The 282,545-nt window shown below is 41.3% G+C and overlaps 2 protein-coding genes across 4 annotated transcripts; one reads left to right on the top strand and one right to left on the bottom strand.

Annotated features, from left to right (window-relative positions):
* Positions 1-56,895: 56,895 nt before the first annotated feature.
* slc18a2 (solute carrier family 18 member 2) lies at positions 56,896-101,315 on the top strand. 3 transcript variants are annotated; one of them, XM_068002141.1, is made up of 16 exons: positions 56,896-57,028; positions 57,307-57,460; positions 61,100-61,448; positions 65,681-65,739; positions 66,095-66,178; positions 66,678-66,770; positions 74,709-74,798; positions 74,880-74,923; positions 75,074-75,134; positions 79,532-79,627; positions 80,433-80,511; positions 80,856-80,907; positions 81,852-81,915; positions 83,192-83,311; positions 99,560-99,693; positions 99,780-101,315. In XM_068002141.1, exons 2-16 carry the CDS (start codon positions 57,328-57,330, stop codon positions 99,894-99,896), a joined length of 1,575 nt encoding a protein of 524 aa, XP_067858242.1. In that variant the 5' UTR covers positions 56,896-57,028; positions 57,307-57,327; the 3' UTR covers positions 99,897-101,315. The 3 variants fall into 3 exon arrangements, with proteins under 3 accessions (XP_067858242.1, XP_067858241.1, XP_067858243.1); XM_068002140.1 differs by having other exon boundaries at positions 57,304-57,460; XM_068002142.1 differs by lacking the exon at positions 57,307-57,460 and having other exon boundaries at positions 56,897-57,028.
* Positions 101,316-103,152: 1,837 nt separating this feature from the next.
* Positions 103,153-268,834, bottom strand: pdzd8 (PDZ domain containing 8). The gene is made up of 5 exons (XM_068002139.1): positions 267,851-268,834; positions 216,365-216,490; positions 192,407-192,509; positions 124,887-125,049; positions 103,153-106,239 (listed from the first exon to the last, which is right to left on the bottom strand). The coding sequence occupies exons 1-5, from the start codon at positions 268,654-268,656 to the stop codon at positions 104,072-104,074; spliced, it is 3,366 nt and encodes a 1,121-aa protein (XP_067858240.1). The 5' UTR covers positions 268,657-268,834; the 3' UTR covers positions 103,153-104,071.
* Positions 268,835-282,545: the final 13,711 nt, after the last annotated feature.

The raw sequence follows: 282,545 nt of genomic DNA, 5'->3' as shown, positions 1-282,545 counted from the left end.
CAGGTGCCTATGGAAAGGAAGGCATCATTGATGCAGCACGGGATATTGCATAACTATGTGCCGTACTAATAAAAAGGGAAAAAAATGCAAATGCTGGAAATGTGAAACAAAAAGAGAAAATGCTGGAAATACACAGGAGGTTCATCAGAATCAGAAAAAAGATAGGTCAAGAAACATAACATAGGTTAAGTGTAGCGTACTTGGGAGGAACAGGTGACTTTGGAGCTATGGTTCCTAAAGCTTTCCATCACTGGGGATTTTCATCCGTTCATGTCTGGGTCTGTGGTAGACTAATTGATAGAGACTGATTGCTATGATTAGTCAACAACTACGTTATCGTCGTATCATGCGACGACCAGGATGGTAGAAGGCAGATTGAATAGACATTGGTCTTTTTCATCAAGCAATTCCTATGTCAATGTTTTGGATGTAGACTCTTCAACAGAATTGAAAACTGTATAAATATTTTTGTCGTAACATTTCCTGTTTAGTCACCTATGGTGACAAGATATTGCTTTGTCGTAACAATGCAAAACTATAATTAACAAAGCATGGAATATCCAATCTTTCTGTTTTTGAGGGCCACTTAGTTACATACCATAGAGCTCCTGGGCCACATACTCAGTTTCAATTAATGGCCCATAAATTGCTTCGAGCGGTGAACCAACAGGGCTCGCCACTCATTAGATTTAAATTCACCCACTGTTACCGTATTCTTTTTAGCGGCAACTTCCTTGAGCTGCGAGTTCAAATAACATCGGCATTCTTTCCCAGGCTGTGTGAGTGGTGATAGGGTCTCTAAGGCCCCTCAACCAATCAGCTTGAAGTAAGCTGCGCTGTGAGAACCAGGAAGTGCAGTTCATAGACAAACAGCACAGACTAAAAACCCGGATATGCCTGATAAGGTATTATAAAATGACATAGAGAAAGTGAAATAAAGAGAGGAAATGATTAAAAGCCTGAGATAAAAGAGAGAGAAGGAAAAGCAAAAAAAAAGTTTTAATTTTTTTTAAATGTCCAAAATCTATTAAAATCAGGAGTAATGAGACTCCACATTTTTAAAAGTTAATTTTTAGTGCCAGAGAGGTTGTTTGGTAGTCATTAAGACTTACCACGCTGTTAAAACAATTTAGACTGAAAAAACTGAGTGTACTTGTTTTGTGGCGATATTAGTTAGTTTCCAGCTGGGGAGGAGTTGGCGATGGTCCATTGATTCTATTGATTGCAGGTGGCGCTGTCCCTTTAAGGCAATGCTGTCAGATCACCGGCAAACCAGGTGCGGTCGCCGGAACTTGGTCTTCAATATCGCCACTAATAACGGTGAGGGCTGTTGGGATAACCGTTATTTTGAAAGAAATTTCCGGCCCAATATTTCTTGGTGCTTAGATTTAGGATTTATCCAGTAATGCAGGTGGAGCACTGGGAAGAGACTGTTCCAAACCTGCAGGAATGTAAATTCAAACAGGAGGAATGAGTGAAGTAGAAAATATAAGCATCAATAGAAGCTCAGGGGGTCATCTTCGACTTCCAGCTGAAACAGGCGCAAAGTCAGCGGAATGGCTGCACCAGCCGCTCGCTGTTACCAGCGTGAGGCCTGGGCCTTATTAACATTCTCGCTGGTTATGGGAGGGCGAGAAATCGGTCAGCTCCCATGCTGAGCTGGTCGACAGGTTGGGTCTGGGGGAGGAGGCGGTCACAGAGTGGGGGGTGCGGGGGGGAGTTTTTTGGGCGATCAGGAGCAACTCCTCCTGGGCCCACAAAAAAAAAGTTTCCAGGGCCGTTTTTTGAGCGGCGTCCAGCAGTCCCTTTAAATTGTATATTTAAGCAGCCATCCCTCCTGATTCAGGCCCACGTGAAAATTGCAAGAGACGGACCTTGAGCATCAGTGGGGTGGCCGAGGTGCCTCCCCAAATTTCAATGGCTGGTCATCTGTTCTTCAGCAAGATTCAGGAGGCTGGTAGTTGAAAATCGCAACCTGAGGCTTTGTGGGATGGATGGTAAGGGCTTGTGGGCTGTAGGCTGTAGTTTGGACATCCCAGATGTAGATGATGAAAAAGATAATGTGGCTTTTAGAATTTCACATTTGCAAAATAGCTGCAACAGAATTTCCTATCTGTGGAATATCAGATATTTTTGCCTCTTCAAAATTTCAATTAGTTTCCACCGGGTGGCAGCAAAATGCAACTATAAATGTGCCAAACGTTGCAGAGGGAACAGTATAAACTGATAAACACAGCAGCAGAGTTGCAGTGAATTGTAGTATCATCAGCTGACCAATGAAACAGCGCATCGCTGCATGAAAATGCTGTATCGTGGAGTGATACTTGGGAAACCAACTAACGGATAAGATCAAAGGTCTGCAGTCCTGCCACATCCAGTCGTGAATGGTGGTGGACAATTAAACAACTAACAGGAGGAGGAGGCTCTGCAAACATCCCCATCCTCAATAATGGCGGAGTCCAGCACGTGAGTGCAAAAGACAAGGCTGAAGTGTTTGCATCCATCTTCAGCCAGAAGTGCCGAGTGGATGATCCATCTCGGCCTCCTCCCGATATCCCCACCATCACAGGAGCCAGTCTTCAGCCAATTTGATTCACTCCACATGATATCAAGAAACAGCTGAGTGCACTAGATACAGCAAAGGCTATGGGCCCCGACAACATCCCAGCTGTAGTGCTGAAGACTTGTGCTCCAGAACTAGCTGCGCCTCTAGCCAAACTGTTCCAGTACAGCTACAACACTGGCATCTACCCGACAACGTGGAAAATTGCCCAGGTATGTCCTGTCCACAAAAAGCAGGACAAATCCAATCCGGCCAATTACTGTCCCATCAGTCTACTCTTAATCATCAGCAAAGTGATGGAAGGTGTCGTCGACAGTGTTATCAAGCGGCACTTACTCAACAATAACCTGCTCACCAATGCTCAGTTTGGGTTCCGCCAGAACCACTCGGCTTCAGACCTCATTACAGCCTTGGTCCAAACATGGACAAAAGAGCTGAATTCCAGAGGTGAGGTGAGAGTGACTGCCCTTGACATCGAGGCAGCATTTGACCGAGTGTGGCACCAAGGAGCCCTAGTAAAATTGAAACCAATGGGAATCAGGGGGAAAACTCTCCAGTGGCTGGAGTCATACCTAGCACAAAGGAAGATGGTAGTGGTTGTTGGAGGCCAATCATCTAAGCCCCAGGGCATTGCTGCAGGAGTTCCTCAGGGCAGTGTCCTAGGCCCAACCATCTTCAGCTGCTTCATCAATGACCTTCCCTCCATCATAAGGTCAGAAATGGGGATGTTCGCTGATGACTGCACAGTGTTCAGTTCCATTCGCAAACCCTCAAATAATGAAGCAGTCCGAGCCCGCATGCAGCAAGACCTGGACAACATCCAGGCTTGGGCTCATAAGTGGCAAGTAACTTTCGTGCCAGATAAGTGCCAGGCAATGACCATCTCCAACAAGAGAGAGTCTAACCACCTCCCCTTGACATTCAACAGCATTAGCATCGCAAATCCCCCACCATCAACATCCTGGGGGTCACCATTGACCAGAAACTTAACTGGACCAGTCATATAAATACTGTGGCTACGAGAGCAGGTCAGAGGCTGGGTATTCTGCGGCGAGTGACTCACCTCCTGACTCCCCAAAACCTTTCCACCATCTACAAGGCACAAGTCAGGAGTGTGATGGAATACTCTCCACTTGCTTGGATGAGTGCAGCTCCAACAACACTCAAGAAGCCCGACACCATCCAGGACAAAGCAGCCCGCTTGATTGGCACCCCATCCTCCACCCTAAACATTCACTCCCTTCACCACAGGCGCATCGTGGCTGCAGTGTGTACCATCCACAGGATGCACTGCAGCAACTCGCCAAGGCTTTTTCGACAGCACCTCCCAAACCCGTGACCTCTACCACCTAGAAGGACAAGGGCAGCAGGCACATGGGAACAACACCACCTGTACGTTCCCCTCCAAATCACACACCATCCCGACTTGGAAATATATCGCTGCTCCTTCATCGTCGCTGGGTCAAAATCCTGGAAATCCCTTCCTAACAGCACTGTGGGAGAACCTTCACCACACGGACTGCAGCGATTCAAGAAGGCGGCTCACCACCACCTTCTCAAGGGCAATTAGGGATGGGCAATAAATGCCGGCCTCGCCAGCGACGCCCACATCTCATGAATGAATTTTTAAAAAATGGATTCTCTCCTCGAATTCCTCACATATAGTAAACTCCATTATCAGCCAGGCTGTTAGGACGTACTGTGCAGAGGAGAGACACTTTCTCAGACGAAGGACGTTCGGAGAGAGAGGCAAACTGTACCTCCTGTTAGCTGGTTCAAGAATGGCACTGGCCTGGGAATAGGTGGCATAATTGTGTTCTCAGCTGAAGAATGCTGAAGAAGAATCTGAAAAAAGGGAAGAAATTATGTAATTGAGAGCTTGAGAGGAAACCCCTCTAAAATATACATTTTTGGGGTAAAATTGGGCTGTGCAAGAGCCCAAAATTTGCACAAAATTCTTTTCCACAATATTAATGGAAACCTTAACCTATTTATTTTAAACAGATCGATACCTCCATTAAAATAGTGGGCAAAAGAGACTTATGCAACCACGTTAACAGAAAGAACTTGCATTTATATAACACCTTTCAACACCTCAGGATGTCCTAAAATGATTTACAGCCAATTAAGTACTTTTGAAGTGTAATCACCGTTGTAATGTAGGAAACATGGGGCACAATTTTAATAAGGTAGTGGATGGGGTCAATGGGCGCGCGAGTAATCCAAATAATAAAATCTGACCATTCTCCGCGCGATCATGACTTAATTGGTGCCCCTTAACTTTGTTTCTGGGTTTGCTGTCTGAAAGCTGCGCAGCGGGCTGACTGCGCACCCGCATGACCTGCTGTCAGCTGGAGTGTCTGTATTTAATGGGCCATTGCAGCAATGGCTTTTGCTGGAGCAAGCAGCAAGCATGCAGAATGGAGCAGCAGAGGGGCAAGCCAGCTCCAAGATTCAGTGATGCCTCACTTGAGATGCTGCTGGCCAGAGTGAGGAGAAGGGAATTATTTTACCCGGTCGACAGGAGGAAGCGCCCTGCCTCTGCCACCCAGAAGGCCTGGCTCGAGGTGGCAGAGGAGGTCACCAGCAGGAGCAACATATCCCGAACTTGGGTCCAGTGCAGGAAGCCTTTCAATGACCTAACTAGGTCAGCAAAAGTGAGTATGCTTACTGATTCTCCTGCAATCGGTATTGCACATCACCCCACACCGCCCCCACCACATCATTCTGCACTGCCAAGACTACTCCATCACATCACTCCTCACACCCACTTAAGGCTCATCCTCAAATTACCTTCATTTCCTGAGCATTTCCTCACCTCCCCATTTGTGACCCCACCACTACCACTCACCCCAGTCCTGATCCAATGTGATGTCTCTGTCTGATACTCACCCTCTGATGCATCTCTTTCACGGTCAGCCTCACCCAAAGAAATGCATTCATCAGCTGACCACTTCACCCTCACTCACTCACACGTCTGTACTTTCTCCTCTTCTAAGAGAAGAGAGTGCAAAATGCATGCGAGAGGGCGAAGACCGGAGGGGGACCACAACAAATAGTGGTCCTCACAGAGGCGGAGGAGGAGGCCCGGCAGATCAGCCGCACCCTCAAGTGTCCGTCCGTCGGGGATGCCGAGACTGGCACCCCACAAACGTCTGAAGACACAGCTTTAACATTCATCATACATAACATGAATTGATGTCAACAGCATGTTATCAATCTTAATATTATCTTCTGTTCTCTTACAGGCCCTTCAACGACCGCAGAGATGGCAGAGGGCGATTCCTCAGTGGAGCGCCCGGCCTCTGAAGGCGCACCGTCACACATCTTAGCGAGCCATCCACAAGCGCAGATACTCACACCTCGGTGGCTCCTAGTAGTCAGTTAGTTGGGTTGGCACCTGGTGAGTCACCTCACACAAGTGAGCACAAGCAGACACTGGTGGCAGGAGCAGCTGTGGAGAGTCCGCGTCGGTGGGCGCACTTCTCTCCAGGCTCTGCTCAGCTGGACACAGATGCTGAATCCTGGGGGCCATCCTTTAAAAGGAGAATGATCAAGGGACAGCAGCACATTTGCAAGGTGATGAATGCATTGCTTTGGGTGAGGCTGACCGTGAAAGAGATGCATCAGAGGGTGAGTATCAGACAGAGACATCACATTGGATCAGGATTGGGGCCATCCTTCAAAAGGAGAATGATTGAGGGACAGCAGCACATTTGCAAGGTACTGGAACAGGTGCCACACACACTCTCCACAATACTGGAGAGGATGGAGGAGTTCAACTCCTGCAATGGTGGCACAAGTATGTGAGGGAATCTCTGAAATAGTGGTACAGGTAAGTGCGGGAATGTCTGCCAAGGAGAGAAGGCAAGCCTCCATTGAGCTTCAAGCACGGCTCACAAATGAATCCATTCAGGCCCTGACAACGGCCGTTCGGACTCAGGCCTTCTTAAGCAGGCAGACAGAAACTTTATAACTGGGCTTCCAAGGCATCACACATGTCCTCCAAATTGTTGTCCAGCAGGGTGGTAAGAGCGATGTGGGCCTGGTCCAAGAGTGGGATGATGGCGCAAGGCGATATGGAAGTGTGGACGCCTATCATGACACCCGTTGCCCCTCTCTAAACCAGTACCCACTATGCTGCCTCCTCTCCAGGTGGCCAAGTCTGCCCCTGCACAGGTGCAGGTGGAGCAGTCTTTGGAGGGGTCCTCACGGGCACCGAAACCCAGAGGACATAGGCCGAAAGCATCTAAGCAGTCAGGGTATAAACATGAGCAACCTGCCACGACCTCTGTTGCAGCCACAGGGGATGCACCACGTAGAAGTAGTAGGCTAAGGTTTAGTGATTACGAAGAGTATGCACAAGGGTGTTTGACAGACTGTCATGCTTTTCATTTATATTTGTTTTTTGTTAAATTCACATTACATGTTATACTTCTCTTCACCACTGCCACGTCTTGCCCATTCTTGACTGCCTTTTGTAATAGCGCTCTTTCATGTGCTTCATCATGAACGGCAAGACTTGACGTTACCCATTGGGTGACTTTACAGTGGGTGTATAGGACTGTTTTGTGCAGAGGGTTGGTGGGGGGGGGGGGCGGGCTGGTGTTGGTGCTGCTCTTTCCAGGTGGTCTGAGGACTAGACTATTCTCACTTTGTGATCTCCTTATGAGAATCATTCATGTATTAGTGACTCCCTGACCTCACGAGCAGCAAGGTGAGCCGCTGCCCTGCCGATGGGTTCCACCTCCTCCTCCTCCTGCTCCTCCTCAATGTTGATGGCAGATGTGGATGCTGGATGAGGACATGGTGCAACCCTCTCTGTTGCACCATGTTGTATAGGACACAACAGATCAGCTAATCTGTTTCAGTGGTGTTGGTTGAGGTTTAAATATTGCACAGGACACCAGAGAGAATTCCACAGTGAGGCAAGTGGCTCAAATTGAATGAATTGAAATGAGCGAGCTGCATCTAGAGATGTGACAGACACTGGCAGCTCGAAGTTCGAGCACGCACCTCGGGGCTCCCAGTTCAAGCATGTGCTATGTGCATGCCTTCAGTTATGTACCTGGAAACAGGCAATAACAAAATTCTGCCTCCTCATGTTGTAATTACATCCTCCCACCAGTTAGGAAACATAAGAAACATAAGAAATAGGAGCAGGAGTAGGTCATATGGCCCCTCCAGCCCACTCTGCCATTCATTAAGATCATGGCTGATCTTTGACCTCAACTCCACTTTCCCGCCTAATCCTCATATCCCTTGATTCCCTTACAGTCTATCGATCTCAGTCTTGAATGTACTCAATGACTGAACATCCACAGCCCTCAGGGTTAGAGAATTCCAAATGTTCACGACCCTCTGAATGAAGAAATTCCTCCTCATCTCAGTCCTAATTGTCCGACCCCTTATCCTGAGACTATGTCCCCTAGTTCTAGACTCTCCAGCTAGGGGAAACATCCACTCAGCATCCACCCTGTCAAGCCCTCTCAGAATCTTGTATGTTTCAATGAGACCACTTCTCATTCTTCTAAACTCCAGAGAGTATAGGCCCATTCTACTCAATCTTTTCTCAAAGGACAACTCTCTCATCCCAGGAATCAATCTAGTGAACCCTCATTGCACCGCCTCTAAGGCAAGTATAACTTTCCTTGGGTAGGGAGACCAAAACTGCACACAGTACTCCAGGTGTGGTCTCACCAAAGCCCTGTACAGTTGCAGCAAGATTTCCTTACTCTTGTACTCCAATCTCCTTGCAATAAAGGCCAAAATACCATTTGCCTTCCTAATTGTTTGCCGTACCTGTGTGTTAACTTCCTGTGTTTCGCGTACAAGGACACCCAAATCCCTCTGAACACCAACATTTCATAGTATCTCACCATTTAAAATATTCTGTTTTTCTTACCAAAGTGAATAACCTCAAATTTCCCCACATTATACTCCATCTGTCACCTTCTTGCCCACTCATGTAACCTGTCGATATCCCTTTGTAGGCTCTTGTGTCCTCCTCACAGCTTACTTTCCCACCTAGCTTTGTATCATCAGCAAACCTGGATACATTACACTCGATCCCTTCATCTAAATCATTAATATAGTTTGTAAATAGCTGAGGCCCAAGCACCAATCCTTGGGGCACTCCACTCGTTACAACCTGCCAACCCGAAAATGACCCGTTTATTCCTACTCTCTATTTTCTATCTGTTAGCCAATCCTCAATCCATGCTAATATATGTGGCACCTTATCGAATGCCTTTTGTAAATCCAAATGTACTACATCCACTGATTCTCCCTTATCTTCCCTGCCAGTTACACCCTCAAAAAACTCTAGTAGATTTGTCAAACGCAATTTCCTTTCATAAAACCATACTGACTCTGCCTAATCATATTATGATTTAAGTGCCCTGTTACTACGTTCTTAATAATAGATTCTAGCATTTTCCCTACTACTGATGTCAGGCTAACTGGCCTATAGTTCCCTGTTTTCTCTCTCCCTCCTTTCTTGAATAGCGGGGTAACATTTGATTTACATTAAGTTGTTAAATTCCCATGCTGCAACCAACTCGACTTCTCTTCCTACCAAATTGGATTAAGTTTTGCTATTTAACTATAAGTAAGAATACAAAATCAAAGGTATTGCTCTTAAAATAACGGCGATGCTAACGGGGCTCACATTATGTCAGGGCAAATGGAAGAGCAACTTCTGGCGAGCACACATGCGCAGTCAATCGGGGAAATCCGGAAGTTGCTCTACCAGATGCCCAGCTGGAAACAATCTAATCTATACAGAAAAAGGTACGCTCAGTTTTTTAGGTCTAAGCTAACTTTTAACAGTGTGTTAAGTCTTAATGACTGCCAAACAACATCTCTGGCACTGAAAATTAACTTTTAAAAATATGGAGTCTCGTTCCTTCTGATTTCTTGTTGGACATTTAAAAAAAATTTTAAATTTAAATTTTTATTTTTTTACTTTTTTTTTGTCTCTTTTATCTCTCCTTTAATTCAATATTTCTTACCTTCTCTTTATTTTGCTTTCTCTAACTGATTTTACATTGAATTTACTGTTGTAGCTTGCACTTCCTCTTCTGACTCTGCACGGCTTGTTATGGATGTTTCAATCTGATCACACAGCTCACAGATGCCCGGGAGAGGACGCTGCACTTTTTTCGGCTTCCCATTGAAGCAAGTTGGCACCCAAAAGGCCGTGGATAGTTTGTGGGTAAGTTTAAATCTAACGAGTGGTGGGTGCTGTTCGTTCGCCGCTCAGCGAAAAATCCGGGCCATTATGTAAAAATCAGGACAGAATGTACAACTTTAAAATATGGACTGAATTATGTTCGCATGCCCTGGTCTAATTATCCCCACCCTGTAACGAAGCTTCACCTGAAGAATACACTTGTTCTTGATTCCCAGGGTGCAATGTCTCGGAAGATCAATTAATGTATATACATTGAGTAATATAGCTGATAACAGTGAGCGTGCTTTGTTTAGTCAACGTAAGACGATGTCCTCACTGAATGAATAAATTCATAACATCAACACTGTTAGATTACTGGAATTTAATCCTGAATAGATTACTGGAAAATGACACTGCTACACATATTAATGGTTCATAATTTGGGATTATTGAATTTAGACGATCCATAATCAGGTTATGTTGGTTGGAGAGGTTAAAATGAGCTGAAGTTCCTGCATTTAATACTGTTTCTGAGTGGCCAGTAGCTGCTGGTGTCTTTTATTGCGTGGGGAAAAGAAACATTTCCAAAAGGCTGTTTGGGAGCTTCCGTATGCATGGAGGTTCTCTTGCTTCCATTCCAAAAGCAGACACAAAGAGCAAAGAGCAAGACAGATACAAGTCTGAGAGATTTGTGAGCAGTGATCATTTAAATATTATTGTATCAAATCTGCAGAGTTAATAAGGCTCACCTTGAAATGGACGCAAGCATCTCAGCTCATCAGAAGAGTGGGGAATTGCAGCCCTGAAAGATACTGGCACTGGGCTCCACTGCAAATTCCCAGTTCCCTCTGATTCAGTTGTGCTCCTGCTCTCCCAGTGCACACTGGGGATTTGCCCCATTGCAGTCTACTCCTGATAACTCAAAGTCATAAGAAAAAATTGAATTATGCAATAATTTGAAATAAGTAACGTAAATAACATTGCAAGTTGGGAATTTAGTGCGAAAAAATTTGAACGATCAAGCCATTAGAATTAAGTAACTTTGAATTATCAGGAGTCAACTCTATTTCCCACTTCCACAGACACGGTTAATAAATTTCACTTTTTCTTATTAATTTCAAAGGGCCATCATGAGAAGAAGATGGCATCAGGTGAAAGGATATGGGCTTTATTTATCTCTTAAAAGGTAAAAGTACACTGAACCTACGGATGGTTTGGTGTTAAATTCCTCGTTCCCATTTTAATCACTGGGAAAAACTTATACATCATAAGATGATCTTTACTCACAAAATTACAGCAGAAACAGGCAAAGAGAGAACAGACAGATAGTCTCTCACACACACACACACACACACATAGGAACAGGAGTAGGCCATTCAGCCTCTCGTGCCTGCTCCGCCATTTGATAAGATCATGGCTGATCTGTGATCTAACTCCATATACCCGCCTTTGGCCCATATTCCTTAATACCTTTGGTTGCCAAAAAGCTATCTATCTCAGATTTAAATTTAGAATTGAGCTTGTATCAATTGCCGTTTGCGGAAGAGAGTTCCAAACTTCTACCACTTTTTGTGTGTGGAAATGTTTTCTAAGCTCGCTCCTGAAAGATCTGGCTCTAATTTTTAGACTGTGCCCCCACTCCTAGAATCCCCAACCAGCGGAAATAGTTTCTCTCTATCCACCCTATCCGTTCCCCTTAATAGCTTATAAACTTCGATCAGATCACCCCTTAACCTTCAAAACTCCAGAGAATACAACCCCAATTTGTGTAATCTTTCCTCGTAACTTAACCCTTGAAGTCCGGGTATCATTCTAGTAAACCTACGCTGCACTACCTCCAAGGCCAATATGTCCTTCCGAAGGTGCGATGCGCAGAACTGTTCACAGTATTCCAGGTGCGGTCTAACCAAGGTTTTGTATAGCTGCAGCATAACTTCTGCCCCCTTGTACCAGGTCCTCTAGATATAAAGGCCAGCATTCTATTAGACTTATTGATTATTTTCTGCACCTGTTCATGACACTTCAATAATTTTTTTTTTATTCGTTCATGGGATGTGGGCGTCGCTGGTGAGGCCAGCATTTATTGCCCATCCCTAATTGCCCTCGAGAAGGTGGTGGTGAGCCGCCTTCTTGAACCGCTGCAGTCCGTGTGGTGACGGTTCTCCCACAGTGCTGTTAGGAAGGGAGTTCCAGGATTTTGACTCAGCGACAATGAAGGAACGGCGATATATTTCCAAGTCGGGATGGTGTGTGACTTGGAGGGGAACATGCAGGTGGTGTTGTTCCCATTTGCCTGCTGCTCTTGTCCTTCTAGGTGGTAGAGGTCGCGGGTTTGGGAGGTGCTGTCGAAGAAGCCTTGGCGAGTTGCTGCAGTGCATCTATCTATGTACCTGAACCCCTCAGTCCCTTTGGACATCCACTGTTTTTAACTCTTTACCATTTAGAAAGTACCCTGTTCTATCCTTTTTTGATCCAAAGTGGATGACCTCATATTTGTCTACATTGAATTCCATTTGCCACAGTTTTGCCCATTCACCTAATCTATCAATATCGCTTTGTAATTTTATGTTTCCATCTACAATGCTTACAATGCCACCAATCTTTGTGTCATCGGCAAACTTAGATATGAGACTTTCTATGCCTTCATCTAAGTCGTTAATAAATATTGTGAATAATTGAGGCCCCAAGGCAGATCCCTGCGGGACTCCACTAGTCACATCCTGCCAATGTGAGTACCTTCCCATTATCCCTACTCTCTGTCGCCTTTCGCTCAGCCAACTTTCTAACCAAGTCCGTACTTTTCCCTCGATTCCATGGGCTTCTATCTTAGCTAACAGTCTCTTATGTGGGTCCTTATCAAATGCCTTCTGGAAGTCCATATAAATAACATCCATTGACATTCCCCTGTTCACTACTTTAGTCACCTCTTCAAAAAATTCAATCAGGTTTGTCAGGCACGACCTACCTTTCACAAATCCATGAAAATTCTTGAGGTGTTCAGTCACCCTATCCTTAATTATAGAATCTAGCATTTTCCCCACAACAGATGTTAGGCTAACTGGTCCATAATTCCCCGGTTTCCCTCTCCTTTCTTAAAAAGCGGAGTGACATGTGCAATTTTCCAATCTAGAGGGACAGTTCCTGAATCTAGAGAACTTTGAAAGATTATAATTAGGGCATCTGCAATGTGCTCACCTACTTCCTTTAAAACCCTGGGATGGAAACCATCTGGTCTTGGGGATTTGTCACTCTTTAGTGCTATTATTTTCTTCATTACTGTTGCTTTACTTATGTTAATTTTATCGAGTCCCTGTCCCTGATTCAATATTAGTTTTCTTGGGATTTCCGGCATGCTATCCTCTTTTTCTACTGTAAATACTGATGCAAAGTAATTGTTCAACATGTCTGCCATTTCCCCATTCTCAATGACAATATTCCCACTTTCAGTTTTCAAGGGGCCAACACTGCTCCTGACCACCCTCTTTTTCCTAATGTAACTATAAAAAGTTCTTCATATTGGTTTTGATATCCCTTGCAAGTTTCTTTTTATACTCTCTTTTTGTAGCTCTTACTATCTGTTTTGTGACCCTTTGTTGATCTTTGTACCTTTCCCATTCGCCAGGACCTGTGCCATTCTTTGCCTTTTTGTATACCCTTTCCTTATGTCTTATTCTGTCCCTTACCTCTTTAGTTGTCCTTGGCTGTTTTTTTGGCAAGTAGAGTTCTTGCTCCTCAGGGGTATAAACCGATTCTGTATCACATTAAATGTTTCATTAAACATTTCCCATTGATCAAGTCGTTTTACCCATTAACAGATTTTCCCAGTTTACTGTGGATAGTCTCTGTCTCGTCCCATTGAAGTCAGCCTTACTCAAGTCGAGAATCTTAGCAGCTGATTCACTTTTTTCCCTTTCAAACAAGACATTGAACTCGATCTTGTTATGATCGCTACTGGATAGATGTTCACGTACAGTTAAACCGTTAACTAAATCTGGTTCATTACTCATTACTAAATCTAGTATGGCTTGCCCCCTTGTTGCCTCTAGGACATACTGCTGTAGAAAACTATCCTGGACATACTCAAGAAATTCACTACCTTTCTGACAGTTGCTAGTCTGCTTTTCCCAATCTATGTGAAGGTTAAAGTCCCCCATTAAGACCACGATGCCTTTCTTACACGCTTGTCCAATCTCTGCATTTATACAATCTAGCAGTTCAGAGTTGCTGCCAGGGGTCCTATACACAATTCCCACTATAGTCTTAGATCCTTTCCTATTTCTCAATTCAACCCATAAGGTCTCTGTTGGCTGCTTAGCTCTCGTTATATCCTCCTTTATCATTGAAGTGATTTCATCTCTAATCACTAAGGCTACTCCTCCCCCTCTTCCATTTTCCCTATCTCTCCTGTAGACCTTATAACCTGGTATATTTAGTTCCCAATCCTGACCATCCTGCAGCCATGTCTCAGTAATAGCTATCATGTCATACCCTCCAATTTGAATTTGAACCTGTAGTTCATTTAATTTATTCCTTATATTCCGTGCATTTGTATATAGAACTCTTAGTTGGGCCGCACACCCTAGCCTGACCTTCAGCTTTGATGCTGGGTTAATCGCCTTACGCCTTCTAGTTTTCACTTTATCTGTAGTGTCTAAAGTACACTTTCTTTCTGCTGCTCTACGCTTTTCCCTTTCACTTGTTCTTGAACAACTGTTTGTATTATTTGTATTGTAAATTTCCCTGGGTCTTCCCCTCTCTTGCTGCTCTCAACTTTACTGCCTTCTGACTCCCCACTCAGGTTCCCATCCCCCTGCCACTCGAGTTTAAATCTTCCCCAACAGCACTAGCAAACACCCCCGCAAGGACATTGGTCCCGGTCCTGCTCGAGTCTAACCCGTCCCGCTTGTACAGGTCCCACCTTCCCCAGAACCGGTCCCAATGTCCCAGGAATCTAAATCCCTCCCTCCTACACCATCCCTGCAGCCACGCATTCATCCGATCTATTCTCCTGTTCCTATACTCACTAGCACGTGGCACTGGTAGTAATCCTGAGATCACTACCTTTGAAGTCCTGCTTTTTAATTTATCTCCTAACTCCTTAAATTCACCTTGGAGGACCTCATCACTTTTTTTTAACCAATGTCTTTGGTACCGATATGGACCACGACTACTGGCTGTTCACCCTCCCCCTCCAGAATGCCCTGCAGCCGCTCCGCAACATCCTTGACCCTCGCACCAGGGAGGCAACATACCACCCTGGAGTCATGTTTGCGGCCACAGAAACACCTATCGGTTCCCCACACACACACAGAGAATAGCATGCAATGAGACAGTCAAAGAGACAGAGACAGAGTGACACACAAACGGGGGGATTTTAACTCCCTCTGCCCAGTGGAAACCAGCGGAACGGAAGTTAGAAGAAGTTGGTACATTTACACTCTTTTTCCGCCCTGCAGCCTTTTTTACACCGCTTTTTTGCTGGCCTGACTCAAATGATCACCTCATAAATATATGCAAATCAGATCCTATTGCTTAGCTAGATCTCTGATGTCATTTTAATGGCCTGCTGAGCAGTGGATGCTCCACTCAGCAGAAGTAGTCAGAGCAGAAGCAAAGGCCCCAAAAGGAAAGTACAAACTTTTATCTTTGTGAGGCCAGGAGGAGGAGTCCTCCTCATGGCCCCACAAATAAAGTTTGGCCATGGGCTCCCACCCTTCAGCATTTACAAAACCCTCCCAAATCACATTCCCCACCCACCCACCCAGCTAGGTTGCCTCCGGGTCGCCCGATATTCATTGGTTGGAACCCGGCAAGCTGCCTCTGGATGTTTGTTACAGGCAGGCAATCTGGGCATTGATCTCGTCCTTCTAGAATACCGATTCTATCACCTTTCAATTGCAGCATTTAGTGGCAGGAAACATAGAAACACAGAAAATAGGAGCAGGAGTAGGCCATTCGGCCCTTCGAGCCTGCTCCGCCATTCAATATGATCATGGCTGATCCTCTATCTCAATACCATATTCCCGCTCTCTCCCCATACCCCTTGATGCCTTTTGTGTCTAGAAATCTATCTAGCTCTTTCTTAAATATATTCAGTGACTTGGCCTCCACAGCCTTCTGTGATAGAGAATTCCACAGGTTCGCCACTCTCTGAGTGAAGAAATTTCTCCTCATCTCAGTCCTAAATGTCCTACCCTGTATCTTGAAACTGTGACCCCCTCGTTCTGGACCCCCCCAGCCAGAGGAAACATTCTCCCTGTATCCAGTCTGTCTAGCCCTGTCAGAATTTTACATTTGTAAACAATTTTACAACACCAAGTTATAGTCCAGCAACTTTACTTGAAATTCACAAGCTTTCGGAGGCTTCCTCCTTCCTCAGGTGAATGTGGAAATCAACCCCAGTCCATCACCGGCATCTCCACATCAGAATTTTACATGTTTCAATGAGATAAAGGAAGTTGTTTTGCACCTGCAATTCCCTACAGAATTAGGAACAGAGAAAAGGAGGAACCAATGGTAAGTGTTTCCCTGCAGGGAGGAAAGACTTCTGTATGCCTCTTGGATTTTTGTAGCTATATGGAGGAAATCTAAAATGAGGAGAAAAAAAATTCACCTATACAAAGAAGATTTTAAGAAGTCCTTTTTTAAAAAAAAGTTTTCAATTCAAGGATATTTTGCAAAAAAAAATCAAAATGCATCAAAAATGTTTGCCTTCTACTTTTTTTGATAAAAAAACCTGACACAGTGAGTGTTTTCTTTCTTTACCATGTGAGAATATTTGAAGTACCATCTACCAACTATGAACTAAAGCAAAATAGCACAGGATTGACGCAAAAGATGAGACTAATGTCTGACAAATGGAGATAGTGTCTAACGTGCAGCTATATGCCAATATATTTAAAAGTAGCAACTAGGCTATTAGTTAGTAATTTCCATAGAAACCAGATGTTTAGCCAAAACTGCAACTGCTGTCAGATGAACTGTCTAAGCTGTGTTATTCTGGCCTATGTTTTTAATGTGTAATACTGAAATATACGTAACAGCCCATGCAAAATTCTTACAGTACATTAAAGCAATCACTCAGTGTCACTGCAACTAAGAACCTCAATTTGTCTTTATTGCTGTACAGCAGCAGACAGATGACACATGGAATCAGAGTCAGAGCAATTAGTTCTGTTAACTCTGAACACAAACAGCCATATTCTTTCAATGTCATCTTCAATTTTCTAGTACATAAAAATAAAAATGGAACATGTAGGTTGAGCTAATCTTTACCAGCTGTTAGATTATGCTTGCAGCATTTCACAAATTAGTAATGTGTGGTTTAGTATCGATTTTTTTAATATGGTGCAAAATAAACTATTGTAATATATCTGTATTATAGGTATATGTATGTGAGATAGAGAGATAATTCACCTCTCCTTGACGTGCACTATGAAAATATACCAACAAATGGCACACAGCCACTTATATGACAAATGATACAGGCGTTGAGTGACAAGCAAATTATCCTTACAATAAAATTTCTTCTCAAGGATTTTCCTCCTCAGCCACAACAGTTTTCCAGTGTAACTCAGGGGGCAAAGGCAGAAAACTGGGCAGGGATCTCTGGAGTGCGATGTGCAGCAGGCAGACCGGAGTTACACCATTAATTGGGCAACTGTCCATATCGCAATAATGCAGCCACAAAGAAGCTCTGTTCATGTGTGTTAGGATGTGTGATCAGAGTTTCACTCTGCAGGCTGCTAATTGTTAATGTTAGGAAGTGTGGGAAGAAGTGTGTGATTTCTTATCATATTAAAAATTTTCCATGTAAAGTTTTTTAAATTCCCAGAAGGTACAGGAGAGGAGAGGAGCGAGAGGATAACAAGTGGGGTCAGCACAAGGCCTGAGAGCGGGGAGGAGCGAGAGGATAAGAAGCAGGGTCAGCACAAGGCCCGAGAGCGGGGAGGAGAGGAGCAGGAAGAGAGGAGCGGGAGGATGGGAGCGGGAGGGCGGAGCGGGAGGAGTGGGAGGAGGGGAGCGGGAGGAGGGGAGCAGATGGAGTAAACGAAGGGAGAGGAGTGGGAGGAAAGAAGCGGGAGGAGGGGAGCGGGAGGACGGGAGCGGGAGGAGGGGAGCGGGAGGAGGGGAGCGGGAGGAGAGGAGCGGGAGGAGGGGAGCGGGAGGAGGGGAGCGGGAGGACGGGAGCGGGAGGAGAGAAGCGGGAGGAGAGAAGCGGGAGGACGGGAGCGGGAGGAGAGAAGCGGGAGGAGAGAAGCGGGAGGAGAGGAGCGGGAGGAGGGGAGCGGGAGGAGGGGAGCGGGAGGACGGGAGCGGGAGGACGGGAGCGGGAGGACGGGAGCGGGAGGACGGGAGCAGATGGAGTAAACGAGGGGAGAGGAGTGGGAGGAGAGAAGCCGGAGGAGGGGAGCGGGAGGAGGGGAGCGGGAGGATGGGAGCGGGAGGAGGGGAGCGGGAGGAGGGGAGCGGGAGGAGGGGAGCGGGAGGACGGGAGCGGGATGAGGGGAGCGGGAGGAGAGGAGCGGGAGGACGGGAGCGGGAGGAGAGAAGCGGGAGGAGAGAAGCGGGAAGAGGGGAGCGGGAGGACGGGAGCGGGAGGACGGGAGCGGGAGGAGAGAAGCGGGAGGAGAGAAGCGGGAGGAGAGGAGCGGGAGGAGGGGAGCGGGAGGACGGGAGCGGGAGGAGAGAAGCGGGAGGAGAGAAGCGGGAGGAGGGGAGCGGGAGGACGGGAGCGGGAGGACGGGAGCGGGAGGAGAGAAGCGGGAGGAGAGAAGCGGGAGGAGAGGAGCGGGAGGAGAGAAGCGGGAGGAGAGGAGCGGGAGGAGGGGAGCGGGAGGACGGGAGCGGGAGGAGAGAAGCGGGAGGAGAGAAGCGGGAGGACGGGAGCGGGAGGAGAGGAGCGGGAGGACGGGAGCGGGAGGAGGGGAGCGGGAGGAGGGGAGCGGGAGGAGGGGAGCGGGAGGAGAGCAGCGGGAGGAGAGAAGCGGGAGGAGGGGAGCGGGAGGAGGGGAGCGGGAGGACGGGAGCGGGAGGAGGGGAGCGGGAGGACGGGAGCGGGAGGACGGGAGCGGGAGGACGGGAGCGGGAGGAGAGGCCACGTGCGGTTTACGCAGTTGGCATCAACTCGCACGGGCAGAAATTTGAAAGAGTGATGTCACAGAACAGCAGGTAGTTGATTGGTTGGTGAGTATTACTATTTTTTACTTAAATCAACACCTTAAAATAGATAAATTAAGTAGTTAAGTAATCTAAGAATAGTGAGTGATTAAAAACTCTTAAGAAAGTAAGTTAATAAATTTTGGTTCGACAAGGGATGGCAGGGCAGGTGATGTGTCATAACTGTAGCGTGTGGGAGTTGGAGGAGACCAGCGAGATCCCGAGCAACCACATCTGGAGTAAGTGCCTGCAACTCATGGAACTTCTGCTCAGAGTTGTTGGGCTGGGCTGCAGACATTGCAATGCATCAGGGAGGGGGAGGGTTATCTGGACACTTTGATCCAGGAGACAGTCACACCGACCCTGATCCCCCCACAACGATCGCGGACTCCTGCGATGATCCCCAATCCCAATACCCCCTGTGACTGACCCCCAATCCCTCCCCCCCATGACTGACTCCCTTCGTGACCCCCTGCCAAACCATGCTCCAGTGCCAACTAAGCCCCCGCCAACCCATGCCCTGTGCCAACCCATGCCCACCATGCTACCCCCATCCAAACAAGCAAAGACTTACCTGACCATGTCCTCTCCCAGGCTGGTCTCCCATCCGACTGAGACCAGCCTGTCTATCAGGCCGGTCAGTCGGATGGCAAACCAACAAAAAAAAATAAAAGACGTCCTTACGTCAAAATCGTAAGGACGTCTGGGAAACCCGTACTTCTGGGTTTCCCGTTCGCAATCTGACCCACCCGCCTCCTTCAGGCTCAGAGTCAAAATCATGCCCATGGTTGCAAAGTGACCAAGATTGGGAACTAAATATTCCAGGGTACATGACATTTAGAAAAGACAGGCAGAATGGAAAAGGAGGAGGTGTAGCCCTAATAATAAAGAATGACATAAGGACAGTGGTAAGAAAGGATCTTGGCTCGGAAGATCAGGAAGTAGAATCTATATGGATGGAAATAAGAAATAACAAGGGGCGGAAAACACAGGTGGGAGTAGTTTATAGGCACCCTAATAGTAGCTATACCGTTGGACAGAGTATTAATCATGAAATAATAGGAGCTTGTAACAAAGGTAATGCAGTAATCCTGGAGGACTTTAATCTTCATATAGACTGGGCAAATCAAATTGGCAAAGGTAGTCTGGAGGACGAGTTCATGGGATGCATTCGAGACGTTTTCCTAGAACAATACATCATGGAACTAACCAGGGAACAGGCTATCTTAGATCTTGAATTGTATAATGAGACAGGGTTACTTAGTAATCTCACAGTAAAGGATCCTCTGGGGAAGACTGATCATAATATGATAGACTTTCACATTGAGTTTGAGAGTCACGTACTTAAGTCAGAAACCAGAGTCTTAAACTTAAATAAAGCCAATTACCATAGGTATGAGGGGTAAGTTGGCTATAGTAGATTGGGAAATTAGATTAAGCGGTATGACAGTTGATAAACAATGGCAAACATTTAAATAACTATTTCAAAATTCTCAACAAATACACATTCTATTGAGAAATAAAACCTCCACAGGAAAAGTGATCCATCCGTGGCTAACTAAAGAAGTTAAGGATAGTATTAGATTAAAAGAAGAGGTCTATAGTGTTGCCAAGAAGAGTGTTAAGCCTGAAGATTGGGAGAGTTTTAGAAACCAGCAACGGACAACCAAAAAATTGACAAAAAAGGAGAAAATAGAATATGAAAGTAAACTAGCAAAAAATATAAAAACAGATTGTAAGAGCTTCTATAAATATGTAAAAAGGAAGAGAGTAGCAAAAGCAAATATTGTTCCCTTAGAGGCTGAGACAGGAGAAATTATAATGGGGAATCAGGAAATGGCAGATGCGTTAAACAAATATTATCTGTCTTCACAGTAGAAGATACAAAAAGCATACCAGAAATAATAGGGAACCAAGGGGCTAATAAGAGTGAGGAACTTAAAGTAATTAATATCAGTAGAGAAAAAATACTTGAGAAACTAACGGGCTAAAAGCCAATAAATCCTCTGGACCTGAAGGCCTACATCCGAGGGTTCGAAAAGAGATGGCTGCAGAGATAGTGGATGCATTAGTTATGATCTTCCAAAATTCCCTAGATTCTAGAATGGTCCCAGAGATTTGGAAGGTAGCAAATGTAACCCCACTATTCAAGAAAGGAGGGAAAGAGAAAACAGGGTACTACAGGCCAGTTAGCCTGACATCAGTAGTAGGGAAAATGCTGGAATCCATTATTAAGGAAGTGGTAACAGGTCACTTAGAACATCATAATATGATTAGGCAACATGGTTTTATGAAAGGGAAATCATGTTTGACAAATTTATTAAAGTTTTTTTGAGGATTTAACTAGCAGGGTAGATAAAGGGGAACCAATGGATGTAGCATATTTAGATTTTCAAAAGGCATTCGATAAGGTGCCACATAAAAGGTTGTTACGCAAGATAAGGGCTCATGAGGTTGGGGGTTACATATTAGCAAGGATCGTGGACTGGTTAATGATCAGAAGACAGAGAGTAGGGATAAACGGGTCATTTTCAGGTTGGCAAGCTGTAACTAGTGGGATGCTGCAAGGATTGGTGCTTGGGCCTCAGCTATTTACAATCTATATCAATAACTTAGATGAAGGGACTGAGTGTAATGTATCCAAGTTTGCTAATGATACAAAGCTAGGTGGGAAAGTAAGCTGTGAGGAGGGCACAAAGAGTCTGTAAAAGGATATAGAAGGTTAAGTGAGTGGGCAGACGGTGGCAGATGGAGTATAATGTGGGGAAATGTGAGGTTATTCACTTTGGTAGGAAGAATAGAAAAACGGCATATTTTTTTAAATGGTGAGAAACTAGTAAACGTTGGTGTTCAGAGAGATTTGTGTGTCCTCGTACAAGAAGCACGAAAAGTTAGCATGCAGGTACAACAAGCAATTAGGAAAGCAAATGGCATGTTGGCCTTTATTGCAAGTGAGTTGGAGTACAAGGGTAAGGAATTGCTACAATTGTACAGGGCTTTGGTGAGACCTCACCTGGAGTACTACATACAGTTTTTTTCTCCTTATCTAAGGAAGGATATACTTGCCTTACAAGCGGTACAATGAAGTTTCACAAGATTAATTCCTGGGATGAGAGGGTTGTCCTATGAGGAAAAGTTGAGTAGAATGGGCCTATATTCTCTGGAATTTAGAAGAATGGGAGGTGATCTCATTGAAACATTTAAGATTCTGAGGGGGCTTGACAGGGTAGATACTGAGAGGTTGTTTCCCCTGGCTGGAGAGTCTAGAACTAGGGGGCATAGTCGCAGGATAAGGGGTCGGCCATTTAAAACTGAGATGAGGAGGAATTTCTTCACTCAGAGGGTTGTGAATCTTTGGAATTTTCTACCCTAGAGGGTGGTGGATGCTGAGTCATTGAGTATATTCAAGGCTGAGATCAATAGATTTTTGGACTCTAGGGGAATCCATGGCAATGGGGATCAGGTGGGAAAGTGGAGTTGCGGTCGAAGATCAGCCTTGATCTGATTGAATGGCGGAGCAGGGGCCGTATGGCCTACTCCCGCTCCTATTTCTTATGTTCTTATCTTCAGTAGCCTGGCTACTTTTAAAACTTCAACTTGGCACTGATTTGGAGCTGCTCTGCAACTGGTGCAAACTAAAACCAATGTGAGACAATCTTCTGGTAGAGGGACTTACATTAATTATTCCACCCAAATTTGCTTTGCACCAGCGCAAAAGTGGCAGTACAACTATTGTCTCAATCAATTGGTGTGGCCTCAACAGAAAAACTAAGCAGCAGGCCAAGTGGGTCATGCACCAGCCCTCAGCGCCATCTAATCAGAGAATGAAGAAACTGTAGTAACTGCAAACATACAAACATAGGAAAATAACGAACAGGAAAAGGCCAGCTGGCCCATCAAGCCAGTCCCATTCTTCCACCTGCTTGTAAACTTTCTCATCCAAGGACCTAACACCTGCACAAATCTTTGTATGATCCATGAACTTGCAGACAGTTCCCCCAGTGCCTTCATCCAGATCATTGATATAGATGGTGAAGAGCAACAGTACTTACTCCCATAAATATTGTTTACTTCTATAATTTGAAGTCATTTTATGCGCAAGAAAGTGAATTACTCAATCATTTGAATTATACAATATAAATAACGCAGCAAAGTTGGAATTTAGTACTAAAAAGATTTGCATTATCAGATCATTTGAATTAAGCAACTTCGAATTAAGCATAGACTGTAACGAGAGACAGAAGCAAATACGGACAGATTCAGATACACGGAGAAGGAACTATTCACCATGAATGAGAGAGAGAAATACTGAAGGAAGAAAAATACTAAGAAGGACAGAAAAAGGAATACTATTGGGAGAGACGTACTTAGAGAATTAAAACAATGAAGGAATGACAAAAAATAAATACAAGAAAGAGAAAGCAAGAGAGTGATGGCTAGTGATATAAAACATGCCATAAAAATTAGTTAAAAATTGTTTACTACTTTCTTACTCAGCTGGTAAATTCAATTGAGCTGTACAGATGAGGAAGATGACAGCTTCCATTCCCAGTCTTTGCTATAGAATCCTACAATTGGCTCCAACTCCTCTGGACTAAGGATGTGAAAATTTTTGAAAATTTCCTGATATAATTTAATGATCCCTGCTGGAAAGTATGTTTGTGTATTTGCAGCAAACGAAAATACAACGCTACAGGAAGAGGATGAGCAATGGGATTAGTTTTCAATTGCTCTAACAAAGATGGACAAATGGCCTCCTTCAGTGCTGTAAATTTCTATGGTTCTATCAGGACAAAAAATGGTGCGACTGCTAATGGAATGTAAGAAGCAAGAAAAATAAGGTTTTATCCAGATTGTACTTGGTAAGTCGAGCACGCTGGGGCTCTTTTCTCTAGAAAAGAGAAGGCTGAGGGGGTGACCTGATAAAGGTCTTTAAGATAATGATAGGATTTGATAGGGTAGATGTGGAGAAAATGTTTCTACTTGTGGGGGAGACCAAAACTAGAGGTCATTAATATAAAATAATCGCTAATAAATCCAATAGAGAATTCAGGAGAAACTTCTTTACCTAAAGAGTGGTAAGAATATGGAACGCGACCACAAGGAGTAGCTGAGACAAATAGCATAGATGCATTTAAGTTGATGCTAGATAAGCACATGAGGGAGATAGGAACAGAAGGGTACCCTACTAGGGTTAGATGAAGTAGGGAGGTAGCACCTCCCAAACCTGCGACTTCTACCACCTAGAAGGACAAGAGCAGCAGGTACATGGGAACAACACCACCTGCACGTTTCCCTCCAAGTCACACACCATCCCGACTTGGAAATATATCGCCGTTCCTTCATAGTCACTGGGTCAAAATCCTGGAACTCCCTACCTAACAGCACCGTGGGAGAACCTTCACCACATGGACTGCAGCAATTCAAGAAGGCGGCTCACCACCATCTTCTCAAGGGCAATTAGGGATGTGCAATAAATGCTGGCCTCGCCAGCGACGCCCACATCCCATGAACGAATAATAAAAAAATGTGGAGCATAAATGCCGGCATAGACCAGTTGGGCCGAATGACCTGTTTCCGTGCTGTAGTTTTGATGTAACTCAATGCAAATCTAACTCTGACTCATTGTATAATGTAAGAAATAAATATTGTTATCTAAACAGACTTCGGGGGAAAAAATTATGTAGAAGCAAGGAATAATATGTTCAGTGATTGTGTAATAGGTGTCTTCTTACAGATAGCAGCATTGGGAAATTGTAGCCCTGGAGGTTTATTTAATTAAGTGAAACAATTTATACCAGTTCCTTCTCCTGATTGGGCATCCTTATTGGAAAATTCATCTTAATATCGATACAACCCTCTTTGGTGTTTTTCTTAATCATGAGTCTTCTTTCAGTTGATGTATACCTTATACTGGAGCCTGCAGAGATTTTCCTCGGTTAATCCAATCCACTATTACTAAAAAGAAACATGTTTGTGCTTTTGTAAAAGAAACCACAGTAAATCATGAAGAGGCAGGGGAAAGCCCTGCTGATTTCAGTACACTTAAAAATAGTGCTGTACCGACATAGCACAGACATGGTATATTCATCAATTTATTTTATTTCATTATTATTCATCTGAAGAAACCAAATACAATCTATATTTCCACCAAGTCCGTCACCAAGACTGCCTACTTGCAGCTCCAAAACATTACCTATATCTGCCCCTTACATCAACCCCACCTTGCTGATGAAATCTTCATCTCAGGCCTTCATTGCTTTAAGCCTCAAATTTTGTAGCAGTCTCCTTGCCAGCCTCCTGAACTCCTCTCTACATAATATTAGGGTCTTGTTGATAACTGATGACCCATCCTGGCTTATTAATGGACCTGGAGGGGTATGTCTGTAATTACAACTGGAATTCTTCCTACTTAGCTGTAGCTAACCTACAAGCCAGTGCTCCAATGGGTGGTGTGATCCTGGCTAGACAAGCCGTAGGTAGCTTACCAGTGGTCTGTGGTGAGAAGCTGTACGGTTTTAGCTTGTGAAACTCCAGGTGGGTAATTTTAGCCCCCAAGAATGGATGGGTTGGGGGCGGGTGGGAGGTTAAAATAACAGCTTTTTGGAGCTGCATCCCGGCTCCAATGCATCCACTTCTAGGTTTAACCCAGGCAGGATTGGATGTGTGTGCACAACAGACACCAGGAAGTCCCGCCCCTATTTAAAGCCAGCGAGCCGATACTTAAAGGGGCAATGTTCCGTCTCCCCCTCTCCCGATCGTCTCACCCCCTCCCGATCAACTCCCCCCTTCCGATCATCTCCCTACTTCCCGATCGCCTCCCCACCTCCTGATCATCTCCCCACATCCCAATCGTCTCCCCCCCCCTCGATCGTCTACCCCCCCTCTCGATCACCTTCCCTCCTCCCGATCGAATCCCCCCACCCGATCTCCTCCCCTCTCTCCCAATCACCCGCCTCCCCAGTCACCAGCCCCTCTCTCAATTGCTTCCCCACCCCAATCGTCTCGATCGTCTTCCCCACTCCCAATCGCCTGTCCTCCTCCCCATTACCTCCCCCTCTCCCGATTGCCTCCTTCCACTCCTGATCGACTCCTCCTTTCCTGATCTCCTCCCCTCTCTCTCAATAGCCCCACCCACCGGTCACCAGACCCTCTCCCAATCACCTCCTCCCGACCCCCCCTCCAATCACCTTCCCCTTCTTCCGATCGCCTACCCTCCTCCCAGTACCTACCTGAGGGCTGCTGCCAGAGATTCAGTGGTCTAAAATTTAACTCTGCTTCGCCGGCGAGCATTTTATGCTACAGAAAGCTCCACTTACCTATCACCCCTGTCCTTGCCAATCTCTACTGGCTCCCATCATGCACTGCATCAATTTCAAAATCTTTGTCCACAAATCCCTCAATAGCCTCACTCCGCCTTACCTTTGCTATCTCCTCCATTCTACTTGGACCCTCCACTCTTCTGACTCTATGCAATCTTGCATCCCTACACTTTACCATCAGTGGCAGAACCTTCAGCCATCTTGTCCCACATTTTGAAATTCCCTTCCTAACCTTTGAAACAACAATCACAACAACAATAACATGTATTAATATAGCAACCTTAATACAGAAACACATCCCAAAGCACTTCATAGAGGCATAAAGGAAAAAAACCTCTTTAAAACCTACCTCTTCGACTGCCTTTTTGATAGCTTCCCCTAACTCCACTCTCTCCTCCTGCTCAGGTTCCAGGGCCTTTTAAAGTTTCACAATTTGAGTGCAAGCTGTTGTGGTGGTTATTTTGTATCCTCTAAATCACTCATGCCAAACAAATTGAGAATAGTAGAAAGCTTGAGGACAGAAAATGGTCATTAAAAAGAAACATTATATCATGAACTTTTACTCATCTGTATCAAATGGCCTTACCAGAGAATACAACAGGTTTTAATATAATCTGCTAGCGGCAAAAACAAACATTTTAAAAGATGTTTTTTAGTGCATAAGAGAAATTATAATTTTTTTAAAGACACAAAACATGTCAAAGGAGAATTTATTCACAAATAATATAAAAGATGCTGCATCTTAGTTTTCATGATTCATAGCCCAATATTTGAATGAGAAAGCAATATATAAATAACCCATTCATATTCAAGTGCAGGAAACATGTTTCTTTGATCAAAGCTTTTGTATAACAAAAGCCTGCAATAGATTTTTCATTAGAGAAATACATAAGGCTTAATTATATTTGGACACCGCCTGCATCTAATTACAGATACCAGCCTTGGTACTGACCGTCTTTATTGCTCAGCAGTGAGAGCAGTAAAACATTTTTGAAAAAGTCTGATAGCTGTTTGATTTGGCAATGTGGGTGGGTGTGTGCTTTATGGCCATTATACATTAATGCTGTTTAAATCAATAAGCTTTTTAAAGGCAGCTCAAATGATCCGTTACTCCTTTTAGAAGGCGTGTTTGCTATCGCTTAAAGACTTATTTGATTGCTTATCAGTAGAAGTATTCTGCAACTACATATGCCCTTGCTTCTAGAAATACTGAGCAGAAAAAAGTGTGACAAACTCAGTGCCGTCACTGTACATTGAGACCAGAAAAATTCCCACCCCACGGTCCCTTGAAAGAAAAGGACCTCCACAATGACTACTTTGCAAGATATGGCCACTGATGTAAGTTGTATACAATGGATAGTAATGTTTCTTACCCCAATTATTGTTTTATCTTAATTGAAAATCTTGGCACAAATGAGACTTAGGTTAGCTTCATGCATTGGTGTATGCTGTCTTGGGATGCTGTATTTAAAACATAAAATATTTTTTTTTCTAGTTTCCTGTGGAGCATGGCTGCTCAATGCAGCACTTCATGTCTGAAAAGAAAGGACTTTGAGAACTACCTCTCCTATCCACGTTGAATGTTTTTATAAAAGCCACCAGATGTCTTCTCCCTCTCCCCCCCACCCCCCCCCCCCCCCCCCCCCAACAAGTACTGCTCATTGTTGAGAATGCAGGAAAAATTGAATATATCATAATATATGCACGGCATACAGTACTGATTCATTCCATGTTTTGCATCTGACACTTGATATACCGTATTAATGTATTCCTTGTTTTATATTTGACACTAGCACAGTCTGATCAAGTACTCCAATGGCAGACTTGAGACAGCAGGAAAGGAAAAGTCTGCCTCAGTGAGAAATCAAGACGCAGAATGGTATGAGACCTGTGGAAACCAGGTTGTGCTGGTGAAGGTTGTTTGAGTTGTCTTATGTAATGTATTTGAACTGTTCTGAACTACATGGATTCCAGGCCTTTATTCACTACACATAAATCAATGCAAGTTTTTACAATCTATGAATCTAGACATTTGACTAAGAGTAAAAGGTTAATGTGAACCAAAACCAGTGTGTGATGGTCTCCTGGAGGAGGCTTCACACCTGAAAGCTTTGGTCTGTTAGGTAGTCTCCTGAATTACTTTGGGCCTATGAAAGAATGGCATAATTGCACCCTGAAGTAGTGACCAAGGTTTCACAAACTAGCCCCATGGCATAAATATTGCTCAAACAACTTTTACACTTACTTTTTCTTCATTTGTTCCATGAGTTTTGTATTCAGGCAGTGATCAATATAAGTCTGAGTCCATACCTTTTTGAAGCTACTCTGCTTATTTTATTGGATTTTGTGCCAACTTTTTATCCCCAAATTAAAGAGCCTGATCTTGGCAGAGGAGGATTCACAATGGCCCATTTGTCAAACTTGTTACAAAATTTCAGGCATTCCATTTGCTCACGTGGTGGGGGGTGGCGGGGGGGGGGGGGGGGCGGGGGGAGGTGGAGATGGTTGTTTCAACCTATGTGCCATTTTCAGCCATTTCTCCATAGCACTCGTCACTAAATGTATTTAAATAAACTATCAAAGGCAACGTGATGATACAACATGTTGAAACACTAACGTACTGTCCAACAGAGTGATGAGATTTGGACTCTTGGTCACAGTCCCTGGAGTGCCGTGTTGAACTGTGCTGCCATGGTAGGTGCAAACGAAAAGACACGTAGTTCCCCACAGTGGTGGAATAAAAATTGGAAGGTGAAACACTCTGAGAACCTGTGAGTGGCCAGTTTCAGAGTAGCATTGGTGAAAGCCACCTATCTCCTTCTTCTCACCCATGGTAGCAGATTGCATGTGGATCCCTTTTAAAAAAGGGAAGGGGAGAAATATAAATAAATCATTGAAATTTTTTGCTTCTCAAAGGATCCTGTGGCATAAAAATTGAGGACAAGATTGAAATAAAGAACACAGGTGTGTGAGCTTCTAAACAACGATAATAAAATTGGGGTAACTAGGGGCATATTTTCCTCTGTATGTTAATTTTATGAAAAGTAGATATACACAAATAGGCATGCAAGACCAATGGAAAGTAACAATGGACTATTTGTCAGTTTACACTTGTATCCTAAGATCATTTCATGAAAATCAGGAAAAAGAAAAAAATAGATTTCTGCTTGTGAAAGGCATCTTAAAAGCCAGCCACGAGAAAATTGTACAAAATTACAGAGGGGCTATGAATGAAATGTAAGTCTTGAGCTCCTAACGGAAAATGACATAAGTCAGGAGTTTTCTTACTCATAGTGCGAGTGCAGCGGCTATTGCCAGGTATCTCTTAGTGCAGCAGAGCACAAGGAGAGGGTGACCCGGGAACGCAGAGGTCAAAGGAGGAGCAGGGCAAATTACTCCAAGCAGCAAATCTACTGCAACAGAGTCAGCTATCTTGACATGGTGGAGGAACAGTGCATGATGAGCCTCAGGCTCAGTAGGGAGGCTATGGCTGAGGCGTGCCACCTAGTCCACAAAGACCATCCACACTGCACCATCCATGGGAGTGAAAGTCATCATGCACTCAATATTTATGCCACAGGATAAGGATAGAGTATAAAAGCAGGGAAGTCATGTTACAACAGGGTGCTGGTGAGACCACACCTGGAGTACTGCGTACAGTTCTGGTGCCCTTATTTCCACACCACCTGAGGAAGGAGGAAGCCTCCGAAAGCTTGTGGAATTTAAAATAAATTTGTTGGACTATAACTTGGTGTTGTAAAATTGTTTACAATTGTCAACCCCAGTCCATCACCGGCATCTCCACATCATTATTTAAGGAAGGACATACTTGCATTGGAGGCAGTTCAGAGAAGGTTCACTAGGTTGATTCCGGATATGGAAGGGTTGTCTTATGAGGAAAGATTGAACACGTTGTGTCTATACTCATTGGAATTTAGAAGAATGAGAGGAGGCCTCATTGAAACATACAAGATTCTGAGGGGACTTGATAGGGTAGATGCTGAGAGGATGTTACCCCTCATGGGGGAATCTAAAACTAGGGGGCATAGTCTTAGAATAAGGGTCGCCCGTTTAAGACAGAAATTAGGAGGAATTTCTTCTCCCAGAGGGTTGTGGATCTTTGGAATTCTTTACCCCAAAAAGCTGTGGAGGATGAGTCATTGAATACATTCAAGGCTGAGTTAGACAAATTTTTGGTCAGCAAGGGAGTCAAAGGATATGGGGAAAAGGCGGGAAAGTGGAGTTGAGGTAAAAATCAGATCAGCCATGATCTCATTGAATGGCGGAGCAGGCTTGAGGGGCCGAATGGCCTACTCCTGCTTCTATCTCTTATGGACTTATGGACAAAAGGTCCTTTCAGGCACTCAGTGGAGGCATCACAGGAGTTAACTACTTTTCTGTCACCACACCATTTAGGAGGAAACTGAAGCAGTTTTTCAGCATTCATTCACTTACATACATTTCAAACTACCAGTAACAGCAGTAGAAGGTTCACTCGGTTAATCCCGGGGATGAGGGGGTGGACATATGAGGAGAGGTTGAGTAGATTGGGACTCTACTCATTGGAGTTCAGAAGAATGAGAGGCGATCTTATTGAAACATATAAGATTGTGAAGGGGCTTGATCGGGTGGATGCGGTAAGGATGTTCCCAAGGATGGGTGAAACTAGAACTAGGGGGCATAATCTTAGAATAAGGGGCTGCTCTTTCAAAACTGAGATGAGGAGAAACTTCTTCACTCAGAGGGTAGTAGGTCTGTGGAATTTGCTGCCCCAGGAAGCTGTGGAAGCTACATCATTAAATAAATTTAAAACGGAAATCGACAGTTTCCTAGAAGTAAAGGGAATTAGGGGTTACGGGGAGCGGACAGGAAATTGGACATGAATTTAGATTTGAGGTTAGGATCAGATCAGCCATGATCTTATTGAATGGCGGAGCAGGCTCGAGGGGCCGATTGGCCTACTCCTGCTCCTATTTCTTATGTTCTTATGTTCTTATGTAGAAAAAGCTATATTTTTTTTCAAATTTTTCAAGATGCAGGGTGTCATTGACTGTACACATGGGATCTTGCATGCACTCACCAACAATCCGATGAAATACTGAAATAGGAAAGGCTATTATTCCATTCTGCCAGAAAATAATATGTCAATATATGCTTCATGGGTGAGGGGTTGCAAGATACTTTCATTCTGAGGAAACGAAATGAGACACAGCTTTTAGAAGAAGAAAAAAGGAAAGCCAACCAGCTCCTTGGAAATATATATTATGCACAATAGCCACGGCGGATAATACCTCTGCACAACTCTACACCTTCGTAGAGAATAGATGCAACAAGGTACATGAGCAATCCATGGTCCTCATTAAAAATCACTGCTCTTGAGTGATAACTGGCTGCTCCTGTTCTTCTCCATGCTGGAGGCCCTCTCCTTGCGATGCCTACTGATCTGTCTGAGCATAGAACACTGGGCATCTATTTATTCCTTTGACTCCCTTCCTTAATGGCTGTCTGTAAATGTTCACCAAGCAATTTGAAGACGGCTTCTTGGAATTTGGAGCTTAAAGCATTCATAGCATCAGTGGCAGCATTCATGTGAAATTGTTCTAACTACTGCGTCTGTGACCCATATAACTGAGTAAACCCAGTAAGGTTTGTATCCTTAGACAACCTAGAAGAGGTAGGCAGCAGACTAGAGCTCCGCCCCACCCTTGCTGGCCCCATCAATGCCCACTTATGGTGCCCAGGCATCACCCTGTTTTGCAATTTAAAAAAATCATATCACTCATCAAGCTCTTGAATAAAATGTCATACTTTGTCATCCAAATTTATAAAAATTAATATTGCAATGCAAATCACCATTGCAATTGTTTGTGCTACAGTAAGTATGATAATGAACCTTCCTGTATGGCCAATAAAGCTAAATTTTCTAAGTAAGCTGCCCAGGAACCAAGCTGATTCGAGAACTCCTCCAAAGCCAAACTTTGACAATTTTCTTTAAAACTATGAACACAAATACCTCACTTTAAGAAAACACAGATGAATCATGACTCATCGCCTTACTGTTCCCATCATAAGCCACTTACAGAAAGATAATAATATGAGAATTCAGGAAATGTACGATTTCAGCTGACCTTAAGCAAAGAAGTGGCGTTCTGGATTGAAGCCAAGGAAGGGGACAATGAAGATTCTTTATCGTGTTTTGAGGCACAACGTGATATAATATTTATCTGTGTGATGTAGCAGATTCAATTGTGCTTATGAATTATAAGCTCAATTTATGTGCAACTGGTGCAGTTAGAATTATCGCTGGAAACTCGTACGGTACAACTGCATTATCAAGCAACATACTTGTAAAAGGATCACTTGAAGTTAACCTTTAACAAAGGCAATCTACTGATCAGAAAGGTTCAGTAAGCTATAAAAACTGAATAAACTCAGTGTTTTCTGTTTTTATTTCAGATTTCCAGCATATGGAGTTTTTCCTTTTTATTTTAAGCTTTGCAATTCAGTACAATTACTTTCTATTGGACATATTTACAACCATACAAATTCTATTTATTTTACTGGTTTGGTTGTTGCAGCAAACTGTACATGTTCTATTAGGTTTGTTTTTTGGACATTATGGGCACTAAATTTTGCTGTGTAGCGCCCGGTTTCCAGCGTGACGTGCACCAGACGCCATCTTGGTATAGGAGTTAGCGCAGGCGAAGTTAACGAACGCTGGAATCATGTAAAGTAGGAAGAAAATGGCTTCAATCAGTGTGCAACGCTGATTTAAAGTGATAGACACCATTTTGGGACTTAATGCTCAACTAACGCACACTCTTAACCCTGACCATCTGAACGTGTCTTCGAGTGCCTGGAGGACCCTGCACCAGTGCTATTTAAAGGGACCATGCAGGATTTACAGGTTAGTGGCTGGATTATTGCTTCTGGCTGCCGAGACATTTGTAGCTGTTTTTGGAGGTCTCCTACACTTGAAAACTAGTATGTGGGGACATAGCCTAACATTTAGAGCCAGGATGTGCAGGAGTGAAGTTAGAAAATGCATCTACAGCAAGGGGTGGGAAACGTTTGGAACGCTCTTCTGCAGAAGGCAGTTGACGCTAGCTCACTTGTGAAAGTTAAATCTGAGATTGATAGATTTCTGTGAATCAAGGTTATTAAGGGATATGGGGCTAAGGTGGGTATATGGAGTTAGGTCACAGGTCCACCATGATCTAATTGAATGACGGAACAGCCTAGTGGGGCTAAAAGCCACTGCCACTTGCTGACTCTTGATATGCGCTACTTTCTCCTGCAAGAAAGTGTAACGTGTGTCTGGGTGATGTGCCTGTCATGGTTGAATAGCTGCAAGTGTGTGTGGCCTGTGAGTTGTGGGTGGGCGGCTTGAAACAGTGGTAATGTGTGCGGACGAGAGGAAGCATCTGGTTGGAAGAGTAGAGTACTGATGGAAAGAGTTTGTTGGTATGTGGGTGATGGGGGTTGTAGTGCATGGTGCAGTCGGTAGGAGACACCACTTGACAGTTGACCTCACTCACCTTGACCACTCATGTCAAAGCATTGAACTTCTTCCTGCACTGCATCCATGTTCATGATGCTCTGCGCCTGGCATTGACTTTGTCCCCCGCTGCCCCCCAATGCCTTTTGGATATATGTCTGGCGAGCCTCTTGCCACCCCGCGCCCCCCTCCCCCCCCGCCTTGGATATAGGATGTCCCCCCTTCTGTCCACCTCTTGCACCAAGGTCTCTAGTGCATCAGCAGAGAACTTTGGTGCACGCGCTCTCGCAGGCCTGGTACCAACTCAGCTCGGCAGATTGGTGAGGTCAGCGTGCAGATTGGAGGATATGGGATTTAGTAGTGTGCAACCTTTATTCAATGTTTTAACATAACTCATCAGTGTGTAAACATAGGGATGGGATCTGCATCTGTGTTTTACGTGTGCGATGTCTGATCTCTGTTCAGACTCCATGCAGACAGTAGACTGTTATTTTCAGCAAATAACAGGTACCAGCTACCTTAAAGAAATTTCTAAGAAACATCCTCCCTTTAAGGGAAAGTGGTGGAAAGTGCGAATTGCATTGATTCCACGTGCAAGGCCTGGAATGGAACGCTGATAGTAGGTAAGTCCTCCGGTGGGTCGAAACTTGTGTCCTGCCTGCGCAAGGGTCATTGGGCGCGGGCGTAATAGCACACCTCGCTACTTACGCCCAAAAACGGCCCCTAACCAATTTTTTTCCCCATATGCTTAATTTTCCACATAATGAAAGAATGACAGACTGCAAAATTTATTAAAAGTGATTTAAATTTGTTAAATGTTCCAGTACTTGTGGTGTACATGTTTAATATTGGCCCAGATTTTGCTGCCAAAATAACAGCAAGTTTAATGGCGCTCGCTGTTGCTAATGTGTAAATTGTCCAGCAACTTGTGGCGAGGAAGAGATACCCTGTGGATTGCAAATTGCCTCAAGTTGCTGGCTGATTTGCGCCGCTCCACCATTAGCCTTGTGGAAACGGCAGCATGCCCTCAACCTTCCTGTGAGTTTCATGAAATTGCTGCATTTGTGCATTAATTGCCCACTAACCTAGCTGCAAAAAGTTAGAGCTGGTACTTAGCATCGAAAGTACCTTTTTAATGAGGAGATTTATGTTCCTGCAATGCCAATCAACCTCTCTGGCCCAGAAAGGGAACAATTTAAACTATGGAGTCTCATTCCTACAGGTAGTAAATTCTTGTTTGAGATTATTAAAATTTAAAATTTTTAATTTTTTTCTTACTTTTCCTTTCTGTCTCGTTTCTCTCTCTTTCTTAATCCAATCTTTCTTTCTCTCTCTTTATTTCTCTTTCTGAACCTGATTTGACTCTATTTCACCCTATTTCCTTCTCTGTTGTCCCTCTGTTTCTTTCTCAATCCTTAAATAGATAGACTGTTGGTCCGTTGTTCACCTAGGTCTCAGGTGCCCTGTTGCCCTCGCTGCACCGTTATCAGCTCGCACTTCCAGCAACTTACAGGGCAAAATTTTTTCGAGCTGTAATGTGAGGGATAAAGTCCAACTAACGGGGCACTCCGCGAGATGCCCCGCTCCAGCAAATCTGGGCCAATATGTTTTCCTGATGCATTTGCACCTTGTGCTGAGGAGCATGAAACTCACCATTAAGGTTCTCTCAATCTGATCCCCGAGCCTGCCCAACATGTGTGAGTGTCTTGTAAATTGGAGCCCAGGTCTCAATAGCTAGTCACAGTGCGGGTCATTTTGACTTTCGTCGATCGTGCAAAACAGGTGGAATCCAATCAGCTGCCCATTACACATCCTGCCTGATTACCTTTGCATTGACTTCAATGGAAAGGAAAATCAAGCAGGAAGGGCTGAGTTGGTCTTCCACCTGCTACCATGCTAAATGCACAATGTGACACTGAGCATGACTCTCTTCAGTCCTAAGCTGTCGTGCCACTTCCAGGTGAACATCTAAGTTGTCTTCAATAAATGGTGTAGTTCTGCCCACTCTTCTTTCTGCCCACTTTCCATTCCTTGGTATGCAGATTGGTTTGTAGATTATTCAATGGGCTAGATTCAAGTTGCAACAGCAGCCCTTTAAGAGGTACTTGTACTCCTCAATGGGGGCCTCGTGGCATTCATGTGGCCATGTACCTCTTTGTGCTGAGTCCTGAGATGGCCCAGCAACTACAGACAAGAGAAGCGCTGCTCAACAAATGGATGACAGGACAGTTCCAATAATACAAGCCTGGAGTTTTAATTATACCTTTTACAGACATCACCCTTCAGGCAATGAGTGTATCACAACACAATATTCTTACATCTTTCAGAAGGGTGTGTGCATGGAATTGATTATTTAGCCATTAAAACACCTTGCAAGCAAAAATGTCACAACTGTAAATACAAATGTCATAAGTGGAAATAAATACTCACTGAGGAATTATTTTGTTGGCCTCTGAAAGGTTTTTACATTTTTCACTTCTGACTTTCAATATATATGGATTTTTGCATTTAATTTCCTATTGACTGATCTGTTACATGCAAAAATAATATTATCTCAAGAAGCTTAGTGGGTATACAGGAGGTCTTATGCTTGATCTCTGGTTATACTGCGTTAGCTAGTCTCAGAGAGTGGTGCTACAATTCACCTTACAAGTTCATTAAAAATCTGACAAGCACAGGTGCTCTGATCATGAAGGCTACCCTGGTCAGGTCATGTGGTGCGAATGTCTAATGAACGAATCCCAAAGAAGATCTTTTCTGGCACATTGACAACAGGGAAGTGATTTTCTAATGGACAGCAAAGGAGATATAAAGACTGCTTAAAAACGACTCTTAAATAATGCAAAATAGACATCCATAAGTGAGAACAACTTGCTCAAGATAAGAAAGTATGGCAAAAAGCCATCCATGAGGCACATTGCATTGTTGATGCTGAATGTAAATGCCAGCTAAGGAAGCCTCGCCTAAAAAATCATGATCCCCCAACCTGGTGTATCCGGGATCCACTGTTCATCCTGTGACGCTCCTAGCAGAGAACTCCCCACAGAAAATGATATGATATTTTTGGCTGTCTTTTTCAATGTTGAAGGATGAACAGTGACAATTTACCTCATTGCCAATGGACTGGAGGAGAAATTCAGTTTGGTGTCCCATCACTATTCAGTGACCTCTGCTGCAAAGTGCACTGTGCATTTTAGGTGAGGATAGGATTGAGTTTAACTGTGCAGATTCATGCAGTTAAATAGGCTGCCAATACTAATTGTCAACGCTTGCGTGAGAAGAATGGTCACTTGGACAGGGTAGTTCCTGTGGAAGTTTACCCAAAAAGAAGCAGCATCATCAGATGACAGTGGAGAAAATGGGAAGAAATGGAAACATACCCTTGAGAAATAAAACAATTGTATTATCCAAGATTTAATGAGAACACTGTCTTATGAGTGAGAGAGTTTGCAGTGACCACAAGTCCATTAATTTAGAAGAGGAAAGTTCCCAATATTTTTTATTAAAAGAATAAGATACATCATTGAGTTAATATAATATTGGTTTATTGGATAGCTTCCCAGAGTTTTGTATTTATTTACATGTTTAAATCACTCTTTTTCTGGACTGTTCTTGACTGTAAGTAACTTTCAAAAACCAATAGTTGACACCATATCTGCAAAAATTATTAAGAAAGTGGTACATAAGTTTCTAATAAGTGCCTTTTTTCTTTACCCTAAGGTCATTGTTTACTCTAACTATTATCTAACTATTTTTATTATGAGATACCATGAAGGTAACCATGTGAATATACCAGTTGTAGCTCAGCTGTGTGCAACTGAGTTGGTTGCATTGCACACACCGTACTTTAGTAATCCAGAAATTTCACAGAATAACTCAAGATTTAAAACACAGAAACAGCTGACACTCTATGGATCAAAGCCTTTTCTTCCCTAAGTATGAAGTTCATAGAAGTTTATTTTCAATGGTTCTTTTTTTTTTATTCGTTCACAGGATGTGGGCGTCGCTGGCAAGGCCGGCATTTATTGCCCATCCCTAATTGCCCTCGAGAAGGTGGTGGTGAGCCGCCTTCTTGAACCGCTGCAGTCCGTGTGGTGACGGTTCTCCCACAGTGCTGTTAGGAAGGGAGTTCCAGGATTTTGACCCAGTGACAATGAAGGAACGGCGATATATTTCCAAGTCGGGATGGTGTGTGACTTGGAGGGGAACGTGCAGGTGGTGTTGTTCCCATGCGCCTGCTGCCCTTGTCCTTCTAGGTGGTAGAGGTCGCGGGTTTGGGAGGTGCTGTCGAAGAAGCCTTGGCGAGTTGCTGCAGTGCATCCTGTGGATGGTGCACACTGTTTGGTCTTTGGTCTTAAGAGTCAGCTCGGTTCAGTGGAGGCATCACTGAGCCAGAAAATCATGGGTTCAAGACTCACTCCAGGATTTGAGCATATGATCTAAACTGACACTTCAGTGCTGCATTGTCAGAGGTGCCATCTTTCAGATGAGGTGCTAATCCGAGGCCCTGTTTGCCTGTTTAGGTGGATGTAAAAGATCCCATGGCACTATTTGAAAAAGAGCAGGGGAGTACTCCGAGTATCCTAGCATCTAATCAACACCACAAAAAAACAGATTAACCAGTCATTTATATCACTGCTCTTTGTGGGAACTGGCTTTGCTCAAACTGGCTGCCATGTTTTCCTGCATAACAACAGTGACTACACTCCAAAAGTAATTCATTGACTGTGAAGCACTTTGGAACATCCTGACAATGCAAAAGGCATTATATAAATGCAAGTGCTTTCTTTCTTCCTTTACTCTATGGTCAAGTGTGAATTAAAATTAAAATTCAGAAAGCAAAATGGAGAAGGTTCACAAAGGTTGTATTAAAATATACATGCCCTCAAGAAATTCTTCCAATATTCCTGTATGTGATCTCCAGGTTGTCTACACAAACAAATAAAACAGGCCGAGTCAAAATGACCAGATCTAATTACTGACTAGCAGCACCAAAAAAAATGGTAAAGGTAAATGAAAATGGCAGCTAAATAGTTCGAAATTCCAGCTTCCTCAATGTTCTTCCTTCTGCAGCAAGGAAGATTCACAGGTACATCACAGAAACACTCTACTTTCGTGGTGTTCTGCTAAAGCAGACACATTCACAATGCAACCCAATTTTCTCTCTCAGGTGCAGACTGACCTGCTGTGTAGTTCCAGCATTTTCAAGTTTTCCTTCAAAAAGTACATTTAACAGTGCTATACTGCAACTGTCCAGCAGAGGGAGCCAATATGCACCTAATAATAGTAAACAATTTTACAACACCAAGTTATAGTCCAGCAATTTTATTTTAAATTCACAAGCTTTCGGAGACTTCCTCCTTCCTCAGGTAAATGTTCAGGAGCTCCTGAACATTTACCTGAGGAAGGAGGAAGTCTCCGAAAGCTTGTGAATTTAAAATAAAATTGCTGGACTATAACTTGGTGTTGTAAAATTGTTTACAATTGTCAACCCCAGTCCATCACCGGCATCTCCACATCACACCTAATAATAGGCAGCGCAATTAACAGTATGGCTAAAATGTCATTCTATACTGGGGGTTTATATTTAAACACTATCTATTCGATCATATATAGAAACAGGAAGCAGTACATTATTGGAAAAAAAATGAAGCCTATCTTCAAAGTGCAAGGGTGGTCTTTTGGAAAAGCAATTCTTTCATACATTTTCAATGTTGCTTTTTCTTCAAATTCATACTAAATTATTTATATTACTTGTTACTACATTTGGCTGAATCCCACCAAGTAATCAATAATATTCAACTTCTAAAATGAAAGTGCAAAGCATTTGCAGTACACATTAAGAATGCTAAGTATTACATTCAATAAATAGAGACAAGATTATTAATTTTAAAACAAGTGATCTTATTAATTGCAATTACACTGACCAATAGCCATACTGACATACAGATTTAAGTGGGTTTACTGTATTTGATACGGTTGAACTAGTAGGAATATCACCCAAATTACACTCAATGTGCTTTTATGTCCATGTCAAATGCCTCTACTTCCTCTCCTCTGCATGCCCCCTCTTCCCAACCCCTCTCCTGATTTAACCTCAAACCCCCTAGATATTCCGCTTCCCATCCCTCCTCCATGAAGCCCACAATCTGTGCCATTGACCTCCTTCTGATTCAGCATCTGATAACCCAACTTCCTTATCTTGGCCTCATGCTTGCTGGTATTATCAACTTCTCCCTATTCTCAAGCACCACTTTCAAAACTGCCACCATCATCCCTTCCTTAAAAAAAATCCATCTCAATCCCTCCATCTTCACAAACTATCAGCCACTCTCTAACATGCCTTTTTTCTCCAAGGTACTTGAAATTGTTGCTGCTGAAATTTAGGGGTAATTCTGCCAAACCCAATGTTCCAGCACTCATATGGAGCACGGGTCAGAGATAGGGCTATAACATTGTGCTATGAGCGCAGATCCTCATGGGGAGAATGGAATTATGGAAATATTTCTAATGTGCTTACCGTTCTCTGTTCAAATCTTTCCCGTCTGCTTTGCAACCAAGCCACAGTACTGAAACCATCCTGATCAAAGTTACCAAGGACATCCTGCGTGACTAGAGCCACAGACCATTGCCCTCCTTGACCTCCCTGCTGCTTTGAACTCTAACCACCACACTGTCGGAAATATGCTATTATTAATGCTACCAAGGGTTGTTACTCCTTCTCAATAATAACTTCCACAATGATTCAGGCCCAAGTGTGACTGAACATGCAAGCTTTATTATAGGCACAAGAACAACGTTCTAATGCGGTTATACCAAACAAGAAGTTTTTATATAACAACATTCTAATACAGTTATATCAATTAAACAAGGATGGTACAACCTCTCCCTAGGAAGTTTCAAGCTGATCAGGCCTGGCTCATAGGGTGTGTGGACCTCCGTCGTCCTGGGAAGCTGCTTCTAACTTTAGTAGGACAGAGCCTCAGTTTATATATCTTTCTGAAACATATTTGCTTCTGGCAGCTTCTGGTTGCTTAACGACATTAGTCCCATGATGTCATCTGTCCTGGACATCTGCCCCCAGGGTGCCCATTGTTCCAGACACCTTTATCTATTCTATGGTGTTAACTGTTGTCCATTCTATCCACCTTATGGGGGAGGGACATGCCCTTATCTTTCTGTAAGGCATGATGTGGAGATGCCGGTGATGGACTGGGGTTGACAATTGTAAACAATTTTACAACACCAAGTTATAGTCTGTAAGGAGTTCTGTAAGGAGTCACACAACACCAGGTTATAGTCCAACAGCTTGTTGGACTATAACCTGGTGGTTATAGTCCAACAAGATGATGCTCGACTCATCGATCGACAGTTCCGACGGGCCACAGCGAAAAATCGCGTAGACCTCCTCAGAAGACTAACACGGGACGCAACCAACAGAGTACCCTTCGTCGTCCAGTACTTCCCCGGAGCGGAGAAACTACGCCATGTTCTCCGCAGCCTTCAACATTTCATCAATGATGACGAACACCTCGCTATGGCCATCCCCACACCTCCACTACTCGCCTTTAAACAGCCACCCAACCTCAAACAAACCATCGTTCGCAGCAAATTACCCAGCCTTCAGGAGAACAGCGTCCACGACACCACACAACCCTGCCACGGTAACCTCCGCAAGACATGCCAGATCATCGACACAGATACTACCATCACACGAGAGGACACCACCCACCAGGTGCACGGTTCATACTCCTGTGACTCGGCCAACGTTGTCTACCTCATACGTTGCAGGAAAGGATGCCCCAGAGCATGGTACATTGGCGAGACCATGCAGATGCTGCGACAACGGATAAATGGACACCGCGCAACAATCGCCAAACAGGAGGGTTCTCTCCCTGTCAGGGAACACTTCAGCAGTCATGGACATTCAGCCACCGACCTTCGGGTAAGCATACTCCAAGGCGGCCTTCGAGACACACGACAACGCAAAATCGTTGAGCAGAAATTGATAGCCAAGTTCCGCACCCATGAGGACGGCCTCAACCGGGATCTTGGGTTCATGTCACACTACACGTAACCCCACCAGCGAACAAATGTTATCTGTTTTTAATATAACGGGTCATTGACTGTCTTCCTTCTCTCTCTCTCTCTCTCTCTTTTTTTGGGGGTTTGTATATTCGGTGGCCTTTGTAGGTGACACCTTTCTGTCTGCTCACTGTGATTGCCTTGGCAACGGGCAGTAATCACCAGGCATTGTTCTGTGATTTTAAAATGCGAAGGATTCGAAAATTTCATTTCCACACCGTTCACCTGACGAAGGAGGAAGCCTCCGAAAGCTTGTGGAATTTAAAATAAATTTGTTGGACTATAACTTGGTGTTGTAAAATTGTTTACAATTGTCAACCCCAGTCCATCACCGGCATCTCCACATCATATTCTCACAGACGCAAGGCCTGTGTTTCGCTTTTTAGCCGAGCACCTAAAGTTTTGCAGGATGGGATGCCTGACTATGATTTGGTCTAGAAATCGTATTTCTTACACACTCCAACCTCATCCTCTGCCTCTACTCTTTGGTTTACCTCTGTGGCATTGCTCGCTTGTGCTTCCACTCCTACCTGCCCCAATATAATCACTGGGGCAGAAATCGCTCCCCAAATAATGAAGGAGCTCATCAGCATTTTCCATTGTTTGTGGCAAATTGAAGGAGCAAGTTCTGGTGTTTGCACATGTGCAGTGAAATGCGGAAATCAGGAACTCACTCCTAGTGGTTCACCAGCGATATAACAGCTTCGAATTAAAGGGCCATCGCACACCGCAATCAGGGAAATCATTGAAAAAGCATCAACTTGCTTATCTGCCCAACTGGAAAGTAACTAATTACCCCACCAAACAGGTACACTTAAAAATACCAGGTCTAAAATAAGTTTCAACAGCATGGTAGGTCTTAATGACTGCCAAACAACTAAAATTAACTTTTAAAAATGTGGAGTCTCATATTACTCCATATTTTAATAGTTTTTTACATTTCCCTTCTGTCTCTTTAATTTAATTCAATTATTCCTTTGCCTTTTTATTAAAAAAAATTAAATTTTTATTTACAATGACTTACAGAATACTAACTTTAAATGAATGAAGTCTGCTTGCCTGCTTGAGCAATGCAGCCTGAATCTGTGGGCGTGACTTCTCTTTCTGACAGATTTTGTGGGCATCTTCTCCTCACTGACGTTTCCAGCTACGCGGCAACTCACGCTGCTCAGAAGCTGGGTTGATAGCGCACAATTTTTTAAAAGTTCAAATTCGACCAATTCGACGCCACACAGCCCGCAGTATTTTCGTTAATTTAATTTTCAGGATCTGCGGTGAGTGTTGCCTCACTGCTCGGAGCGATTTCTGGCCATTATATTTCCTCAAGTGGATGTGTTCCCGTGGAGGAGGTTAGGCAGAAAAGTTAGAATTGTCCGCACTCTTTCTAAATGCTGCTCTCCTTCCTGTGCAAGTGGGGCATACCTCCTTGAAAATGTTCAATTTATTAAAAATGGTGCATTTTGTTTAAGATTAGAACACTTTTTTTTATTTCACAGTTGATAGATTTTTAATCTTGAAAGAAAATGATAGGAAAAATAAATTAAATTTAGGTTTAATCATATAAACCGATCAACCTGATATCTCTTTCCTCAAAAGCTGCCTAAACAGTCATCAGCTGAGGCTGAAAAAGTTATTTCTTGCAAGATTAATCACAAAGTATTACTCCTTGTTACTGGCAGCCTTTCAGATCTTTAACATTTTACTCTATTGTTTCTTTTCAGATCCCTTGGGCTCGATTTTACCACCCGCTATCGGGTGCGTTCTCGGCAGGGGGGCCCCGAAAATCCCGAAATCCAGGAGCGGGACCGGATCGCGCCTCGATCCCGCCCACTTCCGGGTTCCCCGCTGACGCACCGGCGTGCACGCGCAGCCCCCGCTGGTGGGAATCCCGCAGGCAATTAAAGCCAGCGGGATGCCACTTGACAATATTTAGTTTGGTATTTCAGGTCATTAACTGACCTGATTAAGGGACGATGTGGGATTTTTGATCAACATGGGACTGTTTCCCACACTGGGGGAAACACTCCCAGTTCAAATGGACATGTTGCAGCTGTCAGCCTGTGGCAGCTGCAAAGGTCCATTTGACAGGTGGTGGGGGGGGGGGACCCTCACCCATTGCAGGAGGCCACTCTGTCACTTGGGACAAAGTTTGGCCTCCACCACCCTCCTCCTGACGGTCAAAGTCACCAACCTGCACACTTATCCCAGGGTCTGGAGACATGTACCTACCTTGCGGACCCCCTCAGATGTACATCTTGCGGATGGGGGCCGCCGTAGCTGCAGTCATGACCTCCTCGGAGGGCGAACAGTATCACCAGCCTCACCATCCACGCCATCCACCTCTGACACGTGGAGCTCCACAACACAGTGCTGTGACACATCCACCTGTACAGCAGGAGGGAGGGCTACCGCAGAGAGAGATGCGTTGCAGAGGGCACTACCCTCGCCACAGGTTCCACAGACCGAGGCTCAGCCTCCTGGACCTCTCTGAGCAGCAGTGCACACGGAGGCTCAGAGTCACTCGACATGTAGCCGTGGACATCTGCAGCCTCTTTCATGCCGAGCTGCTCCTGGCTGGCCTGTGCACCATCTTCCTACCTGTCGCTGTCAAAGTCACCACTGCCCTCCCGAATTTCTCCTCCACAGCCTTCCAGGGTGCAAACGGGGACATCGCCGATGTCTCTCAGTCGTCTGCGCAGAACAGCCCTGCAAATACACCTACACCCACTCTGCAGTGACACAATGGGTGGCATCAGTGGTGGGTCCTCATAGTGATACCCAGGAGCGGGCATTATTGCACAAACCGGACAGGATTCGCGAAGACATGGCAGTAGTGGTGCCAATATAATGTGTGATGTGAGTTGTTCTGAAATTCAATATAAGTAACAACCATGACAAACCCTCAAACACCCTTGTGCATCCCCTTCATGCTCACGATACGTTTGCCTTACGCTGCCTACTGCACATATGTGATGCATGCCCTGTGGCTGCAGTACAGGTGGTGTCAGGTTGAGTGAGGCTGGCCGTGAGAGAGATGCACGAGAGGGTGAGTATGGGATAGAGCCATGAGATTGTATGAGGATTGGGTTGCGTGGTAGTGGCGGGGTGAGTACTGGCGAGGTGAGTAGGTGCAGGTAAGATGAGGATGGGGTTTGAGTGGGTATGAGGGGTGATGTGACAGAGTAGTGTTGGCAGTGCCGAAGGAGATGTGGGGTGGGGGCAGTGATGTGGCAGACGAAGTGTAGGGGAAAGACTACGTGTACTCATTTTGGCTGACCTACTGAGGTCATTGGACCGCCTCCTGCACTGTGTGCAGGTGGGCGATATGTTGGTGGCGCAGGTGACCCCCTCTGCCACCTCGAGCCAGGCCTTCCTGGTGGCGGAGGCGGGCCGCTTCCTCCCGGCCGCCGGGGGGAAGATCTCTGTCCTCCCCCTCCTCCTCACCCTATTGATACCTAGGGTGAGGCATCATTAAACTGGGAGCAGCCTTCCCCCTGGGCTGCTCCATGCAGTCATCTTTGCTATTGGTTGCAGCATCTGTCAGTGGAGGACTGCCCCTTTAAATAGAGCGCCTCCAGCTGACAGATCTTACTGCGCATGCGCAGCCCGCCCGACGCGCAGATCAGCAGCGGGGAACCCGGAGCAGCAGGTAAGTGGATCCAATTAGTGGGTTGCCTGCTACGATCGCGTGGGAAACCCACTAATTTCACCGGGCGCGTTACCCACGCGCCCGCTTGCCCATCCGCCGAGAACCCGCATCCCTGCTAAAATCGGGCCCCTTACTTCCCCCTCACCTCATCTGCACTGCCACAGTTCAACTGAGTGGGATGTAGGACCTGGGATGCAAGGATGGAGCCCTTCTGAAATACAGTGATCCATCTAAATGTCTGGTCAGAAGATGATGTGGAGATGCCGGTGATGGACTGGGGTTGACAATTGTAAACAATTTTACAACACCAAGTTATAGTCCAGCAATTTTATTTTAAATTCACAAGCTTTCGGAGATTTTCTCCTTCCTCAGGCAAATGTTTTTGACAAAAACATTTGCCTGAGGAAGGAGAAAATCTCCGAAAGCTTGTGAATTTAAAATAAAATTGCTGGACTATAACTTGGTGTTGTAAAATTGTTTACAATGGTCAGAAGATGGCAGCACTCACTCAAGTAAACTTGCTAAATTCAAATGTCAGTTGAAGCTGAATTTGAACACTGACAATCTGGTTAGCAGTTCAATGCAACTAAGTTACAAAGTGAACACAAGACGATCTTGCACTCTACCACAATTCTACTGTGTTAAACTAAAGACAAGGGCCATGAAATTATCCCAGGAATAGTAGTGAACAAATTCTTGCTCATCTAAAATTCCTCTTTAATCTTTTAATCCATTTATTTTAAACAGGATAATGTCTCAGGAAAAATAGCTGGAAGAGGAATTTCAGATGAAAGTGTTAATCATTCAAGCGGTACTATCCCGCGGTGTAATTTCAAGGTCCTAATGTTTGGTGGAGGACAGTCTTGATGATATTGTATGTGAACTGGCAGCCTTAGCTTAAGAACCATTTTTGTACATCACCAGGAGATTGGGGAAAGGGAAGCTGTTCTGCTCCTACTTCATTTTGAATGAGCTGACCAGACAGGAAGCACAGTCCAAAAGGCAGTAGTGATTGACAGCAGCAGGAGAGTGTCACATGTGTATAGCATCATAAGCAGACCGATTGGAAGATTCAATTACATCTAGCATTCTACCCAAGCACATAGACAGGAAGAAAACAAATGCTTAAAAAAAAATCAATTAATAATTCTAATTTAAAAAGCGGTGAATGTGAAAAATCAAATTTACATCAAAACTGAACACAGATGCTGTTATGCAATCAACCAGTCAATCACTTACTTTACAATGATGACAGTTCAATCATAGACTGAATTGGTATTTACAAGCTGCTGATGAATCACATTAAAACCCATAGGGGAAATAATGGTAATAAAGACAAATAGAATATGTCACCTTGGCCAGCGAGTCCTATGACTAAAGAACATTTGCAACCATGCCACTTAATTATTTTGTAATTTATTCTACAGAATGCAAAGCCACATGGTTCAGGGCCCTTTATGGCTCTGTTGTAAGAAGGGAGAAGATTGAAGAACAGTCCCAGCATGATTCCTGGCGTGCTGCAACAACTGATTTGCTGCCGCAATTTGGAAAAATGTACATATTTGCATACTGGGTGCATGCCTGCCATTGCTGCTGCCCCCAGTCATTTCCAGTATGCACCTGGCTCTATTTTTGGTCCCCTGTTATTTATCACCATATGCTAGCCGTTGGCGACATCATCTGCAAGCATGGGGTCAGCTTCCACATGGATGCTGCTGAAACCCTACTATCCCCCTCCACCAACACCACTGACTCCAAATCTATCTTGCTGTACTATTTGACTGATCTATCTGACATAAAGTCCTGAACAATTCAAAATTTCCTACAATTCAGCATCAGCAAAACTGAAGCCATCTGTTTTGCTCTTGCAAGCAGGAACTTTGAGTCTGACTCCATCAACCTCCCCAGCTGTTAGCTCAGGGTTGAACCTGGCGGTGCACAGTCTTTTTTACCCTGAGCTGAGCTTTCAATCCCACATCCAGAGGTAGACGTTTTAACTTTCCCCACCAGGCAGAAAACAGGTAGTAGTAGATCAGCTGGCCACTGTACACCCTATCCGATTTTTCTTTCCATTGAACTCACTGGAAAGGAAAATCCGGCTGGGTGTATAACCGGTAGCCATTTTACAACACCGAGTTTACAGCCCAGTGGTGAAAGTTAAAAATCTACACCCCAGTCTGTTACCAAGATGGCCCTCTTCATATTCTACAACATTGACTGCCTGCAACTCTAACTCACCCCAACACTGATGAAATCTTCCTCCATATCTTCATTACCTTGAAGGTTGATTTTATTTGTTCAGAGGTGTTGTGGATGGTACATGAGGGTATACTGGGAATATCCATTTTATATTTTTGGAAGCTAAGATATGAATGAGGATTAAACAGATTGATTAAGAAAGGGAAGATAGATTATGAAAATAAATTAGCAAAAAATATAAAAACAGATAGCAAGAGTTTCTATAGTTATATAAAAAGAAAAAGGGTGGCTAAGGCAAACGTAGGTCCCTTAGAGGATGAGACCAGGAAATTAATGGTGGGAAACATGAAAGTGGCAAAAATGCTGAACAAATATTTTGTTTCAGTCTTTACGGTAGAGGACACTAAGAATATCCCAACACTGGACAAACAGGGGGCTCTAGGGGGGGAGGAGCTAAATATGATTAAAATCACTAAGGAATTGGTACTCAGTAAAATAATGGGACTCAAGGCAGATAAATCCCCTGGCCTGATGGCTTACATCCTAGGGTCTTGAGGGAAGTGGCAGTAAGGATTGTGGATGCTTTGGTAATAATTTTCCAAAATTCTCTGGATTCAGCAAAGGTCCCGGCAGATTGGAAAACTGCTAATGTAACACCCTTATTTAAAAAGGGTAGTAGACAGAAGGCTGGAAATTATAGACCAGTTAGCCTAACATCTGTGGTGGGTAAAATTTTGGAGTCTATTATTAAGGAGACAGTAGCGGAACATTTGGATAAACATAATTTAATAGGACAAAGTCAGCATGGCTTTACGAAGGGGAAGTCATGTCTGACAAATTTGCTTGAGTTCTTTGAGGACATAACGTACAGGGTGGATAAAGGGGAACCAGTGGACGTACTGTATTTAGACTTCCAGAAGGCATTCGACAAGGTGCCACATAAAAGATTATTGCTCAAGATAAAGAATCACTGGATTGGGGGTAATATTCTGGCATGGGTGGAGGATTGGTTATCTAACAGGAAGCAGAGAGTTGGGATAAATGGTTCATTCTCGGACTGGCAACCAGTGGCCAGTGGTGTTCCGCAGGGGTCGCTGCTGGGTCCCCAACTCTTTACAATCTATATTAACGATTTGGAGGAGGGGACTGAGTGTAACATATCAAAGTTTGCAGATGATACAAAGATGGGAGGGAAAGTAGAGAGTGAGGCGGACATAAAAAACCTACAAGGGGATATAGACAGGCTGGGTGAGTGGGCGGAGATTTGGCAGATGCAATACAATATTGGAAAATGTGAGATTATGCACTTTGGCAGGAAAAATCAGAGAGCAAGTTATTATCTTAAAGGCGAGAAACTGGAAAGTACTGCAGTACAAAGGGATCTGGGGGTCCTAGTGCAAGAAAATTAAAAATTTAGTATGCAGGTGCAGCAGGTGATCAAGAAGGCCAACGGAATGTTGGCTTTTATTGCTCGGGGGATAGAATATAAAAACAGAGAGGTATTGCTGCAGTTATATAAGGTATTGGTGAGACCACACCTGGAATACTGCATACAGTTTTGGTCTCCATACTTAAGAAAAGACATACTTGCTCTCGAGGCAGTACAAAGAAGGTTCACTCGGTTAATCCCGGGGATGAGGGGGCGGACATATGAGGAGAGGTTGAGTAGATTGGGACTCTACTCATTGGAGTTCAGAAGAATGAGAGGCGATCTTATTGAAACATATAAGATTGTGAAGGGGCTTGATCGGGTGGATGCGGTAAGGATGTTCCCAAGGATGGGTGAAACTAGAACTAGGGGGCATAATCTTAGAATAAGGGGCTGCTGTTTCAAAACTGAGATGAGGAGAAACTTCTTCACTCAGAGGGTAGTAGGTCTGTGGAATTTGCTGCCCCAGGAAGCTGTGGAAGCTACTTCATTAAATAAATTTAAAACCGAAATAGACAGTTTCCTAGAAGTAAAGGGAATTAGGGGTTACGGGGAGCGGGCAGGAAATTGGACATGAATTTAGATTTGAGGTTAGGATCAGATCAGCCATGATCTTATTGAATGGCGGAGCAGGCTCGAGGGGCCGATTGGCCTACTCCTGCTCCTATTTCTTATGTTCTTATGCTTAGTCCTCATTAACATATCTTCCACATATATTGCTAACTATGTTTACTCCTTGTTCATACCTGATCACCATTATCATTATATATACTATGTATATACAAACAAATACATCAGATTCTGGCTACAAACCACAAAATACAAATGACAGAAGGCCACAGAGATGTGGCCAACTATCCTCTGTTGAAGATTATAGCAATCTGTGGCAGTTACGGTGGTTTTGAGGCCAAGCGCAGAAAATACTGTTGATGATATTATCAGACAAAAGCTTGTTATACTTATATGACATTCTGTTCATTATTTCAACGGAGGTGTTAACCTGTTTAAATAAATGGGTTAAAATTATGGCTACAGGAATATTGTACTAATATTGCCATTGGTTATTTCTAGGCTGAAAATAGTTTACTGATATAGCAAGAAGCAAGAGTCAAGAAACAATTATAAAATTTTGTTAGTAATATATTACCACAACATACATGGTTCATTATTAGAGTTCAGTGGGGTATATTCTTACATTTGTAGTTGTACACACATCAGAAAACATTTATATATATATCTAAAAAGTCATCACAAAATGCTGGAAATGTGACAAATAAAGTGTCAAAACTCAACATTTTCTGGGAACCATGCCTCAATGCTCCCCTGGAGAATAAATCCTGTACATTGTGTATAGTAAACTCACTTCTAAAATTGCCACTACACTATAGTTTATACTCTTCTCATAGACTGTCAGCCTTTACAAAATCAAGTTCATCCAGAACTCTATAGCATGTGTCCTCCCAGGGCAAGGTCTTATTTAGTATCCATTTTTGCCCCATGTAAAGCACCATGAGACATTATTTTACTACATATGTTATAATGTAGCAATATAATTGATGAACAAACGAATAGGCTGAAAGAAACAGATTATTAAGGAGCTAATAGCATTGAAAATAGCTAATAACAGGTTCCTCCCCATGATGGAAAAGTTAGACACAACAAAGTTCTTATCCAATTGTACGGCTAACTAAATAAAACTCAACGATTTGCTTCACCTCTTTTGTTGCTTATTGTATATGTTGTGAGAAAGTATAAATAAGCTAGGAATCATTAAATATGAAAGCAGCTATTGACAGGTTAAGGACCTAGATCAAGTAGCAAAGCCTGTTGGTATGCAAAATACAATGAGCTAGCAAAATGGAAAAGTACTGGTCTCTGCTAACTCTCTTAATTGAAGACATGATGTGGAGATGCCGGTGATGGACTGGGGTTGACAAATGTAAGGAATCTTACAACACCAGGTTATAGTCCAACTGTTTTATTTGAAAATCACAAGCTTTCGGAGGCTTTCTCCTTCATCAGGTGAGCGAGTGACCGTGAAGACCCACTGGCAAAATTGATGGATAGGATGGCGACGGGAACGCTGGGTGACAGGGAAATGGCAAAGGGCCTGGCTCCGAAAGAAGTGAAATGGATACTGTCACACCTCACACAAAGAAATGGGGGGAAAAAACCCTATGAAGAGGTGGTTGATTATGTCCAGAAACGAGTGGACAAGAAAAAGATTAAAATGGAGAAAGGTAGACAGTTGTTGGCCTATGCTACACATCTCTGGGCGCATCAGGGCGACCAGATGGCTAGCTCAACTAATGTTGAGAGAGCCCGAGACAAGAAGTTTGAGAAATTATGTGTAACAGATTTAGTGTCGTTTTTGACTAGTCCAGAAGGGGACTCATGTCGAAAGCGACAAAATGGATTCAAAGTCAAGTAACTGTGGGTAAGATTATGCAGGAGGACAAGGAGAACATAGGAACTTGTGCTGTATTAGTTAAAACCTGTCAGACTTTGTGTAAGGTGGAGGCTAAGATGAAAAAACTGGTAAGGGGGAAGGAAATTAAAGAGGATTGGAAAGCGGGCGTCTTGTTGTTTCAGTCACAGGAGTTAGGGAGGTTGAGAGAGGAAGTTGAAATTCGGAAGGGTAGGTTGAAATATGAGCAAGAAAGAAGAACAAAAAGAAAGACCTTCACCACACCAGGCTTGGGTGAGGACACAGACTGTGTGCCTGAGACTTTGAGTCGGTACAGAATGGAGTTCTGTGATGGAATCAAGAAGGAGAAAGGAAGAGATCACAAGCTATGGAATGTGTTCTTTTGTTTTCAGTATACTGTCTCTTTAAAAAAGTCTGTCCACATTGTGAGTGCTTTCTTTTCACTGTTGCGGGCTAGCCCTTTTTAATGTTTGTTATGTGCTTTCCTTTTTGTGTAATGTAACAAGGAATTTGTTTAGCTGTGAAAGCAGTTATTTCCAGTATTTTTACAGTTTTTGGAAAGGCACTTTTGAAGAAAGAACAAAACGAAAGACAATGTAATGTACTGGGTTTTAGTAAGCATGTGTTATGTTGATAATTTTATCTGTTTGTCTTGTGTTTAAAATCTTTTTGACTTGTGTTTAGTATCTGTTTTGTCTAATGTTTAATTCTGATATTGTTGAATTAAAATGGGAATTATTGAGGTTAACTGACCTATTAAATTGTGGAAGCCAGACTTTTGCTGTGGCCACGTAAAATTCTGGTTCTTATAAAAAATGTGAGCATTTCAAAATCCGGACATGAGATAATCACATAAAAATTGGCATTTTGAATTTCTTAAATGCTTAGTGATTTGAAGTGAATGTTGAGCGATTTGAAGTTAAGTTGTGTTGAGTACTGGTGAATTGATGTGTTAAAATATTGGGACATCTTGAAGTAACTCTATTTGCTTTAATCATGTTTTACTGAAATGTGACAGCTGTTAGCGAACTGACTCTTTGATCTTGTGATTGATGGTAGTCAAACCAAAATGACCAAGAGGAAAAAAATGGTTAAAGGATCTCTGCTATCTCTGTGATAATGATCTGGAGGAGTGGATATATTGTACTGCAGAATTGTTTCATAGAATATTTAAAGTTAAAGAAGGAAATACTATTGATTTCTGCTGTTTTAATGGATTTTCAGTTACTAAGGATGGATAAAATTGGTAAATCGTTTGTGCTTTTGTGGCTCATATTTTGAAAATTGGAAGTCAGAGAGCTGAAATATATTATCCAGAGTATAAATGTACCTATGTGCAAGTTATCACTGTAATAAAAGCACAAAGACTTTTTGGGAAAAGATCAATTTGAACTTCTTTAAAGCATTTTTGTTTTCATGACATCGCAGCTAAAAAAAAGCTGCTATTGTGAATGACTCCTCCCCCCAACCCCCTCCCCAAACCCCCAGCTTCCAGCAGGTTAATCTGCTGACTCACAAGCAGTTTTATTGTCCCTTAGTGAGTTCCAAGAGAGAGAGAGAAACTTTAGGAGATAGACAGAAAATCTGGTCAGTCCCTCCAATGTTCCTCTGGACAATTTTCTAGGTTTGTTTCAGTTTAAAGGGATTATTCTTTAAAATAGATCATTTAGTGTTATCGTCTTACTGCCTTAGTCAAGCATATAAGATTTTTAGGTTTCTTAATTTAAATGGATATTTCCCCACATGATAGAAGGAAATATTGGGCATTATTTTTGTGTTCCCTTTGCTGACTATTCCTCCTGCAGTGAGGTAATTAGATTCATTCATGGAAACATGCATGGATCCTCTCTGGTCCTGGGATAGAGGGTGACAGAAGAAATTTAATGAATTGTTTGTTATTTTTAACCCCTTGGACTCTCAAGAAGAGCCACAATGGATTTCCAGCTATTTTCTTTTACACAGGGAGCCATGGTTTTCGTGACCGCATAAGTGTTGATAGTGCAGAATTACCAAGCGTAGTTTTTTGGCATACAAGTGGCTCCACAAATCTATGGAGCAACCTTTGCTGGGGAAGTGTCGGTGCAGGAAACAGTCCAGTGGTGTGAAGAATTTCTTATCTGCAGACATCAGCAGATATCCAATATCACAGCGGCGTGGTGACAATTTGGACTGAGACTTTGCTTCTCAAAGGCTCGCTTTAACCCATTCAGGATTATTTACTGTCTTTCGAGACAGCGTGCTCGAGGTGGGGAGATATGGGAGTTACCTGCAAAAGTAATTACAAGCACTTCTGTCTCTACTGTAAAACCACCAAGGTTGGGCATAATTGTTTCTGAAATTTGAATTGATAAGATAAATAGATATGAGTTGCTGTTCAAGCGCTCGAGAAGGGAAAATTTACCTGTAGTTTAAAGGGATAATCAAATTACATTTTAAAATAAAATAAGTCCAGTCTAAATGGTTCCTGCCTAATGACGTGTATCGAGGAAGAAATTATTTTGGGGAAATAAAATTGTATATTGACAAGTCCTGTCAGTCCAACAATGCTGCTCTCTGGAATTAGGATAATTTTGAAATGATGGAATGGACTCAGGCATAATATAGCAGGGTATTTTGGGAAATGAATAGTGGTCCAAGGAGAATTTAAGTAAAATAAACCAAAAATGTATTCATACTGGACCAGCCTGTAAATATTGTATTGGACAGTAAAGTTTCTCCAGGGCTCATGAATGAGATGAAATGGTAATATAATGGGATGTGTAAAATTGGATGAGAGGAAGTGATTGATAATTGAAGTATAGAAACAGAGAAATTACACTACCAAATGGGAATTTCTCGAAAGTCATTTACCAAAAGATATCAATCTGGTATAATTGTACAATCTAGTGAAAGTCAGGGAAGTGGAGTTGAGAATAGTAAATTGATAGCTTTCTCTTGGAGATGTTGTGTCCTTGCCTATACTGAACAAGGAGAAAACTGCATTTGATAGCCTGACCACTACTTGAGACATCAAGATCATGCAGGGCGAGATAAGCAAAAACCACCAGACACCTCCCGATCTTTTGATAAGATAACCTGAAAGCCCAAGAATGGCTACAGTGGACACGAAAGATACAAATTTATGTTGCCATGAATTGGAAACAGAGACTTGGATGAAGAACATGATTACAAAGGCCTATGGCCGGGTGAGCTATCGAAACCACTCTTCAAACAGAATGGCTGCTCTTACAGGATTTAATCTTATTGGACACATGACGTGTGCCATGGAAAACACGTTCGGAAATACCATGAGGGAAAAGAGACTGGCCAACATAAAATTAATATGACATGTTGTGTGTGAGGCAACCCGTATGCCGAAATGCGTGATGAAGATGCGCTGAAGAATGGTTCTCAGACATGCTCAGTTACTTGACAACAGCACAATATGAAATTGTTAATGTGGCTCAGGAGAGTGAGAAAACCTTTTAAGCAAGGCACTGACACATGTTCAATAGAGAAACATACTAGTTTGTGAAACAATCAGGAAACACTGGTACCTATCGGAGGGATTGAAATTAAAATAAAGAGGGACATAGTAATTTGGATTTCCAAAATTCATGGTTAGGTTCCTTTCAATTAACAATGAAATTGGGACAACTGGGGAAAAATATCCACAAGATGGATATTAGTAAAAGGAGACCAGGAGAGTCTTTTAAGTCCATGATTTCTTGATAATATGTTATACTGTAGTTTTCTGTACAGTGTATTATGATTTTCTTTGTGTCACGATATGTGATAGTAACCAAATAAACTTTGAAGATTTGTTATGTACGTTGTTCGATAAGGAAATTGGGCAATCGAGCCAATAACTTAGAGCTGGTGGCAATGATCAAACGATAATAAGGATATGAGGGGTCAATAAAGATATTTCCCCCTCAAGGTGGGGACTGTGAGAAAGTATAAATAAACTAGGAATCCATTAAATATGAAAGCAGCAATTGATGGGTTAAGGTCTCAGATCAAGCAGCAAAATCTGTTGGTATGCAAAATACAATGAGCTAGTAAAATGGAAAAGTACTGGCCTCTGCCAACTCTCTTAATAGAACAATGCCGTTGGGTGACAGGATAGCTGCAGATGCATTAGAAGTTGCTGCAATAGGCTTGTTTAGAGAACCTTTGCACCACTTCTACAAAATATTGTAACGACTGCAGGATGACCTTTGTACCACTTCTGCAAATATTGTAACTGCTTTTGCACAGTTGCACAGTTTAGAGGAACCACCTCCTTTGTTTGGCTCTTCACCTGCAAGACAGTACATGCAAAACTGCACATTTCACAAGGCAGCAATAGTGTATAAAAGATTAGCCCATAGCCACTGGACTCACAGTCAGAATAACCAAAGACCAGTTGCATCCAGGGATGTAAATGCTGGCTGGAGCCTAACCCTGTGTAGTCCTAAGACTTAGAAGGCCATCTTCCGCATTGGCTGACCAGTCCTAAAATACTTCTAGTCTGGGGTTGTTAGTTATTGCTTGATGATGTGTGTATCATTTGCTGTTTGAGAACAATAAAGGCTCAGTTCTTTACCAATATGGTGTCAGGTCAAATTAATTATAGAAACCACTACACTTATGGTATAGGGAATTCTTACAATGGGTGTTCTAATTTTTCTTTATAATTTATTTTTACAGAGTGGGGGTTGAGTTCTATTTGGTCAAATCGATACATATTTATATTCATAAAGAATTCTATGTCCTTACTCACGCCAATATCGTATCCTACCACTTGCTTCTGAGAGAGGCAGGTTGTGGAGAGTTGATGCAAACAGAGCGCCCTGTTTCCTGTTGTCTTAGCAACGGTCGGAGTTGAAACGAATTCGATTGAAAATTGTATTTATTTTCGGATCTGAAGTCAATTTACTCCTCACAGTGATATCTGTAAACTTAACATGGTGAGGCGAAGAGACACTTGATAAAGTGACAGTGTGGGATTTGTTCAACATAGTTATATGTGAGGTCGGAGGTCAGGGGAACACAGCCAGTACTTAAACTGTTAAGTTTGTTCGTTAATAATTCCTACAGGTGGCTTCACATCATAAATTATGGGATGTTAAATTTAACATGTAAACAGCGTTTATTCATTCTATGTCAAATACATAATTTGTCCCAAAGCCCACTACCCATTTATTTGCTTTCCTACAGGATCAATGGGTTGGTTCTATTTGGAGGAAGTAACACGTTCATTAAATAGAATCAAATGTGAATTTTGATTTTCTAAAGTGGAAAATATGGGAAATGAAGTCTGAACGGCTGCAGGATTGGCCCGCCATCTGTTAATGATCACAGCATTCAGCGCCTTATCAAGCGACTCGCTCCTACGTCAACACCAGAAGAAAGGCGGTGAATGTTAAGAATCACAACGTCACTTGAAGGGAGAAGTAAGTTCGACCTGCCCACCGGCTGCATGGCTCTCTTTCACAGTTGGAGCTATCGGAGACAGCAGTGACTTTTAAAACCCCCAGCCCCGTGCATTTTAAATCAAGGTGAGTGATATTTGTACAAGATCAGGTTTTAACACTGGCCACCTCTTTCCCTTCTCTGTGCAGTAAGATAAGTAACCGTCCAGTACCGTGAGATGTTATTTTATGTTATTGCAATACAACAAAAACAACTTTTATCAAAAATATCATTTTCGTTTTAAAGGATATGAATATTATTTAACAATGTAGAGGGGGCCAGTTTGGATTTGTCTCGTCATTCATAATCATCAGTGTCTAGATTTTATTATTGTGATTTATGTCGTTCTTTATCCCCCCAGAAGTTAGTCTGAGCACCGCGAGTGATGGGTGGACTCGAGAGCCTGAGAGAGTTTAGTTTTTTGCGCTGGTTGAGGGAAGGTCGGCAGTCCCGCAAACTGATTCTGTTCATAGTGTTTATAGCACTGCTGCTGGACAACATGCTGCTGACTGTGGTGGGTAAGTGAAAGGAACTGCGGGGTCATGTTGCCAAAGGGAGGTGGGGGGAGTGGAATCACCATCTCTCCGGAATACAGGAGCATCCTGGGCTCCTCGGGGACCGGATCAAGTAAAGGCTCATTCTACAATTTACACTATTTTAGAAGGGGGGGGGGTGGATCCGCGTCCATCGAGGCCAAGAATAACATTGAAACTCGGCGTTCCATAGGAGCCGTGGAAAGTATATTCCACATAGATTTTTTGGGGGAGGGATGTTGAAATGACTTTTTCACTTGTTTAATGATGAAACTAACAGGTGGTCTTTACAAAATGGCAAATGATGGATCTCACCTAATTTAGACAAAATGTGAATTTTATATTTAGACTATCACAGTATTTAGAATAAATAGCAGTATATTTCCTGTAAAAATGCATTGGATTGACGCTCTGAGGAACAAAGAGCATGGATTGCAATTCGTGCTTTATCTGGCCAGGATCAATCTGTGCAGCAACGCAGTTGCCCTCCAGTTGAGGTCAGTGCACACTGTTTTGCTGAACACAACTCTGTAACTTTTATTCCCCCCCCCAAAAAAAAATAAACACCCTGCGCGTCTGTGTTCGTTTATCTCTAATTCAATGGCTGTGTAGCATATTCCGCTATAATAGAGCGGGATGTTATTGTATCGGATATCTCGGATTATCTGTGTTCAACTAACCGTGTTATTGCTGGGACCACCCTACCATTATTCGCGACTTTACACGACAAACCCTGTTTATTGGGAGTGACTGTATGGCCCTTGAAGGACACAGAGATAGTTGAGATCATATTTCTCAGCGAACAATCAGTTGGTCGATAATCTTTACTATAAACTTGTTTTCGGATTATAGAAACTGTAGAAACTGTAATCTTGTTTTCGGATTACAGACACTAAGGACTGTGACTTGTTTTCAGAGTATTGACACTGTTGGGATTGTAACTTGTTTTCGGATGATGGAAATTGTAGCCTTGCTCTAATATTATTGAAGAAATATACTAATTCGAATAACTGCACGGACTAACGCGTTTCCATTTTTAACGCTATAAAGATTGCGCTCAGCGTTCAAATATTTCACTCTTGCTTTATCTCAAAAACTAACGTTAACAGAGAGAAACTGGAAGAAATGGAAGACCTCAATTAGTTTGCGGATAGAATTGAAAGGCCCGAAGTCAGCAGAATTCACCACAGGATTGGGCTGAAGTTTGCTGTTTGCGCGTTTCATTCTGCTTGTTTTAGCGTCATCTATTCCTCAACAATACTTCTTGTGCCGCCGGAATGAACTTTTGTGTCTCAGTGAACCCATACTCGGACTGGAACGTCAATCTATTGAAAAGGTTCCAATGCATTGAGTCCACAGTAATGGGGCTAGTGGGCTAATAATTGTATCAGTTTTGAATAGGAAATGATCAGCAGATAAACTATTCATTACAACGACGAGACACGCAAAGAGCAGACATATTACAATGTGAAATAAAAGGAATACAATAATTATTTACGGTGTGTGCAATTTGTTTAGAAGTATTATAGGACTAAATAATCTTCCGCTGCATGCTCCAACATGAAGGGAGTAAAGCGGATAGTAATGGAGCTCGATGAAGACAGCCCCGAGTTTATCACACCGTCTAGTGTACAGCATCAGATGTACACTTGGCAACAATGGACCGATGGTGAGGATGCTGCAGCGTGGGATCGATTCTGTCCTAGTGCCATCATTGGCTAGTCTGGCTCATGTTATACAGATCATTGACTCCAAACAAAACACAATCAATCCGAAACAAATATGGTCATTTTATCACTAAACTCAACTAGAACTCCTGCTCCTTTCAAAATACCCATGGACTTATTGGAAGCAGGTCACTGGAAGACGACCACTGACGTTATTTTGAAACAGTTCATGGCCATGTATAACGCAGAACTAATCACTAAATATCACGGATTTAATTGTGCAGCATAATCAAATTACGACGATATATGAAATGAACGCCTTCTCCACTCTAAAATGAAGTTTTACAAGTTGCAAAGATATTCACAAGTAGAAATGTCGGAGTCGTCCAATTCAGTATAGAATGTATGACAGCATATATTACAGTCACATTTTAACTAACATATCTTCAGTTGACAGGCAGAGGAATCAAATCCACCCCAATATATACACCCGAGAAAATTACAACACAGAAGATGAAAACAAAAACTAATTATAGTAGCATAGCGGAGTCGAGAAAAAAAGACATCTAGAGCAACGATTCAAGCACAGAGATGGATTGGACCATTTGTCAGACACTTCAACTAATCACAATGATCTAGACACAATTCTAAATGTATAATTCTTCTTTTATTGTGCAGTATGTCGTATAATGTCAGCATTCACCATAAAAGATCAGAGTTTGTATCCGTTGTCGAGGTTCCCTACAACTATTAGCGATTATAGGGGTTAAGCTACAACTGTTGCATTTAGCAGCTGTAGAATGGGGAAATGGTGTCTTTTTTTCATTCATGGGATGTCGCATTGCTGGCAATGCCAGCATTTATTACCCATCTCTAATTGCCCTTGAGAAGGTGGTGGTGAGCCACCTTCTTGAGCCGCCTTCTTGAACTGCTGCAGTCCGTGTGGTGAAGTTTCTCCCACAGTGCTGATACGTAGGGAGTTCCAGAATTTTGACCCAGAGACGATGAAGGAATGGCGATATATTTCCAAGTCGGGAAGGTGTGTGACTTGGAGGGGAATGTGCAGGTGGTGGTGTTCCCATGTGCCTGCTGCCCAGGGCCTTCTAGGTGGTAGAGGTCGTGGATTTGGGAGGTGCTGTTGAAGAAGCCTTGGCGAGTTGCTGCAGTGTATCCTGTAGATGGTATACACTGCAGCCATGGTGCGCGGTGGTGGAGGGAGTGAATGTTTAAGGTGGTGGATGGGGTGCCAATCAAGCGGGCTGCTTTGTCCAGGACTGTGTCGAGCTTTTTGAGTGTTGTTGGAACTACACCCATCCAGGCAAGTGGAGAGTATTCCATCACGCTCCTGACTTGTGCCTTGTAGATGGTGGAAAGGCTTTGGGGAGTCAGGAGGTGAGTCACTCGCCGCAGAATACCCAGCCTCTGACCTGCTCTTGTACCCACAGTATTTATGTGGCTGGTCCAGTATAGTTTTTGGTCGATGGTGACCCCCAGGATGTTGGTGGTGGGGGATTTGGCGATGGTAATGCCGTTGAATGTCAAGGGAAGGTGGTTAGACTCTCTCTTGTTGGAGATGGTCATTGCCTGGCACTTGTGTGGCGCGAATATTACTTGCCACTTATCAGCCCAAGTCTGGATGTTGTTCCGGTCTTACTGAATGGGAGTACGGACTGCTTCATTATCTGAGGGGTTGCGAGTGGAACTGAACACTGTGCAATCATCAGCAAACATCTCCACTTCTGACCTTATGATGGAGTGAAGGTCATTGATGATGCAGCTGAAGATGATTGGGCCATTGGAACACGGATTGCTAAGATCCAGGCTGCACGGATCTAATCACAATAAAATTTTACTATGTGTGTTGTGATTTTGTGTGTTTATAACACTGTCTAGCTTGATTTTAACCCCCCAGTGACAGATCAGTGGAATTGAAAGTGTAACTGCTTTTGTCTTGCAGTGCCTATCATTCCTAGTTACTTGTATGCTCTTCAACATCGATCACCAGCGGAAAACCCGACACAAAACCCCGAGATTGTTTCCTCGACCAGATTTCAGAAAATATTTTCCTATTATGACAACATGACAATGATAACTGGGACGGAGAGGGACCGAGGAGATAAAGAGAAGGTTTTCAATGCAACGCAGCCCACCGTGGCCAAGGCGACGGGAGCACCCGATTCCAATGGGAGCTGTTTCAAAAAGGACGCAGACCTGCTGAATGAGAATGTTCAAGTTGGCTTATTGTTTGCCTCAAAGGCAACCGTGCAGCTCGTAACAAACCCCTTCATAGGGCCGTTGACAAATAGGTGAGTCATTGGGTCCCCTGTCCCGCGAAAGAACTTGCATTAGCGTAATCTCCTGTAATAAGTGAATCCCCCTCTGAATAAACAAACCAAACTATCTCAATAGGTGAAAAGTAAACTACTACAGGTGCTAGAAATCTGAAACCAAAACGTAATATGCTGGAAACACTCAGCAGGTCAGACGAAGTTTGTGGAGAGGACAGACAAGTTAGCAACAACAACTTGCATTTATATAGCGCCTTTAACATAGTATGACGTCCCAAGGTGCTTCACAGGAGCAATTATCAAACAACATTTGACACAGGAGCCACTTGAAGAGATATTAGTTAACGTTTCAGGTATAGAGCCCATCAGAACTAGTGAAAGGTTAACTTGTCTGTTCTCTCCATGGATACTGACTGACCTGTTGAGCGTTTCCAGCATTTTCTGCTTTTGCTTAAACTATCTCAATCTATTCTATTTACTTCTCCGAATCTTTAACCTCATCCATCACACCATAGACAGCTTGTGTTGGCCATCATTTCTTCTGCATGGATACGAGGGGGTAATGTGACCTCTGACAAAGTCGTTACACATTTTTGGTGTACACAGTTGACAGTATATTACGGTTGGTAAGGAAGGTTCACTAATCAGTGTACTCTGTCTCCATTTCCTTGTCTTTATACCATTGTGTCTCATTCAATCGGCATACAATTCACCTTTCTTGGTAACATCCATCTGACATTGTAAGACAGTCAAATGATAGAGGTCGTGGATTAGAGAGACTGCTATGAAATCAGCTAACAGCTTCTACTTTACAAGGGGGATCGTTTCGATAAAGGAGTTTTCAAAACAAGGCAGATTACATCCCATATAATCAGCTAATAAGAAGAAAAAGGGTGGTCAAGAGGAATGTGGGCCCTTCAAAAACAAATGACAGTAATATTGCAAATAAAATAAGGAAATAGCAGACTTGTTGAATAATGACTTTGTCAGTCTTCACAGTAAAAGAAGAGGATAATATACCTGACATTCCAGGGAAACTAATAATGAATCAAGGACTGGAATTCACTAAAGTTAACATAAGCAAGAAAACAGTATTCGAAAAAATAATGGCACTAAAGACCGACAAATTCCCAGGACCTGATGGTTTCCACCCCAGGGTTTTAAAGGAAGTAGGCGAGGAAATTGCAGATGCTTTAGCCATAATCTTCCAAAGCTCTCTCAATTCAGGAATTGTCCCTTTAGATTGGAAAATTGCAAATATCACTCCATTACTTAAGAAAGGCGAGAGAAACCAGGAAATTATCGATCAGTTAGTCTAACCATCTGTTGTGGGGAAGTTATTGGAATCTATAATTAAACACAGAGTTACTGAGCACTTAGAGAAATTTGAACTGATTAGAGAGAGCCAACATGGATTTGTAAAGAGTAGGTTGTGTCAAACGAACACAATTGAATTTTTTGAGGAAGTAACTAAAGTATTAGATGGGGTAATGTATGGATGTAGTTTATATGGACTTCCAGAAGGCATTCAATAAGGTTCCATGTAAGAGGCTGTTAGTTAAAATTAAAGCTCATGGAATTGAAGGCAAATTATTGACCTGGTTAGGAGATTGGTTAGGCGGTAGAAGAGAGAGCAGAGGGAAAATGGGTATGTATTCGAATTAGAAGGAAGAGACTAATAGTGTCCCACAAGGATCTGTGCTGGGGCCTCAACTACTCACTATATTTTTAATGACTTAGATAATACAATAGAGAGAGCCATATATCCAAGTTTGCCAGTGACACAAAGATTGGTGTAGTAAATAGTGTAGACAAGAGCAAAATTACAAAGATAGTTTAAGAGAGTGGGCAAAACTGTGGCAGATGGATTTCAATACAGGTAAGTGTGAGGTCATCCATTTTGGAACAAAAAAGGATAGATTGGAATATTTTTTTGTTGATGAAAAGCTAGGAACAGTTGAGGCCCATAGAGATTTAGAGGTCCATGTACACAGATCATTAAAATGTAGTGGTCAGGTACAAAAAATAATCAAAAAAGGCTCATCGAATGTTAGCCTTTGTAACTAGAGGGCTAGAATGTAAAGGGGAGGAAGTATTGCTGCAGCTATAAAAAGCCCTGGTTAGGCTACAACTGGAGTACTGTGTATAGTTCTGTGCACTGCACCATAGAAAGGATATATTGGCCTTGGAAGGAGTGCAGCTCAGGTTCACCAGAATTTTACCAGGGCACTAAAGGTTAAATTATAAGGAGAGGTTACATAAACTAGGCTTGTAGTCCTTGGAATATATAAGGTTAAGGGGTGATTTGGTTGAGGTTTTTAGGATTTTGAAAGGAATTGATCAGGTAGATGGAGAGAAACATTTTCCGTTGGTGGGGGAGTCTAGTTCAAGGGGACATAACCTTAAAATCAGAGCCAGGTCATTCAGGAGAGAAGTTAGGAAACACTTTACGCAAAGAGTGGTAGAAATGTGGAATTCTCTCCCACAAAAAGCAGTAGATGCTAGCTCAATTAATAATTTTAAATCTGAGATCAATAGATTTTTGCTAGTCAAGGATATTAAGGGATATGGAGACAAGGCAGGCGGATGGAGTTAGGATACAGATCAGCCATGATCGCACTGAATGGTGGAACAGGTTCAAGGGGCTGAATGGCCTCCTCCTGTTCCTATGTTCCTAATTAAAAACTAAGCAGATGGATACATTTGAAACCAGTGGGGTAGATTTTTGTCTTTTAAATGAATGGATGGAGTGATCCTCCTAGCCAGATTTTCTTTTCTGCGCTGTCCAGGTGATACTTAATGTCCATGTGGTAATGGTGGAAATCTACCCCAGCAAGCCTTAGCTTCTACACAGGTAGCACTTTAGCCCTCATTACAGAATAAATATATGTCCAAAATGTAAAACTACAGTGCATCACTTAACATCAATCTGTATGATTTTTAATTAAAGGGGATTTATCCTTGTTTGTGTGTGCACACATGAGCAAGAATGTGTGTGAGAATGTGTATATTAGTATGTATGAAAATGACAGCTAAAAGAACATGTATGCTTGTATATATGAGTGTCAATGAATGGCATTGAATCAATACTTATGTGTGTATGACAGAGAATGTGTACATAGTATGTGTATGCATTACTGTTAATGTCTGTGCTACTGTAGGGAGATAGCAGAACAGAGATTGTTTGTTTTTGAGAGAGTGAATAAACGTTTGAGAGACCAGGAGAAAATATGTATATGTTTAATAGCAGGAAAGAATGTTTGTAAATGGATGGATGATAGGAGGGTATATGTGTATGTACGATAGAAGATAATGCATAATATTAGGCAGGAATATGTGTATAATAGCAGGAGAGTATGTATATATGATAGGAGAGAATATATGATAGCAGAAGAGACTGTGTGTACCTGTAAGTGAGTAGGCTTGTGTGATAGTAATAGAGAATATATGTTTGTGAGATGACTATAGAGAATGCATGCATATATGATAGTACGACAGAATATGTACGTGTGTACGATTGTCGGAGAAAATGTTTGTATGACAGTAGGAGAGATTTTGTGTTTGTGTGTGTGCGCATGTATGAGTGAGTAGACATGTATGATATCAGGAGAGAATGTGTGTCTGAATGTATGAGTGAGTAGACATGCATGATAGCAGGGGAGAATGTGAGTGTGCATGTATGAGTAAGCAAACATGTATGATAGGGAATGTGTGAGTGTGCATGTATGAGTGAGTAGACATGTATGATAGGAGAGAATGTGCGAGTGTGCATGTGTGAGTAAGTAGACATATACGATAGCATGAGAGATTGTGTTTGCTTGTATATATGAGTGTGTATACAGGTGTGCATGCCTATACAGGTGACTGGCTGCACAACAGACCATGGGCAGCATGACATTATTTCCAGCATGAGTTAGGAAAACATTGCTAAGTCATACTTCAACAACAAAATGAATTTTATTATGATCTTAAATTACTATATTTGCCTGTTTTTTCCCACTAACATATCCATTCTCCCTGGTCAAAATACCAGCTTATACAGTTTACCATGCAAATAATAATGCTCAGCTGTTCAAAAACAAAATCAAGCAAAATTGGTGCAGCCAACCGAATTGTTCTTTGTATGTGACTAGTATTTTATCTTGAGCTGTCTAGTTATAAAGGGCCATCTTCTAGTTTTTGTAAATTATTCTATACATTGGATAAGTATTTATCTACTTCTTAAATTGGATGCTTTATTTTGCTTGCAGGATAGGATATCAAATCCCAATGTTTGCAGGGTTTATCATCATGTTTATCTCAACAATTAGTAAGTATTTAGAGTTTATTTTTTGCTAAGCTAAAACACTTTTAAGAACAAGATTGGAATCTTATTGTGTTTACAGTTTGTGGGCATGGAGTCCTTTTAACATAATCTCAGATACAGTCATGTCCCTAATAAAATAAACATTCTATTTGTTTGCACTTTACTTTTGAAAATGATATTCAATTTCATTGATAATAAAGATCAAACTCTTCTCTAGCCTTTGCTTTTGGCAAAGCTGAGTTGACCTTAAAGGAGTCTGTGAGTAATTTGCTGTGTAATTTGCTGTGTAAACTATAACTCTGTAACTCTTGAGTTAATTGTGCTTAGATAACATTCATACATCTTTTTATCTCTACAGTGTTTGCTTTCTCTAAGAGTTACCTATTACTATTCTTAGCCAGATCTCTGCAGGGTATAGGCTCATCCTGCTCCTCTGTGGCAGGTAAGGGGCAATTGCAAAAGCACTAGTAAAATAACACAGTAACTAAACATCGCTATTAGGATAAGCAAACATCTAATGATCACACTATTTTGTCAGAAATGTTTTGCTTAACAGCTACTTGTAATTTAACATTGATCATGTTTATATATGTTTTAAATGATTATGTATATTTACAGAACATAATGCAATTGTTGTTACGTTTCCTGGTAGCTTTACAGTACAAATAATTTTTTGTTAAAATAAAGTGTACACTTAATATTTTCTAGTCTAACTGAAACTTTTCAGTTTTCTTCTGGAATTTGACTTCTCATTATTTTAGAATTGCGCAATATTTGGCCAACAGGAATTCAATGTGATATATTCTGTATTTACATAACCAATAGGGACGGACTTTTTAATTAATTGAGAAGTCATGATGAATTCCAGGTCTGTTAGTACTTTAGTGTTTAGCATCATGCAACATTTACACTGATTGACAAGTGTCTCTTTTCTCATACAGGAATGGGGATGTTGGCCAGTGTTTACACTAATGATGAAGAAAGGGGTAATGCTATGGGTATTGCATTAGGAGGCCTCGCAATGGGGGTTCTGGGTCAGTATCCTTCTAACTACATAGTGTTTGCCTCCGCTTAGAGGTATACTATTCATAGGCAATTGCACCTTACTAAGCATAATGTAGGTCAGTGGGCCATAGTTTTCTGAATTTCTTTCCTACAAAACAATGACAACTTGCAGAAGTTTCTAAATGTATGCAGAAGCCAACTGCTATTCTAAAAAAAACATAAGATGGTAGTGGCCTTTTTAGTTGTGTAACTATTATCCTTGATATTAATTGGTTAATGAAAAGTGGACAGTGAATATTAGGATTGAATGCCAGACCTGATTCAGAAACTTGAATTGGACCATTTGGGATTTTTTTGAGTACCCATATTCTGTCCAATTCAAACCATCAAGCTCAGATTAGAAGGTAATGGATGTTATTTGGCTCAGTTAGCTGATCCAATCATAAAAAAGTTCAGCTGTGCCCCCACATTTTATCAGTTGGCCTCTCTGTACATTTAGAAGTTTCTAGAACTTGTCATTATATTGTAGGAAAGAAATTCAGAGAACAATGGTCCAAAGGCTTCCATTATGCTGCATCAGGTGTAGTTAAGAAAATCTAAGATTTCATCTCCAATCAGAACCCTTCTAAGTGTTGATAACTCTTTACATTAAGTTCTATTTGAGATTTCTCTTACACTGTCCTTCTGATGTCTTGGTTTACCTTGAAATACTGCTTCAGATTTACCTTACCTGTACTGTTTAATACCTGTATACTTCTATGAGGTTTCTTAATTGACTTCTTTCAAGACCAAGGAATCTCTAATAAAACGGGGATTGTTAAACCTCATAAGGAATATTAATCAAAAGGCACCAAATGAATCCTTAACCTCTTCACCTTAACTCATCATCAAGAAAGGAAATGCTGGACGTTAAATTTGGCTTGCATGAACTGCTTTACATCAACCAGTCCAAATTATATTAATATTTACAAAAACAACAACAACTTGTATTTATAATGCACCCTTAACATAGGAAAACATCCTAAGGCACCACAGGAGCATAATCAGACAAAAATTGGCAGAGACAAAGAAGGAGATATTAGGATGGGTGACTAAAAAGCTTGGTTCAAAAGATAGGTTTTAAGGAGAGTCTTAAAGGAGGAAAGAATGGCAGCGCAGTTTAGGGAGGGAATTCCAGAGTTTAGGGCCTATACGGCTGAAGGCACGACCGCAAATGGTGGAAGAGAAATATATCTTTATACCTTGGTGTTCTACTAGGGAGCCTGCATTTGATCCCTAAAACATAATGGTATTGTGGTTCAGCAGTGAGCAAGTCTAGTCATTGGAATCTCGAAAGGGTTATGGATTGAAATCAACATTCTTCTGAAACCCAGTAGTGGTGAGGCAATGTATCCTTATTCACTGCCAACCTCTGGAGGTCTAGTAGCAATGGTTGGGAACAGGGGAAAGCAACTGTGTATCCTGGTTTTCTGGTAATGAGGGTGTCTAATTCCTAGAGGTCTAGTATTGGCTATTGGTTTTATCCACATTACTGAAAGATTAGTTTTGGTGGTGGAGGAAAAATATTTATATATCCCAGCAATCCAGCATTGAATGATTCAGTCCTTGGAGTTCTAGTGGGATGATCGTGTTCACATCTCTGGAAATGTACTTGTGGTGATGGCAGTGGTAGGAGAATGTGTCTATATACTTTGGTGATGCAGCAGTCAGTGTGTCCATTCTCTGTTGGTCTGGTAGGGGTTGTTTCCCTTTTCAATTCCCTGAAGATTGTATGTTGAGTTTCCCAAAGACTTGAATATTGCTCCCAATATGGAGAGGCTCTTCTAACTCATCTCCCACATTCCTGGAGAGAGGATATGAAAAAGCTTGTCATCTGATCTAATTTTGAAGAATAGAAAAACAGAATATTTTTTAAATGGTGAGAAACTATTAAATGTTAATGTTCAGAGAGATGTGACTGTTGAGTGTCCTTGTCTACGAAGTGCAGAAAGTTAACATGCAGGTACAGCAAGCAATTAGGAAGGCAAATGGTATGTTCGCCTTTATTGCAAGGGGGTTGGAGTACAAGAGTAAGGATTGCTGCAATTGTACAGGGCTTTGGTGAGACCACACCTGGAGTACTGTGTACAGTTTTGGTCTCCTTGCCTAAGGAAGGATTTAGTTGCCTCAAAGGCGGTGCAACAAAGGTTCACTAGATTGATTCCTGGGATGAGAGGGTTGTCCTGTGAGGAGAGATTGAGTAGAATAGGCCTGTACTGTCTGGAGTTTAGAAGAATGAGAGGTGATCTCATTGAAACAAAAGATTCTGAGAGGGCTTGACAGGGTAGATGCTGAGAGGCTGCTTCCCCTGGCTGCAGAGTCTAGAACTAGGATAATCTCAGGATAAGAGGTCGGCTATTTAGGACTGAGATGAGGAGAAATTTCTTCACTCAGAGGGTTGTGAATCTTTGGAATTCTCTACCCCAGAGGGCTGTGGATGCTCAGTCATTGAATATATTCAAGGCTGAAATCGATGGATTTTTGGACTCTAAGGGAATCAAGAGATATGGGGATCGGCGGGAAAGTGGAATTGAGGTCAAAGATCAGCCAAGATCTTATTGAATGGTGGATCAGGCTCGAGGGGCCGTATGGCCTACTCCTGCTCCTATTTCTTATGTTCTTATTTTGATAATCTAGGTGTCTGATTACTCGGAAATTCCAGGCACTAAATCAACCTACTGAGAAATCCCCTAGGTAGGGTTTCTGTTTGCCCAATATGAAATGCACATTCTGTCCCCATAGAGACATATTCCATTTATCCAAGTCCAGATATATTTGGAACAGATTAGCAAAAGCCAAGGCTTAGGGACTCCCAAATGTGGACAGAGGTACTGCTGGGGTTTAACCAGCTCAGACTGTTCAACTCACTAGCAAAGAGCACTATAAGTTTCCCACTACCTGTTCGGCTACAACCACCCCCTATCCATTTTAATCATTGACTTGCAGAGTTAACTGGAACTGTGCAGAAAGAATACCAGCCCCATTGATGGGTCTATCCCTCCAGTTCCCAGTGGTAAGCCATGCTAGCTGGTCAGTCATCAGTCATATCCTGGAATACTGCAGAATTGCCTGCCTCATTATCTGGTAGACCATCCTATCTCATCACTAACCTCCAACCTCTCCCTCCATTGCAACTTTTCTCGTCGCTCTCTATTTTTCAATACTACAAAAGTCAGTGGTTCTCTTTCCTGTGTTCCTTCTAAGTTCTAAATATGCCACTACTACTTAGGGCAATTAGAGAGGCTTACAGAATAGGATTGGCAGTGATCTGGTAGTTGGTTTTGTGTGTTCTCAGAACAGAGAACTGAATAAATAGAAAGGCAGAAACCATGCAACCATTGGTTCTAAAGAGTGAAAAACATCCAATTTCAAAAGAATCCTTATCTTTTATATAAAGAGTAACAGCTTCAGGCAGGAGAACAATTTTGGTCCATCTAGTCCACATATCCACAGTATCCCCTTGCTGCATTTCTAATAACCCTCAATCCCACTTGTTGACAAGAACCTGCCTAGTTCCTTCTTCAAACCCATTAAGGTTTTTTATTCCACCACTATTAAATAAAAGGATGACTGTATATCACTGGTGTTATACTTTACTGACCCCATTCACCCTGATGTTGCTTTTACTATGTGTAGTATCCCATTGTTATTAGGGGGATGTATTGGATGAACTAATTTTTAAAGATCGCATCAAATTCTCGTAATTGAAGAGATATTTGTTTAAATGTATACTGGAGCTGATTTCAGAGATTATAATGCATTTAGAGAAAGAGAATAATCTCACAACCACCAGATCAACAGACTGGGGGAACATTAACTATGTTATCGCAAATACATATGGAGAAGATTATAGGTTATGTTTAGTGCAAAATAATACTTCAAATGATTTTTAATTATAGCTTTCAATTGCATAAATACTTTATAAATTTTGCTTTGAATTCTGTTAGTAAATAAATCACAAGTGGGATAAAACTGAAGAGACACAATACAGCCTCTTTTAAAAAAAAAGTTTGGGTGGGAAATTCTGTGATCATCAAGGTAAGGGATATTCGAACTGGGAAATGAAACAATTTTGCATTTCAACAAAGTCAGGGGTAGCACAGTTAGATGTAAAATAAAACTCTGAGTGAGTCTGCCAAATTAGAACCAAATTTGGGAAATCAGCTACTGGGTCAAGAATACTTAAAACTCATTTTACAGAGAACACTTGTGCCGATAGAAGAGACTTGCTTGCCATCAGTTTGGGCTGAATTCAAACACAAAATGCCAGTGTGCCTCCCATTGTTCTATTCACTTTATTTCCTACCTCATCTCTTCTTTACTTTTTAAAATGGAGTACTTTATAAACCTCTCCACATTACTTTGAAATAAAAATTAATTCAAAAAACGGGGTTTGTAATAAATGCTATTTTAATTTTCATAGACTGGAAGCATATTCTCGATTGAGTTATCTGATCACAGGTGGGATATCAGTAAGGGTACTACAACTGGCCTCTGTGTCCCTGAGTTCGGGAGGGGGAAAATACAACCAGGGCTCTCTCTAATCACTATCCAGAAAAACATGGGTGAATGCTGGTAAGAACAGTTCCAGGCTCAGCTGTGATAGTACCTGCAGTAAAATGGTCTACCAACACTCAAGCCTAGGTTTTCCACCACCCCTTCCCCTTGATTAAGGTATATCTCCAGCAAGAGCAACTTTTGCCTACCTCCAACCATATTTGTGGCCTTTAGGACATTTAAGTATGGGAGTTGTGTCCCCAGCCTCCATCAGGGAGTTGTGCCAAACTGGTGGTAGAGACGCTCCACTAATCTTTGAATGCTAGATCCCAAGGCCCTAACATATGACCACTTCATCCAGAGTTCAGAGTTCAAATGCTGGGAAGCATGGCTGAGGATGTGTTTCCCTTATTTGCATGCTTTGTATATGTGGGAGGGCACATGTGCCCTGATGGGATCAATTCCTGATCAACAGTGGGGAGTTGGGGACACTGTGGAGCATGCCTTAAATAGCTTTCCGCCTTTGCCTGCTCCACGTCCACCGCAAGTACAGTGGGTGGGAAGTGAAAAGTCTAGACCTGAATGTCAATACTTGCACACAAATAATGGCCACTTGGGCAAGGTACCAGAGGGTGACGAGTGGCCATTGGACTCTACCCCAGAAAGGAGGGTGATCAGCGGTGTGCTGCTCCAAAAATTAAGCCCGTGGTTTTTAATTGCCGGGCCTCATTTAAATCCCACCGGGGCGGAAAGTCGGCAGGAAGCGGCGGAAAATTACATGGCCCAGAGGGTGCCCATTGACAGTGGGTAAGCGGTGGGATCAGCTGGCTGGGTTTTGCAATTAGGGAAGAGACAAGTTCTTGGCGGAGATACATTAGCTTTCCTTGCGGTGCTTCCTTGGTCCCACAAGGAAAGTAAAAAAAAGAAAATGTAAACTTACCTCTTTGGGCCCCTTCTGGCCCTGATCCTCTTCACTGCTGGGTTGGCCTGGTAGGAAACTCACTGCCACTTACTGCTCAGGCCGCCTAGTAAAAATTACAGTCAGGTCCCAATGATGACATCAGGACCCAATGTGCACATGTTAAAAAAGGACCCTGCCGGCTTTGGGCAGGTGTCCTTGCTGCCTGCTCAGGAGAACAGGTGAGAATTGGAACCCGTCAGCTCCCAGCAGCTTCAGGGCAGGTAAACAACTTGGACGATTTTAACTGCCCACCCGCCTGGCACCAAGCGGGTAGGTTTAAAATCATCCTAACATGTTCAGGAGAGGAGGAGGGGAAAGTTGCAAAGAAAGTTAGAAGGAAAAAGAATAAGTTCATAGTAGCTCACTTATGCTTGGGTTTCTATAAAATTATCATGATTAAAATAAAATGTACATTTATGAGATGCAATCTACTGTGGGTGTTAGTATTGACAAAAAATGGAAACAGCCAGCAGATGTTTAAGCTACTGCCTTCAGTATTACATGATGCTGTCTCATTTAGTCATCCTACCACCTCGTGAGCTTAATTGGCACTTGTTAAACAATGTTCTCTTTGTGCATTTGTCCCAAATACAGTTTGAAGTGGCAAGTAATCTTAATCAAGGTCATTAGTGCTATGGCTTGTTGGCTTTTCTGACTGGCTTATACTCATGACTTTTGCTGTATTTTTGGTATTTAACCAGTCTATATTTAAATTTATGCATATTGTATTAGAGTGATACAAGAATAAGTTTAAATTAGGGCAAGCTCACCTCAGTCAGGTTGAGTTTTTGAATATTGAAGCTGTTCCATTTTTCAAAATTGCACTATATTATTTTCTCTAAACTGATTTTTTTTACATTTCAAATACTTCCTCATATAAAGTGCAAAAATGAAATGCACGGAACCACAGAGGACATTCATTATTCGTCAAGAAATTATTATCTTTGAAGTATTTTGTTCTCATTATGGATGAGCAGAAGGATGTCAGTGCTGGGGAGTAGAACACTATTTCCAATTTTGTCAGTATCAAATCCTCGGAGGTCAGATGTAGCACTATATTCTGCTCCAACAATGTGTCCAAGCACCAACCTTAGAAGAACATTCCCTGATGCATTCTGAATTATTTTTTTCCCCGATTCCTTCCACCAGCAATCTTTATGACCCCTTTGAGTGTGATTACTAATTAGAGGCAATTTTCTTCTGCCCATCAGGAACTGGGTTGTGGTTGCCCAAATCAATTCAGATAGGGCCCTCCTGCCAACAGACACAGGAGTCTTTCATTGCAGCAGTCTGGGTTTAATTCAAATCCCAGACCTCAGGTGAAATGGCAGTGTGTTAGCCCACAGTACCACAAAGGGTCAGTTTTTTTTGTATTTTGTTTTGATAATAGAAACATTATACCAAAAAAGTAAAGCAATAATTATAGCATTTGTATCTCAACGTGTATCAAATATATCTGAACACAATAAATTAATTCATAACAGGAATTAAACACTAAGTACAGGGAGAAAAACAAATTCAAGGAATATTTAGATTGTCGACTAGGAATCAACAGGTCTGTCTCCCTGTGCAGAGTGAGTAGGATTTTATCTCAAAATCTATCCTAAGCTGTTCAGAGCAATAATCAGATCACTGCATATCTCTGAATAAAATGTAACATTTGAAGTTTAAATATCCTATTGATCTGCATGCTATTAATGATATAAAATTACATTATCACCTAGAATTTCAGTGTAGTCTATACTGCATATTAATGTAATTATCACCATTATGTTATAAGATAAAATATGTTTGATTTTAACAATAACTTCCTCACCAATATTTGATTGTCACTTTCTTGTAATTGTTTATTTGATATGGTAGCAATATCTTCTATGTAATCCACTAAGTTTACTTAAAAGGTGAAGAATTTCAGCAAGACTGACTGATGGTGCTTATGCAATAAGCACCAGCATTATAGTGACTGCAGAGCCATTACTTTAAAAGAGTATTCTAAGGAGATTGCTTTCTCTGTACTAAATCAAGCTGGTGACCTAAATCTTCATTTAAAAAAATGACATTAATTATTATCAGATCAGTCCGAGTATGGACTTTAGAAGCCTAATGATTACATCTAAAAATACAAAGCAAATATCCGTTGTATCATAGTGTGTATGTAGGGTCTGCAAATGGTTTCACTTTTGGTGGAATTAAAGTAATATTACAGCATAAAAGTTGATGGCTGCTCCTTTATATCTTTGTATTAGTTTGAATGATAATTGAATGCATCTTTTTAAGAGTGAATTTCATTCTATCAGGTACAATATTTGGGGATATAGTTTGCTCTGTTTGTAAAGTTAAAGAACATTCTTTTACTAAACAGTCATTATAACCCATTCCACTTCATACAGAGCAAATATAATCCTTAGTTTTGCTCTGGGCTAGTGGGTGTAAGTAATTCATGTTGATTTTTCAAGTTGATCCTTTACAGTGGGCCCGCCCTTTGGCAGTGTGATGTATGAATTTGTGGGAAAAACTGCTCCGTTCCTGATTCTGGCAGTGCTAGCACTACTAGATGGAGGTAAGTGAAGGAAAAGATGGTTGAGTGTTGTCAGGCATTTGAAATTGATTTATGCAGAGTAATGATTTGTGTCTGCTTCAGCCCTTCAGCTGTTTGTCCTCCAGCCATCCAAAGCACAACCAGAAGTAAGCATTACATTCCAGTTTATTTTAAAATGACATAAATGCATCTTGTTTATCATTTTAACACTTAAAGAATTTTAGAATTCTGGTGTTTTTCTTGATTCACCCACTATTATAATTTTTCTTTTGTGTCTATTGTTTGGTCTTTTCCAGAGTCAGAAGGGGAGCTCACTGTTCACACTTTTACGTGATCCTTACATATTGATTGCTGCAGGTACTGCATTTATTTTCAGGTTTGGAGTTGTTCCATATATTATAAATTAATCCACATTCAAATGGTATTTCCAGAATAAATACAAAAATACAACAGTCATACTACACCAGCAGATTACATTTATGTTGTGCCATTAGTATCTCAGTAATGTTCAGAATGCTTCACATGTTGGACAAATGAAAATTGGCACCAAATGGGAAGAAGAGAAGTAGATAAAATTAGATTTAAGGCGAAGAGCCGGAAAAGCAGTTGAAAAGAAAAGTCTTACATAATTGTTTGAGAGCAGGAAGGGAGGAGGTAAGATAAAGGGATTTCCAGGAGGTCGGAGCAAAATAGTCAAAAGAGAAGCCACTAACGATGGAGCTAAAAGGGCAGGGAACAAGGAGATGACCTATTTCAGGGACTGAAGGATGCAAGAAGCAGCTATAGGTTGAAGAAGATCATTGAATTAGGATGGGATAAGGCCATGGAGGTATTTCAATGAGAGGATAAGGATTTTAAAATTGATTTTTGCAGTATGGGGGAACAATGGAGGCTGGTGAGGACCAGAGTAATGGAAGTGCAAGGCTTTATACAGGTATGAACATAGGCAGCAGCATTTTGGATGAGTTGCAGCTTGTGGAGAGTTAATGTGGGGAAGTCAGCAAGGAGCGCATTTGAAAATTAAAACTATGGGCTAATAAAGGCATGAATAAGAGTCTCATATCAGTAAAGAAGAGGTAGGGGAAAGGATGGGCAATGACTGTGGAAGAACAGATTTGGGAAAAGAAACACATCTTTGGATTAAGCTGTATGCCAAGGCTCTACACCATTTGTCTTATGCTCAGATGACAGAGAGGATGATAGAGTTAGGGACAGAAGCACATAGGGGCCAAAAAGAATGGCTTTGGTTTTTGCACCAAAGTGACCTTCTCCACTCCAAGATTTCCCTACATTTATGCTGTTTCTAGCCCTAGAAAAGACCGCCAGTGTATCGGAGGTGGTGTCAGGATGAGTACGGTGCCAATACGTGTGAATAGTCATTGGAATGTCACATTATTGTCTCCAGAAGTTTGGTTCAGATGATCCATCTGAAACTTAATATACACCTGCAGCCCTACTGTCTTGTAACTTTGACCCCTTGAGAGCTAAATTTAGCTCAATAGGAGCATTTTTAACACATATTATACTGATTCCCTCCCGTAGCAGCATTGACTGGAATCCCAAAATTCGATAGTCTTTTAATTAATGAGAATGTCTGAAGATAATAACCACTCACAGTATGTAAGCAATCCATCTGATTACCAATATGACTCTGATAGCTCTCTTCCAATTTCTCCATCTCCCACCACCTCGCTAGTGTCAAATTAGGAGTTATAGAGCTCCTCCTCGTGCCTACTTAAAGACCTGATGGTTGCCGTTTCTCCTGTGACACTTCATTGCTGCTGATTATGGGCAACCTTTCCTTTGCAAAAGAAAATAAAGTATTTTGAAAGGCTACTGATTAATTCAAAACTTAATTTCACTCAGGCGATGTCTGCAGACATTCCACAGTGATAATGCTTTAAGGTGCAGGCAATGCAGCAATCGCTTCACTTTTCCATCAACACTCGAAGTGGGATAAGGATCAATGGAATGGTGGGAGAGGGAAGGATGGTTGGGTGGAGTTGGTGAGGTCTCATGTGCATATTGATTGTATCATTCATCTTTTCATTTACACTGTGTGTACATGGATGGTGTGGAGATGGGTCATACTTCCAGTATTATATTGGGACCTGAACGGGGATTTCCAACAACAACAAATTGCATTCATATAACATCTTTAACGTAGATAAATGTCCCAAGGTGCTTCACAATGGAGTAATCAGACAAAAATGGACTCTGAGCCAAAGAAAGAAATATTAGGAGGGGTGACCAAAGAGATGGGTTTTAAGGAGAGTCTTAAAGCAGGAGAGGGAGGTGAGGGGTTTAGGGAGGGAATTTCAGAACAAGGAGTCTAGATGGCTGAAGGCACGACCGCTAATTGTGGGGTGATGGGAGGAAGGAATTCACAAAAGGCCAAAGTCGGAGGAATAGAGAATTCTGGGAGAGTTGCAGGGTTGAGGAAGTTACAGTGATAGTGATGGATGAGGCCATGAAGGAATTTAAACACGAGGATGAGAATTTTAAATTGGAGGTGCTGGAGGACCAGGAGCTTTATAGGTCAGCAAGGACAGGGGTGATGGGTAAATGGGACTTTGTGCATGATAGAATATGGGCAGCAGATTTTTCAATGAGTTGAAGTTTACATAACATGGAGGGTGGGACACCACCAGTACAGAGGTAGTGCCTTCATTTACCCTGGCCAACCTTGTGAGGTCACTGCATTGCCATTCATGGAGTGGTTGAGGTAGCACTGACTACCTGAGCCACCTTTCTACATATGGTACTACCCTTTGCAGAGGCTTTCTTCTTTAGGTGCCAGCAACCTATCTCTTCTTTGCCAAAATTGGGTGGCAGCACAAAACAGGCAAATTGGTAGCCTGTTTTACACTCTGACCAATTTTCTTTTCTGTCCAAGATGAATTTATATCCCATTATCTTCACAGAAGCTTCTGAGAATCTTGGGGCTTTATTTACCGCTGCTGTTCTGCTATTTTACTCTTCTTCTTGGGCTCTTTCTCTCTCTTTCAAAGACAACATTCTATAATTCTGGGCCTGTAAGATACAAATAGGGAGCAATGAGGATGAGAGATTGTCTGAGATCTAGTGAGGACAAAATGGAGGCTTTTATGGAGCAATGATGTTCTGCTGCTGGGAGGGAGAGAAAGAGGATTTAACTGTCACAGCTAAATCCTATTTCCCTCCCTCACAGCAGTAGGAACACTAGTCAGAAATGGGATTCCCGTTTTAGATCCACCCTACATTTTAAATTAGCCTTCCCCAGCCAGGAAAATGCTGACAGCTGCTGATGGGATCATGGGATCATGGCAGGGTGGGCAAAAATCTCACCATGCCATGTTTCCCTGCCACGAAAATTCAATTCCTGATGTTTAGGGTTGCTTCTACTCTTCAAAGTAATTTTAGACTAGTAGATGGATTATGAATTTCTAGGAAGAGGGAACAATGATAAGTCTTACACGTTCAAGCCGAATTGGGGTTGGGGGGGGGGGCGGTTGGTGGGGAGAGGTGAACAACCAGGCTCGTTGCACACCAAATATGTTAGAACTTATGACTAGTGGATTTTAGGGCATGTAGGTAGTTATTATATCAGGAGGATCAATGAGGATGAGAGATCATCTGAGATCTACTGGGGACAAAGGCAGTTATGAGGCAGATCTGCAGGGGCCTCAACATCATAACAGGTGATAGGCCAGAGAAGATGAATATTGGAATATACTAACCAAAAATGTCTAGTTTACCTAGTTACAGAAAGGTTCACATTTATCTTCTTGCAAAGTCTGTCTTCAATAACATATTTCATTTTATTCTGCAAATACTACATTGCTATATTGCTTAACAAAACTTGATTCTTGTTTAACATAACTCAGATTGGTCACTTTAGTCAAAACTATGAATCAAACATTATGATTAGATGCTTTGCTCTCTAAAGTGTGACACCGGGCTGGTACACAATCCAATCACCCCAATAGGCTTATAATAGTAATATCAGACTCAAAGCATACTGTGCACTGTGTGTGTGTATATATGTACCAAAAGTGATGCTGCCAGAGTGCTCTCCTAACATTAAAAATAGTCACTGGAGAGCTAAGCATTGTGCATGATTGCACATGTGCAAAGCTCTGTCCTAGCAGGCAGAGTACAAGTCTCAGCCTGCAGTATAAGTTGGTCTTGCTGACTGCACTTTGCACTCTACAGCTACTGGTCTGTGTATAACTGAAGCCCAATATTCTAGTAGATTTGACATATTATTCATGGAAGAATATGCCCCACTGAGACAGATAGGAGGACCTAGCAGAGGTGATGTTCTCATATTAACAAGTGCTAGCAACTTTCAAAATAATCATTCATTGAATGTCTTTATGCTTTGAATTAAAGGTTATTCTACCATCTTCCTTCATGCAATAATTGATTGAGTCTAGGTAAACAGTGATACAAACTTGATGCATTCTGTATTTCATTAAACTTGTTGAAAATTGAACAGGCTTGTTTGCTTAAGTTGTTTAACCTTTCGATAACAAATATTAAAAAGTACAATAGAAGCATTTCATGTAATTACACCCACTGCTTGATATGACAGTGTTCCTTCTGTCAGTATTTCCTTTGTTAGAACAATTTATGATAAAGGGCATGTTTTTCTCAAGAGTCCTATTGTATCAAATTCATTTAGCACATGCTACCTTCTCGTCTCATGACCTTATATTTGAGAATTAATAATTGCTGGTCATTATTAATAACTTGATTCTATTTTTAATAAGGAGCCATATGCTTTGCAAACATGGGTATTGCAATGCTAGAACCAGCTTTGCCCATTTGGATGATGGAGACCATGTGCACCCCGAAATGGCAACTGGGTAAATATAAATTCATATCACTTTCTCTTTTGAAATTCTCAGTGATCACTAGAAAATAACGAGGGAGAATTCTTCTGGCCATCACATGTAGCACATTGTTAATGCTTCATAAAGGTTGCTTTTGGTCAGTATTACAAGCATAACTATGAATTGATTCAAAGAGAGTGGGTTTATGAGCTTGTCAGAAATACCCACCAGAAGAAATCTTCATGAACATATTTACCATATTGCTACACATAGCAATCAGGGTAATTCTTCCCCCAACAAGAGATCGTTTAAATCTCAAAACTATGCTACATTTGATTTGCCTCCTATCACGTTGTTTATTTGTAAACTAGTAAGTGGTCTTTGAACAGATTTACACTTTAATATTTGTTAAATTCACATTAGTCAGACTAATGGATTCCACTAACCTTTCATTTTCCATCTATAAAATAAAATTTACACTAATAATTTACGGCACGGGGTTTTATAAGTTTAGCAGTTAACCACACAAGTACTCATTCCATTACTGATTCGTGTTAAGTATTGCTCAGTGAGCAATACATTCTCTCAGAAGAAATCTTATACAGTGTAAAAGCAACTGGTTAAAGAAAAAGACTGTTTTTCAAAAATTGTATCATTGTACAAATATTATTCTTGTTCTTTTCTTATTCTGGCCAAGCCTTCAACAGGAAATTAGAACTGTTTATTCATACTGCAGCATTTTATTAACTTTACAGTTATCAATATCTGCTCCTTGCAGATTGTGATTTCATTACATTTGAGTGACATTAACTTTGATAAGCTTTATTTTGGTTTGCAGGCATTGCTTTTGTTCCAGCAAGTGTCTCCTATCTAATTGGAACTAACATCTTTGGTGTCCTTGCACACAAAATGGGCAGGTAGGAAATTACCTTGTGAACCATTTATCAAGCATATAGGTCTCAAAATCTATGCAATGGATTTTGATGACTTTAATAATAAAAACAGATCGATAGATATCCAGTGGTTCCTGTCTTAAACTATATTTAATAATCTAATACCCTTTGTGTCCGTTTGCTCAGGAAATGAAATCACGTAAGTTTATTTTATGAAAGGAAATTTATAGGCTTGGCAACCAGACTAAGCCATTTCTCAGACAGCAGCCATATTAAGGCAAAGCCAGTTTCTCAATATGAAAGCACTTGAGTGGTCAACATCATCAGTAAATCCTGCAAACACTCACCAGTTCTCATTTCTTCCTCAGGTGGTTGTGTTCTCTTCTCGGGATGATAATTGTTGGAATAAGCATTGTTTGCGTAAGTTTAACAATAATAACGGGGTTATCAAATGACTTGCTGTAATGCGATGAGTTCCATAGATCTTTATTTCAATCACCCTTTACTAAATATGGCATGTTTTATTTCCTGAAATCTATTGTGGCTTTTAAATTTAACCAAGCTTCTCCAATTAATCACTGGTACTTCATGCGTTCATTTGATGTAGTTCATGGTCTTAAAATACATTACAAATAACAACTTAGGCATAATTTCATTGTTTTGAATACTGGTAAATGGATTTAATGTTGAAAAAGTTTCATACACATATTTTCCATTTGAAGGAAAATTATTTTCTACATGAATTTATATTCTTGAAAAGAGCCTCTCATGAACAGCCATGCTTCATAAATACAGCCACATGCAGACAATCATTATTATTTTTGGCATGTATTAACATTCATAAGTATAATGCCACTTTCATTCAGAAATTGCTGTTAGTGAATGTATGCTTCAAGTGTTCACTATTTTAATGCAGGTGGTAATATGTTTAAATCATTGCTAAATGTGCAGTCAGAGGAATGTCAGTCAAATGCAATCATCTGCTAATTTTGGCAAGAGTCATTTCTAGGATTTCATTTGTTCATTAATCTTCCGATCATAAAGGCAAAATGGTAAAAGCTCCTGAGTGTATATTGAGCCATATTGTTAGGTAGAAATAGATTAGATTCTTGCTGTTAGTGTTAATAAAAGATGTTAGATGTGCAGAAAGGGACTCAGAAATGAGGATAGCAAATAAAGTTAAGGATAATACTAAAATGCATTCTTCCGATATTCTAAAAGATAAAAGTTGTACTGAAACTGAAGATGTTATATAGTTAACCTGTTTTCTGGAAGCATTTGCAAAAGAAATATCAAGAAATTGAGAATTATTAGAGAAAAATGATTTTACAAGATAATTAACATGCCTGTTTCATTAATTACAGGTACCACTTGCCAAAAATATATATGGACTCATTGTACCAAACTTTGGAGTTGGTTTTGCCATAGGTGAGCAAACATTTGTTTGCAAGGCAATAACTTCTTAACTAAAGGGAAACATACAGAACACCATCTTGATAGAAAGGATATTGTCTAAAGTGACCAGTTAAGATCAGTCCCAATCACCAATTGATCAATCTTCAGCGTAAATTAGAAAATCAGTCTTGCAAAGTATTTCAGGGTACAGTTATACTGCTATGTTCACACTGTTGTGAAGTAAAAGAGACTATCGAGCCCATGAGGTTTGAGGGGCCATCTGCGTTGATTTGAATTTGCACCAAGTCCAATATAACTTCAGCCTTAAAGGCATGGGTCTTAGACCAGTACCTATTGAGTGCAATGTGCATCTGGCAACATAATTTTAATGGGTTACTATCGTCATTACGATTGGAAGATCTTTGCCAATTACTAGATGCATTTCTAGAGAGAGAAGCATTTACGTGACATGGTGAGAAATTGGAAAAGTGGGGTTGATCTGTGCAAAAGCAACAGGCTTATTAGGCCGAATGGCCTTTTCTATTCCTAAAAATGCTTAACTTACTATCTCAATATCCTAACATTGCAGGATATATTTTTCTCTTTGCTAATGCCATAAAAAATCAGTTTGAGGAAAATATATACTTTTTAAGTAAAAGATCAAAGCCATAAAGTTTCCATTTCATCAATCTGGGTGGATTGAAACTCAAGTCCCAAAGGTAAAAGGACAGTGTCCCAACCCACTGCATCACCTAGTCCATACTATACACACATTTCCTGTTCAGTCTTGCTCTCTCCTAGGCCAGTGGGATTGTTTAATAATAAAATAAGTACTGAAATAGAATTTTAAACTTTAGTGTATTAGTTAGGCAACTAGCATGAATTGTGTTAAAACACTTAATTTGAATCATCTGGAATTAATTCACAATAGCATAATTTTTTTACCGTGCAAAACACAAAAGATACATCAATGCAAGTGTTGTTATTATGATGTTTTCATGTTTATGCATCTGAATATTTACTCAATGTTTAAATTAATAAACTAAATGTATTAAAAAATTAGCTTAGTACAACCCGAAACTTCAATTTGTTCTTATCTCTGGATAATCATCAAGTAGGCAGATAGGTAACTGTTTGTAACCCTGCAATATGAAATTTTCAGCACATTCATTCGTATATTTTAATAATCCTTCAATTTTGTTCATGTATTTTTTTTAAAAGACATTGTGTCATTTAAGTTTTTATTGTTTACAGTTAGCTTGACTTTCCTGAGCTGCCATCTCTAATTGATGTGTTATATTCCTTTTAGGAATGGTAGATTCTTCTATGATGCCTATTATGGGTTACCTAGTGGACTTGCGTCATGTCTCTGTGTATGGAAGTGTTTACGCAATTGCAGATGTGGCATTTTGCATGGGGTTTGCATTAGGTAAGTCTATGCAACACTCTGTTGGGAATCAAAAGATTAAAATTGTTTAAAAACTTACTTGGAAGATAGCAAATGAAAGAGCTTGCATTCATGTAGCACTGTTCAAGTCCTCAGTGAAATGTATTGTACTTGATTATTGTTAATTGAACACTAGAGGGCCCCTGATGGGAGCAAGAATAACGTAGCAATTACCCTCCAGGGTCTTCCCTTATATTGAATATTATATCCAGAGAAAATGTTCCAGAGGGTCTGAAATAAAAGCGCCCATTACATTGCCACACCTGTTTATCAGACATGTTAACGCACTTCACAACCAATGAGTTACTTTTGAAGTTTAGTCACTTTTGTTTCGGAGGCAAATGTGGCAGCCAATTTGTGCACAAGGCCCCACAAACAGAAATGAAATAAATGAGCAGGTAATCTGTTTTGGTAGTGTTGGTTGAGGGATAAATGCTATCCAGGTACCTCTCTAATAATGCAAAGCAAGCTTACTTGACAATGTCGCAATAGTGATGGAACTCCACATTCCTCCTGTAGGAAGACAGTAGGTACGTTGCACTATTGATTGGAAGTTGATACTCAGACATGGGGCATGATTTTTACATGGAGGTGGGAAGAGAGCACGGTGTGGGGGGGAGATTTTTGCACACGAAACCCGGAAGTGAAGTGAGCGCATCGGAATCTGCGATCGCAACTTAATCGAAGCCAATAATTTTTGCTTCCGGGTTTCGCGACTCCAAGCTGCTCATTTGGCATAATGCATACCCACATGATGCGCCCTGAAGTCCACTATTTAAAGGGCCAGTGCAAAAATGGATTTTGGAGCAGAAAGGAAGAAATTAAGCTATGGATTCAATGAAAGCAAGGCCAGCACCCAGATTCACAGATGGTTCCCTTGAAGTACTGTTGGTTCCCGTGAGGACCAGGAGGGAAATAATATACCCCAGTGATGGGAGGAAGAAACCTGGTTCTGCCACCATGAAGGTGTGGCGGAGGAGGTGAGCAGCAAGACCACGGTGCCCTGGTCATGGCTGCAGTGCAGGAATCGCTTTAATGACCTAACCAGGTCAGGAAAAATGAGTACAGTTACCGATTCACCTACATCCTGTGGTGTCCAGCGCCACCTCTGACTCTGTCTTGCCAAGCCTACTCCATCACATCACTCCTCACACCCACTTAAGTTGCAGCAGCATCCATCCTTCACTTTCTATGCACTTCCCCGCTTCCCCATGTATCCATCCACTGCTGCCACTCACCCTAATTCTTATGCAATATGATCCATCTGTCTCATAGTCACCCTCACCCAATGCACTGCGTCCATCGGGTGAATAATTCACCTTCAGTCACTCACAGGTCTGTTCTTTCGCCCCTTGTAGAAGAGAGTGCAAAAAGCAAGGGAGAGGGCGAGGACTGGAGGTGGCCCTCCGCAAATAGTCCAGCTGGCAGATGCAGAGGAGGATGCCATATAGATAAGTGGCACATCTCCATCCTTTTCAATTGGAGATGGAGAGACTGGGAACAGAATTTAAACATCTTTCACAGACATGATGACTTTATTTCATCAATGACTGAACTATGACAAACCTGAGTATGGCGATTGGCAAGACCTTGCCATGACTAACTCATATTGCTTTCTTTTTCCTTCGAGGGCCTTCACGTGTACAAGAAGAATGTGCGGAGATGCATGACATCGATTTCTCAGAGGACCTCAATCCTTCTGAGGGTGCACACAGCCACGCACCAGCGCAGATTCTGGCCCTTCGGTGGATCCTCTTACACAGCTAGTTGGGTTGTCACCTGGTGATTCACCATTCATAAGTGAGCATGAGCAGACACTGGGGACAGGGGCAACTGTTGAGAGTTTGTGTCAGGAGGCACCGCACTCCTCTCCAAGCTCTGCTCAGCTCGACACAGATGCTGAACCAGGGAGCCATCGTTCAGAACGAGAATGATTGAGGTACAACTGCAACTTTGCATAGTACTGGAAAATGTGCCACGCACACTCTCCACAATAGTGGAGAGGATGGAGGGGTCCAACTTTAACACCTGTGAATTGTAGTCCCAGGTAATTGTGAGAATGTCTGCCTTGGAGAGAATGGTCGGCTTTGCGGCGCTTCAAGCACTGCTGTCAAATGAGTCTGTGCAGGCCACGACCACTGTTGTGCAGACTTTAGAAGTCAGCATATCTGCTGCCTTCAACAGGATGACAGATACCTTATCCATAGCCTTACAACATGTCACTGATCTGCACCAAGCTGCTCTCCAGCAGAGTGGTAGGAATGATATGGCACTCGCCCAGGAAAGGGATGATGGAAAGATGGAAGTGGGAACTACATTTAAAGCGCTCCCATGTCTCACCCATTGCCGCACTTCCCTCCCCCACCCCCTACCAGTACCCGACATGCTGCCTTCTCTCCCAATGGCTGAGTCTTCCCCTGCACAGGTGCAGGTGGAGCAGTCTTTGGCAGGGCCCTCACAGGCTCCAAAACCCAGAATTTGAATGACAATAACATCTCAGCAGTCAAGGCAGGGATCTGAGCAGCCTGCCTCTATCTCTGCAGAAGCCATGGGGGATGCACCACGTAGAAGTGGTAGGAAGCGTAAGTTCAACAAATTGTAGTTCAACAAGGGTATGTTCACCCGTTATTGCGTCCCAAGTGTGAAGTCGTCCTTTCATTTGCTTCACGATGAATGCCAATACATGATGCGACCTATTGGGCGGATGTGCAGTGGGCACATACGTGGTTGAAGGACTGTTTTGTGCAAAGGTTGGTGGGGTGGGGGGGTGGTGGTGATGGGAGCCAGATTGATTATTTCAATGTCTCTTTTCTTGAACTCTAAGAGAACCTGAGAGAGATGAGGGCATCCCTGGCAGCAATGTCGCGGCTGGTCTGGCGATGGGTGCCCCATCTTCATATTCCTCCTCCTCCTCTTCTTTAATGTTGTTGCCATCAGAGGATGATTGACAAGCGCCTTCATCCTCCTCCACCTCTAAACATTTCAGCTGCGCTATTTATGCAGGTCGCAGCACACCACAATTATTCTGGACACCTTCGCTGGCGAGTACTGAAAGGTACCTCCAGACCTATCCAGGCACCTAAAGCGCATCTTCAACATGTCGATGGCTTGCTCAATGACACACCTGGTGGTCATGTGGCTCTGGTTGTATCGCTCTTGTGCCTCATTGGTGGGGTTCCTCAAAGGCATCATGAGCCACGTTTGCAGGGGGTATCTCTTGTCTTCAACAAGCCAACCCTTAAGTCTGTCTCCTATTTGGAAGCAGTCTGGAATGTTGGACTGGTGCAGTATAAACGCATGGGAGCTGCCAGGGAATCGTGCAAACACCTGAATAAACCTCTTCTTGTGCTTACACACCAGCTGTGCATTGATGGAGTGAAAGCCCTTTCGCTTGATGAAAACTCCTGGTTCACGTGGCGGTCCACGGATTGCCACGTGTGTGCAATCGATTGCGTCCTGCACCTGTGGGAAGCCAGCTGGAGAGGCGAAACCGACTGCCCGCTCATTCTGGCTATTGTTGTCGCGGGGGATGTTCGCATAAGCGGACGCCCTGGCGAGCAACCCATCCATCACCTGCCTTATACACGTGCAGACGACTGACACGCCCTGGAAATGTCACCGGTGGTGCACTGGAAGGAGCCAGAGTCAAAGAAATTGAGGTGACTTTTACTGTGACAGGTTATATGGGTGCCCACCAGGGAGCAAATCTTTTTCAAGGAGGCTGTAGATATCTGTGACCACATGCTGGCTTAATCTGAGCCTGCATAGGCACTACTCTTCAGAGAGGTCCAGGAAGCTCAGCCTCTGCCTGTATATCCTCTCACCTGCGTAGTGCCTCTTGCGACATCGGTCACTCTGTTGCTCCCCTCTCTGCTGTTCTCCAGATCTTTGTTGTACACCTCACTCTTGTGCACCTGCAGATCCCAGCACAGCACGACACGGCTGCCATAGATATCCATTTTCTTCTTCCTCAGATGTCCTCTCCAATACATCCATTGCGCCACCCATTCTGATCTTGTCAGTTTGAAAGGCTCCAAAGCTTTGCAAAAGTTGACTCAAGAACTCTCTACCAAACATTTGCCAGAGGGAAATGAGACACCAGCTGCAATAACTCAGCTTTTATTCAGATAGGACAATTAAATGTTTAAATATTCACATGAACTGTGCCTTAATCTCACCTCCTTTTCAGTGGTGAGATTGAGAAGCTCCAGGAAACCTATGCTGAAGATATTAAATTTGAAGTTGGGTGGGGTATTCAATTAAAAAAGTTACTTGAGGCGTTGGAGCCGTGTTACAGGCGTGATCAAAAAACTGTGATTTTCACTTCCCACCTGCCCCCAACCCACCCATGATTGGGGGTTAAAATTCCCCCCATGATGTTTATTGAAGGACTAAAAGTGCTAATGCTATGAACCTCATTGGATCACAGTGTACAATTCAGGCATCCATAATATGGTATGTACTCAAGTTTTACACAGTGTCCAAAAGACACATATGCTGACAAACCTGAAATGTTCAAGTAATTGCTTTGTACATGGGAGAAGATGGGAAAGAAAGATACCCACTAACCAAAAGAAAATATATAGTATCCAATATATGATGTCCCGTTTTAAGTCTTTGGTCACGCTCTAAGGGTCACAAGGACAATAGTGAGAAAGGATCTTCACTTGGAAGATCATGAAGTAGAATCAGTATGGGTGGAGATAAGAAATAACAAAAGGCAGAAAACACTGGTGGGAGTAGTTTATAGGCCCCCTAACAGTAGCTATACTGTTGGACATAGTATTGATCAAGAAATAATAGGAGCTTGTGACAAAGGTAATGCAATAATTATGGGGGACTTTAATCTTCATATAGACTATAGCAAATCAAATTGCTAAAGGTAGTCTGGAGGACGAGTTCATGGAATGCAGTCGAGACATTTTCCTAGAACAATACGTTATTGGGAACCAACCAGGGAACAGGCTATTTTAGATCTTGTATTGTGTAATGAGACAGGGTTAATTAGTAATCTCACAGTAAAGAATCCTCTTGGGAAGAGTGATCATAATATGATAGAATTTCACATTGAGTTTGAGAGTGACGTACTTAACTCCAAAACTAGAGTCATAAATAAAGCCAATTACATAGGTATGAGGGGCCAGTTAGCTAAGGTAGATTGGGAAATTATATTAAAGGGTATGATGGTAGATAAGCAGTGGAAGACATTTAAAGAAATATTTCAGAATTCATAATGAGCATACATTCCATTGAGAAATAAAAACTCCAGGGAAAAGCGATCCATCCGTGGCTAACTAAAGAAGTTAAGGATAGTATTAGATTAAAAGGACAGGCTTATAATATTGCAAAGAATAGTAGTAAGCCTGAGGATTGGGAGAGTTTTAGAAACCAGCAAAGGATGACCAAAAAATTGATAAAGAGGGAGAAAATAGAATATGAGAGTAAACTAGCAAGAAATATAAAAACAGATTTTAAGAGTTTCTACAAGTATGTAAAAAGGAAGAGAGTAACAAAAGTAAATGTTGGTCCCTTAGAGGCTGAGATAGGAGAGATTGTAATGAGGAATAAGGAAATGGCAGAGATGTTAAACAAATATTTTGCATCTGTATTCACAGTAGAAGACACAAAAAGCATACTCAAAATATTGAGGAACCAAGGAGCAGATGAGAGTGAGGAACTTAGCATGGATAGAGGATTGGTTAACGAACAGAAAAGAGAGAGTAGGGTTAAACGGGTCATTATCAGGTTGGCAGGCTATAACTAGTGGGGTCCCACAAGGATCAGTGCTTGGGCCTCAGCTATTTACAATCTATATTAATGATTTAGATGAAGGGACCGAGTGTAATGTATCCAAGTTTGCTGACAATACAAAGCTAGGTGAGAAAGTAAGCTTGATGTGGAGATGCCGGTGATGGACTGGGGTTGACAATTGTAAACAATTTTACAACACCAAGTTATAGTCCAGCAATTTTATTTTAAATTCACAAGCTTTCGGAGGCTTCCCCCTTCGTCAGGTGAACGATGTGAAAATGAAATCCTCGAAATGAAATTGCATTTATAATTCACAGAACAATGCTTGGTGAGTACAGACAGTTTTTTCAACTGCCCGTTGCCAAGGCAATCAGTGTGCAGACAGACAGGTGTTACCTGCCAGGTCTCACAGAATATACAAATCACCAAAAAAAAAACAACAAACAAAAAAAAACAGAGATAGAGAGGTTGAAACATAGAAAAGACAGCAACTGACCCGTTATATTAAAAACAGATAACATTTGTTCGCTGGTGGGGTAACGTGTAGCGTGACATGAACCCAAGATCCCGGTTGAGGCCGTCCTCATGGGTGCGGAACTTGGCTATCAATTTCTGCTCGACGATTTTGCGTTGTCGTGTGTCTCGAAGGCCGCCTTGGAGTACGCTTACCCGAAGGTCGGTGGATGAATGTCCATGACTGCTGAAGTGTTCCCCGACTGGGAGGGAACCCTCCTGTTTGGCGATTGTTGCGCGGTGTCCGTTCATCCGTTGTCGCAGCGTCTGCATGGTCTCGCCAATGTACCATGCTCTGGGGCATCCTTTCCTGCAACGTATGAGGTAGACAACGTTGGCCGAGTCACAGGAGTATGAACCATGCACCTGGTGGGTGGTGTCCTCTCGTGTGATGGTGGTATCTGTGTCGATGATCTGGCATGTCTTGCAGAGGTTACCGTGGCAGGGTTGTGTGGTGTCGTGGACGCTGTTCTCTTGAAAGCTAGGTAATTTGCTGCGAACGATGGTCTGTTTGAGGTTGGGTGGCTGTTTAAAGGCGAGTAGTGGAGGTGTGGGGATGGCCATAGCGAGGTGTTTGTCCTCATTGATGACATGTTGAAGGCTGCGGAGAACATGGCGTAGTTTCTCCGCTCCGGGGAAGTACTGGACGACAAAGGGTACTCTGTTGGTTGCGTCCCGTGTTAGTCTCCTGAGGAGGTCTATGCGATTTTTTGCTGTGGCCCGTCGGAACTGTCGATCGATGAGTCGAGCGTCATATCCCGTTCTTACTAGGGCGTCTTTCAGCGTCTGTAGGTGTCCATCGCGTTCCTCCTCGTCTGAGCAGACCCTGTGTATTCGCAGGGCCTGTCCATAGGGGATGGCCTCTTTGACGTGGTTAGGGTGGAAGCTGGAAAAGTGGAGCATCATGAGGTTGTCCGTGGGCTTGCGGTAGAGTGAGGTGCTGAGGTGCCCGTCTTTGATGGAGATTCGTGTGTCCAAGAAAGAAACTGATTCTGAGGAGTAGTCCATGGTGAGCTTGATGGTGGGATGGAACTTGTTGATGTTATCGTGTAGTCTCTTTAGTGATTCCTTGCCGTGGGTCCATAGAAAGTAAGCTGTGAGGAAGACACAAAGCGTCTGCAAAGGGATATAGACAGGTTAAGTGAGTGGGCAAGAAGATGGCAGATGGAGTGTAATGTGGGGAAGTGTGAGGTTATTCATTTTGGTAGGAAGAATAGAAAAACAGAATCTTTTTTAAACGGTAAGAAACTATTAAATGCTGGTGTTCAGAGAGATCTGGGTGTCCTCATACAAGAAACACAGAAAGTTAGCATGCAGGTACAGCAAGCAATTGGGAAGGCACATGGAATGTTGCCCTTTATTGCAAGGGGGTTGGAGTACAAAAGTAAGGAAGTCTTGGTACAATTGTACAGGGCTTTGGTGAGACCACACCTGGAGTACTGTGCACAGTTTTGGTCTCCTTATCTAAAGGAAGGATATACTTGCCTTAAGAGGCCTTCCAATGATTGATTAATTGACTAGATTGATTCCTGGAATAAGAGGGTTGTCCTATGAGAGATAGAGTAAAATGGGCCTATATTCTCTGGAGTTTAGAAGAATGAGAGGTGATCTCATAGAAACATAAGATTCTGAGGGGGCTTGACAGGGTAGATGCTGAAAGATTGTTTCCCCTAGCTGGATAGTCTAGAACTAGGGGGCATAGTCTCAGGATAAGGGGTTGGCCATGTAAGATTGAGATGAGGAGGAAATTCTTCACTCAGAGGGTTGTGAATCTTTGGAATTCTCGACCACAAAGGGCTGTGGATGCTGAGTCGTTAAGTATATTCAGGGTTGAGATAGATAGATTTTTGGGGTCTAGGGGAAATCAAGGGATATGGGAATCAGGCGATAAAGTGGAGTTGAGGTAGAAGATCAGCCATGATCTTATTGAATGGCGGAGCAGGCTCAAGGGGCCATACGGCCTGCTCCTGCTCTTAATTCTTATGGTCCAAGGGCTCAAATCTGGCCCATAGTTGCACAATTTCCCTTCCCTCTTCAAATTAGTATAACTATTGCAAAATGAACAAGAATTTGATTATAACCTATTCTTGAATTCTGTGTCCTCCATCTGGTTCTTGCTTTTCATCATTAGAAATAATGCATTTCGAAATGTGTTGTTTAGATTATTTATCTAAGGACATGTCCCTAGATGGGCAGAGCCTTCATTATCCTTAAATTCTCAAAAGAGCAACGTAACTTTTTAAGCATTAGTCAGTTAAAGTGGAAAATAATCCCTTGTCTCGTGTCAAACGGGAGATGAATTTTGATCGGGGGGTAGGGGGGTGCAGTCGGTAACCTTCATTAATGTAGTGAATTTAGATAATTCAGAACTGAGTGCACTTGTTTGATGGGTTTTGTTTCAAATTAACTAGATACAGAGCTCCAACCAGGCGTTGAATACCTGTTGGCCATATAACTGACTCCCTCTTAGGTGGTGATTTTAATCCTACCCACCTGGAGGAAACTGGGTGGGTAAGCAGTTAAAATTCCGAGTTATTTACCCAGCCTGGAGCTGCCAGGATCCCACTGTCCACGATTTTAACCTGCTCTCCTGAGGACACCCACCCAAAGACATTGGTGTCCTTCTTTACATTTGCATGTTGGAGTCCCGATAATGTCATTTGGACCTGACTGCAATTTTAACTCCAGCCCAAGTGGGGAAGTAGCTGTGGCTTTCCTGCCAGGCCAACCCGGACAAAAAAGGATCAGCCCCAGAAGAGACTGAAAAAGGTAAGTGTTTTTCTTTCTTGTGTGGGGCCAGGAAGAGCAGGAGTGCCCTCGGACCCCAATTCCACCACCTACCTTGTGACTGTGGGTGGCGAGATTTTCTGCCGCGTTCCATAAACTTCCCACGTGTGTCGCCATCTCAGCCGGGTCTCATTCCGAGGGTGGGACATTAACTATCCAGCCAAGTTTGATTTTCCTTAATCATTTTATAGATATGTATGTGTACAGTGTGAGAAGTTGATCTGTAGCTCTGTAGTTTTGATGTGTGATGAATTACAGAGGATAAAAGGAGTTGTATATGTAATTTTAGTAGACAGCTGACAGAAGGTGAAGGTGTCTTATGCTTCTTTGTCACAATATAATCTGTCACTGTGATCTCATTGGTGTATTACAACGATTTTATTCAATGGAGGTAATTTTATCTTTGGGCAATGGTATAAAGGCGGCGATTTTGAATTAACTGCCTGTTACACACGAGACTCTATTTTTCCCTTCCATTGACTTCCACATGCGAGATAAGAAAGGTATTGAATACCCTATTCAGAGTACTGTGCTGCCAGTATCTTGTGCCATCAGCTGTCCCATTTTATTCATGGGTGGACTGAATTTTCAGCGCAGTGTACAGCCAATAGTGCAGTTTTGACATTACTATCCTGTCTGGACCTTGCTCTGATATTGAAGAGGTCTGCAGTGAGAACAATAAAGTAGTCAGTGTAACTTTGTAGTAACTAGCTAGGAGAATAATGTTCGGCTGGGGGCAAAGAACCTAGTAGAATGCCCCAAGGATCAGAGCTGATCTCTAATCTACACAAAAATCCTCGATTCAGAAACATAATGCAAATTTTCAGATAATACTAAACTAATGGGGCAATCAAGTCTGATAAAGCAGCCACAAAACTACAGAAGAACCGAGGAAAATTTTGCTAGTGGTCAACATTATGGTAGATTATATTCAATACGCTTAAGTGCAAGATGTTTTACACTAGAAGAAAAAAAAGGGGACAAATTTAAGAATTGATGTCAAACTGGCTAGGGGAGAAGCTGAAAGAGATCTACAAGTGATAGTAGATTAAACATTTACAATGTTCAGTCATTGTAGAACAGTAATTAATAAAGCAAACAGAACACTGAGCTATATTGCCAAATCAGTAAAATACAAGCCTGGGCTACTGTGGCTGTTATATATCGTTTTTAGTTAAGCATCTGAGTACTGCAGTCAGCCCTGGTCATCAAAGCTCAAGAGAAACATCCCATCCCTAGAAGCAATGCAGAGAAGGCCCATGAGGATGATTGCTAGTATCGGAGAACCGAGTTAGGAGGAAAGGTTAGTAGAAGTCGAACTCTTCAGTCTTGAAAGGAAATGAATGAGACCTGAGGGGAATAGAAAGGTTAATCCTGAGCACTATATCCATTTAAACCATTTGTAGGACAAGGGGACGCAGGTACAAACAACTAAAGGAAAATTCAGGGCTGGTAGCAGGAAACACCCCTTAAGTTTTCCCCATCCCTTGAAATTTTGCTTATGCTCCATTTTCCACTCCCACCATTCATGAACCTAGATCTGACTCAGGAAATTTAAGTGCTAATAAAAGATCGTCAGTCAGGCAGATTTAGCACCATTTAGAACCTTCTAGACATGACTTGCGCCAGATGACGAAAATCAGTCCCTAGTTTGCCTAGAAGTGAGTAAGACTAACTGGCCTATAATTTCCTGTCTTATCCCTTTCCCCTTTCTTGAAAGAGGTGAAACATCGAACACACTTCAGTTCTTTGACATAACACCTGTTTCCAAATATTTCTGGAGTGTCTCTGTACCTTCTCTTCATTGGTAATTGTTATTACTTCTGTATGATAACTATCACAAAATCATGGTGCACTGACATCCAATCGCTGGCACAAAAAACAATCTCAAAACACAACAATACTTCCCCATAAATTGAAAGTTCATATTCATATTAATGGACAACAGGAAGTGATTTCAAGTCTGTAATCTGATCTCGGTTCAGGTTACGATTGTAAATCTACATATCACTAAGACATGCTAAGCCTCTGCTTTACAAGTAGAATAGCTCTTGGTAAACACTGTTTCACCAGAGGAGAAGCATCTTCATCTGAACTACATGTACAATTCCAAATGTTATAAAAAGATTCCTGCACGCTTACTGTGTTTTTTTGGTCGTTTTCCTATTCTGTGTTTTATATTTTAATTCTACAAGTCAGACACAATCTTGTGGCGGGGTGGGGGAGATAGCACCTTTATTTTTGTGCAGTGTTCTCTTCAGTGACATCATGAAAATCCTGCCCGGTGATACTCCATACTGGCAAATGCTGTCAAAAGACTTCTCTCCCATTTGAGTGTCACTGGCAACACTGAAGAGGGAGCTCTATGCAAAATGGCTATTGCTGGGCAACCTGAGAGAGGCAGTTTTTGAAGGACGATGGTGTCATTTTGGAACCGGGGGGGTGGGGGGGGGGGGAGGCTGGAAGAATTTGGTGTGATTGTCAATGCAATGAGTGCATGTGAAAGCAGAGCTAGCAGTTTTCACAATGCAGCTGGCAGTGTCACATTTTGATAAATAGTTGATATCATTGTGTCTTTCCCATTTTCTCCTCTGTTGTGGAGCTTTACAGTCCAACAAAGCAGCAATAACTTTCTCATAGGGTCAATTTTTCTTTTGAAGCATCAACACAGGAGTAAAAGAAAACTGAGACACTATGAAGTGATAGAAATTACCCTTCTATAATACTTAAAATTGTGCATTGATTCAAGTTTATATCAAACAAATGTGTGTGGTAAAGGCTGTCAAATAACTAATGCAAAACATCAAGACGTGATAAGACATAAGTTCAGTTCTTGATCTCAGCCTTATTGCTGAGGGGAGGGGACCAAATAGGGATCACTAGCTTCCTCACAGGGAAAAGAAGGAAATAATCAATGAGGAAGAGTTGTTCTCTGCTGCTCTTATATATCACCTTGTGGTCAAGATCGAATTGCATTGAGAGAAGCCTGGATCATTTGACTTACCTACCATCTCTCTTAGTGATATGGAGAGAAAAAGAGAAATTTACCCTCAAACAACAATTTTTTAAAATGTGTGCTTTGTTCCGATATGTCACAGCACCATTATATTGCAGGCATTGGTGGAGATCTGTAGTTACTTAGAGCAGCATGGATGCCACACTGTTGCATTATATTGCCAGCTCCCCATTGCACTCGTTATCAGGTAAAGTGGAACTCTGTGCATGTGGACTTTTAGACAAAGGCCCATATACAAATTGCAGTTCCATTTTTTAATATGGGAGAAGAGATGACAGGAAGTCAGGTCTTTGTTGACACCAAAAAAAGTGCCTTTGACCCAGCAGCAGTTATATTGTAGACACAAAGCCTGAAGCGGCCAGAACTATGCTGTAAAGGCAGATTCAAGTGCTCCTGTTAAACAGAGTTCAAAGTTAATCCATTATAGGTATATTGTGGATTGTGTGTTGATTGTACAATACAATGCAAACAGACTAATCTGCACTGACCTAATTTCTCTGGTTTGACAAATGTTTATTCTAACCAGAGAAGGGACTGTCAATGATTGCCTATTAGCAGCTAGAAACATAACAAAAGGCATAGATGAGAAAAAGCCATATGGCCCATTGAAGCTCATCCCTCTAGTATATTAACTCTCCCAATTTAGAATCTATTTGTGCATTGAATACCACCCCTTTTTTTTTAAACTGCATGTGTGTAGATGCTTGACAGTTCTTTTGATCAGCCAGCTGAATAATTTCTGATGTAGAATATTTTGTTGTAACTGTGAGCAGAGAAATTGAAGATTACTGGCTGCAGAATCAGTTAAGAGTTGAAACTCCAGCAGAAGTGATTGAGACCTTTTCATTGTCACCATAAAGAATAAAACCATTCCAGATAATATCAAATCATGGCTCATTTACCTACTTTTCCTGCAGATATTCCTTTCCTCCTATAATCAGATGCATACATTATTTTAAATGCTTTTAGTTTGAGAAAACTTTTTTGTCTGTAAAAACGTCTGCTATAAGTATGCCAAACTGTAAAAGATGGGCAATTAGAAATGATTGAAGGAATTAAAAACTGCAGTGTTTTATTCAATCTCCATTCCGTATGTTAAAAGCCATATATGTCCATGTAATTTAAAACTCAGATCTAAAATACAAGGCTTCAAGCCTAAGATTACTGTGACCAAGCTTGTTTAGAGAATAGTATAACTTGATTGGATTTAGTCTGGACCCAGTTTAATAGGAGAATGTGAGCCCTGTGTTTTAGATTTCAGAGATTTACGTGACCATACATAGGTTTTAATACTGTGCACACAGGATGTAGTTTTGAGTTAAACAATGCAGTTGTCAGTTCCTTTTCATTTTTAGCCACATTGTTAATTCAATTATCTTATATTCAGCTACACAGATATAAAGAATATTTAGCAGCTGTTATTTAGCAGCTGAACAAAGACCTTGTATATTTTAAAGCTGTTAACCATTTAGAATTCAAAGTCTTAACTATGCTCCTGTTAGACTCTATCTGATTATGTTCTTACAATTGACTTTTGAGAATTTTTGTCCTTATCAAGGTGAGGGATGTTTGTGTTGGAGAAAGCAAAACTTTCCATTTCAGGCACTCTGTATCATCAAGCAACACTTGTTTAGGTTTAGTTCTGTTACATGGAGAGTGAATTTACCCCTGGTCGATTTCTATTGTTCTTGTTGGGCAGGAAACCGGTCGCAGCTGCTCAGCCACCCATTTTACATCTGGCCTGATTTTCCATTCCACTGACTTTCCATTGGGTGTGGTGCAAAATTGGCAGCTGACTCGCTGCCTCCCATTTCCCACTCAGCGGGAACAATTAAAACTGACCCCTCTATTTTGCCCCAAAGATTGCCCACCGCCAATCTCAGAGGAGCACGCTGAATACACTAGTATAATATCTTTCCACTTCCCACACTAGTTATCTTGTGACATCTCTGAGCAAGATTGCCAATTTGCTTCCAAGTTGTGGCAAATCACTGACTGTTTTGCAGTGTAGACCCATGCCCTCCAGTAACTGGATGAAGTTACTTAAATTTATTTCACAAAGGACTCTTACAGCCAGCAGAATTGACTATCATTCTATCGGTCTGGGCTGGATTTGAACTTGGGTCTCAGAAGTGGAGGGACCACACAACCAGTCACTCACTTTACATGCATTTTATCGATCACTACAAACTGTAGGTTCTAAAAGACACCGGTTTAATTTTTCTCTGAACATTCTTCAGTAGAAATACGGTGATGATGAAACTTCAAAAGAAAATAATTGCTAACCAAGGACATTACACAGATATGATTTGGTTGCTATTTAAAAGGTTCAGGTTTGATTTCTGAAGTTTATTTCTTCAGAATACCCACCAGATTTTACAATTGGTCTACTCCAACTAACTAGAAAAGTTGTGGGCACCTGCAGTTAATGTAGATAGAAAGATGGTTATAATCACAAAAGTATAATTAGCTGGTGTCTGTTTACCAACAAAAATTAACTTTGATGTATTTGATTTTTAGATATATATGGAACATTTGTATTTTGAATCCTGGGTTAAAAACAATAGGGGTACAAAATGCATTGTTTCAATCAGATATTTAACCATTAGCATAGCAATGTTTACAGATTCATAGAATGGTTACAGTGCAGAAGGAAGCCATACGGCCCATCGAGCCCGTGCTGGCTCTTTGTAAGAGCAATCCAGTTAGTCCCATTCCCCCCCTCTTTCCCCATAGCCTTGCAAGTTTCTTCCCTTCAAGTATTTATCCAATTCCTTTTTGAAGGCCATGATTGAATCTGCTTCCACCGCCCTTTCAGGCAGCACTTGATACAAACTGAATAGAACGAGCCATTTGGTTGGCAGCCCAATCATGTCAGTATGAAAAGATACTGAGTGTAGAATATTTGACTGAGTGGCGTACCCATGTTATACCAACGTCAACTAATTTGTGGCTTTTTGACAATTGGTCAGTTAGAATTTGCAGTAGGGAATCTGCTCTAGCTAAATATGTTTTATACAGGAACAAGATGTGGCTGCATGATCTCTCAAGGGCTCTTTTGACATATGAGAAATTAACTTTAATAATGCATTTTTGGTTGTTATAATTTGGCTGGTTTGTTCATATTATAGGCAACATTTTCCTTATATTGGGCCAAATCTTGCAGGAGCGGGGCATCTCACGGCGTGTGGTTAGTTAGACTTTTTCCTGCACCGTTCAGCTCGTATATAATTTGCAGTGTAACTTGCTGGGAGTGTGAGCTGATAACGGCATGTTGAGGGCAACGGAGCATCTGGAACCTTAGTGAACGATGGGACAAACAGTATCTCCTTAACCAATGAGATTTAAAGATGGAGAGAGAAACAGCGGAACAAAGGTGAACGAGAGTGACTTAGAGTAGGTGAATTCGAATCAAATCAGGTACAGAAAGAGAAATAAAGCGAGGGAAAGAAAGATTGGATTAAGAGAGAAAAGGGACAGAAAGGAAACGTAAGAAAAAGATGTAAAAACTTAAATTTTAAATTTTTAAGATCTCGAACAACAATTCATCACATGCAGAAATGAGACTCAACAGTTTAAATTGTTCTCTTTCTGGACCGGAGAGATTGATTGGCATTGCATTAATTATCATGTCATTAAAAGCGTACTTACCCTGTTAATTATGAGCCCTAACATTCTGCGGCGTGTTTAATGAACAATTAATGTACAAATCCAGCAAGTTCTTAAAAATAATGGAGGCTAAGGGAGAGATACCATTTGTGCGAAGCAAGCGGTGGAGCAGCGTAAATCGACCAGCAAGATTCGAAACTCACGGCGTATCTCTGCATGCCCTGAACTTGCTGGCCGAATTGTGAATTAACAACGGCCTGTGTCTTAACACACCGTTATTTTTCCAGGAAGATTTGGCCCATTATCTCAGACAATTTATAGACTGTGTAATAATTATCATTCTCATGGTGACAGCTCTAAATCAATTAGCATACACATTGTTCAGTGCCTGTCAGACAACGAATTTTAAACCAACACCAAAACCTACTAAACATTGGTAAAGAAGTTGCTTATGTTACAGTTTTAAGAAACTCATCAGATTCCAAATAAATTATTTACCTCCAAATCTATTGTTATTCTATTGCGCTCTCTTTAATTTATTATGTCCTTTTCAGGGCCTTCAAGTGGCGGAGCCATTGCTAAAACAATTGGATTTCCCTGGTTAATGACAATTATAGGTATCATTGACATACTATATGCTCCACTGTGCTTCTTCCTTCGAAGCCCTCCTGCCAAGGAAGAAAAGATGGTAAGAAAAAGCAAATCATTTATTAATAGTTATTACAGATTGCTAAAACCCTGCACACAGTAACACCTGAATTTATTTTATTTTAGGCTATTTTGATGAATCAAAATTGCCCTGTTAAAACCAAAATGTACACAACTCAAGACAACTTTCAGAAAGCCACTGTGGTTGATGATAATGAGGAAGAGTCTGAGAGTGATGAATGATTGGAGCCATACAATGTTATTTACAGTATATATTTTAATGTACAATATGCAGTGTTTTTGTGAATTGTCCTTTAAAATTTTGTCCTCAATGTAATAACATTTAATCTTAGTTTAATCATTCTACTATTAAAGCATACCAAAGCTGTAACCTTATTTACCCAGTATTAGAACTAATTAGAAACACAAAAAGGTGGGGTGTTGGGGGCGGAATAATGTTGGATAAGTAAAATTGATTGCCAGCAGCCTTATTAAATCAATGGAGATATTTATTCAAATTTTCTACTCAGAACGAATAGTTTTTGATGCATTTAATTTTACATACTATACAGTATATTTTATAATCATAAATTTATTGGTGAAAACAAACCCATGTGTATACAGTTGTTCAAATACTAAAAGTTCAATGTTGTAAGTTGTTTGTTTCTAATAAAACAGATTTTGGTTTCTTATGCCCCTATTTAAGATGCCTAAAGGCTACTACAATTCTATTAATCAGCTTTTGGGAATGGGACAGCTCATTTTATGCCAAAATATAGGATAATTTAATAGCTGCAGAATGCTTGCAATATGTTTATGTATGGAACATTCACAGTAAAGTTCACGAGTCAAGCAACTATCAATTTGGTCAGTAACAAAATTAAGTATTTTTTTCCAATTAAGTTGATGGTTTCCATTGTATCTATTGAGATGGATAGGAACATCTCTCCTCTTAAAACATTGAGTTCTTTGCACTGGTAAAGTTGCACATTAAATACACTCTACTGATCAATCATTTTGAGAGCTGTAAAAGGTGAAAACATTTTGAAAGCAACTGCCAACACATTTTCTAAAAAGTATACATGTATATATTGGGGCTGATCACATTTTTGTTCTGTAACTCAAACATTTATGTGCCTTCATTAAATTTAATATATTTACATGCATTAGATATGTTGGCACATCTTTACTGCATTAGTACTCCAAACTGACTGTTCCTGGTAACAATTAAGCTTCACCACAAAGGCTGTCAAACATGCACACTTTGATGCACTATAGATGATGAATATTCAGAATCCATGCTTTAAACTACCTTGGATGACCTGCTTCTATCAACACAGTTCATGAATTTAGGCATTTAGAAATGTCTCTTTTTGCGCAGTGCAGAGACATCACCTTTACGGTAAAGACAACATATCCTGTGCATGCAAATATAATCACTGTCCACAGACAGATTGGATAGTTGGCCGCTTTGTGCACTGTAACAGATGAGCAAATATAAAGATGTACAGAACATCTTCTGTTGATAAATAAGTGGGCTCTTTAATCTGCAATCAGATGTGTATGTGTGTGTGTGTGTGTGTGTATGTGCGCGGGCGTCTGTGGGTGTGTGTACCTTCACTTCCTGGACAAATGTCTATAATAAAAGTATTCTGAATAAAATGGCATTGGCTTATTAATTTAGCTGTTATTCAGATTTAGGCAATTACTTCAAATGCTATTTTGAAAAGGTCATTTGGAAATTATACTTATTCCAAATTCTGATCATGTTTAATAGTTTTCTAAAATATTAGCACAGAAACTAGAATGGTAGAAATTGCCTTCCTCATTTTGATGATGGATGCAGGTGATATATACGAAGATGCAAAAATGACAGACAGGAAAAGACCAGCTGGTTCATCAAGCCTGTCCCACACAGTCATGCTGCAGTTAAGCATCTGGACACCCAATGCTCCCACCCATCAGCAGTCATGTAATCTCCTGGGAGAGGCAAAAAAACAGCGAAAAAAATCTTGGACCAAATCAGGAAAAAAATAATTCTGTGACATTTCGGACTGACCCCCAAAAGCAGTCAAAATGAGTTCCAGGAGACCACAGTGACCATGGAGCACATCGGCCAACATCCCACCTACCTTTTGTACACAGTGATATCAGCCTCAGACAGGAACTCATTCAGCTCCCTTTTAAACCATTTATGACCTTGTGTAGGATATATATTATAATGTAGCATAGCTCACTTAGGTTCTGAAACATGTCCATGAGATGCTAGCTGATGCATGCTTAACAAATTCATCTAAAATTCCTCTGCCACTCTTTCAGCAGAGGCATTAACCTATTTATTTTAAATGGCTTAAAGTTTCCACTAAAATAGTGGAGAGAAGAATTTAAAACATACATTAAATGTTTGTCTGCTATTAACCCAGGGCTTCATTTCAAAATCTTAGTGACCTTGTAAACGCATTGAGTCATACAGACCAGTAAAATCATTGGTCTGTTCTGTGTTATCTGATCTCAGGGTGGAAGTGGAGGTGCTACAATTGACCTAATTTTCTCTAGTCTATGAAGGATAACAATTGGCCTATCCATTGATCAGTAATGACCTCTTCTAGTGTTCATACAGGGGCGTCAACTGAGGACATGATCACGCAAAGTCTCTGGCATCTATCATAGTTGAATAGCTTGCTGACATCTGCTGGCTCAGCTCATGTTGTAGAATGGCTAGTTGGATGAGATACCAGAGGACTGCTGCTACCTATCAAATTGTAACACAAGTCACCAAATTCTAAAGTAGAGTTGAGTACAGGGAAGGAAATTCACCAAGACAGTAAGTACGATGGGCACCATGCAGAAAAAGTGAGATGCCAAGTTCAAAGCTGAGATACTCAAACTGGTCAATCCCTCCTCAACTAGAAAACTTTTGTACAAATGATTGACCATTTAAAATGATGATTTTTAACTCATTCTGGTGAACAGTGAAGAATGATTAATTTAATCAGCCAAAATGATTTGGCTCATTAATCTTTAATAATTAAATAGGAAAAACAAGACTCACGTGTAGCAGGGTAGATTTTGACTAGTATGGCCGAAAAGCTCTCAAAGATTGGTTTATGTGAATCAATATACAAGGAAAATTAGGTACTTTTCCCTCTGTATATTACGAGTTCTGCCATGACCAACTGACTTGGGACAATGCATAAATCATATCTGAAAATTAACAGTATTTTGATATTTGTGCTGTTCTTTAAATTGAGTGTCATCTTTCAGCAAAATCCATCGTTTGTAGGGCATCTACCTATTAAAAATTGGTATTTTTAGACAAATAGATAATATATTTGCTTTCCAATTAATTGATTTTGTGATCAAGAAAATTTAAATGCTTATGTAGGAATAGTCCCACAAAGGACTGACTTTATTTTGGTTCAAACTTGTATAGAGAGCAGATTAACTATACTTTAAAAGATCTATATATAAAATTAAATAAGGTTACAAAAACCAACAATTTTGCAATATCATATTTATTGGGCAGTGCTAAAGTTCTAGACACCCAACTCTCCATTCTGCTGGGGGGTGGGAGGAACACGAAGGTTCAATTATTAAACAAAAATCAAACTGAAAACCTCTCAAATCAATTAGCATTACTTTCTCAGCTTTCAGTAACAACTTTCAATTTTCCTACATGTGTAAAAATTACTAGTTGGTAAGTCAATTTGAATTATGTCACATTCTATCAAAATTTAAATCATTGCAGCTCTGCAGAGTAAACTTAGTTGAATGCTTCACTATGTAATACATACTTAAATATGAATTAAATAGCCATGTCTTTGTAATATACATTAGTTTCATTAAAGATGAGAAAGTGTCAGTGCATATTTTTGCACTCTTGCTCAAGCATTTCAGAGGTTCAGAGTAGTCATCCCTTAAATTACAAATATTCTAAAAGAAACAAGATATACAGTAGCAAACTCAGCTTTACTAAAATACCTTTAATAGACACAAAAGCTCACCACGCACAGTTTGCTATGTTGATACACTTTTGGCAAAGAAACATCTATGCAAAGAACAACAAATTAAAGGTGAACTTAAAGAATTAAAGGTTATGACATGATTCAAATTCTGAAGCCTGGTCCCAAAAGAGACTTTAAATCCACCTTCCCAACATATTGTGGACTCATCTGCAGAGTACCATGACACCAAGAATTAATTTAAATATGTCTCACTACTATTCTGCCATACAAAAAAAAACTTCTGTGGGGTGGGGAAGTCCTAGTCTGATCTGGCTGTGTTGTTTATTGACACCATAATCACATTAAAAGTCAAATTCACGAGACAGAATAACAATTGCATTATTGCACAGAAGCAAAAAAATAAACAAAATAGTAAATTTGGTTTACTACAATCATCAGGAAATTGAATTAAAGTCATGAAAGAGATTCAGCATCATCAATAATTCGCTCATTTGATACATCAGTAAAGGGCTGCACATCTGTCTGATTGGCAATGTCTACTTCATCTGCTGTTATGGATAAGATGTCATCGGAAAGCTTTGTGACCTTTCTTGCTTGCTGTTCTGAAGAAGGTGCACTCTCACTTAATTCTAAATCCTCAATTCCTGCTTTATAATGGATTGTGAGCAGTGTAAGGGCTTGCAGTCGTTCACCTGACTTTGAAAGGGCAGCAGACAGGAGAGACTTCTTTCTAGGATCTGTGCTCTCCTTCTCATCTTTCATCAAAGCATAATTGTGTTCTAGTTCCTGATCTATTTCATTTTGTAGTTTGTCCAACATCAACTCCAGTTTTTGAAATCGTTCATCTGTTGGTAATCCTCGATACAGATCGCGACCAATCTCTTTTACGGCAATAAATACACTATCGTCAAGACCTCCTTCTTTCTTCACTGATAACTTGGTACCCGTGGAAGAAGCCAGCCGTTTGGAAGGACTGCTGGCACTGTAAGTCTCTGTGTCACTGCTTTCATTGTCTGAGGTGTTTGGAGTGTGCTTTGGTGATGGCTCTACCAAATCAACTCCAGGCTCAGCAAGACGAGCTCTAGGTCCTTGCCTTAGGTTCAGCAAGCGTGAACTGGTATTGATGATATGCCGCGTTAACCCAGTAGGCCTGTTGAAGGATGACTTTGCTTCCAAATCAACTCTTCTTTCTGTAGCAACAGAAAAGGGTGTATCTGCTAGACATTTGTCCTGGCACTTTTTATGGCATACATATGCACAGATCATGCACTGAGAAGCTGCTTTGGTCCAGACCTTCTTTTTACAGTAATCACACCAGGTTGGATTCTGAAACTGAGTATCTTGGAAATTATGCTTATTGTCTGTGCACAACATGGACCCCATATTACGAGCCTCCTTACTGAGAGCAGGAATGTCCTCTTGGGGATGATCTTCCTTTTCTTTTTCTATTAGAACACTAGAGTTTTCTGAATCGCCCTCTTTTAGGTATGCAAAATTTAATGTAATGTCACCATAACACAGTTTCTCATTGAATCCCTTATGAGTGCTTAGATTTCGTAATGCAGTCCTACTGACAACAGCTTTTGGTTCAGGGGCACCTAGCCTGAAGGTTGCCTGGAACTCCATTGACGCTGTAGAAAGACATTCCATGGCTATCTCTTCAAGTTTTATACTTGCATGGCCTAAACAAATAAGTCCACCCGATTTAAAAGGTTCTTTACACCACATTGCAACATTGACATACTTATGGTGGCCTTCAACCTCAAACACACATGTTGCCTTGTTCCATTTCCCAAATCTCTTGCGGTAGAGTATCTCTGATGATTCCCAGATTTGATTATCTTCTGCTCCTTCACGCATACTGCAGGTAGCTTCTGGAACTTTCTCCTTGGATTCTTGTTTACTTGCAGCTGACTTGGACAATGGTGGATCTTCATTTTGATCTACATTTTTGCCTATAGTCTTTTCTACACTTTTCTCTGTACTATTGATGGAAGGTGTTGGTTTTTCAAGTTTTTCTGTAGCTACATCTCCAGATTCAAGTAGGTACTGGGTTTCAGAGGAAGCCAAAGTAAGCTTTATCTGGGGCCTTGGGGGCACAGGAGGTTTATTTGTGGATCCCAATGCTGGCTTACTTGGCTGTTGTGTAACATCAGGGATATCTGAACACTTTGGTTGGGCAAATTTAGCTGCATCTTTTTGCTGTATTTTCAGGGGGATCTGATAATTCCCCAAATTTAATTTGCGATTCAGAATGGGCGATATAGTCCCTAGTGGCTTTGTGGCAAGTGTAGCTACTGAGCGCTTTGGACTTTGATTAGTTGGTGCTAACTCCTCCTTTAAGATTGTGGGTGCTGGTTTGATTTCAGGGCATATTAGTTCTTCGAATTCAGAATCTAAGTCTTTACCATCGCCACTGTCTAAAACACTATCATCATCGAATGTTTGTTGACCAAACTGTGGAACAAAGCCAGTGTCCTCAAGTTGGCCAAAGTTGTCTTGGAGGGAACTACATTGTTGATTCTGATGTCCACCTACAGGCCTTTCATAGTAAACCAATACTTTGTCACCAGCTTGTTTTATAAGCTTCAAAACATGCACAGAGGATGTCACCTTGACTCCTGTTGACAAATCAAAGCAAACCCATATCAGAAAAACAATATTCAAAAATATACACTGCATTAGTAAATGTCTATTCTAACACATTGCTAAAAAAATTAAGGAATGTTTATGAAAAACTAATTTTCAAGCCAAAGAGAGAAAATATTGTGCTATTTCAATTGTATTTTGGAGACCATGCATATTACTGCAATGTAACAACACAACCGGCACATTAGTGAATGAAGACAGACAGTTTCCTTCTATTATTCTTAACAGATTATGGTCCCATTAAGTGCTCTCTATGTGTTACCCAAAGTTGGGACTTTATCCATTCTGAATACCAAATATATAATGGCAAGTACCCATTTGTTGATTACTTGTACTTGCTTTAAAAAAAAGTCAGGATCTGCAATGTTACATGAAAATACAATTTAATTTGTCCTTTCAACAATAAATTCTCAAGTGATTTTTCTCCAAGCTCCCAAATTTCTCCCCCCTCCCCAATCTGATAAGTTTTTATCTCCTGTTTACTATTAGACATAATTTAATAGGACAAAGTCAGCATGGCTTTACGAAGGGGAAGTCATGTCTGACAAATTTGCTTGAGTTCTTTGAGGACATAACGTACAGGGTGGATAAAGGGGAACCAGTGGACGTAGTGTATTTAGACTTCCAGAAGGCATTCGACAAGGTGCCACATAAAAGATTATTGCTCAAGATAAAGAATCACTGGATTGGGGGTAATATTCTGGCATGGGTGGAGGATTGGTTATCTAACAGGAAGCAGAGAGTAGCCAGTAGCCAGTGGTGTTCTGCAGGGGTCGGTGCTGGGTCCCCAACTCTTTACAATCTATATTAACGATTTGGAGGAGGGGACTGAGTGTAACATATCAAAGTTTGCAGATGATACAAAGATGGGAGGGAAAGTAGAGAGTGAGGCGGACATAAAAAACCTACAAGGGGATATAGACAGGCTGGGTGAGTGGGCGGAGATTTGGCAGATGCAATACAATATTGGAAAATGTGAGGTTATGCACTTTGGCAGGAAAAATCAGAGAGCAAGTTATTATCTTAAGGGCGAGAAACTGGAAAGTACTGCAGTACAAAGGGATCTGGGGGTCCTAGTGCAAGAAAATCAAAAAGTTAGTATGCAGGTGCAGCAGGTGATCAAGAAGGCCAACGGAATGTTGGCTTTTATTGCTCGGGGGATAGAATATAAAAACAGGGAGGTATTGCTGCAGTTATATAAGATATTGGTGAGACCGCACCTGGAATACTGCATACAGTTTTGGTGTCCATACTTAAGAAAAGACATACTTGCTCTCGAGGCAGTACAAAGAAGGTTCACTCGGTTAATCCCGGGGATGAGGGGGCGGACATATGAGGAGAGGTTGAGTAGATTGGGACTCCACTCATTGGAGTTCAGAAGAATGAGAGGCGATCTTATTGAAACATATAAGATTGTGAAGTGGCTTGATCGGGTGGATGCGGTAAGGATGTTCCCAAGGATGGGTGAAACTAGAACTAGGGGGCATAATCTTAGAATAAGGGGCTGCTCTTTCAAAACTGAGATGAGGAGAAACTTCTTCACTCAGAGGATAGTAGGTCTGTGGAATTTGCTGCCCCAGGAAGCTGTGGAAGCTACTTCATTAAATAAATTTAAAACCGAAATAGACAGTTTCCTAGAAGTAAAGGGAATTAGGGGTTACGGGGAGCGGGCAGGAAATTGGACATGAATTTAGATTTGAGATTAGGATCAGATGAGCCATGATCTTATTGAATGGCTCGAGGGGCCGATTGGCCTACTCCTGCTCCTATTTCTTATGTTCTTATGTTCTAACACTGTAGCAGTAGTGGAAAAATGTTTTGAATATATGCACAGAGAAATGTTGAATCCTAACTTTACTTACCAAACACTTTTCAACAAGAGAAACTAATTCTTAAAGATGAATAAAATGCACTTTGACATAAATGAGGAGCCAGCCAGTGAGGTAAACAACACCTTGGGAGAAAACTCCGAGTTATTTATTGAAATAGTATAAGTGGGAAAAGAGATGATGGGCAGGCACGAAGTGACTCTGTGAGATAAGGGGCAGGCTTGAAGTGCACACTGTGAGATATGCTGAAGCCATGCCACTGCCCTCTTTGTATAGGAAAATGTACCTGACGTACCGTCACAAATACCCTCTGAGGCACACCAATCTAAATGATGTCAAATGCAGCACAATTTCTGAAACCCCAATGTACTCTGAAAACAATTCTTTCACATCCCAGCCACCTGTGAACATAAATGCTCAAAATGCACTATACTCCAAATTTATATGCAAGAATAATGATAAAATCTATATATTTAAAAAAATCATATTCATGCATTTCCCATTCATCACACCGCAGATATCATACATTGTATTCGTTTGTAATATACAGAACAAACTTTGCAGTAAAAAAAAATACAGAGCCATGATGTCTGCAGTCTCGATTGATCTCCAAGGCTTAGTGGTATCACTCTTGCTCTGAGTCAGAAGCTTGTGGGTTCAAGGGCCACTCCAGAAGCATGAGCACATAATCCAGGCGGTGCTCCAGTGCAGTATTGAAGGAGTGTTGAAGAGGTGCCATCTTTCGGATAAGGCATTAAACTGCAACCCTAACTGCCTGCTCAGCTGTATGTAAAAGATCTCTGCACTATTTGAAGAAGAGTAGGAAAGTTCTCCCAGAGCTCTGGCCAACATCTATCTCTCAACAAAACCACCAAAACAGATTATCTGGTCACTTATCTCATTGCTGTTTGTGGGATCTGGGGATCGGGTGGGAAAGTGGAGTTGAGGTTGAAGAGCAGTCATGATCTTACTGAATGGCAGAGCAGGCTCACGGGGCTGTATGGCCTACTCCTGGTCCTATTTCATATATTCTTATATAAATAACTGTGAGGTGGTGCGTTTTGGTAGGAAGAATAAGGAGACCACATACTGCTTGGATAAGAGTCTAAACGGGATAGAGGAGCAAAGGGATTTAGGGGTACAGATACACAAATCACAAAGTAGAGACGCAGGTTATTAAGGCCATAAAAAAGATAAACCAAGCACTGGGGTTCATTTCTAGAGGGACAGAATTGAAAAGCAGAGAAGTTATGTTAAACTTGTATAAAACCTTGGTTAGACCACACTTGGAGTACTGTGCACAGTACAATAGAAAGGATATAGAGGCATTGGAGAGGGTGAAAAAAAGATTCACAAGGATGATTAGAACTGAGAGGATATACTTATCAGGAAAGGATGAATAGGCTGGGGTTCTTTTCTATTAAAAAAGACAAGGCTGACGGGTGACCTGATAGAGGTCTTTAAGATAATGAAAGGGTTTGATAGGGTAGACGTAGAGAAAATGTTTCCACTTGTGGGGAGTCCAAAACTAGAGGTCATAAATGTAAAATAGTTGCTAATAAATCCAATAGGGAATTCAGGAGAAACTTTTTTACCCAAAGAATGGTAAGAATATGGAAAGCGCTACCACAAGGAGTAGTTGAGGGAAATAGAATAGATACATTTAAGGGGAAGCTAGATAAACATGAAGGAGAAAGGAATAGAAGGGTATGCTGTTAGCGTTAGATGAAGTAGGGAGAGAGAAAGCTCGTATGGAGCATAAATGCCAGCATAGATCAGTTGGGCCGAATGGTCTGTTTCTGTTCTGTAGTTTCGATCTAACTCGATGTATAGCTGGTCTCCAATTATTGATGGGAGCTATAACAGAACATCTTTTAGATCAATTTCTTTGACAAATTGTACATCTAAAGGCTGCAGAAAGATCAAAGCATGATGATGTTAATACAAGTGCACATAAACTTTATGCAATTAAAAAAGTAGCATGTAGGAAGATCCAAATAAAAAAGATCAAAAAGGTCAGTAAGACAAATGATGGGAGCTCCCTCAGAAGTAAGAAGCAGAAAGCCAGCATGATCTCCAACTGACCTGAGGATCTGCTAAGAGCAATCAGCCTCGGGAAGATACAAGTTACTCCTTATAGCTTTAATGATATGCACAGTTACATTTTAGCAGCAGAGTAATACAATGTGCATTACATGGTTTAATGCTCCAGTCCTTATAAACCAGCATGTCCTCCAGCCTAACTTGAGCAGCACTACAGGAGTCCCACTAGTAATACATCATAATACTTGATGTATATTCAGGCCTTTATTCACAAGTCCTCTTAAAAGAGTGGAGCAGGTTACTATGTCACTTGTTGAGTTTTTAACCAGAATAATGAGTTTGTCCTATACATACGTGACTTAAAGGTTGGTTTTGCTGCATATACAATCTTCACATTCTGAATGGTTGCTTACTATGCTCTAGCGCAGATAGGATAATAGAACAATTATTTTATTCATATGTTTGGCATTCATTTGTTGCTTAACGTGTAGTCACAAGCTGTGAAATCATTCTACCAAAGTGTTTTGTAATATGTAGTCATTCTTCATGCATTAAATAAAATTACAAACATTATAAAAGAAATAGAAAATAAACATTATATTAGAAATGCATTGGTTCTTGATCATGGCTTGATCTGAATTTCTATTAACAAACTGATGAATCTTTCCACTCTTACTATTTCTAGCTTTTCAGTGCATGTTGCAGTGGATTTTGCCTTTAAGGTGTATGATTTATATCTTCATATGTCAAAGATTGTTTGAAATCTTTTAAAGAGAGAAAGGGATTGTTGTTTAAGAAAAACCTGCTATTTACCTTGTGATATGGATTGGTAATTGGTTGGTAGGTAGGAGACAGAGAGTATGGTTAAAGGGCTCATTCTCTGATTAGCTGGATGTGACAAGTGGTGTTCCTCAGGGATCTGTACTGGGGCCTCAGCTTTTTACCATATATATTAATGGCTTGGGATGAAGGAATGGAGTTGTATATCCAATTTTGCAGATGACACTAGACTAGGAGGCACAGTAAGATGTGTAGATGGGAGCAAGAAGTTACAAAAAGGACATAGAGAGATCAAGTGAGTGGGCAAAATTATGGCAGGTGGAATTCAATGTGGGGAAGTGTGATATCATCCTCTTTGGATCTGAGGAAGTTAAATAGGAATATTTTCAAAATGGTGAGAGACTACGATCTATGGAAGAGCAAAGGGATTTAGATGTCCATGTACACAAATTACTATTGTACCTGTGTACCATGTGCACAGGTACAAAAATAATCTAAAAGGCTAATGGAATGTTGGTCTTTACCTCAAGGGGAATTGGAATTCAAAAGTGAGGAAGAAACACTTCAATTGTACAGACCTTTGATCAAACCTATTTGGAGTACTGTGGTCAGTTTTAGGAAAGATATATTGGCCTTGGATTCACCAGAATTATACCAGAGCTTGAAAGGACAGGTTGCATAAACTTAAGTGTATTTGCTTGAGTTTAGAAGGTTGAGGGGTGATCTAAATAAAGGTATTTAAAATTATTAAGGGATTTGATAGGGGAGATATAGAGAAATTATATCCTCTGGTGGGGAATTCAGAACGAGACGGCATATTCAAAATTAGAACTAGGCCATTTAGGAGTGAAATCAGGAAGCACTTTTTCACACAAAGCATTGTGAAAATCTGGAACGTGCTCTCCCAAATGGCTGTGGATGCTGGGTCAATTGAAGTTTTTAAGGCTGAGAATGATAGATTTTTGTTCGATAATGGCATCAAGGCATATGGAACAAAGGCAGGTAAATGGTGTTGAGGTAAAGATCATCCATGATCTAATTAAATGGAGGAGGGGCTGAATGGCCTATTCCTGTTCCTATATTTCTATGTTTTGGGCTTTCTCGCAACAGTGAACTAAAATCTGCACCTTTATGCGTGTCATGAATGGGACAGTTTTGCACAGGACTAACAACCATCCCGTATCTAGGATATATTGCATCAGAGACCACGTAAGATGTTCACCGATTTTGTCTGTCTACTGTGAAAGGTGGTAAACACCGTCTGTCAGATTGTTATGTTCAGGCTAAAATAAAGAGATTTATATAAATAAGGCATTACAGAGGCAGTGAGATATAGCAAGAAGTGAATAGTACAGTACTTGGCATACACAATATATAAACTGTTTCATAACAAAAAAATGAACTGAATTCTTTGCCGTTCTCTTCAGTAGCTTTCTGACCAAATCTATGTGGGAGATGATTCGCATGGCACCCCTCTTAACCATTTCATGGGGCATAGGCAATGCACAGCATAAAAGTAATAACCACGGATGGACTATAAACTATATTGGATATCTTTAATGTAAAGGCAAGCGATACCTCATAATCCATTTGCTTTTGACAGCTGCTGGCCATTGAAATCATATCCTATTCAGTTCATACACACTTATCAATGCTTTTAAACAACCTGAACTACTCTTAGAAAAAAGTTCCCTTGGTGGTTCAGCTATTTACGATGTGATGCATGTGTCTGTAAGCTTTCACACTTTTAACACTTCCCAGAAACTGAAACCATTTCAGTGTTTGACAGACATGAGCTGGTGTCTACAAATAGAACACCTGTTGTCCTTCAAAGAACCAATAATTTAATTAGCACCTAGAATCCTAACTCATTTACAAATCAAAGTATCTGCCCGAGTTCTCAGACAGCTGGGCTCCTGTTGCCGTTTTGAAGTACGGCCAAGGGAAGTCAGCTTCCATTTCAACTTTAGTTATTTCAAAATTGTACAACATATAAAAATTTGGCTATATTTAATGCTGAATAAAAACTGTTTTCATCACACTTGCTAGTCAACGGCATAATAAGAAGCCTCACTATCATAATTCCTTTCAAAAACCAAACGGTTACAAAAAATCAGAACCAAGTAGAAAATCCTTTTTTCTGTTCACAATGAGATAATTGAGGGCACTGGTTTGGAGGGGCAGCTGAGCTCAACAGAGCAGAATTAAAATGCAGTTCAATTGTTCAGAATGCTGAAGTACCTTGGGTTAATCATTTTGTCTAGAGGTTAATTCAGCTCCTTTGCACAACTGGTCCTTGTGGTTTAAGCTTAAAGTTTATGGTGGTTAAGCGGCATTCAATTGATTTTAACCTGAGAAATTCCACATGATAATTACAGTGCATCTAATTACTGGACAAGTAACTGATTCAAATTATTAGCATAAAAGCAGAGAAACAACTCATGGAGCAGCAGAATTTCTCCCACTGTTCTAAGTTTAGTGAGTATTTTCAATCTTTTGAACTCAAGAGTTTTAAGTTTATTTAAATCTGCAATAGCCTATAATTTAGGGAAGGAAAAAAAGGAGGGGGAGTGGCAGTATTGATTAAGGAGAATATTGCATTGCTGGAGAGGGTGTCTTTGAGGGGTCAAGGACTGAATCTATTTGGTTAGAGTTAAGAAACAATAGAGGCATCATTACACTATTGAATGTATTCTATAAGCCACCAATTAGTGGGAAGGATGTAGAGGAGCAAATTTGTAGGAAAATTACAGAAGGGTGCAAGAACTATAGATCAGTGATAATGGGGGACTTCAAATAGCCTAATATAGACTCGGATAGTAATAGTGTAAAGGGCAAATAGGGGAAGGAATTTCTGAAGTGTGTTCAGGAGAACTTTCTTGATCAGTATGTTCCTGGCCCATTGAGGAAGGAGGCATTGCTGGATCTGGTTCTGGGGAATGAGGTGGGTCAAGTGGAGCAAGTGCCAATGGGGGAACATTTAGGGAACAGTGATCATAGTATCATAAGTTTAGATTATTTATGGAAAAGGACAAGCAGCAATCTAGAGTAAAAATACATAATTGGAGGAGGGCCAATTTCAGTGGGGTGAGAACGGATCTGGGCTGGGAAAATTGGAATCTAAGATTGGCAGGCAAAACTGTAATCGAACAAAGGGCAGCCTTCAAAGAGGAGATGGTTTGGGTACAGTCTAGGTACATTCCCAAGAGGGGAAAAGGTAGGGCAACAAAAGCCAGAGCTCCCTGGATGACAGAAGAGATAGAGAGTAAGATGAAGCAGAAAAAGGGGGCGATTGACAGATGTCTGGTTGATAATACAAGAACGAACCAGGCTGAATACAGAAAGTACAGAGGAGAACTGAAAAAGGAAATAAGAGGGGCAAAGAGAGAGTATAAGAATAGACTGACAGCTAACATAAAAGGGAATCCAAAAGTCTTCTATAGGCATATAAATAATAAACAGGTAGTTAAGAGGAGGGATGGGGCCGAATAGGTACCAAAAAGGAGATCTATGCATGGAGGCAGAGGGCATAGCTGGAGTACTAAATGAGTACTTTGCATCTGTCTTTACCAAGAAAGAAGATTCTGTCAAAGTCACAGTAAAAGAGGAGGTAGTTGAGATACTGGATGGGCTAAAAATTGATAAAGAGGAGATACTAGAAAGGCCGGCTGTACTTAAAATAGATAAGTCACCTGGTCCAGATGGGATGCATCCTAGGTTGCTGATGGAAGTAAGGGTGGAAATTGCAGAGGTGTTGGCCATAATCTTCCAATCCTCCTTAGATACAAGGGTGGTGCCAGAGGACTGGAGAATTGCAAATTTTCCACCCTTGTTCAAAAAAGGGTGTAAGGATATCCCAGCAACTACAGACCAGTCAGTTTAACCTCGGTGGTGGGAAACTTGTAGAAACGATAATCCGGGACAGAATTAACTTGGACAAGCGTGGATTAATAAAGGGAAGCTGGCATGGATTTGTTAAAAGCAAATAGTGTTTAACTAACTTGATTGAGTTTTTTGACGAGGTAACAGAGAGGGCAATGGGGTTGATGTATATATGGACTTTCAAAAGGCGTTTGATAAAGTGCCGCATAATAGGCTTGTCAGCAAAGTTGAAGCCCATGGAGTAAAAGGGGCAGTGGCAGCATGGATACAAAATTGGCTAAGTGACAGAAAACAAAGAGTAGTGGTGACCGGTTATTTTTCAGACTGGAGGAAGGTATACAGTGGTGTTCCCCAGTGGTCAGTACAAGGGCCATTGCTTTTTTTGATGTATATTAATGACTTGGACATGGGTGTACAGGGCACAATTTCAAAATTTGCAGATGACACAAAACTTGGAAGTGTAGTAAACAGTGAGGAGGTTAGTAATAGACTTCAAGAAGACTTAGACAGACTGGTAGAATGGACAGACATATGGCAGATGAAATTTAATGCAGAGAAGTGCGAAGTGATACATTTTGGCAGGAAAAACAGGGAGAGGCAATATAAACTAAATGGTACAATCCTAAAAGGGTGCAGGAACAGAGAGACCTGGGGGTATATGTGCACAAATCTTTGAAGGTGGCAGGACAGGTTGAGAAAGCAGTTAAAAAAGCATACAGGATCCAGAGCTTTATAATTAGAGGCACAGAGTACAAAAGCAAGGAAGTTATGTTGAACCTTTATAAAACACTGGTTCGGCCACAACTGGAGTATTGTATCCAATTCTGGGCACCGTACTTTAAGAAGGATGTGAAGGCTTCAGAGAGGGTGCAGAAAAGATTTACTAGAATGGTACCAGGGACGAGGGACTTCAGTTATGTGGATAGACTGGAGAAACTGGGGTTGTTGTCCTTAGAGCAGAGAAGGTTGAGAGGAGATTTGATAGAAATGTTCAAAATCGTGAAGGGTTTACATAAAGTAAATAGAGAAACTGTTCCCATTTGTGGAAGGGTCGAGAACCAAAGGACACAGATTTAAGGTGATTGGCAAAGACGACATAAGGAAAAACTTTTTTCGCAGCGAGTAGTTATGAAGTGGAACGCACTGCCCGAAAGGGTGGGGGAAGCAGATTCAATCGTGGCTTTCAAAAAAGAACTGGATAAATACTTGAAGTGACACAATTTGCAGGGCTACCAGGAAAGAATGGAGGAATGAGACTAACTGGATTGCTCTTACAAAGAGCTGGCACAGGCCCGATGGACCGAATGGCCTCCTTCTGCGCTGTAACCATTCTATGGTTCTATTTAAAAGCACACACTAATTTGAAAGCAGGTGGAAGCTAAAGAAGCCTACTTGTAGATAATTTTCAAACTGAATCTTTTTTAAATAATTTTTTTTCTAAGGGGCTCCGGTCAGTAACTATTAGTCGAATACTAAATTTACTTTTGCTTCTCACACCTGGCTCTCAATTTTGTGAATATGCTGTTCTGTTTTACGGATACAGTACTTATGATAATTTTGATCAGTTACTTGGCCAGTAATTAGATTCATTGGGCCAAACCTTGCTGGAAAAATAACAGTGTGTTGACGACACACGCCATCATTAATGGGCAAATTGGCCAGCAAGTTCAGGGGATTTAGAGATACGCCGTGAGTTGCAAATCTCGAACTTGCTGGTCGATTTACGTTGTTCCGCCGCTTACTTCGCACAAACGGTATCTCGCCCTTAGCCTTCCCATTATTTTCAAGAACTTGCTGGATTTGCACATTAATTGTCCATTAAACTCGCCGCAGAAAGTTACGGCTGGTAATTAAGAGCGTAAGTTCCCTATTAACAACCTGATAATTGTTAATGAAATGCCAAACAACCTCTCTGGCCCAGAAAGGGAACAATTTAAACAGATGAGTTTCATTCCTGCAGTTGGTAAATTGTTGTTAGAGATTTTAAAAATTTCAAATTTTAATTTTTTACATCTTTTTCTTTGTCTCATTTTTTCTCTCTCTTTTAATCCAATCTTTCTTTCCCTCTCTTTATTTCTCTTTCTGTATCTGATTTGACTCTAATTCCCCTCCTTCTCAGTTATTCCTCAGTTTCTTTCTCAATCTTTAAATCTCATTGTTTAAGGAGATAGACTGTTGGTCCCGCCGATTACTAAGGTCCTACATGCCCCATTATCAGCTCACACTTCCAGCAAGTTACGTGCATAAAATTATCGAGCTGAAGAGTGCAGAGAAAAGTCTAACTAACGGTGTATGGCGTGAGATGCTCCGCTCCAGCAAGATTTGGTCCATTGTAATTATCATGTGAGCTTATCAGTTTAAAATTAATGAAATGACACTTACCATTATAAACATTACAGTTTAAACCACAAGGACGAGTTACATAAGGGACATAAATTATAGCATGGCATACAAGTGCACTTAGTGGTGTAGTATCAGCTATGAGGACTGAGAAGGTCAGTAATTAGCTGATCTTGGTTAAGACATCAGTGGGTGTACAACAATTGTCTCTCTGCCCTCATGCTAGGGAAAGGAGGAAAAGAAAAAGCAGCCAGGGCTCTGTTTCCTGAACCCTGTTGGAAAGTATGCTTAAGAGGACATCGCTAGCATCCTTCCAGTACCTTTGTTGAGTAGCCTAATGTTACCTGAGCTGGTGAGTGTCAGCAGACAATTCCACCAAGTTTTTTTTTGGGTGGGGAAAGAGGGGAAGAAAGGGAACCTCACAGCTGAGTCTGATCCTGAACTCTGCACATCTACACTTTTCAGCGGGAGACAATGGATTGCGGGTAGGAGTGGGAACTGTTGCTAATTCTTTTCCTCACTCCCTAGTCCAGTCCAATTCTTATGCCCCAACTCTCATCCTGGCTTAGATCAACTAACTTAGCACAGACCAGGAATCAAATCTGAGGCTGATCTGTTCCGTATGGCTCAGTACCACACCAACATTTATCCAATGGGGAATTTGAACCACCCTTTTCAGTTATTTTTCTCGACTCCCCAGAACCGATTCTGGCTGAACGAACAGGCAACCTACTTCCAGGTCTCCACTAATGCTGTTCTGAATTGGCTGCCATAAGAGCAGCCTGCCAATGTTGACACTCTCTGAGGTGCAACCTGACCATCACTTGGCACCTGATAGAAAGGCAGCTGAGAACAGGAATTCATAAGCCTACATCCCACTACTCCCTGGTGTTGCACAATGATGGTCTAGTATTGTGTCTCATACTTACACATCGAACCTAGAGCATGCTGTGCAAAGCACATCGTAGATGAACAGAAACCTGCAATGTTGGTTATAGGATATATATTGTACAATTTCACAGAACTAAGACAGATAATGGAGCTACTGAACAGTATAGGAAATACAGATGAAGAGCTTACAGCAGGCCTATTTCTTTTATCATACATCTAATCTGAACAAAATAGAAAGTATATTCCAATTGTTGTGTTGCACCATTGAAAGAATAGGAACTAAATTACAGCACATATTAATGTAGCCACGATTGAAACCATACTGCATTACCTGATTTGAAATTTTCAAGCTAGGCTTTCAGTTACGGATGTAAAGTTTATTCTGCAAAAGGCAGGATTTTGAATCACTGGCATTTTGAAGTGCTATCTCTCAATTTATATTCAGATGAACAAAATAAGATCGAGCTACAAATAAAATTCATGGACACTATTATGAAATGGGTGGATACACTATTTCACGGTGCCACCTGCTACACAATAACTCCCATATTGGCCAATAAACTGACAAGACCCACTGTAATGGAAATTGAATTGAATTCCCTTCATGTGGTGAATGGAGGTGCATACATTTATTTATTAAAAAAGAGTAATTTTCTACATCAAGCCAGAGTTTTGTTCGAAACCACTGGCAGGAGAGCACAACAACATAAACAGAGGGCAAATCAACCTTTAAAACCAGTCGCACTACTGTTAGCCATGCAAAAGTTAGGTAGATAAAGGACTTATTTCAAGGTTCTGCTTTCGCCTTTGTCCTCTGTGGTGTATAATCCACGGCTTTTGCCAACAGACTTACAGCTGCAATGCCTCAGAAGTATATTTGGTAGTTGTAAAAAGAAACTGGGCTGCTTACTCAAATATCATGGCTAAAAGGGGATCCAATTGAAGGATATTTCAATTTGACCGCCACATAAAATCTTCTCTTTTAACAAAGTGTAATACCATACACTGCAGGCTTCTTGCTTCTCTCTACCATATCTGTTCAGGGATAGGCGCAAAGGCATACTTTATGTCATGGAAGTATTTATAAAGCCTGTCTGAGTGATGAACGACCAAGTTTCCATTCACTTGGTCATCAATCTCAATCTCAATCTCTGGAGTATTTCCACTGGAATTGTGTACAATCTGAATTTGAAACAAGGAACTTTTCAACAGGGTTTATTAAAATAAATATTTTTTTTTGTGACTAAGAATCCAAGGAAGTTAAGGTTATTATTGAGCTCTGACATGAAAATGTATGTAGGGTTTTTATCTCCTGTGCAATTCAACTAATATTCCTAGTAAGCCATTTATAGAAATGAACCTGAAATCTGAATTTTTTTTTATTCGTTCATGGGATGTGGGCGTCGCTGGCAAGGCCAGCATTTATTGCCCATCCCTAATTGCCCTCGAGAAGGTGGTGGTGAGCCGCCTTCTTGAACAACTGAGTGTCTGGCTGGGCATTTCAGAGGGCGATTAAGAATCAACCACATTGCTGTGGGTCTGGAGTCACATATAGGCCATACCGGGTAAGGACGGCAGGTTTCCTTCCCTAAAAGAACATGGGCTCGATTTTAGGGTCGGGTTTCCTGCGGGTTTCCAGCGGGGGGCCCCCGAAAATCCCGATATGAGGTCACGTGACTGGATCGCGCTGCGATCCCGACCACTTCCGGGTTCCCCGATGACGTGCGGGGCTGCGTGCGTGGCCCCCGCTGGTGGGAATCCCGCAGGCAATTAAAGCCAGCGGGGTTCCACTTGAGTGTACTTACCTTGCTTGTTGAGGTCAGTTAATGAGCTGAATGAGCTGTCAAAAGAGGAAGTGTGGGATTTTACCTGCATCGCAGACTGTTTCACATGCTGGGGGAAACAGTCTCCCTCCAACCAGGCGTGTTGCAGCCAGCAGCCTGTGGCAGCTGCCAAGGTGCACTCCACGGGGGAGAGCCCTCACCCACGCAGGAGGCCACCGCGTCACATAGGGCAACCCCTGCCCCACACCACCCCCCGCCAAGCCAGAGGACAGACCGACACGAAACCGCAGCCCCAGTCCGAGGAACCACCCACCTACCCTGCACAACCCCTCAGACCAACACCTGCCAGATGGGTGGTGCGTGGACACCCTCGGAGGACGAAGAGCATGACCAGCCCCAGCAGCCTCGCAGTCCACGCGGTCTGCCGCAGAGACGTGGAGCCCCCCAACACGGTGTTGTTGCACGCCCACCTGCACAGCAGGAGGGAGGGCTACCGCAGAGAGAGACGCATCGCAGAGGGCACTACCCTCGCCACATGGTCCACAGACCGAGGCGAAGTTCCCCGGACCTCTCCGAGCAGCAGTGCACAGGGAGGCGCAGATTCGCTCGACATGTAGTCGTGGAGATCTGCAGGCTCTTTCATGCCGAGCTGCTCCTGGCTGGCCCCAGCACCAAGTGCTTACCTGTCGTTGCCAAAGTCACCACTGCCCTCCACAACTTCTCCTCCGCATCCTTCCAGGGTGCAGCCGGGTACACCGCCGATGTCTCTCAGTCGTCTGCGCGGAAGAGCCCTGCAAATACACCTGCACCTACTCTGCAGTAACACGATGGGTGGCATCAGTGGTGGGTCCTCATAGTGATACCCAGGAGCGGGCATTATTGGACACAACAGACAGGATTCGCGGAGACATGGCAGTGGTGGTGCCAATATAATGTGTGCTGTTTGTTGCTCTGAAATTCAATATAGGTAACACCCATGGCAAACCCTCCGACACCCTTGTGCACCCCCTTCATGCTCACGAAACATTTGCCTTACGCTGCCTACTGCACATATGTGATGCATGCCCTGTGGCTGCAGCACAGGTGGTGGCAGGTTGAGTGAGGCTGGCCGTGAGGGAGATGCACGAGAGGGTGAGTATGGGATAGAGCCATGAGATTGTATGAGGATTGGGTCGCGTGTTAGTGGCAGGATGAGTACTGGCGAGGTGAGTAGGTGGAGGTAAGATGAGGATGGGGTTTGAGTGGGTATGAGGGGTGATGTGACAGAGTAGTGTTGGCAGTGCCGAAGGAGATGTGGGGTTGGGGCAGTGTTGTGGCAGATGGAGTGCAGGGGAAAGACTTAGTGTTCTCACTGTGGCTGACCTACTGAGGTCATTGCAGCGCCTCCTGCACTGTATGCAGGTGGGCGATATGTTGGTTGCGCAAGTGACCCCCTCTGCCACCTCGAGCCAGGCCTTCTTGGTGGCAGAGGCTGGCCGCTTCCTCCCGCCCGCCGGGTGGAAGATCTCTGTCTTCGCCCTCCTCCTCACCCCATCTGATGATACCTGGGGTGAGGCATCATTAAACTGGGAGCAGTCTTCCCCCTGGGCTGCTCCATGCTGAAATTTGTTCCATTGGTTGCAGCATCTGTCAGTGGAGGACTGCCCCTTTAACTAGAGAGCCTCCAGCTGACAGATCGTACTGCGCATGCGCAGCCCGCCCGACGCGCAGACCAGCAGCGTGGACCCCGGAGGAGCAGGTAATTGATTCCTATTAGTGTGTTGCCTGCTACGATCGCGCGGGCAACCCATTAATTTCACCGAGCGTGTTGACCACGCTCCTGAAACCCAACCCGCCGGAAACCCGCAGGCCTGGTAACATCGAGCCCCATTAGTGAACCAGATGGGTTTTTACAACAATCCGGTAGTTTCATGGCCACCATTACTGCTACTAGTTTTTTTTACTCCAGATTTTTATTTAATTAATTGAATTTAAATTCCCCAGCTGCCGTGGCGGGATTTGAACTCATGACTCCGGATTATTAGTCCAGGCCTCTGGATTACTAGTCCAGTAACATAACCACTATGCTACCGTACCCGGTAAATGAATGAATAAAAGCAAATTAGCAAATTTGATGTAACAAATTATGACCACTTATCATAAATCAAGTTAGTTGATTGTGTTTGGGGACAGGATTGAGCTTGGCTCTGATACCCCCCTGTGACTGAACCGTTCCATCACACATGGATAGTGAAGTACAGGAGGATGTATGGTCATCCATAGCCCAGAAAAAAAAAAGTTAACACCTTCAGACAAGGTGAGAGGGGAAACACTGGCAAGAACAGAAGATACTCAAATCAAACTCAAACAATGATTTAAAAATAACTGCCAGATTTAAAACACTGAAGAACCAGAAAATTAGACAGACATTCAGCAAAATAAATCAATACAAAAGGAAAGAAAAATACAATCAATATTAATATTTTGTGCGAGTCTGAATATAAGTTTGTGGCAGTGATGGGGTTAAAAATAAAAGGACATGAGGAAAAGCCAGGATTCTATTTTCCCAGGCTGTACCATATTATTTTTGACAAGTTGCACATTACAACCCCTAATGGGTGAGCAAGATTAGGGACATCTGCGTCAATACTGTTTCCTGTGCTAAAGGCAGCATAGACCACCATGCCAGACATGTCCAATTTAAAGAGCATGCCAAGAGAAAAAAAAAAGTGCAGTGCAAACTCTACGTGCCTTTGTTCCCTCCTTCAGATTTTTGTATGCTTAAGAACCCAAGGCACATTTCCTCTAGACATTACACAAACTAGTGGATCTCTCGTGGCTTCACTCATAGGAAGTCAGGACAAAGCGAAGTGATATCGGTACAGGATTCTGCAGCTTTTGGAGCTTAGGAACCTCCATCCAGTGATAGAAGGATGCAGTTGCCAGTGTGACTGCATCGCTGAATGATAATGCACAAATAAGGAGTGTGTGACAAACATAACAAATTTAATATAGATAGATATAAAGAAGCAGCAGACACAGAAGGCTGAACAATGAGCTTCATCCTCTAAGTATTTGGTGATAGCACATTTTTTAAAAATTCGTTCTTGGGATATGAGCAACAATAACAAGGCCACAATTATTGTCCATCCCTAGTTGTCCTGGGATGGTGTTGCTAATTGTTTTTACAACTGACTGGTTAGCAAGGCCACTTCAGAGAGCATTAAAGTGTCAACCATAGTGTGAGAATGGAATCACATGTAGGCTAGATAGGTAGAGGTTCCTTTACTGAAGGACATTAGTGAACCAGTTGGATTTTAACTGTACCACAGTTGTGGCTGCACAGTCCTCAGCATTAACATTTACAATGAAAGCATAGGCTAAGTTTATCAATTATTAATAGTTCAATTTCAATTGGTCTGCTTCAACCAGCAGTGGTCCAGCATGGTCTACTGGCCACAAAACTGACAACACTGTCATCTTCCTTTTCGGACAAGTTCATCATATAATATTTTTAATGAGCTTTTTTATTTGGATATCCACAAAATAAACTGTGAAAATCAAAGTGAGATGCTGTTAGGATATACAGCGATCTGCTGCAGACTCAACTAGAGGATTTCAAGCTTTTCTGTATAGAGGAATCCTCTGCAAATAGGGACTGCCTCTGGTAACTTCCGAAAGACAACATTAGCTACCTAAAGAAAAACAATGCTAACAGTGCAGAAACATTTTACTAGTATACAGTAACAGAAACAATGTGCTGGTAAATCAACACATACAGAAAAAAAAACATACAACACAAAATGTTCTTGGCACTTTAGCTGTGGCCTGTTGTATTGCCAATTGCAGATGTGCAGAAATCTGATGATCTCATGGATCCCCTTGTGGACCTATGGTGCATGGACCCCAGTTTTGAAAGGTATGGACTAAAACTATAATGCAAAAGCTGCCTGTCTCTCTTTCTGTCACAACTTTTCTGTTCTCTCTATTTTGATACTACTCTAGCCAGTGCTCTAAATTTTCCTCTCTCATTTCTCATAAGTTGCAAATAGACAATATCCCACGTGCTCTTCATTCCTTTGTGTTGTAATTGTGCTGAAAACAAGAAATGTTGCATTGGCTTCTCCTCCAACTCATTCTCTCCCAGGATCTCAAAACTTACCTCCCCTCAGTCTTCCTTACCTCCCCTCAGTCTTCCTTACCTCCCCTCAGTCTTCCTTACCTCCCCTCAGTCTTCCTTACCTCCCCTCAGTCTTCCTTACCTCCCCTCAGTCTTCCTTACCTCCCCTCAGTCTTCCTTACCTCCCCTCAGTCTTCCTTACCTCCCCTCAGTCTTCCTTACCTCCCCTCAGTCTTCCTTACCTCCCCTCAGTCTTCCTTACCTCCCCTCAGTCTTCCTTACCTCCCCTCAGTCTTCCTTACCTCCCCTCAGTCTTCCTTACCTCCCCTCAGTCTTCCTTACCTCCCCTCAGTCTTCCTTACCTCCCCTCAGTCTTCCTTACCTCCCCTCAGTCTTCCTTTCCTCCCCTCAGTCTTCCTTTCCTCCCCTCAGTCTTCCTTTCCTCCCCTCAGTCTTCCTTTCCTCCCCTCAGTCTTCCTTTCCTCCCCTCAGTCTTCCTTTCCTCCCCTCAGTCTTCCTTTCCTCCCCTCAGTCTTCCTTTCCTCCCCTCAGTCTTCTTTACCTCCCCTCAGTCTTCCTTACCTCCTATATGCTTTCGCCCAACACTAAAGCCTAATTTACCTCCTACTCTTTTCACTCTTGAGATGCACTTCATTTAGGTTTATCAATTAAAAAAAGATAACAAATAACCCAAGCAAGTTATCGACTGTGTAAACTTAAATCCAAATGACATGACTGGATTAAGCAAACAACGGTATAACATGAAGTTTAGAACAACACAATATTTGGGAATTTACAGGGCAAAATATAAGACCCATTGTACTATCCAGATTGATATACAAACTTCACAGTCTGAATTTGACACTGAATTTACTGGTTTTACAATTGTGCAAAATTTACTAGAGTCTTTCATGTAGAGGAATTAATTTGCTGGTTTTCACTATAAATATATAAACAGGATATGTTCTCACCTCCAATCGCGATGAGACGATCTCCCTTTTGGAGGTCAGCAGCTGCAGCCGATGAGTTGGGTGTCACAGTTTCAACACTAACGTGCACTGCATCTCCATCACTGCCCTGGATTTGGCGGAAAGTCAGTCCTACGCTTTGTGAATTTCCCTTAATTAGCTCTACCTAATTAAAAAGAATAAAAATAATTATACTCTCAAAATGATGTAGCTAGATTTCCCAACATAACTTGCAAACACAGCAAGAATTAGTATATGGAGCAACTTTGTTAGTAAGTTGCTTTGAGAATTCATGTGGACTGAAAAGTATTTACAGGGCTCTTTTTACACAAAGTAGGTTTATTACTTTAGAGGAAGTGAGGCACAAAACAAAGAACAGCCATATCAAATGCACTTTGTGAGGAAGTCCCAACAATCTCAAGTGAAGAAGTTGCCAGTTACAAAAGACTTTCTCTTGAATGGAATAAAGTGCATATTGCATGATTATATTTTATTCATACAACTGACAGGATAATTTTAAATAGATTAAGTTTCAATTAAGTCAGTTTACATGAGGAATATCGTAAGCATGAAGACATGTTAATATTCCCTAATTACACATAAGTTTCCTCTTGCCACTGGCCAGATTTAATATTGAAAATACCCTTAGCTGGAATTACCCAGCTTTCAGGAGAACAGCGTCCACCACACCACACAACCCTGCCACGGTAACCTCTGCAAGACATGCCAGATCATCAACACAGATACCACCATCACACGAGAGGACACCACCCACCAGGTGCATGGTTCATACTCCTGTGACTCGGCCAACGTTGTCTACCTCATACGTTGAAGGAAAGGATGCCCCGGAGCATGGTACATTGGCGAGACCATGCAGACGCTGCGACAACGGATGAACGGACACCACGCAACAATCGCCAGACAGGAGGGTTCCCTCCCAGTCGGGGAACACTTCAGCAGTCAAGGACATTCAGCCACCGATCTTCGGGTAAGCGTTCTCCAAGGCGGCCTTTGAGACACACGAGAACGCAAAATCGTCGAGCAGAAATTGATAGCCAAGTTCCGCACCCACGAGGACGGCCTCAACCGGGATCTTGGGTTCATGTCACGCTACACGTAACCCCACCAGCGAATAAAAGTTATCTGTTTTTAATACAACGGGTCATTCTCTGTCTTTCTCTTCCTTTCGGATGTTTCTCCCTCTCTCTCTCGGTTTTGTGTTCTGGCCGTTTGTATATTCGGTGGTCCTGTAGGTAACACCTCTCTGTCTGAACACTTTGATTGCCTTGACAACGGGCAGTTGGAAAGATTATCTGTAATCACCAGGTATTGTTCTCTGAATATAAATGCGAAACATTCAAGGATTTCCACATTCACCTGACGAAGGAGAAAGCCTCTGAAAGCTTGTGATTTTCAAATAAAATTGTTGGACTATAACCTGGTGTTGTAAGATTCTGTACATTTGTCAACCCCAGTCCATCACCGGCATCTCCACATCACAATAAATCTTATTATCACCACTACTGCCACGTCTTGCCCATTCTTGACTGGCTTGTGCAATAAGTCCCTTTCATGAGGTTCACCATGAACACGCACACTTGATGCCACCCATTGGATCATTCTACAGTGGGTGTAGGTGTAGTTGCACCACTGTTTTGTGCAGGGGGCGGGGGAGGGGCCTGGTGTGGCCGCTCCTCTGTCCAGGTGATGAGGACTGGACTCTTCACACAGTCTGATGTTAGGAGAACCATTCACATATCAGTAACTCCCTGGGTCTCACAAGCAGCCAGGTGAGCCGCTGTTCTGCCCATGGATTGCTCCTCCTCCTCACCCTCCTCCTTAATATGGGTGGCAGATGTGGATGGGGCCTCCTCCAGCGGCACCTCTCTCGGTTGTGCCATGTTGTGCAGGGCACAACAGACGACTATAATGCGTCCCACTCTGTGTGGCACGTATTGAAGCGCTCCCTGAGAACGATCAAGGCACCTGAAGCACATCTTGAGCAGCCTTATAGCATGCTCAATTATAGACCTGGTAGCGATGTGGCTGTCGTTATATTGACGCTGTGGCTCGGTGGTGGGGTTCCTCAGAGGTGTCATTAGCCACGTGTGCAGGGGATATCCCTTGTCCCCGAGGAGCCAGCCCTTGCGGGTGTTGGGTCCGTGGAAGAGGGGCGGGACATTGGACTCCGAGGATGAATGGAATAGTGGTAGCTGCCAGGGTATCTGGCGCACACGTGAAGAAATCTCTTGCGGTGGTCACAGATGAGTTGAATGTTCATGGAGTGAAAGCCCTTCCTGTTGATGATGAACAGTCCTGGCTCGTGTCAAGGTGCTCGTATTGCTATATGGGTGCAATCGATTACACCCTGCACTCGTTGGAAGCCAGCCACAGCGTGGAATCCCACTGCCCTCTCCATCTGGCTGAGGTCATCCATGGGGAAGTTGATTTAGTGCGAGGCCCTACAGAACAAGCCGTCGGTGACCTGCCTCATGCACTTGTGTGCAGACGACTGAGATACCCCGGTGGCACCCTGGAATGATCCGGAGGCGAAGATGTTGAGGGCAGTGGTGACTTTGACAGCGACAGGAAAGAAGATGCTGCTCGGTCCATCCGGGAGCAGCTCATCATTAAGGAGGCTGCAGATGTCCACGACTACCTGGTGACTGACTCTGAGCCTCCGTATGCACTGCTCCTCAAAGAGGTCCAGGAAGCTGAGCCTCGGTCTGTAGACCCTGTGGCGAGGGTAGTGCCTTCTGCGACGCATCTCTCTCTGCGGTTGCCCTCCCTCCTGCAGTGCAGGTGGATGTCTCACAGCACTGTGTTGTGGAGCTCCACGTGTCAGAGGTGGACGGCGTGGCTGTTCGTCCTCCAAGGAGGTCATGACTGCAGCTATGGTGGCCCCCATCCGGAAGATGTACGTTTGAGGGGGTCCGCAAGGTAGGTAAATTTGTCTGCACACCGGGGTTGAGGTTGCAGGTTGGTGAATTTTATTGTTAGGAGGAGGGTGGTGGAGGCCAAATTTTGTCCAAAGTGACAGAGTGGCCTCCTGCAATGAGTGAGGGTCTCCCCACCCCCACCTGTTAAATGGACCTTTGCAGCTGCCACAGGCTGGTGTTGCAACACGTCCATTTCAACTGGGAGTGTTTCCCCCAGAACGGGAAACATTCTTAGTTGACCTGAAAATCCCACCCCTCCTAAAATATCCTCCAAATCAGGTCTCCTAACGACCTGAAATATCCAATTAATTGATTTATGTGGGATCCCGCCAGCTTTAATTGCCGGCGGGAGTCCCGCATGCGGGGGCTGCGCGCGCATCTAAGCGCGTCATTGGGGAACCCAGAAGTGGGCGGGTTGGAGCCGGGCTTTGCACCCGCCCTGGGAATCCCCAATTTTCGGAGCCCCCCCCTGCCACGAACGCACCCAATGGGACATCCGAAAATCGAGCCCTTAGTGAGTAACATTTTTTCACTACATACCTCCTGTTGAGTATTTTAACAAATTCAGTCTGAGTTATGTAGTCCTTGCATGAAATGTTAACTTAAATAGCCAACTGGGGAACTTGAGCACTTTTCTCAAAATTATTTTGGTTTAATAAGGGTATTGCATAGTAGGACAGGTACGGTTATCAAAAATGTTAACCCTTGTTGTAAATATAGACCTTGGAGGAGGGAAAGGAGGAAGAAAATTATATAGACTGAATAACTGATTTTAAAAGATCATGGCGGTTTAATTTTAAACCTTGGTAATTACTAATGTAGGTAAACACATTATAATCATACATTTCCTGTGCTAATAACAGATGTATAACTGTATGGAGCACAAAGGGTTATCCTGAGAACTGGAGGAGCCATTAATGCTTCGTAAGCAGCTGAGTACATAGGAAAACACACAGAGATTGCGACCATTTCTTTATAAAATCCCTTTTTGTTGCAGATCTAATCAAAAACACCTTGACTACAAAAAGTAAAGTACCCGTTTTACAAAATGTTAGATTACCTTCCGTGGGTAGGCTTTTCCTCATTCCCTGCATGTAGTTTAACAACCACATCCAAGTAGAATATGGCATCATCTGCAGGAGATTAACACTTTGTGGCACCACTCCATTGTGCCACACTACATTTTCCTCAGAAAGCCTTCCCCACTCTTATTGTATACAAAGCACATTCTGGACAACACCTGTCGTATTTTGCTTGGAGGAGGCAGTACAGCGAGAAGAGTATGGATGGCAAAAGAGTACAGAAAATAAGACCAAGCAGCACCAGGTCAGAAAGAAAATCCAGGAGCAGGCTGGGCAAGAACCTTTTAAGTGAATGTTGAGTTACATTTAAAGAATAAGGAAGGCCTTATCTATGGTATGTAACCTAACACTTTTTGTCATTCATTGAACCTTCACCTACAAATAAGAGTTTATACCAAAATAGTGCAGAAACTGAATCTGGATCTGGATCTCTGAAGACCTAATTGTTGAAGCCAGCTCGAGGCTTAGGAGCATCAGACAGCTCACATCCTGAACCATCAGAACAAGACGAAAATGCTTAGTGAAAGCATACAATTTATTCAAGTAGCTACTCTGCAGAGAAAAAAACCTTTTCATATTGGCTTATGAAGTAACCACAGTCCAGCTAGAGCAGTCCCAGCTTTCCATAGTCATTCCTGACGAGCTGGAAACCAGGGAAAGGAGATCTGTTCAATTACTCACTCAGTTCCATAACCTGTTTAGTAATGAATTTACTCAAAACCTTTTTCCTGTATGAAGCAAACAACTGCCTGGACTGATTATGTAGTTAAAACTGAAGTACTAGAGAGTGAGAATTCTATGAAGATTAATAAAATTATGTCCTCTCGTGGAAGAAAAGTAAGGTGGCAATTTCCTAAGATAAATCAAAACAAGGTACAGTTGTTGGCAAAAATAACAGATATGACTAATCACTGTCTTCTGCAAGTGTCAAAAAAGATAAGGCATTATATGTTCACTAACCATGATGAACTGAAAGCTGGCAGAGTTCAAGAAATTTAAGGTCACAAGAAACTATACATTCAAATGATTCTGACCTCAATTTCATCAGAACAAGGTTCAAATCCCAGATGTAAGTAAAATTATAATAGTGTTCCCCAACTGAATTATCTAACAAAGGTGAGTGGTACACATTGATTTTCATAATAAATATGGATGAGGGTACTTTTTTTTTAGAACCAACAATTTAGAAGGAGCTGCCAACCTAGAGCAACTTTCTTCAGCGATAAATATGATCCTCTTTAGAATTTACTTACTTAGACCACTTCCGACTGAAGGATTGCTGGGTCATGGCCTTAAAGCGCTAGGTCAAGTTAGCTACTAACCATTTTGGCCATGCTACACACCACAGACTATTTGAAAGCAACACCATAGAAAGTGCCTTTTTACAAGTTTTGCTGATGATACTAAACTACACGACTAGTGTCAACCAACTGTAATTAAACAGATCTGAACCAAAGAATCAGAGACGCATTTTAATCTGGATAAATGCAAAGTGAAAATTTAAAGCCACTGCATGTCAACACCACCATGCGATACAAGGTATTGCCAACTTAAAAACAAATCGGAAATTAAATAAAACAAGTTTATTGAGAAACATTCTGCAGTTCCAAATGAGGATATTTTGCCCCAGTACACAAGTATCAATATTTCGCAGTGCTTGTTCTGGAAAACTCCTTTGCAGTCACAATGGTCATAATTTGGAAGAGTCAAAATAACCAAAGTTGCAACAGACGTAAATCTTTTCCTGCTTTTGCCAACCCTCAATTTGTTCACCAACTTAATCAAAAGGTCAAGGAAATGCAATTGGCAAATTGCCAGGAAAGCTAGTGGCAACATGAGCAATTATTTTCTTCCACTGAAGAGAAACCTTTAAGGATTAGATTACTGAGGATTTGAAATCAAACCAACATAGTCGAACAGAAAGGTATAATTAGCTTCAAGTTATTAGTATTCTTTTGGAGATTGCTAGTGACATGAACAATTGAGAGATGCGAGATGCCCTCCTAAACTAATACAAGGGATCCCACTGCACATCAAGACCAATATTACTCAACTGATGGCATTATCCTAGGTTAGCATCCAATGTTCAAAGTGCTTATTTTTAATCCGACATCCAAGACAAAAGCCATAAACGACTCTGTACGTGTACAGTGTTGATTGCTATAAAGTAGAACTGCAGAAATGTGCATAACCATAAAATATTTCTTTACTTATCTTGGGGAAGAAATGTTCTGCTCACTATGTCATGATATTGTAAACACGTTATTTTTGAATATGATGTGACTAAGATAGCAATCAGAATAATTCTTCCCCATTATTCTCTGAATAATGTAAATTCTATATTTTGTTAAGATAATGCTACATAGTTCTTAAAGGATTGAAAATCCTTTTTTGGTCAATTTTGTGCTCAAGGTGAGAGGTACAAGTGCTGGGGAATGGATTATTCTCCATTCAGGCCCCCAGTATCAGCATCAAGGATGGTTACTTGCAATGTAAAGCTTCCACTGTTCTACCTCAATAATGTAACTCAGTTTCGACCTAACTTGAGTTTGTCTCCAAAAATAAAAAGTGGGTATGCTCAGTTTAGTCTACACAATGTCGATTATTGTCCTGGAGAAGATGTTACAAATTCGGATCTACCATAGGTTTGGTGGTGTCAATCGCTCCCTTAAGCAGTCTGAGCATCTTACTTTTATGGCAGTTGATTCACACTGCCCTATATCTACAAGTACAATATCATATCCCAGGGATATAACAGTAGCATCCACTTGTGATCTGGAATGGATCACTATGTCTTCCGTATGCATATTTCTTCAATCTCTCCAAAAGTGAACTGAGTTACCACTAGATGAGGTGAGGCTTGGTACAAATCATTATGCAGCTTTATTTCACAGTAAGGTGAACATACAGAGCAATAGATTGAACTGAATAAATCTGATTACACAGTGCAACTTATCTTCAGGTAATGATACAAAATCACACACATGCCATGCTACCCCACATCAGCCTTACTTGAGGTCTAACTGTTCCTCCAGCATTTTTGATTTTGAGCCTGCCTCAGCAAAGCACCCACACCTTTCCCAGCAAAACCTGGCTGCCCTCATGGCCTTCCTTTTTCAAAAAGTACCATTTTCTCAGGCTGTGTTCCACTCCTATCATATCTCTTTTCACAGACAGACGGAGGTGAAAGGTCTTTTGAATACATGGGTGCAAGGTATTTTTCGATTGTCCAGAGAAGTTGATGAATTGCTTATTTAGTCTCTGAGGAAAACAATTTTTATTTAGCATATTAATCATCCTGGTGCCTTTTTAAACTCATAAGAATGCACATTGCTTTTAAATAACTAGCATTAAAAATGATCAAAATATCCTGAGACTAAAGGTGAACAACCATGATGAATATCAAAAAAAATTAACTTTTGTGGAAAGGCTAAGGAGGTTGGACTTGCTTTCTTTGTAAAAGAAAACTTTGAGATGATCTAATTGAAGTTTTCAAGATTACAAATGTAATTTTAAAAAGTCATCCGAACAAATTCATGCCTATGGCAAAGAGTTCAAATATCAGGGGACACAAGGTTAAATATTAAGGAGTTAAAACTAAGAAGGGAAATCAGGCACAACACCAAGAGAGTGACACAGTTGTGGAATAAACAGGGAAGGCCACTGCAGCAGGTATAAACAGGTTCAAAAGGTATTTGAATGCATTTATGGAAAGAAATGGGATTGAAGGCAATGCTGAGAACTTGAGTAGTTGGGGTTGATGTACGAATAAAGGAATAGTTTGCTTAGACCTAATAGCCTTTTCCTGTTCCTAAAATTTCTTACACTCTCACACAGGAGGAAATGGACATTTAGATTAAGTAGCATGGTTCTGCAAACATCTACAGAACCAGACTCGAGCACCCTGGTCAGGAGAGAGGTGTGCACACATGTGTGTGTACGTAGAGATTAATAACAAACAAAAATTATCAAAGAGTAGGGTTATTTAAAATATAAAACCATGACTTCACAAGTACTAGTGTTGAAGGCAGTGAACTAACAATACTATAAAATAAAAACTAGCATTAGTTACCTGGTCTCAAATTTAAACTAGAATCTGATTACTTTATTGGGTCATCTGAATATTTTCCCTCCATAAATTGGAACATAGTAACATTTGAGAGAATACTTACCTCAAAACAAAACTCCAGTGTAATAGATCTGTAGCTGGGAGATGTGGACAATGTCTAGAAAGAAGCTCCAGTTCACTGAGAACTTAGAGTCAAAAAAGGCAAAAAGCAAACAATTGTTCATACACGGAGAGCACTGTATTTCCAAACATTGCCTCACACAAAAGTGTTTTGTCAAGCATTTTTTGGTTACAAGCATTATGATGGATTCATTTAAACCTACTGAAATGCATTATTCCATCACTTGCATGCGACTGACCATGATTTAAAAGGATCTTCTCCTTCAACAAACAAAAGATTTTCCAAAATGTATATTTTTGTAATGACAGTGTACCATTAAAGTTTACAGTATAGCAAGCACAGCATCATCTCTCCTGAAGAAACACAGTGTAAGGAATACTTTAAGGATAATCAGCTTGTAATAGATCTTGGCTACCCGTGAAACAGGAAGAACCACATATCAAAAAAAATGCTTTGCAGCAACTCCTGTCAAAGAAATAAATGTTAATTGCTAATTGAGAAGCTTTTCTGTAATTAGAGGTAATGATATAGTAGTGCTTGTCCCCATGATGCCAGATGTCTTGGCCACAACGAACATGACACTGTGTCCAAAGAACAGCAAATCACATTTTCTATTCTGTTTAGTTAGATCAGTTTGATGCTTATATGCACCATTTTTTTTGCATACATACTTTAAATAGGCCAACTTCAATTAATGTGACTGCTAAAACGTTCAATATCAGATAGAGTGTAAATACAAAGATCAGGTATTGTGTGCTAACTCTTTTTAATGTATAGAGATTATATAACATGCGGAGTGAGTCGGAGTGACTGCATTGCCTTTACATCAGATATAAATATTTATTATTTTAAACAAGCAGCCACGTGAGAGAAAGTCTTACTGTTCATTGGCAGAGACTTTTCCTGTCGGCAGACACTCTTACAGGCCTGATCTCCTCATTACCTAGTATTTCCATTCTCTTCCTAGTCATGTGATGCCGAGTAACGCAGCAAAAGGGCGACAAAGGACATGAAAAGCTTGGCTTGTGTCCAAAGACAGCACATGGAGTTTGGATGATGTTTCTGAACTGCTCTTGCTTTGCTCTCATGAAAAACAGAAGTCCCTCACTGATGGTTGATGTTATGAACAGATTAGAGAAGCTGGGAATGTTCTCCTTAGATCAGCGAAGGTTAAGGGAAGATTTAATAGAGGTGTTCAAAATTATGAAATGGTTTGATAGAGTTTATAAGGAGAAACTGGATCCATGGACAACAATCGGGGTTAATTTAAAATACATGGGAAAATGAATTGTGTCCATATTCAACATGAAATAAAGAAAGGTTAAAAAAAGTCACATATTCCTTGATGTATTTGCTTGAATATTGTGACTGCTTGGATTACAATTTGCTGGGCTCTGTATAATTGAACATATTTGTTCTTAAAAAAAGGATGTGTGTCTGGTACGCAGTTCAGTCTGACCCGAGTAACCTTGAACATGGGTTCAAGGGGGTAGTTAGCAGCAACGAGTACACAGAGACAGAAGCTCACACTAAAATAAAGGCAGTAATCTTACAATACTCAGCTTCACCTATTCTGAAGAAAAGAAGCATCGGGTGCTAGCCAAGGGTATTAAGGGATATGGAGCCAAGGCGGGTAGATGGAGTTACGATGCAGATCAGCCATGATATCATTGAATGGTGGAACAGGCTCGAGGGGCTGAATGACCTACTCCTGTTCCTAGGTTCCTAATTCTTTCATGTCATTTTAACATTTTGTTGTGACCATTTTGTATGTTCCACACTATTACCAGAGCAGTTGAGAAATATTTGTTTTAAATGTTACGTTTATATGTAATAAAAGGATCCACCCAATTGCCAAAAACATCACTGGGTCACATACTCATGACATCATGATGGATGGCTATTCTGTTCATCCTTACTCTCACACTGTGCCAACATCCCTTTAATAGATACATCCCTTTAACATGATACACTGTTTCATGATCACACTGGTAATTTTTTAAAGTCACTGCAGGAATCAAGTCATAAGGCAAGTCTGACTTGAAAATAACAGGTGCAAGAGAGGGGACTGACGCAGGAAGCAGAAGGGTGACTTCAAACACATGCAATTTAATTCTCACCACCTCACAGCATGTGGGCACCAACTACATACTTCCTGCTGCATAAGCACCACTGCAAACATTTCAATACAGGGCCTGGCTTTCCTGCCTGCTCCCAGACTGCATTTTACCTTCAAAGTAAAGCCAAGTGATTGTAATATTTCACAGGCATCAACACTTTATCAAGATCATACTCAATTAAAATAAAACATAACACAACTGTTGCTTCAGCAGTGATATTGCTGTGAGTGGTGGAAAGTGAGCTTTAACTGATAGCTTCAGTGTAGTAAAGTATGTAATTAAAAGTTTAGAGTGTTTAACTCCATAGGTATTAAACACTATGCGCAACAAATACTAACCGGTGGGTCACTCCCATATATTTTGTTTTAAGAACAGTGCCTTTAAAGAACCTTCGTATTTACATAGATCCTCTGTATATAATAAAGCGCATTAACTAGGCTGATGTAGGCTGAAGTGAAGCATTGTACAAAACGTAATTGAAAAACATGGAGATGGCAGCACATAGAGAATTTGTAGGTCAACTGAAGTGCAGTTGGTTTTTGCAAGAAGGTTCAATGGCTAATTTCTTTTCAAGCACTGCTAAATGATTGACAACTGATAGATGGTTAATGGAATAGGTTGGAAGGGTATCAGTTTGTGTTGACACAAAGTGGTTTTGGCTTTACATAAATGCACACTGTGTCACACAATTCATATGTGAAGGCACCCAAAGCAAGAAGTGTGTGATCACATCCAAAAGGTAGTCTTGCTGCATCTGGACTCTGCACCTATTATGCACACAAAGTGAACAGTGACACTGAATGCTAACTTTCGGTTTGCGGGCAGTCCAATGATGCGCACGTGCCGCACTCCTCGTAGCATAATTCAGGTTGGCCATTCTCGTCTGAACAGCTACTGATCCCAGGCTCATGGTATAACTTTACCCAAAGGGATGACTACAAGGACAAGCTTAAAGTGCAACAGATTTCCTTAACAATACTATCAATGATCAACAGCTGGAAGATGAACAAAGGAGAGGCTGGAACGGGGCTATGACTGAGACTAGTAAAGTGACAGGCTAATAGTACAACAAATTTTCTTTACAATGGTAACGTTGATTAGCAGCTGGGAAGTGAGCTAAAGAACGGCTGGAATGGCACAATCAGAGAAGTAAAAGGACTGGAATAATATTATCCAAACAGACCCGAATCTCCACTTTATATCTGTATGCTTCGACAGTGATATTCATTTCTTCTACATTATTGTTATCCTATGCTTTTTAAAAAATTCGTTCATGGGATGTGGGCGTCACTGGCGAGGCGAGCATTTATTGCCCATCCCTAATTGCCCTTGAGAAGGTGGTGGTGAGCTGCCTTCTTGAACCGCTGCAGTCCGCGTGGTGAAGGTTCTCCCACAGTGGTGTTAGGAAGGGAGTTCCAGGATTTTGACCCAGTGACGATGAAGGAACGGCGATATATTTCCAAGTCGGGATGGTGTGTGACTTGGAGGGGAACGTGCAGGTGGTATTGTTCCCATGTGCCTGCTGCCCTTCTAGGTGGTAGAGGTTGCGGGTTTGGGAGGTGCTGTCGAAGAAGCCTTGGTGAGTTGCTGCAGTGCATCCTGTGGATGGTTCACACTGCAGCCACTGTGCGCCGGTGGTGAAGGGAGTGAATGTTTAGTGTGGTGGATGGGGTGCCAATCAAGCGGGCTGCTTTGTCCTGGATGGTGTCAAGCTTCTTGAGTGTTGTTGGAGCTGCACTCATCCAGGCAAGTGGAGAGTATTCCATCACACTCCTGACTTGTGCCTTGTAGATGGTGGAAAGGCTTTGGGGAGTGAGGAGGTGAGTTACTCGCCACAGAATATCCAGCCTCTGACCTGCTCTTGTAGCCACAGTATTTATATGACTGGTCCAGTTAAATTTCTGGTCAATGGTGACCCCCAGGATGTTGATGGTGGGGGATTCGGCGATGGTAATGCCGCTGAATGTCAAGGGGAGGTGGTTAGACTCTCTCGTTGGAGATGGTCATTGCCTGGCACTTGTCTGGTGCGAATGTCACTTGCCACTTATGAGCCCAAGCCTGGATGTTGTCCAGGTCTTGTTGCATGCGGGCACGGACTGCTTCATTATCTGAGGGGTTGCAAATGGAACTGAACACTGTGCAATCATCAGCGAACATCCCCATTTCTGACCTTATGATGGAGGGATGGTCATTGATGAAGCAGCTGAAGATGGTTGGGCCTAGGACACTGCCCTGAGGAACTCCTGCAGCAATCTCCTGGGGCTGAGATAATTGGCCTCCAACAACCACTACCATCTTCCTTTGTGCTAGGTATGACTCCAGCCACTGGAGTGTTTTCCCCCTGATTCCCATTGACTTCAATTTTACTAGGGCTCCTTGGTGCCACACTCGGTCAAATGCTGCCTTGATGTCAAGGGCAGTCACTCTCACCTCACCTCTGGAATTCAGCTCTTTTGTCCATGTTTGGACCAAGGCTGTAATGAGGTCTGGAGCCGAGTGGTCCTGGCAGAACCCAAACTGAGCATCGGTGAGCATGTTATTGGTGAGTAAGTGCCGCTTGATAGCACTGTCGACGACACCTTCCATCACTTTGCTGATGATTGAGAGTAGACTGATGGGGCGGTAATTGGCCGGATTGGATTTGTCCTGCTTTTTGTGGACAGGACATACCCGGGTAATTTTCCACATTGTCGGGTAGATGCCAGTATTGTAGCTGCACTGGAACAGTTTGGCTAGAGGCGTGGCTAGTTCTGGAGCACAAGTTTTGCAATATATCTACTTTTACTATTTCCCACATCCATGTCTATGTACGAAAAACCTTTCCACATTGCTGTAGTTCTATGGCCGTTACTCAGTTTAACCATTATTGAGTACCAGGTGATGTTCAGCCCTTCCAAAATTGTAATGTCATAGATTTTTAGCAGTGACTACCATGACTACCATCTTGCATCCGGGATTCTTACAGCCAGAAGAGAGAAAGGAGGATCTTCCATCCCATCAAGTCGGGGCTGGACTCAAACCTGAGGCCCAGAGGTGAATGGCCAGGATGCTCATACCCTGTGCACCCTATCATGCCCTCGTGGTAATTAAGTAATGAAGACAAGCCCTGGGCAACAGCAGAACAAATTCATGTCACATTTAAATTGGGCTGAAAGTGGTTCTGGAATATGGTGGAGCCAGTGGTGTTCTGAATTTGCCCTATTTACACTGCTGGGCACTTAATTCGGAGCAGTGGTCACCAATGTGAACACCACACTGCTGAGAAACAGTCTGTAGCCAGCATTAAATGGTGGCCTCAGCATCCATTGAGCACTTCCATCAAGGGCAGGTTTGTCCCAGGGGCAGGGAGCAAAACCATCTCCCAAAGTGTAGTACTGTGTCCCAGTAGATATTTGTTTTACCACAAACAAAGAATGAGGCATTGCTCAAGAAGCAAATCATTTCTAAACTCTGCACAATGTTGAAGTTCAATAGGACAATGATTTTACTCGATGGATCAGTAATAGTAAGTACATCTTACATATATTATACGTACATTCTCAGCCTCCCTCAAATATTAAGCCTGAATTTAAACATAACTGACATAATACTGGTTAATCTGAAGGGGAAATTTGATTTTTAAAGATATGTGAAAAAATAAGTGTGCTGCATTTTTAAATTCACCTCATTTTCAGTGTGGACCAACACCACTGCACGAAGATTACTACAAGCATGAGGACACAATAAGGCAATTAAACACCAATGATTAGCTGATATGGTGAACACATCGTGACATGCAGCAAGCACAATTACGGGAAGCAATAACCTTTTGCAAGCCTGAAGAGCAAACACACCACAAGCTAATCATACCTTTCATCTCAGAATTGGACCTTAACAAGCACTCCTGGCTATAGCACCTAGACAGAGCTCTTGATCACAGGCCAGGACTGATTGTGAATGCTGATGTGGAGATACAGAATTTTTTTTTCCCCTCAGAATGTTCAATTTGTTCTGTCACATCAGTGTATATTGTGTAGGAAGGATAGAAACTGAAAATGAATGCATTCTTAAAATAGAAAAGGATACTTCTCTGCAACATTGAAAAAATCTGGTTAATTTTATGATGTACAAATTTAGCAAATATTTAGCTTGACTACTCATTTTACTCTGAACTGCCACAATCTTTCTTGTCCTCTATACTTTGCACAGAATAGCATACAGACAGGATACCCATTTGTTCAGCCGGTTTTATAGATTCTACAAAACATGAGTGCAGGAAAATATACACAATGAATGCAACTACACAGAAATCCATAAGTCTTCAATAGGCATGTAAACAGTAAACGGGTAGTAAGAGGAGGGGTGGGGCCGATTAGGGACCATAAAGGAGATCTACTCATGGAGGCAAAAGGGATGGCCAAGGTACTAAATGAGTACTTTGCATCTGTCTTTACCAAGGAAGAAGATGCTGCCAGAGTCTCAGTAAAGGAAGATATAATTGAGATACTGGATGGGCTAAAAATTAATAAAGAGGTACTTGAAAGGCTAGCTGTTCTTAAAGTAGATATGATGTGGAGATGCCGGTGATGGACTGGGGTTGACAATTGTAAAGAATTTTACAACACCAAGTTATAGTCCAGCAATTTTATTTTAAATTCACAAGCTTTCAGAGGCTTCCTCCTTCCTCAGGTGAACGATGTTGGAAAACATTGTTGTTTTCAACAACATTCACCTGAGGAAGGAGGAAGCCTCCGAAAGCTTGTGAATTTAAAATAAAATTGCTGGACTATAACTTGGTGTTGTAAAATTCTTTACAATTAAAGTAGATAAGTCACCATGTCCGGATGGGATGCATCCTAGGTTGCTGAGGGAAGTAAGGGTGGAAATCGCGGAGATACTGGCCATAATTTTCCAGACATCCGTAGATATGGGGGTGGTGCCAGGGGACTGGAGAATTGCAAATGTTACACCCTTGTTCAAAAAAGGGTATAAGGATAGACCCAGCAACTATAGGCCAGTCAGTTTAACCTCGGCGGTGGGGAAACTTTTAGAAACGATAATCCGGGACAGAATTAACAGTTACTTGGATGAGTGTGGATTAATTAGGGAAAGCCAGCACGGATTTGTTAAAGGCAAATCATGTTTAACTAATCTGATAGAGATTTTTGATGAGGTAACAGAGAGGGTAGATGAGGGCAATGCAGCTGATGTGGTGTATATGGACTTTCAAAAGGTGTTTGGATAAAGTGCCACATGGTAAGCTTATTATTAAGATTGCGGCCCATGGAATAAAGGGGGCAGTAGCAACATGGATACAGAATTGGCTAAGTGACAGGAAACAGAGAGTAGTTGTGAACGGTTGTTTTTCGGACTGGAGGGAGGTGTACAGTGGTGTTCCCCAGGGGTTGGTGCTGGGACCACTGCTTTTCTTGATATATATTAATGACTTGAACTTGGGTGTACAGGGCACAATTTCAAAATTTGCAGATGACACAAAACTTGGAAGAGTAATAAACAGTGAGGAGGATAGTGACAAACTTCAAGAGGATATAGACAGGCTGGTGGCATGGGAGGAAGGGCGGCAGATGAAATTTAACGTAGAAAAATGCGAAGTGATACATTCCGGTAGGAAGAACGAGGAGAGGCAATATAAACTGAAGGGCACAACAGAGAGATAAGAACATAAGAAATAGGAGCAGGAGTAGGCCAAGCGGCCCCTCGAGCCTGCTCCGCCATTCAATAAGATCATGGCTGATCTGATCTGGGGGTATATGTGCACAAATCGTTAAAGGTAGCAGGGCAGGTTGAGAAAGCAGTTAAAAAAGCATACGTGATCCTGGGCTTTATTAATAGAGACATAGAGTACAAAAGTATGGAAGTCATGACGAACCTTCATAAAAACCCCGGTTTAGCCACAACTGGAGTATTGTGTCCAGTTCTGGGCACCACACTCTAGGAAGGATGTGAAGGCCTTAGAGAGGGTGCAAAGGAGATTTACTAGAATGATTCCAGGGATGAGGGACTTTAGTTACTTGGATAGACTGGAGAAGCTGGGGTTGTCCTCCTTGGAACAGAGATGGTTGCGAGGAGATTTGACAGAGGTTTTCAAAATCATGAAGGGTCTAGACAGAGTAGATAGAGAGAACCTGTTTCCATTGGCAGAAGGGTCAAGAACCTGAGGATGTAGATTTAAAGTGACTGGCAAAAAAACCAAAGGTAACCTGAGGAAAACTTTTTTTTTACACACAGCAAGTGGTTAGGATCTGGAATGCACTGCCCGAGGGGGTTGGTGGAGGCAGATTCAATCGTGGCCTTCAAAAGGGGACTGGATAAGTAAATGAAAGGAAAAAATGTGCAGGGCTACGGGGATAGGGCGGGGGAGTGGGACTAGCTGGATTGCTCTTGCATACAGCTGGTGCGGACTTGAAGGGCCAAAAGGCCTCCTTCCGTGCTGTAATCTTTCTATGATTCTATTTCAATGTTATCTAAGCAGTGGTGGGAAAATCATTCAGGGATTTGTAGTGCTGCTTATTCTAATTCTGGATTGCACCATCTTGGTTTTTTAAAAAAAAACGCTGATGCAGAGGTTAGGAATCATGAGTTACGGCAATGTGTACAAGACTAGAGTCTGCGCACAGGTCCCAGGGACAAATAAGATGGGGATGAAGAAAGAGGATGGCGATGAATTTATGTTCAAACTTCAAATTGCTGGCTCCCTCCCTGCTACAAATTCATGTGTTCTACCCCTTTGGAACAGCAGTCAACCAGTTTTCAAGACCCTCATCAAAAGAGTCTCCCTTCATATTTTTTCCCCACTGTGTTTCATTCAATTTTGCTGCCTCTCTACTGTTTATCCGCCATGAAAACTAGCATTGGCCATAACACTCCAGGTTTTTGAGAAACATACCTCACAGAAAAGCTAATCTGAAAAGAAAACAGAAAATCCTGGAAATGTACAGCAGCTCAATCAGAATCTAAAGAAGGAGAAGGACAGGTTATTGTTTCGGATGAAACATTTACTTTTTTCTTTCAGATAATGATTGACTTGCTATGCATTCCCAGCATTCTCTATTTGTATTCTAAATGCAATTGTACCTTTGGGGCGGGGAGGGGGGGGGGGGGAAAGAGAGGAAAGGACGTCTTCCTGGGAAGGTGTCATTTTAAAGCAACTGGCTTAACAGGAAACTTTGATTTCATATTATCTATGTTCAGAAGATCACAAGATGGGTTAGGATGAAGAAGACTCTTTGGTCAATTTGATCTCATTCTTCCTGATACCAACTCTACAGTTTAGTCAGGGTACAACTAACTACAGATTCAGTATGCTGTGTCTGTACTTTTAGTTCACAGGCACACATGCATATATGAATACCAGGCAATATAAGCTAAATCTCACAATGATGCTAAAGTCCAAGATGGCCTGATCCCTGCCATATAACTGACAAGTAATGGTAAGTCTTTGGTTGATTTTCATAAGTAATCTGTTTAAGTACACTTAACGTTGTGCTTCACAAACAGAATTATCGTGAAATTCAGCAGATGATGCCAGGGGGAAGATATTAGATGCTCAATGATTGTACATTTAACCCTTTAAATGCACGCTGACCATTAGAACAAAAAAAAGTCAGGTTTTTTGGCCTCAACAAGTTTTCATTATGTAACACCTTTAAAAGTAAGTGAGCCTCCCAAGATAGTTCACATAGGACAGGCACGGAGCAGGAAGTCCAGCTCCAATGCAAATAAGCAGGAAGCACACAAGGAAGTCACAAACTCGAACTAGTCTGATGATTCTACAGTCACTGGTCAAAATACAGGATGTAGGATACCAGATTAGATTGGGATTGTGAAGTTCTATTCAATTTAGCTCTTGGAAGCAGAAAGAAACTTTGCAAAACTTTTCCTTGGGGGATTAACCAGGTTTGAGTACAGTCCATGAGAGAGTGGATTATACATGATCTGGAGAAGGAATTAACTTGATAGGCTTTGCTCTAAGTTTACAGTCATATCTTGAAGCTGTACCTCTATAGGAAGGGATCTCTCACCGATGGAACAGGAGCATTTCCCCAAATATTTCCATTCCTTTTTTTGATCGGTTGGACTATAATATATATAAAAAATATAATATATTATGTATATACATAGTTGGGTATATAAACAATCAATAAATCAAACTTTCAAATACAATCCAGTTAGATGGAGTAGGTCTAGATAGACATAAAGAGTTGTATGCGCTACAATAGGCCAAGAGCAAAATTGGAGCTTACTTTTCATTGCATATTACATGTGGATTCAGCAACTTTGAAATTAACAGGGAGACACATTTGGGTAGAAGTAAGTTTTCATAATTCCACACCTAGTAAAAGAATCTAACTAACAGAAAGACAATTTTAACACTTCTATCGATTTTCTCATCTTCATTGTGCTGTAGAAATATGATTACTTCTGACCTGCCAGTTCGGGAATTTCAATAATCCTGTAACTAAATTTAGGCAAGTTGTAAGATCTGTCATGGCAATTACACAAAGAAAAAAGTTTGTTAACAACTTTGATGATCAAAGCATTGCAATGGGAAATGCTCTTACCTAATCCACCATTTTACCCTCTAAATACACACTTTCCTGAACAGGTTCCATTTATTTTTATGTTGCTTTTCCAGAAATAGGAAAACAAGGCTTTTATGTTGGATTGTTTTACGATGATAATAGTAACAATAATAGCATCAGCAATAAAACAAACTTAGATGAGATGGATGCAGTAATTGTATCAATTAAATATATGATTAAAACCAAGATTAACTGAGATTAAAATATTTAATCATGAGATTAATCGCAATAAATTTTTCAAAGTCACTTAACAGCCTTAATATTCTATGTAAATAGTTACCTGCCACAATGCAATTGCAGCCTCTCACTACTTGTGGCACAGTGGTGCAAGTCGCGCACTCCCCCATCCCCTACCATTGACTACCATTTTGTTTTCCCCCGGATTTTTTTCTCCCAGGTGCTAAAAGTCCAATTTTCAGACTTTCTTCCCAATAAATGGAGCACCTGGGATCCCGTTGCCTGTTTGTAGGCCTCCACCACCATTTCCAGCTATCTGATTCTGGGCTGGGGACAAACTGAATTCCACCCACCCATTCTGGCCTGAAGTCTATCACCTCAAATCTCGCCAGCCCACATTGCAACCTGTAATCTCTGAGCCCTATGATCTCTTGGCTTCCTGACCCCACTGTGATCTCTGAGCCCGTACTACTCTACTTAGCTGGACCCCTTCTTCTTCTGGGAAGTTTCCACCCAGCAATCTTTCTTCATGGTGTACTAGGCCATTGTTGCAAATTCAGATCTATCTTAAGATATTTTCGAGTTTAGTGGCACAAGTTAGTGCTGTGAGTAGTCCCTGCATCTTACGTTCATGAGTGCACCAGGGTTTTGAAAATTGACTTTTTCCCTCACCATTATTAAAGCTTAGAATATACAGCAAGGCGGTACACAAAATTCAACTATTGGAGGTAGATATCTTGTATTGAGCTATGGGTGGGGGAGCAATCCTGCACTTTGGTAAAAATGGAGGTAGTGCTGGGCTTTGGTAGCACTGGAAAATTGTATGGGGTGGTGGGTTGGGTGGGGGGAGGCTGCGGCAGAATTAAGGTGCGAGCCTGGAGTTAAATAATGCGCCTGTGGGGCTCCTGAAGTTTGGTAGGAAGAGGAGAGTCCTTTGGCTTGGTATTATTGTGGAAAGGGATTCTAGGGTTTAATGCAATCAGTGGTGGAATGTAAGGTTTAATGTATTGGCAGATTTCTGGGGGGTGATTTTAAACCCCAAGAACGGGTGGGAGTTGAAAATAGTTGTTTTTTGGGTCGCGACCGCAACCCGGCTTTATTTCCGGGTTTAACGTCGGCACATAAAAGCACAGGCTTCCCACTGGGAATACAAAGTCTGAAAATTTAGCGGTTGCGACCCGAAAAAACAACTATTTTCAATTCCCACCTGCCCCCAACCCAACCGTTCTTGGGGTTTAAAATCACCCCCCTGGTGTCTGGTTTGTGACATTTGAAGGGATTTCTGCGAACACTGAATTTGATATTTTATGATTGGTTTCTGGATGTGTATCTCCATGCCTGTCTATTGCTCTGTATTTGTTGTTCTGTGTCTGTAAGATAATGTAAATATTCTAATCACAAATGATCAACAAAACACAGGTGGTAATTAGGGTTTTCCTGCTTTCAAAATTCAACTCATTTTTTTGTATTTGAAAGAAACTAACTCAAATTTGGAAGAGGAGAAACTCTCTCAAATTATAGAAGTTTATAGAACACAAAAGTTACAACAGGGGTGTGTGTAATCACTATAGTTTGTTATTTTTTATAGATTTAAAAAAAAACACATTGGGTCATAATTTGCTGTAGCAGGGCATCTGCCATTAGTTAGATTTGCCCTTGCATGTTTAGGTTTTTAAATTTTGTATGTGGCAATTTTCTGAAAGTGCGAGCTGATAACGTTCGCAGCGAGGGAAACAGGGCATTTGGATCCTGAATGAACAAGGCAAGCAAATGTGTATCTTCTTAACCAATCCGATTGAAGGATTGTGAAATTAACAGCAGAGGGAATGAGAAGGAAGTGTAAGTTGGAATGGGTAAATTCAATGTCAAATCAGGTACAGAAAGAGAAAGAGAGAGAGGAAAAGAAAGATTGGATTGAGAGAGAGGGAGAAAAAAAGTGACAGAAAGGAAAAAGTTAAAATCTCTAACAATTAAAACCTGAAGGAATGAGACACACCTGTAATAATTAATTTTCAGTGCCAGAGATGTTGACTGGCAGTAATTAACACTTATCACATTGTTAAATGGGTACTTAGACTGAAATAAGACTTAACTTTCTGTGACGAGTTTAGTTTGTATCTACGGTGCAAATACACCAACTTCACGCCGTTCAATGCATTTCAATGGTGAGGCAGACAGCGAGATGCCGTTTTCGCAACGCTAATGGTGGAGCGGCGCATCTCCGACAGCAACTTTTGGAGATCCACGTTTAACCAAGAATGAAGCTTTTGATATTTGTCCTCGGGGTTTTCTTCAAATAATTTTGTAAACAACTGATCAGAAAGTACTAGAATTTGAAAAGAAAATTCCTGCAGTTCATCTGACTAAATATTTAAGATGATTTAAGGTGATTGGCAGAAGAACCAAAGGCAACAGGAGGAAAAACTTTTTTTATGCAGGTAGTAAGTAGTTATGATCTAGAATGGGCTGCCTGAAAGGGTGGTGGATGCAGATTCAATCATGGCTTTCAAAAAGGAATTGGATAAATATTTGAAGGGAAAAAGTTGCAGGGCTACAGGAAAAGAGTGGGGGAATGGGACTAACTGGATTGCTCTTATAAAGAGCCGGCACGGGCTCAATGGGCCTGTGCTGTAACGATTCTGCAATTCTATAAACGCTACAGATGCATACACTACACATGCTCAGACCACAAAGTCATAGGTCTGGCCAAAAACATGAAATGCAAACTCAAGTTTTGGTAAGAGTCTAAAGCCTTCAAGTGAAACATTTAATGAAGTAGTTAAAAGACAATTTAAAGGATAAATGAAACCCTGTTACTATGAAATATGCAATTATTTGAATTAATTTTGTTAAAAACCATATTTAAGACATTAGCAATTTCAGTTACTGAGAAAAACAGGATGACATTTTTTCAGAAAGCATTTTGAACGATTTGGAAGGGAAAAAGTAAAACCGTGTGACAGATAATGATTACATTTAACATTAGAATTCCCATTACAGCTCCAACTAATAGCGATATGGGCAAGAGCCAAAGGTTTAAGTGTCAACATTTTAACATCAGAATTCTCATTAAAAATGTTCACACAGCATGTTGTGATGTAAAATAGTGACATAGGAAGTACATGCTATATGCAGGATTGTTTAATAGAGAAAATATATATAAAAATATAAATCAAAAGAATACCAACAGATATCCATGGGTTCACAAAATATCAGATAAGAATGAATGACAGACTATAATTAGAATGCATCAAAACACAAGGTGCTTTGTGGAGCCAAAACACAGTTTGAATCCACACTAAGTAAAGGAAAATAGAACGGTTCAATGATCTGGAACATTATACCCTGCAAGAATGCAAAAGAAAATGCTGCTGCTTCTTGGAACAGCGGAAGATGATGAATGATCTGTGACATGTGAAGAAGTAAAATTGTGCTACAATTATCAAAAATTGCTGCTACATTTTGACTAAACAGCAATTATAGGAATTGAATGGAAGAATTAAATGTGTTGGAAGCTCAAGAGTGAAGCATCAAGCTGTGCCTTTAATGTCAGAGCCCAGGTAAATGGCAAATCCCAGCCACCATGTATGATCTTCTTAAGGAAAACAGATTACTGAAAACACTGATGCAGCTCTCGCTCAAGAGCTCTTAAACGCTGACACCCTTTTAGTCTTCATCAACCGCAACTACGATATTTTACCTCATGAAAGCAGGAAGAAAATGTAAAATATTGATTTATGTCACTTTGACTTTCTTGTGGAGATCTTGATCTGAAAGTAAAATTGCACGAGTAGCTACAAATATAAGCTTTTAGCAGCAACTCTACAGATATAAAGGACATAAAAGTACACTGTGTAAGGCAGTCACAGTTAAATAAAGACTTCAATGACTACAAAGCAGACACTAGCTTCGGTAGAGGTCCTTTGCTGTGTAAAATATTTTAATTGTATTATTTGGAAGAAAAGTAAAGGCTCATTCGTATTCCATTGATGGAACTTAGCAGATTTCTCCTAAGTTTGCTTTTGACAGTTCCGTTCACATAGACAGCTCCAAAATCTGATCTGAACTCAGATTCATTTGGTGGCGATATCATGACATTACGACCCATGCTGCATATAAACAGTTCACTTGATTTTGTTACCGTTAAAATTATTTCAAATTTGTCTCCCAGGAAAGACAGTCGAGTGGAGATTGATTTCTTTTTAAATAGTTAACTTTTTTTTCTGCTTGGTGCTAGTAAACTTGCGCTTTGGAACCTGAACTGTAGAAGGCCTTGTTTACACTATGGTCTCGGATCTACAGTTCAGCTTTCAAACCACCAGGTGTTTGGGTTGGTCACTCAGGTGTAGAGACCAATTCCATTTACTGTCGACCCTGTTTATGCATCAACTCTAGCATCGCTAAAGATGGTGGGTGAGATGCTGTGTGAATACACCCCAAAATAAACATGCTACAATTCTTTGGTGTGGGCAGAGTGAAGTTAATTGTCCACATGGCATTATGGGGTCATGCTGTTGTGCAGAATACGATTGTAATGCACCTTTAGCAAAAGTATCACTTTCCAATTCCATTTAACACACATTAACAAAAGATATGTGTGTACAACACTCATCCCACTGTCCTTCTGAACTCCATCTACGTATACTCCAAAATTGTGCTACCCATATTCTGTTCTACATTAAGTACACTCATCCATTACCCTTGTCCTTAACAATCACCACTGACTTCTAGACCGCCAGTACACTGAATATCGAAATCCTCATTCTAAAATTCCCTCCATGGCTTTGCCCCCACCCTACCTCTGCAACCACTTCAAGCCCAATGGCCTCGGACATGCCCTTTGTTCTTCCAATTCTGGCCCCCATGTCTCACCACCTCTGCTACATTGCTTCAGATGTCTCAGCCCTACACTCAATCTCTCTCCCTAAATCCCTCTACCTTTCTACTCTTCTCCCAACTTTGAAAACGTATATCACCCACCGTACCATCAGTCACCTCCCCTAGCTCTTCCCGTACTGCTTGGAGCTTGTTCCACCTCTGAAGTGGCTTAGGACATTTACAACATTAAAGATAATATATAAATACAATTTGTTGATGATGTGTTTATTAGCATTAGAACCATGTACAGCTGGCTGGAGCTTTCCAACAGTGAATGTCCAAATGATTAACTCAAAGCGGGAGGGAGGGAAGAGAGGAAAGGGGGAAGAAAGCACTTGCATTTATATAACGTCTTTCATGACCTCACGACGTCTCAGAGCGCTTCATTGCCAATGAAGTACATTTGAAAGGTATTGTAAGTAATACTTTACATTCATCACTCTTGAGGTCTTATTATTCCACTGCTCCGTACATTATCTATCTGAATAATTCAGAGAAATTGGGTCAAACCCCATTTTACTCTTTAGAACTGCTGGATGATTCAACAAAGAGTTAACTAGTCCCTTTAAGGATTTGGAAATTCACTTGAAAGCAAGGGTTAACTCACCCTTGACATTACCGTTGGACATTTGGACAGTAAAAATGCACAACCGCAAAGTACAATCAGTTTAAACTGGACACTTAAACATCAGTTTAAAATTGCAAAAGTAGCAAAGCATAGAAAGATCAACAAGCTGCGGTTTTCAATAACAACTGATAGGCATGAAAGACAGAAGCTTTCGTCACCTTCCAGAATCTCGATGCTCGTAAAAAATGCAAAGGACAAACAACTGATAAGGCACCTGGCTTCACATAGAGATGATGATTCAATGGATTCACACGGTTCTTGAGTGGTCCAACCAACCATCCATCTTAATGCTACATAAGAACATATGAAATAGGAACAGGAGTAGGCCATACGGCCTCTCGAGCCTGCTTCTCCATTCAATAAGATCATGGCTGATCTTCGGCGTCAACTCCACTTTCCCACCCGATCCCCATATCCCTTAGAGTCCAAAAATCTAACTATCTCTGCCTTGAATATACTCAATGACTCAGTATCCACAGCCCTCTGGGGTAGAGAATTTCAAAGATTCACAACCCTCTTAGTGAAGAAATTTGTCCTCATTTCAGTACTAAATGGCCAACCACTTATCCTGAGAGTATGCCCCCTAGTTCTAGACTCGCCAGCCAGGGTTAACAACCTCTCAGCATCTACCCTATCAAGCCCCCTCAGAATCTTATATTATTTCAATGATACCACCTCTCATTCTTCTAAACGCCAGAGAGTATAGGTCCATTCTACTTAATCTCTCCTCATAGGACAATCCTCTAATGCCAGGAATCAATCTAATGAACCTTTGTTGCACGCCTCCAAGGTAAGTATATCCTTCCTTAGATAAAGAGACCAAAACTGTACACAGTACTCCAGATGTGGTCTCACCAAAGCCCTGTACAATTGTAGCAAGACTTCCTTACTTTTGTACTCCAACCCCATTGCAATAAAGGCAGACATAACATTTGCCTTCCTAATTGCTTGCTGTACCTGCATGTTAACTTTGTGTTTCTTGTAGGAGGACACCCAGAACTCTCTGGACACCAACATTTAATAGTTTTTCACCATTTAAAAAATATTCTGTTTTTCTATTCTTCCTACCAAAGTGAAAAACTTCACATTTCCCCACATTATACTCCATATGCCACCTTCCTGCCCACTCACTTAACCTGACTATACCCTTCTGCAGACTCTTTGTGTCCTCCTCACAGCTTACTTAGCTTTGTATAGTCAACAAACTTGGATACATTACACTCGGTCCCTTCATTTAAGTCATTAATATAGATTGTAAATAGCTGATTCCCAAGCACTGATCCTTGCGGTACTCCACTAGTTTCAGCCTGCCAACCTGAAAATGATCCGTTTATCCCTACTCGCTGTTTTCATTCTGTTAACCAATCCTTTATCCATGCTAATATATTACACCCAACCCCATGATCCCTTATCTTGCATAACAACCTTTTATGTGGCATCTTATCGAATGGCTTTTGAAAATCCAAATATACTACATCTACTGGTTCCCCTTTATCTACCCTGCTAGTTACATCCTCAAAAAACTCTAATAAATTTGTCACTGGGTGAGGGGCCAAACTGGGCCTTCTCATAACATGAAGCACACTCTATCAGCTTAAAAAACATACAAAGATAGGACATTGTAGAAACTCCAACAGTCAACAGTTGCAGGAGCAACAGTTGAATAATTACTGCAGTATGAGCTCCTCCAACAATGAACACTCTGACACTTTGCTTCTACACTTTGACAAAAAGACAAACCTTGATGAGAAGCCACAGAACTTCGATACTTTACTACTGAACTGGAACGAAGAGGCAAACTTTGGTGAGACAAAGAACCCTGACAGATCATTCGACACATCACCTATTACCGCAGCATTCAACACCCTTTGTCCAGATCGGGATGGCTGGCTTGATGCTTTATAAAGTTTGTATGTGCTACTTGTTCGCTGTGCTTCATGCTTGCTTATGTACTCCTTTTTAAATCATTAAATAAAGTACATTGCGAACCACCACTTGTATTATCGGGTAGAGTAATCCATGTTTTGACTGAGTTGTTTCATGCTACGTGCTCTTTTTGACTTATTAAATAATCACTTTGATTAATGAAACTAACATGTCAGGGTGGCTTTCTTTGAACTATTGTCTAGGTCCATGAATCTCTGGGAAAGACCCAAATTTCCTACACTACTCAAGATAGATGTAAAAGATCCCATGGGCACTATTTTGAAGAGGAGCAAGGGACGTTCTCCCAGAGTCCTGGCCAACATTTATCTCTCAACCTACATAACAAAAATTAATTATTTGGTCATTTATCTCATTGCTGCGTGTGGGACCTTGCTATGTGCAAATTGGCTGCCAGGTTTGCCTACATTATAACAGTGACTACATTTCAAAAATAATTACTTTATTTGCTGTGAAACACTTTGGGACGTTTTCAGGTCATGAAAGGCGTTATATAAATGCAAGTTCTTTCTTTCTTCAACTACGATTATATCACTATTATTAGTTTTTCCAGAATCTATTTTCATTTAACTAATCTACCTCAAGCTCTGGGCTTTATGCGTCATTCTTTGACCTGTGATTGAAATGACTCCTGTTTCATCTGACATTGGGAGCTGTGGGTCCAGCTGCACGCACGGAAAGAAGGAGCAAACCATGCCATATGACATCAAAGATCTAATGGACGACTAGTTAAGCATTACACCTTTGACACTGGGTCAGTTGCCCAAGGGTATTTGTAGCATTTATTTCTTTTTTCCCCATTTTTCTCCTCCTTTCCTCTTGAAGGTGCTGACTCTCGCTGGACTGGGTTCCACGGGCACTGGCAACTCTCCAGTATCTCACGCCAATGCCCATTCTTCACGCGAGCCTCGGCAGTAAGCATTGGCAGGCTCTTCGACAGTTTGCGAAGGGTGACATTACAGCCGTGCCCCATTCTGTTCTCATCTGATGTCCTTACACACACACACACAATTCCAGCAGAGGTCAATGAGATAATTATGGGGAGTGGGACACAGGCTGATTTTTCTCCTCCCCAGCCCAGGGCATATAGAGCATTTCACAATAAAACAATGGGCTAGAATAAAGTTTTACACACACATACATTAGAACATTTTAGTTGTACAGGCCTCTGAATGGTTATCATATTATCTCAGTTGTAATTGCTTCCGACTTGCCTGATGCTAAAAAGACAACATCCCTGATGTTTTCTGCTGTTGCGAGTCACTGAAACCTATGTCTTTGAATAGGGGCATATGGTGCTTAAAAGATAGGAGAATTTTGCAGTCAGTGGTTGGAAGCTAATTTCCTCCAATACTATATGTCAGATCAATTTGAGCACGGTTATAGGGTACAAGTCACCGGCAGGCAAATAAACAGTGGCACACTGCCTCTTCCAATTACCAACAACAGTCTGATGACCTGTCCAGGACCAGGGTTTTATAATGTTACCGTCCACATTGATAAAATCACACTGAAAAGGTTGAAACATCGCAATTGTGATTAAATATCAGGATGTTGATCTGCATATTTCTGGCAATTTATCATCCAGTGGCCACACATCTAGATTAATATCTTCAGTACAGGTTTGCTACTAATGCGATAGGATTGGTACCAAGCTCCCATTCTATTTGGCAATAATGGTCAGCTTATTGATTAAATTAAAGACAAAAGCAAACAGCAGCTCAGACATTACAATCCATCATTACAAATAGTACAAATAAAATATTAATGAAAAATTTGCATCTGAACTATCAAACTGTCAAAACACATTCAACAGCTATTGTTTTCATATCATTAACGTTTACATTTTGTTTCCGAACTGCTAAGTAAATTTGAAATCTGGCAATTTAAAGGGCAGCCTCACTCTTAGCTGAAAAGTAAAGTAGCCACTCTCCCTCTCCCTTAACACCAGAAAGCCGAGGGGAGGTATTTATATTGTTACATGTTTCTACGGGCTGCTATCAGACCAATGTTGGTGCCCCTCATGATCGAGCAGCCGGCCAGAGAGGGATCACTTGTTGAGCACAGCTGAAATTGGCCACCTTCTCATCTTTGGCATTGAATTGCACTGCTGAACAGTACTAAGCCCTACGACAGTAGGAGCACCACCTGGGAGTGGGAAAGATGTTTACTTGTCAACAGCAGCCGGTTGGAGTGGGTCTGATCCAATTCATTATCCAAGCAGATCTCCTCCAGTTAAAGACTTGACATGGGGGCTCTCCAGAGGCTGCTTTCACAGCTGCAGTAAAAGTAAACAGCTTGTCTCGGGGAGGAAATAGATTTAAGGATCTTTTATAACAGACGTGGAAGGGGACAGAAAGCACATGGCCATTTATGCAGGTACTTATTGAATAGACTTGTAGATGCAAAATTGTTCAAAGCAAACTAACTTTCTAATAAGTAAACCATGTACTACATTGTACTAATCTTTTTTAAAAAGTAGTTACCTACAAGAATAATTATTTTAAAGTCACACAAGGTTAGTTTCATCCTTTTCCTAGTGTTGTATATTATGGTATACTGTATGCACCTGTACAATAAACAAGCCATTTCACTGATCTCTCGCATGCCAAATACAATAATGGTAGCCCAGAAGTCACATCTGTAAAAGTCCACTTCAAGCCCACTGCACCCTCAACCCAAAGCATCTAACTCTACATTCATTTTTGCAGCAGTCTTCGATATGGTTTCAAAACAAAGAAGTGTCCATCACCAGTTTCATAAAGCGCTGCAGGAACCAGAGCAATGAAACCAGGAAACAGCTGCTGTCCAATTTTCAACACTCATATTCTCTGTGTAATCACCTGTCTTTGACAGGCGCGTATTTGCTGCTTCAGGTATACACAAGGCTTCAGCCTTTTCACTCCTGGATTTGTAATAAACAAGCTTCCAAAGTAGATTTTGCCAGCGAGGAGGATCAAAGTAGTAGTTATGGTGGCACAAGCTACCAAGAAATAAAATATCAAGTTGTTAATGTGTATGGGTGGGATAACACTGAAATTTGGCTTTATTCCATTTTGTATAAATGACATTTATGCAATGCTTGCTTTCTGATAGGAAAATACAAGTAAAACTCACCAACATAATGAATGACCTGCCTTTGCTTGTAAGGATATACAAAGTAACTGATGTGCAGTGCACACAAACTTACCTAAAAAAAATCCGAGCAGACTAATATCTTCCTTCACATTTCTATTGCCTCTCTCACATACATAGAGAAGAGTTCACGACATTAAACAGTCTGTGTCATAGCATACTACGCTTTTAGCTCGAGTGCAAAATGGCTGCTGTGCTTGCCTACAATTAATTGTATGTGAAGCCCTGTAGGGAGCTTCTGGGAGGCATGATAAGGTGCTATACAAGTACAAGTCTATTTTTAAAAATCACTACACAAACTTGTAGAAATCAGGAATGGGATCTTATCTCACACCACTCTGTGGTGTGTCCTGCAATGATGCTTTGACATGCAGCACCATCCCACACACTTTGTTTCTACGTCTCTACTGGTAATCAAGCATTTTTGATTTAAAAAATCAGTCATAAAAACACCATTCAATATAGTAAACAATTTCAAATTAGTTTTTTTACATTCCTGTCCTATAAAAAAATGGCAGTCACTTTAACTTTTCCACACTAACAGGAAACAAAAGATACTGGAGTAAAACACTCAATTTTGAAGTCTTAAAATAATAATGCAGTGATGCAGATAGCCATTTCATTCCTTTGGCTATGAAATCCAGATTACAAAATACTTTCCCCAGTAAGTATATTTTTCCCTTGAGATTTCGAATAGTGACTAGAAATAGCCTACTGACATACAAGTCAAGGCTCTCAAAAAAAAAAAAAAATTGCCACTTAGATGAAACCGTCAGCTATGGAACAATATCCTAGCAAGGTGTCAAGGCTTTCAGGACAGGAAGATAGGGGAGAAAATTGGTGAGGAAAAAAAAAACCAATAAAATGCCAACTGAACAGAAGATGGCTGCCAGAGAGTTTCGTCAATGAGATTCTGAAAAGAAATAGGCATTCTTTAGATCTTCCTAGTTGGATAGACCATGGTATGTATAAGGAATCCAAGGAATGGAAACTACAGTAGACATTTACATATTTGCATTTGTGAAGGTTAATAGAGTATGCACTCATGGAAATATTTAAAAGTTAATAACAGAAATTTATCACAGAATGAAGCTATTCAGCCTATCAATCAGTGCCTGCTAGATCCACATTGGAGCTATCCATTCTAATCCCATTTCCCTGATCATTCCCCATACCCTTTAACATTCAAGTTTTTATCTAATTTCCTTTTAAACTCTGCTTCAACAGCCAATATATTCCATATCTTAATAACCCTTTGTAAGAACAAAATTCTTCTAACTTTTCTCTTTATATTTCTAGTACTAATATTAAATTTATGCCCATTTACTACCCAGTGAAAATTAACTTTACCTCTCAAAGCTTTGCATAATTCTACAGATCTACAATTAACCTTCTCTGCAATCTCTCCTAAACATTCCTTGCTCCATTGAATACAGCCCTATTCTTTTCAAGCCTATCATAATTATATTTTATGTTCCATGGTATTATTCTAGTGAATCTAAGTGCACCTATTCATAGCTCCAACAATTTTTCTATAATAGGATGACCAAAAATGCATAACAGTGACCTAATCAATTGAATTCATCATTCCCTTGATTTTCCATCCATTGCCTCTATAAATATAAGAGCCAGGAACTCATTTCCACCTGCAATTCTGCTTTTAAAGATCAGTGTATCTGCACCACTAGATCTCTCTGGTCTTTTACTGAGAATTTTTCTATTTAGGGTAGATTTCCATTCAGTTCTTTTCCCCAAAATGTCCTACTTTATATTTATCAGTCAGTATCATATTACTATAGTAAGGAATGGTCATTTTCTCTGCCTCTGCCCCTGCTGTGATTTTGTTGTATCATAATCCCAGGTGAAAAAAGCAGAGAAGAGACCTGCTTCAAGCTTCTGCCAATGCCTCAGTGAGTGGCTGTTAGGAGGTGCACAAATAGGTACAAAAGCTCCAGCGTGGCTCTTTCTGTGTGGGAAAACACTAGATGTCCCTTTGGTAACTCTGCACAAGAGAAATTGTAGGAAAAAACCATTCACAACCACTCTGTACCACCTTTAAAGTACAGCAACTCAACAATGAAACATTACTTTGAAATTCTGTCCTTCTGAAAATGCAAGGCTTCACAATTAGCAGAATGTTTGAAAGCTTTCACATCATTGTGTTAGTGATGTTTATACAGTAGTTTAATACAAAAATGACAGCATGAACATGTACTGCAGTGGAATAAGTAGATAAAGACACAAGAAGATTTAATTATGTAATATTTAAGAGTCTTTCTCATATTAAATTTGAACTGGACTGGACAGTCTTATTGGAAAAGTAAACATAAAACAATAAATACTGTACATCTTAGGTTGTCAGATTCAATTCCAGACCACAGCAAACCAGAACTGTACGAAAATACAAACAGCTTTAGGCAAATATGGATGAGAGTCTGCTGGCTGCGGAGGAAAAGATAACTTATTTACTGTATACCCAACAGTTTTCACGTTGCATCTTTTGGGTCCAGTAAAAGGCTTGACCCGGACATCGGAACAGCTCCTCTATCAATCACAAAAATCTACGGAAAAGGGTTGTCGGAACAATTCATCCATACAAAGAGTCCAACAGCCTTTCTATATGCAAGCAGGAACAACAAAAAAACAAAGAGTACCTCTTGTGTTGCCATAACAACCCAGTCTTGTCTCCACATATACCTTTTCTTGACACAAGCAATTGCTCACGTAATATTTAAATGAGCTTAGATTTGAAAGCAGAAATTGAGAATTATATAGGGTTTCAAAAACAAAAAAGTACATGCTGCAGCATAAATCCATTCAGCTACATTACCACATGCATTTTATAGGCAAAAATTCTATTAATGATTAGAAATTATACATGTCATAGTACAGAGCATTTGATACACTCTACTGCTGAAACAATAGTGTAATAATACAGAAATGTTGCAATACAGACTGTCACATTTCAAGATTTTTTGACCATTTTTCCCAGAGAAATGGGTTGGAAGATTTAGATTTAAATGTTAGGTTTTTAAAGCAAAATGTATTCACTCAAGTTTTTTTTTAAAAAATGAGACGAATGGTAGTTACAATGTTGATGAGATAGGCATTGATATTGTTTTCCTAAAATCTGGAAAGAATAAGCAATTAGATGCCTGGTGCAGCAATCAATAAGCACCTCCACCCATTGTGTTTGGAAGCCCCTGGTCCTCGGATTTGGTAGGGACTGTCTGGCATAGACCATTCCTCCTGGTTGTGAACAGAGAGGGATAAAATAGGGACAATGAATCATAATGACAGTCAGGTTTTTAAACAAAAAGCTGCTAGAGTAGACTTTCACCCAAAGACGATAGTGTAACCTAGAGAATGTGTCCTCTGACATATCTTGTCTTTCACCTGTGCCCTCACATTTGCCTCTCCAGTCTTTCAGTAGGCAGACTGTTTACACTTCAGTGAGACCAAACCAGAATGGAAATTAAGCTGTTTTTTTCCAAGACAGCAGGTGAAGATATAGAACAGTTATGATCAGGCTCACTTACATAAGTGTAACTTCTCTTTGTGTGCTAATACCAAATAACGAATATGTTATACTTCCCCACGTCAGTGGATCGTCAAGCTTGACAAACAAATTAATTTCCCGCTGCCCTTGTGCGTCATGGAATCCACTTACAGGAGCGATTGATGTACTGGACCTGAGGAGGTATTTTTTTTTTATTATTCGTTCATGGGATGTGGGAGTCGCTGGCGAGGCCGGCATTTATTGCCCATCCCTAATTGCCCTTGAGAAGGTGGTGGTGAGCCGCCTTCTTGAACCGCTGCAGTCCGTGTGGTGACGGTTCTCCCACAGTGCTGTTAGGAAGGGAGTTCCAGGATTTTGACCCAGCGACGATGAAGGAACGGCGATATATTTCCAAGTCAGGATGGTGTGTGACTTGGAGGGGAACGTGCAGGTGGTGGTGTTCCCATGTACCTGCTGCTCTTGGCCTTCTAGGTGGTAGAGGTCGCGGCTTTGGGAGGTGCTGTCGAAGAATCCTTGGCGAGTTGCTGCAGTGCATCCTGTGGATGGTACACACTGCAGCCACAGTGCGCCGGTGGTGAAGGGAGTGAATGTTTAGGGTGGTGGATGGGGTGCCAATCAAGCGGGCTGCTTTGTCCTGGATGGTGTCAAACTTCTTGAGTGTTGTTGGAGCTGCACTCATCCAGGCAAGTGGAGAGTATTCCTTCACACTCCTGACTTGTGCCTTGTAGATGGTGGAAAGACTTTGGGGAGTCAGGAGGTGAGTCACTCGTCATAGAATACCCAGCCTCTGACCCGCTCTTGTAGCCACAGTATTTATATGGCTGGTCCAGTTAAGTTTCTGGTCAATGGTGACCCCCAGGATGTTGATGGTGGGGGATTCGGCGATGGTAATGCCATTGAATATCAAGGGGAGGTGGTTAGACTCTCTCTTGTTGGAGATGGTCATTGCCTGGCGCGAATGTTACTTGCCACTTATCAGCCCAAGCCTGAATGTTGTCCAGGGCTTGCTGCATGCGGGCACAGACTGCTTCATTATTTGAAGGGTTGCGAATGGAACTGAACACTGCAATCATTAGCAAACATCCCCATTTCTGACCTTATGATGGAGGGAAGGTCGTTGATGAAGCAGCTGAATATCTACTGCAGACCAGAATTTATAACACAGACCATCAGTTCTATTATTGTAACTAGTGGTACTTCTTGAACCTTATTGTAAATAGCAATACCACTGTATTATGCTGTTTAAAAATCCGATCACAGTTGTATTTTTACGTGGCACAAAGTATAAGGCTTTTTTCCAACTTTTTATTTATCAATCAATTTCATTGAACTATTGTATTAGATTTTATTTTTAATAATTATATGCACAGTCCATGTCTTTGCCCAACGGTCTCGTGTTGAACTGGTGCTGTGTTGGGCAAAGGTGCAGGTGGATATAATCAGCAGATTGCATCACGCAGCATGTAAGCATTGTGTTCACACACCAACTTTAGTGGTACAACAAAGTAGATTCCGCTTCACTGTGACACTAATGATGGTATGCAAACACCTTCATATTAGTAACAACAAGCTGAAATACTCAGCAGCTGGGGTCTTGAAACCCAAACTGCAGTTCCTAGAATGTAATATAAAGAAGTCAAAAGAATACAAGAACATATGAAATAGGAGCAGGAATAGGCCATCCGGCCCCTGGAGCCTGCTCCACCATTCAACAAGATCATGGCTAATCTTCTACCTCAACGCCATTTTCCTGCACCATCCCCATATCCCTTGATGCCTTTAATATCTAGAAATCTATTGATCTCTGTTTTGAATGTACTCGATGACTGAGCCTCCACTGCTCTCTGGGGTAGAGAATTTCAAAGATTCACCACCCTCTGAGAGTGAAGAAATTTCTCCTCATCTCAGTCCTAAATGGCCTACCCCTTATTCTGAGACTGTGACCCCCTGGTTCTAGATTCCCCAGCCAGGGGAAACATCCTCCTTGCATCTACCCTTTCGAGCCCTGTAAGAATTTTGTATGTTTCAATGAGATCACCTCTCATTCTTCTAAACTCTGGAGAATACAGGCCTGGTCTACTCAATCTCTCCTCATATGACAATCCCACCATCCCAGGAATCAGTCTGGTGAACCTTCGTTGCACTCCCTCTATGGCAGGTATATCTTTTCTTAAGTAAGGAGACCAAAATTGTACTTAATGCTCCAAGTGCAGTCTCACCAAGGCCCTTTTTTAATTGCAGTAAGACATCTTTACTCCTATACTCAAATCCTCTTGAAATAAAGTCTTTAGTTGTTAGGGATGCAAAGTCCCACTTCCTTTCACCAGCTACCTTTCAATGGCATGATGTCATTTTTGTCACAAGATCATCCCAGTAACTTACTTTTTTCCTTTTCATAACTGTCAGGCTCTCTCATTATGTTCACACGCAAGCCAGCGCATCATGATATCTGCTGCCAATGCCAGTGATTTCGGAGGAAAGACTGGTTTTGCAAGGAGGAAGGGAGATCAGGTCTTGAAAAGTCCATGTAAATCGACTCTCCAGAACCACAATGAAGTTGACAGTGATTCACTCTCATTTGCTTGGTGCAATGTAACTGCACCTAAATATCAGTGCCCTAAAATTCTGGGTTTCAAAGATAATCGAATGGATTCATATCACAAAGTGTTTCATTAAAAACAATTATATTGCTACATCAATTGTAGTAATAATTTTCTTTTCCATTAACTTACAGACATTGATAGCATTGGACCACTAGTAGGCTGGACACACAGTCCCCCAACCCAACTGAACCCAGGGGCCAAGATATATCAATTTACTTAAACCCTCACTGCTCCCAAAGCAAGCATAACCATACCAAGATCTATTATACGTTAATTTTAGTACACGGGATGTGTATTTCATCAAAAACTCAATACAAGCTCCCACAGTACCCATTACTGCTGTAGATGGCATTGTAAAACATATGTTCAATATTAAAGGTGTCAGACAAAAGATGCTATTTTGTAATGAGAATACATTACCCTGGGATTAAGCAATCTGGCCACCAATATCCTACAAATCACTCAATAATTTTGAATAACTTTTTCAGCCATCATTTTTTCCTTTTAGTAACTGAAATTTCTAATGCCCCAAGTAAGAGCTTAAATAAGACACACACAAAAATTACACATTTCACAATAACATTAAATTTGCCCATTGAGTTGCCCTTTGTGTCTTTTAATGCCTTCATTGAAGTTTTCACTTGAAAGCCTCAACCTCTCTCAAAAGCCTAGGCTTGGACTTGATATTTCTGCCCAGAGCTGTGACTGTGAGCTAAATTTAGATTGTGCCGTCTGAGTATGTGCAATGTACCTAACTTCCCAGCATGCACCTGTACCGTTCAGTCAGCTGTACCAAAGGGTATTTTTTTTAAAAACTCTTAACAATTTCTGCAAAGCAGCTTTTCTTAAAATAATTTTGAAAAATAATTGGACAAATTTCGAACATTTTACTGATGTAAAGCTTATATTGAGCATTTTCGAATTTAAAAGAAGAGATTTTGTGTGTGTGACAATGTAGGAGAGAAAAAAAAAATCAGTGTCCTGATTAAACACCAGCTGTCACTTTTGTTTTGTGTTCTATAAATTTTCAAATATTGTATTAAACTGAGGGAAAGGGGGAGGGAGATTGGAGCCAAAGACAGAAAAATTGGGGTTACTTCAATTTTCAAACTGAATTTTGAAGCCATCTAATTATCTCCACCTGATGGTTGGAAAATGTCAATGTTATTTGCTTACATCTTTGAGTTAGAGATTCTTATTTCTAACACCTATGAGAGTGAGGGACAAAGAGAAAGATACCTTAGAGAGAAAGGCAATTGGCCAGTTCCTTTCTTCATTCTAATTTGATAAACATTTTTGGAAACTACCAGATGAATTTTGAAAGCAAACAAAACCTCTTTGAAGTAAACTGATAGGAACGGATAAGAATGGAAACTGGTTGAGAGTAATGGAGCCTCTAACCTCTTAGCATTACCCATGGAGGGAGAGAACTAGCGGGATTGGGAGAGAAGCAGATGGAGGGTTAACGGTGAGGAGACTGACAGCATAGCAAGGGAGAGGGGAAGATGCAGCAGTTGAGTGGGTGATAGGAAAGGAATGGGTAGTGGGACGGTGAAGAGATGGGGGACATGATGGGAATGAGAGGTGGGAGGATGCACAAGTGACTAGGGAAGGAGATGGGAAGAAAACGGATGCGAGGGCGACATTTTCCCCACAACCCGCACCCTGAATGCAACCTGTAGCCGATGGCTCCTTTCCCTGCCACACGACATCATATCACCCACCTCCTCCCACCTTTTTTTTTTATTCGTTCATGGGATGTGGGCGTCGCTGGCGAGGCCAGCATTTATTGCCCATCCCTAATTGCCCTCGAGAAGGTGGTGGTGAGCCGCCTTCTTGAACCGCTGCAGTCCGTGTGGTGACAGTTCTCCCACAGTGCTGTTAGGAAGGGAGTTCCAGGATTTTGACCCAGCGACAATGAAGGAACGGCGATATATTTCCAAGTCGGGATGGTGTGTGACTTGGAGGGGAACGTGCAGGTGGTGTTGTTCCCATGCGCCTGCTGCTCTTGTCCTTCTAGGTGGTAGAGGTCGCGGGTTTGGGAGGTGCTGTCGAAGAAGCCTTGGCGAGTTGCTGCAGTGTATCCTGTGGATGGTACACACTGCAGCCACAGTGCGCCGGTGGTGAAGGGAGTGAATGTTTAGGGTGGTGGATGGGGTGCCAATCAAGCGGGCTGCTTTATCTTGGATGGTGTCGAGCTTCTTGAGTGTTGTTGGAGCTGCACTCATCCAGGCAAGTGGAGAGTATTCCATCACACTCCTGACTTGTGCCTTGTAGATGGTGGAAAGGCTTTGGGGAGTCAGGAGGTGAGTCACTCGCCGCAGAATACCCAGCCTCTGACCTGCTCTGGTAGCCACAGTATTTATATGGCTGGTCCTGTTAAGTTTCTGGTCAATGGTGACCCCCGGGATGTTGATGGTGGGGGATTCGGCGATGGTAATGCCGTTGAATGTCAAAGGGAGGTGGTTAGACTCTCTCTTGTTGGAGATGGTCATTGCCTGGCACTTAACTGGCGTGAATGTTACTTGCCACTTATGAGCCCAAGCCTGGATGTTGTCCAGGTCTTGCTGCATGCGGGCTCGGACTGCTTCATTATTTGAGGGGTTGCGAATGGAACTGAACACTGTGCAGTCATCAGCGAACATCCCCATTTCTGACCTCATGATGGAGGGAAGGTCATTGATGAAGCAGCTGAAGATGGTTGGGCCTAGGACACTGCCCTGAGGAACTCCTGCAGCAATGTCCTGGGGTTGAGATGATTGGCCTCCAACAACCACTACCATCTTCCTTTGTGCGAGGAAAGGAAAGAAGAAAAAGACAGAGAGTGAGGCAGAAGAAGGTGAAGTTAAGAAGCTAAAATTGTTAAGGGAAAAGCTGGAGAGAAGGGAGAGAGAGAGAGCTGGAAATAGAAGAGACAGAAAGAGAATCAGCAATACAAAGACAGCACAGACAAGAAATCATATTCTCCAACTTAGCGTGTGCAATGCCATGGGAGAATAATGAATCGTAGAATGGTTACAGCACGGAAGGAGGGCTTTTGGCCCATCAAGCCTATGCCGGCTCTTTGTAAGAGCAATCCAGTTAGTCCCATTCCCCCGCTCTTTCCCCGTAGCCCTGAAAATTTTTTCCCTTCAAGTATTTATCCAATTCCTTTTTGAAAGCCATGACTGAATCTGCTTCCACCATTCTTTTAGGTAGCGCATTCCAGATCATAACTACTCGCTGCGTAAAAATGGTTTTCCTCATGTCGCCTTTGGTTCTTTTGCCAATCACCTTAAATCTGTGTCCTCTGGTTATCAACCCTTATTACAATGGGAACAGTTTCTCTTTATTTACTTTTTCTAAACCCTTCATGATTTTGAACACTTCTATCAAATCTCCTCTCAACCTTCCCTGCTCTAAGGAGAACATCACCAGCTTCTCCAGTCTACCCACATAACTGAAGTCCCTCGTCCCTAGAACCATTCTAGTAAATCTTTTCTGCACCCTCTCTAAGGTTTTCTTCTTAAAGTGTGGTGCCCAGAATTGGACACAATACTCCAGCTGTGGCCAAACCAATGTTTTGTAAAAGTTCAACATAACGTCCTTGCTTTTGTACTCTATATCTCTATTTATATAGCCCTGGATCCTGTAGGCTATTTTTTAAAACCGCTTTGTCAGGCTATCCTGCCACCTTAAAGATTTGTGCACATATACCCCCAGGTGTCTCTGTTCCTGCACCCCCTTTAGAATTGTACCATTTAGTTTACATCGCCTCTCCTCGTTCCTCCTGCCAAAATGTATCACTTCGCACTTCTCTGTGTTAAATTTCATCTGCCATGTGTCCGCCCATTCTACCAGCCTGCCTATATCTTCTTGAAGCCTATTACTATCCTCCTCACTGCTTACTACACGTCCAAGTTTTGTGTCATCTGCAAATCGTGAAATTGTGCCCTGTACATCCAAGTCCAAGTCATTAATATATAACAAAAAAAGCAGTGGCCTTGTATCTGTTAATTGTATCCATATGATATCAATTAGTGTTAATTGTATTCAGGTGGTGCGTATCAATTGTGGACTCTCTTGTATGCATTTATATGAGAGCTTATCTGGGGTGTGGAGTGGGTAATGTGGATCTCTGTGAATAAAGGCTTGGAAGCAACTGAAGATCAGGCTCTAATATTCTATCCTTCACCACCTGGCTATTCAATTTATTACAGTACCGACTCCTGGAGAACACCACTGTATACCTTCCTCCAGTCCGAAAAACAACTGTTCACCACAACTCTGTTTCCTGTCACATAGCCAATGTCACATCCATGCTGCCACTGCCCTTTTATTCGATGGACTTCGATTTTGCTGACAAACCTATTATGCGGCACATTATCAAACGCCTTTTGAAAGTCCATATACACATCAACCACATTGCCCTCATCGACCCTCTCTGTTACCTCATAAAAAAAATCAATCAAGTTAGTTAAACACGATTTGTTTTTAACAAATCCATGCTGGCTTTCCTTTATTAATCCACACTTGTCTAAGTGACTATTAATTTTGTCCCGAATTATCATTTCTAAAAGCTTCCGTACCACCAAGGTTAAACTGACCGGCCTGTTGCTGGGTTTATCCTTATGCTCTTTTTTGAACAAGGGTATAGCATTTGCAATTTTCCAGTCCTTTGGCACCACCCCCATATCTAAGGATGATTGGAAGATTATGGCCAGTACCTCTGCAATTTCCACCCTTACTTTCCCCAGCAACCTAGGATGCATCCCATCCCAACCGGGTGACTTATCTACTTTAAGTACAGCCAACCTTTTTAATACCTCCTCAATCAATTTTTAGCCCATCCAGTAACTACTACCTCCTCTTTTACTGTGACTTTGGCAGCATCTTCTTCCTTGGTAAAGACTGATGCAAAGTACTCATTTAGTACCTCAGCTATGCCTTCTGCCTCCATGCACAAGACTTCTTTTTGGTCCCTAATCGGCCCCAGCTCTCCTCTTACTACCCGTTTACTATTTATACGCCTATAGAAGACTTTGGATTCCCTTTTATGTTAGCCGCCAGTCTATTCTCATACTCTCTCTTTGCCCCTTTTATTTCCTTTTTCAGTTCTTCTCAGTATTTTCTACCTTCGGCCTGGTTCTCACTTGTATTATCAACCGGACATCGGTCATACGCCCCCTTTTTTTGCTTCATCTTACTCTCTATCTCTTTCATCATCCAGGGAGCTCTTGGCCTACCTTTCCCCCTCGTGGGAATATATCTAGACTGTACCCGAACCATCTCCTTTTTAAAGGCCGCTCGTTGTTCGATTACAGTTTTGCCTGCCAATCTTAGATTCCAATTTACTTGGGCCAGATCTGTTCACAACCCAATGAATACCAAGAAATCTTAGTGCATGCAAACACAATGTAACAAAAATGGCTTTATAAAGTATGTGTGTGTAATGGAAGGAAAATAAAAATCACATGAAATTTATTATCTTTCATCTACCCGCAGTGACCGTATGAACATTAAAGTGCTCTGTAACTAACAGAGAAAACTGTTATCTTGCATTTCAAAAACCTCATCCTTCATTTAAATAATTTTATTAGCATAAAAAAGGAAGTCCAGTACCTTTCACAAACCTCTTTTAGGTTTTATTCATAAAGCATTATTTCAGAGCTTCAAACAGAAAAAATTATTTACCTGGTATAAATTGCCGAAGTGTTTACTCACTTTCCAGAAAAGTATTATATTCTAAAGCTCAAAATGATTCATTTTTAAACCAATGTCGTCAGCCACTGCTTGCAATTGGTGAACGTAAAATGCAGACCAGGACTCTTGAACGGAGAGATTTTAAGTGATAAGAATGTAGCTGCATCATGAGGCACTAATTATCCATTACTGCTTTAGAATATAATACTTTTCTGGTAAGTGAGTAAACACTTATGTCATTTATATCAGGTAAATAATTTTTTTTCTGTTTGAAGCTGAAATAATGCTTTATGAATACAACCTATCTCCCACATTTCAGAATAAGCATCCCTGCTTTTCTTGTGGTTTGTTTTTACGTACTGGAAAGGGAGAGCAACATTATACAACAGGTTTTAGTATTTTCCATAGCCAATGTAATTGCACGTATGTGCCAAGCTAGAAATATAGACACTAGGGTCTAGGCTTTTAGATTAGGGGGCAACTTCTGCAAAGTGGGACTTCCACCCACTACGGAGATGTCGACTTTCCAGGGTTTGAATCACTTACATGCTGGAAGAGGGCTCCCGGGCAATTTTGCCAAACAGGGACAGGAAACTAACTGCCGCAGGCCTCAGAGATCTGCCACAAAGGGAGAGAGGAATATAGGAACAGGAGTAGGCCATTCAGCCCCTCGAGCTGGTTCCACCATTCAATTAGAAAGATGCAACCTCTGAGCTACCTGAAAAATCTGCCAAATTTTGGGCTGAAATTTTAACCCTGCTCCTGGGGCTTGTGCTCCGAGAGTGACTGCACAGGGCGCTCTTTGGAGAAAAAAAAACTGAGATCCCCTCTGCTGGCATTTGAATGCCAGATACCAAGACCTAAAAGGTGGCCCTGATATTCAGAGTTCAAGAGGCTGTGTTTCTCTCACTGTCATTCCATTTTCACATACCCACCCATGTATGGGCAGGTGGATATAATGCCATTAGGCCTGCTCTCTAGAAAAGGCAGGGGGAAGAAAGGGATGTGGTGGAGTGCATCCCTGAACACATTTCTGGCCCCATATGCCCCAGGTCCACTGGAAAACCAGCAAGGGGCTGGAAAATCTCAGCCCAAATGATTGTTCTTTACTTGTTGCAGTTGTCCTAGTCTTCTGTTAAATCCAAATATCTCTAATTATACACGTCGCTGTTTTGTAACACACTGTTTGCAGTTCATTTGCAGTGAATTTGTTAACTGGTTACCTTTAATTACCAGGAGCCTCAAGCATCATGATTTCAAATTAACATTTTTTTTAATGTAAAGTCCATTAGACATGGCCTTCAAAGGTTGTTATGCAACTTATGATGTTAGTAAGTGAAGTAATTAATCCATGAACAACATTGATTTGAAGGTTATATGCTTCCCAATGTCTTTTATTGTTATTCTTCTACGTGTCACCACCTCTTATGTAATTTATTACAATGGGTATAAACCACAAGAGTGGGACAGATTATTAGTTTTCCCTTCCAATTTTCTCTCCTCTCCTAAAGGCGCTGATTCATGATTGAGTATGATTCTAGGGACACCAACTGCCCTCCATGTGGCCATTTGTCATCTGTGGGCCCAGACATTGAGTGCCAACCGTTAATTTGACTGTGGTGACATCTCAATCCTGTTCTCACCCAACATCTCTGTGCGCACACATACCATATGGATAAGAGCGTATTGCTAAGGCCCATTATTTCTGTCCTGGTTGAGATCAGCTAATTCAATGCAAACATGGGACCTTCTTAATCTGGTTCAGCTCCATAATGGGCAGTCACTGGGGAGTCTGTGGGTGAAGATTCAAGATCTGACAGATTATTATTGAAGATGATGGGGAAGAAAGGGAGGAAGCACCTAGCTGAGGGTAAAGCAGCACTGACAGCAGCCACAAGCAGCAAAGGCATTGGTGTGAACTACATAATAAAAGCTTTTTATATTTTCCACTGTTTCACACTACTGTCACCAGCACTAGTTTGGGGAAAGGGGGAGGGTCTCAGCCATCCTTGATGAATGCAAAAGGAAACTGTGCAAAATAGGATAAAAATATACATGGTGAAAAAGGAAAATTATTCTATTAAAGCCCTTAATTTTTTGAGATCTGGGGGTAATTTTTAACTTCGAGCTGGGAAGGGAGTCGGGGGGGTGGGGGGAAGATTTCCAGGTGCGAAACTCAGAAGGTAAGTGGGCGGGTCGCGATCCTGATTGACAGGATGGCTGCTTGTCAGGCAGGAAGCCGGTGATCAGAGGGAGGGAGGGATGGATCATGGGCCGGGGAGGAGATTGGTGGTGGGGGATGAAGAAGATCGGGGGCCGAGGAAGATGATCGGAGGTCATGTGAAGAATCGGAGATAGTTGATCGCGGGGGTCCTGTCGACCAGGTGAGCTTATTGGGCCTGGATGAAGCACTCTTGCTCCTCCAGACCCAAAAGCAGTGCAATAAAGGCACTCACCCATGGATCCTGATGTGAATGGGAAGCGATGGGAAATCCGAACAGGTAAGGTTAAACTTGTTTTTATTATTCCAATACACAAAATATTAAGTACTTCAAGTACCTCAATGAGGTACATTGCCCTTTTAAGTATCGGCCCGCCGGCTTTAAGTGGGGGCAGGACTTCCTGGTGTCTGCTCTCCACACACAGACAAACCTGTCTGGATTAAATCCAGAATTAGGCGTGTTGGAGCCGGGAAGTCGTCCCGCGCTGAAAACGGAGGATTTTTACGCCCCAACCGCCCCTAACCCACCTGTTCTTGGAGTTAACATTTACCCGCTGGACTCAAATCACAGAAAGGAAAAGCAGATCTTCTGTCACTTATGATCATTAAAAATATCACCAAAAAATGGCATAGATTATCTCCACTTAGATTTTAGTGATTTATTGCATAATGTCAATCCATTATACAATACTGTGGAATGAAAAGTCCGGACGAGGGGAAAGCAAGGACACGGCATTCTCAGAATAGAGAGACTATGCCAGTAGGCTTTAGAGAGTGGTGTTCTTTCACTTTTGGATTATGTTGCATTGCCTGGACATCAGAATTGGGAAAGTAAACCTTTCCCACATCCCAAAGCAAGAAACTGCTTCTGATTTCCTATGAAAAATAAATCAGGTTGGTGTGGTAATAAGCTATATATACCAGCTGCTCTAAGTTTGATGCTTCATCTGTGCCGATTTAGCTGATCGCAAGCAGGTCAGTGTTAGGCTGCTATGACTGACCTCAGTTTTCCCAGGTCAAGGGGATAGAAAGAGAATACAAATTGCTCAAGATTCCTATCTCGATCATTATCTAATTACCAGCCTGTTGGAAAGTTCATGTGGATAGCGGATGAGGAGAGCATTGTGTTTGGCTGTGATGCCCATTAACATCAACAGACTAAGGTGAAGAATGGTCACTAGTGAGGACAAGAAAGCTGCTCACCTCCATGCAGCCATACCACATTGTCAGTGACTATCTTCATAGGAACAGGGGTAGGCCATTCAGTTCCTCGAGCCTGTTCCACTATTCAATTAAATCATGGCTGATCTGAAGGAGAGGAAGGGAGTAACTGAAATAAAATTGAGGTTGGCATACTATGCAACTAAACAGTATTTCCGAAAATGCAATTTCTAATCTACAGAAGGTCTAAAACCTCACCCTAGACCATTCAGAGCATAATTATGCAAGACCGTAATTGAGCACACTTGCCCATACTACCCCATAAGTAATGCTTTATGATCAATTTATACTCAGAGATTTTGATGATGAGGCTTTCCCCTCCTTAAACTGACCCTGATGTTGGTTTCAATGACCTGGTTGTGTATGAATGTTAACACTGTAACACTCTGATACATACTGCAATTTGGTTTAAATAATCAGGAAAACTACAGTTTTGAATATATATTACAGTGGAGACCTGGAAGTGATTAGGAGGCAGTAATCTAATCAAGGGGTCTAGATGACGTCAAGGCTGACACAGCAAAGCTCAAATGGTATACAGAAATCATCTGAATCACCAAATTAAATTACTGCCATGAAAACCTTGCCTGTTACCTGTAATTACATTGTATTTTAATATGTACTGTTTCAATTTTAGGTGATATTTTTAAAATTGTATCAAGTTCACTTATATTCTGGTAATAGCTGTCAGTGTTGACTCGGTGTGCTGTCTCAGTGAGTGGTTACACCATTGACACCGGAAGATAATTGTTGTGATAGGAATACAGATTTATCAAAGAATAATCTGCAGTGAACTACTTGGAAATTCTGTGTCCAGAATATACAGGTATTATAATATTTAACTATTACTTAGATCAAATTTTAGTAGATTTGCAACAGAAACCAATTTGATCCTCAAGTAATAAAACAAAATGCAGACAAAAATATCACAAAATACTTACAACATTTTTTTATATATATATATATATATATATATATGAATTACAAATCCACAATACAGGTCACTCAGCTCACGGCTACCAATGCAGAAGTTGTACTGTGAACTTCTGAAGGGAAAACTTAATGTTTGGATATTGGATTATAGAACTGAAAAGGATGACATTTGAGATTTATTTAGTTGATGTTTTAACCCACTAACTTGAGAAAGAGTTAATACTGGTACCACAGTAAGTACCTAAACCAATGATACTTTTGTTACAATTTCTCCCCTCCATTTCTAAAGGCATTGAACTCTCGTTGGAGTGGGGGTTAGTTACTCTCTGGTACCTCATCCAAGTGGCAATTATTCACATCATCAGCCTGGACAGCCAGTGTCAACAAACTATTCAAACACAGGAGCACAGCAAGGAAGAGGACATCTTCAGGTAAGTCTTAGATTGTATGGATTGTGGGGGGCGGGGGGAGGCTTGGGTGGGCACCGGGGCATCGGAGGTTAGTCATCGGTGGTAAGTCATCGGTGGGGGGGGGGGGGGGGGCGGGACTGGGCATCAGTCACTGGTTGGGGGGTTCCGCGATCGTTTTTGGTGGGGGGGGGGGGGGGGGGCGGTCGCTGCAGGTGGGCTTGTTGGGCCTGGGGGGAGCACTCCTGCTCCTCTGGGCCCACAATCTGTGCTATCAAAAGGCACCTACCTGCAGTTTCAGGCCTTCTCGCCTCTTCTCGTGTGGTGTGAATGCGGCCCGGGAATCCCAGCCCCCAGAGGTTGAAATTGCAAAACCTGAAAAAAATGGAGGTCTGCAACCTCCTTGAAAGGTTTTAGTGACCAACTCGCCTCCTGAGAGTGGGTTGGTGGCCTGCCTCTCGTCTCACCCCGGTGAAAACTGGAAATGGGCAAATTGGAGGTGGGTCTGAAATTGTTGCAATTTTCAATGCCCCCCTCCACCCCAACTCACCTGTTTTTCCCTTTTAAAATCCTGCCCTTGATCTCAAATGCACTCAAGTGGAGGGAGGGAAGAAGGAATCTTCACTGAATGCATCCAATGGTTGCCACATGAGACTTAAAAACCAGCCTTTCTTTTAAATTAAGTTTAAATATGGCAAGGCTCACTAGGTTCCAGGCACAGTTGTTCCTTAAAACAACTCTTATAGCAACCAATGCAGTTGAGAGATGTTCTCTTCATTGCCCTACTGTCATCAGAGTTCTTTCACTTTAGTCAAATGCCTGCCCTGGTCCCCATGAAGTCACCCTTAGAATTTATTCTATAAATGTGGGTATCTGCTATTCATGAAAGCTGTGGGATATAGAAACAGTTCTTCTCACTGTTGTATTCCACACCTAATGTTTAGTTTTGAGGGATGAATTCCAATAACATTGAAGAATAGGATAAAATTAACAACTGCTATGGTCCTGTAGAATTAGGTGTATGAGCTACATCTAGATTTTTTTTTCTTCATGAAATTTCTCTCTCCTCTCCTGAAGGCACTGAGTCCTTACTGAAATATTGGTTGCTCATCAATACAGTGTCAAAATAATCATTATTTGTGAAACTTTATCCCCAAATGTGGGTAAGCTATTCATCTGTGGGGGACAGTAAAGCTGAGTCCCATCTTCTGCTCATCTGGCATCCGTGCATATGTGCTTCCAACAGTTGTTAGCTAACAACAACTTCAAAAGCAAAATACTGTGGATGCTGGAAATCTGAAATAAAAACAGAAAATTCTGGGAATACAGGCAGCATCTGTGGAGAAAGAAACAGAGGTAACATTTCAGGTCGATGACCTTTCGTCAGAACCGGAAGAACTTCTAAAACTTCTTCCAGTTTGAACAAAAGATCTTCGACCTGAACCGTTAACTGTTTCTTTCTCCACAGGTGCTGCCTCACTTGCTGAGTATTTCCAGCATTTTATGTTTTAATAACAACAACAACTTTGTTGATTGTCCCCTCCCTAACCCAGGGATGCTGGAGCCTATTGCAGTGCCCCCACCACCATCATGGCTGAAGTCAGATAACTCAACAGAGACTGGGGAAAACGAGTTGGAGGAATTTATTAATGTTGCAGATACAGTGCAGCTAATACATTAGAATAAACAAGGGCTTTTCCTTAAACTCCTGTACAAAATAAGTAGTTGAATTTTAGCAATACCATTCAGTACAAGTGGATTAAATCAAAATGAAATGTCAGAAATCTTTCCAGGTCATGAATACTACCTACAGGTGCATTTAACATGAACAAACATGTTACGGGGCGACTGGTTAACAGAATCTTTTTGACCATATACTGTAATGAAAAGAGAATGAATCATTTGTTTGAGGCAACATCCACTAAGCATGAAGTAACTGGATGGGACAGCAGGAGTAAAAGCACATTACCTATCACATCTATATCAGTGCTGCTGGCTTTAAGGATGAATGAGAAATAATGCACTGAGATGTACTGTACAAGTCAAACTTTTCAACTAAAAACTGCATGCACAAGGAGTTAATTGGCAGGGAGGGCTGGTGATAAAAACTGAAAATGCTGGAAATACACAGCAGATGGTGTCAAATAAAGGATAACACTTTGGTATGACTCTTAATCAGAAATGAATCCCACCTGAAATGTTAAGCTCTCTCAGATTTTGACTGACCTGCAGCATATATCCAGAATTTTGTGTTTTATTTCAGATTTCCAGTATTCATAATTTTTCTTTTAACTCTACAAAATAAGGATAGCACATTGATAGAAAGAAAAAGAGAAACACTTGTATTTATATAGCATCTTATCGTGTCTCTCAAATATCTTGAAGCACTTCATAGCCAATGAATTGCTTTGGATTGAAGTGACTAGTACTGTGTGTACAAATGTGGCAGACAATTTGTGTACAGCAAGATTCCACAAAGAGCAGCGAGATGAATAACCAGTTAATACATTTTTGGTAGAATTAGTCGATGGAAGAAAGTTGGCCAAGACAAGAGAAGATGCCTGCTCTTTTTCAATAATACCATGGGATCTATAACATCCATTTGAATCAGTGGAACCCTTAAAGCAACACAGTGTAATCTTTTGCTGACAGGAGAACATCTGGGAAATCATAAAATCACACTGCAGTAAAAATCAACATAAATATTACTTCAATTTTTTTTACATCTTTCATTAGAACAATAAATTAACACAATTCTATACAACTAATGCCCTCTATCCTCCTTGGTGGGGATGCAACTAGGGTCTCTTTGGGGCTATAGTTGGATCTACATGGACATGCCTTGTGATGTGAAATTAGAACAGACTTCCTTTGTGGCAGATTCAGTTGTCTGATACCCAAGCCAACAAGGTCGACAAGACAGCAGGGACACTGATGGTATCTACAGGGGTATACCCATCACTGAGTCTAGGATGGATCCCACTAAGCTCCAGATAACCCTGCAAGCTTATGTCGTCACAGTTCAGGTAATCCTAAGTAAAGGATGGCTGGAGCAAATTATGGCAGTTACCTTTAGCAGCAAAGCAAACACATTCAATAGGAACAAGTACAATAATTCTCTATCAATATTTCATTGTGAAAATTGAAGATATCAGTATTTTGTGAAAATTGAACCTCGGCACATTGAGAAATACTGATCCTTCTAGAATACTTAGCACATTCTGGTCTTATGATTTCTCTAACTGTGCCAGTAATTGTAGAGCAGGGAGGCAATCATTTTCTGATCCAGATCCAGAAAATAGCTGCATTTACAAAGTATTCTTTGGCTCTTTCTACAAGTTTTATTTTACGTTTCATCATTAAAAAAACATAAAAAGTTCATAGTACACGATATGCCGAAGGGAAGTGCTATTAAGCTAGTCTCACCTGAACCATCTCACTCACAATGGCTGTCCGACAACACGTCAGCACCTTGCAGTCAGTATTCACCAAGTGCAAGGTGCTGGGTCATCACCCAATGACTGTTATGGGTATTAAATCCACACTTACGCACTAGTTTTGGAAGCATGAAGAAACTGGTCATGTGATTGGGAAGCCCCGAGGTTTTAGAATACTCACATTAAGGCCAGGCAGGCCCTCATCTTGGAGTATTCCTTTAAGAAGAAATTCAATTCAAAATAACAAATTGGTACATTCTGCCAATGAGAGTGGTGTCTCAGTATTTTGAAGCATGTGTTACCACGTAGTGAAGACAATCAAGTGTATTAATACTTTTAGGGCCACCAAAACAATTACATTCCTCCTCTTTCCTGCAGTGCATATTGAGTAGGTTGACATGACTGTATCCATCTCAAGATGTGAAGAATTGTAGTTGGTTCTTAAAAGGAGTGTTTTCAGTTTTCCTAATGAAAGACATGAGAAATTGTTCTGAAATAACAGTATTTACGTTGCCTTTTTACTGCATTATGAAATCATGGCTTTCCAAACATCCTGCTGTCAGCAAAAGATTGTTCTCTGTTGCTATATCAATGTGCGACGCTTGTCCAGTCTAGTAGTGAGTGGGGTCTCTGAGTTGAGTTGGCTGTAAGATGACAAGCCTAGCAATAGGAAGTTTCAATGAGAACTATTTGACAAACACTTGACATGATGGCACTATTTATACTGTGAAATGCCATTGCACTGTATGTGAATGGTATCAAGGCAAAAATGACACACAACCATTCTAGCATGTTTCTTGGCTCCTCATTCTCTTCTTTTCACCCTCCCTATTCTAGAGTGTCAGAGTGCACTGCAGGAAGGAGAAGGAACTTTATTCTATAAGCTTGATTCATCCATAACACAGCAGCATGATAATGGAGAACTGGAATTGTGAATGGATTTTTAAAGCGTAACTATTTCCAAATAGGGTAGAGCTCTTACCCATTTCAACCAAACCAATTTTACATTACTACTTTACTCTTGAATCTACCTCCGTAACATTGCCCATCTCCACCCCTGCCTCAGACCATCTGCAGCTGAAACACTCATCCATGCCTTTGCCACTTCCAGATATAACTAATCTAATACTCTCCTATCTGGCCTCCCATCCTCCACGCTCTGTAAACTTCAGCTCATCCAAAACGCTGCTGTCTAAATCCCACATCAAGTCCCACTCAACTATCACTCCTGTCCTTGCAGACCTTGCGGTCCCCCAACAACTCCAATGTAAAATTCCCATCCTCATGTTTAAATCCCTTAGTGACCTTGCCCCTCCTCCAGGCCTACACCCCCCAAACTCTACGTTCCTTCTATTCTGGCCTCTTGTGAATCTCCCCTACCTTTACCCCAACATTGATGGCCACACTGTCAGCAGTGTAGGCCCCAGGCTCTGTTATCCCCTCCCTAAATCTCTCCACCTCCCACTCCTCCTTTAAGACCCTTCTTAAAATCCACCTCTCCCTCCTAATAGCTCCTTCTTTGGCTTAGCATCCATTTATTGTCTAATGATGCCTCGGTGAAATACCTTGGAACATTTTTCTATGTTAAGGACATTATATAAATGCAAGTTGTTGTTGCATATATAATATGCTGGATAATTTGTTTCAATATCCAATTCTTTGTAGGACTGGATTTTAATCCTATTCAAGTTATCACTGACAATCATGAATATACTTCCTCCTGCACTTCATATGATAGTTATTTTAAAAAACTGAAAAGATTGGAAATATAGATGGACAAGGTTCTGTGAAGTGTAGATGAGCAATCTTTATAATAATGGACTTTGTGGTAGCTAATGGTGATTGAATTAAAGAAATATATAATGGTGACAGTGAGGTGAGACGAGAAGGCATAACAAAGAAAACACAAAGCACAAGAAAATATAAAACCTAATTTTATCATCTCTGAGGTCTGATTCATTTGCTCCAAGCAGAAAAGAGAATCGCTTCGAGCATTATAGTGCTTACATATCTGGAACACTTTTAAATCTAGTGTCAGTATAGGGCAGTGAAGTACTTCTCAAAGGATGATCAAAGCCCAATCCAGCTGTCAGTCAAGATTGTAAGACAATGGTAGCACTCTCCTGGGCTTTTTACAATACATAGTGCTAGCGATCAAATCAAATTGCATTTTTGAAGCGTGATTATCTCAACTTACTAAAATGCATTTCAATACACTTTTGTTGTTCCAAACCACTCCGTCCTAAATATATATTATGGAACTACATGCCGCATCGAATTTTTCTTTCTCGCCAATTTTCTCTCTTGCTGTCATGAAGTTGTTGACGCGTGGCTGTGCTATGGTTCTATGGTCACCAGTTCAGCTTCTGGGACATCACTCATGGCCATTGTTCATACGTGAGCCTCAACAGTGAGTGGCGAGACTATTTCGCCAGGTCAGCATTGCAGCTGAGCCCATTCCTTTTCTATCAAACTATCCCATACACACACTTCCAGCATGGGTCATTGGATTTCTGAGAATTCAGGGATGATTTTCTTCTCCCTTGCCCAGAGGTGCTGAGGTCAATTGTAGTTCCCCTACTGAAGTCTTGACTAAGATTACCTAACTCAGCACATATTGGGGATCAAACCTAGTATCTTCCTGATCTCAACTGCTCAGCTACTGACTGTGCATCTATCCAGTCATTTGGAAGAGCAAATAATATACCTTGTTCTGCCTGTAATTTATAAGCAGATGGGCTTGATTTTTCACTGGGCTGTTCATTTATTCCACAATGTTGTAATGGTTGTACCTGGTGGGAACAGCATCCAGTTGATAAAATGTACCTAATATGCCCACGTTGGCAGAAGTGTACCTTGTGAATCGAAGCAAGATTTCTCAGACATCAGTAATATTGGGACCATATCTGTTGCACACTGCTGGAGCCCAGTCAAAACCTGAGCAGATATTCTTAATTCTACAATATTTTTAAGTCACCTTTCAATTAGTTAAACTTGCATTTAAATAGCATCTTTCATGACCTCAGGCGTCTCAAAGCAATTTACAACCAATTTACAACAGTGACTACACTTTTGAAGTGTAGTCACTGTTGTAATGCAAGGATAAGCTGCAACCAATTTGTGCGCAGCAAGGTCCCACAAACAGCAAAGAGATAATGACCAAATAATCTGTTTTCATGGTATTGGTTGAGGAATAAATATTGGCCAGGACAACGGAAAGAACTCTCTGGGCTTCTTCCAATAATGCCATGGGATCTTTTACATCCACCTGAGAAAAAGACGGCACCTCTGACCAGTGCAGCACTCCTTCAGCACTACACTGAAGTGTCGGCCTCAACTACGTGCTCAAGTCTTTGAAGTAAGGAGGAGGCAGCTATTGTTACAGAGGTGGATGAAAGCCTTGGTAAGAAAAAGGATGTGGGTGATGGAGTTGAGGCCGGAGACCTGTAGGCGTTGGCATGAACTGGAGAGTATGACCTTGGTTTTGCTGACACAAAGTTGGAGGCAACTCCAACTCATCAAGCTTTTAATGTTGAATAGGCAGTTGGAAATGTAACAGACTTTGGATCAGCAGTGGGCACTTCACGGCAAACCTCTTCCGCGACTGAGCTGAGGATCTTCTCATCGCAAGAACTAAGTTCAACTACCTCACTTCTGTTCCCATGCAACCCAGACAGCTGCCTTGTGATGACCAAAATTGGCAACCCTCCTTTGCTTCACCTCCCACGTTACCTCCCAGGCTTTCTCTTTAAAGCAGCAATTCTTCTTCTTTGCATTTGCCTCAGCCAGTTCTAAAACACTATCAAAACTCATCTCAAGAGACAACATTTGCAAAGCACAGTAAGTGTAAGTGCTCTTTTAATCCACATTAGCAATACTTCAGGGTTATTAAAATATTGGAAGGACCCCACATGCATCTTGGGATGCATGTGTGGACTTCTGGGCGTACCGCTGCTACATCAAAAGAGGAAAACCTCCCCATTAACCTCCATGGATAGACATAAAATACTTTCATATTCTACTCTGCCAATTAAACTTCGAGTGTAGATTTGGGATTTTCAGTTTTCATAGGGAGAATTCATTGGCTAGTAAACTGATAATTCAGTGGCTTTAACAGGTAAATTCACTTTCAGATACTTTATAACACAGCACGGTACATCCAAAGGATTCTTCCAATCAACCTTTGTATGTAGTACAATACATGTGGGTCCTTCTGCCTCTAATGTGCATTTCAAGATGGATGTAATTGGCATCCACTGGAAAAGATATTGTAGTAGCGGTCAAGGAATCAAAAATAAGCTCTAGTTTCCGTAGCTGCTCAACAAGACTATAATCTCTGGTTTTGCTGTACCTTTTTTTTAAAAAAAGAAATACAGCTTGTCATATATCTGTGCTTCGATTATATGCCACTTAAAAAAGTGGGAGACTTACTCGGATATATTTTTTCCAGCACTGCCTAATAAAAAGTGCTATCTTTCACACACAATAGCCCATACAATCTCTGTTAAGTAAAGCTACCTCTGTGACCAAGGCAGTCTGTTTACACAGGCAGGTCTAGAATCAATATATGTATCTATTTCCTTACAAAGCTGAAAAAGAGCTGTCTGCAAAACCCATTTAAAATGCTATTCAATAAATGGATATTATATATATATATATATATATATATATATTTATATATGTGTGTGTGTATTTTTTTTTCGAGAAAGTGACTGCAAATAGGAAGCTATACCAAGGGGGCTGGTATATATGAGTAAATGCTACTCCAGGGCAGTCAACAGCAGTACAATTAAATCACAGTTTCCTACAGCACATTTCATTTATATGATTAACACGCTATCTTTAATCATTCTAATAAATTGGAACGGATTAAACACACTGAACTTCAATTAGGCCACAAGTGTGTCACCTGTGGACTTGCTCATAATTAGAATTCCAACACCTAATAATTAAAGTATTTATTAAAATCATGTATTATAGTAGAAAGAATCCTTCCTTCTATTAGTAATAGGCATGGCTGTGAAGAAAGTTTAGATTTTTCTTTTTCAAAATATTTCTCAATTTGCTCTGGTCACTTTGCTGGGTTTTGTATGTAACATTTTATTTTCAGGCTACTGTATAGTGACAGGGCACCCAAAAGATGAAACCTGCTTGAGACAGTAACTTTCCTATTAACACTCATATGATTTCACTACTACTGAAATAAAGATCATGAGGAAACAGTGGTATCACGACTGCTCAATGTATCCTGTCTGCTCTCCTACTCTTTTCAAACAGTGATATTCTGTACTATGTGCCCTGCTCCCATAGCGCTTTTACATTTGGTGCTTCTGCACTATGGAGTGCGGGAAAGTGATGCGCACGCTGGCTCTGCACATTTACACTGCTCCCTTATCCCGATGACAGAATCATTTTTGTGAGTCCATGATTCTGCCTTTGAGGTATGGGAATGTAAGATGTCAGCCTTGGCTCAGTTGTAGTATTCTCGCCTCGAGTCAGAAGGGTGTGGTTTCAAGCCACATTCCAGAGACTTGAATACATATCTAGGCTGACACTTCAGTGCAGTACTGAAGGAGTGCTGCACTATTGGAGGTACTGTTTTTCAGATGAGATGTTAAACCAAGGCCTCGTCTACCTTTTCAGGTGGGCATAAAAGATGCAATGGCACTATTTGAAGAGGAGTAGCAGAGTTCTCCCTGTGCCTTGGCCAACATGTGTCCCTCAACCAAAATCATTAAAACAGATTATCTGGCCATTTAACTCATTGCTGTTTGTGGGAGCTTGCTGTGGGCAAATTGGCTGCTATGTTTCCCTACATTACAACAGTGACTACACTTCAAAAAGTAATTCATTGGCTATGAAGCGTTTTGGAATGTCCTGAGATGGTGACAGGTGCTACATAAATGCAAGTTTGTTCTTTCTTGAAGACAGATTATTACATCTCTTCCTTAAGAGGAACTATTTCTATCAGCACAGAATGGAAGGTAGCTTGTGGAGATCCACCAGGTAAGATATCCACTCTCCGATCTGACTGACCTTTCAAAATATCACTACTGAATTACAACATCCTTCCCTCTCATCGATTCCATCCTGGGGTTCAAATACACATTAAACGCTCAATACTGGTTAAGACAGTTTTTCAGCATGCATTTGAACACTTGCACTGGTATCATTTCTACTCTTGGCAACCAATCCCCATTTAGTCCAAAAGCAGCTAGCCAACAGTGGCATGCGGTCCATGTGTGTGAGCTGGTCTGTCTGTTCCATTTAGGAAATTCAGCCTATACAAATATAAACATTGCCCTCTCAGGATGTGTAATAAACTATGTTATGGTGCAATTCCCTCCAATTGCTCAAGTTTATATTTGCCTTCCACATTCTAGCAAATGAAGATCATGGAGGTGCAGCAAATCTATTACTGTTGCTGTTAATTTAGGCATCAAAAATAATAATTCACAAATAAAATTAATTTCTAGATTAAATAGTCATGCGATCTTGAAAGTGAAAAGTCCAAACTCTAAATTTGGAGATTTTTCAAAGTTGAAACAGGAATGTTCTAGAAATTCAACAGTTGATCACCAAACAAAGATATAATGGAAAGTCGCACAACAAGGGTATGGCTTAAAATATTGCAGTGTCAAATTTAATAGGATTATGATTTACACTAAATCTAAATATTAATTGCTAATATAACCCAACACTGCAGTGTTAACATCGCAAAACATTATTTTCAATTCAGCCTGATTTTACTGAAATTCCAAGTTAACAATTCGATGGAATCCAGCTTTATGATGCAAATTTACTGAATCCTCTTAGGTTTTACACCTACTGTGAAACCCCCTCTATATGCTGCTTATTAAAAAACATCTACCCATGGTGCACTGCTTTGTTATACTACATTCATGGAATGATGGGATCTGGGATCATGTGCTGTTTCCAACAATGATCTGATCAGCAAAGATGTAGCAAAGGAGGGAAAATAAATAATCCAAGGTAGAATCAAGCCCCTGTACTTGTGCACCCCCCACCCATCCTTTCTAGACAATCAATCATTCAAAAATAGCATTGATCTAGGAATAAGTTACTTGCTGACCACCCAGCCAGCTGAGTAGCACAAGAGTGGGGGTGGGAGAGATAGATGGACAGACAGCCATATAGAGAGACACTCACCGAGAAAGACAAATGGAGTAAGGCAAAGACACATGGAAATACAGAGAGGTGACAGACAGGCAGGCAGAGAGATAGAGAGACAGAGAAAGCCAAAAGGACAGAATTAAGAAGAAAAAAACATTTATTCAGAAAAATAATTAGATTCGAAAGTACAAGCTCATCATAGAAAATAGTGTTGACTTTTCTTGGAGTTGGCTAATAAGAAGAATCTTTAACTAGACAATGTGTAAAGGAGTTTCATACTTAAGGTTTGGGGCTGTGCTGAAAGTCACTTTTTTTGTCACTTCAGTTAAGTCCTGCAAGTAAACTGCAAAGAGTAATCTCACTCCATGCAGTGGAAAGGCATAGAAATAGGGTTACAGAAAACAAAATATCTGCCTCCATCTTGCTCAGAATTGCTGTGTGTACTTGAATAAAACAGAAACCCTGCACTGATTGTTTGATGTTCGGTAGCGTTTACTGGAAGTCTGTCTCATTACATCTCACTTTTTTTTCCCCAAAACCAATTTATTGATTAAACCTTTACATTTAACTGGAATGAAACCATCATTAATTCAAATTTATGTTCTAAGCAGTAAGTGATGAAAGAAAATGTGACATTTCTAAAAGAATATATTCGAATCCTAATCAGCCTCACATGGTAGGATTTGAAAACTTTTAGAGATTAAACGGAAATTGCAATACAATTTCTAGCTGCAAGGGATTTTGATATTTCATTACGCTAGACTGTTGATGTTTATTAGTGGGTTAGCTGTTTCTCCATATAGCTTTGTTCAATATGATTCAATTATGCATTTGATTATTGGCCTATCCATTTTAAGGGTTTTTTTAATAAAAGCACCAACAATGAAAAGTAACCAAGTATACTGTATTTCTACTGCTCACCAGTGGGACTGAAGGGTTCAATCTATCTTCAAGCACAAATAATAAAAATCCATCAAAATAAGTACTGGAGACAACTTGATAACAGAAACTTAGGAATACACCAAAGTTACTGTGTGTTGATTGTCCTATGAGAGAATGGCATGCACAGGTTCTAAAAAGGAACTAGGTCCTTTTTCTAATTGGCAATTTATTGCAAAATGCTGGTTTGAAGTTATTGGCATGGGATCTATCAAACATATTTACAGTGTTATCAGAAAATTTTGTTCACAGTGGAATGATCTTTCAAATTAAACCTGAAAAGGTTAGTGCAAGATAACATCTGCTTCGTACCTTTTTCAGTCATTGTTTGAACTACATTATTTGATCCAAATCTTCCCTGTCAAGTGCAAACTGGATCTTTGCACAGCTTTGTAACTGCTCTTTGGATACACAAGGGTTTGAAGTTATTTAAGGCTAGACCAATTCCCAGGGATGAAGAAAGCAGCATCAACCACATGAATAAGGTCTTGCATCCTCATATCCAGTAAGACTTTTACCATTAAGGTAAACCAAAGTTGAAAAACTCTACAACAAAGGTAAGCAATGGCAAGTTCTTTTCTCGTTTCGAAACTGGTTCTGTTTATCAATGTACAGCATGTCGGCTCTTCAATCTAAGTAGTCTGCGTAATCCTGCTTTATTGTGCTCACAGCTGTTTGAAAGCAGCAGCAACTAGGAGGCAGGAAAAGACTGATAAAAAAACCAAAGCACACAACCAGATGGATACTTAGTAAATCTGTACCTGTCAATCAAACAAAATATACAGAGCTTTATCTGTAGCACTGGGTTGAAGTCCATTTCACAAAGATCGTCTGGCTGATTAACTGGGAATATGAAATAGCTTTTAAAATGTTTTATGGTATGAAACCATGGACACTATATTGCTACTTTAATTTTCACAGATTAACAGATTATTAGGGTACAGTAGCGTAGTGGTTATGTTACTGGGCTAGTAATCCAGAGGCCTGGACTAAAATCCAGAGTCACGAGTTCAAATCCCGCCACGGCGGCTGGCGAATTTAAATTCAATTAATTAAATAAAAATCTGGAATTAAAATACTAGTATCAGTAATGATAGCCATGAAACTACCGGATTGTTGTAAAAACCCATCTGGTTCACTAATGTCCTTTAGGGAAGGAAACCTGCCGTCCTTACCCGGTCTGGCCTATATGTGACTCCAGACCCACAGCAATGTGGTTGATTCTTAATTGCCCTCTTAGGGATGGGCAATAAATGCCGGCCTTGCCAGCGACGCCCACATCCCGTGAACGAATAAAAAAAAACTGAAAGCGTACCCAATGTTTTGTACATTGTTTTGTACTCTTTTCTGTTTTTGCCAGAGTCCACTTGCTTAATATTGGGTTACATTGCATCCAAAAATTTACTGCACTGAATCCAATAGTCCAGAAATGAGCAAGATTAACAAAGTGATACTCAGTAATAAGAACAGTCAACAATAAGAAAAGACCATTCAGCCCATCGAAGCTCATCCCCCTATTACATTATCATAGAATCTAATTGCATTCTGAATAACCCCAATGTTTTACCTCTATTGGCAGTGTATTCCAGGCATTTATCACTGTGTAAAGAAGGTTTTCCTGATGTACAGCCAAAATTTCCATTTTACATTCTCTGGCCCTAATTTCTGGCTTACTTTGAAATAATAATTTATTTTTTTATTAGGTTGCTAACATAAAAATAGCAAGTTAAAGGACTATCAGCACATACAGGCATGTGTTAGCTCATTCTATGCGAGGAATTCCATCTCCGTCCACAAATAGGACCTGGGGACACTAGGCTAGATTTTACACTCACTGATTATGAATAGGTGGAAATCATACCCTGTGCAACTACAAGATGCTCTCCCCCTACCCTACTGTATTAAAGGCTTAATTCCTGCCTGCACCATTAGTTCTTTGGCTAGAGGAGACAGAATCAAAACCCAAGTGAGGGCACTGAAACTTCAGACAATAAAAATGTGAAGTAGCTGCAAACTACACAATTATAGAGAAATTAAATGCAGGCTGGGAGGAACATTTTTATGAGGTGATAGAACCTCTTTCCAAGATTGAGAAATATACCTACAGCTGGTAATCTAATGTTCTTACAACAGATAATCTAACATTCCTCCTCACTTGTTTAACTGTCACATAAAAATAGGAATATATCAAAGTAGTACAAAAAAAATGGTGGTGGGATGCTGAGGGCCTGCATCTCAGGGACTGCTTAGAGTGCAGCAGCACCAAAGTATTTTTTAACCTGGGCTGCTTGGTCAAGATTGTAATACTTAATGAAAATATGCAAAACTTGAAAACTGCTCCAGGTCAATGCCTTGCAGAAAGCAATTGTAAACAATTTTACAACACCAAGTTATAGTCCAGCAATTTTATTTTAAATTCACAAGCTTTCGGAGGCTACCTCCTTCGTCAGGTGAACGATCGTTCACCTGACGAAGGAGGTAGCCTCCGAAAGCTTGTGAATTTAAAATAAAATTGCTGGACTATAACTTGGTGTTGTAAAATTGTTTACAATTGTCAACCCCAGTCCATCACCGGCATCTCCACATCATGCAGAAAGCAAAGGGAACCTTCAGCATGCTGGTCCAAGAAGTGGCCAGAATGAGCCCCAGGTGAGTCCTACCATGCTAAGGAGTGGCACAAGATGACATACACCACTGCCTAATTCAGTAAGGTTGATTTCCTCATTGATTTAACAACCAAATTACCTAGGCTGATGAAAACATTTCACCCCATCACACAAAGATTATTGACTTATCAACTAAGTGATACTTTCTTTTAATGGGAGAAACATGAGATGGCAGATCGTACCTAAGCACTGATTTTCTGAGACAAACGAAACTCAAACAATCTCAAGCAATAAAGAGTAAGAATTAATAAAGCTCAAGAATTGCTATATACAGATGCCAAACAAGGCAGGCTTATCACCAATATGTATGCAGTTCACTAACTCGGTGCCAAGATGAAGGCTAATAAAGTAACTGGCTCATGTAAAAGAAATTTAAGCTCATAGGTATCCATAAGCTCAGAAAGCTCTGACATTAGTTTGTTGAGAACCAGACTGAAGTCATCAGGTGAATCAACAGGTAGGTGCAACAGAAACCCCTTGGAAACTCTGTGTGAATGACTGGACCCATGAAAATTTGACCATTAGAAATGTCTACTTGGTCAATTGTGGTGACCTTACTCATCTCAGAATGTGATTGCAGGCTGTGCTGCAACTGAGAAGTAATCCTATATGATGTCCATTAATTGAAATACATGCCAGGTTAGCAGCCTGCCAGGCTGAAGAAACCCTTAAACTAGGGGCTCTTTATCCATGCTCATTCATGTGCTCCTCCCGCTCCCTACAACCATGCTTTCTTTTCTAAGAAAAAAGGGAAGTATGCTGCCATTGCACAAGGGACCTACCTTGGCTGATGCTGCCCTCATACATATTAGTCCTATCAGAGCTGTGGCTAAATGAGCACTCTGCTTGGGTTAGACCATAAGACCATAAGAGATAGGAGCAGGAGTAGGCCATTCGGCTCCTCGAGCCTGCTCTGCCATTTAATGAGATCATGGCTGTTCTGATTTTTACCTCAACTCCACTTTCCCGCCCTTTCCCCATATCCTTTGACTTCCTTGCTGATCAAAAATTTGTCTAACTCAGCATTAGTTTTGCAATAATTGGAGATGATCATATGTTGGGGCTGTCTTTCAATGGCTGAAGATATAATACAACAAGAGTTCTTAGGAAAGTTCCTCGAGGGGATGGAGGTGTAGGAGAAGCTCCTTGTATTAGTTACATTAAAACCACAGCACAGAAACAGGCCATTCAGCCAACTAGTCTATGCCAGCATTTAAGCTCCACATGAGCCTCCTCCCTCCCGTGGGTGTCAGCTTCTTGCGGCTTGATGTCCAAACTGACTTGGATCAAACACTGGTTCTAGAGTCCAGGCAACTGCTTCAGGCGGTGCTAAAGATTGCATCAGTAGAAGAGATAAAATGACCTGAGTACCAGTCAGCAACCTGGATGCTGTGGTCACTTAATTGGAATCTACACTGGCAAATGTCAAACAGGAGTTAAAACCTACTATTGGGCCAATTCATAACCCATACTAAAGGAAATTATGTGGTGTCTCATAACCTCACGTTATTTCTTGCAAATGCTCCCAGCCCAAAATTGCTACCTGGCCTGGAAGTTGAGGAGTGTTTCTGTGCAGCATTAGAACCAGAGGTGTCCTTGTGCTAAGAAGAAATGGAGTTTGACATTCTGGTGGCTGGGATAACTTTCCAGCAAATTAATCTGCTCTTAAGCCACTTTTGAAGATTCAACACATTCTATGATAATAGAAGGCAGAAAAGATCGGTGCCATCGTAGGTGGTCACTGACACATCATGCAAACTTGTACAACTGGGAGCTAGCATCAAGGTAGCGTTGACCAGTGTCAGTCTGATTAGGGTGGACTGCTACTCAATATGGTGTTAATAATAAAATGGTGAGAATATTACCGATTTAAACTACAAATAAAATTACTAAAGGAAACTGACCCAGCAGAACATTTGAAACTGTTCAGTTAAACAGAGGCCTTAAAAAGAAAACTGAGTAGGCACAGGACAAGAATACTAGATAATTTGCTAAAGTACCCACGTAAAAACTGAAACAGCTGGATAGTACTTAGTACATGACATTTAAAAGAAAAGGTTGCTCATTACCAATGCATTAAGATAATTACAGTATTACATGTCAAGAGACTGAAAGGGTATAATTAGAGCACATGTTAATTTGTGAATAAAACTACATTTAGTTAAAAGTCAAAAGGGACGAAACAGTATTGTCATGTCTAGACTTGATTTGTAGGATATGGGAAGCCAGAGACATGCGTTTCTCAAAGCTTTGAAAACTCTCCCTCTGTTGTATTATACTGCCCCTAGCTGTTTACGAAAGGGTACTGTCCCCAACATTAAAAAACATGAAGATAAATTATATTTGGATGCACAGAACTATGTTTTGGGTTTCCAGTGTGTGCTTTTTGTCTTTAGTATTTTTGATGGTTGTAATTCCATTTTATTGGTGCTTTCCTTCCTTCATACAAAATTGTAAAATGAGAGTAAAATCAAACCAAAAAACATTTTCAACCCTGAATTGGCAGCTTCAGTGTTATTTGACAGAACCCCTTCTCTACATTACTATTGAAGTAAATGAAATAACTTTTATTTTAGTGAAAGCATCATTATTACAGAATTAACATGCCAAATATATGTTTATCAGGCAAGTATGTAATTAAGATTTTTTAACCTTACTTCCAATGTTTTATTGGGGTCATCAAAATAAGCACTACTGTCAAAATTTTCAGTCCTTGGAGTGGGTGGAGTGGATTGGTGTAAATCTGGTTGAAAACCATAATTATATTCTACAGATTCAACCAATCATCAATAGCTCCTTCAGCACATTTCTAAATCATAATGCTGCAAATTGATTTTAAGACTATGTCAACTGCACAGTACCTCTTGTAAAACGGATTTGTAAGTTTGACTAATGGCCTCAGTGGACTTCACATTGTGAATTCTGGCTTCCAACACTATCAAGCACCATTAAGTTTAACCAAATTTCATGCACTTTCATAAATTCTGGGTTTTAGTAAGATTTAAAGCAGGAGATTTGAGAGATAACATGAATCACAAAACAGAGAGAGAATTTACCAAAACTGGCAACAGGTTTTCTGAATTTATACTTCAATAAAATAGCTTTCAGGATAATACTAACTAAAGACAACCTCACAGGATTAGACTTGTAGGTCAGATTCAGTTGGAGTGAAATGTTGCTAAAACTACCAGCCAATACCCATGATACAGGGTTTCTTTCCTGCCCAATTTAATCTCTTGCTTCACGGCCCAATTCAACTCCACTCTGGAGTTAAATTCTACTTTGATACCTGATTTCCCTTACAGTGTTGACCCTGATGGCAAGCATACTTACTAGACACTTTTATATAGTGCAAGTCCTGCACTCGTGCCACTGAGGTCCTAAAACGTCTGCCCATATAGCCAACTGCAAGCCACATGTAAAAGTGTCAGATCTTGGCAAAATTGCAAGGAAGACACAATTTTATCTGGTTTTCTGAGCTGCCGGTCTTAGCAACTTCCAGCAATTTTACATTTGGCTTGAAGCCAGCTACTCAAGACCCATGTTTCGGGAACCCAGCTGCATTAGCCTACTCTGTAGTGTAAACCCACAGAGGCAGTGCCATGAATGGCACCAAAATGCTCAGACTGTACCTCCGGCTGCTGAATGCCTTCTGCAGAGATAAGCAACTACCACTGGAGGTACTAGTCATTGCATTTACTTTTGTTCTGGCCAATTCAGGCTGTGCTCTCAGTCCATTTGTACAGGCCAACAATGTGCCTTGGCCATTACATACACCTTCCATCAGCATCAGGATAGATCCATCACTAGAATGATAAAGTTGAAAATGTGACTCTCTAGTAGCTGATATTGCTTGCTTGTTTGCTTTAAAGTCACAGTGATTGGCATTCCAAACACACATTAAATTTCAACATTGGGAGAAGGCAGATAGGACTACCAGCTCTGTAAGTAGTACAAATAAGTTTAGAAAGTTCCCAAGCATCAAAAGTGTCAGTTTGGCTCAGTGACTAGAACTCACATCTCTGAGTCAGAAGGTTGTTGTTCAAGTCCCACTCCAGAACTCCAGCATACAAGTCAAGGCCAATACTAGAGTGGAGTACTTAAGGAATGCCGCATTGTTGAAGGTACTATCTTTTGCTTGTTCCAGTGGTTCAGGCAAATGTTGAAGAGCCATTTTATTATTCAAAGCAGTTCTCCTGGTGTGTTAGCCAACATTCCTCCCTCAACCAACATCAAGGCAGTTAAACTGGTCATTCATCTCTTTGCTGTTTGTTGTGCACAAAGTGATTGCAGTATTTGCCTACATAGCAACAGTCACTGCACTTCAAAGTAATTCATTGTGTGTGAAATGTTTTGAGACATCTCTGAGCAACATGATGACTTGCTATGGAAACTCAAGTATTCATTTTTCTTTTAATGAACTGCTTGGGAACTTTTGAAACCTTGTGCACACGATTTCAAGCAGATTTGAAGCTAAGACATTGGGAGATTTCACTCGAAGGTGGTCTCACAACTCATGGCTGAATGTGCTTTGAGTGGTTTCACACCGCAACTGCACTACAGGTTGCATCCAAGTGAAGCTGAAACCACACTGCAGTGATGCAAACTCCATGGTGCAACACTTGAGGGTTAAACTAAGTGATATCAGATTTTGTATTGTATTTCAATAAATTATGCATCCAAATAATTTTCAGTTAACTTGCACCTTATAAATCATTCATTCCATTTGTACTATTGTTCATTATTAAATGCTTACTAGTTTCTAAAAACAGATACTCCGTCTCTGATTACTGTGGTAAAAGTATTGTGGTTTGCCTAGATTGTGCAGTCCTGTGCATTAACAGCAGCAGTTTATTGAACTCAACCCAAATATTGCAGTATAAAGCATCAGTATGGTCCTGGACTGTACTAAATGCTATCCGTTTGATCAGTTGAGTGTAAGGACTTCCTGCAACTGTTCTATTTAGTGCATTAAAATGCAGCATGCAACCTTAACCTTGGCATGAACCCAGAATCACTATTCCTTCAGGTCTTCAGGTCAAAAATGACCAGCATTCAAATCCGCCCAAACTACAATCATTTGATTTAAAATTTCCTGATTTAATTTTTTTGTGACAACACTAAATCCACCCATTCAAACACTTCAATTAACAAAAGCAAAATTACAATTCACCACAACAAATAAAAAATTGATTTTGCCTACTTTGATTAAACAAAGACAAGCATCACTCTTCGAATTTCCCATCCCCCAAAGCCAAAACAGCTTCCAGGATCTCAACTCCCAGAAAACAGATTGGACCTAAAGAACAGGCCCAGACTGTTGCAAACTAAATATTCAGATCAATGCAGCAAAAAAAGTTGCTAAAGAAAAAAAAAATCACATCTTCTTCACACAAAAGGTGATCCATCATTTGGTAAGGACTCCAATAGGGTAATGGAGACATAAGCCTCAAGTTACTGAAGACAGTAATGTTCAAATATGGCTGTAGTATCACTTGGCCCCTTAACCATGGTAGTCTAGCCTTTGGAGTCCAGGCGAAGTTTGCAAAAGGCTGTTTTTTTTTAAAACACACTGTTGCTTTATTAGTGGATCAGAACAGCATAGTCTGCTCATATCAGCAACTTGAGATATATGAACATTAATGGGAACATGGATTTGAACTTTTGTGTGTTACCTTCAACGTTTCATGGTATTTTTCTACGTGGCCCACAGAGACACAACTTACCTGCTCCTCACAATACAAAACAGTTGATGCAAAAGAACAGTACTGTATACTGTTTTAGGTGAAAAGCACTTTAACACAGGCAGGGCATTTTTTATTATATATATATTATATATACACACACACACAGTATATAAAAAAAAAATAATTGTGCATAACATTAAAAAACCCACCTAGAAATGGAAAATATTACACTGAAATACAATGTTATTACAAGCTATTATGTCTTTCCATTCAGTGTGATGGATGGGCAGCAAAAGCAATTATAGTGGGCAAGATATCATGCACATCCTGAGGAGGAGAAACATCTATATAAAACTAGTCTTTAAAAGAACTTCTGAAAGTTTGATATTTAAGATGTTGCATTTCATTCTGCAGCTGATTTTCTGGTATCATCCAAACACCTGGAGAATTAATGGATATTTGGAGATTGCTTAAGGCACAACAGTTAATTCTGAGGACAAAAATAAAGATTACACTCCAAACAGAGATAACAGGATAACAAAATACTGTATTTAACGGAATATGCTGAGGCCTGACTGAAAGTGACAGAGCCAGAACCAGACAGCCATCTGCTGGTCAAAACATTCCATGGACAAGACAGACATTCAGATCACATAAAACAACTAAATGCCACTTGTTCAGTGACAGTGGTACATGTCATACAGTAGATGTGTTATGCCTCACAATAAACAAACTAAAGGAGCAAGATTTCCCAACTGTTGTAATATGTATGCAATATATTAAAATGAAATCACATTTCTATTGGGGTGCACTCCACATACTGGATCAGGGCCACCATTCTTAAAGTGGGTGGTCTGAGCAGACTGCAGCTTCCCACCCATTTGCAGCCTGACCCTGATTCACAAGCTGCCCAAGGGACAGTGGTAGACACAACAGGCTCACCTCTGTGTCCCTCAATCTGATTGATCTATCCGGATAGATTTGCAGCAGCATGATGGAGCTTTAAAATTATAAATGCCCTCCAGAGCAATGAAAGTAAAATCTATCCTCGTTAAGAAAAAACAATCATGAAACTAAAACTAAAGCATACCACTTTTTTTAAAAACTCAGAAATCAGCATTTGCCTTATTATTCTTCCTATATACTAAACACTGAAAAGCGTATGTTTCAATGGTTCTTGAAAGCATGAATTATTAATGGTCTTGGTTACTCAAGAGTGGAATTCACGTAGGTTCAGTCTGAGGGAGCCTGGCAACCCACAAGTTCCATTGTTTGTGTAGGACTGGGTATTTAATTTTTCTTTTGTTCAATGTTACACAAAACTCTCCTGTTGATGATTAAAAAAAACAATAATAGCTGTTTTCACTTTAAAACAATACTATTTGTAAATGAAGATACCGTTTTGATGGAGCTTCTAGACTTCTCTTTCCAAACGCTGGTGCTTAACTCCAGAGTACAGTGAATGTGTTTAGTTCGGTCGTACAATCCCAGGATAAACAACCTAAAAAAGGAGTAATGTGATTATTAATTTAAAAGGCTCAGATAGTCCACAATGTACGCACAATACTTACTTATTGTTGATCTCAAAAAGCTTTTATTACATTGTCTTTAATTTCCTGCACTGTTGTGAGTTACTGTTTGATTCTGTTTGGTACAAAAAAAGGTAAATACATCATGTACTGCGGAACTAAGGCATCCAGACCAGAAAGTCCCAGGTTTGATTCCTAATCGGTGTTAAGTCAACTGATTTCAGCTGGGGCAGTTATTCTAGGCACCGTTGGACTAAGGAGGGCAGGGGCTAAAAATCAGAGTACTCGCTCACTATCTTCTGCTGGAAATTACACACGACCATCTGTTGAGGACTGGATTGGGCTAAACTGTGTTCCCTCTCGTGGGTAAAACCATCCAGACTCAGGTATGAAGAATGGCTACTTAGCCAGCACCTGTGGAACCAAATCCGAGTATAAGTTAACATCGGTGAGCAGAGGGTCATATTTAGGCGGCAGGGGGGAGGGGGGAGTGAAAGAATAAAATATACATTGATGGGTACAGTCAAATTCAAAATAGGCCATAAACTTGCTAATTCTAGGACCCAGATCACTTTGAAAACACCGGAATGCCAGTGAACACCTCAACACCCCCAGAGTGGCAGAGAAGTCTTATGGAGATAGATAGGAGCATTATAACATGTAATCCACAAAGTATTATTAAGCTGCTACGGTGGAGTTAAGTTTCAGACTACAAAGTTAAATTATCGTAAATAGGCACATTCTGAGGTCAGCTTCCAGTTAATCACTGTTGGCGAGAAAAGGAAGGAAATAAAAAACATTTATATAACATCCCATTATAGGCTCAGAAATTCCAAAGTTTTTCAAACCTAATAAATTACTTTCTTTTTTGAAGTGCATTCATTAATATTATGTAGGTAAATATGCCAACCAATTTGCACACAGAAAGATCCCAGAGAGAATGGCTAGTTAAGCTGTTCTTGGTTGAGGGCCGCTTGGTGAAGTTTCTATTCTTCAGCTAGTTCCATGAATTCTGTTACGCACACCTGAACAGATGGGCAGATAGCCTGCTGCATTCGACTGTAAGAGTGGCTACAATTCAAAAATAATTCATTGCATGTGAAGCATTTTGGGAAGTCCTCAGGACATGAGAAGGTGCTTGTTACAAATTTTGCGCCAGCATCACCTGTCTCTCCTGTAAGCGGACTCCATGTTCCCTTAGCTTTAGAGACCAACAACTAGTTATACAATAGCGTGAACCAGTGGCCACAACAATGAGACCCCTCGTTTATGTATAGGATGCTGTAATCCTTCCAGCATCAAGGAAGAACGATGGATGGGCCCCCACAGCTGATAAGGGAACCATCTACAAGTGGCTTAAATTTGACGCAGTGAAAAGGGGGACCAGGGTGAACTCAGCGTCTGAGTAGCCAGCCCCTACTCAGACTCGGGTAGAGAAGGAAGAAAGAAGTTGTTAAGAGGGTTGAGAAGTTAGAGGAAAAGAGGGCAAGAGTACGAACAGAACCAAATGTTACGAACTCTACTCAGAGGACAACGGGGTAATATAATTCCTTATGTATAATTATATAATTAGTTACGGCAGGGGTAACTGAGGTCGAAATGGCCTTATACGAGAAGTTCAAGAAGATCTGCGTTACAGATCAAATCTACGTCTTGACGGAAGGAGACGGGGGAACATTTGAATCCACTATGCGATGGATTCAGAAACAAATGATAAGAAACTAAAGTTAGACAAAGGCAGACAAATGCTAGTTTATGCAGCACACTTTTACGCACGCAGAAGTGAGGGTCTCTTTAAAAAAAGATAGAACAGGAGGAAAAGGAAAAAGTGTGTGAAAATTTGGCAAATAGGAAAAGAGACCTGACTTGTATGTTGACACAGCTGCAGGCAGGGGCTGTGACAGCAGCCGCCCAGGGGTTGGGAGCGCAGCAGATGAAGTATAAGATTATTGAGTTGTTGGAAGAAAACGATGTTTTGAGACAACAACTAGAAGATGCGAGAGGAGCCCTTAGGGAAATGGTGACTAGATCTGCTCGCAAGGCAGATCACACCAAGTGCAAGTTAAAAATATATGAGTTACAGGGAAAATTGGGACAACGAACAGCCCTGGTGTCAGCTATTATGACCGGAGGAGGAGGAGATAAAGTAGATTGGGATCCGTTAGAACAAGAAGCAGCATGTTATAATAATCCCGACCCGCGGTGACTGGGAAAGCCAGCCCATAAATGTGATTACCACCAGCGTAAGCCATAACCAACAAAACACAATTACGTCACAGGTAACTGATAGTACACCAATAAAACCAGACGAGACAGCTGCTTTAGCTGGAGAATTAGGGCCCATAAAGGATGAGAATGGTCACTTGAGCTTGGAGAGATTTTAAACGGGATCGTGGAGAGCTAGAAGACGGTGATTTAAAAACTATTTTATTGGCCACCCTGGATGGAAGCTTCAACCGCGTATTATCCCTGCCGCTCATGCAGTAATTGGGTCCAATGTGTTGTCTGGAGAAATTGTGGATCTACTGGGGATAAACAACTTAAATTTAATGCACATCCGTGCACAGACAGTACAGGGATCTATGGATTAGGGATCCTTATTCATGAATCGATTGCTTGATGTGTATGAAATGACACAGCCCACTGCACGTCCATCACCGGGGCAACGGCTGCCTGATCAGCGAGAGGACGTCCTGTTTAAACAAATGTTCTTAAGTCAGCTGCAGCCATTAGTGAAAACTGCACTGGGAGCAGCTGTTAGCAAAAATCATAAGTGGCCCAACATTTTGAGACTTACTATTCAGGCATGGGGTGATGTAAAAGGACACATCACCAGACCCATGGGAGCGTTGCAAAATTCAAGATTTGGGGGAAAACCCGTGGCAGTGGTTGAGGGACCACGAACGGATAGAAATATCAGGAAATAGGGGGCCCCAATGCTACAATTGTGCCAAAATGGGACAACGCTATAAAGCATTTGGACAGTTACATGGGGAAGATGGGTATCGAGGGATATGGGCCAAGTGCAGGCAATTGGGACTAGCTTAGTGGTATAAACTGGGCGACATGGACATGTTGGGCCGAAGGGCCTGTTTCCATGTTGTAACTTCTATGATTCTATGATTCTATTTTGCCAGAGAAGGAACCACTACCCAGCCCGTTCCCCCACCGCACTACTCCAAAAAACTGGAGCCACGGTCATATACTAGAGAGAAGAAATTTGATAAATTACTGGCACTCCTGACAACCAGTAACATTACGGGCCAACCTAAACAAATGGTGGTAGTTGCCATGACCCCCACTCCTTCAGCTCCGCCTGAAGGTCAGAATCTGGGCCAACAATGAAGGGAGTCGGACCCCCCGACAAAGTCGGTAGTAGACATGATGGCCATGCTAGTCCTGTAGTCTCTGTTGTTATTGATGGGGGCCAACAACAGGTGACATTAATAGATACAGGGTCAGCGGTAACCATCATTCATACTCCATATCTCGAACGCCACGCTGCAGCCAGAGGGAAGCACACACATTTAAAAGGTTTTGACGGATCGTCATCGTATGCTCATCAGTTGAGCTCGGCTCGGATGTCTTTACAGGGTGCGGAGTGTAAACTACATACTGCGGTAGTAATATGAATTAACGATGGGCGAGGTATATTGGGGACTGATGTTTTAGATCAGTATGGTTCATTACTGATTATTCTAACCGATGTCTATGGTTTAGCCTAAGTAATAGTAAGTCGGTTGTAGAGATTTCGGTCATGCATTCAGTGTTCGCGATTAAGAAAAAGGAGGTGTATGAATTTTCAGTCCACAAGGACCCGGAGATACAAAATATACTGCGAAAACAGACATCCACGTTTGCCCGCAATAAACATGATTGTGGACGGATGGAAGGCGAGGAGTCCATGAATGGACCCCCACATTCATTCGCAAAACAGTATTCAATCCCCAAGGAAAGCCATCCGTATGTGGAAGCTACCATTCAGTCACTGGCACGGCAGGGAGTTGTTAGAGTGACACGTTTACTACAAATTCTCCTATTTGGCCAGTTAAGAAACCCGACAGTAGTTGGCGATTAACTATCGATTAGCACAAGTTAAATTTAGGTACTCCCTCTTGCTCACCCATGGTAAGGAAAACACCAACATTGTTATTCCTAGTTCCACCCAGAGCCAAATGGTTTTCAACCCTAGACATAGCTAACGGATACCGGTGTATACCCACAAGAAAGGGAGATCCGTATAAATTCACTTTTACTTTTGAAGATCAGAGTTACACGTGGACTTGTCTGCTCCGCTCCAGGGATTTCGTAATGCTCCAACTATCTTCCACAAGTGAATAGCAAGGGCCATCAAAGGTTTCTCTAAGCCAGAGTGCCTATTACAGTATGTAGATGATTTGCTGCTAGCTACAGAAACAAAGAAGCAACATCTCCAGTTGTTGGATGAGCTGTTCGAAATGTTAAATGGGTCAGGATTAAAACTTAACCCTCGAAAGGCTCAGCTGCTACAGGAACAAGTTACATTTCTGGGCATGTCCATCTCTGCTGCTGGACAGACTCCAGATCAGCACAAAGTAAAAATCATACAGCGATTACCTTTGCCAGTGTCTAAGGCAGCGCTCCGTTCATTCTTGGGCTTGGTGGGATATCAGAGAGCTTTTATACCACGTTTGGCAATCTTGCTAAACCAGTGTATGAGTTACTTAAAGGGAAGGAGGACAATGTGCAGTCCCAATGGATGATTCAACACACTGAGGCTGTCCAAGAACGAAAGGAAGCAATGATACAAGTAACTTGCCTGATCACCCTGGACCCAAGCGAGCCCTTTCACCTGGAGGATGGAGCGACTGACCAAAGTTTTGCTGCCGTCCTGTGTCAAGACGAACAAGGTAAGCTCTTACCTATTGTGTATGCATCACGGGAGTGGAGAAGACCTACGATCCATGCGAGACACATTTGTTGGCCACTTATTGAGCTGTGGAACATTTCACATACATCACCGCATTGCAAACTCTATTGCTCCATTCACCGCATACACCACTGAACCTCTTAATGAAGCCTGGTGATACATTGGTGTCGTCTGCTCGATTGAGCCACTGGACACTTCTATTGATGGAACAACACCTCAATATCACACCGAGGCAGACAACTCTCCTACCCACAGTTGTTGCAGTACAGGGGTGAGTCACTCGAGTGCCCCTCACCATTGCTAGGCTTTGAAGTTAATCCGGTTGAGAAGATACCATTACCTGACATGCCAGAAGTCTACATCAATGGTTCTTCATTTCATCAGAATGGAGTACCATTTACAGGGTTTGCAGTCATTCTCCCCGGCCAAATTATCCAGCACAAGTGCGTGCCACATTCAGCACGACATGCTGAAGTCGCGGTGCTCTTGACAGCTGCAATTGAATCCTCCGGCCAACCTGTTAATATTTGGTCTGACTGTGCCTATGCTATCAACACTATGTTCTCACTTCCTCTGTATTGTAAGGGTAACTATCACACCTCTGATGGAAAATTATTGCTCTTTGGTGATTTATTTAGATTGTTGTGGGACGTGTTAAAAGATACAAAAGCGCCAGGCTTCATAGGTAAAGGCCCACACTCAGTTGGTAATTCCCAGGCCGACAAGGCAGTCAAAGAGGCCGCCCACACCGGGTAGCCTTTTGGCCCGTTCTCCAATGGTGGTGTCTGTGCAATAGATAGTCATCCCGCCAAATTCGACTTACAGTGGCCAGGACATTTGTAGGGAGTGTATGAGCAAACAATGGCATGGCACCGAGAGAATAAACCCCTGCCCCAACCCACACCATGGGCTAATGAAACTGTTCTTGTTCAGAAAGGACAGTCCAATGATGTGGAGCATGCCTCACTTATGTATAAACCCAAGTCCAAACCATTCCCAGTTGTGTGTGTACCCCCTACCATGGCTGAAGAATTCTTTGACATGTTCCATGGTCATGGCGTGGGTGGTCACTGTTCTGCAGAGACCACAGCGCATAAAATCCAAAAAAGTTGCACAGTGGCCCGGATGAAAAGATTACATCATTCGCTGGGTAGCAAGATGTTTGAAACATAGAAACATAGAAAATAGGAGCAGCAGTAGGCCATTCAGCCCTTCGAGTCTGCTCCACCATTCAATATGATCATGGATGATCCTCTATCTCAATACCATATTCCCGCTCTCTCCCCATACCCCTTGATGCCTTTTGTGCCTAGAAATCTATCTAGCTCCTTCTTAAATATATTCCGTGACTTGGCCTCCACAGCCTTCTGTGGTAGAGAATTCCACAGGTTCACCACCCTCTGAGTGAAGAACTTTCTCCTCATCTCAGTCCTAAATGGCCTATCCTGTATCCGGAGACTGTGACCCCTAGATCTGGACCCCCCCCCAGCCAGGGGAAACATCCTCCCTGCATCCAGTCTGTCCAGCCCTGTCAGAATTTTATATGTTTCAATGAGATCCCCTCTCATTCTTCTAAACTCGAGTGAATACAGGCAGAGTCGACCCAATCTCTCCTCATACGACAGTCCTGCCATCCCAGGAATCAGTATGGTGAATCTTCGCTGCACTCCCTCTATGGCAAGCATATCCTTTCTTAGGTAAGGAGACTAAAACTGCACACAATACTCCAGGTGTGGTCTCACCAAGGCCGTGTATAACTGCAGTAAGACATCCTTGCTCCTTTACTCAAATCCTCTTGCAATGAAGGCCAACGTACCATTTGCAGACATACCATTTGGTATGTCTGCAACACAATCCAGCCTTACACATCAATGGTGCCTTCCTTCAAAGTGCACCTCCCCGAGGGACCGTAGACATATTTACAGATTAATTTCATAGGCTCTTTACACCAGGCGCCTTCAGGTTACTTGCACTGTTTGGCCATTATTGATAAACTCACAAAGTGGACGGAAACATTCCCATGTAAGACTAACACCGCTATAACTGCAGCTAGAATATTGTTGAGTGAGGTGATCTGCTGGTGGGGAGGAACAATACAAGTAGACAGTGATCAAAGGTCCCATTTTACAGGCAAAATTTCGACTGAGCTTCAAAAGCTCATGAAAATAAAGCTCAAACTGCATATCTCCCATCATCCGCAGACTTCCGGGGTGGTGGAAAGAGGCAATCGGACCCTAAAAACTATACTAAAGAAGTTTTGTGCAGATCACCCCACTCAATGGGCAAATATGCTGTCCATGTGTCTTATGGCAATTCGATCAACCCCTCATGCCACCACAGGTATCTCACCATACCAGGCTATGACGGGAAGACTGATGCGTACACCAGCCTTTTAGTGCCCACAGCAACCCCTTTGTTGTTGGGCGTGATCGGAAGTTAACGGTTATAACAGATGGTGGAAAATGTGAATCAAATTAACCGATCTGTGCCACTTAACAGTGGGAAATCTAGGAATCAGATTAAAAAATATTTCGACAAAAAGGTAAAACCCTCAGATTATGAGGTAGGAGATGTAGTTATGGTTTAGAATTATGGGAAACGGGAACATGTGTTTGAACCTAAATGGAAAGGACCTTTTCGAATACTGAACGGATCTAGTCCAGTGGTGTACCTAATACCGTACACAGGGAAAGGAAACAAAAAGGTCACCAAATGGCACCATTTTAACCAGCTCAAATCAGCAATAGTCAGAGACAAAACTGATGAGTAACTCAGACACTGAGCTTGATTTCATAGGAAACAGGGAAGCTGTAAGAACGACATCACTGGTGGAGGAAGCACTACAGCAATTGCACAGTTTCGGCATCCAGTACCCCCACTGTCATCGAACCTGCGGTCGGTCCTGGCCCGTCATGCAACCGCCACAGAACACAGAACAAAATTAGATAACTGCAAAGGCAATTGCCCAACTGGGAAAACATGAATGATGGGAACTAGTCTACAATGTGGGACAGCACCCTTGGTGCCGTATATTGCCAAAGTTTTCTGTGATTGCTCAAGGCATTATAATAATGGTATTACTAGTTTTATTAACGTGTTAAACGTACTTGGAAAAAGATGCACTGAAGGCAACAAATCCTAGAAACAATGGGACTGTTTAAGAAATAATAGTGAGAGATTAGCCCTCGTGGTGCCGCACTCTCAAGGTGGGGACTATAAAGGAATGTAGTTTTCGCACAAATGTATGAGGAATTCAAAGGGTTAGATTTAACAGGGTTATGGGTGAGAAACTACAGGAACCAGACTTACTGCAGTAACATCCGTGGTTAAAAACATTCAACCATGCTGAGGCAAAAACAGTGGGAAAAAAAGGTTGGGTCAGTGTGTCCGAACTTGTCGCTAAAGTAACTACGTTCCAGAATCAAGGAAGAACCATGGATGGCCCCTAGTACTGATAAGGGAAGCATCTACAAATGGCTTAAATTTGCCACAGTGAAAAGGGGGCCGGGGTGAGCTGAGTGTATAAGTAGCCAGCCCCTACTTAGACTCAGTGTAGAGGAGAAAGAAGAAGTTAGAGGGTTGAGAAGTCAGAGGAAAAGAGGGCGAGAGTTCGAACGGAACCAAAAGTTACAATCTCTACCCAGAGGACAATGGAGTAATATGATTCCTTGTTTTCTGATAATTACCGCTTAAATACTTGCATGTATTGATCCTTACTTTTGTTCAAATAAAAGATCATTACTATAACTAATTGGTGTCAGGTCAAAATACTTAAGCCATTGCTTAACTAAAAGGTTGAGAATGAGGTACTCTGATGCCTTTGGTAAGAAAAGGTCATTTTAGATGTCCTTATTCGCTAGATATGAATCTTTCTGAATCCTACTCTAACCTCACTGTAAGTGGTCAGTCTTTGGAATGCAAGTCTCTGATGCCCTCTGGTGAGCAGCCACCAAACAGCAGCACACTGCACTGGAAAAAAACTTTTAAGTGGCTTGTATTCACATAGTGTCTTTAATGTACAGAGATGTTCCAAGGTGCTTTATAGGGAAGAAAAGGAGCAGACACTGAACCTTTGCAGGAGGGCTGGGAGAGGTGACCAAAAGCTTGGTCAAAGAGAGGGGTTTTGAAATGACTTTTAAAGGTGGGGAACGAGGTAAAGAGGTGAATGGGTTTAGGGAGCGAGTTCTACAGAGTAGGGCCAAGGAAGCTGAAGGATCTAACACCAAAAGTGGGAGGGGAGACACGCTGGAGACCAGAGTCAGGGGGCCACAGTGTACGGGAGAGGATACAAAGCTAGAGAAGGTTGCAGAAGTCAGGTCCCTACCTCTCTGCCACCTGTCCGTGTAATCTAAGGGCGTTCTTCCGATCTGCATATTGGCTGTCACTCTTGATCTAAGCCACCAACTCCCACTTTTCTTTTTTAGTCATTTCTGGGTTCTACTCTCATCCTCTTCATCTCATCCCAGGCCCCGCCTGCCCCCTCAGGTGGATGTAAAAGATCCATGGCAATATTTTGAAGAGCAGGGGATTATCCCCGGTGTCTTGGCCAATATTTATCCCTCAACCAACATCACTACAACAGATTATCTGGTCATTATCAAATTGTTGTTCGTGGGAGCTTGCTGTGCGCAAATTGGCTGCTGTGTTTCCTACATTGCAATAGTGACTGCACCTCAAAAGTACTTAATTGGCTGTAAAGCGCTTTAGGATATCCTGAGGTCGTGAAAGGCGCTCTATAAATGCAAGTCTTTCTTTTTCTTTCTTCTCCTGCTTCTCTTGATTCCTCCCCTCACTCAACACTGCTCCTCAGCCTGCCTTCTCTTCTGCTGCCATTCCAAGCTCGAGTTATTCTTAAATAAGCCCACGGACCTTACTTGGCACCTCCATTGGTATTCTCTGCCACGGGCATCAACCATCAATCGTCTGTCACTCAGAAGCATCTCTCCCAACCCCTTTGCTCTCTCTAAGTGCAACTCTTCCATGAAATCTATCTCTTGCGCCCTTAATCCCCACCCCACTCAACGACCACTCAATACCCCCGTGCTTGTGAACACTGAAAATGACACTCTTTGCTCAGACACCATTCCTCTCCCTTTCAAACATCGCCATCATAACATCGCCATCATCACCTCCCCATCTTCAAAAAAAGTGCACACTTGACCTTTCTATCCTTCCCAGCTACCTCCCCATTTCCAACCTTTCTTTCCTCTCCAATTCCACGCCCCTCTTTCCCAAACCTCGTTATTTAAATCTTTTCACTGCATAGAGATTGCCAAAGGCAGAAATGACATCTTCCGTGAATGTAACTACAGTGCATTTTAGTCCTTGCCCTCAACCTCTCCGCAGCTTTCAATATGGTTGAACAAGCCATCTTCCATTGACTCTCCTCCATTGTCCAGCTCCATGTAACTGCCCTCCACTTCTAACTGTTTGAGCCTAACCAGTGCATATCCAACAAAGGCTTCTCTTCTCACCCCTGAGCTATCACCTCTGGAGTCTCCCAAGGATCCATCCTTGACTTGTCTCCTCATCTACATGCTACCCCTTCATGACATTATTTGCAGATGCGGTGTCAGCATCTGCATGGATCCACCTTTTGGTTATCTATGGATCTGATTTCTGCACTGTTCTTCTTGCTAACTTCCCATCCTCCATGCTCTATGAACTCTAACATGTTCAAAACTCAGCTGCTTGTATCCTGTTCTGCATTAAGTCCCATTTGCCAATTATCCCCGACTTCACTGACCCACAATGGCGCCCTGTCCCCCAACGCAGTGAATTTATGATAGTCATCTTGAAATCCCTCCATAGCACTTGGCCCAAACTATCTCTGCAACCTTACCAGCCATACATCTCATTCCACACTCCAATCCTCTGCCTTTAGTCTGTTGTACATCTCCCATTCCCTTCATCCCACCATTTGTAGCAGAGCCATCAGTTGCCTCAGGCCGTCTCCAGAATACCTTCCTAAATCCATATGCCACTCCACTGCTGTCTCCACCTTTAAAAATCCTTCTCAAAATCCATCTTTTTGACTAAGCTTTCAGTCATCCCTTCTATATCCCTTTTTTAAAAAAGTCTCCATCACTGGAACTACCGTGTCTATTAACTTGACAGAGTGACGTTAATGTTGGTAAAGATGCAAGTGTTTACATTGGGATCTTCAGTGATCCTGTCCTGCCAATTTGTGTGTGTGTTGCTCCAGCTCCTTCACATTGTCAGGTTCATTAACTCCTCAATTCTATCCCCAATATCAGTACATGATTTCAACAAAATCATTCAAAAAACAGCAAATGCAGGAGATAGAGGCAAGAGGATTGATCTTAGTACACGTATGCCCATAATTGTTTGTAACCTTTGCCGAAAAATAAAGGATAATTAGATTAGATTTTAGGGCACTATTCATACCATTTCATAGAACCATGGAGTGGTTACAGCACTCAAGGAGGCCATTTGGCCGATCGAGTCCGTGCCAGCTCTCTGCAAGAGCAATCCAGCTAGTCCCACTCCCCTGCCCTATCCCCGTAGCCCTGCAAATTTTTTCCCTTCAAGTACTTATCCAATTCCCTTTTGAAAGCCACAATTTAACGTGCCTCCACCACCGCATTCCAGATCATAGCCACTCGCTGTGTAAAAAAGATTTTCCTCATGTAGCCTTTGGTTCTTTTTCCAATCACCGTAAATCTATGTCCTCTGGATCTTGACCCTTCCGCCAATGGGAACAGTTTCTCTCTATCTTCTCTGTCTGGACCCTTCATGATTTTGAATACCTCTATCAAATCTCCTCTCAACCTTCTCTGCTCTAAGGAGAACAAGCCAAGCTTCTCCAATCTATCCATATAACTGAACTCCCTCATCCCTGGAATCTTCTGCACCCTCTCTAAGGCCTTCACATCCTTCCTAAAGTGCGGTGCCCAGAACTGGACACAATACTACAGTTGTGGCTGAACCAGTGTTTTATAAAAGTTCATCATGACTTCCATGCTTTTGTACTCTATACCTCTATTTATAAAGCCCAGGATCCCATATACTTTCTTAACCGTTTTCTCAACCTGCCCTGCCATCTTCAACGATTTGTGCACATATACCCTTCTTCCCGCACCCCTTTTAAAAAATACCCTTCAGTTCATATTGCCTCTCCTCATTCTTCCTACCAAAATGTCTCACTTCACACTTCTCTGCGTAAAATTTCATCTGCCACGTGTCCGCCCATTCCACCAGCCTGTCTATGTCCTCTTGAAGTCTATCACTATGCTCCTCACTGTTTACTACACTTCCAAGTTTTGTGTCATCTGCAAATTTGGAAATTGTGCCCTGTACACCCAAGTCCAAGTTATTAACATATATCAAGAAAAGCAGTGATCCAAGTACCGACCCCTGGGGAACACCACTGTACACCTCCCTCCAGTCCGAAAAACAACTGTTCACCACTACTCTCTGTTTCCTGTCACTTAGCCAATTTCATATCCATGCTGCCACTGCCTCTTTTATTCCATGGGCTTCAACTTCGATGACGAGCCTATTATGCAGCACTTTATCAAATGCCTTTTGGAAGTCCACTAACACAACATCAACCCCATTGCCCTCTCTATTACCTCATCAAAAAACTCAATCAAGTTAGTTAAACACAATTTGCATTTAACAAATCCATGCTGGCCTTCCTTTATTAATTGACTCTTGTCCAAGTGACTGTTAATTTTGACCCGGATTACTGTTTCTAAAAGTTTCCCCACTACCGATGTTAAACTGACTGGCTTGTAGTTGCTGGGTTTATCCTTGCACCCTTTTTTGAACAAGGGTGTAACATCTGCAATTCTCCAGTCCTCTGGCACCATGCCCGTATCTAAGGATGATTAGAAGATTACAGCCAGTACCTCCACAATTTCCAACCTTACTTCCTTCAGCAACCTAGGATGCATCCCATCTGGACCGGGTGACTTATCTACTTTAAGTAGGTAGGTAGCCTCCGAAAGCTTGTGAATTTAAAATAAAATTGCTGGACTATAACTTGGTGTTGTAAAATTGTTTACTTTAAGTACAGCCAGTCTTTCTAGTACGTCCTCTTTATCAATTTTTAGTCCATCCAGTATATCAACTACCTCCTCTTTTACTGTGACTTTGGCAGCATAAGAACATAAGAAATAAGAGCAGGAATAGGCCAATCGGCCCCTCGAGCCTGCTCCGCCATTCAATAAGATCATGGCTGATCTGATCCTAACCTCAAATTTAAATTCATGTCCAATTTCCTGCCCGCTCCCCGTAACCCCTAATTCCCTTTACTTCTAGGAAACTGTCGATTTCTGTTTTAAATTTATTTAATGATGTAGCTTCCACAGCTTCCTGGGGCAGCAAATTCCACAGACCTACTACCCTCTGAGTGAAGAAGTTTCTCCTCATCTCAGTTTTGAAAGAGCAGCCCCTTATTCTAAGATTATGCCCCCTAGTTCTAGTTTCACCCATCCTTGGGAACATCCTTACCGCATCCACCCGATCAAGCCCCTTCACAATCTTATATGTTTCAATAAGATCGCCTCTCATTCTTCTGAACTCCAATGAATAGAGTCCCAATCCACTCAACCTTTCCTCATATGTCCACCCCCTCATCCCCGGGATTAACCGAGTGAACCTTCTTTGTACTGCCTCGAGAGCAAGTATGTCTTTTCTTAAGTATGGACACCAAAACTGTATGCAGTATTCCAGGTGCGGTCTCACCAATACCTTATATAACTGCAGCAATACCTCCCTGTTTTTATATTCTATCCCCCGAGCAATAAAAGCCAACATTCCGTTGGCCTTCTTGATCACCTGCTGCACCTGCATACTAAATTTTTGATTTTCTTGCAGTAGGACCCCCAGATCCCTTCGTACTGCAGTACTTTCCAGTTTCTCGCCATTAAGATAATAACTTGCTCTCTGATTTTTCCTGCCAAAGTGTATAACCTCATATTTTCCAATATTGTATTGCATCTGCCAAATCTCCGCCCACTCACCCAGCCTGTCTATATCCCGTTGTAGGTTTTTTATGTCCTCCTCACTCTCTACTTTCCCTTCCATCTTTGTATCATCTGCAAACTTTGATATGTTACACTCGGTCCCCTCCTCCAAATCGTTAATATAGATTGTAAAGAGTTGGGGACCCAGCACCAACCCCTGCGGAACACCACTGGCTACAGGTTGCCAGTCCGAGAATGAACCATTTATCCCAACTCTCTGCTTCCTGTTAGATAACCAATCCTCCACCCATGCCAGAATATTACCCCCAATCCAGTGATTCTTTATCTTGAGCAATAATCTTTTCTGTGGCACCTTGTCGAATGCCTTCTGGAAGTCTAAATACACTACGTCCACTGGTTCCCCTTTATCCACCCTGTACGTTATGTCCTCAAAGAACTCAAGCAAATTTGTCAGACATGACTTCCCCTTCGTAAAGCCATGCTGACTTTGTCCTATTAAATTATGTTTATCCAAATGTTCCGCTACTGTCTCCTTAATAATAGACTCCAAAATTTTACCCACCACAGATGTTAGGCTAACTGGTCTATAATTTCCAGCCTTCTGCCTACTACCCTTTTGAAATAAGGGTGTTACATTAGCAGTTTTCCAATCTGCCGGGACCTTTGCCGAGTCCAGAGAATTTTGGAAAATTATTACCAAAGCATCCACAATCCCTACTGCCACTTCCCTCAAGACCCTAGGATGTAAGCCATCAGGTCCAGGGGATTTATCTGCCTTGAGTCCCATTAATTTACTGAGTACCAATTCCTTAGTGATTTTAATCGAATTTAGCTCCTCCCCCTCTAGAGCCCCTTGTTTGTCCAGTGTTGGGATATTCTTAGTGTCCTCTACCGTAAAGACTGAAACAAAATATTTGTTCAGCATTTTTGCCACTTCCATGTTTCCCACCATTAATTTCCCGGTCTCATCCTCTAAGGGACCTACGTTTGCCTTAGCCACCGTTTTTCTTTTTATATAACTGTAGAAACTCTTGCTATCTGTTTTTATATTTTTTGCTAATTTATTTTCATAATCTATCTTCCCTTTCTTAATCAATCCTTTAGTTACTTTTTGCTGTCTTTTGAAGACTTCCCAATCTTCTATCCTCCCACTAAGTTTGGCTACCTTATATGTCCTTGTTTTTAGTCGGATACTATCCTTAATTTCTTTACTTAGCCACGGATGGCTGTCATTTCTTTTACACCCTTTTTTCCTCAGTGGAATTTTTTTTTTTTGAAACTTGTAAAATAACTCCTTAAATGAACACCACTGCTTATGTACCGTCTAACCCTTTAATCTATTTTCCCAGTCCACTTTAATCAATTCCGCTCTCATACCATCATAGTCTCCTTTATTCAAGCTCAGTACGCTTGTTTGAGAACCAACATTCTCACCCTCTAATTGGATATGGAATGTAACCATGTTATGGTCACTCATTCCAAGGGGATCCTTAACTAGGACATTAATTAATTAATCCTGGCTCATTACACACGACCAGGTCCAAGGTTGCTTGCCCCCATGTAGGATCAGTTACATACTGCTCAAGAAATCCATCCCTAATACACTCAATAAACTCTTCCTCAAGGCTGCCCTGCCCAATTTGATTTGTCCAGTTAATATGATAGTTAAAATCCCCCATAATTATAGCTGTTCCCTTATTACAGGACCCGACTATTTCCTGATTAATACTTCTTCCAGCAGAGTTGCAACTATTAGGAGGCCTACATACTATGCCCACTAGTGTTTTTTTCCCCCTTATTATTCCTTATCTCTACCCAAACTGTTTCATTGTCCTGATCCTTTGTCCCAATATAATTTCTCTGTATTCCTTTATTAACAGCCACCCCAGCTCCCCTTCCTTCCTGCCTGTCCTTCCTGATTGTTAAATACCCTGGCATATTTAATTCCCAGTCGTTGTCACCCTGCAGCCATGTTTCTGTAATGGCCACAAGATCATACCCATATGTAGTTATTTGTGCCGTTAACTCGTCCATTTTGTTACGAATGCTACGTGCATTCAGATAAAGAACTTTCAAATATGTTTTGTGACACTTAGTTCCTGCTTTTTCCTTTTTTAACACTTTACCTTTTACTCCATACCTTCTGTCCCTTCCTGACACTCTTTTCTCTGTCTCCCTGCTCAGGTTCCCAACCCCCTGCCACAGCTTTGATGCTGGGTTAATCGCCTTACGCCTTCTAGTTTTTATTTTATCTGTCGTGCCTAAAGTACACTTTCTTTCCATCATCTACCTTGGTAGAAACAGATGGAAAGTACTCATTTAGTACCTCAGCCATGCCCTCTGTCTCAACCATAGATCTCCTTTTCCCTAATCGGTCCCACCCCTCCTCTTACTACCCATTTACTGTTTACATGCCTATAGAAGACTTTTGGATTCCCTTTTATGTTAGCTGCCAGTCTATTCTCATACCCTCTCTTTGCCCCTCTTATTTCCCTTTTCGCTTCCCCTCTGAACTTTCTGTATTCAGCTTGGTTCTCACTTGTATTATCAACCAGACATCTTCCTTACCACCTTGTATCCAGGAATATTTAGTACCCAATCCTGCCCTTTTGTGAGCCGGTCTCAGTTATCACCACAACATAATATTCCCATGTGGCTAATTGTGCCTGCAGCTCACCAACCTTGTTTGCTACGCTTTGTGCGTTTACACACATGCACTGTCAACCTATCTTAGACCTTCTTGTATTCTCTCTGAATCTGATCCCACCTAATTCTGTACCATTTCTTACTCTAGTGCTATCTGTCTCTCCCAATCCTTTGTGCACCTTGTTTCTCCTTTCTAATGCTACATCCTGGCGCACATTCCCCTGCCAAATTAGTTTAAACCCTCCCCCACAGCACTAGCGAAACTCCCCGCAAGGACATTGGTCCCAGCTCTGTTGAGGTGCGACCCGTCCGGCCAGTACAGGTCCAACTTTCCCCAGAACTTTGTCCAGCTCCTTCCATCTTCTTACTAATCACAGCTCTGGAAAAGGATGTGAAATGGCTGGAAATTCCGATTAACCTGCACTTTCCCTGCTCATGCTGTTAAGATAAGTAGTCACACATTGGTCACATAGTTGAGGAGTAATTTTAAAAACGATTGTTTACACAGAGAACAAGAAAAAGACCCTGCCCTCCTTGAACACTGTGGAGAAACGTAAATCTGAAACCTTCACTGTATAAGCTTGTGCATTACTCTGTGACATCAGGAAAACTGCACAAAGAGAACAAAGTAGTGGCATCATCAGATGAATGGACAGTAAAACACATTAACTTACAGAAAAAAAATTAAGCATTCGAGAGGAAGAGTCAATCATACTAATCAGGTAAATGGAAACAAATCTTGAGAGGAAAAGAGAAGAAGCAATCAAAATAAATTCAATCTGTAAAAAGATAAAGGAACCGACGCAGCACGGAAATAGGACAACACATCAAGAGAAACCAAGAAGAAAAACAGACAGACTTTTAAAAAAAATATATGGATCGCTTCCGTTTTATTGCTCAATCACTGGATTTCTGTTTTCAGATGTCCTCTTGTGGTCATTTAGAGTACTTCAGAAGAAAACTTCACTGTGTGTAGATGCCCTCTAGTGGATATACTGCACATAGGACATTTAAGAAAAATAAACTTGCATTTATTTATATTGTGCTTTATCGTGTATCTCAGGACATGCCAAAGTGTTTCATTTAAAATTAATTACTTTTAACTGCTGTATAGATGTATGGGTCAGTTATTATATGCACAGTTAGCTTCCAGAAATATTAATGAGATGAATGACCAGTTTATCTACTTTTGGATGGTCTTAGTTAAGGACGAAATGTTGGCTAGGACTCTTGAATAAATCCCTGCTGTACTTTGCATAGTGCCATGGGATCTTTAACATTCACCTGACCAGACAGATAGGGCCTCAGTTTAACACTGCACCTGGAGGACAGCACTCCCAAAAATGCAGAACTCCCTCAGTGCTGTGCTGTACTGGAAGTGTCAGCTTATATTATGTACTCAAGTCCTGGAGTGGGGCTTGATGCCATGACCTTCTGATTCAAAGCCAAGAGTGCTACCTGATGTTGTAATATATTATACATAAACCACATGGCTTTTTCTGCATGTATGCGAATAATCCTAAAAAAATCCATTGCATTTTGCAACTTTAAAGTCAATCTGGTTTAACTAAAATGGATTGCTGCAGTGCTCTTGTCATTTCAGTGAATTTAAGATGAATTTAAGAGAGAACGAGAGAATATTTACTGAAGGAGCAATTATTCATTTTGAACAGGGACTATTATTCTCATCGCTCTGGATGGCTTTGCCTCCCCCCAGGTTTGCTGCAGGGACAGATGCAATAGTAAGTCTCTCACATCTGTCACAGTTCCATGCCCAGAGAACAGAGGCAGGAACCTCATAACTGCAGCCTGCTCAACCCAGCCAGATTCAAACTAGTAGGAGAGCAGAAGCACTATTTTAAATAATATAATTCAATATCTCTTGTTGGTAGCCTGTTAGTGGTAGAATCACACAATTAGTGGTTGCCTCACAAATAATGCAATTTGGAATAACTTAATAAACTACTGGTGTCTTTTCAGTTTCCAGATTTCTCAATATGTACTGACATAAAAACTACTCATCATTCAATATTAAATGAACTTGGGCCGACTCAATTCAGTGTTGGGGGGTGGGGTAACAAGAACCAGATTTGGCTCACAGCGCCTAAGTAATACAGCAAGTATTTAAAAAATAAATCCTCCTGATTCAGTCTCAGAGAGTACATGATTTTCTCAGACTGGGCTATTTTTATCCTTGCCTCAACCTACTTTGACTGGAGTAGAGGTTTCCCCTGCTGCCATCTCGGTGGGATGCACCATCTGGCAGGAGTTAGGAGGAAAACAAGGAGCTGACTCATGTCGAGCATCAGGGGAAGCACAACGGGAAGGCCCAAAAGGGAATATACCGAGTCTAAAATACAGACAGAAATCTGTATTCTTGTTTTCAAAATTAAATTGTGAAGTATTTACAAACACAAGTTAAAACATAAATTTAAATCACTCAGGGTTTCAAAACAAGAACTGCAAATATTGTGAAACTTATGAAAATCTGCTTTTTGGTTAAATCACTGGATGATTTTTTAAAAATAAGGGAGAGGGGACATAACATTAAGACAAAAGAATTTGTTTCATCCAATGTTAGGGTAAGAGGTAAATGCACAAGTTAAACCATTTTAAAATCAGAGTATTGTTGTATGATAGATTTCCTTTGAATAATGAGATTTGTAATTTAAAAAAATGAATGGGAATTGACTGTAGCAAGATTCTTGCTGACAGCCTAATTTTGAGGTGGCTTTTTGTGATATTTAAATCATGTAAAAGCACAAGAGACTGAGAAAAGGCCATTTGGCCCATCCCTCTCAGACACCCTCATACCCCAACTCTCCCATTATCTTGAACATTTTTAATATTCTTGGTTCCACAATCCTGTCTGGCACATTATTCCATTCCTTTATCACTGTTTCAGGAGCGGACTTTTCACTAATTTACATCTATGTCCTCCGGTCTTACATTCCTAGTTTAGTTGTAAGTGACATTCCGATTTATTGTGTTTATTCCATTTACCATTTTATATATCCTGATGAGGGCCTCTTTAATCACCTTCTGTCTAGACTATAGAGCTTCAGTTTCTCATATCTTTCCTCCCTTACCAGTAAAATTAGACTTCTTGTTCTTTGTACCTTTCCAATGGATGCATGTTTAATTTTCATCACCACAAAAACACAGTACTCTAACGGTAATCTGACCACTATGCCATAAAGCTTTAGCATAATTTCTAGAGATCATTTAGCCACTGAAACAAAATTAAGCATTTAAATGCATTGATTCTCTTAAGGATGCATTTACACAAGTTTAGTGGCAGCACAGTAGTTTCTACTTTCCACAGACGTTAAATTTATGTAATGTAAATCTGGAACTAGGCTCCAACCTGACTAAAATATGAAGCGGAGAGAGACTCTCTCGTCCAGGAAGTCTCACTTTCCTTATCTCTGCTGTCATGTCAGTCCCTAACTCCAGATTAAGCCTTCTTTTATACTATAACTGTAGCTTGGGTGTGAAGCAAACACTCCAGTTAGCTGTAGTGTTAGGGCACCCAAGAGGTGAGGTCCAGATTCAGGCACAAGATTGCACACGTGTTGAGTATAGGATAGTGTATAATACAATACCGTAACAGCTTGGTATAAGTAAAGGGCATCATAAGATAGTTAGCATAGAGGGTTACAGTAAAGGAGGAAGTGTAAAACTGCAGGCATACAATGGGCAGAAGGCAGAAGGCTCAGAGCATCAGATGAGAAATAATGAAAAATAGCCTAACAATACAAAAGTCAGTACTAATATTTGTGTATTATGAATTTATTCTGTGTGATGTATGCTAACACGTGGTTTAGATAAGGTCATTAGGATTCTGCAAGCCAAAGCAAGACAGGATATGTTGTAAAGTTTACGGCAATTTAAGAAGAAAGGCAGATTTCATCAAAGGATCTGTGTAAAGAATTATGGCATAGTTTGGAGCTGGCATGTCTGGCTTAGGTTGCTAATATCCTGGAAAAAGTGTGAATGTTAACAGCCGTACAAGCTTATCAAATCTTCTGATACGAAATGGGGCCACTACATTACAGCCAGAATAAAGTATATGTGGTGCAACATTGCCAACTACTGGTGCAGTAGCACAAGACACAAGGATCATATGGCAATAATCTCAGAAATCACAGGTTCAGATCAAGTCACCTGACATTGCATAGGAACTGTCCTCAAGATGTATAAATATGGACTAATTTCAGCAGTTCTTTGGTATTTAGTGCTGAGATCTAACCTGGATTGGGGACATCACAAACCCTGATGAGTGTCCTACTTGTGAGTATATAGACACATAGATTTACTTGTACTTTCTGTCATTATTGACAAAGCCAACAAGTTAATTTATCTCTGGCATCTGAACCTACATAATTTGGGTTGACCTACTCAATTAATCCAACACTGAGCGCCCAATGAAAGGCAAGATTCTTTCCTATACAGAAGGAGGGTAAAAATACCCCAAGCTGCTCTCATATACCTCTGGTCTCATGTGTCCCACAGGGAATGATACATGATGTGGGGAACAAAAAAAATCTTTTACAAATAAGGGCGAGGAGAAATAACTTAAAAATGGAACAAAAGAATTTCTTTTAATTGTATTACAACTTTTCAATTGCATAACATCTGCTTATCAACATCATAACAAGAGGTTAAATGCACTAATAAAGACCATTTTAAACACATTTAACTTCAACTTCTAATTTGAGTTTGGCCTGTCATATCTGCAGTGGATAAATTTAGCCTGAATCAGGTGGTTTACTGAGAATGATCCTGCTTGGATTGTACAGCGGATGTCGTTTTCATTAATATTTAACTTTGGATATGTGATTTAGCCTGGACAAAGTGGGTTGGGGGACGTAGATATAACTAAAATCTGGTGTACAAGCCTCACCTTCCAGCTCATCTTTATGTATAAATACAGGGGAGCAACTTATAGCGGCTTTAACCAAAATGGGAACCGTAAATTAGAAAATTGAGTGAAGCTCTTGATGTAAGTTTTATACTGAGTGCTATGTTACACAACTCAGTCTTGGGATAAATTTTGTAATTAATCGTAGAATTCAATTATTCTGCATTTGTACGGTGCTGTTTTTTGTATTCACATAACACCAGCAACATCTAGTGTTAGCATTCTAGCCATACATTTTGCTCGGGGTGGGGGAGGAAATCAATAGTATATCTACCTACTACCTGTTGTACCAGGGACAGGATGCCATATTTCAAACTTCTCCCCCTGCAGTTCAGATCAGCATTAGCAGGAATGCCAACTTAGAGATTTTGGTATTCTGCCTTATACACAAGACTTAAATTTATTTTTAACTAGTTGATCTCTTGTGACTTTGCACACAAGGAATGAAGACAAAATGGGCAGGGGTGGGGGGGAGGAGAAGGAGGAAGTTAGGGAGAAATGGAGAAATGAAAAGGGGGAGGAGTACAGGGGAGGTAGATTGGGGAAGAGGATTAGGGTCAGGGAGAGTAAGGGGGAAATTGAGGAGAGTGGGGGAGGTGAAGGGAAAGGAGAGGGGGGATAAGCGAGGGGCAGAGGAGAGGGGGTAATGGGGAAGGAGGGAAGGGATGGAAGGGAGGAAGGGAGGAGAGTGGCAAGAAAGGAGTGGGGGAAGGGATCGGAGAGAGAGAGGGGAAGGGTGCAGGGGAGATGGAGAAGGTGGGGGAATAAGGAACTGATGCCCATTTATTTTAAAGGGGTTAACGCCTCTCCCAAAAAGGAGAAAGAGAAATTTCAGGCAAATGCATTGTGTTTGTATGCTGGGATCCCACAATGTAACCTCAAGGCCAAGGAATTTTTCTAAAACAAAAAGAATTATAGCTGTAAACATGTGCTCCATCTAAACATTCCTCTATCAACCTTTTTAGAATTAAGACTCTGGTATCATGCTATAACTAGTTCATAAATATAATCTGCAGTGGATTGAAAGTGACAAATGTGGTGCCTGAACAAATGTCTGAGGTTCAGGGATTTTATTAGTGTCAATAAATAATGGGAAATATTCCAGATGTTCATCACCAGCATGCTAGGATCCAAGTCTTTGGCAAAGGAACTAAAGAGGGAGCTCATCAGCAATAAATTCTGTAGAAAGGGAACTGGGTGATGTAGTGAGTTAGACACTAGCCTTTCACCTCTGGGACCTGATTTCAAATACAACTCAGACTGAAGGGATATAAGTTTCTTCTGTCTGCTAGCTGTAAGGGTTCACTGTAAAATGCATTTGGGCAGTCTTAAATCAGTTCCTAATGGGCTTGGGCCTACAACACAAAACTGTCCCCAATTTGTTAGTAATTTGGGGCATCTCACTCGAGAGGCCAAATAGTGGCTGAATTTCATGATCCCAGTGTACAGTGATCTGTTCAGTCCATACATAGTAGTGTTCCCAGTTCTGATTACTGAAACACTTGGAAATATTGAATTGTTGGAGACAGTGCATAGAAGTGCCACAAGGTTGATAGAGGTCTAAGTTATGAGGAAAGACTCGAGAAATTCGAGACTTTCAGTCTTAAAAGGAGACATCTGACAGGTGATCATGTAGAGATATGTAAGATAGCAAATAGTAGGGAAAAGATAAATCTGTAAAATTACTTAAAATTCTAATGCAAGAGTAGTAAAAAGGAACATTGGTTCAAACTAGTAAAAGGAAAATTTAGTACCAATTTGCACATAGCAATGTCCCACAAACAGCAATGAGATAAGTGACCAGATAATTTGTTTTAGTGATGTCGGATAAATATTGGACAGGACATGGGGAGAACTCCCATGCTCTTCTTCAAATAGTGCCATGGGATCTTTTACACCCACGTGAGAGGGCAGTGGGGCCCTAGTTATTATTTCATCCAAAAGACGGCACCTCCAACAGTGCAGCACTCCCTCAGTACTGTATTAAAGTGTCAACCTTGATTATATGCTCAAACTTCTGGAATGGGGCTTGAACCCACACCCTTCTGACTCAGACGAGCGTCTACCATTGAGCCAAGGCTCTTAGCTCAATTCCTCCACACTAACACCCCACACCTTGATTTGTACAAAAATTAGAGAAAGGACAAAAAAGCTGAAGGCAAGCAAATTAGAACCCAGAAATAACAAAATAAATAAAGAAAAATTAGGGAAAAATTATAAACAGGTAGACTGTTGAAAAATGTTGAAGGAGAATTTATAAAAGAATAATTTTTTTTTAAAATTAACAGTAAAACCATGTGATTAAATTGATAAAATTGCCCCTATCGAAGGACAAAGTACTGATTAACAAAATAGAATATATTTTCCTAAGAAAGGTTATCCTGTCCTACATACCTGCTGCATTCAACCACTGTGACTTTTAGGCGTCCTTCAATGATGCTTGAGTCTTGCATATAAAGGTCACGGATTGCTGAGTTTACTGTTGTTGGAAGAATTTGGAATGGAAAGAATGGTTTGTATCTGGAAACCAAAAGAAAAAAAATATTGAGAAGGGTTCTTTTTTTACATTTTTAATTTTGTTTTTCATGTTGTTCATATTTAATTATAAAGCAGTCATCACAGTTAAGTCTTCATTCACTACATCGATTTAAAGAAATTACATACCTAATGTATACAGACGAGCAAAACCATGAACTGCCAGAGGTATCACTCCCATTTTGAACAAGGATACCTACCAGATGATAAAGAGGAGGAATATGCCTGCAGTTAATGCAATCGCTGCTTCCCACAGTTTGCAGCATTCAAATATAAATTTTTGGATAACGAGTAAAACATCACATAATTGAGTCATGCCCATGCTTCTCATTAATTATGAGAATTCCACTCATGACATAACAGTAAGTATACAACTACTAGCATAATAGCTATGCTTCTTCGTTGTATTTTCACAAATGGTCTATTCAGAGTTTAATCCATTGAGCAGCTAAATCTTACAGACCAGGGAAGTTCCAGGTTCAGTCCCCAGCAGATCGCAATCAAACACCTATAGAGATGCTACAAGGAATCTCACTGTCCTGGATTAGTCAGCGAGAGGGGGAAAATAGACAGGATTTCAGTAACCCTTGTCAGAAGGACACGTGTGTGGTTGTTGGCGTGTACAGGATCTAGCAGAGCTGTGATGGCTTCTCCGATTGATCATATTTGAAACTTATTCTTTGCTGCACAATTCAATATTGATACTAATAAGCATATTTGCATTCATATACAATACTACTATGCAGTATGACTGGGGAAAGATGCAAATAAAAGAGCCAGAACACATACCAACCTACGAAACAGAAGTATTTTTTTAAAAACTTCACGTTCACTGACAAGAAAAAGTCTTGTGTTATCCACCGACAGTCAGAACTGCATTTATCCTATTTGTGCTGCACTGTAAGTGACTGTAGATACTATGTTTCGCCATTGGATGTCGCTTCAGACCTTTGTACAAATATAACAATTCTAACTGAATATATCTATATCAGGTTACCGAGAATATTTATAGTCAGATGAGCATCTAAATTAATTTTAAAAAGTGGCACTTCAATTTAATCACTCATGCCACAATTCAATTTAAATTAAAAAGCTACGCAAAGCACGTGGCTAGAGTGTGAGAAATGATGGCCATACTGCACTGACAAGATTCAATTTGCTGAGAAATGAAAATCTAAACAAATGAAGCCTCCTCTTTTAATACTCTGGATCAGCAATTCTGTACACACTCTAATGACAATGAACATAAAGTTATTTTATACTAGCGAATCTCCTGTGGTGTTGCTCACAAGAAGTCAGATGATATACTGCTTTATAAGGACAGGAGCATTATACTATGTAATGTAAATCTGTGTCCTTCCAAGGCCAAGAAATTTAACAGTTATGAAGTAAGCATGACCACAGGTCAAGCAGAGTTAAATTGCTGCTTGGTGAGGGCACTTTGCAGATTATGAATTTCAGGCTCCTGGTCATAAGCACCTAGCATTAAGTGTCTGGCTTTCCTTCTCCTATTTTGAACAGTGACTTGCACCTGTAACAAAGTGTGACTTCTGGTCTGTGATGGACATGCTCTGGACATAACACACGCCATTGATCAAAATGTGATTGCTAAGGTTAGTCAGAGGTTACAGATGTTTAGACTCGGTGCCAATAAGGTGCTTTCAAATTGCCGGCTGAGTGTCTGAGCGCATTCCAAATGATTGGCTTTCTTTATACCTATATAAATTGTGACACACAAATTTGCATGTGTGACACCTGAAGTATGACAGACACAGACAATTACGCAAACACACACAGAGTGAAGCTTGAGAATTTTGATCATAGTTCAAAACACAAACCCCAGAGACTGACTGAATACTCGTAATATGCCACATCACCATCTATACTCATCACTAGGAAATAACCAACCATCCCTGAATTTTGAAGATTCTGTCAGTATTTCTTCAATCAGTTGAAATTTGGCTTATATTTGAACAAGTACAATGGAAAATTCTCCACACTTGTGCATAAATATACCTTTGTTAGTAAATGGTATGAATGTTCAAGACAGGAACAAAGCCGCCTTACAGTGGACTTACCACAGTAGTTCCAAATTAGGATTTGGAAAGTTGGCATGTTTGCACTGGAATACTGCACTCCCATCAGACATGGGTTTATGTGGAGATCAAGTATTCCAGTTATTGTAATCTCCTTTCTTAATTCCACAGGTAGATGAAATGATCGGATGTAGACAAGATCAAAAAGAAATGCATAACCTGCTGGATTTTGCACTGATTCAATGCTGTTTCCCTGTTGCACTGACACACAGAATCTGCAGTTTATGTGAAATCCTGTTTAATTTAAACCACACCTGTAGGACAAGGGGACAGGGGTATAAAATCAGTGAAAAGGACGCTCAGGACAGATATCAGGAAGCAGAAGAGTGATCAATACCTGAAATGGTCTTGCAGTGAGGGTAGTAGAGACAATAATTCTGGGAGGGAATTCGAGAGCATGGGTCCTAGAGGTCTGAAGACAGAGCCACCAATAGTGGGTATGCACAAACGGCCAGAGTCAGAGGAACGGAGAGGTTGTAGAGATGGAGGAGGTTACATAGACAGGGGTCAGCAAGGCCGTGGAGGTATCTTAACACAGGGATGAGAATTTTAAATTGGAGGTGCTAGGGGACCAGAAGCACTTTTAACGTAGAAAAACATCCCCAAGCTACCTCAGTGTCTGCAATGGTTTTAAACAATATATAAAATATGAGAATTGCCTTGATTGGAGTACAGACTACATCAGCATATGAACATAACAAAAGTCAAGGATGAACAAGGTCATTTAGCCCTTGAAGCTCATCTTTCTATTAGCAATGCTAAACATTTTGGTACCGATTATGGTAATTCTCAGTTATTTCAAGTTTAACATGGAGAGGAAATCTAAAAAAAACATAATACAGAAGCGAGAGTGGCAACAATCTATGAGCATCTGTGCTTGGGAAGTTACTCAAGGTCTACTGCTCTCATTGGTCAATGAAGGGGTGGGGTAAATACGAGACTGTGCTATTCAGAACATGAGCATGTATAACGTTTTTGGGGTCTAACATTAACCATTCGATAAGAGTACTAAAGAAATCTTAAAAGAGAATTTAAAAATAGTTACCTGGAACAAATCAGAGATAAATACTTGGATAAGAATTCCTCAAAGTGTTACCTCATCTTTTAAAAGGTTTGTTTGTTTTCCAAGCCAAGAAATCACAGACCTACAAGACGGATCATGTAAAGTGGTCATTAATCTGACCAAAGCAAACTGATCGCTGCCATTTCGCTGCAGTGCAGGAATTAATCTTGTTCATCAATGTGATGTCCACCATTCACCTGATTTCACGTCCACAAATCATTCAATAACTGACACTTTTATAGTCCTATTAAAAATGTCCTCACATCTATAGCACAGAACTGGCATTCCACTTCAGATTTGTGTTGATCAAGGAACTGAGGAAATCCTTTGTGGCAAGGATTACATGTAGACTGCAAATTGTTTCACCCACAGTAACTGGCACACCCCGCTCATTCTTCAAGGTGACACCAACGCCATTAGAACACAGGTTTCTACATATGTATTAGGAAGCTTGGCCGAGTGGAGACTGCTACAGGTATGAGGACAGCTCTCCAATTAAATCCCAAGTATCTGCTCTCACAAAGGCAGACCTCATTTGTTAAAAGATCTTGAAATCAAAGACTAATCTGAAGGGTATAACCTTGTAATGGATATACATATGCAACACTGTTCTGTGGCTCTTTTTCGCAACCAAGTGAAAGTGGATATTTTTAAAGATCTGCGGTTCCCAGCTCGTGTCCTAGGCAAACTGTCTTATAGCTGGAAGTCTGAAGTGTGACTATTAGGCTTTTGGACAGCCACAAATGATCTGAAACCCACACTTTTTGATGGGGAGGAGGAACAGGGAGGGGTGGGGGGGGTGCGAAACAAAGGATGTCAAAAACATTCAAACAAAATCTATTCTTTTGCTCCTATAACATTACCTCCGCAGTTTAATGAAATATTTACCTCCAAACAAGCAGTCAGAACTCTGGGCCATTGTCTTCGGTCCACGCCACAAACTCCGTTCCCTAGCCAGTGACTCCATCCCTCTCCCTGGCAACTGTCTGAGGCTGAACCAAATTGTTCGCAACCTTGGCGTCCTATTTGACCCTGAGCTAAGCTTCCGATCCCATGTCTTCTCCAAAACCAAGACCACCTACTTCAACTTCTGTAACATTCCCGTTCTCTGCCCCTGCCTTAGCTCATCTGCTGCACAAACCATTATCCATGCTCTTGTTACCTCTAGACTCGACTGTTCCAATGCTCTCCTGGCCGGCCTCCCACCTTGTATCCTCCGTTAACTTGGGCTCATCCAAAACTCTGCTGCCCGTATCCTAATTCACATCAAGTCCCATTCACCCATTACCCCTGTGCTCGCTGACCTACATTGGCAACACCCTGATTTTAAAATTCTCATCCTTGCTTTCAAATCCCTCTTTGGTCTCACCCCTCCCTAACTATGTGACTGCCTATAGCCCGACAACCCTTTGAGATCTCTGCATTCCACCACTTCTGGTCTCTTGCACATCCCCAATTTTCATCGCTCCACCACTGGCAGCCGTGCTTTCGGCTGCCTAGGCCCTAAGCTCTGGAATTCCTTCCCTAAACCTCTCTCTCTCCTCCTTTAAGATACCCTTTAAAACCTACCTCTTTAACCAAGCTTTTGGCCACCTGTCCTAATATCGCCTTATGCGGCTTGGTGTCAATTTTGTTTGATAATGCTCCTGTAAAGGGACTTGGGACATTTTATACTATGTTAAAGGTGCTATATAAATGCAAGTAGTTGTTGTTGGATAAAAAATAATCAGCAAGGGTTCATCATTCTGACCACTTTCCAGTGATCCTTACTGGAAATAGTGACGGCTGGACGATGAGTGAACATAGGATGACGCTCAGTTATAAAGTCCCTCATAGTTACATAATTGGCCTACGCTCAGTATCTAGGGTCAAACATGAAGAATGGCAAGGTACCAGAGGCCTGTTGACCTCCTTAGAATTGTCCTCCAACATTAGTTAGTATCTTTAGAAAAGCAGGAGACAATGATTTACGTTGGGGAACTCGACAAGAGAACCTCTGAGAGTGGTAAAAACACCAACGGCAAGTTTCAGCTACTTGTGGCTAGCTTGGGCATTTGTACCTATGGCTAGTCATTTTACGGCCAAGAAAGATGGTTTGTGCTTCAACACCTGGGTATTGATTTTATTCTGAGATCTGTGTTTAGGACTACGCCCTAGAATAGCTTTTATGTTCTGTTGGGAACCTTGTGGAAAATAGCTCAACCTGGTCTATAGAAAGCCTCTTGCTGTCAAACAGAGCTCTGTAGTTGCAGGCTAATGTCAGGGCTCATTGTTGAAATCCTGTACACAGTGTTGGAGAAGCAGGTTGACCTCATTTAAAACTCTTATGCCCAGATTTAGAGAATCACAAGAGCATTTTAGCTGCAGCTGAGCTGTTTGCATAATACCCTGGCTAATCCGGATTTGAACTTGATGGGATATCCTCATTTCTACATATCAAGGGTAAATAAACAATGACTAAAACTAGTCCTATGGGACCCCTCCACCATGCATTCAGACTCGCTTTGCTGGCTAGATGGCCCAGTCTGCCACTTTTGTGCCCCCATGCAGTCTATAGATTTTTTGCTTATCCTTACTAAATGCAACCTGATTGCATGACAAATATCAATGGAACCAAGACCACAAGCTGTAGGGGTTTATCTTCCCTTGGTTTATTGACCATTTCCCTCTGTAGGGAGACAAAGGCTTATGCATAACCTTAAGTTAAGTTGTTCTGGATTTCATGTGGAGCTTTTTTTCCTTCATCCCTCTCTGAAAATACTAACAGAATTGACACATTGATCCAGTGGAAGCACTGTCCTGACTGGTTAATAACAACAACTTCTTGCATTTATATAGCGCCTTTAACATAGTAAAACATCCCAAGGTGCTTCAGAGGAGCGTTATAAACCAAATTTGGCAGTGAACCACATAAGGAGAAATTAGGACAGCTAACCAAAAGCTTGGTCAAAGAGATGGGTTTTAAGGAGCGTCTTAAAGGAGGAGAGAGAGAGAAGTGGAGAGGTTTATGGAGGGATTTCCAGAGTGCAGGGCCTAGGCAGGTGAAGGCACGGCCGCCAATGGTGGAGTGATTAAAATCGGGGATGCGCAAGAGGCAAGAATTGGAGGAGTGCAGAGATCTTGGAGGGTTGTAGGAGGTTAGAGAGATAGGGAGGGGTAAGGCCATGGAGGGATTTGAAAACAAGGATGGGAATTTTAAAATGGAGGTGTTCCGGGACTGGGAGCCCGGGAGAACGGGGTTTGGTGCGAGTTAGGAAACGGGCAGCAGAGTTTTGGATGAGCTCAAGTTTATGGGGGGTGGAAGATGGGAGACCGGCCAGGAGACCGTTGCAATAGTCAAGTCTAGAGATAACTAAGGCATGGATGAGGTTTTCAGCAGTAGATGAGCTGAGGCAGGGGCGGAGACAGGCGATGTTACGGAGGTGGAAGTAGGCGGTCTTGGTGATGGAGCGGATATGTGGTTGGACTCCAAGGTTGCGAACGGTCTGGTTCAACCTCAGACAGTTCCCAGGGAGAGGGATGGAGTCGGTGGCTAGGGAACAGAGTTTGCGGCGGGGACCAAAGGCAATGGCTTCGGTCTTCCCAATATTTAGTTGGAGGAAATTTTTGCTCATCTAGTACTGGATGTTGGAAAAGCAATGTGACAAATGAGAGACAGTGGAACAGTCGAGAGAGGTGGTGGTGAGGTAGAGCTGGGTGTCACAGCATACATGTGGAATCTGACGTTGTGTAAAAGGCCTTCATGTAGTAATTGATGATGTTGAAATAAGTATTGTCTAAATATGGGACAGGAATTCAAAACCTGCCCTTTATCCAAATAATTTGAGTTCACACAGCACCGAGGGTGCCTTTCACAACCTCAGGATGTCCCAAAGCACTTTACAGCCAATGAAGTACTTTTTTGCAGTGTAGACACTGTTATAATGTAGGAAACGCAGCAGCCAATTTGCGCACAGCAAGCTCCCGCAAACAGCAATGTGATAACGACCAGATAATCTGTTTTAGTGGTGTTGGTTGAGGGATAAATGTTAGCTAGGACACCAGGGAGAATTCCCCGGCTCTTCTTCGAAATAGTGCCATGGAATCTTTTACATCCACCTAAGGTGGCAAACGGGGCCTCGGTTTTAACGTCACATCCGACCGTGCAGCACTCCCTCGGTACTGCACTGGAGTATCAGCCTGGATTTTGCACTCAAGTCCCTGAAATGGGACTTGAACCCACAACCTTCTGACTCAGAGGCGAGAGTGCTAGCCACTGAGTGAAATGGCTTCTCATGTGACAGTGGTAAGAACATAACTGGTACAAGTAATAGGACTGATTCAGATAGCTAGAAAAAAATCAACTAGCAAGTACACCTCATACATTTGATTGTGTGATCAGCCCTTCCCCCAATCTGCTGTGCACAACCAATGGCATCTGAAAGTTGTTAACAACGTATGTTAACTTGTGACACTTATTTTGAAATAAGAAAACAATTCCTTTGTCGAGTCATTCAGCCTAACAGCCAATTTAACATTTTAAAGAGCATTGTGCTGAGGTAGGCATATTTGCATTAACACAGATTTAATTTACAGATTTTTAAACTATTGACTGCCACATGTGGATTAATAGACATCTTGTAATCGCTCCCGTGACAATTGATTTTTCTGTTGTAATGCTTTACTCCTACTCTTCAATATCAAGTACCTGTAATTTGAGAAAATTAGTTTTGTTCATAATTGGACCTTGCACAACAAACTACAAGTTTTGGTTGCTGACTTTGGACATCAGTTAAAGGTCAACAGCAAAAAACAGTGGCTGAAAATGATCAGTAATGGACAAGGTAGATTGTACTTCTTTGCATCAACAATTCAAGAAGGTGTTTTCATTGTCATTACAACACAATAAACTACTGTATAACTAAGGAGTGGGGCCATCAATCTGACAGCACATCAAATTCTGGAAAATTAAGGATGTTATACTGGCCAGTCATTTGTTTTATTTTGTTACTAACAATCTGGGGAATATAACATTTAGAGTAAGATACTGCAGCAGCAGTTTGGCTCAGCTGATAGCACTCTCACCAATGAGTCAGAAAGTCATGGGTTCAAGCCTCACTCTAGAACCTGCATACATAATCTAGGCTGACACTTTGGCGCAGTCCTGAGACAGTGCTACGTTTTCAGAGGAAACGTTAAACAGAGGCTGTGCCTGAATGTTAGGATGGATGTAAAAGATCCCATGACACTATTTCAAATAGAGCAAGGTGTTCTCTTGGTCAATATTCCTCCCTCAACCACCACCAAAAACAGATTAACTACTAATTTCTCTCGCTTGCTGCTGGTGGGACCTTGCTGTACCACGTTTGTACTACATTAAAAATAACTACAAAAATAATTCATTGGATGTGAAGCTTTGGAAACAAGCCACAGCAATATATAAATACAAGTTCTTACTTTGTGCTCAGGGCCAATAACCTGGTAAAATTATCCAATTTTGATTCCCGTTCACAAACTAGTGATGAAGAGGATAAAAATATTGCAAATCAAAGTCTGTCCATTTTGAAATTAATATTAATTTTAAGTTCTACTCATAGTTCAATTAATTTTCCCAAATATTCCAGTGCCAAGCAGCCACTTGCTAGTTGTTAGGAATTGAACTGGAAAAACAAAAAAAAGTTTTTCTATCATTTTACTAGCAAGGTATAGAGTAACAGTAAACAGAAGTTCTGATGAAAGGCAGTCAGCCTGAAACGTTAACTCTGTTTCTCTCTCCACAGCTGTTGTCTGACCTGCTGAGTGCTTCCAGCATCTTCTGCACATGAGTGGGAATGTCAAACATTTGACCGTGCAAGTGAGCTTAGTCATTTATTTGCTTTTTAGTAATAAAGAAGCATTTTCAGAGTGACTGATAAACTACCAATAACTAACTTTTAGTCTTTCAATGACAATATCGGGTTCAGTCGATTAAATGATCCGCTCATTGCGGCACTGAGCTTAAAAAAAACAGGAAGGTCCCAGGTTTGCTATTATGAAGGCAAGTAAATATTTACTGATCTGAACAGCTGAAAACAGTTGTTCACTGGAGGGAGGACACATCTGGATAATTACTTGGTTTAGTTTTAGCAATGAGGAGATTTAGGTTGATGGGAAAAGTCCACTTTTGTGATCATCTTTCCTTGAAAATGAAAGCTCAAAGAAAATCTTACATAATCTGCTTGAACCTAGTTGCTGCTCATCAGTAATTCTTATTCTCTTAAGAGTTTTCTTTATCCAGAAGGGTGATATTCCGTCGATAAGTTTACCAAAACATGAAATAGGAAAGAACATTGTGTACAACCACTGACTATTTCCAAAGAATTATTGACAGGAAGAATTTTACCCCTTGGTTGGTTCTGCTGTCCTGCCTGGATTTTCTCGTAGGGGAACTGGTCCCACTTCCTAGAGGTGCAGAACGGGAAATGGCCAGCAAAGAAGCACAGAGCTCTGCTATGCAGGTTCAACCAAGGTGGACAGGTCAGCGTAAACGTGGAAGGCCTAAATGGCTGATTCTATAATTGTTATTGTCATTACGAGTTATGGAGCCCTTATACCCACACACCACATAGGGTCAACCACTCAATCAGGTGGTATAAATGGTTACGGAATCTACCAGTAGAAATCAACCAGATTACTACAGATGGACTGGATCTATAATGCAAGAGGTGGATATGACAGGCACATGGAATACTCAAAACACTCTGCCATACAGTTTCAATGAGCCTTCTGTCATGAGAACTGACATGCCTCAAAGTCAGTATTAGCAGGTCTTACTGAAATTAGGTGGACTGGACAGGGCTCCACAGCACTGGGTGGATATACCTATGTTCACTCAGGCAGGCATGATGGACAACATCTCCACGGTGTAGCTCTTGCCATGGATTACCAGAAATTAGTTCCGCAGGACAAGTTAAAATTTTAAAAGCATTGTAGCCACAGAAGCTTTCATGCCTTTAAAAGGGATCTTTACTATTATGAAGGGATAAGACAGGGTTGATAAAAGCAGACTGTTTCTAGTGATTGAGGGGACTAGAACAAGGGGACGTAGATATATTAAATGAAAGAGATTTAGGACATAGAATAGGAAACTTGTTTTTTGTGAAGCTGTAGAATGCTCAGAGCCCATGTCAACATTTAAGTATAGCTTAGATAGGTGATTGAAGGAAAGGGGAATGAAGGGATATGGGAACAGAGCAGGTGCATAGGATTAGAACTACTGATCATGTGTGACATAAACACCAACACAGATTGGTTGGGTCGAACAACCTGTTTCTGTGTTGTCATTTCTACATCACTGATATGTAATTCTATTTAAGTCACTTAAAAAAAATTCTAAATGAACAAGATAATGCTCTTCTTATAATAACATATTTTCATTATATATATTTATATTAATGTACTACACTCCGATCAGCAGCTAGTGGGCTATTTATTCTATTATATCAATCACTCCAGTGCAGAAATTCTAGATATAGGACATTCTTGTTACAAAAGTCGTTGCTCAAAAGCTGACAATTTGATGCTTAAATTTTATATCTGTTAAGTGGAATATTATACTGCTGTAATTGGTAGCAAAAATGCTGAAAATATTTAGGTAAGGGTGAGGCCAGTAAGGCTCCACCCTGCCTAAGTAAACCCATTCAATAGGCCAAATATACAACAGCACTGGTGTTCTGTTTACTAAAAAAAATGCAGAATTTTTTTTTAAGGTTTACAGAGTGTTTTCTCTGAACAAAATTGAGTTGAAACAAATATTTCACAACATTTAGAAATTAATAGTGATCAAATAACAAGACAAAAACCCAGAAAGCTTCCACAGATGGAAGTGACAATGCCCACTTCGATGCTGCCAATACTTGACAAACATAATGTTCATGGCTGCAGCTTCACCACATATCAGTGTGTCAGCTCCAGCAGTGTGGGAGGACTTCTCTGCATCACACTTTGCTTTATCCTGGACTGAAACTTATATAGTCATCTGAAAGCAGGTGTCCAGAGTGACTTTCAGACACCAAACACTTGTAGATAGCCCTGTCTTCCCCCTTGTTGTGGTTTCAACAAGGGGGAAGACAGGGCTATCTACAAGCGTTTGGTGTCACTGCTAAGCAAGAGCTCACAAATTTAAATTTACCATCAATTATGGAATTTTTGCCATCAATTATGTCACCTAGTGTCCGGGCCAACATTCTTCCCTGAATCAATACGACCAAAAATAGATTAACTCGTCACTCATCTCATTGCTTTTTGCTGGACCTTTTTTTTCATTCGTTCATGGGATGTGGGCGTCGCTGGCGAGGCCAGCATTTATTGCCCATCCCTAATTGCCCTCGAGAAGGTGGTGGTGACCTTACTGTGTGTGTTTGTCTATCTAGCAATGTATTTCATTATATGTGAAGCACTTTGGGATGCTTGGGAGACAAGATAAAGCATTGTATCAATGCGAGTTCTTTCTCTAATTTATCCTTCTGGAGTTTCTTAAGTGCCTCTCACTTCTTCACAGATGACACCATCTTTTTCTTGATTTTGCTGTCTGCAGGGGTGCAAACAAAGGTTCAAGATGCAAGAGCAACATCCTGTTACTTGGGAAGTAAACACCTGAGTGAGGTGAAGTACAATGTGATGTGGGTGAGGGAGCATTGGGGATGCCACCCAGTATACGGAGTCTTGGGTAAATCTGGAGTTTTGGTATTATTCAACAATCTCCTATTTGCATTATTTATTCTGATGAGAACTGCAACTAATTTCCTACTCCCCTCAGTCAAGGTTCCAAAATAGTATATTTAGGTAGATTTGTCTCAGAGCAGATTTGCATTTCTCTGTGACTGACTTGCATGTTAAGTATAAATATTTTAAAAATCTACAATTGAGCAAATAATTGAAGGGAGAAAACTGCTGGTTTCAAGGAAACTGGAATAGGCACAATTTTTTTATAATTCTAGTCGTGGAATACTAAACCAGGGCACTACCTCTACAAAAAATTACAAAATTACAGTGTTATTGAAGCAGTAGCTTCCCACAATCACTGACTTCAATTCTCCGAGTAACTAGATTTTTATGATAGCAGGTTTCATCTGAAATATTAAACCGTGCTTTTTTTGAGATTTTGACTGGCCTGCTTTGTATTTCCAGCCTTTAAAATATTAAAACCAAATTTTCAAACTGCCAGCCAGAATTTTTTCAAATTTGCAAAACCCACATCCTATAATGACAGAAGTGTCAATAACAGCAACCTTAACGTAGAAAAATGGCCCACGGCACTTCACAGAAGTGTAATCAGACAAAAATTTACGCCAAGCCAAAATTAGATATTAGGAGGGGCACCCAAAAGCTTAGTCAAAGATATGGGTTTTAAGGAGGTCTGAAAAGAGTAAAGGGAAAGGGAGAGGTTCAGAGCAGGAATTCCACAACATAGGGTGTAGACAGCTGAAGGCACGGCCACCAATGGTGGGGCGAAGGGAGCGGCAATGCAAAAGACGCCTGTTGGAAGAATGCAGAGTTCTGGGAGGGGGAGGCGTTGTAGGGCTGGAGGATGTTAGAGATAGGAAGAGGCAAGACCAAGAAAGGTTTTAAATACAAGGATGAAAATTTTAAATTAGAGGCATTGAGCATCCGGGAGTCAATGTACGTCAGCGAGAACAGGGATAATAGATGAGCAGAATTTGGTGCAGGACAGGATATGGGAAGCAGAGTTTTGAATGACCTGAAGCTGGAAGATGGGAGGCCAGATAGAAGAGCATTGAAATGGTCAAGACTGGAGATGACAAAGCCATGGATGAGAGGTTCAGCGGCAGATGGGCTAAGGCGGGGCAGAGGTGGATGAAGTTACGGAGGTGGAAGTAGGCATTCTTTGTGATGGACAGGATATGGGGTCGGAAGCTCACTCAGGGTCAAACAGAACACCAAGGTTGTGAACAGTCTGGCACAACTTGAGACAGTGGCCAGGAAAGAGGATGGAATTGGTGGCAAGGGTACAGAGCATGTGGCGGGGGCTCAAGGCTTTGGACTTCCCAATGTTTAACTGGAGGAAATTGTAGCTCATCCAAGGCTGGATATCAAACAAGAGGTCTGACAAGACTGAGACAGAGGAGGGGTCAAGACAGGTGGTGGAGAGGTAGAGCTGGGTGTCACCAGTGTACATGTGGAAGCTGACCCCATGTCTTTGGATGATATTGCCATGGGGCAACCAGTAGATGAGGAAGAGGACGGGGCCAAGGGTAGATCTTTGGAGTAACTCCAGAGGTAATAGCGCAGGGGCAGAAGAGAAGCCATTACTAAAGATGTTCTGTCTATGATTAGTCCAGACTATTATACAGCTGATTTAACAGAATAGCATTTTATTACTGCATTGCAACTGAAATCAAAAGAGGAATATCCTTGCTAAGTTCTTGAATACAGAATTTGCCACACTCCAGATTGGGATCTAAATAGTGAGCCTGCAACTCCAAGTGCTGGTTATCTAGTGTTGAACTCTTAGGTTGCATTTGTTTGTGAGATTCCACATGCAACTACTAGCAAACTGGGTCAGGCTGCAGGTCTACAGGAGGACGTGAGTGCGTCCACTAGGGACCCTGCCAAATAAGCACACGTGCTAAATTCTACTAGAAATTTAACAGATATTTGTATTTAGTAGATTGTTGGCAGTAGTGTTGGAATGCTAATGATTCCTTAATTTGATGTGGGTGATTAGAATTTAATGACATGGTTAACCTTTGAAGAAAGACTTGCATTTATATAGTAGCTTTCATGACCTCAGGATGTCCCAAAGCGCTTTACAGCCAATGAAGCACTTTTGAAGTGTAGTCACTGTTGTAATGTAGGAAACGCAGCAGCCAATTTGCACACAGCAAGGTCCCACAAACAGCAATGAGATAATAACCAGATAATCCGTTTTACTGATTTTAGTTGAGGGACAAATAGTGGCCAGGACGCCAGGAGAACTCCTCTGCTCTTCTTCGAAATTGTGCCATGGGATCCTTTACGCCACCTGACAGGGCAGATAGGGCCACTGTTTAACATCTCATCCGAAAGACGGCACCTCCGACAGTGCAGCACTCCCTCAGTACTGCACTGCAGTGTCAACATAGATTTTGTGCTCAAGTCCTTCAAGTGGGACTTGAACCCATAACCTTCTGACTCAGAGGCAAGAGTGCTACCACGGAGTCACAGCTAACCTTTAATGTTACATGGTCCAGTAAAAATTAATAGAAGGTTGATTCTGTTTAAACTGGCTTGACTACAAAATGTAAATTGATAAACTGCATGCTAACTTTATCAGTAACAGATCCTCTTGTAGCTTGCAAACACATTTTCTTTCCAGGCAAGATCTTCTGTAAATGTTGATACTGAGAATAAAACATGGGTTGAGGACCTCCATAACCAGATGGCGTTTCTGAACTATGTTACTTGAATTTTAAAAAAAGTTATATTTAGATTTATTCAATCCCCCTTATATTTTTCCCTTGATTTGATACAACTATCTGATTGAGGGCATTTGTGCAGCTGTTATCAATGCCACTCATTATCAAACAATGGGAGCTGAACTCCTAAACTGCGGAATAAATTACCAGGTTTTTTCCCAAACCAACAATCTGTCTGAGAAACTCTACTCGACCAGTTCAACGCAGGCGATCAGTTGAGACTGGAATTCAAACTAGAGATCCCTAGATTGGAATCCTACATTGTACAAAAGACTGAAATTAACTAGACCAAGCCTGAAAGATTGAACAGGCTGGGGCTCTTTTCTCTAGAAAAGAAAAGGCTGAGGGGGTGGCCTAATAGAGGTCTTTAAAATTATGAAAGGGTTTGATACGGTAGATGTAGAGAAGATGTTTCCACTTGTGAGGGAGTCCAAAACTAGGGGTCATAAATATAAGATAGTCACTAATAAATCCAATCAACAATTCAGGAGAAACTCCTTTACCCAGAGAGTGGTTAGAATGTGGAACTTGCTACCACATGGAGTAGCTGAGGCGAATGGGATAGATACATTTAAGGGGAAGCTAGATAAGTACATGAGAGAGTTAGGAATAGAAGTTTATGCTGATAGGGTTAGATGAAATAGGATGGGAGAAGGCTCTTGTGTATAAAGCATAAACCCTGACATAGACCAGTTGGGCCGAATGGCCTGTTTCTGTGCTGTAAATTCTATGTCGTTCTATGTAAGTCAAGTACATGCAGTGTGGAAGTGACTAGCACAATGGATCACCAACTCCAACGAAAATACTAAAGGTGGACAATTTTGATTTGCAGTGGGCCACAAGGACAATCATTTTCACTCAGCATACTGCACTCCACTACAGAATGTTTCTGCCAAAATTGCTCCCAGAGAACTGTCAGTTCTACCATACTCACATTAATAACTTTCAGTTCAAAGAGTAAATGATAATGCTACACAAGAGATTCTCTTTGGAATGCAATATAACCTTTCCAATTGAAAGGGCACATTTGGGTTTTTTAATACTCAAAACATCTGTTGACAAGTAACCATTCCTTGAAGATTTGCAGAAATTTGAAAAATAATGCACACTTTTAAAATTACTATGTAAACAATTAAATTGGGATGCAATCATTTGGTACATTCAAATATTATAAACTAAAATCAAACATATCCTTTCATTTCCAGGAATTTTAGTTTTGAATGAAATGCATTATGACCCACAGAATGTGTATTTATATTCAATATGTACTTATCCAAAAATATTACTTGCACATCTAAATTACAACAGCAATGTTCAGTATGCTTTCAAGAGTATTAACTTTCAACACTATAAATAAAAGAAAATTATATATTTAAAAAAATGACTGCCAAACTTACACCCTTTACAATTCATTTGCTTTATACAAAAATATGCAAACCACAAGAGATTATATCATTAATTAACACAGCACAACTGTCAAATTATATAACTCTTGGATCAATTACTTCAGAAATGGACAAGATAGCACAGTGATATGACTCGCCAATAGAGGGCACTCCAATCAGCTCTTTAGTGGAAAAGAGGTCCAATATCTTCTTTCATTGGCAAACCAAAGTTAAACAATCAAAACCCGCAGTGGAAGATAGCACTAGGATGAGAGAGTTAGGAGAGAAGGTGAGGTAAATCAAGTAGTGTTTGGGTGTCACCAAGTGTGGGTTTTAAAAACCCAAAGATTGTAAGAGGAAGAGAATATTGAGGGATAGAACAAGTTACAGTTTATATAACGCAACATCTTGAAGGCACCTTAGATTTCAGCCCCAGCTTCACATGTACAATCAAACTCTCTATTCTTTGAATAGATGGCTCAAAGCTTCAATTAATCAACACACGAGTTCTAGAACCAAACTCAGGTGGATTTGTGGGAAAAAAGGTTACAGGTCCGGAGGAAGGGCTCTGGCCTTCATCAACCCATCACTTGCAAGTTGTATCACAGTGTTCTTTTCACCACACTGAAGGCTGAGAAAACTCAAAAGCTTTGGATGACACCTTATGAAAGGCTATACCTCGAGGACAGGTATGGAACATATTGCTCATACATCCATACAGTTGCTGTTGCAGCTCCACACCTCTAACTGATGCCACCACTGGTCAATACTTGCAATGCATACTTACATTTTAAATTGTATTTTTCTGCTCTCCATGTTACTTGTGAGGAGTTCCGGATACCGGCTGTCTGCCTAGCAAGGTCTCAATTCACCAATGTCCAATTGCTAGCTCCTTCACTGATTGGTGGGGGGAGGGAGGTAAGCAGGGTGTCTGAGGTCCAGTCAACTCCAAGTAAATATGCTTGGTGATAGAAGTTCATCTTTTGTGACAGTTGTACCTAAGCCTGTCAGATCCGTAACCCTGAAAACCAATGTCCCAGTGGGTGAGTGTGCTAAACAAGACAAGCAGTGGGAAGTTACCAATGCCCTTTGTTGGTAAGCTCTCTAGTCTGACCTAGTTAAACTGCAACAATCGGTCTATGCACAATTGGGATCCCTAAACCTTGGCTTACGTTTTCCAGGTGTCCAATGGGAAGAGAGTGCACACTCCACTTCAGGCAAATTGAAATTCTACTTGTGTAGGTTTCTCAGTAGTTTGCTTTGAAAAATCTGAAGCATGGTGATGGACTTCTGCATATCAACTAAAAAAATCTTTTAATACAAGCAAAATATTGGTGAAATAATCTGTTATAAAAATGACTCCTAATTATTGTAAGTATTCTACAATCTCAACAGTTGAATATATCCAGATAACAATTGGAAAAGAAAATCCACAGCAGTGAGTTAAACAAAACATTTTAGTTATAAGGTGAGAGAGTATTGGTGTATCAAGGAATGGAATACATGTTTGTGATGATTCTCCAATCTTAGTTATGTCATTAGGAAAATCTAGGATTTCCTACTGGAGGGGAAGGGAAACAGATAGGTCATCAACACCACTGTTGCACACTTTCTGTTATCCAATGTTGTCATGGTAGTAGATGGCCTAAATATCTTGGCCAGGAAACGGCTCTTTGCTGGGATGGTGGATGAGAAGAGCAGGAGCCCAACAAATTCTAAATCTTGATATTTTAATACAATTTTGTCAAATCTAGTTTGTTGGTATAACAGCACATTATAACAAGAACCAATATGAAATCATCACTTTGAATCAGAAGATTGTAGGTTCATGTTCCACTCCAGAAACTTGAGCGTATAATCCAGGCTGATATTTTGGTGCTGCACCAAAGGTAGTGTCATTTTTCAGATGAGACATTAAATCAAGGCCCCATCTTCCCTCTCAGGTGGACATAAAAGATCCCATGGCACTGTTTGAAGAGAGCGGGGGAGTGTCCAGGCCAATGTTTATCCCTCAACCAACACCACTAAAATAAATTATCTGGTGATTTATCTCATCGCTATTTGTGGGACCTTACTGTTTGCAAATTGGCTGCCATATTTCCCTACATTATAATAGTGACTATACTTCAAAATTACTTGACTGGCTGTGAAGTGCTTTGCGGCATCCTGAGTTTGTGAAAGGCACTATATAAATGCAAGTTATTTCTTTACTTACCAAAAATATTCAAATTATTTACCAAATTGAATAAAGTGGTTTCATCAAAATGGATTTTAATAGTGGGCTACTTGAGTCATAGATGTATGGCAGAAAAAGTTATTAAGCAAATTTGCTGCTTTGGTTGCTTGCAAATGCATTCAAATTTGATAGCTATCTTTCACGGAACAGGTCACTGCATTTACTACAGCAGGAATTCATGGACTACATTTTGAAAGCCTGCTGCTGAGGGGAAATTTTACTAGCTGGTTAGCAATGTACATTTATAGCTTTAGTTTTGGTTCAACGAGAAGGGACCTTCATCAGCTTTCTTTAAAAAAAACACTCTGATCGTGTCAGCGGCAAACTGAAGCACAAACTTTCACACAAAGGCCAATTGTTTTTGAGGCACAAAAAGAGAGACTATATTTGTCAACAAGCTCCTAACTTTTTTTTAAATATAGGATCATGGATTTAACATTCCATTGGTTGAGATAATAGAATGCCTTTTTAAAATCTGATAAAACACATCAACTACCAATATATGAAAGAGGGCAAATTCAAACAAACGTTTCATTGTCAGATAAAACATCCTGATCCTATTAAATTCTACCATTAAATACATCATAATGTGGCTTTCATCCCTATGGCAGCTGCACACCATGAAACATCATCAGGCTCGCGTCTGTTGCTCTGTCACACAAAACCGTTGCATGCATGGACTTAATTGTACTTCAGTCTACACTGGTCACACCGCATCATGTAGCAAGTTAACAAAAGCAACTGTATGAGACTATTACTGCATTCATACACAGAGTCAACTTACTACGGTTTAAGGTTACAGTACTGTATAAATAGCAAAGTAGGCGTCCATTTCAGAAAAGTGAATAAACTTTCCTCCTCCTCCTCCTCACTTAGCATCATAAGGATTACAGCGCGTTAGAATCTATTTCAAACTTTAAAAAATGAAAAACAGCAAAAGTGCAATTAAAATGATTTTAGTGATAGGGCATGGTTCAAATACTTGTCCCAATATTGATATTTATGCTGTACAGCACTAGTACAGACTGAAACTGGTGCTTGCAAGACATGTCTCTTGCATCTAGTTATACATCACTCAGACTGGAGATGTAACACAACTGCTGCACCTACTGGAGTTGTTAAATGAATACCATTTCCTCTATCCCCAAAGATGGCCCCGTAATCACAAATAAAATACTGCAGGCGCTGGAAATCGGAAACAAAAGCAGAAAATGCTGGAAACACACAGCAGCATCTGAAAAGAATGGAAAAATGTCGACATTTTAGGCATTGCCCTTCATCAGAATTGGAAGATATTACAGATGAACAGCTTATAAAAAGGGGCAAAGCGAGGGAAAGGAGGGGGAAAAATAACACATAGAATCATAGAAGTTACAACATGGAAACAGGCCCTTCGGCCCAACATGTCCATGTCGCCCAGTTTATACCACTAAGCTAGTCCCAATTGCCTGCACTTGGCCCATATCCCTCTATACCCATCTTACCCATGTAACTGTCCAAATGCTTTTTAAAAGACAAAATTGTACCCGCCTTTACTACTGCCTCAGGCAGCTCGTTCCAGACACTCACCACCCTTTGAGTGAAAAAATTGCCCCTCTGGACCCTTTTGTATCTCTCCCCTCTCACCTTAAATCTATGCCCCCTCGTTATAGACTCCCCTACCTTTGGGAAAAGATTTTGACTATCTACCTTATCTATGCCCTTCATTATTTTATAGACTTCTATAAGATCACCCCTTAACCTCCTACTCTCCAGGGAAAAAAGTCCCAGTCTGTCTAACCTCTCCCTATAAGTCAAACCATCAAGTCCCGGTAGCATCCTAGTAAGAAAAGAAAAGAATGAACTGTAAAGTGATTAGGTGAGGAACATTAGATGGTTACCTTATAGATTGATAATAGAGTAAGACAAAAGGAGGCATGGTGAGAGAAATTAAAGAAAGAAATGACAGATATGAGACCTGGAGATTGTGAGAATTGTTAAAGTAGGTTAGCTAATTTGGAGAGGAGGAGCTTGAAAACCTGGCAAAGTGGAGCAAACTCCAGCAGCCAGGAAGCTGGTGGAAGAAAAAAGCAGGTCAACACCAGGGGTGCAGAACCCCAGCAAAGTACGATGGAGGACATCGCCATCTCAAGCACCAATGCACTCCTTCTCCCATCCCAAAAAATTGCTAGAATGATCTGCATCCCTAGTGATGACTGGCCTTCATGGTTCCATATCATGTTTCAATTGGTAGCATTCTTACCTCAATCAAGTTATGGTCCAAGCCCCTCTTGAGGATTTGAGCACATAATCTAGAATGTAATTCCAGTTTAGTACTGACGGAGTCATGATAGTCGGACTTGCCATCCTTAAGATGAGACCTTAAGCTGAGGTCCCAGTAGTAGCTGAATGCTACAGATCCCATGGTCCTATACAAGAACACTTCTGTTGTCCTATCAAACATTCCTCTCTCAATCAAGATCATGAAAGAAAGATTAACTGGTCATTCATCCCATTGCTGTTTCTTGGATCTTGCTGTGCAGAAAATATCGGCCATATTTTCCATTTTTATACTTGTCCCACAATATGTTCATCCCCCTGGACCAGGCAGTGAATCAATTATTTTTAACAATTTTCCTTGAGACCACAAAGGCTGTTCTAATCACAATTCACCAATATTACAGTACAGTTACAGACACCAATAATGGTTAGTTCCAATTGCACTAGCTGGAAACTGTTTAGGTCTACTACAATATTCAAATAACCCAGTGCTACAAATTGAATCGAATGCCTTTCTTTGAGGAGGGTGACTAATAGGATTAAACCCAACCTGGACAACTCAACTGATTTGCCATAGGATCCTAAAGCAAATTATGTAATTTTTTTTAAATAAAGACAAGGCAAAGACAAAAATCGGCAAATTACTTTTACTTTCTTATCAATAAGCAAACACAAAACCAACGATGGAATCTCACGCATCAAAAATGAAACTCCAGCACCTCCCTCCCCCATGTTTGTTCAATGAATAGTTGAGTCAAATAGATCAGAAAAGTCCTAGGTTCAATATCTGGTGTCCTGCTGATTAAGTTGATCTCAGCCAGGGTGGCAATGGGTCACCAATTAGCGTCAGCACCCCTGGGTTAGGGAGGGACAGAGAGAGAAAATCAGCCAACATTCCCACCCATGAGTGATATCCAGCAACCCTTGTAAAGTTGCCTAGAAGTTACAATCACGTATTTAAAATAACTGCATAAGAGTTGCATCCACAACTGTGCCAGTCTAGCTGAGGCATTGCCAATACCTTGGGGAGGTGAGTGGTCTGTACAGGCCAGCAATGACCCGTTGTGAAGGCAGAGAGGGCAACCTGCCTGCAGCCAAACCCAAGATGGCTGACCTGTAGCAGATATTGTTAGCTGCATTTTCCTTTGGAGGCACCCAAGGAGATGGGGGGGGGGGCGGGCAGGGGGGAGAAATCATAACTCCAGACTGTTTTGGTGCTTCTGATCAGAGAAGTCTCTGGTCCTTTACATTAATGGGTACCATCTGACAACACTCTTACCCTCTGAGTCAACGCTGTAATATAAAGGGGATATCTTAATGTTTTAACTGAAATGACACTCAAAAGATAGAAAAGCAACTTACACGCAGGTTATTTCTTCTATTACAATAAATGTTTAAAACCTCTTCAGTATATTTGTTTTAAATTCAAATTCAATGCTTCTGAAGTCCAGATTCAACATTCTGCTCTCCCAATTTACTCCACCAAAACAAGAGACTGGGAGTTTTGTTTCAAATTCGTTCTCGAGACATTGGATTTGAATAAGCAAAATTTAAAACAAATATACTGAAGAGGTTTTAAACATTTTAAGGTCTTATACTGAATGTACTGCAGAGGCCAGTATTGCTGTGGGTGCAAGATGACAAATGATGCAATAAAGATTACAAAATGAGGCTGCCAGCTACCTGTGCAATTGCTTTGCAAAACCAAACTAGGTGTCACAAGCGCATTTCACAGATAAAAGGAAAGGTGCAGTGGGAAATACTTACACAGTTTACGGGTTGGGGGGGCGAATCATTCCTTGGACAAGTCAATAATTTGTATAACTGATCCTCCATTAATTAGAATGTTGTACTGTATGAAATTGTATTAAACTGACAAACAACGTGAACTGAATTACACGCATGGTGCAGCTGGTTTGATCCGCAGATAGTTCAGATAAGGGTCTGTAGTCAGGAGCCAGATTTTGTTCTCAAATTAACGGTGAGGCTAATGGCACTCGCCGTTATTTATGCGTAAAGGTGGGGGCGTGGGGGAGAATCTAATGGAGGTTCTCAATATTATGAAAGATAGTAAATAATAAAAGAATGAAGTTGGAAGATTTTTTCTTACAGAACATTCTTAAAACTTGAAATGCTTTATCACAAGTGGCTGTTGAAGCAGAGAATAGAAAATAATTCAAAGAAAATTGGATGTATTTGAAAAATACAAAAGAAAAATGGGATTAGAATAGATAACTCCGGTTGAAGCAGTAATACTGGTGCAGGTGGGAGGGGCCAAACACCTTCTTTCTGTGTTGTGATTTCTATGATTCTATATGATTTAGCACTTCTGTCCAAGTATGCACTGTTTAGAACATAGCTGTAATTAATATTTTCACAGTTACTTATATTGCATATCAAACGTTTAAAAGCATTTGGAACCCTAGCCTTATAAAGCAAACACAATTGTAATATGGTTACCTGAGCAATATTCACTCACTCATGTGAGGACCTCACTAGCTCACTCACAATATGTCCACAAGTGGGTTACAATAGCGACAATATCATTTTGGGGATCAGAGACCATTTATAGACTTTCTAAAGGCTCTTTATTATGTACCCAATCATTGGACTCGCACAATTCCAGCCCTGTCCATTTATTCCCAGATCTCCAATTCTACATATACTATACACAGTAGTGGTTAACCTAGCAAATTATTATGAACAAGAGATTTTGCAATCCCCTTCTGCCCATCCCTTTTATGCTCCAACCTCATGAATGATGCTCAACTCTCACTCGTGGAATGCAGCCAACAGCAGCACAGCTGACTGCAGGGAAACTTCCTATGACTCACTGCGAACAGCACACATTATAAATAATAAGATATTCTCAGAAGGGAGATAAAGCCCGTAACCAAATTCAAGCTTTTGATAACATTCAGAAGACACTTTAGTTTCACTCCTGCAGCTTATGAGGTCATTTGAACCTCCCAGTTTGGTAGAAACCATTTTAAATCCCTACACAGTATCTAATATTCTATCTGTATTCTATTACAGTTGTGATGTACAATAGCAGCTCCTTGGTTTGCTTTCTTAAAAGCATTAAAATATTTTAAATCTAAATTTGAAAAGGGAGTATTTCACACTAGGCATTACACAAAGGTTCAGGAGTAAAATCTGGTATTTACACACTGGTTTTTAATGGTAGACAGTACATAATTATATATTATGTAATGACCTTAAAGATAGAAAATTTTCTTTTAGCTGTTCATGGATTAATATATGCAATATAAGTACTATTTGTTTACTTGTGTATTAACACGTATAAATTATGTTGATCAAAAACACCAATTCATGTGTCATTAATGCATACCTTATAAAACAAGCTGAAGCTGACCAAAACAATACAGTAATGTCTTTAGTGCAACATAAATAATGTAATACAGTTCATAGCACTGCATCAAAAAGTAAGCTTGCCAAATACAACTGTATTGTAATTCCACCAGAAAGGCCAGTCTTTAATATCAGTATAGCCGTGTGCTGACAAAAGTAGATTGTAGTGCATCAACCTCAAGTCTTAGGACAGTAACTTAGAATAGTGTAGCCTAGAAGCCAAAATCACACAGTGCAATAGGAGCGTACAAACAGCCTGATGGCCGACATCCTAGGATATTAAAAGAGGTGACTGCAGAGATAGTGGATGTATTGAATTTGATCTTCCAGAATTCCCTAGATTCTAGAACGGTCCCCGTGGATTGGAAGGTAGCAAATGTAACCTCGCTATTCAACAAAGGAGGGAGAGAGAAAACAGGGAACTTTGGGCCAGTTAGCCTGACATCAGTAGTAGGGAAAATGCTAGAATCTATTATTAAGGACGTTGTAATAGGGCACTTAGAAAATCATAATATGATTAGGCAGATTCTAACCCCTCTGCTTCTCCATCTCCCTTTCTTTCGTTAAAACCCTTGTTAAAACCCATCTCTTTGACCAAGCTTTTGTTCAACCCCCTAATATCTCCTCCTTTGGAATGACATTCATTTTTTAACACCTCTATGAAGTGCCTTGGGAATTTTTTCTATGTTAAAAATGCAAATTGAGATTGTTATTGGTATATTGACCAATTTCAATTTTGAAGCTGCTACTCCAGGTTTTGTTTTAAAGAAACTACCTGTGTGAACGTAAGTGTTTGGAGTGCACTCACCTCAGTACTGCAACAGGTGGAACATCAACCCCCATCACCCTCAGCCAGAGTGCAGGGATGTGACTTTGATTTTCCTGCACTCTACTGAAATCCCAGAGTCTACTTGGTGACCAAGTGTCCTTTATTCATTTGTGAGCTAACGTTAACAAGCTTCATTGACAATGGGGAGGCATCAAGCTAAGCCTTATCCTGCCCTCCGCCAATTTCCATACACACGCACCTCCAGCCAGATAGTGATTCAGATTAGAGACACGGACAGATTTTCCCTTCCCTAACTCAGTAGCACTGAACAAATTTCTAGCATCAACTGCTGCCACGGCTAAGAATAGCTAATCCACTAGAGTCTGGGGATCAAATCTGGGACCTTCTGCTCTGCATGGCTCAGCTACTCACTGGATAAACTCACAGGCATCAGGGAGTTCTAAAGATCTCAATCATCTTCAACGTTATTTGAACATTTCTAGACCAGATTTTAATGTTTACAGTTGTTTGCAAATCAATAATACCATCTGGTGCCTTCATGGAGTCTTCACACATGCAAAATAGGCAGAATCATAAGAATAGCAGTTTACTCTAAGAATTATGAAAGAAACCTTTTCTGTAGAAGAGCATTTCACAGTGAAGATTTATTGAGTATTGAAAAACTGCACCGGTTTAGGCTGCCACTGCCTCTCCTATTCCATATTTGTATTCACCTTCAAAGCTCTCAGTGATCCACTATAGCAAAGAAATATCAAACGCATGCAATAGTAATCTGATTATTTAATATTCATTTTGTAAAAATTTATTTACTGAACACACAAGGATACAAATAACTAATACCTCAGGCAGAGTGAAGAGTGCATTGATACCGACAGAATCACAAAAGTTGATAAGAATGACTCTAAGGCATTGATGCCCTGATGCAAAGATAGGCATATTATTGGAGTTTGCAAATAAGAAATACAACAAAATATAATTAACTTCTTTCAAGTGTCTTTAGCAACTAAAGCAGTTTGCAAAAACTACATTGAGACAGTTTCCAGTACAGCAAGTTCTGCACCCGAGGCAGCACAAAGTGCCACAGCTGTCAAGATGACAGCTCTAGGAAAAGACTTCAGAACAGCCTGCCCAAAAACTACTTGAAAGAACGTTGATGCCAATCAATAATTTACATTTCAATAGCACTATCCATGCTTTATCTTATGCATTCATCGGATCTTAACCCAATCTTCAAAAGAAAGATTGATAGATTTTTGTTGGGTTAGGCTATATGGGATATGGAGCAATGGCGGGTAAAGAGAATTGAGGTAGAGTAGCCATGATCTAATTGAATGGCAGAACAGGCTCGAGGGGCTGAATGGTCCATTGCTGTTCTGATGTTTTTAATGAGAAAAGTCCCAGAGCATTTTACAGGACAGAGAAAAAACACTGCGGACAGCAGCCAAGTACAAAAATTGGATAAATGTAGTGGGAGGGATGTCGAAGGCACCATCAAACAGAAGTGTTCTTAGAAAGAACTTGCACTTATACAAAGCTCTGGGGGTCTTTTCAAACCTTCTCACTCTATATTGTTCCAGCTCTCATATCTTAGATAACGCTCATGGATGATTCCCAATACCTTCAAAAGTGTCTATCCTCCCCAAGATCTAGGTAAGCTTTTCATAACTTGTCTGGGAAATGATCAGCAAACTCTGTCTGGCAATTGCTTTCAGCTACTGCATTTAGCTTATGCATTCATAAGATCTTAGCCCAGTCTTCAAAAGTGATACAGCATCACATCTGACCTTGTTTTAAGTGCCTAGCAAATTTACCTCACAAAAGGTAAATTAGCACAAAAGTAACCATCATAAAATACAGATACATGAGTAACTGATGTGAGTCAAGGCCAGAGCCACGTAAGTGCTGGTGACAACTGAAAAGAATAGCTTTGGTTTTGCCAATGTTAAGCTCCCCCAGGTCTCAATGTTGGATGGTCAGTAGGAAAGTGTAGCAACAATTTTGGGATTGGTGGACGAGGCACAGTGGTAGAACTGGGTGACATCAGCAGGCATGCAGAAGCATAATAACAAATCAATCAATGGTAGGCAGCAAAAATTTAGGAGAGACACACAGAATGCTAATGTAGGAGGGCAAACAGAACCAAATGCATCAGAAGAATACTGTATCCAAGTCACTATGAATGGCTGAGATATTTGCTTAGTAGAGGATCGGCGGCAAGGAGTTAATTTACAGCGGTTCACTTCCTTCATTGCTTAAGCGGAAAATTCAAAAACAAAACAAGGTCGTAGCAGTATGTTGTGCCACCACAAAGGCTTTTAATATGGGAAAAGTTTCAAATGACGAGTTAAAGTAAAAACAAGGACAAACATGGATCAAATGAAGAAACAGGAAGTTACTTTAATTTTATCAGAACATTATAAGTTTGTGAACAATATAAATTAAACAAAGTTTAAAATTACAGGGACATGCCGTTTTAAGTGTTTCTAAAGTTAAACAATGGGGCAGAAATTGCTTGGAAAAGAACGGTGAGCTCAACATCATTCACCATTATTAGGGGCAAAATGGAGGAGCAAGTTCCAGCATTCGCACATGCGCAGGAACTTGGTCCTACTGGTTCGCCGGCAATATGACAGCTTTGAATTAAAGGTATATCGCCATCTGAAATCAGTGAAATCATTGAAAAAGCACCAACTTGCTCATCTGCCCAGCTGGAAAATAATGTTGCCACAAAACAGGTATGCTTAAAAATACCAGGTCTAAACTAAGTCTTAATAACTGCCAAACAACTAAAAATTAACTTTAAAAAAATGTGGAGTCTCATTTCTTCTTATTTTAATAGATTTTGATCATTTAAAAAAACTTCTTTAAGAATTAAAAAATGTTTTTGTTTTACTTCTCCCTTCTGTCTCTTTTACTTTATTTGATTATTTCTTACCCTCTCTCTTTTTTTACTGTCTATAACTGTTTTTACAACGATTTTAATGTTGTACCTTTCACTTCCTGGTTTTCATGTTCCAAGCCTGCAGAAACAATCGCGCAGCGTGTCAAAAGTGCTGTAATCGGATCGGTTATGGGGAGAGATCGATCCTCTCGCTTCTCCCAGGGTCCTAGCTTCGCTTGAACTGATGCTGAGCTCTTCTCTGCTTCCTATTTGAGGAAGTGCCCAAAGTAAAGACCGCAGTAAGTTTGTTAATTTAAAACTATGGAACGGCGGTAACTGTTACTTCGACTCTCCAAGCAATTTCTGCCCCAATAAAGCAAGTGAACCGCTGCATATTAACTCCTTGCTGCTGACCCTCTACCAAGCAAATATGTCAGCCATCTATATACAACTGATAGCATAGGGTTTATACGTTACATTATGTTGTTTAATGAATTTTGTTAATGGATATGTTGTTTAATAGAATTTATGTTGTGTAGTTAATTGATAAGCTCTAAGAGGGTGTCTTTTAATTCATAAATTAAAATTTTGAATATCAATTAACATCAGTTAGCTTAAAAATTAGATTTATTCATTTCAGTCCCCAGTTTATTCATTTATAAATACAAATTAAATATGGGTGTTAATTGAGTCATTTGAACTTTTCTTAATTGTGTGGCCTTTTAAATACTTCAACATGTTGTTCATCGGATTTAAAAAAAGTCACACTACTACTTTACAAATCTCCTTACTGTATAGTCTGAATTTATTTTGTCTTTAATCCTGTAAATTGAAAACAATTAAGAGAATCTTGTGGCCATGGATAGTGCTAGATTTTGTACTGCGACTGGGAGAGGTTGGGATGGATTGAGAGATACCAAAGAACATTACCCATTTTTCTGCAGCTGTAGGGGGCTGGAGTAGGAGGCCAGGTTGACCTTCATGTCATTTTTTTTTAAATGTGAGTTATATAAAGAAATAACCAAAGGGAGCAAGAGCAGTAAGTGTCCAAACAACATGTTTTTTTAAAGCTTTAAAGATTTAAATCCAGTTGAAAGGCAAAATGATAAACCATTTGGGCAAAAGGATTTGCTAATTTATAAATTTCTGGTACTTAAAAGTCTATAGAACAGCATTCTATCAACATTGTTTCACAAAGGTTACTGAGGGCTGGACACTCAATAATATAATTACATACATATAACCAAGAGGACCCTACAATTTTACAGTTACAGACACAAAACTTTTTCCTGCCAATTCACTACTCATTATCATTTAATAAACTGCACTGATTACATCATAATCATTAATTCATCATAGTAACTGTTATCTGTACTATCCATACAGTTGTTTCATGATAAGTACCTACCATGACCTCTGCCACAGGCAAAGGCAGCAATAAATGAATCAAATAAAGTGTATGTTATAAAAAATAAGCAAGATTTCAAGTCAGTAATCTCACCTTGGGGGTTCTGCTAACTGTAATGACCCCATTAAGGGGTTCAGGTGGCATTGCCGCTTTGCAATCATTCCATGGTATCCACTATTTCTTATGTAATAGATAACGAATTATTCTGTTAAGTAGCCTGGTACAGCATTGTACACACAGGTGCTGAGATCCTGTTCTACAGACAACAGCTGGCACTGTTGCAATAACAGAACACTTACTAAAATTTAGAGCATTCATGGTTATCTGGGCAACTGACAAACATGTTGGAGAAAATAAAATGCAAACAAGACATGATTCATTCAGCTGAACAATAACACAATGTGCAACACGCTAAAATGACAGTTAAAGGGGGCAGTGTCACCATGAACTAGTGCTTGACAATTTTTTTTTGTTTGAGAGGAAGAAAGAATGTATGAACTGAGCCGTATTGTCGTTACTACATTTTGAAGTACAGTCACAGTTATATAGGTCAGCGTGGCAACCAATGGTGCAGAAGGTCCCACAAGTGAGATGAATGACTAGCCAATCTTTTACTGGTAGCATTGGTGAAGGAGGAATGGCAGCTAGGACGCCCTAAGAACCTTCTGCTCTTCGAATGGAGTAATGCCAATAGTGAAAATAATGCCCCTTTAAAAACAACTTGCATTTATAAATTGCCATTGATGTAGAAAAGGTGCAGAGATACTTCATATTGGAAAAGGCAGACACCTAGCAGTAGTGGGAGAGGTACAAGAGATGACCAAAAGTATGTTTTTTTTTAAAAAAGGCTTTTAACAGAGGGCAAAGGTTGTGAAGTGGCAGGGTTTAGGGAGAGAGTTGCAAAGAGCGGGGTCGAGGTGGCTGAAGGTTCTGCCACTGCTGCGAAATGGAGGAAGAATGGGATGCACAACAGGCCAAAGTTGGAAGATGAGGGGTTCAGGATGGGGCACGAGGCTCCAGGAGGTTGCAGGGATAAGTTGAGGCAAGGCCATAGGAGGAAGTTGTAGATCAGGACTTGGGCTCTGAATTCAGTGTTGGGGGACAAAGAGCTGATTGAGGCGAATGAGCACCAGGGTGGTAAGTGTACAAGATTTAGCATGGGACAAGATGCAGCAGTGGAGTTGAGATTCATGAAAGGTGCAGCTTGGGTCATTACCAGCACACAGTGTACCATTTATGAGGATTGTTAACCTTTACTGTGTTTCAGATCTCTGAAGTAGGCGGTACCTTCACTTTGGCATCACTTACTCACTGAGCCACAGCCAAGTTTCACAAACCCCTCAGCACTATCAGAACTTTACAAAAGGGGAGCCAATCTCTGGAGAAATAGGAGGAAAATGCACCACTGAAATGAACAGAACTCAGCATTTTTGTTTGCATAAATATTTTTAAAGTAACAATTACCTTTTGAAGATAAACTTATTCCACTATGCAACACATTCAAAGTTGCTGCCATCGCTCCTAGCACAGGCATTCTTCACCAGCAGTGGCCAACAATGAGCAAAGGCCATTTCAACTACAGTTAGTTTCATTGGGAGCTGGAACTAAACGTAGCTGAAACCTGCTTTGTGCACTTAATGTGAAAACAAGCACAAGACAGATCAGCTGCTGCCCTTTCAAGTCCCACTCCTGGAGGACAAGAAAAGGCTGCTCCCAGATTGATAGAGTTACACCAATCAGGGAGCAGTCTTTTTGCTTCATCGAACCCAGGAAATTTAAAGAATGAAGGCTTAATCTTCTCAGTTTTGAAACTTCGGAGGGCGGGGCAGAGAGAAGGATGGGGCGAGGGCGGGGCAGAGAGAAGGAGGGCTTGAATTGTTTTGCGTTTGTGGACTTGAACTTTTTGTGTACAAGGGTCTCACTTTTTTGTGTTGGGGGCTGGCTCTTTTTAATGTATGAGTTTGGCTTTTTGTGTGTATTGGAGGTTTTGATTGTTGGCTGTACATGGTGCTGCTTCTTTGTGGGTTTGAATTTTTGGATAAAAGAATTTTGAATTTTCTGTGAAATCATGCCATCCACTCACTGGTCTTGACAAGTGTATCCAGGCCCCAGCTCCCAAAGATTGGAAATCAATCCACTGAACTTTGCCCCACACTGCAAATGGCAAGCAGACTATACAACAGGGATTCCACAATTACAGAGCCAGACTCCAAAACCACCCCATCAGCACTCTCCACCAGTCCTACACACCAGGAGTCAACACAAACTGAAACAGCCTTTTATCGGCAGCGACAAACTCACTGGATACAACTCCATTAAAACACCTTTTACAATTTCTAACAATACGATATATTTAAAAATCAAATGATAGAAATAGAACTTAAGTCCTGAAATGATATGAGACATCTACAATTCACAGATCCATTGTGTAGTTAATTCCACTTGAACAAATAGTGTATTGCACTGGGACCAGTGTGGTATCTTGGACACAGCCAAGTATTTGATCTACTGTGTCAATACTTTTCATGCCATTCTCCTCTGCAATACAGTACCTCGCCACAGGCTGCTGCCAATGCGGCTTTGTAATCAGAAGTATCTGAAAACTCTCCAGGGGGCATAGTCTTTCAATCTGCCATCCCTGTGCAACTTTAGCTTGGCACAATATCTCCCCGATAACCTGGTTGAGATCAAATACTCACATGTAGGGATGGACAGGCATAGGCTTGCATTCTGCCACTCCGTGGTACAGTACATTAATACTGCATGTGTTGTCACTTGGTTTACTTAATGTATTATTATGCTTTGCAGGAAAAATCCACTTAAGGCAATGTGCTTTCATGTTGTGTGATGTTCTTTAATCACCTTACATTGTTCCCACCACCCCCACCCCCAATGACACATCTTTAACACCAGTACATAACCCTTGGGTTACAGAGCTCCAAATACAACCCAGGGTTGGGTGGGAAAATTTGAGTGTTTGTCACAGTTCAAGGGCATGGCATACAAAATTCATACACTCATTCTTATGCTTGCCTGAAATTATAGTAACAACGACTCATCAATAATGTACTGTTCAACAAAGGTGCTGCCTTCTTCTCACACAATTTTTCAATCTGAGTTTTATTCCCATGTAAATTTATCTCCAGAGCAAAACCAGTACTGTAATCCCCGCAGGTTCAACCAGTTAGATTCTGTCAGTTATGTGAATGCAAGTTCTGAATTACACTTTGCATTTGACAGAGTGTGGCACCAAGGAGCCCTAGTAAAATTGAAGTCAATAGGAATCAGGGGGAAAACTCTCCAGTGGCGCGAGTCATACCTAGCACAAAGGAAGATGGTAATGGTTGTTGGAGGCCAATCATCTCAGCCCCAGGACATTGCTGCAAGAGTTCCTCAGGGCAGTGTCCGAGGCCCAACCATCTTCAGCGGCTTCATCAATGACCTTCCCTCCATCATTAGGTCAGAAATGGGGATGTTCGCTGATGATTGCACAGTGTTCAGTTCCATTCGGAACCCCTCAGATAATGAAGCAGTCCGTGTCCGCGTGCAGCAAGACCTGGACAACATCCAGGCTTGGGCTGATAAGTGGCAAGTAACATTCGTGCCAGACAAGTGCCAGGCAATGACCATCTCCAACAAGAGAGAGTCTAACCACCTCCCCTTGACAGTCAACGGCATTATCATCGCCGAATCCCCCACCATCAACATCCTGGGGGTCACCATTGACCAGAAACTTAACTGGGCCAGCTATATAAATAATGTGGCTACAAGAGCCGGTCAGAGGCTGGGTATTCTGTGGCGAGTGACTCACCAAAGCCTTTCCACCATCTACAAGGCACAAGTCAGGAGTGTGATGGAATACTCTCCACTTGCCTGGATGAGTGCAGCTCCAACAACACTCCAGAAGCTCGACACCATCTAGGACAAGCAGCCCGCTTGATTGGCATCCCATCCACCACCCTAAACATTCACTCCCTTCACCACCAGCGCACTGTGGCTGCAGTGTGTACCATCCACAGGATGCACTGCAGCAACTCGCTGTCGAAGAAGCCTTGGCACCTCCCAAACCCGCGACCTCTACCACCTAGAAAGACAAGGGCAGCAGGCACATGGGAACAACACCACCTGCATGTTCTCCTCCAAGTCACACACCAACCCGACTTGGAAATATATCGCCGTTCCTTCACCGTCACTGGGTCAAAATCCTGGAACTCCCTTCCTAACAGCACTGTGGGAGAACCTTCAACACATGGACTGCAGCGGTTCAAGGCGGCGGCTCACCACCACCTTCTCAAGGGCAATTAGGGATGGGCAATAAATGCTGGCCTTGCCAGCGACGCCCACATCCCATGAACGAACAATTTAAAAAATCCCGTCTTCAGTAGCAGGAGATCGCAACATTGGCTGACTGTACGGTGAGTTCCAAGTTCAGCTGTAATACAAACTTTGGTCTTGTGAACAAGATAGTACAGGAAAACCAGAAAAACAGTATTTCTAGGTCTTCCCATGGGGCAAGACTATTGTCCAAAACAGAAGCAGGAGGTTAATCAGAGGGCAGCAAATTGATTTTCTGCAGTTTGAAAGGCTATTTTTCTTGTGAGGGATTATCGTAAAGTATAACATACAAGCTTTTGTTTATAAGCTTTTTAAAATATCTTTTGTATGGTTCAAGCATACTTGGTGGCTGTACAATACAGTCAAAATACAATGTTGGTTAGGAGGAAAGATTTCCATGTAGCTTCATTAAAAAAAAGACAACTGAATTCCTTAGTTATATTTCAGCAAGTAACCTATTATAACTTTTGAAAATGTATCAAACTATACATCAATAAAATCATATCACAGAATCATACAGCACGGAAAGACACCATTCAGCCCATCATGCCTGTGCCAGCTCTTTGAAAAAGCTATCCAATTAGTGCCACTCTCCTGCTCTTTCCCCATAGCCCTGCAATTTTTTCCTTTTCAAGTATTTATCCAATTCCCTTTTGAAAGTTACTATTGACTCTGCTTCCACCACCCTTTCAGGCAGTGCATTCCAGATCACAATAATTCACTGCATAAAAAAAATTCTCCTCATCTCGTCTCTGGTTCTTTTGCCAACTACCTTAATCTGTGTCCTCTGGTTAGCAACTCTCCTGCCAGTGAAAACAGTTTCTCCTTACTTACTCTATCAAAACCCATCATAATTTTGAACACCTCTATTAAATCTCCCCATAACCTTCTCTGCTCCAAAGAGAGCAATTCCAGCTTCTCCAGTCCCTCCACATAACTGAAGTCCCTCAAGCCTGGAAACATTCTAGTAAACCTCCTCTACACCCTCTCTAAGGCCTTAACAACCTTCCTAAAGTGTGGTGCCCAGGATTGGACACAATACTCCAGCTGAGGCCTAAGCAGTCATTTATAAAGGTTTAGCATAACTTCCTTGCTTTTGTATTTATGCCTCTATTTATAAAACCCGGGATCCCATATGCTTTAACATCCTTAGCAACTTGCCCTGCCACCTTCAAAGATGTGTGTATGTGAACCCCCAGGTCTCTCTGTTCCTACGCCCCCTTTAAGATTGTACCATTTAGTCTATATTGCTTCTCCTCATTCTTCCTTCCAAAATGCTTCACATCCCACTTCTCTGAATTAAATTTTGTCTGCCATGTGTCTGCCCATTTCACCAGTCTGTCTATGGCTTCCTGAAGTCTGCTACTTTCCTCGTCTCTGTTACTACATTTCCGAGCTTTGTGTCATCTACAAACTTTGAAATTATGTCCTTTATACATGTTCAGGTCATTAATAGATATCAAAAAGAGCAGTGGTCCTAATACCAACCCCTGGGGAACACCACTGTATACTTTCCTCCAGTCTGAAAAACAACCATTTACCACTACTCTCTGCTTTCTGTCTCTTAGCCAATTTCTTATCCATGCTGCAACTGCCCCTTTAATCCCATAAGCTTCAATTCTGCTAACATCATGTGGCACTTTATCAAACACCTACTGAAAGTCCATATACACGACATCAACCCTCTCCGTTACTTCATCAAAGAACTCAATCAAGTTTTGTCAGACACAATTTGCCTTTAACATATCCGTGATGGCTCTCATGTATTAACGCATGTTTTTCCAAGTGACAATTAATTTTGTCCTGGATTATAGTCTCCAACAGATTACCGACCACCAACATTAGGCAGACTGGCCTGTAATTATCGGCTTTATCCCTCTTCCCTTTTTTGAACAGGACCCAATTGACAGAATGGTGTCAACAATGGAAATGCTTGAGGTGTAACTCACAGCATTTTGGCAATGGATACAAGGAAATACATAGTCTTTTAGGAATAAAGAATTTCTGTACTAAAAAATACACGAGGGAATCACAAGAAAGTACACATATGAAAGTACTGTTTCAAAGGGAATGCAGACACTCACCACAGACCAGCCCAACAAGCAAGACAAATATTTGGTAGATACACTGCCATCTCAATAGCTCTATCACTTGGCTTCCCAATGAAGTGTCATTGTTCCTCCAAGTCCACATAAATAAAAGTATACTAGAATTGTGCAGAATTTGGAGATGAGAGTCTGAGAAGCTAAATGCCTAAACCAGCTTAGAAAACTGGACCTCAAGCTCTCACCATCCTGATCTGTCATATCAAAATCATATTTTCACCAGGCTCATTTGTTATGTTGAAAGAACAAATAAACTTGAAATGTACTAAATAATTGTATGTCCTCAGGACTTCCAAAAAAAACCTTCCTTCCACCCAATGAAATATTTTGAAAGTCTAGTCACTGTTGTAATGTGGGCAGATAAATATGCTACGAAAGATGCACTTAAGCCAATAAACTTTTATATTCTACTATCACGCTTCTTCTGTGACCATTAATTAATTACCTCAAATTAATACCACTATCCAGACCATGACCATTCGAGGGTTATATAGCTCCTAATTACGATATAATGATCCCTCCTGGAGGTGCAAATGTTTAGATGTTGGGTGAAGACTGAAATGGACTTGGCTATGATAGCCTCTGCAATCAGGTTCCCCCTGCCTGCCAACACTCATCATCAAGGCTCACGTATGAATAATGGAAACTTGGGCAAAGTTCCAGAGGGTGGCAGGGCTAGCAAAACTGTATCTCAGCAAGCTGTCGGCACAGGATGGAGGCAAGGGACTGGAAAAATGAAAATAAAATTAACCTTTTTTTAAAAAGATATAGAACAAGAAAAGTCTATGCACATCCATTTAATCCAGTCAATCCAATGGACCAAATATAACTTAGCGTCATGGGCTCTCTCCCAATTATCATTTAATCTAATAAGGGAGGAGAAATCTAAACTACAAACAGAAAATGGTAGAAATAAATTGCAAATCAAGCATCATTTAAAAGAAAAAAATGGGCTGTTTAATTTCCAATGAAGGGATCCACTTGAAATGTTAACCAGTGTTGCTCTCTCAGATATCGACAGATGAGCATCTTATTTTTATTACTAATCTCTGCATAGTCGGCCAACCACAAGAACTGTAAAGTCGCAAGCTGTAAATCCCATCTAATCCACTCCTTTCAGAAGAGCAGGTACAATCTATATCGTCATGAACTGTACTGAGGTAGGTAAGCAGCTACAATTACCCAAGAAAATTGAACTGCTACGTTGTATCCTGACCATGAGGTAATCAAGCTGAAGTAAAAAAGCAGGACCATCAATAAATACCACACATCACTTGTAAGTTAAAAGTGTTCCATTATGAGGACCCCTTTTAAAATATAAAATACTACAATTAATTAAATGCTCTTTTGTTGTTTTCCATCGTATTTCTGCTCAAGTAGTGAGTGTTGATGCCATCAGGGGAATAAAAGTGGTTTCATGTCATTGAAACTGTGCAAACAATATGAATTACTGTGCTCAAATGAGAATATTTGAAGCAGACAGAATGAATGACTCTTGGGACAGTTCCCTCACACATTGGGGCACAAGTTCCCCTAATGATGCTGCAAGTGTTCATGGTTTAAAATGAGCTGCTGTGCTTTAAATGTACCCTTTATGCTGTTCTTTCCCTTTAAAGTGCAGAGTCCAACACATTTGCATTCATTTTCGTCATTCTTCCAGTAATTTTATTTTATACTTTTACTTCAGCAAAGCCAGAGAGCTTTGGTCAGTCATATTCCTGGTTTTGTAAAGAACAATTTACAAATAATGGACTATAGTGACTTACCCCTTCCTCCCGCCCTCCCCCCACCTCTCAAATTGCAGCACTGCCTCTGATAGCAACCCTGAGTTTCACAAGAGCACTGTAATGCAGATGAGCGAGTACTGCTGGCACCACTTCAAGAGGTGGTGCCTAGCTATTCCTCTGGAACCTATAATACCAATGCCACCAGCTGTAAACAGGAATTATCGGTGCCACATGATACCACTATTCCTGGCTGCATGAAAGGCAGCAATATATTTTCACATCATTTACCCATACTGACCCTCCCTAGTTACTGATAAAAATAAACCTGAAGTATAAATGAGGTAGATTCCACAGCACCAATAAGGCATCATATTACAGAACTGCTTCTACTTGAAGTGGTCCTACAGTATAAACGGTTCATTACAGCTCAATGTCATCATGTCACAACCACTAACCCCAAAAATAAAACGTGGCATGTCTGGTGGGGTCATGTGCTGTTGAAAACTTTGTAAATCATAGGTAGTTATTTTTCCAATCTAAGGCTAAGCATAGGGTAATATGTTTAGAACTACACTTCACTCTTCCCTGCTCCCTCCAACAGCTCTGACAACAATCTATGATAATTTCCTGGTGGGAGGAATCACATTCTTGTGACCACTTTACTCAAAATAAAAAATATAGGTTATGGAGCATTTAGATCTAGGATTTTTTTGCATGCTTTGTAACTAATAAATCAGGATTCGGCTGCTTGTCAGAACTAATGAGTACAGTTAGTATTACAATTCATACAGTGGTGCAACCAAGATTTTTAAAGCACTTTCTATCCTTCTATTGAGTCACTTCAATTTAGCTACATGACTCACTGCTCTAATCCAATCTACTCTGGTTCAGTACAGCTCCTTGAATTAAATTCTTCATTGCTGCTATGGACATTTTAATGATGGTAGCCTTCACTTCTGGAGAGAGAGGAACTGAAGCTTACTTCAGTCACTAAGCAATACTCAAACTCTTGTAATAATCAACAGCATAAAACATCTAAAGTTCTTACTTTAGTAAAATGCCAAAATTTTATTTGAGGATATTAATGAGTTGAGTAACTCAGGAGAAAAATGGAATACAGAATGTATTCTGTAAGTGAAGAAGGCTCCACTAATATGAGCAACAAAGGCATAAGTGAGTTACCAGGCCTTCTGCGCTTTTGAAATATATTCTATGCTTTGCAGTTCCACACACAGAGTCATCTATGTTATGGTATACTATTCAATTAAAGGAAAAAAACTCTTTCACTAATATGTCAGTCACATCTCACATAAACAGCTACCCCATCTGTCACCATTAGGGCTGCATTTGTTGTGCAAATTCTCTGAATCTGTCAAACTCATTAATGTCTCTTAAAACTAAAGTCATAAATTTAGTACGCATGTATATCCTCCCCCATCCAGGCTTTATGATATTTAGGGGATTCGAACTTAATGAATCTATTCTGCACAAATTGTACAAGACTCCTACGAAATGTATCAAATACTCCCAACTCCAAAGAACTTGAAGCATCCAGTGAAGGAAAGAAACTCAGTCAAAAAACACAGCTCTACCTAAAGTCAATGTAAAATGCTATAAAATTCATTGATAAATTTCACATGATCCCCTGTGAAGGACTTTGTTTTTTACAGGCTATAATTGTTGTGCATACAGTCCCACCGACTGTCAAAACTGTTACATTTCAAAATACTTCCTATTTTCATTAGTTGTTCTCCTGGAAGACATTTTTCATATAAATTGTCTCTCTCTCCCTGCAATTGACTGTCTGCTTACCTCCCACTCGCTAATTCTTTGACCCTCTTTCTGTCTTTGTCTTTCAATCTTCCCACCTCCTGTTTTCGTGCTATGTGCCTCTCACGTGCTCTTATCTGTTGATCTCCAACTCTCACTCATTCCCTTTCTGCAAGTATTTCCTTGTCCATCTTTTCTACGTTTTGTAAGTCTCCCATGCTTTCTCTTTTTATGCATCTATCTCTGGTACATCTGGCCCTCAATCTGCCTATTGAACACTTGCTTTCCTTTCTCTCAGTGCATCTGTCTCTCTTTCTACATATTTTGCATGCTGTCCTTTTCCTCTCATCGTCCATGGGCCAGACTCATGTGTTTGTATGATGGAGGAGGGCCACGGCCTGGGCTGGGAGTGAATAGTGGATGCCGGGCTGAGGGACCAGAGCCTGTAGCTGGGAAAAAGAGGGGTCAATAATGCAGCATCAGCCAATACTTGGCAATGGAGCTCTCTCTGTAGTAATTAATAATACTGTTGTTGCTGTGTGCTGTACACTTATAATTGCTGGGTACACTTTTGCCTTATTTTATAATATATTAATGTTAATGTTGCGGTGACCTGTCTATTTACATAATTATGTATTATAAAAACAGAAAATGCTGGAAATACTCAGCAGATCAGGCAGCATCTGTGGAGAAAGAAACAGTGTTAACGTTTCAGGTCGATGACCTTTCATCACTACTGAGAGAGAAACAGAGTGAACATTTCTCTGACATTTCGTCAGGTGCTGTCTGACCTCCTGAGTATTTCCAGCAATTTCTGTTTTTATTTCAGATTTCTAACATCCACAGTATTTTGCTTTCAATTATGTAATATGTTTGCTAGCAGGTAATTTTAATGTATTTATTGTTTTGCACTGCCTGTATACTATTACCAGGGTGCAGCTGTTTGTATTTATTATGTATCAATAGTGACATTACTTCTATGCTGCTGTTACTTACGTACCACTGCCTCACTTTTCCTTTCACCCGACAATGGTGCCTGAGTCCAGGGTTAGACAAGCAAAATTCAAAGCTTGGGTACACCTGGGAGTGAATTGAGGATGCCAGGCTGGAGGATCAGAGGCTGAAGCTGGGAGAAAGAGGGGTCCATGATGGAGCAGCAATGGAGAAGGTTTCTGAGTCCATAACTGGGCAGCCTGCCTGGGACTGAGAGTGGCAAAGTCCAGGCTTGGAGCAGACATACCTGTGTCGTGAGCAGCAAACAAACGGAGACCCAGGCTGGAAGCAAGATCACTATTTACCAGATTAATAATCTGCAGAAACAGAACATCTCTCTCTCTCTCTCTCTCTCTCTCTCTCTCTCTCTCTCTCTATATATATATATATATATATATATATATATATATTTAACTTTACACACAAAAAAAGATTTACCCCCAAAGAACCAACTCAACAATACCCACTACAATATGTAAAATATAGACACTATTAATAATATTAATAATTACTCAGATTATTTTCAAAAAGCTATTATGGTCTTGAACTAATAATGTATATATACACACATCAAGGCCTATTGCAAGGTGAATTTAAGGAGTTAGGAGATAAATTAAAAAGCAGGGCCTCAAAGGTAGTGATCTCAGGATTACGACCAGTGCCACGTGCTAGTGAGTATAGGAACAGGAGAATAGACCAGATGAATGCGTGGCTGCAGGGATGGTGTAGGAGGGAGGGATTTAGAGTCCTGGGACATTGAGACCGGTTCTGGGGAAGGTGGGACCTGTACAAGCGGGACGGGTTACACCCGAGCAGGACCGGAACTGATGTCCTTGCTGGGGTGTTTGCTAGTGCTGTTGGGGAAGGTTTAAACTAGAATGGCAGGGGGATGGGAACCTGAGCAGGGAGACAGAGGAGGGGGAAACAAGGATAGAAACAAAAGACAGAAAGGGAAGAAGCAATAGTGGAAGGCAGAGAAAGCAAGGGCAAAAAACAAATAGGGCCATAGTGCAAAATAAAACTAAGATGACTAGCAATCTTAAAAAGACAAGTCTAAAGGCATTGTGTCTAAATGCATGGAGCATTCGCAATAAGGTAGATGAATTAACTGCACAGATAGATATTAACAGTTATGATATAGTTGCGATTACAGAGACATGGCTGCAGGGTGACCAAGGATGGGAAATGAACATCCAGGGGTATTCAATATTTAGGAAGGACAGGCAAAAAGGGAAAGGAGGTGGGGTAGCATTGTTAGTAAAGGAGGAAATTAATGCAATAGTGAGGAAGGATATTGGCTCGGAAAATCATGATTTGGAATCTGTATGGGTGGAGCTAAGAAATACCAAGGGGCAGAAAACGTTGGTGGTAGTTGTCTATAGGCCCCCAAACAGTAGTGGAGATGTTGGGGAGGGCAGTAACAGGAAATTAGAGACGCATGCAAGAAGGGTACAACTATAATCGTGGGTGACTTTAATATACATATAGATTGGTCAAACCAAATCAGCAATAATACTGTGGGGGAGGAATTCCTGGAGTGTGTAAGTGATGGTTTTCTAGATCAATATGTTGAGGAACCAACTAGAGAACAGGTGATCCTAGAATGGGTATTGTGCAATGAAAGGATTAATTAACAATTTTGTTATGCGAGGTCCCTTAGGGAAGAGCGACCATAACATGATAGAATTCCTCATTAAGATGGAGAGTGAAGTAGTTGAATCCAAAACTAGGGTCCTGAATCTAAATAAAGGAAACTATGAAAGTATGAGGTGCGAGTTGGCTATGATAGATTGGGGAACTTTACTAAAAGGGATGATGGTGGATAGGCAATGGCTAATATTTAAAGGACTTGTGCAGGAATTACAACAATTATTCATTCCTGTCTGGCGCAAAAATGAAACAGGAAAGGTGACTCAACCGTGGTTTACAAAAGAAATTAGGGATAGTATTAGATCCAAAGAGGAGGCATATAAAATTGCCAGAAAAAGCAGCAAGCCTGAGGATTGGGAGTAGTTCAGAATTCAGCAAAGGAGCACAAAGAGATTAATTAAGAGGGGAAAAATAGAATATGAGATTAAACTAGCAAAAACTGACTGTAAAAGCTTCTATAACTATGTCAACAGAAAAAGATTAGTGAAGACAAATGTAGGTCCCTTACATTCAGAAATGGGGGAAATTATAATGGGGAACAAAGAAATGGCAGAACAATTAAACACATACTTTGGTTCTGTCTTCACGAAGGAGGACACAAATAACCTCCCAGAAATGTTAGGGAACCAAGGGTCTAATGAGAGGGAGGAACTGAAGGAAACCAGTATTAGTAAAAAAGGTGCTAGGGAAATTAATGGGGCTAAAGGCTAACAAATCCCCAGGGCCTGATAATCTACATCCCAGAGTACTAAAGGAAGTGGCCCTGGAAATAGTGGATGCATTGGTGATCATCTTCCAAAATTCTATAGACTCTGGAACAGTTCCTGCAGATTGGATGATGGCAAATGTAACCCCACTATTTTAAAAAAGGGAGAGAAAAAACAGGGAATTATAGACCAGTTCGCCCAACATCAGTAGTGGGGAAAATGCTAGAGTCTATTATAAAAGATGTGATAACAGAACACTTGGAGGGCATTAACGGGATTGGACAAAGTCAGCATGGGTTTATGAAAGGGAAATCATGCTTAACAAATCTACTGGTGTTTTTTGAGCATGTAACTAGTAGAATAGATAGGGGAGAACCAGTGGATGTGGTGTATTTGGATTTAAAGAAGGCTTTTGATAAGGTCCCACACAAGAGGTTAGTGTGCAAAATTAAAGCACATGGGATTGGGGGGAATATACTGGCATGGATTGAGAATTGGTTGACAGACAGGAAAGAGAGTAGGAATAAATGGGTTTTCTTCCAGGTAGCCGGCAGTGACTAGTGGGGTACCGCAGGGATCAGTGCTTGGGCCCCAGCCATTCACAATATATATCAATGATTTGGATGAGGGAACTAAATGTAACATTTCCAAGTTTGCAGACGACACAAAGCTTGGGTGGAATGTGAGCTGTGAGGGGGATGCAAAGAGGCTCCAATGTGATTTAGACAAATTGGGTGAGTGGGCAAGAAGGTGGCAGATGCAGTATAACGTTGATAAATGTGAGGTTATCCACTTTGGTTGTAAAAACAGAAAGGCAGATTATTATCTGAATGGTGATAGATTGGGAAAAGGGGAGGTGCAACGAGACCTGGGTGTCCTTGTACACCAGTCGCTGAAAGTGAGCATTCAGGTGCAGTAAGCAGTTCGGAAGGCGAATGGTATGTTGGCCTTCATTGCAAGAGGATTTGAATACAGGAGCAGGGATGTCTTACTGCAGTTATACAGGGCCTTGGTGAGACCACATCTGGAGTATTGTGTGCAGTTTTGGTCTCCTTATCTGAGGAAGGATGTCCTTGCCATGGAGGGAGTGCAACGGAGGTTTACCAGACTGATTCCTGGGATGGCAGGACTGACGTATGAGGAGAGATTGGGTCGACTAGGCCTATATTCACTAGAGTTCAGAAGAATGAGAGGTGATCTCATCGAAACATATAAAATTCTAACAGGACTAGACAGACTAGGTGCAAGGAGGATGTTCCCGATGGCTGGGGAGTCCAGAACCAGGGGTCACAGTCTCAGGATACGGGGTATGCCATTTAGAATCGAAATGAGGAGAAATTTCTTCACTCAGAGGGTGGTGAACCTATGGAATTGTCTACCACAGAAGACAGTGGAGGCCAAGTCATTAGATATATTTCTTAATGCTAAAGGGATCAAGGCATATGGGGAAAAAGCGGGAACAGGATACTGAGTTAGACGATTAGCCACGATTATTTTGAATGGCGGAGCAGGCCCGAAAGGCTGAATGGCCTACTCTTGCTCCTATTTTCTATGTTTCTATGTTCTATTGACAGTCAAATGTAATTAATTAATAGGTAGCACAGTGAAGACCAGTACTCAGCTATAGCTGAAATGTTACTATGTTTTAAGTCAAACAGCTGCAATGGAAAAGATTTCTAATATTGCGACCCTGGCTCATTAAGTAGCCAATTTGACACAATTTATTAGCTGGATAATCATAAAATCTTATTTACTATTAATCAGAGTTAAAACATCTGGAAGTCAGATGTCTTGCTGGAATGTGTTCTACTGAATAATTTAAAGTTCCTCTGGCTCACAATTGATGAGCTTCTTTGCTGATTATTGTTTTATTTTGAATAATTAATTGTAGCCTCATGTCCTCTTCAAAATGCCCCATTCCTCCTCCTTTCTTGTGAATGTTTGTGTTTATCAAGATGACGCATGCTAGCCATGAAGAGTAGAACACTGCCATTTCAGGCACCCAGCATCTGCATCCAACAGTCACAAAGTCAGGCTTGCTCAGCTAGCTGTTGAGTAAAGCTCCCTCCACTCTGCCCCAACCTCACTGTACCAATTGGTCATTTCCATTCCCCATTTTCGTGGCCTGTACGCTGCATCCAAATAAGGGGCAGCTTTATGTCATGGGCCTGGGCCCACACCTGCTAGAAACTGGTCTAAGACTGCCCAAACCCAATTCACATATGCCCTTTGCTGGAAACAAAGAAAAGAGATTTTCTCCCATCACTTTAGGCTTGACCTGAACCTGGGCTTCGAAAAGTGAAAAGACTGTGTCACCTAGTCTCCTGCCCACTTCCCAAAAAAGCATTTAAAATGAAACAGGAAAATGGAACATGTTATAACATTTACAATCTGTGAGGTTTAATTTACATTATATTAGCACTTAATTTCAAACCAATATTTGGAAGACTTCTCTATAAATTTGATGTATGGGACTGACATCAATGACATTGACTGAATGGACAAAACTTAGCCATTCAAGCTCAATATTTACAACTCATCCAAATTGGTGGAAATAAAAATTCCCAAATATTAAAACAACTTTCCCTAAATACTTTAACTGCGTACTACTGAAATATTATTGAGAACTTTTTGTGAGGCCTAGTAATAAACACCCATAAAATGGGCTGAATTTCAATCAATGATGCTTTCCTGTTAGTTACATATCAGGTTGCATTATTTTAGTGCCTTTCATGTAGACAAAGGTCCCAAGGTGCTTGACAGAGGTGCAAGTTAAAATTGGGAGCCTAACCAAAAGAGGAAAGATTACGAAACACTGAGAAATAACAGTGAGGACCCATTGGATACAATATTTATATACAAGTGGCCCTGCCTAACAGCAAAACTGATATGTATTATGCACGAGTTACAGTGACTGCTTCACAAGTTGTATGACTATGTTTATACTGTAGCTACTGGCCTCAAGAGCTTCATTGCAAGCTGTTACATTTTAAATGTTTTGATAGCACCACCATCTGCACTTTCAAAACATTTAAAATAACACAGTGTACATTTCTAAGATGGCCAGGAGATCCAAGGGACTGCCTTGAGCACTTTTTAAACCCATTTGGACACAGTTCTGAAGTTCTCCATGTGGTATCAAACCCAAGCATTGAGGGATAACTTAACTTGAGCAGGTTTACACTGCTTCATGCTGGGGTCAAATTAGGACCCGATTCCAGAGTTGTACTGTAACTGTTGCATCACCACAAGGCAGAAACCACTTTGCAATGAAATAAAAGTGGCAATATACCTGAAACCTAAAAATTCTATTCAACCACAACCTTGTTTATTTTTAAACTGAGGGAAGGTGGTTTGAGATAAAGCACAGGCAGAGACTGCCAGCAACTTTCAAATAAGCAACTATGGGGGATCACTTCAGTCTCTAGCTGAGCACAGATGTAGGAAAATTGAACCCAAATATATTTTTTTTAAATTTGTGTTGTCCTTATATGTGCTTTAACATTAAGGCCAATATTTGGGGGAGGATGATACATGGTTCTACATTTCAAGGTCAGGTGGGGGCAAAGTTTGGGCCAGTAATTTTATTTGTAGAGTCATGACAGTGGTGTGGGGCAGCAATTAAGTGCTCAGAGCTGTACTAGTGGATATATCCAATGCAATATTAACTTTGAAGAAAAAGAAATACATCTGTTTCCGCCAGATATTATAGCTTGACTCCAGAGACCACACAACGTAAAACTAGTAACATATAAAAAGTAAGGAACTAATTTCTCCTCTCCCATTTGAAAAACTGAATGATCTTCAAATTGAACTTCCACTTACAAACTGCGCAGTTCAGGTTTCAAATACTGGAGGCAGCCAATTGTAAAATAAACACCCAAGATCGCTAACCATTCAGACAAATTTGAAATGTTACAGATGAATAGCCAACTTGCTTAATCTTTTCTATCTTGCACTCATTTATTATTTATACTTGTTCTCAGTTACAAGCAGTGTACAATAATCCTTAAGTATGTATGTTATTACTTATATCAACCTTACATCGGCCACTGTTTCTACTCGATGCGAACAGTATGGAAGGGGTTCACTCAAAAAGATTTCAATCTAAGAGAATGTCTGTAAAATTTAAATTGGACTAATATTTTCCTTGGCCTATGAGTCAAGTTGCCTAATTAGTTATGGTTCAACAAAGAAACAGCTTGGATTCAAGATTAGATGACGCATGTCAAACCAACCAGCATTCTTTCCATGCCAAGCAAACAATTACTCCCAACTTTTCATTCTCAATGGTGTATATTTTAAAAGGAACAATAAGCTTTAGGTAGGAAGGTTTTTTCCACTTTGGAATTGTTAATATTGTAATTCTGCATCATCTAATCATGAAATGAGTTACATTTTTAAAAGGTTCTAACCATACATTAACTCCCTATTTCTGGAGGAAATAAATAAAACAAAGTAGAGAAGCATTCCTCATACACTCAGCTATTTTTAATGTGAGGAGCTTCAGGAAATTGCAGCTGTGTTTCCCACGCGTGGTTCTATGGCAGTGCCATTGTACAGAGGCACGATAAACCCAGTATGGTATCAGTCTCTGTACCTCACCCTGAGAAAGAAAATGGAAATTAGGGCAAGACTGGCTGGGCTGTTATAAGCATGTTGCAATTTGATTCATTTTAAAAACAGTGCCTCAGGAGATATTACAGTTTATGCTTTATATATATTAGAGAGTGAGAGATATGTTTGAACTCCAGCTTAAGGAAAGGAGCTTCCCATTCCTAGTGGAAAAGCAGTAGAGGTCACTATCAAAACAGGACTTCACCTTTTAGGGTTGCTAAAAATATCCCTGCATGCCTTTCACTTGTTTTAATTTTTGATTTTATTTTCTATTTGAACACATTTTCTCCAGGGACCAGACTATGGAAAATGTGTTCACAACCCAAACTTGGCGTGAGACACAGTAAGATATGAACAGCAGGCCATGCGCAAAAAATTCACTGAAATGCTTTAAGAACATAGCAGAGTTGCAGAGACGATGATATGGTTGAGGCAATATTTTAATTTTCAGGAAGCATCTCACAAGAACCGTCATAAGCGACATATGGATAGAATGAAAGTTTCACGGCTAAATGAAGAAGTGGGAAACTAGCTACTTAACAGCAAGTAAAGGGCAAGGGTAACAACAATAATGGCTGTATTTGGAAAACAATGAACAGTTATATAACCCAGAGGCTGTGCTAGGACCCCAATATTGCTTGATGATCTTGATGAAGGTATTGTAAGTAGAATGACTAAGTTTGAAGGTGATATTAAGTTGGGTCAGAAAACAGAATATTAAGGAGGGACAAAACTTGAATATCTAGAAACTAAATATTTGAGCAAATGTTGTTCAGCATTGAGAAGTAAGATAACTGACATTGGTCCGGAAAAGAAAAAGAAAATCACAAAATGAAGGGAATACTGTTACATTAAGTGAATTGGAAAAAGAATGATGGCTGAATAAGCAAAACATATTGTCACATTGTACAATAACAGATTTCAGGGTAAGTAGAACACTAGGTATTTATGAAGAACTATAAGATAAATGCCCCAGGAAACTAAGTGGACAATCAGTAAAGCACTGGTGAATCCACATAAGTAATAATGTGCGCAGTTTTGATCTTCATACTTACAAGAGAAGCAGTAGGAAAAAAATTAAAGTGGTTCCAGGATTAAGATTCTTGACTGACTATGAGTGAATGAAGCAAATTCAATCCGTTCTCACTGAAATAATGGATTTGGGAGAGGGCATGTTGCAAGCTGCCCAAACAGGAAAAAAGGTAAGTGATCAAAAGCTATAAAGTTAAAAGTTCAATGCAGCTACTTCAAATTTAGAGAGGGTGAAATTCGTCTTGGGCAGTAGTGTAAAATGGGCAATAGTGAATAGGCAGCCTGGTTTACACTCTGCCCGATTTTCTTTGAGGGGAAAATGGGCTGCTGATTCGCTATTGGCTGTTTTGCACTACTACCCAAGCAAATCCCCTCCCCCACAAAGTGTTTAAATTTGCTGGAGAAAGAAACATTTTACATTTTGGGCACCCAATATCAGCGTCAACATTACCAGTACTTTAATGCTCCCATGAGTGTGCCGATCAGTGAACCTCAGTTATAACCTGAGAATAGCACCCCCGACTGCACCAGTATGACATTTTTCCATTTCACACACCAACATCCTGTGGCCTTTGAGTGAGGTTTCATAGATGGTATTCTGGTGAGAAGCAGTGGATCTCCCATGGCTTTGTCCACTGCAAGTCAGGACAAGGCAAATTTCCCTCAGGCTGCATTAGTGATGCCACAGGTCTAAGTATGTGAAGCTCTCGCGAGTGATATAAGTGTGCAGCTGCAGGTGTCACAGAAAGATGATGCCCAAATAAGGAGCGCAGGACGTAAGAACATAAGAAATAGGGGCAGGAGGAGGCCATATGGCTTCTCGAGCCTGTTCCGCCATTTAATAAGGTCATGGCTGATCTTTGACCCCAACTCCACTTTCCCGCCTGATCCCCATATCCCTCGATTCCCCTTGAGTCCAAAAATCTATCGATCTCAGCCTTGAATATACTCAACGACTGAGCATCCACATAGAGAATTCCAAAGATTCACCACCCTTTGAGTGAAGAAATTCCTCCTCATCTCAGTCCTAAATAGCCCACCCCTTACCTTAAGATTATGCCCCCTAATTCTAGACTCTCCAGCCAGGGGAAACAGCCTCTCTGCATCTACCCTGTCAAGCCCTCTAAGAATTTTATACATTTCAATGTGATCACTTCTCATTCTTCTAAACTCCACAGAATATAGGCCCATTCTACTCAATCTCTTCTCTTGGACAACCCTCTCATCCCAGGAATCAATCTCATGAACCTTTGTTGCACCGCCTCCAAGGCAAGTATATCCTTCCTTAAGTAAGGAGACCAAAACTACACAGTACTCCAGGAGTGGTCTCACCAAAGCCCTGTATAATTGCAACAGGACTTCCTTACTCTTGTACTCCAACTCCCTCGCAATAAAGGGCAACATATCATTTGCCTTGCTAATTGTTTGCTGCACCTACATATTAACTTCCTGTGCTTCATGTACAAAGATACCCAAATCTCTCTGAACACCAACATTTAATAGTTTCTCACCGTTTAAAAAATATTCTGTTTTTTTATTCTTCCTACCAAAGTGAATAAGCTGACATTTCCCCACATTATACTCCATCTGCCACCTTCTTGCCCACTCACTTAACCTATCTATATCCCTTTGCAGACTCTTTGTGTCCTCCTCACAGCTTACTTTCCCACCTAGCTTTGTATCGTCAGCAAATTTGGATACATTACACTCAGTCCCTTCATCTAAGTCATTAAGATTGTAAATAGCTACGGCCCAAGTACTGATCCTTGCGGCACCCACTAGTTACAGCCCGCCAACCTGAAAATGACCCTTTCTTTCCTACTCTCTGCTTTCTGTCCATTAACCAATCCTCTATCGAAGCTAATATATTACCCCCACCCCATGAGCCCTTATCTTGTGTAACAACCTTTTGTGTGGCACCTTATCATATATACATAGAAAATATATTATAGATTAGCGTCAAATTATGTTTACTTCTGTACTATTTTAAGACTGGCCAAACTCACCTCTTACAGCTTCAGCCTGGGCTGGATCTGAACCAAAGTCCTGGTATCTGACCTAATGCACCATTTGGTCTCCATGGGTGGTTGATTTTAAACAATACCATCTATGAAAACACAACACTTTCTTGCTCCACGGGGAAAGTTTCACTTGTTAGAATAAAATACCAAGATCACAAAATCAGTTCAGATGAAGAAGGCCTTTCAACCCATTTGATCTCATCCTTCCAGAAGCCCTCCAATTATAGCATCTAGCCTTTTATTAAATGACTCCTGGCCTGACCTCAACCACCATTCCTGGCATCCTATTCTAGCTGTCTATTGTAAAGAATTACTTCCTGCTGTCTACGTGAAATTTGCCCGTCACAACCCTGAACATGTGGCCTATTGTCTTTTCTGACGATATTGTTTTAACTTTACTTTAGTCTATCTCTCACTGTATAAACTCCCCTCCGAGATACCATTTTTCAAGACTGAAAAGCCCTAATTTATCAAGTAATTTCTCACAGCTCTGCCCCTTCACACCAAGGATCAGCATCATTCCTCTTTTTAGTGGCTCCAGAATCTGAATGGGCCCCTCATGTCATGAAGATCAGAACTGTAGGTGCAGCCTGACCAGGACATGTTACAGATGCATAACAACATCAGAGGATTTGAGCTCAACTGCTTTAAACAATTGTAAACAATTTTACAACACCAAGTTATAGTCCAGCAATTTTATTTTAAATTCACAAGCTTTCGGAGATTTTCTCCTTCCTCAGGCAAACATTTGCCTGAGGAAGGAGAAAATCTCCGAAAGCTTGTGAATTTAAAATAAAATTGCTGGACTATAACTTGGTGTTGTAAAATTGTTTACAATTGTCAACCCCAGTCCATCACCGGCATCTCCACATCATGCTTTAAACAATACAATCTAGCATCTATCTGCTTTGTTTATTGTCACCTACAGTGTTTCAGTGTTTGGACAGAGTGAACGATAAAACAACTAACATCCTCTACCGAGTCCCTGTTAATATTAACTTCCAAGTTGCAGCACTTTGAATTTGTCACTGGCCGTTGATTCCAGTAAAACTCGCCTGGCTCTGGTGAACTACATGGACAGACTAACTGATGGGAGTTATATCACCATGGGAACTGTAGTTAATATTTCCAATTATTTTCAAGTTAGACAGTAAAACATGACATCACTATAAAGATGGTCATCAGTCTTACTGCACATCACTGGGAAGGCCTGCTGCTTTTAAAATTGAGATGCAGTTTGCTCCTTTAATACTGAGCTGCTCCTTAATATCGCACAACACACTGGTTTGAAAAACAATTGCCATCTGTAACTTAATACCTTGCCAAGAGATGACTAACGGGAAAATGCAGCACGATGCAGTATGGCTACATTAATTATCATGTTGCTAATGCACAAAGTTGCAGCTGGAATAGCCACACCAAAAAAAAAACGGCCATCGCAATCAGTATGCCAGTGACTGTACCTGATTTTGTAGTTGGGTAAAGTATGCTTCCGTTTGATGACCCTCTTCAGCTGGTTGACAATGATGGAGGTGAGCTGTGGCATGGGCCGGCCCTCAAACTGTGACTTCACCTCGAAATCAATGAAAGGATCGTCCATGAAAGCGAAAGACCAGTGGGTGAAAGGGCGGCGGGTGAACTGCAGCCTCAGCCTGCCCACCACCCTCCTCATCTTGACGAAGAGATAAGCTGATTTGCCGAAGACCAGGTCCACATCTATGGCGAGATGAAAGCCCCCGTTGTACTCGAGGTCCACCTCGAAGTTGAGCTCATCGGGCACGCCGCCGCCTTCGTCGTCGTCCTGGCTGCTGCCGTAGACCGGGGCTGCCGGCTGCAGGAGTTTAGCGCTCTTGAAGACGGGCAGCGCGTTGCCCAGAGAGATGTCGCGGAGGCTCAGCCCCTCCAGTAACCGGCCCGCCGTCTTGGTCTGCAACAATTCCTCGAACTCCACTTTGATTTTCTTGGTCAGCCAGTGCCGGACGATGGGGGTGTCGCGGAGCTCCCGAAAGAGAAACAAAAAAATGGCGTTGAGGAAGTGGCAGGTCTCTGACTTGCTGCTACCCCCGGGTATGGAGGAACCCGAGTCCGGAGAAGCCGGCGGCTCCTTGAAGCCGCTAAAATAATCCTTGAGCAAGGGCTCGACCACGGGCTTGACGTATTGCACATGCCGGGGTACAGGCTCCGGTTTGTTCCGATACAGCAATAAAATCTGCAGCAGCACAACGCACAGAGCCCCAGCTAGCGCCGACAGTAGGATTAAGTAAATCATCGCTGCTCCCCTTTGTGAATTTACTGTAATTTTTATCCGTTTACCTCTTTTGCATTTTGCTTCCTCCTCTCTCTCTCCCCAGCTGCTACACTCACGGCTCCATGTTTACATGACTCGTCCCCGGCAGCACAATGAAAGAGACGCCACTGTCCTCCCTCCTCCCAGGCCAGCGTGCATGCGCAACGCGCCCCGCATCAGCCGCAACAACGTTCGCCGGCGGCCACCCAACCCCCCAGCGGCCGCGCTACGCCGCGGCAACTCAGGCCCATCTCCGGCTCCGAGCTTGGAAAGCGGCACTGGGCGATCAGCCAACTTTAGTGCGGAGTCTTCATCCACAAAAAAAACAGATCGCAGATCCGTATAAATACGGCGGAACCCTGCCTGTTTGTAGGACGCAGCTATAATTTTAAGAAGTAAAGCACATTTTAAGCCAAACTCAGCGGGATTCGAGAGATCTGTGAACCGCAATCTTTCAGTGAGCTCTCTATTCACCTTCGCTTATATTCTTTGGTGTATTTTCAACTTGTAATAGAAGGACTTAAGGTTTACTTTTTGAACTTTCCCTGTTCTGGCCTATTGTAATAGGTTATAAATCTTCAAAAATCCAGATAGTAAACAGATTCCGTTTATTAGTAACGAGTAACGAGTCTCAGAATTGCAACAACAATGTCCGGTCCCACAATGCACAGCGCTCCAAATTTCCAACATGGCCGCTTGTGAATAAGCTGTATCTCCGCTACGGTGCGGGCTGCAGCTTTGAGGAGTCGCATCTCTGCAAAGATTTCCTTAACAGTGTCTCCGCCCAGCTTGTAAACTCCAACTGAGTTACAGGTTGCAACACAAAAAGAAAACGGAGATTGCAGAATTTAACTTGGAAGTTAACGAGAGGAAAGGGCGGACCAAGTTTTAATTTCGTTTAATTCTGTGCCGTTTAATCATTACGAACATTGCCAAGTTTTCAGATTTGTGGCAGTTTCTCCAGATTTTTAGGATGTGTTTTTCTTATACCCGCAGTTCAAAAATTGTCAAGGTGTTTCAATTTATGTATTTTCCAAACATTTTCTATTAGATTGGAAAAATGATGTGCTAGCCCAATGGGTAAATCCATCACGTGGTGTGGTACTGAAGCATCTGGACAGCAAGATCCCAAATTCTAAGTGCTGAGTTACCAAATCTCAGTTGCAGCTACAGTCGGGGTGCTACTTTTAGCCTGGGAATCTTCAGTCTATGGAATGGAAACATCAACCAGGGTTCCTGTCCCTGATTACTATCGAATGGCCCAGGAGACAATTATAGGGAGAATATAAGTATCAAACCATTAAGTAGGTTATTCAAGAGAAGTTACATTGAGTACAGCACAGAAACAGGCCATTCGGCCCAATTGGTCTATGCCGGCGGTTATGCTCCACAGGAGCCTCCTCCCTCCCTACTTACCCTATCAGCATACCCTTCTATTCCTTTCTCCTTGTCTACTTATCTAACTTCCCCTTAAATGTACCTGTGCTATTTGCCTCAACTACTCCTTGTAGCACATTCCATATTCTTGCCACTCTTTGTGTAAAGAAGCTTCTCCTGAATTCCCTATTGGATTTATTAATGACTCTCTTATATTTTTGACCTCTAGTTTTGCTCTTCCCCCACAAGTGGAAACAATTTCTCTATGCCCATCCTATCAAACCCTTTCATCACCTTATAGACATCTACTAGGTCACTCCAAACCTTTTCTAAAGAGCCTCAGCCTTTCATGATATGTATATCCTCTCAGTTCTGGTATCATCCGTGTGAATCTTTTCTGCACCTTCTCCAATGCCTCTATATCCTTTTTATAATATGTTAACTTATATTACTAAAATGGAAACTCCTTTTGGAGGAGAGTTTATTTATGCTTCCCAAAAAAATCAACTGGGAAAATGTGCTTGATTCCCATCACCACTTACACCCGACTATGGGACGCACTGCAGCTTTCAACGTTAGAACAATTCAATCAGATCTGGCTATTTTTCAGCAATTACTTTAATTTCTAGCTTTTTAAATTATTTACAGTTATACATAGAGCAGATTTATTTGGGACATGTAGATTCTTACTTGTCTTGATTTTGAATGATGCTATAATGCAGAAGTTGTGTTGTGCCATTGGCCTAGTGTTTGTCCTATAAATAACTTGGACACTTTTCAGTAGATTATAATCAAACTTTATAGTTGATCAGATGCAAGTTTTTTTTAATGGGAAGACCCTTTCTCCAAAATATGTACGGCAAGCAGTTTTGTTTCGGTGCAATTTGTATTTAATTGAATTGTGAAAATGTTGTTGTGTCATTTTTATTTGGCTTTATCTGACAAAAAAAATGACATGAATTTTTGTTTAACTGATCTTTCTTCCTGGATAGAAAGATAGTGCCTCTTTTTTCCAAAAAATAATTGGATGTTACTCCTATGTGCTCACTGGCATTGCCACCTCAATAGCTTATTGAAGTGAAACACTTCATTACACTTTAAACATTCCTTCCCTATGTCATTTTACCCACGTTGGAAAAGGTAGTTTTTACACTGTGATCAGCTAGCTGTCTAAATCATTTTAAAATCAGTAAAAGCAATTTGAAAGAGAGGGCCTTTAAATAAGTCTGTTTATTAGTGATAATAAAACAAATATAAGAAACAAACAAAGGCTGAGCTTAGAGAGCATAACATAGTTCCTTATTACACCTGAGCATAATTTTACCTTCCCCTTTAAGGGTACTTGTCTTTTCTCAGCTTCTGTATAAGGTAACATTGCTGATAATAAAGTTGCAGCTGAAACTAAGATATTATACAGTTACAAGCTGCCCAAGTATATCAAATGCCACAGATCTCATGTAAGACAACATGAACAGATTTCTTTAGCAGAATCCTTATTTCAAAAAGAAAGTAAGACTTTCATTTATATAGTGCCATATCACATCTCTCAGAAATGTTTCAAAGTGTTTCACATGTAACAAATTACTTTGAAGTGCAGTGACTGCTATATTGATAAACATGGTAGTTACTTTGCACACAGTAAGGTCCCACAAACAACAATGAGATGAATGATCAATTAATCTGTTTTTAGAATTATAGAATGATACAGCAGAGAAGGTGGCCATTCGCCCCATCGTGCCTGTGCTGGCTCTTTGAAAGAGCTATCCAATTAGTCCCACTCCCCTGCCCTTCCCCATAGCCCTGCAAATGTTTCCCCTTTCTCCTTTCCTCTTTCTCAATCAACACCACCAGGCAAAAAAGATCTCAGTTCAACATATCATCTGACAATGCAGTACTCCCTCTGCACTGCATTGAAGTGCACAATCAACAATCTTCTGATCGAGAGGTAAGAGTGAACCAAACTAACAATGCTCCCTTGTTCTGGACTCTCCCACCAGAGGAAATAGTTTTTCTATCTACCCTATCAACACCTTTGATCATCATGAACACCTCAATTAGATCACCCCTTAATCTATATTTAAGGGAATAAAAGTCTAGTCTATGCAACCTGTTCTCATAATTTAATGCTTTTAGCCCTGGTATAATTCTGGTAAAAAAAATTGTAAATATCCAGTAGTTTCAAAGAAATAACAGTTTCATACATTTTCTAGAAACTCTTATTTCCAGTTCATGCATATGCAAACTGATACTTGTAATATTTACAGAGATTACTGTTTCTTGTTCAACTCTGTAATGCCTTAGACACAGAAGCACCGATTGTGAATATAAAGTAGACAGATAATGACATGCCTTTTGATTCTAGTTTATTTTAATTATTGTCATCCCTTTTCTTGGTGGTTCTTTTTTTCTAGTTCATCTATACTATTACTGGCATCTTTTGCTAGTGGCATAGTGTTATTTTTACTTGACTGAACACCTGACTCTGATATTTTTCCAGTCTATCCCCAAAATAGTGCAATGGAAACATGGAATACATTATTTCTGTTGTTGTAACAACTTATTTTGAATAATGATATGTTTTTTTGGCTATAATTGGTATTTGGGATAATCCATGATGATCATTTAATGTTACTCTATAAATCAGATGTCTGTTTGCACATCTAAAATTCAAGGTTAATTATTTACCCAGGCATACATGGTGTAACTTGTTCATTCTCCCTGTTCCTTTTCTCACTTCATGCTGGACAGCAGAAACAACTCCAAATCTTTCTTTTCTGCCACCAATTGCCTTCTCATCTCAGACCAAAAAAAACAAAGGATTCACGGAGTTTGTTGTGTCCAAAACTGAAGCCAACGGCATAGTTGTCTCTGCCTCCTCTCACTTACCCCATCCACCTCAACTCCTAGTGCTCCCTGCCCTCCTCCCAACTTTACTCTGGAGTTTCTAATCATTATTTAGTATGGTTTTCTCATCCATTGTCCCTTTCTACTTCAAAATCACCATTATCACTCCTCTTCTCAAAATTGTCACCTTTCCATTCACTTCAACTATCCTTTTTTTCCAAAGTCCTGGAATGCATTATTATTTCACAACTATGCTTCTGCCTCTCCCACCACTCCTTTTATTTACTTTCCAATCCTGCCCACAACATTTAAACTGTGCTGGTCAAAGCCACAATCAACATTCTGTGCAACTGTGACTATCGCCTATTGTCTGTCCTCATCCTTTTTGACCTTCCAACTGCCTTTGTTATCCTCCAACGATTCTCCTCGACAACTCTTTGGCACTGTCTTTTCTTAGTTCTGATTGTACCTGTTGCAACAAAAATATCATATTGCCTTTGGGATACTCCTGGTTCCATCCTTGGTCTCCTTCTCTTCAGCATTCATATATTCCCCCTTAGTAATATAATCTGGGAGCTTCCACATGTACATTTATAACTTTATCTCTCCAATTCCTCCATCAATCCAAAAGGTTGTTGCTACAATCTCCTACTGCCTGACCAAAATTAAGCCTCAGATGAGCCAAAGTTTCCTCCACTTTAATGCGAGCAGAGCTGAAGCTATTTCCTTTGACTCCCACCAGCACGTATATGCTGCTGGCTTTACTCTGTTACTTCCCTGGTTACCAACTCAGGCTAAATCAGGAGTAGCAGATACATACCATACTGCTTAACTCCAAGCTGAGTTTTTTTCTGCGGCATCTGTTCCACTTTTCACCTCCACAACATTACCTGCCTCCATCCTAGCTCTCCTGCAACATTACTAATACACTGGTCTGTACGTATATCACCTCAGGATTTAACTTCTCTAACAATCTGTGAGCCAGCCTCCACGCTTCCACCTTCCACACACTGGAACTCATTCAAAACATGGTGGCGCATGTTCTCACCTGTACAAAGTCCATTGGCTTCAATGGAAAAGAAAATTGGGTGGAGTGTAAAATGGGATGCCGATTCACTATCAGTCGTTTTGCGCTACTGCCCGAGATGAATTTATACTCCATTGTGTGGAAGACCATCGTTTGTAAGATTAAAGGTCATTACAGAAATTGTTTCTACAGTAATGTTAAGTTTGTTGCAATTATCCACAGAAGACATTTAACAGAACAGCACTGAATATAGAGATATGAATATAGCTATATGTTACATGGAAAAGTTGACTTTTTGTCCTTGAGTTAATTAAAGAGAACAGAACTATTTCTTCTTCAATAGTAGCTAACATCCAGAAATGGTGGTTTAGACCATGTTTCTTGGTTTTAAAATAGACATCTGGCATGGGTAATTGCACTAATCTGTATCTGAATAGAAACAGCAGCTTTAGTTACTCTCCATAATGCAGTTTCATTCATACGTTTCTGATCCTAATCCGAAAGTTCCTCTGTTTGAAAAGGAATCTACATTTAGACCAGTTTTGACTAATGTTCCTCAAAGACCATTTTTTGGACCTCTAGATTTCACTGGTAACATTTACCTGAAACATTTAGCTATACAATTGTAAGAAATACACTGTTCTAGTGTGTTTTTTTGAAGCATCTTCTGGTGATTATGTTACTGAGTTATTGAGCAGAAACCTAATGGTGACAATTCATTGACTGATTATTATTTGGTAATGGTAAATAATATAAAACATTTTTGTGTTGTTTGCACCATGCATTAATTCTTACTGTTGTTTTGAACCGAAAGGCTTAGGAATGTGATCACATAAAACAGGCGCATAAGGGTCCAATATGGCAGGCGGCGTGTGCACACTCATTTCGCACTGGAAGTGCGTTGCTCACTGTATTGTATCGGTCTCCTCCGTAGGCATCCCGGGCGCACATAAACAGTATTAAAAAGCTTCTTTAAAATATTTGAATATGTTTGCTGTCGGACCCTTTTGTGAAATTAGGCTGCCTCAGCACCTGACTCACCACCTGATAAACTTGCTCAGCATCTCATGGCGCTAACAGGTAGGAAGAAACCTTCAGCAGCGCTATTTAAAGAGCTCATACAGGTTAGTTCCTGGTTTATCCTTTTTGGCTGCTGATTAACTTCTGGGCGCTTTTTTTTTGTGCCTATTATCTGCCTTCTACAACTGATTCCTGACTTCTAAGAAATTTATGCTGGTGCTGGACTGGCTTCTTCTTCCTTCAAAACAGTTTCACTGCAGTGATGGATGGTCTGGTAGGTCCACCTTTGGGGCACAATCGAATTTCTAGACCAAGCACTTTTAAATAATGAGAGAGAATCAAAATATTGTGCTACAGTTGGACAGATGATTCAACTCTACAAAGTCTCCAGTATTATCTATTCAAAACAATAAGAGAGCATTTGACTTTAAAAACAGTTGTTGCAGTTGCAGATATGCAGTATCTTTCTTTGTCAAGTGCTATTTGGTTAGGACACAATGGGCTCGATTTTTGGACCTCCGAGCCGGCGGGTTCGTGGTGGGGGGGCTCCGAAAATCAGGGATTCCCAGGGCGGGTCCGGAACTCGGCTCCAACCCGCCCACTTCCGGGTTCCCCAGTGACGCGCTTAGATGCGCGCGCAGCCCCCGCATGCGGGACTCCCGCCGGCAATTAAAGCCGGCGGGATCCCACTTAAACCGATTAATTAGATAGTTCAGGTCGTTAGCAGACCTGATTGACATGATATTTTAGGAGGGGTGGGATTTTCAACTCAACTGAGACTGTTTCCCATACTGGGGGAAACACTCCCAGTTGAAATGGTCGTGTTGCAGCCACCAGCCTGTGGCAGCTGCAAAGGTCATTTGACAGGTGGCAGGGGGCAGACCCTCACTCATTGCAGGAGGCCATTCTGTCACTTTGGACAAAGTTTGGCCTCCACCACCCTCCTCCTAACAATAAAATTCACCAACCCCGGTGTGCAGACACATTTACCTACCTTGCGGACCCCCTCAAACGTACATCTTCTGGATGGGGGCCGCCATAGCTGCAGTCATGACCCCCTCAGTGGACGAACAGCATCACCAGCCTCGCTGGCCACGCCGTCCACCTCTGATACGTGGGGCTCCACAAAACAGTGCACAGCAGGAGGGAGGGCAACCATGGAGAGAGATGCATCGCAGAAGGCACTATCCTCGCCACAGGGTCTACAGATCGAGGCTCAACTTCCTGGACATCTCTGAGCAGCAGTGCACACGGAGGCTCAGATTCATTTGACATGTAGTCGTGGACATCTGCAACCTCCTTCATGCCGAGCTGCTCCCGGTTGGCCCGAGCACCATCTTCTTACCTGTCGCTGTCAAAGTCACCACTACCCTCAACAACTTCTCCTCCGCATCCTTCCAGGGTGCCACCGGGGACATCGTCGAAGTCTCTCAGTCGTCTGCACAAAAGAGCCCTGCAAATACACCTACACCCACTCTGCAGTGACACAATGGGTGGCATCAGTTGTGGGTCTTCATAGTAATCCTCAGGAAAGGGCATTATTGCACAAACCAGACAAGATTTGCATAGATGTGGCAGTAGTGGTGCCAATATAATATGTAATGTGAGTTGATCAGAAATCAAATATAAGTAAAAACCATGACAAACCCTCAAACACCCTTGTGCATCCCCTTCATGCTCATGACACATTTGCCTTACACTTCCTACTGCACATAAGTGATGCATGTCCTGTGGCTGCAGCACAGGTAGTGGCAGGTTGGGTGAGGCTGACCATGAAAGAGATGCATGAGAGGGGGAGTATGAGATAGAGCCACGAGATTGTATGAGGATTGGCTTGAGTGGTAGTGGCGGGATGAGTACTGGCGAGGTGAGTAAGTGCAGGTAAGATGAGGATGAGCTTTGAGTGGGTGTGAGGAGTGATGTGATAGAGTAGTGTTGGTAGTGCAGAAGGAGATGTGGGGTGGGGATGGTGATGTGGCAGATGGAGTGTAGGGGAATGAGTAAGTGTACTCACTTTGGCTGACCTACTTGGGTCATTGTCCTCCCCCTCCTCCTCACCCCATCCAGTAAGAGCTGGAGTGAGGCATCATTAAACCTGGGAGTAGCCTTTCCCCTGGGCTGCTCCATGTAGGAATTTTGCCTATTTTTTGCAGCATCAGGCAGTGGAGGACTGCCACTTTAAATAGGGCTCCTCCAGCTGACAGCCTATGATGCAGCTGCGCAGTCTGCCCGCTGCGCAGCTTTCCAGCGTGAAACCCGGAAGCCAAGATAAGTACCTTCAATCAGGCTGCGATCGCATGCGGAGCACCCCGAATTCGCTGGGTGCGTTACCCATGCGCCCAGTCAACCCCCCGCTGCCAACCCGCCTCCCTCCTAAAATCGACCCCAATGTGATCAACTTCCCCACCCTTTTTTTCTTCCCTTCTCTCCTGAAGGCACTGTCCATTACTGGGGTACAGTTCCAGAGGCACTGCTACCTTGCCTAAGCTGTTCTCCATGAATGTCAGTGGTCCATTCAGTTTGGAAACAATTACAACTGAATCCGATCCTGTTCTCACTTGACATACATGCAATTGCCTTCAGGAGCCACTGGATAACAAATGGATTCCCTCTTCCTAGCCCCGGACCACTTTATACTTGTCGCACCATAAAGACTGCTCTGGCTAAGATCAGTTAACTTGCACAGTCCAGGATTCAAACTTAGGATCTTCTAGTTAGTATGGCTCAGTACTATGCTGGAGTTTCCCACTATACTATCAGGGAGTTTGATTAAATAACTTTTAAACCTTGTATATATTTTGTCATTGTGAAAGAAAGAAACCGCTTACAATTGTATAGCACTTTATCATGTCCTCAGAACACCCCAAAGCACTTCACAGCTAATGAAATACTTTTGAAGTGCTGTCACTATTATTACGTAGGCAAACACTGCAGCCAATTTACACATAGCAGGATCCACAAATGGCCAATTAAATGAAAAATCATTTAATCTGGTTTTCACGTGTTGGTTGAGGGAGTTATTATAGAACGTGTAGAACTAACCACCCTATCGGCTGGTATAAAGATGGTAACAGTCATGAAAGGAGCATTCATGTAGCATTCATGTATAACTCTATGACTCTATGACTCAGCCTGACAGTTAATCAGCCTATGAATCCTTCCATTACTTCACACTATTTGAAGAGTTTGAAGATATGAAAGCAACTAGAGTGCTTTCAGTCTGCCTTCCATAAAGTCAAGAAAACACACGTAATTGCATATGTGAGATCATAGTACACGCAACAGAGGGTCTGCTGTTATGAGCCTTGGGTCACACTATTGTGTAGCTAGATATTGGGCAGTAAAGGTGCTTTCCAGATCACAAGCAAACACGTAGCGGACACAAGATCCATTTATGGAACTGACCAGAAATGGATCTTAAGAGAATGTCTCTTGTCGACCCATGAATTTGTAACACCCGGACACCAGGAGAATTCCCATGCTCTTCTTTAAGTAGTGCCATGGGATCTTTGACATTCACCTGAACAGACAAATAGGCCTCAGTTTAACATCTCATCTGAAGACAATGGGCCAGATTTTGCTGTAGTAGAGCATCTAACGGCATCAGCCATTAGACTTGCCCCTGTACCCTTCAGCTTAAAACATTTTCGCCCAGTAAGTTGCTGAAAGTGTGAGATAATAATGACGCAGCGAGGGAAACATGGCATCTGGGACTTGAGTGAACAGGGCAACCAACTGTGTATCTGCTGAACCAATCAGATTGAAGGATTGAGAAATAAACAGTGGAACTACTGAGAAGGAAGTGTAAATTAGAGTGGGTGAATTCAATGTCAAATCAGGTACAGAAAGAGAAATAAAGAGAGGGAAATAAAGATTGGATTAAGAGAGAGAGAAAAAAGGAGACAGAAAGGAACAGTCAAGGAGCATACAGGGTAAGATAAGGCCAAAAGGGAAGCTTATGTCAGACACCGAGAGCTCAATACTACAGAAAGCCTAGAGGAGTATAGAAAGTGCAGGGGGGAAATTAAAAAGGAAATTAGGAAAGCAAAGATAGGGCATGAAAAAATATTGGCAAGTAAAATCAAGGAAAGCCCAAAGATGTTTTATAAATACATTAAAAGCAAGAGGATAACTAAGGAAAGAGTAGGGCCTATTAGAAACCAAAAAGGTAACCTATGTGTGGAGGTGGAAGATGTTGATATGGTTCTTAATGAATACTTTGTGTTTATCTTCACAAAAGAGAGGGACGATGCAGACATTGTAGTTGAGGAGGAGTGTGAAATATTGGATTTGTTAAATATAGTGAGAGAGGAAGTATTAAGAGGATTAGCATCATTGAAGGTAAATAATTCACCAGGCCCGGATGAAATGTATCCCAGGTTGTTAAAAGAAGCAAGGGAGGAAATAGCAGAGACTCTGACCATCATTTTCCAATCCTCACTGGATACATGCATAGTGCCAAAGGATTGAAGGACTGCTAACATTGTACCGTTGTTTATAAAGGGAGCGAGGGATAGACCGAGTAATTACAGGCCAGTCCGTCAAACCTCGGTGGTGGGCAAATTATTAGAATCAATTCCGAGGGACAGGATAAACTGTCACTTAGAAAGGCATGGATTAATCAAGGACAGTCAGCATGGATTTATTAAGGGAAGGTCATGTCTGACTAACTTGATTGAATTTTTTGAGGAGGTAACAAGGAGGGTCGATGAGGGTAGTGTTTTTACTGTAGTCTACATGGATTTTAGCAAGGCTTTTAACAAGGTCCCACATGGCAGGCTGGTCAAAAAAGTACAAGCCCATGGGGTCCATGGGAAAGTGGCAAATTGGATCCAAAATTGGCTCAGTGGCAGGATGCAAAAGGTAATGGTCGACGGGTGTTTTTGTGACTGGAAGGCTGTTTCCATGGGGTTCCACAGGGCTCAGAACTAGGTCCCTTGCTTTTTGTGGTTTATATTGATGATTTGGACTTAAACGTAGGGGGCATGATTAAGAAGTTTGCAGATGATACAAAAATTGGCCGTGTGGTTGATAGTGAGGAGGAAAGCTGTAGACTGCAGAAAGATATCAATGGACTGGTCAGGTGGGTAGAAAAGTGGCAAATGGAATTCAATCTGGAGAAGTGTGAGGTAATGCATTTGGGGAGGGCAAACAAGACAAGGGAATACACAATAAATGGAGGATACTGAGAGGTGTAGAGGAAATGAGGGACCTTGGAGTGGATGTCCACAGATCCCTGAAAGTAGCAGGACAGGTAGATAAGGTGGTTAAGAAGGCAAATGGGATACTTTCCTTTATTAGCCAAGGCATAGAATATAACAGCAGGGAGGTTATGCTAGAAATATATAAAACATAGGTTAGACCACAGCTTGCGTACTGCGTACAGTTCTGGTCACAACATTAAGGAAGGATGTATTTGCACTAGAGAGCGTTCAGAGGAGATTTACGAGGGTGTTGCCGGGACTGAAGAATTTTAGCTATGAAGAAGGATTGGATAAGCTGGGGTTGTTTTCTTTGGAACAGGATTTTATATACCTCAAGTTAAATGAGGTATATAAAATTATGAAGGGCCTAGATAGAGTGGATAGGAAGGACCTTAGCAGAGAGATCAATAACCAGGGGGCATAGATTTAAAGTGATTGGTGGAAGGATTAGAGGGGAGCTAAGGAAAAAAAAATCACCCAGAGAGTGGTGGGGGTCTGGAAGTCACTGCCTGAAAGGGTGGTAGAGGCAGAAACCTTCATCACATTTAAAAAGTACTTGGATATGCACTTGAAGTGCCGTAACCTACACGGCTACAGACCAAGTGCTGGAAAGTGGGATTAGGCTGGGTGACTCATTTTTGGCCGGCGTGAACACAATGGGCCGAATGGCCTCCTTCTGTGCCGTAAATTTTCTATGATTCTATGATTCTGACAGTAAAATACAATTTTTAAATTTTACATTTGACATTTTTAAAATCTCTAACAAGTAATACTGAAGGAACGAGAGTCCACACTTGTAATAGTTAATTTTCAGTGCCAGAGAGCTTGATTGGCAGTAATTAACAATTATCACATCGTTAAAAGGATACTTATGCTTGGAATGACAAGGCTTAACTTTTTGTGGCGAGTTTTATTCATATCTACCGTGCAAATACAGCAACTTTCAATGCATTTCAATGGTGAGGCAGACAGCAAATGCTGTTTTCATGAAGTTAACATGGTCAGCAACTTTTGAATATCGGCATTTAACTGCGTATCTGCTCCTTGCCTAAAGTTACTGTACCGGTTACCTATAAATAACGGTGAGCGCCATTAGCCTCTGTTATTTTCACAGCAAAATCTGGCCCAACACCTCTGACAATACCCTTCAGTATTGTTTGAAATGTCAATTTAGATTATAACTCAGGTGCAGAAGTGAGGATTAAACCCACAACTTTCAAGTTTAATGGAAAAAGTACCACCAAATGAACCAACCTGACACTTAACCAGATGCAAATCAGGTGACTTTATATTTTCACCTTTTAAACAAAATTTTCAAATGGTACAGGGTGGCCTGGCTAATCTGGAAGTTGACTTGCTGATCAGGCTTATTCAGTTCTATGGAAAACTCCCACTAGAATATCTATTTCCATATCAAGTTTTATCTGATAAAAAAAATACTAGAAATGCAGAGCAGCCTAGTCAGCATCTGAGAAAAGATAGGTTAATATTCTGCATGGTGCCTTTCATCATTTTCTCTTTTCATTTTGGATTTCCAACATCCATGGTTTTCTTTTTATCTCTTGCCTGACTAGATTCCACTATCTAAGATACTCTACAAGGATTAGCAGTTGTTTAATGGTTTGACTCTGACACAATTATCGGTATTGTTTTGAGCCCTAATTAAAAAGATAGAAATTGCCATTGATGATGTTCTTGCACTTGTATAAAATTCCTCTCTCCATTATTTAAAAAAAAACTTAACCCATTTAAAGATATCTACGATTTTCATTTTAAAAATCAACATTACTAACATAGTTATGAGATCCTTGAAAACAATTGCAATATAATCAGTCACGGTTTTTGCTTACCGTGCATCTACATTGGATCTGTAAGGCCCAATGCCAATCATAGATGATGGTGTACTGCAATGACAATGCCCTCTTACTAAAATTGATAGCTTTAATTTTGACATGTAAATGCTTTTGTGTAAATTACAGAAATATTTTACTTCATTTTTTAAATTAATAAATGTCTGCTTCATTTATAAGTGGAAAGTCTGTCACTGTTACAAGTCAAGCTAATTTGCCATTGGCTCAGTTGACAGATGCACCATTCAGCACGGCCCTGAGCCTAACTGAGTTTCAAGGTTCCAAGTTCAATTCCTGGCCTGTGCTTTTAATTGATCTCATCAAGGAAGTGGTAGGTGTACTGCAAATGGGCTCTGTTCCTGGACTAGAGAGAGGGTAAATCAGCCCTCTCCTGCTGGAAAATCTGTGTGGATGCTGACTGAGGAAAGGACTAGACTCTTCATGATGCCCCTGTATCAGATACTTGACACTTACTGTCTAGACTCACACTTAAAGAATGGCCATTTGGATGAGATAATGAGAGGTTTCTGGTCCCCATTGAATTGTATC

The sequence above is a fragment of the Heptranchias perlo genome, chromosome 21 (genome assembly GCF_035084215.1).
Source record: "Heptranchias perlo isolate sHepPer1 chromosome 21, sHepPer1.hap1, whole genome shotgun sequence".
Taxonomy (NCBI): Eukaryota; Metazoa; Chordata; class Chondrichthyes; order Hexanchiformes; family Hexanchidae; genus Heptranchias; species Heptranchias perlo.
This window is presented reverse-complemented; position numbering and strand designations above follow the sequence as displayed.

Bases quoted from the DNA above. Each gene is read 5' to 3' on its own strand.
- slc18a2 (XM_068002141.1), top strand. From the start codon at position 57,328: ATGGGTGGACTCGAGAGCCTGAGAGAGTTTAGTTTTTTGCGCTGGTTG. The intron at 66,179-66,677 runs GTAAGGGGCAAT...TTTCTCATACAG, and splicing joins ATCCTGCTCCTCTGTGGCAG to GAATGGGGATGTTGGCCAGT. The intron at 99,694-99,779 runs GTAAGAAAAAGC...ATTTTATTTTAG, and splicing joins CTGCCAAGGAAGAAAAGATG to GCTATTTTGATGAATCAAAA.
- pdzd8 (XM_068002139.1), bottom strand. From the start codon at position 268,656: ATGATTTACTTAATCCTACTGTCGGCGCTAGCTGGGGCTCTGTGCGTT. The intron at 192,510-216,364 runs GTATGTAGGACA...CTCCTTTTTTAG, and splicing joins ACAGTGGTTGAATGCAGCAG to GTTGTTTATCCTGGGATTGT. The intron at 106,240-124,886 runs GTGAGAACATAT...ATTTGTCAACAG, and splicing joins TCGTCTCATCGCGATTGGAG to GAGTCAAGGTGACATCCTCT.